General features: G+C 40.8%; 8 protein-coding genes across 9 annotated transcripts in view; 4 read left to right on the top strand and 4 right to left on the bottom strand.

Annotated features, from left to right (window-relative positions):
* MAPKBP1 (mitogen-activated protein kinase binding protein 1) overlaps window positions 1-26425 on the top strand; it is an 85443-nt gene extending 59018 nt beyond the window's left edge. For both annotated transcript variants that reach the window (XM_026033425.1, XM_026033424.1), the window contains 14 exons: window positions 594-705; window positions 1495-1558; window positions 3690-3815; window positions 8917-9065; window positions 9720-9769; window positions 10610-10846; window positions 11841-12010; window positions 13587-13732; window positions 14192-14362; window positions 15238-15316; window positions 16791-17101; window positions 17896-18810; window positions 21535-21620; window positions 22627-26425. In XM_026033425.1, coding sequence (XP_025889210.1) covers window positions 594-705; window positions 1495-1558; window positions 3690-3815; window positions 8917-9065; window positions 9720-9769; window positions 10610-10846; window positions 11841-12010; window positions 13587-13732; window positions 14192-14362; window positions 15238-15316; window positions 16791-17101; window positions 17896-18810; window positions 21535-21620; window positions 22627-22920 — 2910 coding nt within the window. In that variant the 3' untranslated portion in view covers window positions 22921-26425. The remainder of the gene's footprint in view (window positions 1-593; window positions 706-1494; window positions 1559-3689; window positions 3816-8916; window positions 9066-9719; window positions 9770-10609; window positions 10847-11840; window positions 12011-13586; window positions 13733-14191; window positions 14363-15237; window positions 15317-16790; window positions 17102-17895; window positions 18811-21534; window positions 21621-22626) is intronic.
* Window positions 26426-27689: 1264 nt separating this feature from the next.
* Window positions 27690-36205, top strand: JMJD7 (jumonji domain containing 7). Its single transcript, XM_026033414.1, has 8 exons — window positions 27690-27756; window positions 28240-28393; window positions 28943-29196; window positions 29983-30039; window positions 30776-30871; window positions 32034-32110; window positions 32763-32922; window positions 36105-36205. Exons 1-8 carry the CDS (start codon window positions 27690-27692, stop codon window positions 36134-36136), a joined length of 897 nt encoding a protein of 298 aa, XP_025889199.1. The 3' UTR covers window positions 36137-36205.
* Window positions 36206-36213: 8 nt separating this feature from the next.
* LOC112942490 (acyl-coenzyme A thioesterase 1-like) lies at window positions 36214-40973 on the top strand. The gene is made up of 3 exons (XM_026033439.1): window positions 36214-36780; window positions 37750-37952; window positions 39179-40973. The coding sequence occupies exons 1-3, from the start codon at window positions 36327-36329 to the stop codon at window positions 39773-39775; spliced, it is 1254 nt and encodes a 417-aa protein (XP_025889224.1). The 5' UTR covers window positions 36214-36326; the 3' UTR covers window positions 39776-40973.
* A 22073-nt stretch (window positions 40974-63046) lies between these two features.
* LOC112942489 (cytosolic phospholipase A2 beta-like) lies at window positions 63047-92360 on the top strand. Its single transcript, XM_026033438.1, has 21 exons — window positions 63047-63067; window positions 69150-69222; window positions 70258-70434; window positions 71073-71209; window positions 71726-71857; window positions 73391-73449; window positions 74925-74967; window positions 76162-76225; window positions 76636-76763; window positions 76883-76993; window positions 78138-78175; window positions 79076-79211; window positions 80217-80353; window positions 80571-80793; window positions 81425-81542; window positions 82519-82656; window positions 84454-84558; window positions 85214-85399; window positions 88279-88445; window positions 89346-89532; window positions 92094-92360. Exons 1-21 carry the CDS (start codon window positions 63047-63049, stop codon window positions 92336-92338), a joined length of 2625 nt encoding a protein of 874 aa, XP_025889223.1. The 3' UTR covers window positions 92339-92360.
* Window positions 92361-99352: 6992 nt separating this feature from the next.
* On the bottom strand, window positions 99353-186981 carry SPTBN5 (spectrin beta, non-erythrocytic 5). The gene is made up of 69 exons (XM_026033413.1): window positions 186871-186981; window positions 184066-184233; window positions 183408-183527; window positions 182661-182818; window positions 181571-181799; window positions 177988-178619; window positions 177411-177549; window positions 176444-176676; window positions 175859-176012; window positions 175078-175278; window positions 173750-173956; window positions 172649-172834; window positions 172111-172263; window positions 171411-171541; window positions 170741-170992; window positions 169816-170103; window positions 169056-169302; window positions 168192-168331; window positions 167384-167483; window positions 166513-166683; window positions 166252-166416; window positions 165529-165755; window positions 164542-164728; window positions 163134-163334; window positions 161698-161814; window positions 160436-160599; window positions 158715-158847; window positions 157782-157927; window positions 156890-157004; window positions 155823-155933; window positions 154500-154679; window positions 150499-150702; window positions 149188-149337; window positions 137122-137226; window positions 136711-136896; window positions 133301-133456; window positions 132470-132661; window positions 131682-131777; window positions 129189-129307; window positions 128538-128652; window positions 127428-127541; window positions 126047-126168; window positions 125252-125414; window positions 123333-123521; window positions 122181-122258; window positions 120685-120857; window positions 119571-119661; window positions 119289-119435; window positions 117617-117754; window positions 116641-116897; window positions 116283-116469; window positions 112777-112989; window positions 112194-112390; window positions 111389-111593; window positions 110551-110745; window positions 109651-109806; window positions 108911-109128; window positions 107488-107677; window positions 106523-106699; window positions 106330-106434; window positions 104988-105590; window positions 104240-104311; window positions 102810-102896; window positions 102273-102364; window positions 102021-102106; window positions 101420-101543; window positions 100774-100895; window positions 99713-99758; window positions 99353-99359 (listed from the first exon to the last, which is right to left on the bottom strand). The coding sequence occupies exons 1-69, from the start codon at window positions 186979-186981 to the stop codon at window positions 99353-99355; spliced, it is 11643 nt and encodes a 3880-aa protein (XP_025889198.1).
* An 11021-nt stretch (window positions 186982-198002) lies between these two features.
* On the bottom strand, window positions 198003-221230 carry EHD4 (EH domain containing 4). Its single transcript, XM_026033462.1, has 6 exons — window positions 220992-221230; window positions 215223-215399; window positions 211398-211495; window positions 204813-205225; window positions 200462-200626; window positions 198003-199040 (listed from the first exon to the last, which is right to left on the bottom strand). Exons 1-6 carry the CDS (start codon window positions 221228-221230, stop codon window positions 198504-198506), a joined length of 1629 nt encoding a protein of 542 aa, XP_025889247.1. The 3' UTR covers window positions 198003-198503.
* Window positions 221231-224504: 3274 nt separating this feature from the next.
* LOC112942469 (cytosolic phospholipase A2 epsilon-like) lies at window positions 224505-257863 on the bottom strand. Its single transcript, XM_026033410.1, has 21 exons — window positions 257774-257863; window positions 253772-253963; window positions 247640-247712; window positions 240686-240822; window positions 239845-239973; window positions 239151-239191; window positions 238530-238572; window positions 238068-238131; window positions 236986-237155; window positions 236264-236359; window positions 235640-235677; window positions 234409-234544; window positions 232767-232903; window positions 231919-232144; window positions 231077-231191; window positions 230515-230652; window positions 228949-229056; window positions 228001-228189; window positions 227679-227845; window positions 226430-226616; window positions 224505-225181 (listed from the first exon to the last, which is right to left on the bottom strand). The coding sequence occupies exons 1-21, from the start codon at window positions 257861-257863 to the stop codon at window positions 224973-224975; spliced, it is 2685 nt and encodes an 894-aa protein (XP_025889195.1). The 3' UTR covers window positions 224505-224972.
* A 6344-nt stretch (window positions 257864-264207) lies between these two features.
* Window positions 264208-284497, bottom strand: LOC112942493 (cytosolic phospholipase A2 epsilon-like). Its single transcript, XM_026033442.1, has 21 exons — window positions 284445-284497; window positions 284288-284371; window positions 281701-281773; window positions 279999-280135; window positions 279473-279604; window positions 277272-277312; window positions 276534-276576; window positions 275660-275732; window positions 275259-275428; window positions 275042-275125; window positions 274011-274048; window positions 273223-273358; window positions 272241-272377; window positions 271642-271864; window positions 270791-270905; window positions 270221-270358; window positions 269412-269519; window positions 268566-268757; window positions 268001-268167; window positions 267438-267624; window positions 264208-264647 (listed from the first exon to the last, which is right to left on the bottom strand). The coding sequence occupies exons 2-21, from the start codon at window positions 284330-284332 to the stop codon at window positions 264442-264444; spliced, it is 2445 nt and encodes an 814-aa protein (XP_025889227.1). The 5' UTR covers window positions 284333-284371; window positions 284445-284497; the 3' UTR covers window positions 264208-264441.
* Between the last annotated feature and the right edge of the window lie 3861 nt (window positions 284498-288358).

The following is a 288358-nucleotide window of genomic DNA, read 5'->3' as shown; positions in this document are numbered from 1 at the left end:
TCAGTCCAGACTGGTGATGGGGCTTTCATGGTCATGACACCATTTAATATAAGGACTTCTGATAAGGCTGCAGGTAGTTTTAATAGTCTAATCAGCTTGGAAGCTTTTTGTTCTGGGATGCTGAATAGCCTGGTGCTAGATCAGGGTCCTGTGGGAGCAACTCACGTTGCTGCTGACTATGACTAGCCCTTGCTAGGGGGCTGAGGCCAGTGCCCTGTGACACCCAGCTGCCTCCGTGTGGGACGGTGCAGGGACTGACCGCAGCCCTCTGCTACTCCTGGGATTCATCCAGGCAAATGGTTCCTTAAGGTGGGAAGAGCAGGCAGCCTAAGCACTGCCAAGCAGAGGACACTAGCGTTTTCCTTGGATAGGTATGTTGGAACAGGAATGAAAAAGGCAAACTTCCAATAGAAAATATTTTATTAAAAGGTTTTAATAAAATCCTGGGTACCCTCTGGACTGAGCACGAAGGCAAGTGCTGAATTTTCTGTCTGTAGTGTATCTGCCACCATCTGTTCCGTTTGGACAGTGTTTTGTGCAGCTTGAAGGCACTTTCTCACCAGGTCTTCATACTTCTCTTGTCTCCTGAACAGGTGCAAACTGACCCGTCTGGTCTTTATATTGCAACCAGTTGTTCTGACAAGAACCTCTCCATCTTTGATTTCTATTCTGGCGAGTGTGTTGCTACCATGTATGGGCATTCAGGTAGGTCATATAAACTTTGGGAAACTGTTTTTTTAGTGGTGGATGTATAGTAGTAGCATATAGTACTAGTCAAAGCTTTCTGAATGTCCCTCCCTCTCTTCCCCAAATTTTTAAGCATTATGGCTATTTTTGGCTAACTTATAGCTGGTTGAAGTTTTAATAACTTATTCCATGGCAATTTTTGCTTCTTTGTTGCATTCCTAATACAGAAAAAAATATATATATTAAAAAAAAGTGAGTGTGTATGTACACATGCATGCACATACATAGATATTATGTATATTGATATTTATATATATATATATAATTTTTATAAATATACTGCCTGTCAGACATTTTGTTTTGTTTATACAGTTTCTCTAAGGACCTATAAAGAGGTCTGTATGTTTTTTTTGTTGTTAGGTGTATACAAATAAATATATAAATGTGTATATATGTATCTATAAATGTGGGGTGTATATATATTATGTGTGTGTGTGTATATTTATATTTTTTTAAATGATACTTCCTCAGCTCCTACCCTGCAGGCACTGTTCTGTGTTGGGCAAGAAGAGACTTCGGTTTTTCATGCACACTTGGCTGTATGAAACCCTTTGTATCTTAAACCTAGATCCTGTATTAGAAGCATATGGTGAAAAGGGCAATACTGACCCCGGAAATATGTTGACTTTGATCAGAGTTGAAATAGCTGATATGAGCCCAGAAAGACTATTTGGCTAATGATCTGTGCTACTTATCAGAGTAATTCAAGTTTCTTCCTTTTTTTTTTTTCTTTTTTTTTTCACACAGAGATTGTAACTGGGATGAAATTTAGTAATGACTGCAAACATCTGATCTCTGTTTCTGGTGACAGGTAAGAGGGATTTGCTTATCAGTGATACCAACTCATGCTCCCTCACATTAGGTCAAAAGTTTCTCCAGGAGGAAGGTGGGGCTTCTTTGGAGAGGTGTTTTGTGAAGTCCAGAGCAAGACCAGAACTTTCAGAATCCTGAATGTGAGTTATTGGCAAAGGTTGCAGAGCTTTGTCGTCCTTCACTGAAGTAAGAAACCGATGTAAAGTACCTTTAGGACAAAAGTCCCTTTTTGTTTTCAGAGCATAGGTACAATTTTCTACTAATACTACTTGGAAAGCAGCTGGAAGGAGACCTGGATGTGGCCTGGCCTCTTACCACCCCCTGGAGCTGGCAGCTGGGCAGTGTAATGCAGCCTGGGAGATCTAAACAGCACTGCCAGAACTTGGTCTCGTGGTGCTCCTGTTATGAGGCTTCCCAGGCTGCTGCCAGGAGAGGCAGATCTGTCCCCACTCTCTGCTCCTGCCCATATCATCATCTCCCCTGCTCCCCTACGCCAGTTGGGTGCTTGCCTGAGCCCTCAACAAGCTGATTCAGGTCACTAAATGAGCACTCTCCCCTGCCCGACCTTTCTGCTGGCATATCGAGCAAAATCAGCTCCCTAAAAGCTTAAAAGTGCTCGAGTTTCTGCTGCCTTCCAGAAATACAGGCATGAACTGAGCAGCGATCCCTGTGATTTAGTGCAGTGATGCCTTGTTGCTTGTGTACATGAGAGGAAGGGAGTCATTTTCTTCACCTGGGGTGTAGAGGAGGTAGATGAGAAGTGAGGAAGGGATTCATGGAGAATTTAGCAGTAAGGAGAGGTGCAAGAGCATCTTTCAAGGAAGAACAGAGAGAACAGTCTATTTATACAGAGCAGCATGTGCAAAGAATAAAACCGAGAATGGAAAGAAAAATGAGAGGTGAAGAAAGCACAGGGAATGGGGGAACCGTGTGAGGAAAGTGCTGCAAGGCAAAACAGCCACTGCAGAAGGGGTAGGTGGGAGCAGGCTGTGCACGGCTTTGCTGAATGCTAATGCTTTGGGAAGTTCCTGCTGTTGCTGCTTATCTCGAGGTTTGATAGTTGTGGGCGTGGGATATATGAGCAGGCCAGAGCCCCTTTCTGAATCGCATTTCCTGCTTTTCAGTATTGTCTCAGCAGCAAATTGTAGCTGCTGCTGTGCTCAATGGAGCTGCTGTTGGAGGGGAAGCAGCTGAGTGCCCCGGGTTACCATAGCTCCCAGCAGCAGAGCTGCAAAATTGTCTTGTGGCTAAAAGCTGCAGAGGGGGATGACAACGTCCTCACTGTGGAGGGGAAGTCTCTGTATCTGTGTGTGACTTGGGTGGGTGGGAGGGGACATTCCTGAGATACATCTGTGTAATTGTACCCAACTTGACAGGGGCGGTGCGTGAAATAAAAAGAACTAGTTAGCAGTGAGGTTAAATTTTGAAGAAAATATCGGTTATTTTATATTCTAGCAACTTTAGAGAATGCTGCATCTCATCTCATGTGATGGAGAGTTTTACTTTTTAGCCTTGTATCCAAAGAAAATGAGACCCATGAGATCAGTGTTTGTTTTCCTTTCTTAAAAACTATTAATCCATTGACCAAGTTGACTCAAATTGTGTATAAGCTTCATGGAGGTAGTCTGAGTAGAGCCACATTAGGAATACCTTAACTGAATAAAAAAATGGTCCAGTGTAATCTTAATCATTGCAGCACCATAGCAAATCTGTGGGAGAGGCATTGTGAGGGTCTTGCCCGAAGGAGTTGCAGTAGAGGTTGCAGCTTAACCATTGCTAGAGGATGCAAAAGATACTGTGCAAAAGGCTCCGTTTATCCTGCTAACTGTGGAGTGACTTCGTATGGCATTTCCATCAGCAGCTGCTCAGGCAGGGGAATAAAGGTGTAGGCTCAGGCATGAGCCTGTGCAAATACTTGTGCGGTCCCCCTTGTCCACAGGAAGTCTTTGCAGGCAGGTTGGCCTTTCTTCCACAGGCTTGTGATGGGATTGAGTTTCCATAAAGCCATGCCTGTGTGTGTCTCTGTGCCCTGTCACAGATGGAGGGGCCCTTGTTCTTCTCTGCAAGGGCAGCTGATGGTCACTGTGAATGAACTAGACTTCACCTCAGCTTTACCTTCCCTCTTTCAGCTGCATCTTCATATGGCGCCTGAGCTCGGAGATGACCATCAACATGCGGCAGCGGCTGTCCGACATGAGGCAGAGGGGGAAGCAGGCAGAAAAGTCTCCTCCACACAAGACAGCTGGACTCATGAGGTGAGCAGAGTGGACTGAGAGCATCTTGCAGGCTTTATGGGCGTTTAATGTGGGAAGGGTGGGCAGTGGGATCGAACTCCAAAATTTCTGTTGCCTTTACCAATTAATGTCTTCCAGAAGTTTTCTTAGTCTTCTGTTGGGTTTGCTTTAGTGTGTTGTGTTTGTTAGTGTTCTTTGATATGTTTATGTCTGTATTTTGAATGCAGAAGCCTGACTCTGATCTTCCAGACAGGCTCGCCCAGTGTTGCTTCACTGATCGCAATGTGTTTGCGATGCCACTTGACTCTTAATTTATTCTAATGATGTGATCAGTAACTTTTAATAAGCAGCTTACATAGCAGTACCAAGAACTGGTGCAGAGCAGTTTCAGCTAGGAAAGCCCTGTTCCTTCATGAATAAAGTTCTCTGTGTATTGGCTGAAAATTTAAAGGCTACTTTCTGCAGTGGTGGTACTGAAATTCACCTGTGATCCTTATGTTTGCGATGCTCCTCATAGTTCAGAATGAGTCCTAGCTTTTCCTTACAGTTGTGCTTTTTCTTTGTTACCTATTTGCAGGACAATTTAAAGAAAATCACCTAAATATTTAACTTTGGGAAAAGTTCTTGCCAGTCAAATCAAGGATGTTCTTTTTCCTCTGTAAACAGCATATCTAAAAACAAACCACTACAGTCAACAAATTGAATAGTTCTAAATTGATCTGGTGACCCTTCTTTAAAAAGGACTTTAAAAAGGTTTTTAAACACAGTCCCTCACACAAGAGTGACAGGGGATTGTGGACTGCTAATGTAAAGTATTTGGCTGCTCTGCAGTTAGTAATTAACTGAAACTAATTTGTCTGTAAGCACTGAAGGAGAGACATGTGACATCCTCACTAGGCTGATGGGGGATCAAAGTGGAGAAAAAGAATTCAGAGATTGTTGTTCTTGTTGTTTTTATGTTGTGCCCCACAATTTTTCTTCTCCCAATGGCTAGAAGTTGAGTTCTGGATATAAAAGTACCAAAGCAGGGCTTCACACAGCGGTTGTTAAAGTGTCACAAGGACCTTCCCCTCTCGTTGGGAGCCAAGTGTGTCAGAACAAGTCTGTCTGCATACTTTTATTTGGGGAAAAGCTTGGTCTGCTCACGCTTGAAACATCTCTTGTCTAATAGGCACTTTCAGCAGTGATGCTGGGGGATTTTTTTTTTTTCCTAGCCAAAATGCTGGAGCTGTCAAGCAATGTGCTTTTTATAGCAGACTCCATCGCTCCAGCAGCTGCAGCCTTGCCTTACTGAGGCGCAGCCCGTGGCAGATAATCCCAGTTCTCTTCCGCGCTAGGTGAGACTAGTTTCCGTCACGAGCCCTTGTTGAAGGGCGGTGTAGTGCCACGCCAACCCCAGCACTTTAATGAACTCGTTTGGTAGCCTCTTTGCAAGCCTGGAGCCTCCTTGTCTGGTCAGCTTTGCAAGCTTGTGTTCAGTTTTAATCGAGCGCTGTGGTCATCGGATCTCAGCAAAGACTTAGTGCCAGAGCCTTTTGGATTGGGACTCACTATGGAGGAAGAGCCTATGGGACCCGTCTTGCTGAGGTGGGAGAAGAGAAAGGAACTTGAGTAAGAATGGTTTTTAGATGCCCTGTGCTTGTTCTGCTTGTGTTGCTGAGCTGTGTGTAGGTTGCAGAGGAGAGTGGGGTTGTGCCTTGAGGTGCAGGACTGCCTCAGAAGGACTCAAAATATAACATAAGAATATAACGTAACAAAACTCCCCGCCTGGTGATGTGTCACTTTTTATACGTGATTGTATCTAGAATGATATTGTTGGAATGTGCTGGGACTAATGCATTCTGCCAGTCCCTTAATATGGGGGTATCACAAGGTAAATAATCAGAATAATATCGGGGAGGCAAAGCGGAGCTGATGAGGCAGTGGGAAGCTGCAGGTTTCCACATGAGGACGGTGTTACTTTTTATGGCTTGCCTTTGAAATTCTGGCATAAACAGCAAAAAATAGAAATGTTATCCAAATTTTATTGACTAAAACTACTTTACGTGCCAAAGAAATGCTGTGTACCCTTTGATTCACTTGGAAAGAAGAGCTGCTTATCAGTTCTCAGGGAGGCTGTGGTCCAGGCCAGGGAAACTGTAGTTCCCAGGGCTCAGGATGGGGCTTTTGTTGCCAGATCAAAACTGGTGCCTGATTCTGTGCTGAGCTACTGCAGTTTTATACCAGGGAAATTCTAAGATCTGCAGCGCTGTGAGCTTTCTGTCAGGGAAAGCAGAGTAACTTTCTTTTCAACACTGGCAGGCATTTATGGAGGAAAAAATCTGCCAGCATCCCTCATCAGATGTTGAATTTTGATAAGTAGCCCCCCAAGCGAAGGGTTTTGTTAGCACAAGATCAGAGCAGCAGTGCTGGTAACAAACCTCCTGAAAGGGACAGCTGCCATTCCTGCCTTTTTTTTTTTAATTTAAAATAAAAAAAATATATATTTTTTAAAATAAAAGGCAGGAGAGAAGACCTGAATTCAAGATGTGCAAAAGAACAAGGTGACCTCTTCCCTGATGTTCATGGAGTTAGAACTTTGTCAAGAAGTGTAGCACTTTTAAAGTAATATATGTATCCTAAGACCTTATATCTGAGGTCTGGCCATTGACCACATCCTTGGAAATGAGGGGAGCTGAAGTGCTACCACCTCTGCCTGTTTCCACAGAACAAGAAATGTGTATAGGTTGGTAAGGGGAGAGATTTGCTTGCAAAGGTAGATGAGGAAAACGAGGGTGATTAAAATCCTTCCTTCTGGGTAAGAGGTATCATGCAGGGGTTTCTGTTGTTCTTCCTTCCTCCCCAGGGTTACCCAGGCAAGTCGATACCTGCTGTTCTGGAAAAGCTACTCTGAAACATTCATCCTAGTGTAATGATGCGATGTTGGGCTTTGGCTGCGAGTGCTCTCGAGGGGAATTCAGCTGGCCCTTGCAGTCTCACAATCCTCTGTTTCCAGAATGCTCTTGTTTGGAAACAGCTCCCACCATGCAAACCCCCTCCTACCTTACTCTGGCTTCCATCTAAACGTGAACAGGAATTGAGGAAGAGGAATGAGATCTGTGGAATGGAGGAGCTTAGAAGAAACACAAAGTATGTGCAGAAAGGCCAGGAAAGAAAGGGCCTAAGATTTTTTTGAAAAACCCATTCAGTTACCAAATCACAGAACTAAATTTGAAAAGCATATTTTAGTTGTAAAATGGAGGATTGGAAGGGGGCAAGAAGTCTTGCGGGAACAGTGCAAGACAACCTCACATTTGTACTCAACACATCTGACTATCATTTGCTTGGCACTTTCTGTAAGGATGAAAGAAGCCATTCAGTTTCCAAAAGATGTTTTTCATTCTATTACTTAGCCCCTTTGAGGATGCTGGAACATATTCTTTTTTTTTTTTTTTTCTTCTCTCCATCCTTCCTAATCTTGCCTTACCTGACAGACAGAGACCATCTTCCTGTTTGTAATATAAAACACGTGGATAGGGATCCTCCCTTCTCCATTTGCATGTGCAGAAAGTTAACAGATGCGTAACTTTGCCCTGCCACATCACCTAACCAGTAGTGAGGTATCCAAACAGTTAGATGTTAATCCTAATAAACCTGCCCTTCTCCCTCAATAAACTCTGTCCTGGCAACTTTGAACACAAGCTGAAAGACACTGTCAAAGTTGCTGATATATAAGGTGGTCAATATGAATTTTGTAAATATAAGTACCTCATAGGATAGATGATGGCAGAGCTATGAAGGTGCTATAGAAACTTTGATAGTTTTCCCCTGCTCAGGCATGAGAGCATGAGGATGACAGATGGACATACCAGAAGACCTTAGGAAAGATGAGGAGACTGATAGGCCCAAATACCAAAAGTGGATAAGAGCAACCTACATGAAACTGTTTTCAGTTGAGGGATCTGCTGACTGGCCTGCCCATTTCACTCCTCTTTTTGCAGAACATCTCAGAACTCTTCTGAAAGCTCTGGGTGATTGTCACTCAGCCATTCCTAATGAACAGAAATTACAGTTCTGCCACCGCATGGGAAGAGACCTGATTAAAGTGCCCTAGCTACTACTTGCCATGTTCTAGTACTGCCTGCTCTGTCAGCTGCAGGAGAACTTGGTTCTTGGCCAGGCTGCCCTGCATTTGGGGAACAAGCTATTTTTGATCTTGTGAATAATGCTTGGCACTCAACACCAGCTGCGTTATCCTATAAAAGTCATTAATGATGCATTTGGCACTCCAGCTAAAGGCCAAGGAATGGGCACTACTCTTAACTTATTTGTTAGGGATTCGTCATTTGTTCAATTATGTTTTATTTTGTTCAACTTGTCCAAAGCGGTTTAGTTCATTTGGTTCTGTGGATGCAAGGAGTGAGGAGAGGAGAGGGAAAAGGAAAAAAGAGAAGGGAAATGTAATATGATGCTAAGTGTCCTTGATGGGTATTGGGGAGTTCTGTGCTTGGAGTGTGTCTGAGGTCTGTGTGGGAAGGCTTGTCTGATGCACTTTATTAAAGATCTGTCCAAAGTGTCTTTTATGTTATTCCGTGGGCCTCAAGGCTGAACAAGATAACACAGCTCTCTGGTGGTGAGTGGGCTGTGATGCGGGTTCTGCTTGCGACTGTCTTTGATGTGAACCTGTCTCTTACATGATGATGTGCTAAATATCTACTTGCTGTCAAGCAAGAAATATCTTTGGGATGTTTTTGATGTGTAAAATAATTCCAGGGAGGAAATGCTTGAGGATGGGAAAAATACTTGCCTTCCAAATAGGTTTTACCAGCCTTTTGAATGGCAGGATGTGAACTGGAAGGTCAAGTTTCAGTTTCACCTGACTTGCTCTGGCTTCTTTACTTGTGATCTGAGTTGTCATCCATCCATCCATCCATCCGAGCATGAGATGGTGGCCGTGGCAGGCTCTGCACACATCTGTGCAAGGTTTACCTTGCACTGTCCTCTCAGAGGTGGGTTTTGTTTCAGAGGCAGCCTGCTCTGCACTCTGGATGGTGAGGGAAGGTGGCAGACTAGGGCTAGGGATTGAAATGGTGTGGAGTTCTTGAGACAGACTGTAATACTCCTTCCACCTTTTCCCTTCCAGGCATGAGTCCATCTCAGCCCTATCATCTGTGCCTGCACTCTCGTCAGACAGCGACAAGGATGGTGAAGATGATGGGAATGATGAAGATGAGTTACGTGGGCTGCAGTCTTTCCATATTCAGTCGAATTGTAATGCTGAGAAAGACTCAGGTATAATTGGGAGGGGGGTATGGACAGAAAAATGGCATGAATGTGAAGTTGGGCGTAGACAAACACTGGGCTAGGGATAATAAAATGCTGGTGGAAGGAGAAAAAACAAGGCAGATATAGATGGATTGACACCAACAGATAATGTGGAGTTGTTCATTGCAACATATACAGAGACATACAGTTTGGAGTTCCCTATTCAGCTGGTCAATTGCCAAGCTTCTTGCTAGTTGTAGTTGGCCAGAGAAGTTTTGAATTATTCACTCCAGTTTTGAGTCTGCAGACTTGTTAGTCTGAAGAGGCCAAGAAACCTCACAAGGATTCTAGGGATGCCTGATAAAAGGTGCAGTAGAGATGAATTTCCGCTATGAAATATTTTTACCACAAATTTTGCGTTTTGTTGGAGTAGGAATGGTCCCCTAAACTTTTGGTGGACCACTGCACTACAGCAAATGTTCTGCAGTGGATCTGGTGAGTCTGTAAAAACACTTGATAAAAACGATCTCCATTAACCATTTGATATCAGGATTTGGTAGTTGATCAGCCATCTCAAAAGGTGTAGGGATGCTGCCTCTGACAAAAGGCTGTCTGCTGCTCTAGGAAGCCAATCAGGGAAATTTTATTTATTTATTCATTTATTTGTTTATTGCCTTTCAGATACAGACCTTAGCCTCTCAAGAAGCCTCTCCCACTGGGAAATGAGGAGGGTGAGTTGCTAAGCCTTCAAGCTGTATTTCTTGGCATATGGAAGCTGGAAAAGAATTCCCCGTGGAGGTTAAAAATTTCATCCCCATTATTGGGAAAGGTGCAGCTGCAGTGGGAAACCCCTGAGAAGTGTCTATGTGAAGAAGGATTTTGGGAATGGCCAAGTAGCATCTAGTTAAGAGTCAGCTTCAAGGGTGTCAAATGCAGAGGGATCATCTCAAAAATATGGTTGTGTGGAAAAGGTACATAATCTTCAAATCTGGAGTACGCACAGCTGTACAGGACTTTGTTTCAGTTCCTGATGGGATCTGCGATTTAAGTCAGAAGTTATGAGAAATGCTCATCTTGAAAGATGATCAGGCAGAGATACTAGTCCAGATGAAAAACTGCCTATATGTCATTACTGTTGGGTGCAGCAGAATCTTGCCTTCTTGATTTATACCCCATTAATATTGCTAGACTTGAGTCATGTGCACTTTCCTGTTTTCACGTGTATGCATTGACTAGCTGTATCTTGTCTGTGTTGCATAACATTAAATATGCATTTCCAATCTTAACATCAGATGTTATACTTCAACCTCTTTCCTTTCTGACCTGATCATATACCTGGATCTGAGTGAGGCATTTAAATGTTCAGTTTCATAAGAAGCCACAAAAGAAGAGTATCATCTTTACCTTGATGCCTTTAGGACTAAGGCAGGGATTTTAAGCTGACAGAAAGCTCTGGGGTTTTTGGGGAGATGCTTACATTTGTTTTGCTGCGGGTGCTGTATTTTCTCTCGTCTTTCTTTGTACCAGGAGAGCTGTGTCCCTAAGAGTGTCTGTCTCTCCGTTTCCCTCAGGCGAAGGAGATCGCCGCGATCCAGCGCTCGGAGGCAGCCGTGAGCAAGATGCCCCGGCAGCGCGGGCGCTGGTCGCAGCCGAGCAGCAGCATCGAGATGACGGTGAAGTCCATGCTCGACCTGCGTCAGCTGGAGTCTTTCTCTGTTTCCCGTTCCCCAAGTCGAGACTCGTTGTCCCAAAACAGCAATGGGGATGACAGAGAGGAGCAGGCCGATCTCCTCGTGCACATGAACAAAGTAAGGGCAGCACTTCCTTGGGGGAATGAATGTACTCTGTATCCATTCTTCCTCTCTTAATTATCAACTACATTTATTACTATCTGACACCACTCTTTGTCTCTTAAAAATCTCTTAAATGCCACTGGAGAAAGCTAGTCCAGCTCATCCCTTGTAGGTAGTGCTCTTCAAAATGTGATTCTGTTGCTCTTGTGCAGTCTTGTAGCAGAGCTCATATGGGAACAAGATTTCTTCTCCCAAGTGGGAAAGATCCTGTGTTTTCTCATAGCCATTTGCTTGCTTATGGCTGCTACAAGCTGAGAAGCTGAGCTTCAGATCTGTGTGTCTTGTTACCTTTTATCTCATTCTGATGGGGTAGAGTTTCTTAACTGCAGTAGCAGTTGAAATGTGGCTCATATGAGACCCTTTCCTGCGGGCCTGACTTGATTATTGTTTTTAGACCTGTCCATGCTATCTGTGTCTGTGGGTTGCAACAAGCTGTGCATTTTCCTACCTGGGAAGGCTGATACCTGTTTCCCAGTAGCAGTCTTTTCTGGTGTGAAACTTCACTGGGATTATTCTGCTTTTTATAACTGTGATCAAGGAAAGATGGGGTTCTTTGCATGCAGTAAATCAGCAGTTTTGAATTTATAGCTGCCAAACTTCTCTGAAGTGTGTGTGGTCAGTCTATAAAAGGTAACTAATGAGCCTGCTGCAATGTGGCTTAAACTTGTGATATGGGGCAGAGAGGGATGGGGAAAGTCTGTGACTTCACTGGAGACTTAGGGAATTACAAACGGGAAACAAAATAGAAACTTAGAGCAATAGACAGTCTAGCGAAGTAAATAAAAATGAAAGACAGGACTGTTTTCTAATCTCAGATTTTTGATTGTATCCTATACAGTAATAAATAAATAAATAAATAAATAAATACATATATATATATATATATAGCACCTGCTGACTTGAAAGGAAAACACAGGTAATCTCTAGTCCTTCTCTATTTCTGTACTAGGTTGGAGGCTCAATAACTACCCAGGACAACCGGTCTTGTGCACGACCCCAAGTGATTCGGCTGGTGTCTTGTGAAGAGGGGATTTTCTCTCAGGAACTGGAACCTTGTGAGAGTGAGGAGTGTGTAATCTACCCTGAGCAAGATGAAATCCATCCCACAGACCCTAGCAGGTTAAAAATAAAAATAAGCTCTCTGCTGTGCATGGCTCAGCTCTTTCTCCTTGTTTAGCTTGCTTGCAGCTTGTGTGGTAATTTAGATGAGTTGATTTATTGCCTGATTGATGCCAGGTTTAGTTAAGGGGTTTATGGCCACCTAATGTTAAAGGAAGCTGAACTAAGAACACACCATTAAAACAATCTTTCCTCATGAGAAAACTGCATATTCACAACTTCCTCAGGTTTCTTGTTGAATAAACAACTTGGGAGCAGCCTTTTTTTTCTTCCTTATCTGGATTGAAATAAGCAAAAATTGGAAAGCTGGAAAACCTCTTGACGGTGAGGCTTATCTGCCTGTGAAATACCTATCTAATAGAAAAGACCTGGGACAGTTTCAAAAGCAATTGGGCAAGAATTTAGCAAATATAGTAGGTAATGACCATGTTTTAGAATATGTGTTCCCTGACTTAGAAGGTATTTAAAGGGACATTGCAGGAAGTAAAGAGAGCTTTCTCTTTCCTTTGCTGTTTCTTCTATTTTATATTTACCTCACTTTCTTTATTCCGTGCTCCATGCTTTTTCCTTCCCTGAATTGTGCTCCTGCTTCCCCCTCTAACCTGATGTTAATAGCAGTTTGATTCCCCCTGTCTCTGCTGCTCTGGTACAAAGAGTGGGCTGATGTCTTTAATTGGGCTTTAATGCAGTAGTGCATACCATGATTTTGCAGTTGAAGCTGCGTTTCTCCCAGTTTCTCTTTGTTGACATTTTTAATTTTATTATGATAACATTTAGACAGAACAGACCATGTGCTCTTCCAACATGTCAGAAAGAGAGGCCCTCTCGTGATGCTGGATGCAGACTGGACATATCTCAGAGCACTCAGAGTTTGCAAGCTGCCAGGGTGATTTCCACTCGGTTACACTGGTTGACTTCTTCATCCTATCTAGCATTGAGTACATCTGAAACCAAAGTATTTTCATAGAGTGGGAAGCTGAAATCCTTTTGGGTAACCCAAAAGACAAAATGGTTTCTCTCGACAAAATCAGGCTTGTAAAATCACAACAAGAATGAGGAACACAATTCTACAATACTGTATTTTGTAGAGTGTTCTCTAGTCTTGTTTAAACCCAGAATTTTCTGTTTTGCAGCATTTGGGGATCTGAAGTGGAGTAAGGAAGGATGTCATAAATATAGAAAAAGTTACTAGATTAGCAGCTACTAGATTAGGGCTCAAATCTATGGCATCCTGGAGTTTAAGTACATATAGGCCTATTTTTAGTCTCTTTTTCGACAGCTGTGCTGGAAATCATCAAGTCAGGACTGTGCCACGCTGCTAATCATGGAAGACTGGCAATGCCCAGAAAGTCAAGACGGTCTCTTTGAGATTTCACTGTCCAAGCTTAATGAAATGCAAAAATATACTGTATAATGATGGCAGAAATCAATTTCTTTCTCTCTTTAAAGCCTTATCTTTGTAATAGCTAAAGGTTTACTAACACAGGTAAGGCCTTATTCAAGTCAGAATCTGTTCCTTTAAATGTAAAATGTAAATATCTCTTCTAGTGTTGGAAATTTGCTGTCTCTTTTGTAGTGAGTTCCAGGTAAAAGCGCTGCCGCATGGGAAGCTAAGTAGAGGTTATCACAGTAATGGATGCCCAGACAAACACAGCCCTGACAGTGCCTGCTCTGTAGATTACAGCAGCAGTCGCCTGTCCAGCCCAGATCATCCAAATGAAGGTAAGATGCAAAGACATATTTATAATCTATTTATATCTGATGTGGAGCACTGCAGGAACTTGCAGAGGTTATTTTTTGCCATGTTTATCATTTCCTATCCTGGTCTCTAATACTTGATCCTCTTTATGAGCTTAATTGAGGTCATACTTCCATGAAAACCTTTCCAGTGTTAGTATAAAGCTTCAAGCACTTCAGTGAGTCCACCTTGGAAGGAGGATGGGTTGGTTGAAACTCGCTTTCCATATGCACCTTCAGCTCTCTTCTGTCTTGCTAACTAGAGTGGTAGCTTTCGTGTTCCGTATCCCATAGGCTGTGCTGTTTCTGGAATATACTAGATTAGAGAAATGCACCTAATGCTGACTAGTTCAACAGCTCAGTTTAATTTAGCATCTTACTATCTGTCCTAACCTGACTGCTGTTACTGTGATGATGCTATTAGTGTTTTTTGTCTCTTCACAGATTCTGAAAGCACTGAGCCCCTAAGTGTGGATGGCATCTCAGATCTGGAGGGAGAGGAGGGAGAAGATGATGCAGGTACTGGCCTGCTGGAGGGAGAAATCCCTCAGATACCGGATCAGGAAAAGTTCCTCAAGCAGCATTTTGGGACCTTGGGCAGCACTGACGGACAAGGTACTGCTCTCTGCTCAGTGGAAGGACTTTCTCTGTCAGATCACTCCAGATTTGTCTGCTTTAAAAACCAATCAAGGCTGCAAGTTCTGATGGGCTTGCAAGGATATGATGCCTACATGGAGGGGAAAAGGGGGAAATGGAGGTAAAGACACTGAAACAATAGGTCTCTGATGTCCCAAAGACCCATAGCCCAACTGATCGGTAGAAACTTATCTACAGACCGGTGGAATCAAGTATCGCCTTGGGCTCCTGCAGAGCCACTCTCTTGTTCCAGCACTAGTTCTAACTCCTGTGCATGTGCACACACCGGAGCTGTGTGACTGTGCCGCCCCCCCCCCCCATCGGGGCCTCTAGTGGTCTACAAAGGCATAGCAGATGTCACAAAAGAAAAGGCTGAAAAGCTGGGAGGAGGGAGAGTAAGAGGAGACATCAGAGTGGAAGAGGAGCTGATTAGTCCTTATCGACCAACTTGAGAACAAAGAGTATCTTTCTAGAATTGATAGTGGTTTGCAGGTAGCAATATCTCTGTGAGTTGTCCATTTGATTGTTTTCTCCTTCACTGGCTTGTTTTCTGCTGAGTATTGGTGCCTCACTGTCCTACAGGCAGGACAGGACACAAAGGGAGGAGAAAAAGGAGGAGGGATGCCCATAGGGAGACTGGCAGTACAAGGCAGAGAAATTATAATCAGAGTAAAACAGACAAGGAAAAGAAGATTAAATAATTTATTCTCTGGGGTTTTTTTAGCTCAAAAATCTCCTTTGATACAGAGAAGCATTTGATAGTATCTGTGATAACAAAATGCATTTGTCAGAATGTTTATATCTGGATCTGTAACTAAATGATTCCTTTTCCTCCCTTTCACCCAAATTTGTAGGTGGCTCATGTAGAGCTCTGGAAAGAACTGAAAACCTCAGCATCTCCTCGCGCTTTCTTTCCCAGTCCCCAGCTCTCAGGTATGGCTCTGTTTCTGTCTTGTTTTTACTAATGTGTGAATAATCTTGTGCTTGGCCCTGGGCCAAAGTATGGCAGAAGACTCTGAGCTTAATGTTCCCAGGCAGAATGAGTTCCTAGCACAGGTGCCTGGCAGGTTGGTTGAGGTCCCTTCTGATTTGGACAGGCCATTCTGTATCACATCAGCTGCTCTGTTTCTTAATAAAGTAACACTGTTTTGTTCCTTTTTCAATAATATGCTTAACTGCTTCATGATTAATGTCTTAATTGATTAACCTGGAAGAATTTAGTTCATCTAATTTTCTTTTCACCATTTATGGTATGTTTATGCTTTTGCATTTCATTCAGCTTGGACAATGAAAGTAGGCTGGTTAACTTCTCCTTTGTTTTACAGGCCTTTCTTACTCAGCTTCATGCATTGGTCCCATGCCTTTGCAGGGTGCTCTGTCTGATACAAAGCCCTATAGGAATATTATTCTTACCCCCCCCCCCCAAAAAAAAAAAAAAAGAAAAAAGGCAATTCCAGAACCCCCCAAAGGGTTTCTTCAAAGTGTTTCCATTGGCACTCAAAAAGTTGAAAATATGCCTGTTGGTTTTGTTCCATAAATGTTTAAAGCTCCTCTTCTGTTCTCTTCAAATGATAACTTGAAGCCCGCGCTCAGACTGGTTTGCTTTCAGCGTGCAGACGCGAGCAGAGCCGGGTGCATCTCTTAGGCTGTGTCCAGATGCAGCCTGATGCGGAGCTTCGTGTCCCTGCTGTTCACAGGCAGCTCCCAGCGCTGCGCAGGGGCTGCGGCGCCTGCCGGGGAGGAGGGCCCGAGGGTGGCTCTGGTAAAGGCTTCTGCAGAGCTGCAGTGGTGGGAGGAGGATGTCACTGGCACTCAGCAGGTGTGATAAAGGCAGTAGCTTAAACTCACGGCAAGCTCTAGACTTTTAATCTGACTGTCAAACCTGGCAGATTGATTACCTGCTTTCTGAGGTAAGGCTGCTCTACTTGATTGGAGTGGAGTGAAGAGGAAATTAGTCTCTTCTCTTGAAGATACTGACAGTTCTGATGGTAACTGTCCTTGCATAGTGTTATAGCCTCTATTGGGGTACCTTAAAAAGAAGTAAAAAGATTTTGGTGTTTGAAAGGATGAGCTGAGAGGAAAGACTTTGCCCAACCTTACCCAGTCTTCCTTCCTCCTGGAACTTTTCCTTGTATCCTGCCTTTACCTTTTACAAAGTCCCTCCCTGAAACAGTGACCCAGTACTATTTGTGTTAATTTGCTCTCATCCTGCAACGTAAGGTGAGATGCTTGAAGACCTGGGCTCTCAAGTGAAGTGTAACAGCCTAGGACAATTTTGATGTAACAAATCCAAACAGGGAAGGAAAAGGCTCTTTATCTTGGAGAAACTTGCCTAATGTGTGTGCCTCTTCATCCAAGGCAATCTACTTACTTATTTCAACTCGAATTTCTTCATTATGTTCTCTAGATATTTGTCCCTCTCCTCATCGAATCTGACACTGGATTCAAAGAGCATCGAGCCTCCAGCCCAGACCAATGGGACTGCTCCGGACCTGCTGAAAAATGGCAGCAGCCATCCTGGTGATGCCTTGGAGAACGACCACCTCCTGGAGGGTGTGAATTCCCATCGGGCTGTTTATGCCCAGAAGAAACGCAAGTCGGCTTTAGAGAGCAGCCGAGTTGGTATGGGGCCCGGCCGAGTTATGGCCTCCTTTCCAGAAGGCCCTGTGAATGCAGTGATGAGGAAGGCACAGTCCGTTCATGACCTCGTTCATGAGGGTAAGGACATGGGCTGGAATGAGGATATAAACCCGAGGATGAAATAAGGAGATTGGAGCTTGAACAGTGATTTAAATGAATCTTGCATCTTTTGCATTCTGAGCTACAGGCAGACAGCTTGCGTGTCTTCTAACTCTTAGCCTGTTAAGGGAAAACACTTCTAACTTGTAATGCAGACTGATCTCCTAATTATCAGTCTCTGATCCTCATCTGGCAGCAGTGGAAAGAGGAATATGGATACCAAGGGTGAAATGAACCATTTGCGAAGAAGTGCTCTCTTGCTATGAGTTGTTTGCTGCAGGCCAAGACTGAAGCAGTGCAGGGTGGGGAAGAAAGAAGGGGCAAAGAGAAGGGCAGTAAGAGGGAGCTTGCTGTCTGTGCACTCTGTGTGAAAACTCCACCTTTGAAACTGCCAACTCATGAACCTTCAGCAAGCACTGCTTGTTTTTAGAAAATAAGCCTCTTGCTGCAGCACCGTGTATATGTGAGTAAGTTAAAAAGAACTGGCAGCTTTTGCCTGCTTCTTCTGGTTTCTGTTAATGATAGTAGTTTCTGAGATGATCTCACCTTAAGTTTTAAGAACAAGCATCTCTGATCAGATAGGCAATAGTGTGTTAGCAGAATGAGGGATGGGAAAGACTAGGTGATGTCAACCTGAAGTAGTGGTTCTGTACATCTCTTCCAAGGGCTGAGCTGAGGTCCATAGGCTGGAGCAGCTCTGATGCTTCCCAATTTTAGAATTCACTGCACACTCTTGTCTATTTTTGGTATGTTTGTCTGTTTAATTTTCACAGATAAGGGTCCTGGAGTGGTATCCTCTGCCAAGCAGCGTCCTCAGACTCTTACGGTGATTGAGAAAGATCCCAGACCTAACAATTGCAGGGTCTTGTCAGCCAGTTTGCTGAAGATGGATGGATCTGGTGCTCTGCTGGCCAAAGATGTCAGGGCTGCAAAACCCAAGTCCTACATGAACCCCACGACCAGCTTCCGGGCTAAGATGTCAAGGAGTATATCTGTAGGGGAAAACCTGTATCTCGGTTGCTCTGCTGAAGTGTTGACTGAGGGGAGGACTAGCCCTCCAGTGGCAGAGAAGATGCAACTCACTCCCCCAGCAGAGGCTGAGAAGAATAAGCTACCAGTGAAGGAAAAAGAAAATGTTCCAGTGAAGCCAACAGTTCAGCCAGTTGTAAACTGCTCGTCTCCCAAGTCCTTTCACAGCAAGCTGGCATCGTCAAATCGAGCACACCTGATCCTTGACATTCCTAAGCCATTACCTGACAGACCTACGCTGGCCTCCTTCTCACCCACTACCAAATCCAAAACGCTGCTTGAGCCACAGTCTCCACAGTCACCTGCTGGGGCCTGTAAAAAGAAGCCTTTTCCTGAAGGCCGATCCTCCAAGAGGGAGAATCACACTACTGGGCCTCTGGTTCCTGGTAAAGAGGCTCCACTAGGACTTACTAAGGACAGCCCAACGGAGAGTCTGGGCTCAAGGACAGATTGCCAGGATGAGCCAGGGGTCACGAACCCAAAGCTGAGAGAGTTTTCAGAAGGCCGGCAGCAAAGGTCTCCTGCAAGCGCGTTGCCCCGGTGCAGGGAGATGACCACCGGCATTGCCTGCGTGCTAGACGAGCAGCCTGGACTTTGCCCACTAGACCCCATCAGGCCGAGGTCTCCTACGTCTCTAACGGCCTCGGCACAGGTCTCAGGTGTGCATGGATACCCATCTCTTATCTTCCCCCTTCTGTCTCCTGTCTTTGTGAACCGCCTCACGATCCCATCACATTTCTTTACGTCCAGCTTCTGGCCTGTCTCGTCCTGTCTGCACCTGTCTCGTTCCATAAGCCATCCCCTCAATGGTGAGAGACTTCTTCAGCCTGACCTCTTTTTCTCAGTCTTTTAATTTCCCTTTCCTCTTGGTCTTATTTCTGAAGGTTGTTTTTAGCTGAATGTTTTGTACAGCTGAGCACCCACGTGGTTGTCTTCATAAATCTCCATTGTTAGGTGCTCAAGCTTCTTTCAGTCAACACTAACAACTGACTTGAGAATCCCCCTTAGTGTCCCTTGGCTACGTCCCATTCTGCCCTCAGGACACCAGTGAAATGAAAGTGCAGGTCTGGTGTCTGTCAGCTGGACCTAGCAAGCTGGGTACGTAATGCACACACAGGCCTAGCCTTTGGGGTTAAGTGTCTAGAGCTTGGGATTCATACAAAGCAATTTTGAAATTGAGAGAAAAGGTAGTAGCTGGGCAGCTATCTTACCCACTAAAAACAGGCTCAAGTTTAAGGTACTTCAGTCAATTGGAAAATTTGCAGGTAACTCCAAATGGAAGCAAATGCCCTAGTAGCTTCAAGGCTGCCGTCTCCAGAGATTTTTCCTTTATGTGTCAAGAAGCAAGGCAGTACCCCTTCCTGAAATACTCAGCTGACTCATACAGTAGGAAGCTGGAGCTTAACCAGTGCATTTGTGCCTTGTACACTCAGGGGAATAAACAGTGCACAATTTTTTAAACTCTTTTGCTGTATTGATCTCATTGGTACCATAAGTGACATGTGAGTTTGAGGCACCTCTTTATAACTTTGTGATCAGTTATCTGTGGTACCAGGCTACCTCACCTATTCACTGCACCAGTAACCAAACTCATTGCAGAGTCACCCTTCATGCACTGTTGTGTTTCTAGAGGGATTAAAGGCCCTAAGATTTGTGATGTATTTTTTATTATTATGATTTATTTTTATTTTTAATCTGCTCCTAACACGTAATACATCCTGGCAGGGAATTTGAGCAGCATCCTTTAGTGAGTTCCATGTTCTTTGCATTGGATGCTCAACCTTTTGTTTTGATCAGTTGGCCTTCAGCTTCTTGCAGGCCGCTCTCTCCAAATATTTAGTCAAAAACGACAGAAAAGATGTTTAGATCCAAGCATGCTGTGGATCCAAGCATCTATGGATCCCAGTATATGGGTAGTTAGATTAGAAGTGTCAAGTTGGCAGTTGGAGACCTATAGTCCTTTAAAATCTATTCTGCTCTTGACTTGTTCTATGAGGTTGGTACTCCATTTTTCTTAATTTTTCTTTCCTTCTATTTTCTTGCTTATAGCACATGTGATGATAAAGGAGCATTTTGAGATCTACAGGTTTAAAAAAGTTGTAGATGTGTTGAAAATACTGCTGTTGTATTTAATATTCCCTGCTGGTTTCTGAGGAAGTCCGCTGTCCACAGCCAGGAGGCTGAAAATTCCCTTGTCAGCAGCATTTGTGTTATGTTTGTCACCTTTCTCCAGGCTGATAGAGAGCAGCACAAAAGAGTGATAAGAAGACAAGTCCAGAAACAACCTCACAAGAAAGTGCCATGCTTTAAAAAACAAAAAGCCACAAAACCAGAAGGCAAGAACCTTAGACAAGAGAACTGAAGCCCCCTGCCCACACCCTGCAAAAGCTGGGTGATTCAGGAGCAAAGAATGCAGATGGAAGAATTGATTCATGTCTGTTTGTTCCTTTAGATGTATTTATATAATTAGCTTGACACTGAGGTCCCTGCAGCCTGTCCAAATGTGACCTGCTTAGTAAGAAGCATAGAAATAACAGTGCTGTTATGAACAAGTTTTTATCTTTTTAGGTGACTGAAGCAACTTGAACAACATTTGTGCAAGCCTTTGCAAATTGAAAATAACTGCAGATTGTGTGTGTGTGTCTGTGTTCATGATTTATGTCTAACTCATGAAAGTGTTTTTTTTTTTTTTTTAAGCATTGCGGGCCTTCAGCTCTGACACCTTGGAAATATTGTCTCATGAGGGCTGAAGGTGGTGGGGTTTTGTTGTTTTGCTTTTATTTTGGTTTTCAAATAATTATTGTTATTAGCAATGCAAATCCTGCTTTGCCCAGAACTGATTGAGTCTTAAACTGTACTCCTACTCCTCTGGACCTCAATTCTCACTAGAGAACACTGCAATAAGTCAGCATAATCCTTTATCTGCATTAGCTTCTCTGCAGGAGAGTACGTAGAGTGTCAAGTAGGGGTGGAAGCTAAATTGGGCTCCTCAGGTCAGTCCCTTTTGACATTGGGGATTCATTCAAACATCCCTTTGAGGGATGGTCTCCCAAAATCCCTTTGGTCTCCCAAAAAAGAGAACAGTGTGTAGGTGATCTCTGATCAGACAGGGTGATCCTCAACTTGTAATATCCTTGTGAAGTCTGATAGAAATCACTTTAACTTTGGCGAGGCTAAAGACTAGACAAATAGGAATGTTTGAGACAAGAAGCATCTGGAAGGAAGGTTTCTGAACTTGCCCATTTAATGATTGGCTCAAACGATGAAAAGTATGATCTTATATATGTATTGAAGTATTGGTTTTCTTGTCTGTCTGGGAGATGGCAGGTACTGGAGTGCCTCTGTGCCTTACCTTGTGTGTTTATGTTTTGCCTCCCCTGCAGAGCATTGCATCAGCGTAGAGCAGTGCGAGCACGTGGTGTCTGAGCTCCAGGAGAGCATGCGCAGAGCCATCCACCTCTACCGCGCGGTGAGTGAGTGACCTCAGGCACTGACCCCCTTTGGGCAGCTGAGCCAGCACGTGGGCACGTTCCACACCCCCGGGCTCTACAGCCAAAGTGTTTTGGTCACCAGGTGTTTAGTGACAGAAGCTGCCTGCTTGTCTGCTTGACTGCAGCTAAGCTTCAGTCTGGGAGACAGGAACTCCTAAAACATTTGTTTTATTTCCAGTGGTTTGCTGTGGTATTCTGAGCAAATCAATTAACTTTTCAGCCTTCTTAGCCTACGTGTAAACTGTAGATAACAGCATGCTCTTTCTCCAAGGAGTATTAAAGAATTAGTTAAGATTTATAGAGCACTTCAGATAGATGAAATATTGTTGCAGCTCTAAATTTTATTATCCAGTTCTGTTCTCAGTCTTTGATGCCTGGAAGAGGATTAGCAAATGTCCAATAGCATGGGAATGCAGCTGTAAGAGGGAATAGGCAGTTATTGCTAGTCCCCCTTAGCACCAGACCAGAGCTAAATGCAGAGCAATACAATAGCTATTGTTTCCTTTGCTAAAGCACTGCCCTGTGAAGTCTCTGGTAAAGCAGGGAACTCGTGCAGGGCGTTGCTGCTGTTTGCCCTTCTGCAGCTCTCACCTTGGTGTTTGCGTTCACTCCGTGACCCCTCTGGGTCCTGCTGACCAGCAGCACTTGTCCCATGAGAAGAAAAACAGCGTTGGCCTGTGCTAGAGCGGGGGAACACAGCCCTTCTTTAGGCCTAACAAGGGGAGCGCTACCCCAAAATGGGAATCCCGTGTCTATCCTACTGGAGTAATGGCCTTGGTTGTTGTATGACCGGCTGTTTTGGATGCCTGCCCTGCTGTGTGACTGAACTGGCAGTCTTGCATGTTGGCTAAAATGACACTTGAGTAGTCTGTAAATCTTGATTATGGCTTCAGTTCCCTGAAGGGCTGAAATGTCTAACTTTGTGGTCTAAATACCAATGTCTTCTCCCCACTCTCCTGCCCTCTTTTGCTTCTTTGTTTTCAGGTGTTAAATGATACGGAGTCTTCTACTGACAAAGATAAGATAGCTGGTCTCCTGACAGAAACATTCTCCTTAGTGAAGAAAGAATTGGACTCCCTAAAAGATGAAGAAGAGCTTCCAAAGGCTAAGGAGGTTCTGGTGAAGCCACAGGATACCACTAAGCCACTGAATGAGGGATGCAGTGCCAATCTCCCCAGCCCCAAGAGTTTGGGGGATGAGCAGACGCTAGCTTTGCTGGAGCAGTACTCAGAGCTGTTGCTACAAGCTGTGGAACGGCGCATGGACAAAAAACTCTAAAGGGGTCTTTTTCAGGTGTTTGTGGATACACGGAAATAATCCCAAGAGGAGGACCACAGAAGCCTTGGACAAATGGATTATCGTGCTGGTCGAGGTGGTGGGGAGGCCTTTGTAAATTTGACATCCTCAAGCCCATACAAGTGACATGCTCTAATTCTTAGCAATGTGCTGGCCACAATTTTAATATTTTTTCCCATGCTCTTCAACTTCCTGTCTCTATACAAAGTCTTGAAAGAGGAGTTTGGAGAAATTTCTTTGAAATTTCTTCATAGCCAGGATGTCAGGATGTTTGGCACTTAAACAAAGGAAAATCCAGTTTATCCAAGGAAATTCTGAACTGCTGACTAAAAACAAAGGAGTCCAAGTGAAGCCAATCCTTTTCACACCAGGGTTTCATCAGAATCCAGAAGCAGACTTTTTATGTGTTTATTTATTAATTTATTTTTCTGACTGTTGCTCTGTCACGTTTGTGGCTTTTTCCTTTGTCCTTTAAAAAAAGGTAATCCCTTTGCTATATCCCTGCGAAAAACAATCTCTGTATTATAAACCCCCAACAGGGAGACAGGCTGGAGTGTCTGTGCAATGACTGAACTGTTTTCTGCTTAAATCTTGTCTTGTTCATCTTTCTTTTCCTGCCTGAGTTTGGTACCTGCAGTAATTCTACTGTTATCGTGACTACCCTGTTGGCTTTTCTCTTTCTTTAAGGACAGTCCCCACACCGTATTTGATCCGTGTTCACCTCAAGGAGAAAATTCTGCAAGCCTTGGGTCAAGCTTTGGAGATTATTTAAGATCAGTATTGAAATTTTAGCCTGGAATTTGATATTATATTGATATATGGATTTTTTCTGCAGATGCTCTAAAAGAAGGGATGTAGATGCAAATATGAACATTCATTTCAGCCTTTTTTCATGATTAGGAATTGGCTGTTGACTTTAATATCGCTGACTCTGGAAAATTTGGGGATGATGATTTATTTGTTAAAGAAGTGACGTGGAAGACCTGCGTTCCATCCCTTACAGCATAAATTTGGATATGAGAAATCTTCAATTTAAATACTGCTTCATATAATATGTTGATTTCATTGTCTTGATAGGAGAACATTTTGTTCTTGTTTTTCCAAAGAGGCAAAATATTTACACTCCAAGAATGGTGGGATTCTGTTACCTTTTGTAAAGCTATTTCAACTATCCACAGAAAATGGTCTTGTCACAGACTTCCAAACAAGTATTTTGGGATGTGTTTACTACCATTTTTTCCTCCTAGATTCTTTCATGAATTTCTTGACTGAGAAACAGAGAATCTTCCCCCCTTGTATTTGTGTGTGCAATACTCTTCTCACCCTGTGGGACTTAATCCAGCCTAGATGGGTTAAACTGTCTAGTGATGATGACAAGCTAATGGAGAGGAGGAGGAAACAAAAAACAAAAACTCTTTAGCACCTTCCCCTTTTATCCCCCTCCCCTCCTTCTCACAGTGGAGATAGATACCCAGACTGCTTTATTTCTTCCTCCATCTCCATTCTTTCTTGTATTGGAGGCAGAGCAGTACAATTCCAATTTATAAAAGAAGGCAAGGAAGCTTGAAGCGTTTGGTGGGTAAGAGTATACATTTGTGTGTCCATGGAAGTCACTTAAAGGTGGCCAGACTGCGACATGTTGTTCCACAGGTTAAAGGCTTAAAGCATTTTTATGTTACATTATTGTTCTGGCTGGTTTGGCCATTCTTTGAAACCCTGGGGCGCTCTGACATTCAGTCTGTTGACTGACTTGGTTTTCCTGCCTTTCTGCTGGGCAGGCTGGCACTGGATGACCTTTTTCCTCAGCGTGCCCCAGGGCTCGGGGAATCTGCTGTTCTTGCTCTCCCACCACAGGTGTGTTGGCTGGTCCTCGTTGCTGGCTGCTGCAGGGCTTGGCAGGATGGGGAGCATTTCCAGGGCTTTCCAGCTACTTCCACCTCTAATTTCAGCCTGACTCATCTTGTGTGTCAGATGTTCTTGCTAGCTTTCCTTCCATGGGGCTGTACTGAAACTTTACAAGTCCTGTTTCAACCTTGCATTGAATTAGATGAGGTGCTGGCTTTCATGGGCAGTGTCTCTTGCAGAGAAAAGTTTAGTGAAGGAGGACGAGCTGAAAAGTAGAGGAATTTTCTGGGAGTTTCCTTGAGTGCAGGGTGTGCTGGAGGTGCTGCATGCGGCATGGATGGTGGTACGAGTGATGGAGTTGGTCTGGGTCAAGCTTGCTTCTGAGGTGATGCTTCTTTTCTTCATCCACTTTCAGACTGTGAACATATGTCCCCAGTACACAGGAATCTTTTTGCTGTGCTGGGGCCACGAGACACTCAGGTAAAATAGCAGTCCCTTCAACCCATGTATCTTTTTGTATTGAAGATAATGGCTTGGGGGTCTTTTATATTACTTCCCTGTGCAATTTTATTCCATTTTATTGCTTAAAGTATAAGATAGTGACAAAAGGGATCAGAGATAATATAGGAGAGCGAGTGGCCAGAATGAACAGATAATGTTGCAGTTCTCATCAAGAAGAAAAGCAACAAGCAGTGAAGTTCACAGAGAGATATGAAATAAAGTGCCTTGGAAATAAGTCACATGAAGCAAATCTGATATTTTTTATGCTAATTGGGGGGCTTTGCTGTGTGGAAGGGATTTTGCCTATGATCAAGGCTGCATATGGAAAACAACTGAGGCTAAATTCTAATCAGAATGATGGTAAGAGAGGTGTCAAGCAAGTAGATTAGTTGGAGGGTGGTAGTGTAATTGGAAATAGAGTAGTAGATGTAGGACATTCAGGGAAATAAGTTAGAGACAATGTTGGCTTGAGGAACACTGTTGGCCAACAGCTGTGAAAGATGCAGTACACAAAGGCTTAAGGAAAGTAGATTTAGGGTAGAGTTGGTGATTGTTAATTTAAGAATGTGTTGAATAGATGCTTTGCAGCTGTATTTCTTGGGCTCTTTTTTTTCCCACTTGTTGTCCCCTAAGCAGCTATTCTTTAAAGGCAAAGTTGTGAACAAGGCATGTACGTTACAAATTGAGTAGTAGAAGAGAGTAGTGCCACAAGTTTGATGAGATGAGGATGCAACTGAATCTTTCTGGATGACTTTCTATTGCTGGCAATAGGAATTATTCCCCCAAAAGAAAATCAGTTTCCAGTGCAAAGAGGGCATAAATGTGTTATATTTGGTTACCCCTGGCTGAGTATGTTTCACCGTAAGCTGTCTGTTAGGTCAGGTAGAAAAATACTGAATGACAACTGCCTGGGAAGTGAAGCAGCTTGATGGAGGTGGTAATATTGGAATCCATTCCTTTCACTGGTGCCGGTGGTTGTTAGCATAGGTGCAACCAGGCAGGTATTCGAACAAATGATTAGTCTAACAAAGACTGTGAAAAGAATTTGGACCTATCTGTGCTCCTCTTTACATAGTACTGTCCCTCGTGTCCGGCGGTCCTGGCCGAAACCAGAAGAACTGTTTTTCATCTCAACTGTAAATTGTGTCACCCAGCCTGAGGGAACCGTGGTTCATTCCCTGGCCTGCAAAGCGGTGCGGTAGGAGGTGCTGGAAGCAGGGAAGGCAGGAGCCGCTGCCTGCCCTCATCCTGCTGCCAGCAAATTGCTCTTTCCTCCCCATCCCTCAGGAGCAGGTGGGTGCTTAGGGGAGTCCCTGTTTCCTCTGTGCCTCCTCTCAGGTTGTCTCCTCTTTTCTACAGCATCTCCCAGGTCGTGGTTGGGGCAGGCCTTATAGCGCTCTACCCCCTCTCTCCCCGCTTGCGTTTTGCTGGGTTCTTCACACCTCAGAGGAATTGGGACATTTCTCTAAAGGAGTAGAAAACATACAAACTGAGTTTTTTTTAAAGAAAGAATGTGTATATAACTATATATAAGAAATCAGATACAAGTATTTAAGCACCCTTGGTAAATTCATGCATGTATAAGGTCATTTTTCTCCCCCTCCCTCCCCCTCGCATTGGATGTGTTAGCATCCGGACTATTAAATGACAGAAAACCTCATTGAAATCATGATAAAGACAGGACTTCTTGCAGCTCTTGCGTGCTCGCAAGCAGGTGGTTCCTTCTCCAGCGCAGCCTAGACTGTGCAGGACTTTGCAGGGTGTGCTGTAAATAGCACGTGGGCTCGGCCGCGGTGTTTTAGGGATAACCTGCTATAACGCATGCTCGGGGCAGCGCTTGGGGCAGCAACCTTAGGAACAAGCCATGTCCGCCCTGCATGTCTGGCGTGTGCCACAGGCACCACCCCAAAGGTGATGCTCCGTGTTGTCTTCAACACTGCTCTTTCAACTGTTAAAAAAAAAAAAAAAAAAAAAAAAAAAATTCCACCCAACTCCCATTTTATTTATAAACGTGTGTTTTTATACTTTTGGCTTTAGGTAAAAACAACTCTCGGAAACTTTTTTTTTTTTAATTATTTGGAAAGATTATAAAGTCGTTTGTTGGTTTTTTTTTTTTTTTTTTTTTTTCACTGTGAGGCTTCCCCGCGGAAGCTGTTTTTAACTCTGTTAATCCATTTGTACTCCGTCTCTTAAACTGGTTCAATAAAAATGTGATCATTTGTTACAGAGCCGTCCCGGGACTGGCGGGGAGCAGGGCGGCCGCGGCGGCAGCGCTCGCGTTTCTCCTGGCTCCTCTCCCGCGGCCATAACCGCCCTTGGGCTGCGCGGCGGCCAGGGGGAGGGAGGAGGCGGGCGGCGCCTGCCTTCCCTCCCTCCTTCCTTGCCTCCCTCCGTGCCGCGCGGCCATGGCGGAGGGCGCGGCGCTGCGCGCCGTCAGGGGCTGCCTGGCCGCCTTCCCGCGGGAGGCCCGCGGTGAGGGCCGCGCGCGGGGCGGGTACGGGAGGCCCAACGGCCCCGCGCGAGAAGGCAGCGGAAGGGGGAGCCGTTAACAGCCAGTAACGGTCATGAGGGAGCGGCGGGCGCGGGGCCGGGCTGCGCATGCGCCCTGCGGCGGCGCGCGCTGAGGGGCGGGGGGCCGGGGAAGGAGCGGCGGAAAGACCGCGTTTTAGTTTATATATTTATTTAAGAAAATATACCCTGTGTCAACGGCCGTTTGGCCTTATTTACACCTGTATTAAAAAGTAAAAGTACAGTTTCACCTTAAAAAAAAAAATCTTCTTACAGAATCTTTGTTGCCTGATAAGCACAGATTTTAATAATGGGTGCTGGCTGCAGTCTGTGGTATTGCCTGCCCTTGGGGGAAGTAATGGTTTGGGGTTTAAAAACACTGAGGCTCCTAGTGAAGAGTGCTTGCTCTCAGCACCGGGTGAGACTGTTTCCGATCTGTCTGGACAGAGCTGGGGCTCACCGAGTCCCTGCCATATCTGGATGGGCCTCCGTCCCCTCTGGAGTTTTATCGGGAGTGGGTGAGTCCGAACAAGCCTTGTATAATTCAGAATGCCATCGGTCACTGGCCGGCCCTGAAGACGTGGACCTTGGCGTACCTCAGGTATGAGTGAGCTCTTGAACCAGACGGGTGCTCAGTTTACATTAACCTCAATAAAGGACCCCTTCTTAGTAACACTTGCACTTCTAAATTTATTTTCTTATAATATCTTTTTATAGATGTAGAATATCGTCTTATATACTTTCTTATAGAGCTAAGGGCTGTTAGCACTACATGTGTGTTTCTACCTCTATTTGACCTTTTCTTCCTCCATGATAGCTTTTGGCCACCAGGCTTTGGTTGGGTTGAGCAGCCCTGAGAGTATCAAGCTCTAGTATAATTCATGAAATAAAGCGACTGAAGAGGAAAAAGTGGCTTTTGTGGATGAAAAAGGGGCTTACTTTGTTCAGGGTCACCTGTATTAGATGTGAAAGAGTCCAGAGATATCACCAGGGCTTGAGCGTAGGGAGCGATCAGAGCAGAACTTCAGGATTGCCCCCTGTGCAAGACCAGGCTTCCCATTTCTGCTGTTCGTGAGACAAACTGTTTCTAAAGTAACCAGCATATGGACTGATGGGAGGTCTGACTGTACCCCTTTGGTTTATTTTGCAGGGAGGTGGTAGGTCCCAAGGTGGTGAGTGTGGCAGTAACGCCCAACGGCTATGCAGATGCCGTGTTTCAGGACCGTTTTGTCATGCCAGAAGAGCGTCAAATGCCTTTCATGGACTTTTTGGACATTGTGGAGAAGAAAGTGACATCTCCCAATGTATTCTACGTGCAGAAGCAGTGTTCAAACCTCACCGAGGAGTTCCCTGAACTCATTTGTGACGTGCAGCCTGACATACCGTGGATGAGTGAGGCGCTTGGTAAGCTTTCCATCTTCCCATGTATTCAGTAAACATTGAATATAAAACTTTAAAACAGTTATGCTGCGTGCATGGTGAATGTTTGTTCCAGTTTGATTGGCACAGCTCAATTTGTTTTGATCTCCTCAGACAGTAGAAGTGGTAAAATAGTTAAGAATAGAGTAATCTTAGTTTGGGGTGTTGAATTACCCCAAGGTCAGGTATCTCACTTGTATTGGAACCACTGTATCTGAAATAATGTGTTTATTTCAAATTTCCTTTCCATACAATGACTTTTTTTTTTCTGACTTAGAGTCCTGTTTGAATGCATATTCATACTAGAGTTGTCAAAACCTGCAGCTCTCCCCCCACCTCTATTATAAACTTGCAGATATTTGTATCCTACTAGCTAATTGCTGCTCCATGTCAGGTTGTATTTATATTTTACTGAACGTATTTCCTTTGAACGTCAGTTTACTGTAATCTTGCATTCTTAACTGCTGCATTTCTCTTTGAGCAAGTCCTAGGGATTCAGAATGTGGGAAACAGAGATTGTAACTGAGGCTTTGGGGCTGGATATTCCTACTGCCTCACTGATGCTGATGCATCCCTCTTATGGCGTCCAGTGTAGAAGGAGCTTGCAGTTCCTCACACAGGGCTATTAGCTGTGGTTCCTGTCGCGTTTATGTAAGAACTTAAAGGACAGAAATAAAGCAAATTGGCAGGAAAATGTTTGAAACACTTTCAAACCTGTCTCTTCAAATTCTGTGTTTGTTGCAAACAAGTGTCTCTCCCCTAACCATACAGGGAAGAAGCCTGATGCTGTGAATTTCTGGCTTGGGGAAGCAGCTGCTGTGACATCTTGTACGTACTGCGTGCCTCTGTATGTTCCCTTTGTGCTTTTCAGCTCTAGTTTAGTAAGGTTTAAGTTGGTAACTGAGTAGACCTGTGTGTTTGTTCTGCTTTAACACACAGCTTTCCATTTTTCCGTTGCCTTCTGCAGCCTCTCACAGCTGTGTCTCTAGGTGCATCTGCTGCACATTTTGTCAAGCAAGGCACTGGTCATTTCTGTCCTGTCAGTCTAAGAGGCTGGATTAAAAACAGATCAAACCAAACTAGCATTCTGTACCAGAGGATTATTGTTTCTCCTATAGCCTTCTTACACCAAGCATTAACAGTTGAGACAGTGTCTGCTTTGCTTAGCCCACCTGAACCTTACAGCATTTTTGTACGAATATATCATATCCAGAAATACCACCTCCTCTCAGGCAGCCGATCACTTGACTTTCTGCCAGTCGGCTAAAAGCCTCTGTCCTAGATGTAGATGTCCTAGATCTCCTAGATGCATTTTTGTAACGTACCTTTGTGTGTTGCTGAGAAAGCAATTTAGAGCTTGTTGCCATGAACATGTTCACTACAACATTATGTTGCTTCTCCCTCCCACTGACTGCAAGAGTAGGAAGCAGCCTAGCAATGAGAAGATGAAATGATGCTTCCAGTTTACTGTAGTTTGTTATAGAGAAGTATGATATAAAGAAGGAAAACACTGATTCTTTTCTCTCTCTCTCTCTCTACTCTTTTTTTTCCCCCTCAATCATAGTACATAAAGATCACTATGAGAACTTGTACTGTGTTATATCTGGAGAGAAACATTTTCTACTGCATCCACCAAGTGACCGCCCCTTCATCCCATATGGTAGGTAATTGCCTCTCTTTCTATTGGGAGGCTGAGAGCAAGAGACAGTGAAAGACAAACATGCAGGAGGCAGGGCTAACATCCTGATGTTTAGGCAGTGTTATACTTTCCAGTGTGAACAGAAATCTCATTTATACTGGATGTAAATTGTAATATAAAAGCATTCCACTGGAGTTAATGTCCTCAGCTGTGTTTATATATTAAAAAAAAATGCGTTGACACTGATGGAGACATGATGGACCCCAGATTGAGACTTCTTTTTAAGTATGTGACTCATGGCAGTCTTTTGAGCTTTAGACAATTTAAATTATTTAAGTATATTGTCAGCATATACTTGTAGCATGTCATCTTTGATGTTTAACAGGTTCGAATTCAGCCTGTTAATATTTTTTTTCTCCAGGAAAAAAAGGGAAGTTGAAATACAAGAAGAACATTAATAAAATATTAAAGTTACTAACAGAACCACTGAAAACTAGAGAAATGAAAAGAGAGATTCCTGTGATAGCATTACTTTACCCATTTTCTGTTTCTACATGCTGCTTTCTGACATGCACAGTAATAATACATTTTATTGCAAATGTCTGCTAGAAGATCCACAGCTTACCTTTACTCCTAATGAAATGAGACTTTTTTTTTCTAGGCTTTTAAGCATTCAGATAGGCAGAATGAAGAATGCTGCATGTGAGACTGAGGTATTTTTTCCCAGGCAAAATAGTACCTTCAGCTTTAGAATATTTAAATCACTTTAATTACCTTGTTGACCTGGTAGCATCCTAGAGAGACTTTAACAGAAAGGGCAGAATACAGGATTCCGGGTAAGAGAGGGATGTATTTATGACTTCCAGAGGAGAAGGGACTGTTATCAGAACAAAATAGGATGAAGAGAAAATGAGTTTTGAGGAAGAGGGGAGAGTAAGGCTTGTGATGAAAGAAAGGCAGAAATCCAGACAAGAAGGCATTGTTCAGCATTCTGACAGACTTGAAAGGAAATAGTAGGCAATGGGATAAAGACTGGGCTAAACAAAGAGAAGTAGAGTGAAGACAGCAGGTTGATAATCATCTTGCTTTAATTTTTCTGTCTCTTGGGAAGAATGTGACAAGCTCTGCCATTAGCTTCTTTGTGTGCTTTTCTGTTATTTAATCTTTTTTTTTCTGATTCCAGAGCTCTACCAGCCAGCAACATACCGTGTGTCAGAAGAGGGCTCGTTTGAAATTGTTGATGAGAAAACTGCAGATAAGGTAAAAATTCTAAATGTAAATTTATGACAATAGGAATGTTGCCAACTTATGTAGTAAAATTAATTTTGAGTGTTGCTGAGCACTCAAAATCAGCATTTTGGCAGGTACCTAGAAATCCTTCATTACTGAAAAAAGAATGGATGCCCAGATATTTTGCTTGTATTCTGTTATTTGAAAAGAATACTAGCTTTCAGAAAAACTGTTTTCTGAACCATCTGAAACCACTGATACCATAAACTGTCTCCTGTCCACACAAAACTTCAATAAATTTGGTAGAGGTGTTTTAAATTAATCAATAATTGGAAATAAAGGAATTGATTTCATTAAGGCTGAGATAGACTCCTCTGTCTACACCTTTCCTCTGCTCCCTCCTGTTGTATTGCCCAGTGCAGTAATGTCTGGATGCTCTTAGTTGAAATGTGGTGGATGACATTTAACACCTTTTCCTCTGTGTTTTACTGAAGGGGACAAATTCTGGCATCCTTGACCCATTATCTGTTGAATTGGAAAAGGCTTCATAGTTGTTTATAACCTTTTGAGGGGCTAGAATGCATATTTCGTAAGCTACTAAGTTTGTTATCAGTTGTCTTTCCGGAAACTTGCTGAAATTTGTTGCCACAGTCACTACCACATATGTACTCTTTTCCTATAGGTGCCTTGGATCCCCCTTGACCCTTTGAACCCAGATCTGGAAAGGTATCCAGACTATGCTCAGGCAAAGCCTTTGCAGTGTACAGTGAAGGCTGGTGAGATGTTATACCTCCCTTCCCTCTGGTTCCACCATGTTCAGCAATCACATGGCTGTATAGCAGGTAAAATACACAGCATTTCCAGCTCGGTTTTTGAACTGTGCTGACTGTGTGGTTAGCTATCCCACTGCAAAACAACTGGAACCAAAGGTCTTTTTAAATCATCTACCTCCTTTCAGGGAGAGAGAACAGTTTCAGCAGATGTCATGGGGTTATCTCCTCACTGTGTGCTTTGCCTGTAATTCTTAGGATTGTCAACAAATGCTAGGGGCATAGCAGAAGAGAAACTAGTTCACTAATTTGGAGAAAAATAACTAATCCAGTGATTATGATCCAGTTCTAACCTCGAATGGAGCAGTTTGTCTGGCCAGCTGCAAAGTTGGCTCTCTGCCTGCCATTCACGAAGAAATTGCGTGTTATGCATGCTATTGTCACATAGTAAAACAACTTTTTAGGTTGAAAAGGAAACCAGAGAAGGTAAGAGACCTAGGCATGTAAACAGGGACAACATAGAAGCTACTAAATTGTCACGTGAGCTGAAATCTGCTCTGCCCAAGATACTTTGCCAGTAACCCTATGCTCGTGTCACTGTTCCACAGAATAAATCTTTGCACGACTTATCATCTCTTTTCCTCCCTCCCCACTCCCCCCCAAAAAAAGAGTTACAGAATTTCAAACATGCAAACGCTGCTCTTCTGGTGTGTGTGTGTGTTTGTGTGTGTTTGTGTGTGTATGTGGTGTGTAGGTGGAAAATATTGTCTTTATGTCCTATAAGTTTTGCAAGACTTGACAAAGGGATTTTTATTTTTCTCTATCTAGAATAATGACCTCTTACCCATACAAAATAAATGAAATATGTTGAGCAATGTCAGCATCAGTATTTGCATAACACTGCAGTTATTGCAGGTGTTTAGTGTTTGCAATATGCAATAAAAAGCCAAGCCATCAGTAAATCAGTATTTTTGGTTGTTTTTTCAAGTGTGGCTACACCAGTCCCTAGCGACAATCTAGAAAAAAAAAAGGTTTCCAGTTACAAGCCCTCTAGCAACTTTATTTTCCTCTGTCTTGTTGAAGCGCATAGAGACTTGTCATGTGTATTGACCATTTGTCTGTTAAGTGCACTGCGATCTGTTTACACTTGACAGTCAATAATCTTCAGGCCTAGTCCAGTGGATGTCTAACATATATCCACCTCCAAGACCACTGGTACAGTATTATAGTATTTTGCTTGTTGTTTATAGGCAGCTATTACACTAAAACTAAAAGGAGAAGCAAATTTAAAGCTGTTAGTGAATTCTCTGTTCTTTATACACCAAGAGAAAGAGAGATTCATACTCTGTGTATTTAGTACTCTTGGCCTAAATAGAAGTAGACATTTCTTATTCCTAAATATTTTCCAGCTTCAAGTCCAGGGACTGCGGAATAGATTCGGGGTGGGGGAGGGGAAGCTTGGTTGGGATTAAGACTGAGCTGTATTGGCAGTGCTGTTAAAGAGCTCTCCTTTAATATTTGCTTGCATTATGCTTGACTATAGTCAAAGCTTTACTTATTTCAGAGTTCAGTCAGCAATAAGGGAAAGCCTGTGCTGACTGAGCTGTCTAAACCAGTCTATGAATTTGTTCGTATATTTTTACCTTCTGTCTTTAGGAATATTTTTCCTTTTTCTTGTCTCCTCAGTGAATTATTGGTATGACATGGAATATGACCTAAAGTACAGCTATTATCAACTCCTAGATTGTCTCACAAATGCTGTGAAAGTGTTATAGTGGAGGTGGGACACTCAGGCTTGTGATCTTCCTCTCTGATGTGGTACAATCAGCAGCACCTGTGACAGGAGCAAAACGTGATTCAAGCTGGCAGAACCGAATATTAAGTTATCCTCAACAAAGCCTGTCAAAGAAACCACAGCTGTGTCTTTTCTGCTTTCCGAGTCCAGGTCAATTGACTATTTGTTACGGCTTGAAGGTAGAAGGTTCAGTAATAGCATGTTTAGGTCTCCATGTTTTGCCTCAGGGCTGGTAAACCAAGTCAGATTTGAAGGAAAGCAGAGGTTTTGGAAATCCCTATAGATGCACGACTGCTCCTTCAGATTGTTTTAGTAATGGATTAACAAGGAAGGCTTGGCTTGGTCCTCATCTGTCCAACGTGTACCTTAGGTTTAAGGCAAAAGATGTTTCCAGTTGTAATTCAGTATGTTCAGTGGCCATCTGTGGTGTTTCGATGATGAGAAATGACATCTTCTGCAATAAAATTCACTTGAAAAGCTTATTTCTGGCCTAATTTCTGATTCCTTTCGAACACACTGGTCGGTGGAGATGATAAGAGCATGTTAGGTCAATCCTGGCAGTTTTTCATGTTAAGCTACGTATTTTTGTTAACAACTTTTATTTCCTGCCAGTTTTGTTGCTAAATGTGGCTGCATTCTCTTACATCCTGAGCGGTGCTTTCAGAGTTGTGTTTCAGGTCTGCAGTCAATCTGCCCATCACCCATGGTCTTGCGGCAGAATCTGTGATTTTGCACTTTGTCACATGGCTCATCAGGAGAGTCCTGTGGCATTAAGTGCTGCCAAAACACGTGGTCAGGCAAGTCCTGGGAACCTGCAGCCTCTTTCTGCTGCCTTAATCCACTGAGGAGAATGAGAACGTTCACATGACGGAGACTTGCAGGGTAGGACTAGAATGCTATGAAGTGCAGAGGCATTGCAGAAGTGCAGTACTGTTGTTTATGGTAACTGAAATTTGTTTTTTATTATCAGATTTTCAAAGGTCCTCAGAAACAACTAAAATACAATAGTGAAAAAATATTTTATATATATTCATCAAGAAAATGTAGGTAGCCTTTTGATAGGATTGATTATTTTGAAGAGAAACACAGTCATTATTCTTTGTCTGTTTTGAGGGAGGGGATGTTTTTTAGAGAAAACACACTTAAAGCCTAAGCATCATGTATTTTACCATGTGGTTCTTGTCCAAAAATTGCTGAAAACTTGAGAGAGATTAAAGATGCATGGCTTGTTTCATGGCTTGATTAAAATGTTGAACTATAGATTTGCAATTTTTTTGTGTTCGCTGTGCCTTGGTGAAGGAGCTAAATTGACATTATAAATCAATTCTACAATGAAATCTAAACTTTCCTGTAGCCTGGGGGAGAGATTTGAATGTTTCTGTCTGTTATTTGAAGTTCTTGGTTTTTAGTTTAGTCTCTGTAAAATCACGATTAACAGGGCATGTCATTTATTTGCAAGCTAGTTGTGTTTTCACGCTGCCTCCTGGATGAAGTGGACTTGGACTGTGAACTACATCTCCCAGAAGCCTTTGCTTGGCTAAGGAAACAGTGGCAGTGTTTCCTGCTGGACTTTGAGCACAGCCCTTAAGCCCCAGAAGTGACAAGCTGCTGACATTCCCACTCCACACCACCAGTGCCCTGCCAAAACCCCCCAGCCCCTTTCCCCCAGGGAGGAGCTTGCATGGCAGTGCAGGTGGCCGTTCTGCCTTCTCCCCGGTGCCTCTTTGACGAGCCCATCCAGATCCGCGTGACGGGTCTCCGGCCGCAGCAGGCGGTCACGCTGCACGCCCGCTTGCTCGACGAGAGCGGGGAGCTCTTCCAAGCCCACGCGCACTACCGGGCCGGCAGCAGCGGAGAGCTGGACCTGGCTCGCGCCCCGGCCCTGGGCGGCAGCTATTCCGGAGTGGAGCCCATGGGGCTGCTGTGGTCTCTGCGGTCTGAAAAGCCCCATAAGCGGCTGGCAAAGAGGAATGTCCTGACCCCTTTCTGTGTGGACTTGGAAGTGTATGATGGCCATGGGGACATGAGCCGGTTGCTGGGAAAATGCACCAATGAGCGAAGGTTTCTAGGAGAGGGAGTGAAGAGGATTTCAGTCAGAGAAGGTCGGCTTAAAGCAACTCTCTTCCTCCCTCCTGGTGAGTTTGAATTACTTGCTGGCTTTCCACATGTGCTTTGCATCCCCTCTATATCTGCAGCCCTTGGACCTGCAGTGACCCGGAGCAAGTCTTCAGTTTCAATGGGCTATGTTTGATGCAGCCCCTTTGATCCTCACAAAAAAAGCAGGATAGGTGCAAGCTTTGCCTGGGGACCTGTGGTACCTGTTGTAGGGGTAGTGCTGTGCAGCAAAGGCAGCAGCAGTGATACAAGGTGCCTCCTGTTCTCTGCAGCTGTGCAGGAGCTGAGCAAGTCCTCTCATGAAGTGAGGACTCAGTCATTGAAGATAATAGAACTGCAGGAGGAGAACTGAGAAGCCTGAAAGTAGTTAGCTAGGTAAAACTGAAGTCTGATTTGATGTAGGTCAGTGCTGGTATTTGTTAATGTGGTTCTTAACTTGGAGTATATCCTCCTCAGGGAAACTGTTAACACAGTTACTGAAGAAGTGAAACTCATGCAATGATACTGTTTGTTCATTTGTTCCCAGTGGTTTGAGACTATGTAGTCCAGGTTAGGCTAAATTTGATGGTGGACTAAAGATCCCCAAAATAGGAATTGCCAATAACAAGCTCTTAGGAGAGAAAAGAAACATCCTAATTAGTGCTCTTAGGGGGAGAGGGAGGGCCTACAGGAAAACCTAGCTTCATCATTAGATGTCGACGGATCCATGTTGAGGAGAGTATTTGGCAACCAAATTTAATTGTTCTGCTGCTCACAGAAATGCTCTAGTGTTTCTGGTGGCTGAGATAGGCTTAGGGACTAATCTTGTAAATTAATGTCTCTGGTGAAAAGAAACTAATTACAATAACCACCTCTCAGAAAAATCTACTTGAAAACCTTCCGAGAGTGATTTCCTGTCAATATTATTACTATCCTGCTGTGTGCTGCCACTGTTATTGAATAACAGCTATAAAAAAATGTTCTCTATGAGTATTTACTTTTCATTGCAGGATCTGGTCCATTCCCTGGGCTTATTGATCTGTATGGATCTGGAGGAGGTCTTGTGGAATACAGAGCAAGTCTGCTGGCAAGCAGAGGTTTTGTGACCCTGGCTCTGGCTTACATGGCCTTTGAAGATCTCCCCACTATGCCAGCAGTTCTTGAACTGAGTTATTTTGAGGCATCTGTAAACTTTTTGCGGAAGCAAAAACAGGTAGGACACAAACTATGGTGCTCTCCCTGTTAGAAACTGTCTTCCAGCTCCCTGATTTTAAACGTTTTATGCCACTGAGTGCTGCTATGTTTCTGAGATGTGGAAGGAGAGAACACTGTCTGAAAGAGAGCCTGGTATCAAGCAGCAGGGCCTGAGAAAGGGAAATGTGCACGTGCCGGTTCCAGTTTTGTCATGAGTTGGACAGCTATTTTGCACAGCACCTTATAACAGCCCATAGAGTTGCTGAGTCAACTTGTTCTTGTGTAAGATCCCAGTGTTTGTGGGATATCAAAGGCTTTTGATCATAAGTGTCAGGGGTAGCACTAAAGTGTTATAAGAGCAGGAGCTTCTACAGTTTTGGTGTTGGAGTGTGTGTCATGTTTCAGAAAGCTGGGGCTGTATTTGAATGAGCATATGGGTTAGAAAGACGCTTCACAGCAATTTATCATACCATAAAGAAGTCAAAGAGAAATCAAATATCATTTGAATTTTGAATGGGATGTTACTTTGAGTGTTTTTCATTTGACAAAGTTGGTAATTTTCTTAATTATTTTTATTTTTATTTCTTAATTTATTTTTATTTGGATACTACATGGAGGTAACTAGCCACTGTGAGACTATAATCCAGCAAGGCCCTGCTATTTGCCTTGTTCCTCAGAAAGCTCTGAAGCATCCAGAATATCTTACAAGGCACAGATTACAACATAAATTTGGTATAAAGACCTTTCACAAAAAATAAGTTAAATTAAACAGTTGTTGGGATTACTCACGCCTAAGCGTAAAGAACTTGTGTTTCAAGACAAAATAGAAAATAACAGGTCAGATATAGAAGAGTATGAAAAAAGAGTTGAGAGAGAGAAAACACAAATAAAACCATGAAAAAGGTGGTTTGGCAAAGAAGAGCAGAAGAAAAATGCTTGGAGGTTTTGGAATCTAGAACAGTAAAAGGTAGAGCACAGAGAGCAAGTTTCAAGATGAGACATGGAAGGAGCCAAGAGACTTGGTCTGCAGGGCTCTTCAGGAAGAAAGTGCTGCAGTGACAGGAGCTGTCGAATTTACAGTCAGTCTTGGGGAGACACAGCAAAGGGATCAATATGGGGGGGTGTAAGCTCAATTGAGAAAGGGCAGGAGTGCAAAAGTTAGATGAGGAGTGAGAAAGTTAATCATTTTATCAGCCTGAGAAATGAGGAGTTGTTGATAATGGTTGTTTCATAACTGTGTTTCAGGTGAAAGATACTGGGATTGGCGTTTTGGGCTTGTCTAAAGGAGCTGATCTAGCCCTTTCCATGGCCACTTTTCTACCTGGCATCAAGGCAGCGGTCAGCATTTCTGGAAGTGGTTTTAATTCTTTCATTCCCCTGCAGGGTGATGGTTTTACTATTCCTCCCCACCCCTATGATCTGGGAAGGATAAAGTATGAGTCTGGCCTAGCAGATTTTAGAGACATTCTAGAGGATCACAGGGACCCAGCAACTTGGGGTTGTCGCATTCCCTTGGAGAAGTCCTCGGCTAAGTTCCTCTTCCTGTCAGGACTGGATGACACAAACTGGAAAAGTGACCTCTATTGCCAGGATGCTGTTCAGCGCCTTCAGCAGCATGGACGGGAAGCGGAGTTTTACTCCTACTCTGGAGCAGGACACCTCTTGGAGCCACCGCACTTCCCGCTGTGCCAGGCCTCCCTGCACAAAGTGCTTGGGATGTTTGTGCAGTGGGGAGGGCAGTGGAGAGAGCATGCCGAAGCCCAGCAAGATGCTTGGCGTAGGATTCAGGCCTTTTTCTGGCAGCACCTGATGGACTTGGAGCTTCCCAAGAGCAATCTGTAGCGGAAGAGCATCAAAAAATGCTGTCAGGAGTAGTATTTCAGTTCCCATTGTAATAGGGTCTGAGTCTTGGAAACACATGGAAAGTTCCCTAGCCTACTTTCTTCTATACCACATTATAGCATAGTCATTTATTTTTATTCCATAAATAGTTTCTCACTTTTTAGTTGTGTTTTAGGTGTCTTCTGCCCCCAGTTGTGCCATGGATTAGCATGGCACATTGGATCTGCCTGAGTGCCATAGATATCTGAAAAATACTCAATATCCTATCCGGAAAACCTGTCTTCCTCTTTAGTAGCTGGAAAAACTCTCCTACATGGAGTTTTCCATTGGATCTGCCAAGGTTATACCGTTGGTTAAGCTAGATGTAAGCAGTTGCTTCTTGGGACAATACATGGGTACGTTATCTCACCTTTTCTTTTGGTATATCATTTTCTCACATCCCTGGGTATCAGGGATATTACAGTAACTGAGTAAAGAGACACTCTTCTGACTCACTTGCAAGTGCAGCTGATAATATTTATTTTTTGAGTCATACCTCAAAACTGAAGAGAAATGAAGGCTACCCTGGTTGCATTTATGGCTGTACCAGGCTGCAGTTTCCACTCCCCTCCTCAATAAAAGCCATGTGTATGGATGTGTGCAAAGTTCAGCTGAAATGCTGTGAATGGAGCCCTCAGCGGCCTTTATGTCTATAAATACACGGCTGACAACCTTGGGGTCACTTTACCTCCTGACAGCAAGAAGAGGGGTGCAGTTTGCCCCTGACCAGTGCAGTTTGCACTGTGCCCTGCACAGCGATGAAGATGGGAGTGATAGTTGAAGCTCCGTTTGTCCTTGCTTTGGGGAGGAAGAATAAAGCTGAAGAGTGAAGCAGTGGCCCCTCAAAGCGAGCGGCTCAGGTAATGCATCCACACAGAGCGCGGCCATTCAGAAACGTCACCCTTTCCTGAGGATGCTGGAGTCACTGCTCAGCTCCTGGTGTGAGCAGGTGGAGCGGGGAGGTCTCTCCTGCTCGGCCATCCTGCTGCACCGTCTGGATCTGCTCGTCACTTCTTTCTGTGATTCCTGGTCGGCCCAGGTGTGTCTATCTTCTGTACCGACCCTGCTGGTTCCTAATGTTTAGTGAGTGGGTAGGACCTGGCAGAAGGGCAGTGTGTAGGAACATGACAAATCAAACGCATTTAAGCAATGTAATTTGTATTAAGGAAACTTTATTTTCTTATTTTAATAAAACACTTAAAAATAAGGGTAGTCTGCTGCAATTATTCTCATACTCGTGATACATTGGGCTGTGAGATTCCCTGTGGGATGTGTCATTTTGTTCTTTTCTTTTTACTGAGCACAGTGAGGCTAATGTAGTACAGTGTGTTCTCCAGCCCATTGGGGTAACTTTAATACCTTCTGAGATGAGGAAAACTTTCTCAGCCTTCAGTAGACAGCTGACAGACATATTTTTTTGTATTACAAAATTCTGAGCTGCTGAGAAAATAGAACCTTTATCTGTAGGAAATTCTACCTTGAAGGGAAAAATATTTTCCATCAGTAAATCAACAACCACTCCATGATGTTTTCAATACACCCATTGCTACATTCAGCAATCATATTCAGGGAAAAGAGTGTGGAAACTAGAGCCTGAGGGGAGCTGGCTGGCTCCATGGATGACAGTAGCACAAATGACGCTTTGTTATGTTGCTCTGGAATTAAAGATTCCCTAACCAGTTAAAAGCCCTTTATTTGTTATTTGGATGGCAGCCAGCAAGAAAGATGGAAAAGGCAGATTTGGTTGAATAATCCTGTGCCACGTACAAACAAGGAAACTGCCTTATGAGTTGCAAAGGGATTTTTTTTTTAATCAGTTGTCTTTTTTAGATTAAATTCAAGTTTGAAATCGCAGGAAATAAAAACTGGAGGAAAACTAATATCAATTAATGTAAAATGACCTCATTTCAACAAAGCTGCGGGTACTTGAGTGTGTGCTTCAGCATTTTGCTGAAGACTTTATACACAAGTTGCTGCTTCTACTGAAAACATGCTATAGGTAAATGCGGCCAAAATCACTTTTTTTTCCCCCGCTAGCAAAGTTTACTAGCAAAGTTTACTAATTGCAGCCTCTAATGTCATGATACTTTAACTTCTTCAGGTGGAGTTTTACTAATTGCAGCCTTTATAGTCATGGTAATTCATAGAGTGTCTCCAGGCTTAGAAGAACAGAAAGCTTTATTCAAGAAGAAAAAAAAAAAAGATGAAAGTTATAATTTAATTAAGGTAGTTGACCTTGCACTGTGAAAAGAAAGCTATTACCAAGCATAACCGATAAAACTATAATGAAAACTGGATGAGAAGGCTGTTTTTACAATTTGCGTGTAATTGAGAAGTTTTTCAGATAAAACAGGGCACCTGTTTTTAAGATTCAAGACGAGCTTGAATCCTCAGGAAGATCTCTGCTTGATGCTTGCATCAGTCATCCTTTTGTCTCCCACTTCACAGTACATGTCTACTAAGAGAATGAAAAGAGCTTGTGGTAAATCTCAAGAAACTGAGAAGCCAGCTTCCAAAATGAGAGCTCTTAAGAACAAATATATTAATAAAAGAACAATATACCCTGCAATGCTGTTTTTGATCAGGATGATTTTCCTCTCTGTTTCCTGTTCAGTTTCCAGCAAAGCTCCGTTCATAGTGATGGACTTGTTAAAGGCGAACAGCCCCATGAGGAGTGAGGCAGCTGTGATGTGGAGGTTACTGCCCTGTGCCTCATCAGGGAAGTGCACAGTGCGATGTGTATGGAGGCGGATACGTCAGTGATGTAACTTAACCTGCCTTGGAATGAGATGAGAGGCCAGATGCTTCTGTCTGGTGGCTCTGATCCTCTCTGCGCTGCTCTCTTACACAGGTTAGGCTGATGTGACGTTGATGATGGCTGCACTGATGAAGCTGCATTTGTTTGCTCACAAATTGTGGTTGCTGAGGCTAAAATTTAAAGGACCAAGTAATGCCTTACAGGTCACACCTCGGCACTGGGCAGAACTTGCAAATGACCATGTGAACTGGGCTCTGCATTTCAGAGCCTCTCTGTCATCAGTTGCCTGCCAGGTACCACCTGCTCGGGGCAGGACACAATAGCTGCTGTGATCACTTGTGCTGCCAACAAGAATAGTGTTAACACTAGATTTAAATCCTCTTATAAATAAAACCACTATATGTGTTCTTTGCTTCCACAGGGTCAGCCTTGTTTCCAGTTGCTCTTGCAAAGCCTCTTTGTTTTTGTAGTGAATACAGACCAATGATGAATAGGCAGATCTGTCTGACGGGTGCTGCACAAATGAACCCACTGCACCATCACCATCTAAATTTATAGTTAGAAGAAAAAAAATTTAAAACATTGGACAAAATCACAGAAGAAGATGCCCCAAGTTTACTAAAAGCCAAGACACTGCCTCTGAAAGTCCTGGAACCCTAACCATTGGAGTCTAGAGAGCCATCACAGCAGACTTCTCCTGTTCTTACACTGTTATTTTAACTTCAGTAATATGGTCATGGCAGTATTTCGAATGTGCATCTGAGCTCTTCTCAGTCTCAGTTACTGCAGAGATCTGCTCATGGCTCCTGTTATCAGTGAAAGACCAAGGTAACCCGTAGACATTGATTTACTGCTCTTGACAATTATTTCCAATACTGCTGTGGTCAATGTTTGCTTATCATCTTTCAGCTCTGTGAAAGAAAGTGCTGGGTAGCTCAAAGGGTATGGCTTTTTAGAAGTGCTCTATTAAAAAACCCTATCTCACCTTTTTTTTTTTTTTTTTTTTAATGATTATTACTTTATGAAGGGGAAATACATAGATATGTTTCATTCTAGTGCACTTACAGGCACTGGAATTTCTTTAAGTACAATATCCAAAACCAAAGTCACAGCTCAGCTAACCAAAACAAAAGCAATAGAGCTATAAAATAATAATAAGAAGAAGTTCAAGCAATTTCATCAAACATTAAATTTCTTTGCAAAAAAACAAATCATGGGAGTCTGTGTGTGGGGCATGTGTGGCTGTATATGAAAATGTATTGGAAAGCAGGGAAGAAATTGAGAAATTAAGAGTGAAAAGGAAAAACAGAAGATTAGAAAAATGATTGGTAATTACTTACATGTTTTTAATAGAATGTAGGGCCTGCATTAGAGGCCTGAAATCTCTTTTTGCCAGAAAACATGTATATGCAGATGAAAAAAAGGTGGCTCAAGTTCCAACCAGAAGGTCATTTTCAACGGGTAGTGACAGCGTAGAGGGTTCGGTGAGCAGTGTGTGATCCATGATGAGCAGAAAAAAGCCTGCTTGCTTAATGCCAGTTGCTCAGCTACAAGCTGGTTTCTTTTTTCTCTGGAGGACGCTGACACTATCTCTGATTGCCACAGGGCACAATACCTATTAAAAACAAGTCGCTGGAATATGGATTTTATAGTTTTCTACCTAAGTGGTTTTGCAACCGGTTATTATTAGTACAGTTATTGTCTTGGGAAGTTGACAACTATTGCTTTTCTGAAGAGATTTCCATCATTAAGCTCTAGTGAAAAGTTGTTGAAATCTCTTGATTTGTTGCTTTGGGGTTGATGTAGAAACCAAGTTCTACTTACTTGACTTCTTTTTGATGCTACTCAGTTTTTCCAGTCCTTAGCCAGATGTGAAAACAACACATCTAACATAGTCCTTTTCTTCTCTAGCTGCTGGAGAAGGGTGAGAAAAAGAAGTATTTTCTCCCACCATGGAAAAATTAGCACTTAATTGGCTCTTTTATTTGTCTCTTTTTTTTTTTTTTTTCTTTTCTTTTCTTTTCTTTTCTTTTGCTTCTCTTGGAGGTAAAATTCTGCTTGAAATAGCCATTGACCTAAAAGTTGGGGTTCTTCATGCGAATGGAGAAGGCTTAGACTCCTATCTATGTTCTGCCTGTTTCATTCTCCCACATACCAAATTACTGGTTTGATCAACTGATTTTGACTAATGTGGCATGGTGGTTATGGGGGATTTCAGAAGGAAAAGTCTTGTTTTTTATTCCACATTAGAACAGTACATTTTGAAATCTTGCTGTTTTATTTGTGAGATGAAAGCTTTATTTCGTTGTTTGTTTTGTTTTTTTTTTCCCCATTAGTCATTATATGACACCTCATGTAAATCAAAGTTAGTCTTTTGCTTATTGAGTTGCCTGAGGAGCTTTCTATGCCCTTTCTGTGTTTTTCCCTAATGGATCCGAACGTTAAGGTTGGAAGAGAGGGAATGCTTTTCTCCCTCGGTCCAACACACCCATCTAACTGCAACTATTGTGAATAATGTCTAATGTGCTGTTGCAGTTATTTCTGTGACATATATTTAAGTCTGGGTTCTCAGAAAAGATCTCTTCTACAATTAGCTCCATTAGCTCAACTTTAGCCCCCTTATTCCTCATTTTATCCCTTGGGATTACCTCAGTCCCTGTGAAAGTTAACCAGTGTGCAAGCATTTTCTAGTGGCTCCTTGAGCTGGTGATATTCAAGCACAGCTGTCTTCTCCCACTTCCTCATTTTGTATCTGATCTATTTGCAGTGTGGGGTATTTTTCTCCCGTTTTCATTTGTGTCTTCCTGACTAGTCCTACAACAAACACCATGCACATGTCAGTAATGGCCTGGTACAGACAATATCAAGCTACTCCTCCGATTTACAATTTCAAGCAAAGCAGCTTTAATTGTTAAGAACGTGGGGCAATCACTTGCTCCTTGTCCTTTGCACGTGCAAGCCATCCCTTCTTCTGGGTTATGAGGTGAGCATATTTTTCAGAATGGTAATTTATTATCCTTCTTCATTCCTTTCAGTTATCCACTTAAGGCTATTTGGCTTTCTGGTGCTCCTACCTGCCTTCTTCAAGCAAAAGAGCATAGTTTTGTATTATCAATGAACATCTGCTTGAACCTCAAAGGAATGCAATTTCCTGGGCTCAGGAAAGAATCCAGAGTCTAGTCTCATAAATCTTATGTATGCTCTGTGGCAGTTCCAACTCTTAGACAAATTTGGCAAAAGAGTCATTTTTTTCTAGCCCTCACAAAATGAAATACATTTCTTTTATGACCTCCTGACCAACTGTTCAGGCTAAATCATTGTACCTATAGTCATGGCTTGACTAATGCCTGTGCATGTCTAAGCTACTTTCTTGTTTTCTCTTTACAGCAGGGTGCAAAATTCTCTTGATGAGATGCCATTCCTGGAAGACAGACCCTTCTGCCACACATAACAAGTAGGGACTGATCTCCTAATGGGTCAAAGCAAGCACAGATCACAGATTTAAGGAGACTTTAGCTGGAAGGTGACTTAATATAACAGAGTAGAAATACAATTTATCTGGGAAGCAGATGAGTAACTTTGCCTTCTAAGGGCAGTATCTCCTAGCTGCGGACCTGTGTTCTCCACTGCAAGATTCCATGCCAGGTAAGGAAATCAGGAAAGCTTTTTCCTTTGCATTTTTTTTCTTCATGTATTTCTTGTTTTCACTGGAGAAATTTGAAAACTGAACATATACTGTTAAAGCTTTTTTTTTTTTTTTTTTTTTTTTTTTTTTTTTTTTTTTTTTTTTTTTTTTTTTTTTTTTTCCTGCCTCTCAAAGTGATAGTGAGTGTCAGCTCAGGTACCTCCAAACATATCTTCATTTTCTTTTCCTTTCTCTATTTTTTTTTCCCTGATGAGTTCTGCTTTCTCAAAGCCATTTATCATTCAGAAATGCTTCCCTGAAACACCAGATGTTTTGATGAGCTGTTTAGATCTGGCAGCGCTCTGCTTGGTTGGCAGTTCAGCAGCACCTTCAGGCAGCTCTAACTTCTGCAGGCCAGGCACAGCACATACCTATGTCCACATTTGGACATAGCCATTCTGTGGTAACAGCCACAGATTCTCTGACCAAAGTACCATGCTCTTCTGTTCCGGGGCACCCTGAACCCTGAGCTGTTGTTGTTTATCCCTCCTTTCTCCACAGCACCTGTTTTATTCTCCATTTTAACCTGTGCTGCCTCTGTTAAGGGAATGTGTATGACCAGATTACTGTGGTGAAGCAGGTTGACAGGAAAGACATTACCAGCTCTCAGGCTGATAATGATCAGTCTAAGTTAGCTGGTTCTTAACCTGCAAAACACTAGAGTTAATACTGCTATGGACTCATGTCTTTGAGTGCACTGGCTGGCTGGTTGCCTGCTGGAAACGAGAATCCATTTCTGGGAGCAGACTAGACCAGGGAAGGAAGAGGATGGTGGTAGATGTTTTAAACTTGCTACAATCAGGTTGTGGAGAGGAGTACATCTGAGAAAGATTTTTAAAAGTGGTATTTGCTTCAGGAAAGAGTTGCTCACTCAGTGCTTATGGAAGCAGATGTTAAGCACTCCTTGGGAATTACAGGAGAAAAGGCAGGGCTAATGCAATGGCAGAGATGGATTTTATCTGAAAAGAAAATATCTGCATGTCTGAAGGCAGATTTTCAGAACAGGGAGATGCAAATGCTGCCACGTTAAGCAAAGTAGGAATATTAGTGAATATTAGTCTGGATTCATAGTGGGTATCTGAAAGCAGACTGTCTCCTGCTTTCATAAATGTGTTTTCTTCCCGCTTCAGAGGAGGCCTTCTCAGTGTCCGTGTACACGGAAGACTTCTTGTTTCATTTCAACAGCCGGAGTTTTGAACATCATCACTAGGGTTTTTGACCATGTATCTACTGTAAGACCAGATCTCACCCTTCCTGAAAAGCTCCCAGTTTAAATCTGGGACTTTTTTCATGTATAAGTATGACTGGTGACAGGAGTGAACAGCATCTTAAAGAAATGAATGCCAAGTGAGTATAGAGATTCATTTTTCTTGTTTCCATATTATAGAGTCATGACTACCAGACAGTCAGTCATTAATGGAGCAATATGTGGACCATATGGACACAGGCTAACTCATTCCTCTGTGCAGAGATTAGGTGCAAGGGTTGTTCACTATTGGAATTCCATTCTAGCTGCAGGGCAAGGGCTGCGTTGGAGCTTCACTGGTGCTTTGTCTTCATGTCGACCTTTTGCACAGGCACACACTTCATCTACAACTAGCACCAAGTTTAAAAGCTTTGGCAGCTGTGGAGGAAGATGGCTATAAACAAAATTCTAGCAAAAGGCAAGGATTAGGCAAACATGAGGAGAAACAGAGTAGAAACATATTTATACTTGTATGTATAAAGGATTATATTGAGTCCATGTTTGTGCTGTTGAAAGCAATATTTGTCCTAATGATTGCCGTCAAGATTTCCTTTTAATTGTCTCATCCCACCAGAGGAAAAATGATGGCTGGCTGATGCTCTGTATTTCATTAGTTCCAGTTGCTGCTTCCTAGAAAAGAAGGGGAAAGAATAGACTTCATTCTGTCACTTGGATACTGCCTATTAGGGAACAGCTTTGATATGAGAAAATTTAATTCATCTACTGTCTGTTTAAATAATACACTGTGATTTTACAGGGCAGATGTAGTAGTTAATATGAAATTCACTTTCAGCTTTAAAGAAAGGTTAAGAAGGAGGCTCTTCAGAGAGATGAGAGATTTAAGGTTCTCTGTATACAATAATGCAATGCAATGCAATTAGCCTTCTCAAAAAACAGGGATCAGACAAACATTACCTTCAGCTGCTAGCTGGAAAACCTCATTCTCCTTTGCCACATCCTTAAGAAAATACAATATGGCCTGGAAACACTACTCAGAGTCTGAACGCAGAGTGCTTTGGATCATTTCGGCATTTTTTTCCAGTGATTTGGGTATAAAATGATGACTGCAGTTTTGGTCCTGGAAAGGAAAGACTGAGGATTTGTCTGCAGGCAGGCATGCTGAGGGGACCTCTGTGCTATGCGTGCCTTCTATGGGCTTTCCCAAACATGTGTCTTGGCTCAGAGAAGCTGCCTTGTTAGCTCAGAATTATCAAGCCTTGCACTGGATATGTCCCCATTCCTTCTTCACATAGGCCTTGCAAATAACGAGTATGTCAAGGTTTAGCTCTAGGTCTTTCACTGTTGAAATCTCTTGGGAGTGGACGCTGATGGAAGCTCAGGTAGTGGAGGTCTAAGGAAGGAATGGGGGATGCCAGCAGAGGGGTTCCCTGCTTGTTCCTGGTGTGATGGCAGCTTGTTGTCTGCTTCTCCAAATCTCTGTGTAAGCAGTCACTGCAACTGCTGTATTGTTTCAAGGGAACGGAGTAACTATTTTGACATACAGCTGTTCCATTTCATTTGACCAGATGGAACGACCCCCTTTCAGATTCAGAATATAGCCAATCACAATGTATTTTTAAGCAAGAAAAAATGCACCATAAATATACAAGCATTGCACTCAGAAAGCTGGAAAATGTTATCATCAGTTTGCAAAAGTGTATAATCATTTATCATTATTCTCCTTTCCAGCTGTGAAAAATATGTCTTTTTTTTTTTTTCTCAATATATACTGTCGTATTCCAATGCTAGCTAAGCCTATGATTTGCTTTCCAATATGGATGATTCTGTTGGCAGCAGTGACAGCCTTTATTCGAAAATCCTCCCTCCTATAAACTGTGTTTTTCACCCCTTCTGCAGAGTTGCCTCCAGTCCCTACCCAGGCTTGTCCCCCACACAGTAGTGGGTTATCACTGAAGGATGGAGCTGAGAGTCACAGGTAACAAAGTGCAGGAGGCGAAATACGGGTCTGAGCATGGAGAAGGGCTGAGCAGCTCCCAGCATGAGCACTGCCCCTTTGTACCAGCGTGACATGGGCTGCACTCCCAGTCCAGAGCAGAACTTGATGTCCTTGTAAAGAAGTAAAATTTATAGGTCACAAGATGGCAGCATAAGCTCACTATGCAGGGTGACATTTAATTTAAATTATAATTTGAAGCATCAGGTCAATATGGATCCCATTAACCTTCCTGTTCCTCAACCTCCTGTTTCAAAAAATGCTGAGACCTACGTCCAACTTACTGGTGCTCCATGGGCTCTAAACTCTTACATGTATTGGTATAAACCTGTTCCTTCAGTTTTCAGGCTAACCTATTTAATTCAAATTCACTTGCACTGTAATGATGTAGAAATAAATTTTGCACTGACTGTACAATATTAACCTAACATGCTGGTGTCAGTTTTTTATTTAATCAATGCAAAAAGTGTAGTGTGTAGAACTTCACAAAGCCTGAGCAACTGTGAACTATGTTTTTTGACGTTTCCCTTTCCTTCCTGCTCTTAATAGCAACATATTCTGAAGGCTACCTCAAACACACAGCTCTTATAGAACATACATTTTTATAGTAGTACTGAGTGAATATATTCTCTGTAAAGAGTTCATTTCATGCATTATTCTCTTTCTGCTTGTGGGGTATACGTGATCTGTATTCTGTTTCCACCCTTGTTTGCCTGTCTCTCCGAGCTGTCTGCCCGTTCTCCCCGTCCTCCATGAGCAGAGCCTTCTGCAGTACTTAATTTGGAAAAACTAACTCTGCGAGGGAGTGATGATTCATCACATCAGTCACCATGTTATATAATGCAGAGCGATAGCAGCTTTAGCAGAGAGTATTTCTAGCAGCAGCAGTATTCCCACTTGGGAATTTAAATGCTGCCCTCAGGAGTGACTATAAAAATAACTTGAGGTATCTGCATGTAATTGGAAGGCAAGCAAACCATGAGAGCGAGGCAAGAATTTAAAATTAATTGTAATCTTTTGTGGTGCTGCTGCAGAAATGAGGTGTAAATGGCTCAGTGTTCTTTGGGGGAAAATGTATAGAATCACAGATTATAGATTATAGTCATCTGCATGTACCAAGCTGAATAGGATATTTTTGCACATGTGCAGCCTGTGCTTATGCATATTTGCTTGCTCAACTTACAGGTACCTATTCATTAGATACTTTTACAAACATTAGACTGTTGAATATCCTCCCAAATGGTCATTGCTTATGTTTTTCTATACCTATTCAACTAGCTATGGTATTTTTCTATCCAGATTTACATCCAGCAGTCATCGTCATCCAAACATCCCTAAACGAGATTTAATAAAGCCAAGGAAGAACGAGAAGCTCTACAGTGACCTCTCCCTCAGCGTGTACCTTCCGGGCTGAGCATTTGGCCACGGGGTGTCACTGTGTCTTAAGGTAGCAAAACTTTTTAGCAACTCTGTAGGAGTTGTGTGCTTCCCAAGTATGCTGCCTATGCTTACCTAAGGAGGTGGGTTAGCAAAAAGGGCAAGATCGCAGGTGCTTTGCTACAGGAATGTTTTAGGACATTATTTTATACAAAGCATCTCTTTCTTGGCTCTTTGTATCTTCCTGCAATGCAGTACACATGTTTTTAGCCCAGAGGCACTTGTTTTACAGATGTTTGTATTTGAGAGCGTGCTTACATGGAAAGTTTTATCTTAAAATGTGATGTGAGACAGGAACCTAAAAACTCAGTGCTGCTGGATTCTTCCTACACTTCAGTCACCGTCCTTGCCTTCTCCTTCTGTCTTCATATCTCTGAATGCACAAAATCCTTTTGAACCCGCCAAGCAGAGGAAACGTGGCCTTTTGGAGCTCAGTGCAATGCAAACTGCAGTTCCTGGGATCCACAGAATGCTGCTTAATCCCTGCTAGTTTGGACAAATGCTTTTCACAACACACCTGCTCAAGAGAGCTGTGCCAAAAGCTGCTATGTTGAGTGCTTAAAGAGTTTCACAATGTACAGCTATAGCAACAACTGAGAGAAACAGTTGTGTACAGATCCAGTAGAAGCCTTAGCCAAGAAAATTATTTATGCCTTAGGGAGCATTGCAACACTGCAAAATCTCATGTAGCAATAAGTTTTGGTGTGTGCACTCTTTCCTCTGCAAAATGGTGAGTTATCCTAAGGTATCAGGCCTTATGTTAACATCCTGATAGTCTGCAGAGGCCAGATTAGAATACAATTTCATAGATGATTAGATTAAGATTTCACTGACAAGATAAGTAACTGACTCTTGGCAGAGATTTGCCACCCATGTGGAGCACAGGGTGCTTGGTTTTTATTGCCAGGACATTAGGCAGTCACAACACTTCTCGTCAGTCAGTGGCTGAGCCTTGGGTGCAGTTTATGCTCTGAGCAGCTGAGAGTGACAGCACTGTTCTAAGCTGCGTGTTTCTCAGTGACAGTTTTGCCACTGATTTTACTGGGGCCAGGGTTTCGTTTATATCCGTTTTAAGCCTGGTTATTGACCATGGCCATATCTTCAATTTAAATGTGTCAAGCCACGTTTAGAGTAGTTAAGTCTACAAAGCCTGGTCTTGGGAGTCATTTTGGTGCATTGGAATGAATCAAAGAAATGGCTGTTGAAAAGATTCACATATTTTATGTAGGAAAGGAAAAGTCTGGCCAAAAGCCATTTCAAGAAAAATGCTGTTTTGGGTATTGGAGCCCTCTGAAGGGAAATATCTACGCTAGTCTGGAAATAACTCTGTTAGTCTGGAATGTGATGTGAGACTGAGTGCTGTGGATGGTCACAGATCCCAGGCTAGAGGAGAGCAGAGATGCCCTGGGATATGTGACTCTCTTGAATGGTCAGTAACAGCACATGCTTTAGGGCTGCGAGCACCAGAACACATATGTCACTAATACAGTGGTTTTCCTTCTTTGTGCAAATGTGGTAAACAGCTTAGTTCAATAATTTTTGATTAGGAGCACTTATTTAGATATCACTTTAGGCAATGTTTTCTTTACTTCCTCCCCCCCCCCCCCATTTCTTCTATAATTTTCTTAGCAAAACAACACTCCATTGACTTCTGCACTGCTGGTGGCCTTTAGGCTGGGCGGTTTAGCAGATGAGGTCTGCTGTAGAAGATGCAGAGAAACCTAAGTCAGGCCATTAGTTCTTGCTCTGGAAATCTTGGAAATTGTTGACCTCATTATCTATGCACAAAACTCCTCTTGGTAGTATGGGAGGGAGCCCTGTCAGAGCTATAATTATCCTAATGGCACTGCTGGCATGATGGTGCATTAACTATAAACAGGAAAGGCTGAAACCCACTGACATAGATGAGATGCAAATGAAAGGCTGTCTCCTCTACGATAAAAATGTGTGCAAGTCAAAGCTGGCTCAGGAAATCCCTCAAGTTTTGTCTCTAGGATCTCCCTTCAGAATGTTTGCTCAGGGAAGGAGGATGTTAGGAAGGGGAAGGATATGTTTCCTGTCTTTATGATCTTATGGACCCTAGTTCCTGGAACTAGGGCTGCTTCTGGGATAGCTCTTGTGTGTTACTGTGTGCAGTTTCTGAAGAGCCCCGTTACTCGGTACTTGCTGAAGGTTCCGTGTATTTGAGTCCCAAGGGCACTTGGCTTCTAGCACCATTGAGCTACAGAGTCTCCATTCGTTGAAATAATGAGAACAGCCCATCCCTTCATGGGAGCCTTTTCTCTACAGCACATACTGTCATCACTGCCTGTGGATATCAGAGTCAACCAGACTCTTAATGCATGTCTGTGAGGTAAAGGAAGGCTTGATGCATGGAAGAAAGATACTTTAAAGCTAAGAAGACCATCCATGATTATTTATTTGGACGTACACTGCACATGCATTTCTGTCAGTAATTTCTGAATCAATCTCTAATTGAGCTACACATAAATGACAGTCATCAAGTCTTGATTTAAATTTAGTGCTCTTGTGGGAGGCAAGTGTGTTGAGGAGGCTGAAAAAAAAGTCAGGGGTCACAACGTGAAAGGAAGGTGTAGGAGGCAAAATACAGGTTTCAACAAGCGAAAATAAAATCTATTTCAGAAATAGAATCTATTGTCACCTATGCTATTGTCACTCCTATTTTGCTAAATGCAAAGTCTGTGCTATAGAACATTCTATGAATATAATGTGGTATGTTTTATGGGTTTCATAGCGGTAGGGAGGGGAATATTGGGTAAATGTTTTGTGAGTATTCCTTCTTGTGATGTTTAATTGTGCTCCAGTTTGTCAAACACTCATGCATCTAAACTGGTATTTTAACTGTGAGTTATCTTCTTAGTGTTAATTAGACTGTTCTTGAGAGGAATATGTGCATGAGAGGATCAAGGCTTTAGACTGAAAGTGCCTATCTGAAAGCATAAATAAGTAAAGAGATAGTAGAAAAGCTGATGCTGCCCAGTCACAAAAACTAGGAATTAAGCATCAGTAGCTGAGGATCTGGAAGATATCTTTGCATCTGATTAGAACCTTGTGTTCTAGTTTACAAAAGACAACTTTGAAGTGTCAGAATTTTACTCCAGTTTTTGACTGGCTCCCCCAAAGAGTCTGAAGAGCTGAAGCACAGTGATGCATCACCCAGTTAGTGGAAACCCAGATATGTGCTGTCACCTATATCTATATGACAGGCTTTAACATGGTGATGATTACACATGTAAAGAGGAAGGAAGTGAAGCTAGGAGAGTCATGACCAGACTAGAATTAGGAAATCACATACATGTTTCCGTCTGTAGCAGCTGCTGAAGCAGACTGCTAGGGGTTCATCTGTAGTGTTCTTCTTTCAAAAAGTAAAGTATAAAAGGAGATGTTAATAGACAGATCTACCCATCTGTTCATAATGAGTAAAGCACTGATTAGCTTTACAGAGCCTTTGTTTTCTGGCTTTGTAATCTGGGCACCGTAACTGACTCTGGTGAAGTCATTACTAAGACTTTTTAGTGCATGGGTATATTGAATGAACATTAAACTGCTTTTCACAGACAGCCTCTGATGTCAAGTAAAACCATTAATTAACTCTCTGACTCCCAAGTTCTTCCCTACAGACTTCAAGGTTATTTTGCTGGAGACAAGTGAACAACAGCTAATTGCATCTGTAATAATGTAATACAAACATTCATTTAACTTGATTCAGAGCCATATAAGACTAGACAATGTCTTATGAGGAAGAAAAAGCATCTTCAAGAGCATGTTCAGTGGATGAGACGCACTCCTGACCCATGTCATTGCTCTTGGATATTTTGGTGCTCTCTGGACCATCTGTAAATGATGTCTGCATGATACAGGTGTTTACTGGGAAATACACTAAGTTTCTCCATACCTTAATACCACTAATATACAATGTTTGGATTTAGAAATGAAAAAGTGTCCAAAAGCAATGAAATGACAGTCATCTAGAAAAAGATTCTATAATATTCTGTAAATATAGTATTATGATAGTTATTCACTAAATTTCTACTTTGTGTTTTCCGGGTATCAGGTCAACTAGTTGTAGCTGCTTTCATTTCACTGTACAAATAGTTCACTAACTTGCCTGAGAGGGACACAGTTTGTGAGTCAAGGAGTATTCAGAAGCAGGGAGGGGGCTACATTGCACTTTTTGCTCTCATTTCTTCTTCTCCTGTTAGCAAGAGCACGCAGTTGTTGCACAATGCATCCCATGTTCCACATATCTGCCCATGTTGTCAGCTGTTTGCGTATCAATGCTGAGGAGGAGGAAGAGATATGAGGTGCGTAGGCAACAGACGGGCACTTCCCATTCACAGTTTTAGTATGCAAGAGGAAGTGATGCCTGACGAATAGAGCTGATCATAGATTTTCTGATGCAACACTCCTTCTAGAAGTGTCGATTGGATTCTCAACTGCTGGGTTGGCTGGTTCTCCAGCTTCATGGAAACCTGCTTGGCACAGACCTTGTGAACCCACCTGGCCTGTTCCACTGGCTACCCGCCATCCTGTGATCCCATGACACGGCTGGCTTCTCCCACTTACCAGCAGCTACCCCCCAGGCTATTCAGTAATGGAATGAGCTGCCCCATAGATATCCTTTACCTGTTGGCCAATTCCTTTGCTTCCAGCTTGCTGCATCTCTTAGGTGCCTACCTCATATGGTGCCCGGTTCTTGGACTGCCTGGGCACTCTGATGTGTCCTAACAGCTATGTAGTGGAGGGTCTTGGCTTATAAACTGAGGAACCACACCAGATTTTTCAAGATCTTGTTTTTCTTTTTTCCTTTTTTGATATTTGTGCTTTTGTGAGTGAAACCTTTTTTTGGGGAAGGGTGAGGGAAGTGTGGCAACGTTATTTCCTCTGTGGGATGAACATTCCAATTCCCAGTGATGGTGTGAGCAAGTCATGGGACATTTTGGCTTTTTGTGGTTGACAGCTTGCTTGCTAGTACTTGGCTGACAAATATGTTCAGTATGTGTGTGAGTAGGCACTGGGGAAGATCAGCAATTAGTGGGTTTGAATCATACAAGGCAAGGGTCTCTGCCACTTGGCAACGTGTCCCTTGAATGGGGAGAGATTGCAGAGCACCGATTGTGCATGTTGCAGAGAGGGCACCATTACTGGTTTGGGCTCGGCACCATCGCTAGGCTGTGGGTGAGGCTTGAGTCCTACAGATGTTTATGGGACAGGTCACCATTTGCAACCAGTCGTCCAGATGCCAAGGAAGTCCTTGGAAGCTGGAATCTCTGAATGAATGCATCTCTTCCAGCCTGGACTCTCCCTGGTCAAACAGGCTAGGAAGATCTAATTTTGGACTTTTGGCATATAATTCTAGATCTTTTGTTAAAGGAGGCCATGTAAGTAGTTTATTCCAGTGCTCTGCTCCAAACTCCTGCCCTACAGGAAAATTTTCTGGTGCATTGGCCATGTTGGGCCTCACCTGCCACATAAACCATCAACATTGGAGGCCTGAAGTTAAAAACATCCTACCTCACCCTGCCGCTGGAGGCTACAGGTTTCTTTTGACTTTGGTAGTCATTTAAAACTATTGTCTCAGATGATAGTTTTAAGACTATTTTCTCAGATTTCAAGAAGCATTGTATAAAATCCTGAGGAGCTTCAGAGCCCCCGGGATAGTATATGAATTGAAAAGTCTTTTTTTTTTTTTTTTTTTTTTTTATTTTAAATCTATGCCTGTGAAAAACTGCTGTTTTCTACTATAACAAGAACATACAAAATTGCAGTCAAATGTTATGTTTTATGTGCTGCTGGAACAAATTTGAAGAATAAAACAGAGTTAATATGCATGCAAAGAGGCATTTGGAGATAGAATCAGGCTCCATGAATGACTCTGCCTTGGCAGAGGTTGGAGTAGCTTCCCTGAGACTAATGGAAAAGCTCAGTGCATTTCCAGTGCCAGGTCTCTGCTCCTGCTGGTCTGCTTTCTGTAGTGGGATACGGGAGCAGGTGACAGAAAGCTGCTTTCATGCTATTGGGATACCACGTTTAGAGTGCTCTCAGCAAAGTAAATCCCCACTTGGACTATTGGAATGATTGTGTGATGTGGAATAACAGCCACAGATCTGTACCTAAATGAAGATATGTTGACATCAGAAATATTTTTCCCCCACGGATAGGATTCAGCGCAGAAAGAGCTTTTGTATTAAAATCCACATACCTCTCTAGAGCCCATGAAGCCCTCATGAGGACTCTTCTGCTATCACAAATTATAATCCATCAGAAACAAGACACAGGGTTCATAGCTGCTGTAAATAAGCTCACCGAGCTCATAAACCTCCTAACCCAGAGGTAACAGCTTCAGACAAAAGTCTGATTATTATGTTTTAAATTGTTCCCATTTAAAAAAATACCCACTTGCAGGGGTGTGTCTTGGATTGTCTATAGTCTTTACCACCTCTGATACTCATTTTCTTATGAGTTTTGATACTTTAGGCAGATTTCCTGGATTATGGTACTTGGTGAGCTTCCCACTGCTGAACTCAAAGTGAGTTTTTACGTTACAGCTAAGCTGATGCAATGGCTATCTGCTACTGAGGAAATATGGTCCTCCTAATCATCAAAAATATATATGTGTATATGTTTTTATATTGATTAGTAACTCAAATCAATTGGCAATGAAATCAATCCAGCAATGGGCCAGAGTTGCCAGGGCCACTAGTGCAAACAGGGGCAGAGCTCTGCTAGCTTGGGCCCGGCACGGGAAGAAGACCTCCCCATTTGGCACTAACTAGCTGTTACATCAGTTTTGCTGCAACAGGAAACTTCACCCTCAAATATCTTTCAGACTTGAACATTTTCAGATATTTCGCAAAGATCCTGTGCCAACACTTGCTTCTTGTGACTGGCATGCCTACTTGGGAAATGTTTCTAGAGCTACTGCCGATGCACTTTGATATATTCAGACCACCCTGAACTGGCTGTGTTTCTCTATTTCTTTCCCATGTCTCTGTGCTCAGGTGCGAGTTGTCCTCTTAAATCTGCACTTCACTGAAGTCTTCCAAACTAGGATATAGTTTTGCTGCTTTATTTAAACTTTATTTTAAAACTCTAGCCATTAACTACTAACATAAAGAAAAACATACTGAGAATACTACTGTCTTTAGTCTTGTTAATTTTGGAGGGCTATTTGGATAGCAAGTTACTGCCAGGAGTGAGTGAGATGAACCTCTGATGACTTGCATATTATCTGAAATAAATTCTTATATATCTCCCAGCCCTTTCTGAGACAATGTCTAAGGGCTGTGCTCAGATCCTATCCTGTCTTTATTCCAAATATGTAAAACCTTGAATAAAATCATATCGGATCTTACTGGAAACTTTGGCTGAGTAAGGGTTAAATGAGGCCATGAGGATTCAGCTGTTACACAGTGACAGGGTTAGAAAGGAAATACTGCTACATGTGTCATGCTATCATAGTTAGCCTTGCTTTTTAATTACTCTCACCCTGTATAATGACAGTGAGCAGGAAACATTTTGTCAGTAGTTCTTGCCCCACAGAACTTACATAGACTGAGAAACAGTAGCAGAAAAGAAGTGTTATTCTCTTGATTCTAAAAAAGTGACTATCTGAGTGATATTTGTGAAGAACTAAGAAAGAAACCCCTCTCTTGATGGTCTGAAACCAAATACCATAACCATAAATCAATTCTTCCTGTCAGCCAAGTGGTGAAGTGTAATACTTACTTAACTCTTCTGAAGCCTTTACTCAAGCAGTTTCCTACTGACATCAGTGCCAGGCTATTTGAGTAAGATCTGAAGATAAACGACTCAGAAACTGGCTTGAGTGGAATTACATTGAGAAGTCTTACTCAGTTATTTCAGTTAGGTGCTCTACAATCTCTTAAGTTTAAAATAAATGAAAAATTTCTAAACATAAGCACGAGTTTCAACGTGTGGCTTTACATCAGTGTGTCTTGGAAAGATAGGCCTCCAGTCCTCAGATAATTCCCCAGATAAATAATCAGCAGTTTCCTATCATTTTGAAGTGACAAAGATCATCACCTTGTGCCACATTGACACCCACACCTGCAAAGTACCTAAGGAAATTACTAGCTCTTTTCTTACATGGGACAGGATAAAGAGCAAGTGATACTGGCTTTACCATATCATATATTTATTTAAGATTGCAGTGATTCAGGAGATGGGTAAAGAGGATATAGCAGCTTTTACTTTTCTAAAATAGATTTAATTCTTGATAGCCAGAAATAGTGTTCACTTATTAGTGCTGCTATCACCTGACTACTATTCAGAAAGACAACTCGGCACTTTGTTAGAATTAACTTCTTTAGGTATTCTGAAAAGGGGATGACTGCAAGGTATCTAACGAACTAAAATAATTTCAAACTAGCTGTGTTGCTTTGCTCAGTAAAACTATGTGGGGGGGAACCCTGAAAGTTTGAAAGATTTTTATTTCAAAATAAAATGTTTCACTTCAGAAAGGCCTAATAAATCTGGCATTTCTTGAGGTTCTGCTTTTCAACTCTCAGTTTCACCATGGCAATGTTCAATTGAACACCTAATATGCATTTTAATACATGTTTTGCTTTTTTGGTTGTTTTCTCACAATGGTTAAATAATATATATGTGAAAAAGAAATTTGTAGGGTAAGGTAGAGAGAAAAATATCTTTTTTTTTCTCCCCAGAATTCCTTAAAATATTTTGAAAATTTTTGGTTTGATTTTGGCTACATCCAATTATTTTCTCAGATTACAGTCACTTTTCTAACCCAGCCACTGAACTGAACAATGCAGGAGCTGATGTACAAGGCAAGGAGAAAGTGGCCGTCATCTTTCATTGTCACTGCCTGGTGCAATGAACAGTCTTTGCAAAGCAATGAAGTCTTCCACCACTGTTCCCTAAATGACGTAGCTGCATCAAGCCCTAGAAAGATCCATCACTCAGCTGTACTTAACAGCTTCTCATGAGGTAAATAAACAAATGTTCTCATACAAAATACTAGGAGATGAGTCTCCCAGTAATTACCATCCTTGTTTGAGAAGCTTTTGGGATCAACCATGGAAGAGTCTGAAGACAAGGCTGCACTGCGGGCATTCTTTGTACACCAAAGTCAAGACGTGATTGTGTGAAATTTAGCTGTGCTATTGCTATTGCTGGAATAAGTAACGAACTCCACCCAATGAGTCTTCAGCACCTTTTGTAAGCTCTGTCCCAGTTAGCTTTTCAGTTTATGCCAGCAGTAAGATGATACAAGTGACAGCCATTTAGTGTGAGCTGCTCTCACACTACTGCTCTGCTTCTGGCAGGTTCACTGTGACTGCGAGTAGTTTCTGCAAGGGGCTGCTAATGGGCAGCCCACTGGCTAAGCTGCATAAAGCAGAACACTGTATTAATTAGCTCCTATTTGGTACGTGCTGGGAACAGCATGGGCTTGCTTTCCTTCCATTCTCATTTTGTTTCATACTGTCTCTGGTATGCATTATCTGAGCACCATCAGGTAGACAGTACATGAAGCAACTTAATCTGTGTGGTTCGGCATGCCTTTTTATGCATTTTTTTTCCCTTAGTTTTTTTTTAGTGCTTTATTAACTAAGTAAGCAAAGAAATAGGGCTCAGTTATAGAGAAGAGAATGAGACCACGTTAGTTAATCTTTACAATCTTTTTAGCACCCCCTTCCTTTGTCTCATGAAGAATGATTTTCCAGTTGTAACCATAGACATGGTGTCATAGTTTCTGAATCTAAACAACTCCATTAATACAAGCTCAAAATGATTAAGTCTACCTATTCAAATAGAAAGCACTTTATGTACCTGCTTGAAGATATTGCCTTCTGTTTCGCTAGTTCACTAGGGCACAGAGTGATGGCTTCATTGCCTTTGATTTAACCCTTTGGATTTCTCTTTTCTTTATGCAGCTGACATTATTTTCTTCACTTTCCACATTCTCTACCTCTTTGTGGATCTACAGTTAGTTCTGCCATCCCCTAGACCATCCCCCTCATATCCAGATGGAAATGTATGTGGTACTCGTTGGTGTGTTTGTTGACAAGCAGCAACAAATTCTTTATGTATTTTGGCCATGCTGCTTTACTGGAAACATGTTTTTGAGGGGCTGTTGGAAAAATTAGCCCCATAGATCTCCAGAATAATTTTGCACCTTGATTTGAGGGCAGCTTGGGAGCTTTTTTTTTTTAAAAAAAAATTATTATTATTCCTTTTTCTTCCATTAAAGTCTCTGTCTGCTTGCTGCAGCTACCCCATATTTAATTTGTTGCTCTGTTTCCAGGTGGACAAACTCCTCTTTGAGTGAAGTTCATTTTTCTCTGTTTCTCCATTTGCTTACTGTTTAGGAGACACATTTTCAGCCTGCTATCTCACACTCACAATTTAGCTACAACAGAACTTGTGCTCAAAGCTACACCAGGAGTGTGGAGGGGGAAATCCAAACTCCTCTCTGAATAAGAGCTTTTCCTTTGCTTTTTTGTACCACTGAAAATTGGATGTTAAAGGCTGTTGTGCGCAAGGAAGCATGAAGAAGAATGCTTACACTGCAGGACTGACTGTTCCTGTGAACGTGACTAAGCAATGATAGTGCAGAGCATGAGAGCCTGTGGTTAACTGCTCTGCATGTCCTCAGCTGACTTATTAAGTTTGGCTCATTTTACTAGGGTCTTTAAAGCTTTCCTTCAAGCCCTTCAATCTGCAGTCCATACATGCAGAGTTTTATTTAAGTGGCTATATATCTTTTATTTTTTTCCTTGATATTTCAAAGATGACAACCTAACTATACACTCAGCTTCTTCCTCTGTTACCCAGCTAGTCCTGTATGCAGTCATGACCTCTGTAGCATGGTGACTATATTGCCAGCCGCATCAGAGTCTTTCTGAAAATGTTTATTTGAGCTGTGGATTGTTCCTAGCATGAGCCCAGGAGCATATGACTAGAACTGATTTTCCGCTGATGACAATATTTAATGGGAGATGCTTTTAAATACAATTTGGAGGTGAATCTATGGTATGTATTTGAATTTAACTAAAGCCAAAAGATTTGAAATACATAATTTTCTTAGATAATTGTTTTGGTTACATTCCACCTTTTCTCTCAAAAATTCAAGCTCAGAACCACTGTTCAACCAAATTTGGTCTTGCCTCTCCCATGTAAGGTGTCTGCTGGTGGTATGGTGAGGTTTGGCCACATGTCTTTGTGCATATGATCCTGCTGTGCTCATGCAGGAAAAATGGACATAGGCTAAAGGCCACCATGAATTTACTTCTGAGACTGGATTTGCAGAATATCCAACAAGAAATTTTAAGTTTGGATTAAGCTACAGCCAGAACAGATAGTCTGGAGTTGTGTCCTAACAGACACTGCACAGACTGTCTCCCAGCTAGGCATGGGAAAGGTTGGAAGAAGCTGTGCCCATGGCTTCTCCAGGGGATGCCTCACTGCTGTCAGCAACAAGCTGGTGGGGTCATCGCATGGGAAGCTCGGAGATGTTAAGTTGTCATCTTCTTCTTATGGAAAGGGGCAGAAGGAACAAGCCCAGGAGGCAGGTAGTGTTCCCTCCACTGGTACCGGTGAGTTGGCCACACATCTCTTCCAGTAGGTACTGCCATATAAGAAAGCTTGAGGCACTGTTTAGCAGAAAGGTTCACACCAATATATTAAAACAAGTCCTCACTGTAAAAAGAGCTGAAAAGAGCCTTGCACTAGAAATTGCAATAGGTGAGATTCACCTATCCCTTCCCTCTTTTTAACTGGAGTTGTGGAAGAACTGAAGATGGAAGAAAAAGGAGAAGTGGGGAGACTCTCTGAACATGGCAGCATCCCCCTTTAATCCTGGCAGGTCGTGTTGGGATAAGAGCAAATTGTCAGAGGTAGTAAAGCAACATGCAGAGCTGCGATCCCTGCAGCATTCCTGTCACCTCTGACACGGCGGATCTCTCCGTCTCAGACGTAGGCAGCCTCTCCTCTCCACACAGAGGAGGCAGAGGGTGGAGCCCGGCGCCTGTATAAATTATATGTGTCCTTCAGGTTGTTTCAGCAGCAACAACAAGAGGGGAGAGCGCGTGCCAGCCCACAGGCCTGTTGTTAACCAAATTGGCTTTGCTGCTGCCAGCCTGTGTGCCATGGGGAGCCCACCGGCCAAGGTAAGAGCTGGTGGCCGTGCCGTCTGCCGGGGCCTGGCACCTTCCTCCTGGGAACTGCCTCTTCCCTTCCTCGCCCGCCCGCTCCTGCCTCCTTGCGCACCTCGAGGGGTGGAGGCCCGCGGAAACACGGGCTCATCTTGGCTTTCCCAAACGTGCTTTTCCCTTCTTTATCCAATATGCGAGGTAGCCTCAGCGCAGCCAGGGCCCTTTCCCTCTATCGTGAGGCGATACTGGGCCCTGGCACGCCAGGGAGGAAGAGGGCTGGTGTGGATGGCTTTAACACGCTGTGAGAATGGAAACGCCACAGCCCGGCTGCGCGCTCGCCGCAGCACATGTTTGCTGCTCGCCCCGGCTAACAAAAATAAACAGCTTTTCCTAGCAGCAAGGCACAGGGTAAGCTGCTTTAGCTGCAGGGGGAGTGCTAATGAAGTGCTTGGCTGATTTTAGCTGTCTTAAATGCAATGTTTAACAACAGCTGCGGTTCTGGGGGAAGTCCGTCATGTCTGGGCTTGAGTTTCCCAATGGTAGGTTCCATTCAGAGGTTTAAAGTGATAGTTTTTAATAGAAAAGGAACAGAATTGTTGGCTATGAGTTATTTTCTCATGTATTTCTTATTTCTTTAGAAAGAGGTGCAGTGTTTGAAATGCATGATTTGAGTTATTTACAAACTACCCATTCTTCATGGATCAACCTTGATGTCAAATTTTACATCAGTGAAAAAATAAAAAGGTCTTTCATGGGTTTTAAATATGGTGAAAAGCAGTATTACATACTATGGCTTATGGAGTCAGTAATTGTTTAGACTAAAGAATATTTAATAATATTATTAATGCCAATATTTAATAATATTCTTAATGCCACAGAAATCTTTGCAGGTAAAGATGCAGGAAAATCCCAGTAATTTGAATACACAGATCTGAATGATAGATACAAATATTTGAACATCAGAAGTTCAAGAAAAATAATATAAATTATATATGTATGTAATATACTCCCTGGCTAGAATTTATATCGAATCTATATTTGTTGATATACAGAATTATCTGTCTCAGATATAAATACTATATGTTCATATTATATATCTATATTATATGTATTAAGGCAACTCGAGATCTAAGAAATGAGTAGACAGCTTATATACAAGTTGATCTAGAAAGGATCTGTAACAGGAAAAGCACATTTTTTTTTGCATCTAATCCTGATGCCATAATTGCTTTTAAATGAGTATAGTCAGCGTACTGATTAATAGGCAACATAGCTACAAGGTTACAGGACAAGCCTAGCTTCAGGTCAGGAAGTTTCTGTTCTCAAAGCGGTATATCCATACAATAATAGAGGTAGCTATGCCATTCTGCCAGGCAAATGCATTTTTCAGGGTGCATGAGCTGGAAAATAGACAGAAGTCAGAGGATAGTGGGTTTATGTGTTCTTTTTTTTTTCCCTTTTAAATCAAAAGAAGTGAATTGCTTAGAAAGTGTTGAGTACTCTGTACTCCTTAGGAAGGCCTACTAAAAGTCTTTTAGTTTATTTTTAATTGTTTAGAAAGACTAGCGAGTTAGCGTGGAAGTGATGGGCAGTATTACTTTACAACTTCTTAGGAATGCTTTTAATATAACAACAGCTTTTCTGTGCTCAGACAAGTGTAATAGGTCTTCAGCAGTTTTATGAGCCATGGAAAAATTGTTAGGTGGTAAAATACTGAGAAATTCTGTCTAAGTAAAGCCATAGTCCCTAGCTACTGTAAAGAGATAAAATGAAGAGGGGCTACATCTCAAATCCATGATAACTCTTGAAACGATCTTAGTGATAATAGGAAATTACAGTAAATATTTGTAAAGTAAATTAGATTGACAAACAGTGTGTTCAGCTTCCAGTAATAAAGATTTTTGATAGTTGTCGTTCTCTAGGAAATGGTCATGCGCTGTCCTTCTATCCCCACTTCTGTATTTGTGCGTTTCTTTTGCCAGTGCCTTTTGCCACCATCTGGCTCTGTCCCCAGCTTTCAATTCTGCCAGTTTCAGTCCAAGCTAATAGCAGAATTCTCACTGATGAAGGGGCTAATACACTCAGCCCATGTTAACTAGTAAAGAATCTATGTCGAAAAGAGGGTTATGGAACCAAGCTGTTCATGAAGGCTTTTTTTAATAGTGGAATGCTTATGGATTTAATCTTAATTTGGTAGATCTCCTACAAATTGTGGGTAAAGCAAATTCTCAGTATCTAAAATAGAAGAAGTGGTAAGAAGTGGAAATATAATGGTGACAGATCTTGTATATAAGATACTGAACATCTCCTCCTCCTGTACTTTATTGAAATAACAAAAGCAGCAGTTCATGAATGGAAGTAGTAATTCATGATAAAGTTGAATGATGTCCTTAGAGCTATTTACAGAATGTCAAAACCCTGAGAGCAAACTCTCTGCACAAAAACCTGGTGTTATCCCAGTGATTGGCTTAGGTTTCATGGTGGGGAGGTGAAATGCTGACATTCCAGTTAGCTTCCAGTATGTATAAACCAAAGATTTTTTCTAAAAGAAAGAGCTTGAGAAGGTGGTGCTGGTGGGAAGTTTCCCCAGTTTGCAGAAACTTATCTCCTGGAAGAAGAAATTATCAATGAAAGGTAGTTGGGAGGCTTCCTTCTAGGAGCAGCATGGAGAGGCAGCCAAGGGTGCGAGTTGGGTTCTGCTTCTTCCACTGGCATCCAAAGACAGTTTCAATGAACTCTTCATTCTTAATGAATTTCAAAAGCCCACGTGCTCAAAGCTCAAAGCTGTGTTTTGGGGATGAAGTGACTTGAAGTGACTAACTGCCTGTAAGCAGAAGTGTCTTTTTGGAGGTGACAGGCATGTGACTGTTCTCTGTAAGCCACGCATAGGCCAGGAAATAATTATCATTATAACCATTAAGATCTTGGCAATGGATGTGAATTTTCAGTCCTTTAAGCTTTGATGTGGGGATTCTGCTGGACTGAGGATCTGTGCTTCATTTCATGATTATTAAATTTTCTGTATTTTAGATCTGAAGTGCCCTCCTCACCAGTTGATTTGAGAGTTCAGAAAAATAGTTAAGTACTAAATGCAATCCAGTGGAAAGACTTTGGTTTTTTTCTGCATTTTTTAGCCTATTCTTTGTATCTTCAGACATGCTGATATTTATTGGTCTCACCTGTTGTAATCCAGGATGCAAATGTACACATGTAGCTCTAGGATGCAAATATAGACAGGTAGCTGAATCCTGCTGTTGGCCTCAGTCTGCTACTATTAATTTTCAGGCAAAATGCAGCAAAATGCTGCATTTTCAGACAAAAATCAGGAAAAAATTCCAAAATCTGAAAGCTGCATTTGACCCTAGATGTTTACAGAGAAGTTTTGTTGCAGTCTCTGTGCCTGCGTGGGAAGTGCTGGTGCACGTAGGGAAGTGAGCTGAAGTGAGCAGGAGCAGCCTACTGCAAGACTGTCAGGAGAGGGATCCACATGCGGTGCCTGTGCTTATCCATTTCCATTAATTATGATACTGCCTGTTCCTTTTCATGCTGTGAAAATAGCAAGTGTTATCTCTATGCACACTTTTGATTTTTTTTTTCTTCTAAAAAAGTATGTCAGCATTTTAGGCAACGTGGTTATTCTAGGCCAATCAAATTGGACCACTGTAGAAGAAAATGAGCCCAGGCTTTTTCTCCTGGAAAAAACATTGGCCCAGTTTTGGACACAGTTAGCTCAGATTGGATTAATTGCCACCTGAAGAGCTGGATGGCTTCTGGCTTCCCTTGGAGATTTGTCCCTGTGGGACAGCCCCTGTGGTTTAGTATGTCCCAGTTCCCCATCTAAACCAGTTCAACTTCTGCTCTGTAACAGCACAGGGACTACACTGCACCAAATCAGGAGTAATGATGTTTCTTTTGGCAGATGATGTTAAGTGAGACACTGATTGCTGTTGAAAGGGAAGGGAGGAGAAGTGAGGCACTCACTGAGTCTGGTGGGAAAGGATAAAAAAAGGAGGATGTACATCACAATTCAGAGCACTTTGATGATGAACTGCTGCTCTTGTGTCATTTTCGTCAGTAAATGTGCAATTTTTATCACAGAAGGTGCAGGGCAAGTTGTATACAAATATCCAGTTCTCTGGTGAAGGCAGATTCTGAGAATGCTTTGGGTGTCTGTTGAGCAAGGGGGAAGTTGATTGCAAAATGACACAGAATTAACATATTAATTAAAAAAACGGTCAGCACTGTAACTGAATATATAATCCAGTATAATGAAATGAAAGACACTGGGAATGCAGCCAGGGTATTCCAGTTAGTACTGTTTGCATGGGAAAATTGAAATCAAAGTCTTCTAGTGGGCATCTGGAATAACTTGGAAGTATCCTAACTGGAACTTGTAATGTCTATAATCAGTGAAACATAGAAAATTTTAATTATTATCAGTTTCTAATAGGGATAAAGCACAGTAGAAGAAGTTCTTGTCATGTAAGAACAAATGTATCATACATTTTTCAACAATAAATTTACATTAAACATTAAAAGGCCAAGAGACAAAGTGCTGTCTGAGTTCTATGGAATTAACAACCGGCTTTCTGTGCTTATGGTGACTCGACTATTAATCTGTATTTAAATGACATTTTTAAATTTTAAACTTTAAAATGACATCATAAAATTTAATAATCCTTTATTTGAATATGCGTATTCAGGATCCAAATTGTCTTCATTTGATGTAGTATAGTGTCCCTCTAAACAAACTTGAATAAAACCAAATGACAATTATTCTCATTACTGATGAAATGTTCAATAGCCTCTGCCCCACCTTAAAGCAAATTTAGATTAACTATTGTAAATCCTTCTATAGAGAACCCCAGCTCCCCAGCCCTTAGGTAACTTTGAAGTTGATGATTTTGGTGTCAAGAAAATGGTGCCACCTTTCAAAACAAAGCAGAAATTCCTTCATTACACTGTAATTGGTACTTCGTTTTAGACAAGGAGATGTGATATTTCAGTCAGTGTTTAGATTTAACTGCTATACAAAATAGTGGAATGCTTCAAATGAGGTGTGGGCCTGTTTTAATTTATCAGTGTTAGCAGGACAGTATCTTTTTATTGCTTACTATTGATAAAATATTAATATTCTAATAATGTATTAATAAAATGTATTAATATTTTTTAAAAGGAAATATTTTCTCACATATATTATTCAAATTGTTAAATGTTTATACATTTAATGTGGTTCATTCATGCCTGTGAATGACAAAAAAAGAGAGATGCAGGCTTCACAGAACATCTTTTTAAAATGACAAATACTACCTGACCAGCCTAGGTTGGGGAGCTTAATTTGTCAGAGCTAAGATCAAGTAATGAGGAACAAGCACTGCAATGAGAGCTGGCCAGCCTGCGGTAAAAGTAAATCCCATGTCAGGAAGTGAAGCAGCCCCACTGCTGAAGTACCCAAAGTCTTACCTGCTTTTAAAAATATTTAAGGATAGGGCGTTTGGTGACGCTTTGCCTCCAAAGCAGGGCGCTTTTTGTTTCGTCTCTGCTGAGCCAGTGGTCCAACCACAAGGTGAATGGTGCGTTCCTCTGGATGCCTCTCAGTGAGCTATTTAGGAGCCAATTTCTAAAAGTCTATTTAGGAGCATTGGGAAGATTGAGCCCTGCCTATCAGAAGTTTTTAAAGCACTTTAGTAACTGCCCTGTTCTGGCCTTGTGTCATCGCTGTGCTAGACCCAGGCAGACAGCTGCCAGTTACTGGTGTTGCCTTGCACAGGCCCAATATTGACCTAGCTGTAGCACACGTATAGCAGATGGGCAGCACAACCATCAGCAAGTCCATGATTGCATGAAAAGAGGCACCCCTGGGATGACTGCAGAGCTTGCCATGACATTAGCTGAACCCCTAACTTCTTCTTTGCCTAATCAGGCTATTTAGTAAATAGCCCCCTGCGCCATCATGCTGTCATCTCAGCATGGCATATTAACAGCGGAGATTAGCTCTCTCACTTCTCATAGACAAACTATACCCTGTATTATTACAAATACATTAAATTTTTGTATTTGGAGCTGATAAAACTCATTGCATTTGTTTTCTCTTCAGATGAAGGTCTGTCCCATGCACCTGCTTTCTGTAAGAGTCATACAAGCCAAGAACATCAAGTCGAGAGACCTGTGTGAGTTGTGGTTTGCTTGTTTTCTTTTCTCACCTCTAGAGTTTATGCACCCTGGGCAATATTTCTGAATTCTAAAGGTAAATAATTGACATGCATAAAGCAAAGCTATCCAGGTGCTAGTGCCAGGCTATAATTAGATCAAATGCTTGAGGTACCATTAGGTTGGAGGCCCTATGTAGAATGCGTTTCAGGAAGCTGGTAAAACACAAGACTCCCAAATGATTTTGCTGGACCTGTAGGAGAAGGAAGAGAAGGTAGCCCTTGTGAGGACAGTAGGATCTGTAAATCTGCTTCAAGTTACTTGTTTTGATGTTCAGAATGGGTATAAATAATGTCGTGAATTGGAGTTTCACCACACAGCCCACATGCATGGAAACCTTTTATTAAAATGTATCAATTATGCCCCAGTGTCACAGATAAATTAAAGAATTCCAACCCTTTTAAAGTCTGTTGTCATTTGGAATATTTGTTGTCCTGTGATCACCAGTCATATTAAATTATATTGATAATTTCTGGATAAAGACAGTCACCTGCAGAGCCCGAACATGAGCTGAACATGCAGGTGAAATGAACTTGTCTGTGTATAACTTTTGTATTCACCTTTCTTTAGTTCATTATGCCACTCTCATAGCTTCCTCTGACCCCTCTCAAAAGCGTATCATGGAGCAGCCACTTAGCTGCAAAGGTCTCCTGTGGATTCCTCAGTCAAGGCAAAGACCCTGAGCTGCCTCTTTTTGCACTCTTGAAACCTCTGGCCTGCATATTCCCATAGTGAAAAATGTCGTGTTATCTGAGTTACAGCTGAGACTATTCACATCTTACGGGTCAGAGCTAAGCAGCATCTGGCGTAAAGCCTGGCTTCAAGAGAGTCCAGGGAGTGTGAATTCCCTGTTGGTTGTGTAACTGCTGAATGGCTTCAACTTCTGTGGGTATATCATGCAGCAACATCTAGAGATAGACACTAGAAAGATTATGTGGTGACAAGGCCTTTATTTCTAAGATTTTCAATGATCTCTTCTATCTACTCCATTGAAGGGTCTGTTCTACTTTCCTGCCAAAACCTTGCGCGGAAATGTTATTCACTGCTTGATACCAGTCTGAAGTATTTAGGCTTCTCGGGCTGCAGTAAACTTCCTCGGTCAAGTCCAGACTCCCGCTCTGAAAGACATCACCCTGAAGATTTCCTTTCACAACGCTGTCAAGCTCCGCAAAGTAAATGTGCTTTCCCATCCCAACTGCTCACACTGGATGTCTGCTCAAAAAACTAACAACCGCTCTAATGATGGGGAATAAGTTTAGGCTGGAATTTGTATGAAGGTTTTTGACAAGCTCATGCCCTTGTGCTCTTGAGTCTCCATTGGCCTTTAGCTGTGATGGATCTTCTCTAGTATCTACCCATCTAGACAGCAGTCCTGTCCCCTTTATATGTCTATGTCACTAGTCAGAACAAGCTAGTCTCATCCGATCTCCTCTGTAACAATATGTTCTCCTTTCTTTTGGTTATTCTAGTAGCCATTTTTGGAATTAGCATCCATTTCTACTGATCTTTTTTAAGCATAGTTGGCTGGAATTGTAGAGAATATGCCTGAAGAACCTTGATCATAGTCTTCTATACCTCTTTTTCTTCACACAGGAGATATTGCTCTTAGTGTACTTGTCTGTATAAATATATACATTTATCCTTTGTAGTTATTCTGGAATGAGATAGTGGAGTAAGATGCTTCTCAGTTACTTCCAGCCAATTATCTCCTTACTTATCCAGAAAAGAAAGAAAAAAATATTATTCATGGCCTTACCCCTCTTTTCATCTATAATATTGGCATCAGATTTTTAATATTTTTCTGCTGCAGTGACTGCATCAGACTGCTATGTGCGCTTGTGGCTGCCATCTGCTTCAAATGAAAAGCTTCAGACCAAAACCGTCAAGAATTCTGATGACCCTGTCTGGAATGAGACTTTCTACTTTAGGATCCAGAGTGAAGTTGAGGTAGTAATACCCTTTTGAATAGCTGGGAATCCTCCCTTAACACTCTATTGATCAAATGTGCTAAGTAACTTAAGAAAATGGTGCTGCCACAGAATTTCAGCTGTCTGGTTAGTATGGAATAACAGACACAGTGATGCTGCAGTGACTTCAGCTGATTCAGGTAGGTTAATCCTACCCTAGGCTGTGTACCTGAGAGAACTTTGGGGATGAAGAAACTGAAAAAGTGTTTTTTGGACTGGTTATCAGAATGGCACAGAGCACTGATGTCTTTTCTATCTTGGGATTGTGGGAACTCACGGATACGGGTAGTTGTCTTCTGTTCCATGATCCGCTTCTCAACATTGAGTTCAGTTAACCACTGTATCCTATATTAGCAGACACCTGAATGAAAGCACGAATTCCTTTTATCTTTACCACTGGGCTAGTCAACCATCTGCAAAAGTCCATACCTTTTTCTTTCTGTTTCTATGTAAGAGCAGCTTGCTAGAGTTCTTGTATGTTTTCTTCTACTACCAGAACGTCTTAGAATTGGCAGTGTGTGACGAAGATCCTCTCACCAAAGATGACATGCAGTTCACAGTTCTTTTTAATGTTGCTAGAGTCAAACCTGGAAGGACAGTCCGTGAGACTTTTGCTTTGAAATCAGAGGTAAGGAGTGAAATTTCAGGGAGAGCTCAGCAAGACAGTGCTATCTGCATTGGCTCCCATTAATTGGGTTTTGGGTCTGCATAAAATGAAATAAATCCTTAAATTTTGATATCATTATCAATACCTATCATAGCAGATATCAATAAATGTTGGATTCTTATGACATCATTAATCTCTTTTCGCAGATTCAGAAAATGAACCAGCTTCTCTCTCATGAAACCATGTGAGGGGCAAAAGAGTTAATAGCCAGTATCTGTAAATACAGTCATTTTTTATCTTTTATATTCCTAATAAGTAATTTCTTTACCATTGGGCTTCTACTTTGGCCATGTTTAAAGGACATCTCTCAGAAAACACCTTTTTATTAAAAACACGAAGACAATCTGCTTACTGCTTGAATTAAATTATTCTTTCAGCTTCTCCTGCTGATGGTCTTGTTGTATTTCCTCCTAGGTGACGGAATATCCCTAGCCCATAGTAAAGGGAAGCCTATTCTGCTAGCAACTTTCACATTCTTTTAAGAGATTCATTCAGAGAACAAAGCCAAGATAGTTTTGTGGCAAAACCTGGGCCTCTGAGCAGGCATGGAGCTACTGCTACATGCTCCTTGCAGGTGGGAGATAGTCTACACCCAAATGAAGAGCCTCTTCCCAAATGCAGAAATCTGGTAACAAATCCTCCTAGAGACTCTAGGAGGGCTTGGGCCATTCATTCCTCAGCCACTGGCTCCCTAGACACCAGGCTGCAACACTTCCTGGCTGCTTGCTCACCTCATTTAACACTGATCCACCGGCTGCGTGAGTCAGGACATCCCGCTTGGCAGCTTCACTCTAATTCGCATAGGCCCAAGATTATTGGACAAATGTTGCAGCAAAACAATGCAAAGTATTCACCAATGTTTAAGGCAAATGTCCAGGAGGGAATGAGTCCAAGAAGTGAGACGGTGTAGCAAATGAAATCCAAAACCTATGCTAGCTCGTATTCAGCAACAAGGCACCTAGCCTATTCTTTAGGTGTAAGCCAGCTCCCGATGTTGCTGGTGTTGTCAGGGAGACAGTGGCTAAACTTTTGTGAGGAATCTAATAATTCAGTAATCATCTCAGTTGAGGGTGCTTCTGCCTGTTTCTTTGCTGGATTCAGCAGGAATGTGATTTAAATGGTCTCTCCCTGGAAGTGGCACAGGTATTAGTCACATTTGTTGCTGGACTTCAATGTATAGCACCCATGCCCATGTCCTTTGCAGCAAGCTGTTATGTTTTGGTGTTAGCCAGCCTTTCCCTCTCTGATTGCAATTTGGGAAGTCTGTTCAGTTCCCTACATCCCACAGTGGGATGTTAATCTTGCCTACCCTTCCCAAGTCTGTGGTTTTACTGCCGTATCAGCTCTGGAGAGCTGAGACGCGCACAGCTTCCTTTGGTCATGCTAGCAGAACAGATGTCAGCTATGGAAATACAGGGTTTTTCAGATATGTGTGTGCTCTCAGCCTGTTGCAGCCGCCAGTAAGTCATATTTATTTTATCCCTTTATTCCTAGAAAGAAACATGCATTAAGAAATGGGAATGTTTGGAAGTGGAATTCAGAATGGAAAGAATGTGAGTAAAATTACAAAGTTGAGAGGTATAGATCTGATAGGAAGCAGTAATATCTGAGGGAGAAGAGCTTCTTAAGTCTCTTCCTGTCAGCACTGAGCTGGGATTGCTGGCTCAATTTTGTTTTGTTTTAACTTCCCCAGCTGACTCTGTCTTTCAGTGTATTTTATACAAGTCTTGCCTTTTGTTTGTCACCTATATGTTAATCATGGAAATATAGTAACAAGAGCAACATCAACATACAGGAGGCATGAAAATGCTAAGAAATGCTCTCCATGCTAATGATATTAATTTAATAATACCTTGAATGCTATGCTGATTCTTGATATTAGTTTAATAATACCTTGAACACTGTGCTGTTTCTAAAAGACCAGAAAATATGTGTTGTATTGACAGGAGATGCAATCTGACAAAAGATGCAATCAACAAATAAATAAAAATAAGACCCCTGCTAGTAGCAATAATTGATATTGTCTGGAGAAGAGCAAATTGCATAAAATAAACTGTATCACACTTCAAAATGCTATCACAAGTTTAGCTGAAAAAATGTTTAATTGAAAACTACATTATATGACACATTTGAGCTTAACAGTATGAAAAAAGAAATATAGTCCAAAAAATACTGACTGCGTGATTACAAGAAAGAATTGTAAATAAAGCTATAAGAAAGACAAAATGAGAGGCAGTGCTTGGAAACTAGATTGGGCAAATTCATACTAGGAATAAGATGAACATTTTTCACCATGCAAATTACAAGGTTCAGGTGGGGGATTCTTCATTCTTGGAAGTCAAGTGTTTGCATTTAAATACATTCTGTAGCTCAGACAGAAGTTGCACTGCTGGGTGCAGTGCTTGGTCAAATATGGTCCTTGCAGAAAGTCAAGCTTTAATAGTCCTTTCAGACAACAAATGTGCTTAACACAGAGCCATTGGAGTCTTGGCCGTAATGAGAGGTGGCTTTAGGAGACTCTATAGCTTACTCATGGCATTAAATAGGTACATCCATTAAATGACAAATCTAGGTCTTACTAAATAAAATGTATGGGACAAAGACTTTTTATTATTTGCCTCGTGTTTTCCAGTCATACTTGTAGCGCAGTGGGAGCTGATACTTATTTGCTGTTCTTCGGTGACCTACTGCAAATTATAATCTGGAATGGTCAGGAATGTCCTTACTAATAAATATTTGCACATCATATATTAATAGCAGTCTTTGCTTTCACTAAGTTATATATGGTAATTTTTGTTAAGGGCAGGGTATGATTCCACATAGACCAATACATTTTTTGTGCTGCTGTGTCTTAACATGTAGTTTTAAGCATTGATGTTTTTATGGTCAGTTACTTTTCTCCTTGCTCTTGCTGACAGTAATTTAACCATACTCAACTCTAGGCAGACAAGGTCAAAAAACTATTATTTAATGAAAATACCAAATACTCACAAAGCTTTTGTTTGTCTTTTTCGTTTTGTCTTTTTAGTCCTGGCCCTCCAGAGCACCTCCTTACCAATGATGTCCTAGTGGTAAGATGAATTTAGCTTTGAGACACTTTTCCCTCATTTTGTCATTTTGTTTCTCTTCACATCCCCCAAATAATCTGATACTTTACAGAGAGAACAGAAGCCACCATGACAGATAAGAGCGTGGTCTTCGTCATGAAGAGAAAAATGTGGAATGATTCCTATTCTTTATGGTTTAAACACTCCCCTCTGCAGGCTGCAGAAATATCAGCCTTGTTTTGAGGTCTTTAGATGTTATGAATTTCAATATTTTTCCTATTTATGGTTTGTCAATGTTTGGTTGTCACTGTCTCAGTGGCAATGTTTAACTCATTGTCACTGTCAATGAGTCTGTAGGAGGCACTGGTAAGTAGTCAGTGTGCGTGTGACTGGCAGGTTATCTATCTAATGTAGGAACTTTTTTGGACATCAGTTTCTTAATACAGATCCACTTTAGGTTTTGAAACAGAGTCCTCTGATGGTATTAGTCAGTGTGCGGTATCTTACCTATCTCCTTAGGCTGGCCCAGCAGCTGAGGAGTACGAAGTGCTTCATGCCAACCACTGCAAACCTGCACGTGATGTCCAGCTGCTAACCTTTGTTACCTCTGAGGCAGATTAATGCACATATTGTTTTGTCGCCCTCATTGTCTGGATGAGGCATAAGAGCTGTAATGACTGAAGTGAGTTGTTCCTGAGATGGACTGAAAATCTGTCCTGGCATGAATTATTCAAGGTGAACTGGAATGACTCAGGTGGGAGGTAGGGCAGAATAAGTCCATGATCTGTCTACATCAAGACCAGCAAGGAGATGCCACATAGCCTAATCACAGCCGCAGCACACAGAAAGTCATCGTCAGGTGACTCCCCTCTCCCTTCCTAAATAATCGTCCGATACATCCGCAGCTGGGTTTGGGCAACTGTGTAATACGGAGATTCTTGATTTCAGGATAGCATGAATGGATGTGATCACCTGCAGCAATGGACTACTGTATAGACAAGTTAGTCCAGAAACTGTATTTCTGGGTTGTTATCACAACACTGTCATGAGCTAATGAGCTCTGAATCTCACCTTGTGTAGCTAGATTGTTTCCAACATTGAAGCTCATTTATTGGATATGTATTATAGCTAAGGAAAATCTGCATGATGCTTCATTATGTACAGCAAATATGGTGTTTGCTGTGTCCTTATGCTTTTTTTCACTGATGTCTTTCACAGTCCCGTGAGATTTGCTGCTTGGAAGTGCAAGTGGATGGAAATGAAAGCAAGAAGTACTGGAAAGGTACACCCCATTTCCCTGTGAAGTGAGGATGCAAGCAATCAACCCCATCATAGTCAGTTCCAGATGGAAGCACATTAAGATACAAACATGACCAAAAACATGTTAAAGAAAAAATAAGACCAGAGAAAATATTTGAACCTCAGGTTGTAATTCTGATTTCCCTTGTCTAGTTTTCAAGTGGAGGCATGAGAAAGAGCAGACATTGTGAGCACTCCAAGCTGTGGGACTGAGGCAGTAGTACCAGCTATTGATTGTGTGAGGACCTCTGCCTATGCTATGGGACACTTGCCCCCATGGCAGCTTATGGAGGAGCTGCCGCAGAGAATGAACTTCCAGCAGAAGGCTTGCTGACTTTGGTAGCTATTTGCCTGAGCAGCAGTGACTAATTTGAACAATTCTGTTTTATCTAGAGGGCAAAAATGTTGTGCTTATGGTTCCTGAATCTCATGAAGGAACACAGAAGACTACAGAGGACACAAATTATTTCTGCTTCCATTGCGTGAAGGCGTGGGAGCCAGTACTAAAAGTCAAGCTGCAGGTAACAGGCACTGTATACCACCCCTGTTCTTGATGCTTTTTCCTTTTCAGTGGTACCTAAAACAGCTAAGAACAGGATTGTTCTGTTCTGAAGAAAAAAAAAGGTTTTTTTCTCTGCAGAAAGTTTCTGATAAGGAAGATGACAACAGCAATTTAAGTGACACCTTAACAGTACCACTAAAATTTCTCCCCGTTGGACATAGAGTGACAGTAGTCCTCCATGTAAGAAATGTAAGTGCCCCACCATTTATATGAACTTTTTGAGAGATAAGTGAAGTAACCCTCAGTTAAATCAACATAGTCTTTAGCTGTATTTAACACTGTATCATTTAAAAAAAACAATTTTCAATAGTAACTATGGAAATTTTCTGCAAATGGAAGGAAAGGTTAGTTTCCTTATATAGAAATATATATTATATATATTTCTATTTATATATAAATATTCATATTTATATAGAAATATAAATTCTCTGATAACAAAATCTGTTACTGGGGATCCATCCTGGTTAGTTCTAAATGCCTAAGTGTCTAAATTTAGAAGCCAACTTCTTTTAGTTCTTTATAGTGGAATGAGGATATTCATTTCCTCAACAAGACTTTGGGTTCATCTTGGTAGGGTTCTCAGTTGGTCTCTCTCCACCATCTCAAGTCAGCCTGGGTGACTAGCTCAGACTAGGTACCTAACTTTTAGATGAGATGAATCTTACCCTCAGTGAACATTTCTGGTTTATTCTTCTCTGCCTACAGTCATGATGGTAACTACTGGATAAGTACATGTTTAAGATTATTTAAAAGCAGGAATTAGACTGCTGTGTGGACAGATGAATCTGCTGACAATATCCAGACATCCTTTCCAGACCTTACAGCAGGAGAAAGTAGGAGGAAAAGAATAGCAGGAGAAAGGAGGAGGAAAAGAATCTCTAAGTAGACTTTCATAAAGAGAAGGGAGAATGAATATCTATTTTACCTTGTATAATTCCCTACCCTTCCTGGGGGATTCTTTCTTTCTCCAGCAGCCTTTTGGAAAACTTACATTTCCTCTTCCTAACACTGTCCTTAGCAGGAGATTGCTGTTCTTTATCCTCAAGAGAAGAAGGGTGTGGGGTGATACTGCTGCTAAGTTAAGTTTGTCCATGGGGGTATTCACAGTGAAGTACAAGTCCTATTCCACAGCCCCTGCCTATAACCACCTTTACTCCTTCTGATTCTTTTGCTTTTCTACAGCATGTTTTTGGTGTTTATTTATTCAGAACACAGTAAGGACAGTATTCTGGGAAGGCTAAAGATCAGTATTTCAAAATTCTTCCACAGTCATTCTCATTCCTGCTTTTAAATTATGTTTGGCTTTTTAATAACAACATTTCTTTGCTTACAGAATGTACCGCTGCAGGTGTATCTCCAGCTAAATGATTGGTAAGAGGACTATTTTTTTTTTTTTTGAAGGTTTTATTGCTCTTTGAACAGTGAATTCTAGAGCAGCATATCCTTCATTTAGATATAAGGAGTGCTTAAGGCTAGAGGCAAAATAGAGCAATAGTTAAGTCACCATGCAAGAGTCGCCACAACATAGCACAGTTTGGGGCAATTCCTTTGGAGCAAGAGAGTCATACCAAGGTGACAAGAAAAATGATGACAGTTTCCAACAGTGAAGAACTTGGTCAAAATGTCCTTTGAGTTAAAGAACCAAAGACTGAGATTGGCGGTTACTTCAAAATAGACAATGAAACAGGAATAAGACTGAGGGAAAAGTGAGTTTAACATGAGCACCACACCCAGAGTAATGTATAAACATTACTCAAACAAATATTACTCAAACAGTGCTTCCAGCTGTATAAATAGGAAGAAGCTAGAGAAGGCAAGAAGTTACACTGTAAGATAATGAGTTAGAAAACAAATATAAACAAAATTATTTGATTATCTTTTTTTGTTGAACTCTTACTCTAGAGATCCATGGTACAAATCTTCATAGAAAACAGTGTTAGGTTCTGGTCACCCTTAGCTCAGAAATTACATGAAGCAGAACCAGAAAGGATTCAGCTTACAAAGTTAGTGAAAAGCACCAAGAAGTCCTTCTCTTTCTGTGTTTGCTATCCTAAGCTGCCAGTAGAACTTATATTGAAACATCAGAAAGTAATGAGACCACATAGAAGCAGAGCAGTTGCTTTCTTTGAAGCTGGAATCTGCATTTCATTCTCTAAATGAGAGCAGTGAATCATGATTCTTTATGATGTTTAATAAACTGCAGTTGCTGAAAATAGACCAATGTACATTTTAAACACCAGTTCTGTGACTCTGGATTTATTTATGTTCCAGCACAGAAAAACTAGATGTGCGCTTGGGGTATAATCTGTGCCCAGAAGAACACATGTTCTTGCAAAAAAGGAAGAGAGTGGTTGCCAATGCCTTGAAAAAGGTTCTTCATCTGGAAAGAGATCTACATGAACATGAGGTCTGTGAGTTGAAATCCAAGCATGGGGTGTGGGGCTATTGATAGAAATTGATGTCAAGGCTATTGAATTTGAATTGGCACAACTCCCTACAAAGTTTCTGTTAGTTTAGGCGTGTTGATGATATATCCTTTGGTTTTAATTGAATGGCAGCAAACCACAAGTTCTCTGAGTGGTGTGCCCCACAATATTCTTGCCCCCATTCTTTTCAGTGGCCAAATTTCAAAGGATATAATATACCTCTCCTCAAGCCCAAAGTTCTCAGTGGTGTATTGCACTACATCAGCATGTTATGAGACATTATTATGCTGCGAGAGACACGGCCAAGAGGGACAATCAGAATTTGGTTGGATAATGGAGTGTGAATGAATTTGAAGTTTATCTTACATAGGAATCTATGTAATTTTTGATATCTCCCCTTTTTAGGTCCTTTTCTTTTATTTTCAAAATGGTTTTCATAAAAATTTAAAATATTCCAGGTTAAACATTTTCTAAAATCATCCAGCTGAAGTATGTTTTCCTGCCAAAATGCAGGGTGAATTTTTAAGTGAATGTTCATTTTCTTGTTGGAATTTAGTTTGTTGAATGGATGCTGTCCAAAGAATCATTTTGCTTGCTTCACACTTTTTTTTTTTTCATGCTCTGTTCAGGAGTTCCGTGAAACAATTCTTAATTGCATTTATTTTTCGATGCTACTTATAAAATCAGATAATTGACCGTTACAAATTGTTGCAATTATAAAGAACAAAGGGAGAAAGGAGAGTTAAAATCACTGAATATGGAACTCGTCTAAGCTTAAGGGAATCCACTAAGGGACTCCATTAACAGAATCTATTGAGTATGTGGGCTTCAATTTAAAGAAAGTATTTGTAAAGAGTGGCCAAACATCAGTTTAATTTCATTGTCCTCCAGTAAATTCTGCTGAAGAAATTGTGAAAGCTGGAAGTAGACATTTCCAAGTAGGCAGGTGAGTAACTTTTTGAAGATAATGCTTATGTTTTTAACAGGTCCCAGTAATAGCTGTTATGGCAACAGGTGGAGGCCTCAGAGCAATGTCAGCAATGTTTGGCCACCTCGCAGCTCTTCAGAAGCTAAATCTGTTGGACTGTGTTACCTATATCACTGGGGCTTCTGGCTCAACATGGTGTGTATAGAAGATGAGATTTATATATGGAATCTGGAATGTGTGGCATCGCATTTTCACACACACAGAGAATTCTCTTTCAAAGTCTTTCAAATAATATAATTATTAATAAGTGACCCTTATTCCTTGGTAGAGCCATTACTGTTGGTTCTGTTGGGTGAAAAGAGTATTTTCTATTATGAAATGGATTATTTTGTTCACGTTTCTGTTTTTTTAGGACCCTAGCGGACCTCTATGAGCATGCTGATTGGTCACAGAAGACTCTGGAGGGGCCACTTAAGGCAGTAAAAGAGCAAGTGACAAAATGCAAGTTGAATGTTATGTCTGTGGAGCATTTGAAGTATTATCACCAGGAACTAGCTGAAAGGGCAAAAGAAGGACATATCTCATCTTTTACAGCCCTGTGGTCACTTGTTCAGGAAATGTTCTTGCATAATGAGGTATGTATGATACTGCCAGGAACACTGGTCCTGCCACAGATTTGGGAAACATTCCTTGTTTTCCTTTAGAGCTTTGGTCTCCTTATATAAAGTGGATGGATAAGGTTTGAACAAATTCACAGTGACTGCACCACTCCAATATGATTTGTAAACTGTGATGAAATATCTTGTGGGCAGGAGATTCCAGGGTAGCTAATGGTTTGATGGTGCCTCTGTATTGGAGTGCTCAAAAGACAACAGCTTCCGTGGCCAAGCTTTCAGAAAGTACTGAATGATCCCTCCTTGAAAACTCAGGTCTTTTAAAGTCTGTTTCTAGGTGGACACTTAAGATGTAATCTGTCTTCTTGAGAACGTTAGTCTGAGCCTTAGCCTGGGACACAGATAGTCAAGGCACTTAGACATCATTGAACATTCATGTATCAAAAAGACAACTATGAAAGAAAATGCAGGAACACAAAAGAAGGTTATCTTTTGAAAATGTAACTGACATTTATTTGGGTAGTAAAGCGTCTGTGATCTGCTGCTGCTCAGGTAGATTGTGTCATCAGTCCTATCTTGTTTTTTCAGGAAGTTTATTTTAATACTCTTAAGGCTTACAGTGATTTTTTTTTTTTTAAATATATTTGATTAGCCAAGAAAATACAAACTCACAGACCAGCGCAAGGCACTGGAGCATGGCCAAAACCCCTTGCCTTTCTATGCGGTCCTCAATGTCAAAGAGGAAAAGTTCAGCACTTTCAAATTTAGAGGTAAGTATTCTTGGAGTTGTGACTCTGTGTAGGGACTAAAGAAGATTTGGAGGAATGTGTGCCAGGGAGAAAGTCTCTTTTGCTTGCCCTGGCTCAGGACTCATCTTTTACTAAAATGATTGTTTTTCTTTGCAGTTACTGGGGAAGGATAGGAGAAAGGAGATCTGCTAGTTGACACTCTCACACATGAACAAGGGCCCAAGTTCTAGTGTGAAATTGGAGCCAATTTTATCATTTTTTTCAGCTCCAATTTCACACATACAAAATTATTATGATGGTTCCTTAGTTTGAAAAGCTACCATGAAATGCACTTCCCTAAATATTGCACAAATGAGAGTATGAAAATGTCTAGAATAGAGCAATGAGTATGACTGATATGATGCATATGATCTGACCCTTTTGCTAGATGCAGGGTACATTCAACCAGAAAAAAAACATTTAGTGCTTAGATTTAGATTGGATTTATGGCTATTGTTCTCCTTCAGCAGCTATGCAAGAGAGGTTGAGACTGCAAACTGCAACACCATATCCATATTCTGGTATCTTCTAGTTCTAAGCTCATGTGTCTTCAAGTGGCTTCGTTTTATCATATAGACTGATGGGTTAGTAGAAGCTTCATCATCATCATTCCTTGCGGGTTGGATCAGACTTCACCTGTTGTGCATTTAGTGCTCTTGATTTATTGAGACAATTAGAACCCTAGAATCTTTATTTTAAAATATAAAGAAAGCTTTTGAAGCTAATGTTAGACCCTTTTTCTGAGGTAAAAAAAGTCAGTTCTTGCTATTTGTGAATCATCTCAAGTTTTATGGGAATATACATTATAGTTTGCACTACAAGCTACTCATAGTATGAAGTTGCTGAGAAGAGCGAAACTCATTTAACCTGTAGATAGCTTTATCTGTAGGAGAAATACTCTTTATTACAGTAAACATAACGTGTGTCAGTTCCTTTGCATGTGTCATTTCCTTTACAGAATGGACAGAGTTTTCTCCTTACGAGGTGTCCATACCAAAATACGGAGCCTCCATTCCTTCAGAATATTTTGACAGTGAGTTCTTCATGGGAAGACGAGTGAAGAAGTTAGCAGAATCTCGGATCTGCTATCTGGAAGGTGACCAAGTAGTCAAGCAGTAAATTCAATCAAAATACAGTGGAAAGCATGGTTCTCATACTCACTAGCTACTGCTCTGTGTAAAACTGTCATTGCCAGAAGACCTACTCTTGATCTTGATTCAATGCACTATTTACCTGCTCTGTACACTTCATAGAATCACAGAATGATTGAGATTGGAAGGGAGCCCTAGAGATCATCTAGTCCAACCCCCTGCTCCAGCAGGGGCACCCAGAGCACACGGCACAGGATCACATCCAGACGAGTTTGGGGGATCTCCACAAAAGGAGACTCCACAACCTCGCTGGGCAGCCTGTGCCAGGGCTCTGTCACCCTCACAGGAAAAAAGTTCTTCCTCACATGGAGATGGAACTGCCTGTGTTTCCACTTATACCCATTGCCCCTTGTCCTGTCACTGGCCACCACTGAGAAGAGCTTGGCCCCATCCTCCCCATATTGTCCCCTCAGGTACTTGTGCATATTGATCAGATCTCTTCTCAGTCTTCTCTTCTCCAGGCTAAACAGGCCCAACTCACTCAGTCTTTCCTCATAAGACAGATGCTCTAGTCCCTTAATCATCTTTGTCGCTCCCCGCTGGACCCTCTCTAGAAGCTCCACATCCCTCTTCAGCTCTTTGTAAAACTTATTTCCTCCTCTCTCCCTTTTCCTCCAAGCAGGTTTAGAGAGTTGCAGCAGGGTCCCCCTTCCCATTTTCTAAGCTAAGCAAGAAGGTGGAGAAGGCAAGATGAGGAAATATTAACCCTCTTCCCCTCTACCAGTCATTTTATAGGTGGGTAAAGTGAGGTAACTTTATAAGTTACCTCACTTCACTTGCCTATGAAACCTCTCTTTGACCCATGGCTGTTTGTACGCATGGTATTACAGGAGTATAATTGGAAGGAGCCAAAAATAAAACATAACTCATTAGAGAGCTTGCAAAGGTGAAAACCATCTGAACTTTGTGGGTTAAGAATGGTGCTAAATGCCTCCACTAATCTTCCTTGCCTGTCAGGATAAAGGAAGCCTTCTTAATTCCAGTAACTGCCTTGACTGGCTGCTCTGGTTCTCAAGGCAAGGAAAAGAGGAAAAGCAGCTAGTGAGTAGAAACCATCTCCCTGAGGCAGATCTCATTCCTTGTCAAAACTGAAACCCTTGACATCAAAAAAAGGATCCAGCAGAGATCAAAATTATAAATGCTTAATTGTGAAGTCCAGTAGAGATTAAATTTGTTTGTTATGTGAATACCTGTCATCGGCTCATGACAATAGTAATTCTTTCCTCTCCAAAAGCAGAATGGCCTATGGAGTCAGCTCCATTCTGATCCTCTGTCACTTGAACTCCACAGAAACAACACATGCCTGAAAGGAAAAAAAAATCAAAAAGCAGCAAAAAGAAACAACAACCACCACCCTGACCTTAGATTTAAAAAATAGATCAATTAAAAGAAAATTCTTAAGCTTGTATGGCTTCAGCCATTCAGAAATCGCTTACAATTTCATTCTTTCACAAGTATACAGGAGATATTTCTAAAACACAATTTGGGTGACTGATATCTCTGTTCTGTTCCTCTCTGGCCTGCAATGAATGGTCTGCATGTGGACAGCTTTTGAGAAAGAGTGCTGAGAAGTTATCATTAAATCTGAACTCTGTGATTTTTTTTTCCTTAAGCAAATCATAGCAAGGTCAATTCATGCAGACCAACTGTATGTTGTGTGGGTATGGGTAATAAAAAGTTTAGATGAAATAGTTATTCATATGAATTAGTGCAGTATTTTTACCATATGTTTTGACTTACAGGTCTTTGGACAAACATTTTCACTAGGAATTTGCTGGATGGCTTGTATTGGTCTTCAAATTCGAATGAATTCTGGGAACGATGGGCCAAAGATATGGTAGATATAGGTAAGAGATTCAAAATCAGTCTTATCCACAGAGTGCTCCCTATGGAAGAGAGAATTAAGGACAATATATTACTGCAACTGTTTGTGGATAATCTCTTACATGTTCTTGCTAAATTGGTGTGTTATGTATTGCATTCCTGTGGATCTTCTGGTATGATTATCATTGGCACTACAATTTCTTTGATTCAATTCTGTTATGGAAAGCAAACTCCACTTTTTGTGCACACTTTGTGAAGATTTGCTCTTATTTTTCCTTATTTTTCCTTTTTTTTCTTCTTTTTTTTCTTTCTCCTTTTATTTTCTTTCTATTTTTATTTTTTCACCAACAACCATACTTCATGCTAATTGCAAATGTTTTTCCTTTAAAGTTTTCTCACAGTCTATTAAACGATTCCTTCCCTGACCGTGCAAATAAAAAGATACCTTTTTCTTGCAGGCCAAAGTGTAAAGCAGCTGTGTCATTTGAAAGAGTAAAAGGCTGGGTTAGCTTTATGCAAAACCAAACATGAATAGGGTCGTGGGCAACTGTTTTCAAGCAGATTGCAAAAAAAACAAGGAGGGTTGGGATGCACAAGAAGATGGGGAGGACAGTTAGCTAACAGAGGTGCATAGCAGAACAGGCCACCAATGTTCTTTTTCACATTTTCCTTCTCCAGAAAAACATTCCCCTGAGGATGATATCACTGTCATCGAGCCTCCATCTTGTTTGGCAGGAAAACTCTATGAAATGTTTCAGGATATTATGACAAAGCGTCCGCTGCTAGGAAAGAGTCATAACTTCCTAAGAGGCCTGCAATTTCATAAGGATTATGCCCACCAGAAAGACTTTACTGAATGGAAAGGTAACTACAACAAAGAGTTAGCTGCAACATGCAGGTAACATCTCAGGTTTTATTTTTAGGCTTTGGAAATCTTACATTTAGAGATATTCTCTTTCAGGCGATGGAAATCGGGTGAGATGGAGCTATGTTTAGTGACTCCTTCTTAAAGATAGCAGTTTAAAATTAATGAGTTCATGGGCCAGTCTTCCAGTTCCTGAAGAAGCTTGTAGTTTGTGTGACCTTCCACAGGAAGTTTGCTGCTCTGTGTGGATACAATAGTCCAAATATTCACAGAGGAATGTTTTGAGGTCAAGAAACAAGGGTAACACGAAAAGCATAAAATTAGCAGGTAATTATGTGGTTAGGATGAATGAATGAGTTGGTTGAAAACAGGTAGCTACCCACATACGTGGTATTTCTGATTTATCCACAACAGGAACCTCTCCTTGACCCTTCAGAAACAGGCATGACATGATGCAACAGCAGAAGGAGCTGCAGAGATTTAGGCTGATTATGTTTTACCTCAAACAGAATGCATAGACCTGATGTAACAGCTCCTGACAGTTTTACCTCAAAACCCATGAAACTCTCTGTGAAATGATAGCAAGGTGCTGAAGCTGAGTTTTTGTGCATCACAAACCTTCCCATCACAAACCCCAGCTGCCTCGTTTGTTCCCTCTGTCATGAGCAGCTAACAGTGTATGAGGGCCCCATGCTGTTAAGATGAATTTTTAGCAGGAAACCACACTAAGTTGTCAGCCTCTTCTGAGTCTTCCTCTTTGTCAGTTTAGTTCTGCTTCCCCTGTTTTGTGCAAGTTGCAACACATTTGCAGCAATATGGCACAAAGCTGCCATTGTCAGCAAACCTAAGGCTCGCTGACAGTGGCGAGAGATTATGGATTTTTTTTTTTTTATGGAATAAGGGTGGACTAAGTGTTTCAGAATACTCAGTAAGCAAAAAGTGGTTGTCCTAAAAGAGTCTGCTCTAAGAAAAAAAGGTGGCATAAGAAAGATGGGTGAGAGAAGGAGAAAACAAGCAACATAAGAAGATGGGTGAAGGTTAAAATCGCCAGTTAGTCAATCTCTTTTTTTCCCTATGTTTTTGGACTAGCAATTCTATAAAGGCTGCTCAGTAGAAGCAGGTTTCAAGAAGGATATGGAGGAAGAGAGCATAAGGATAAAAAAAACTATGTTGGGAAAAATATTCTACAAATAACGTAAAGTGGAATAAATAAATAAGTGGAAAGCATGTAGTCTGGAGTGGGAAACGGCTGATATTGTAGGCTATTTTTCTTACCTGTATGAAACCAAAGGAAAAAGAACAGGTCTGGATCCATCCCGAGCACAAAGACAGGAAGAGATACCAGCTCTATGAACAGAAATGCTCTCATGGTGAAGCTTCTGGAATATGGCTGTGTTTTAAAGACTTGCCTGCAGCACAGATTATTTGGCTCAGGATTTTAAATGGCTTGTGAAGAAGTCTGATTTTCATGGTGGCAAATCTGTGATCTCATTAATTTGCGATTCACAGCAAATCGGTATAATACCTTTACAGCAGGACACATGCTTTTGAGGGAATTCCTTAGAAAGAACTTCCCTTTTTGGGTGTGAATTAGAAGTAAACACTGTCCCAAGGAGCTGCCTACTTCTGATTCACATGTCTAGGCATGAATAACAGTGCTGCACAGAACCATCTCAGTGAGAAGAGAGTGGGGTAATGAAAATGAACTGAAAATACTCACCTGGCCAAATAAAACTGAAAAGCACGCTCTGTTTCTTCTGTGAGGAACTGCAAGGAAAGTGCCTCTCATTACAACAGACGCTGTGAATTCCCAGCAGCCATGAAAGCTAAAATAAGCAAATGATTTTGTAAAGATCTGACAGAAAGGGGATGGAAAAAAATATGAGTTATTACTTCAAGATGCTGTCCAACATTCCAGGCTGTGGAACAAATGAGTTACTCTACTTGGTTAGATCAACACTACAGAATGAGGCCAAAGAGGCAGAAAGATTGAAAGAAATGAAATGCTCGAACCTACCTGCAGTATTTCTGTGATCAGCAATTCCCTAGAACACTGAAGTATGAATGTTTCAAGGCTCAGAGCTTTGCTACCTCATTTTGTGAACTCGAGGAAACAATTTAACCCCCTATTTTGATATTTAAAACCATGGCAAACAAGATGGTTATTCCATGGGCCTAGTAATGTAGTAATGGCATTTTCCACAGAGGAACTGTCTACAGTTTACAGTTCTGTCTACAGAAACTCCAGAGACTGGAGGGATTGCCAGCAGAGAAAAAAGCATCTGGCAGGCAGCAGTTGGGCTTAGATCTCAGTTTACCACTTGGTTTAATCCACTCCTGCCTGCCCCGGGGCTGAGTGCTTGGTTTCAAGTCAAGCAATTTTTTAAACTCTTGGTAGGGGCTGCTGAACGCATGAACTGCTGATGCTCAGTGGTATTTTTTGCAGGAGGACTAAGAAAAAATGCAGGAGAGGTCCTGAAAGCAGGCTATAATCAGAGTTTTTCAAGCTGGGCAAGAGGTCTAATCTTGAGGGTGCAAAAGCAAATGGCATTCTCTCCTGGGGGTTTAATGTCTGCACCTGGACAAGAGAGCAGTGATGGACTCCATTTGCCAGGTTTCTTGCCACACTGTGAAATTGTTTTTGCTGTTTGTATTTTCCCCAGTTCTTAGCTGATTTTTATCCCCCTGCTATGTCTGTATTCTCTGGAAAATCAATCCCCAGAGCAGCCGTAAGGCCATTGGGGTCTGTGTCTCACCCGTCCTCTGCCTGGCTGCCCCACAGTGTCCGCTGGGACGGTGCCCAGGGAGGTTGGGACAGAGTTACTGACTCCCCTTTTCTTACCAATGCACCATTAATTGTATTTGAAATGTTTTTCAGACACTGTGCTGGATGCTTTCCCTAACAGCCTGACACCGCTGCAGAAAGCCCTTTGCCTCATCGATGTTGGTTATTTCATTAACACCAGTGGTGCAGCCCTCCTCAAGCCAGAGAGGAATGTGGACGTCATTATCTCACTTGATTATGGTTTGGGCACTGCGTTCAAGGTAAGAAGATTGACACATCCTGCTCCTTGCAGCCTTGGTTGCACCCTCCTTGTGAAGCTGAGAGGTTTAATAGTCCAAGTAGTATCTGCTGCTCTTACTAAATGGCCAGTTGCTCTGAAGGTAACTGAGACAGGCATGGAAGTGTTCCCAGCATTAGGAAGGTCAGCTCATGGGGTGAGCAGTGGTGTTTGTTGGGGTTCCCAAGAAGAGGACTGAATGAGGGTTGATCACTGCAGGCTGTGCTGCAGGCTCTGGGTTTATGTAGGTTTAATCACTGATCCCGGGGCTTCTGCAGATCCACTTCGGTGGTCAGGAAAATTAATCTCCGCTTATTTGGCTTCTGTGTTTGTGTGGGGAGGAGGTTGTGGATTCACTAATGGGACCTAAGACAGAATATGGGGGATGCTTGTATTATTAAAACTCTCAAGTACATGATTGTCAAAGTCTTAATCATAGGCTCAAGAATAAGCCAGTCACCATACCTTGGAACAAGAAGGAGATTTCCTCCAAGATCAGATTTAGGGAAACTCTTGGGCTCCTTTCCTTCAGAGGGCTGTAGCACACACGGCCTAGGATCCTCTGGGAATTGCAGTAAAAATTGGTCACTGGAGATGTGACCATCATGTTTCCTGCTCTGTCCTCATGATATGTTGTGTGTTATTTTTAGTTTTTTAGTTACTCTAGCTTTAAAGCCTGTTGCAGGCTGATGGAAAGTGTCTTCTGATTTGTGGTGAATAGTGGCAGAAAGGTTTATTCTGTGGGTTTTTTTTTGGGCTGTACGTTCATTACAGAGCCATTCCAGGAATTAAATTCAGTTGCCACAGTGTTTCTATGTTATCCCCGTAAACCTAATTCTTGTTTTAGTGTTGGCTTTAAGGTGATCTCATTCTGTGTCCATAGCAATTAGAGATGACATATAAATATTGCAAGATACAAGGAATTCCATTCCCGAAAGTGGAGCTAAGTAAAGAAGATGAGACGAACCCAAAGGAGTGTTACGTGTTTTTGGATACAGAGGACCCCAGAGCACCTGTAGTAATCCATTTTCCCCTGGTAAATGATACGTTTAAGGAATTCAAGGAACCTGGTAAGTTCACAGTCAGTAAGAACTATTCATTTTACTTGAACTTGAGCCTTCTGTCTTTCTACAAGGAGGATCTTATTTGTCCTTTGTGGCTATAGCTTAAACAGAGAGTTCAGCCCTTGTGAGTGAGACTACCCTGTCCACTACCCATTGCAACCATACACACGCGACTGCCTCGTCTATAGGGCTGTGAATGAGCACGTCCAGTCCCCTCTCAGACCAGGTTTAGGATACTGCATTAAGCTTAAAGTATATTTGAAGAGGTTAAGCTGCACATATCAGCTCAAGAAGCAAGTTAGCAAGCTACAACAGACTCAGTGATGTGTTACAGGGCAGACCATGACTTCAAGCCACAGTTTATATTGCAACGTGCATTGGAAAGGGCACTGTGTATAAATGGGAAGGCATTGGGAAAAAGGGAGGGTTAGAAATTTTTCTTGGACTAGAAAGAACCTAGAACATCTTGCTAAGCTGGCCCCATCTTCCCTGCCCTACCCAGTATCAATTTAGGATCCATAAGCTGTGCAGAGGTTTCCTATTCCTTTGTCCAGTGATGGCAAGGATGATGCTCGTAGCCTGAGAGGCGGGAGGGAGTCGGAGCAGAAGGAATAGGTACACATTTATTTAACAGCAGAGTCCATTTATTCTGTTACGAACATGGTCAGAAGGAGGTGATGTCCCTCTGGCGATGTCTTTGAATGCAGACATGGAACAGCAAATGACGAGGGGACCTCAATAAAGACCAAGTTTTCCCAAGAATTTGTAGGATATCCTTCAAAAATCCATAGGTTTTATCTTGCTGGTGTCTCCGCTGCCTGCCTGCCTTAAACTCAGATCTTCCTTTTACTTGGGGCTCTCACAGCAACCAACCTTGAAGTCTCTCAGCTTTTGAGCTACCTGGCCCACAAAGAACTTCTCTCCCTCCCCACTGCACTGCACAAAAACTAGAGCATTCACTCTCCTTCCAGCTTTGCCCAAAACTGTTGTGGCTTTGAGACCAAAGCAAGCAGAAGACTTTTTTTGGAGGAAAGCTAAGAACAGGAAAACAGTAAGCTAAGTAATGCCTTGTTGTTGTTGTTGTTGTTTTCTATGACATTCACCAGTGAATGCTCAGGGAATACATGCACGAACATATACACCAAGAAAATCCAGTTTAGAAACTCCAGAGATGAACAGATAGAGGAGGTGCCCTGCAGAGGGGCCTAGGCCTGTTGGGGAGAGCTGGAGGGAGTGCAGATGCCAAGGAGCAGTCACGTAAGGCTGCTCAGCAGGGGCTAGCAGGTAAACAGGTTAAAAATCACCCTGAATGAAGGCTGGATGAGCTCATGCAGAGCACAGCAGCTGCAGCAGCTTCTCAGTGCTCCAGGCCCAAGTGTTTGAGCTGTGACACTCACCTGCGTGTGTCGGGGTGATTCATCCATCAAGCTGACAGCCAGCAGCTCGTGTGGGTGGCTGGGGGAGGAGAGCCCTTGGGAATTTTTGTGGTTTTAAGATGAGCAATGGAACTTTTCGTCTCATTTCTTTCTTTCTTTCTTTTTTTTTTTAAATGCTTTTAATTATTTAAATTCTAGAAAAGAGAAAGAATCAGCATTCCAGGTGCACATTTACATTGCAGCTAACAGCATTGCTTTGTGTGCTTGAGACAGCTGCATGGATGTGGGCAGCACTGTGTTTGTGTGGTTTAAGGTTATATGGTTCTCCTAATCCTAAGAGGCTTGATGAAACAAAACTTGGATCTTTGTCATATGGCCACTGTAGTAGCACCCTGGGCCCAACACCTTGAGGTCATGCTGCCAAGAAACCACTAGATTAGACTAAACCCTGCTGTGTCTCAAGGGTAGTTCATGTATCTTTTTTTTTTTTTTTTTTTTTTTGTGGTTCTTGTAGGCATTGTATATATCTCAATTTCTCAAATGCTGCCTGTTTGTTGCCCAGCTGCCAATCATCTAGCATTACACTTTTATTTTGGACACATTTAGTTCAAACTGTAAGAAGTTAGGTAAAAAGGAACATAAATAAGAGCTTGTTGACATGATTGACCCTTGGAGGTAATTAAGGTCTGTTGCTACTTAGCAAAAATATTGACACACCAGGAAGCAGAGACTGGAATGGCAATTCTGCTTGGTTAGCATCACACGGACTCCTTGGATGTACTAGGTTGTCTCCTCACTCTGGCCAGCAGATATCCTGACCACCAGCTCAGGTCATGACTTTGGGAAAGTATTTCAGGGTTGTGGCTTCTCTGACCATCAACAGAGAAGGATCTGAGAAAGGATTTGAGAAGGGATACTCAGGAGTATAATGCCCAGGGATTACTGTCCGTAGTGGCATGAAAGGGAATCCTCAAGGATTTTCAGATCTGAATGTTAGCAGGGAGGGGAAGGGAAAGGTGACTAGGAATGGCTTTTTCAAGGCATGTGGGGAGGTCTGCCCTCTCAGGGAGCACAGTTTTCCTGCAGGCTGTTTTAAATTACTGATTCTGCTAACTAGATCAATCCTCTTTGACACTTGTGTTTTATTGTCTGTATTGAGCTCACCATGGTGGCTTTTCTCTTCCTCTGCAGGGGTAAAGCGCTGTCATACAGAGATGGAAGAGGGCAATGTAAATCTGGAGAACAACTGCTCTCCCTACTACCTCATCAGGCTAATCTACTCCTCTGAAAATTTTGATAAACTGGTCAACCTGTGCAAGTACAACATCCTCAACAACAAAGACCTGCTCCTTCAGGCAATCCGGAGTGCTGTGGAACGGAGGAGAAGTAGCAGGATTGGGAATCTACCCAGCTACTCTGCAGCCAGATATACCTAGGCTGGGTTTTTGCAGGAAATGGGAGAACCTGTACATTTCTTATCATTCCTTGTTCAAGTTCCTAGCTTTCAAAGGGCTTATTTAACCCCCTCCCCTCAGCCCCAGCCAGGTTGCCAGACCATGACTACATCACAGTGTGGTTTTATTTGTCAAGAAGCTGGGTCCTGATTAGCAGAGATCTTCCAGGAACTCCCTGGTATTTAAAAAAAAAATTGGTGATGGTGATAGTAGTAGTTTTTGGTATACCTCTGTTCCCTCCATACTGAGCCCGTTACCAGTGTCTTTTGGACAATTAATTCCAAAGCAAGTCCTGGCCATTTGCATTCAATCACGTCCAGATTTTCAGGACAGCCTGAGCAGCTCGATTTGCGTTGAATTGGTGGGCTCAGCTCTGAAGTGAGGCCAAAGTCATGAATATTCGTGAACGATGGCCAAGCTACAACATGGACAGTGACATTCGGACTGGCGAATCTCCCTTGCTGAATTAGAAATTACTCCTTTATTCCGCTGTTTGGCACAGAAATGCTGCTCTAGACTGCTGCTGAGGGGCAGTTACATTTCAAGGGAAGATGATGCGGGCTGCAGCGGGTGAGTACGGCTGTGCCGAGCGCTGGCACGAGGGAAACGTCTGCCTCACGCACGAGACATCACAGTGATTTATACCGGGTAGTGCCTTTATGAACTAACATATCAGAAGCCTGAAACAAGCTTTTGACAACTGAAAATCCAGGGGACTCATCATCTTAGGCACAGGTATATTTAATTTAATGACTGAGATATAGGCTAGGGATCCTTTCTTATATATTGGTACTGAATGTAAAATAACCACTCATGGAACACTGAGTATTCCATTTTTCGCAATCGGAAGATTTTTTTTTTTTCTCCCTTTACAGTCTTTTACCCTAACATCATAGGCAAGATATTTTTTAATAGGTGCTACACTAAAATAGTAGAACACAAATAATAAAAAAAGGAAATTCTTTTTCACACCTCTTTGCTGGAGAAGAATGTTCGGGGGAAAACGTTGCCTGGTTTTCATTTGCTTTGGAGTGCAATAAGAGACATTACTTTGAGCTCAGAGCTTGGAATATCCTTATAGTCCTTTGCTATTTTAAACAAAAAATGTTAGGGAAGGATGCTGAGCAATGTGAAACAGAGCTTCATCTGGTACAAACCAACAGAGCTCCACAGAAGTCAAAAATGCCTTGTTTTATAGCACTGAAGGATTTGGACTGGCACTGGGACCTCCAAGGAAAAGCTTACAAATTTTGTATGTACTGGAAATCTACTTGGCAACTGGAATTGGTTTTACTTGAACATTAAACAAAGAGAAATACAGGTCTGCCTTGTTGGTGTGTACAGATCATAGCCAAGGTCAGAAGAAGAATATTTAGAGAAAGCTGCAGTGCCTTAAGCCTGCATCCACTGTGGTGCCGAGCGCAGGGCGCTGCCCAAGGGGGCACCAGGCTGACATGTCACCTTGGGCAGCGCCCTGCGCTCGGCACCACAGCTCCTTGTGTCGCCAACGAGCAGGTAGGGACGGGCGAGGAGGGCCCACGCCTCACTTTGGGACACCCAGCTCCTCCCCGCCTCTCCCAGCGCCACGTTACTGCACACAAGGGCAGAACTGAGGGCGGTTGGGGCCGAGGTGCCTGTGGGAGGTCGGAGGAGGAGCTCCCTGTACCTCAAACCGGCTCTGCCCACACCGCTGAGCAGCGCGGCCTGGGGCTGGCCTCGCAAGCGAGAGGCAGGGGCTGCTCACGTCCCTTGAGCTGCGCCGGCCCTGGGTGCTACCCCTGCAGCCTTGAAAGACAATACCGATTTTTAACGTGTTTTTGCATTTCAAGGAGCCGGAATTACGTGAGGGCTGTGTCACTGCCTGTGTGTGTGGTTTTGGGTTGGGTTGGGTTGATTCTTTTGTCATTATGAAGCTGTGGAAATATGTTCTCGGCCTGGTGGGAGGACCTGAGGCCTATCCATGCAGCCCAAATCCCACAAAGCTGTGGATCACAGTTGTATGAAGAAATAGGGATAATCAGAAACTATCTGGTCTGCTCTTTGGTTCTGTTTTCTTTTGCAACACAAACAGAGTCTTAGTGATCACTGAACTACTGCAACATGGGGTGTTTGTTCTTCAAATGCTGAGCGTTTGTTCCTGTCTGGCCTTGTGCTGCCAAATGCCTGGTTGACTTGAAGCAATGACGAGCAAAGCAGATACTGTGACAAGAAGCTACTTCTGCGCATCTCGCTCGCGAGACGAGGCCCGTGGTGGGTTTCTGGGCAGGCCCGTGCTGCTCTCAGCGATTCCTGTCTGCTTAACTGCTGAAGGCAGAGTCACACGTGCAGAAAACACGTCCAAAATGCACCCCAGTCCCTGCTCCCAGATGGATATCTGTCCGGAAAACCCACACAAATGCAGAGCTCGCTATCTGCTGCCAAATGCAGAGGACACAAAAGCTTTTCTATCTCTTACTCACTCTTTATAGAAATAGCCTGCATCTTGTAACTGTTTGACAATAAAATCTTGAAAAAATAAAATATTGGATAAGGAGCACTGGAGCCATGGAAATCTTTTTATGCCTTAAATAGAGGATGACATTTACTGACTTGGGTCAGGTCATTACTGACTTGAGCAGTTTGTGGAACAGTTACAGGTTTCAGGACTGGGTGAACAAATCAGAGGTTCTGGCTCACAAATGCATTGAGAACCTTGTAAAAGTGGCCAAAATTGACCTTAGCAGCAACTAAACCGTTTCCTGTGGGCTGGCATAAGATAGGGCAGGAACGGAGCTGTACTGGGCCACAACCAAGAGACAAAACAATATTGCTGCCTGGTGATTTTGCTAAATGGGTGCAGAGGTCTTCCTTTCTCTGAAAGGAATCCTTTGTTATCCAGTTAATGGGAAGTGTGGAATACCAAGGATAATACCTTCCCCTTAGCCTTAGGAGCCACAGAAGTGACCAGCTTCTCATTATAGGCCTGCTATTGAAGAATTACATACATACACTGGAGGTTGCTGCAGAACATTGCAGATATAACTTCTTGATGCAGGTGGTTGATGAACCAACAAGGGGAGGGAGAGTGCTAGCCCTGATACTAAAAAAAAGAGATAGTCTAGTGGGAAATGTGAAGGTTGGGGACAGTCTTGGCTAAAGTGTCCATGAGATGTTGGAATTCACGATCCTGCATGGAGGAAGCTGGGCAAGAAGTAGGATTGCAACCCTGGACTTCAAGAGAGTTGACTTTGACCTCTTCAGGGAGCTCCTTGGAGGAATCCCCTAGGCCAGAGTCCTAGAAGGAAAGGTGGAGCAGGAGAGTTGGCTAATGTTCATACACCACTTTCTCCAAGCTCAGAATCAGTGCATTTCTATAAGAAAGAAATGTGGAATAAGGGCCAGGCTGCATGGAAGAATATAGGAACTTTGTTAGAGAATGCAGGGTTGCAAGAAGGAAGGCCAAAACCTGTTTGGAATTATGAGTTAGGAAGAGATGTCAGGGACAACAGGAAGAGCTTCTACAAATACAACATCAGCAGGAGAAAGACTAGGGAAAATGTTAGCCCGCTGCTGAATGGGGAGGGTGCCTTGGTGATGGAGGAGGCAGAGAGGGCAGAGTTACTAAATGCCTTCTGTGCTTCTGTCTTCACTGCTTAAGGCTGGCCCCCAAGAACTGCAGAGCCCGGATATGAGAGAGGCAACCAGGAGACAGGAAGACTTTCCACTGGTCAAGCAGGATTGGGTTAGGGATTATTTAGGCAAACTAGACACCTATAAATCTATGGGCTTGGATGGGATGCACCCAAGAGTGCTGAGGGAGCTGGTATGGGTTACTGCCCAGCCACTCTCCATCATCTTCACAAGGTCATGGAGAGCAGGGGAGTTGCTGGAGGACTGGAAGAAACTAATGTCACTCTGGTCTTCAGAAGGGCCAAGAGGGAGGAGCTGGGAAACTACCTGCTGGTCAGCCTCACCTCCGTCCCCAGAAAGGTGATGGAGCAGCTCATCCTAGAGAACATCTCTAGGCACGTGAAGGAAAAGAAGGCAATCAAGAATAGTCAGCACAGATTTACTGAGGGGAAGTCATGTTTGATGAACCTGATAGCCTTCTGCTATGGGATGACTGGCTGGAGAGACGATGGGAGAGCTGCGGATGTTGTCCACCTTGACTTCAGCAAGGTTTTCGACACCATCTCCCATAACATCCTCATGGGGAAATCTCAGGAAGTATGGGTTAGATGAGTGGACAGTGAGGTGGATTGAGAACTGACTGTATGGCAGAGCTCAGAGGGTGGTGATAAATGGGGCCGAGTCCAGTTGGAGGCCTGTGGCCAGTGGTGTCCTGCAAGGGTCAGTACTGGGCCCGGTGCTGTTCAACCTGTTCATCAATGACTCAGATGAGGGCACAGAGGGCACCCTGAGCAAGTTTGCAGGCGATACCAAGCTGGCACTCCTGAGTGCTGTGCCGCCATTCAGAAGGACCTGGAGAGGTTGAAGAGTTGGGCAGAGAGGAAACTCATGAGGTTCAAGAATGGCAAATGCAAGGTCTTGCGCCTGGTGAGGAACAACCACCAGGACAGATTAGAGGTTGACCTGCTGGAGAGCAGCTCCACAGAGAGGGACCTGGGAGTCCTGGTTGACACCAAGTTAACCATGAGGCAGCAGGGCCCTGGTGGCCAAGAAGGCCAATGGGATCCTGGCCTGCATCAGGAGGAGTGTTGCCAGCAGGTCAAGGGAGGGGATCCTGCCCCTCTCCTCAGCACTGGTGAGGCTGCACCTGGAGTACTGTGTGCAGTTCTGGGCACCCCAGTATAAGAGGGACGTGGAGCTTCTAGAGTGGGTCCAGGGGGGAGTGACAAAGATGATTAAGGGACTGGAACATCTCTCGTATCAGGAGAGACTGAGTTGGGCCTGTTTAGACTGGAGGAGACTGAGAAGACATCTGATCAATAGATGTAAGTACCTGAGGAGGCAATGTAAGGATGAAGGGGCCAAGCTCTTCTCAGTGGTGGCCAGTGACAAGACAAGGGGCAATGGGTGCAAGTGGAAACACAGGCAGTTCCATCTCCATGTGAGGAAGAACTTTTTTCCTGTGAGGGTGACAGAGCCCTGGAACAGGCTGCCCAGGGAGGCTGTGGTGTCTCCTTCTCTAGAGATCTTCCAAAGCTGCTTGGATGCCACGTGCTCTTGGTGTCCCTGCTGGAGCAAGGGAGTTGGACTAGGTCATCTCTAGAGGTCCCTTCCAACCTTAACCATTCTGTGAGTCTGTGACAATGCTCTGTGACTACTTCTCTTAATGTTAATGCCTATCTCTTTGGTTCAGGCATCAAAAACCACACTTCCAACAGCTACTAGAGCTTCTACAGTACCTTAGAGCCTGTGAGAAGCAAAGGCTTGTGCACCTGCAGCGTACTGGGGAGGACGTGGACCTTGAAATGTAACTTGTTGGGAAGGGTTACATGGATGGGGTCCCCCCTGGGGAGCATACGGCCCATAAGGCTTCTGCTTTACAAGTTAGAACTGGTAAAAAAGTAAAGATTGAGCAATCCAGAGGTGATAGCAGCAGGCCATGAGGTCTTTCCTATTAGGAAAAATACCAGGAGACCTGCACCAGGACACAAAGTGCTGCACAGGCTGCACCTATAATTTACCAGTGGGTGGGTGTGGATGCTTAGAAACCCAAGCATTAATTTGCTCTTCTATTAACATTTGCAATAAAGCACTAGCTGCCTACATGAAACAACGCCAGGTTTCCCACTGGTACATGAGAAAGAGTTGTTTCCCTCTTTATTTCCCCAGGAAACTGGTGACTGCAATACCAGTGAAAATACTGCAGAAACTGCCGTGAACACCTTAGCACCGGGTGTCTGCAAGCGTGCCTTCAGCTTAGGTGTCAGAGCCCATAGAGGTCATCAATCAGGTCCTTTTTTTATTATTGAAAAGGATTTACAGTGGAGCAGCAGAAAGTGCATTGGTCCATTGGCAGGTGCAGAAAGGCAGGTTTACACTCAATAATTTACTCCCATGGTGTTCTGCATTTCTAATGGCTGAATCACTTTTGACAGGTTAAAGGTCTTCCCTGAGAGAATCTGGCAAGCCCTGAAGAGTTCATTTTATTAGGAAATTACTGCCCTCTTATTTGCCTTCTTCCCAGGCCTGACGCTCAGGCGGCTGCCAAATGTTTTTTTGTCAGATGATGAGTGAGGATTGTGCTGTTCTCCAGTGTTTTGCAGGCAGAGCTCTCACACAGAAGCTCTGCACAGACGAGGCAACGCGTCCTTACATGAGCATCTCCACGTAAAACAGGGCATGAAAATATTGTGAGGGGAGACAAAGCATGGAGTGCACTCGTCTTTCATCCCTGGAGATTTGGGATCGAGGTGCAGTTATTCTTAGCCACATCTCATCCCAGACCACAGAAACTTGATTTGGCAAGAACCATGATCCCTGAGAGTGATGTATACACCCAACAGCATCTAATTCCTTTCATTCCAAAAAACATTCTCTAACAATTTTGAGACTGAAGTCCTTCCTACGCTAGCAGCTCTGGCCACCTGCATTGTGACTGTTCAGTTCCTGAAAATGATGACAACTCTTTTCTTCCATTGTGATTATATAATCAGACCTTTCTCTCCATATGTACTTTTTTTTGACTTGTCATCTTGCTTCCAAGGCAACAACGTGTTGTGAAGGGAAAGAGATCATATTACCCAGAAAATATCTCCAAGCTGAGCTCTTATTCCACAGTAAAGAACATTTCAAAATATTTTTTTCCTTCTTTTTGCATCTCCTCCTTTCCATCAGGCTGTAGATCTTATTTCATTGTGGTCAGTGGTAGAACCAGTCCTTGTCTTCACACTGGGCTGTTCCATTTTAGCATCTGAAAAGGAAAGAGTAATAGAGCACTGCTGTTGGGATGGAGAACTGGGAACACGAGCTTCTCCTCCCACCTGCACACGGGTGCACATGAGCGTGGGCGTGCAGGCCTCGTGTAGGTGCAACTGTGAGAACCCTGCGCTACCACCTACGAAGAATTATGGTGGCTAGGAGGTAAAGTGACTGGTAAAGGCTAATCTTAAGAGATTTTTTTAGGGAAGACAAGAAAAAAAGACCTGGTGAACTACGGATGGGACCAACAACCTTGCCTCAGGCCCCAGAAAGATCCTGCAACAAATTGTCTTGCACTCCATTTGCAAGCCCACGAAGGAAGGAAATAATCATCAGAAATACCCAGCATGGATTTACCGAGGGGAAACCTTGCTTGAACTATCTGAGTGCCCTCTAAGGTGAAATGCCCGGCCCCTACCTGGCAGACAAAGACTCCTCCTGCTGGGGGTCACTTGCCTTCAACGGAGCTGCTGCTGCTGCTGCTGCTGCTGCTGCTGCTGCTGCTGCTGCATCGCGCTGCGACTTGCGGCATGTGCTGCGGGGAGAAAAAGCTGGTCATCTTGGTGTGCACCTGAAACACTCTTTGGCTGCAGAAGTTTAAGAGCAAAGACAGCTAAGAGTGTAATGAGAAGAGATGAGACTTTGTAGAGATAACATACTAGAGGATGTGATTTTTTGCCCATATCCCTCATGTTCCCCCAAAGACCATCTCATACACTTGCTACTCAATCCAGCCTCCTAGTAGGTTCATGTTAATACAAAAATCAACCTAGTTTTTAAGCTTTCCCAAAGGTATGGTCAGGTTTGTAGACGTCCTATTTGGCATCCTGCTTTTTCTCTCCCTTTACACTGAGAGACTGATTGTTTATATGTGATTTTATTTTGCAGTCCATTAAAAATTAGTAACTTCTTTTTCCTGGTAACTTGATCCAGAAAGAATTGGCAAATAGTTATGAAATAGCTAACCAACCTATTGTAAAAATGAAAGATTATAGGGGCTACAAAACACTATAGGAATTATATAATAAATGTACTCTAAGTGACCTGTGCTTCTGTGGTGTACGGACTGAACAATGCTCTTCTTTTGAGTCTTATCTGTAGATATTGGCAAAGCTCCCTGCAGGGAGCTGCTGCTCAGGCACAGTTTGCACTTTGCTCTCTGCTCAGTGCTCTCCATTTCCACCCCATAGAGCCACTTCACTTGAGCTGTCTGGCTCAGAGGTCCACGTGGAGCAGATACACTCGTACATCCTAGGTGATGGGATGAATTTAATTTAATCATTTTCTTGGAACTTATTTTAATTACCTATTACCATACTTAGAGGCATTACTACTTTTAAACACAGCTGCCTCTGGTGCACTGTTATGCTACAGTGCCTCCATCAAGTTCCAAGAAAGTGATTTAATTAAAATATATCAATACATTTCCAAAGGGCTGGGTTAAGAATGTAGTAGTGAAGGCTGTGATGTTCACTGGGGCAAATGCCATTTCTATCTTCCTGCTTCTAGCAGAGAGAGAGGCAGTTTTTTTTTTTTTTTTTTTAAATTACCACTTTGTTCTGGTCTCAATGTGGTGATGGACGCTCGTGTTACTTCAGTCCCATCTTCCTTAAAATCTCTGGAAAATTCTGCAGGCTCTTTCTCTGGTTTGATTTTGAAGGAAGGTGTTCTCCTATCAACAACAAGCATCACCATAAACTCAGGGATAACCTGAATGAACTTAAGCCTCTATGTTTATGCAAGAGCTTTGTTAGCCATCTAACTCAGCAGCAAAAACCCACCTGGCAGATGGACCAGGATTTCACATAGTGGTCTGTAAGATTCCTACAGATCCCAAACGCACACAAGAGGATTTTACACATGGTCCAAATTTCCTGACAGGCTCAGTAGTTATATGTTCAATGCCTGTGTTTGTGTAACATTTTTGCGGCCTGAGAGACACCATACGTATCCCTGTGTGTCCCATTTTAAGTCAACAGCCACAGACAGGACACGGTTGACTTCAGTGAGGTCCCACAGGTGAAAACTGGCCATAGCCCATCATAAATGACGACTGTGGAGTGAAGCTGGGTGCTACTCAAGAATACCATGTTCTGCTAGGTTAGTGACAGAGGACTGGGGCTTTCTGACCTGTGGAAAAGGTGACTGCTACCTAAATACAAACATCAGCCCATCCTTGACGCACAGAGACCTTACCTCAAGAGAGAGCTTTTGCTCGTTAGTCTTTCAGCAGAGTCTCTTTCTGGAAAGTCCCACACTCTTTTCTGAGGAGTCTCTGTATTTGGAACAGAAGGCTGCACCTTTGGCCTGTTACTGTGTCCTGCAGAGTGTCAGACAACAACAAAAACTTTCTCAGGTAGAGTAAGAGGCAGTCTAGCGTTTCTGGGTCCACCAAAAAATTTGTCCCACCATCAGTTATGTTTGTGGCCTGGCATCATTTTGGGTATCACAGCAGGCCACTGCGTACTGAGGTGTCCAGAATGAGAGCTAGATTTGGAGAAGAGCTGCTGGCCAAGAACTAAAGCAGCCCTTGATTAAAAGGATGGAAACAGCCCATGGGCAGGGCCCCTCCCTGGCAATAACTTGGTGCCAGACACAGTGTAATTGAGAAGCTGCTTTTCAAGCCTCCCTGAATACCCTCCTGCCAGGTCATTACGTGGCAACGTGACTCATGGACTGCTGTCTAACACAAACAAAAGGGACAGCTCAGGAAAGACTAGAAAATTTCCTTGTCTTCCCTTTCTACACCACCACTTGCTAACAACACAGCTCATCTTTGAAGCAAGTGAGAACCTACCTATATTATTCTGCAGTGACTGCAGCCAGTCCTCCATCAGCATCTGAGAAGGTGCTGCAAAGAAATACTCTGCTCCATCTCTCAGCCTATAAACAGGGACAGGAGAGAGGCATTCCAGTTAGTCTCACCTTACACCTCCCAGTCCTTAGCACTGCAGGAGATTTCAGCTATGACTCTTAGCAACAGCCTGGGATTACTGCAAGTAAATGCAATCATGTAGACTTGCTCTGTAGGTTTCTCTATATGGCTTACCTTAACATGAAGGCGTTCTCTTTCCTGATATACTTCATCAGCCTCTCACATGTGGCGCCAGCAATGTTGAGAGAGAGGAGTGTGGATTCCTTCTGAGGAGGAGGAAATTAGAGCAGAATGTTTTCTGTGTCCTTCTCCTAGCATTCAATCCCATTCCAACTTGCAGACTGACTACTCACCCACACTGCCTTTTTCTGCTTCTAAAAGTACTACGAGGGTCACTGACCAGGAAGGAACTATTCAAAAGGCACAGAGCAAAGGAACAGCAGAGTATTGCACTCTATCTCAAAAATAATTCTTGACTAAGATACTTCTTTTAAAGAATAGCTTCAAAAAAACCTCTGAAAGCTTTTTTTTTTTCAGTTTTATGGTTGGTGTCTATGGAACAACTGTTGGATCTGACCCCACTAACATTTGAAGGGTTACTAATTATCTCTAGTCCCAAACAAAACCAAGGTAAATCTTTTTAAAATTCTATTTTAAATAGGGAAACACAGAATGATTATTGGAAAGATTCAAAAAGAAAAAAGAAATTACCTTAGAGGCTTCTTTTTCATCATCATAGAAATCAAGTTTGAGACCATCAAGTTTTACATAGAAAAATTTCCAAGACCTTGAGCCTGGCTATATGAACAGAAACAATGATAAAAATCCAATTAATAGATATATATTTAATTATACCTTTAATTTAATTCTGTGTGCAGCTTCCATACTGAGCCAGGAGCTGCCCAGATGATAAATCACAGAAGCTCATGATTTTCTCCTAGAAAAACAGAGCCTGCTGTAGTTAATGGGGAGGTGATTCAGCCAAGGGACCTTTGTGAGGCAGGACAACAAGTGACATAACATGGCACAAGCAAGCTCTGCATTGGGTTGTGATCAGCAGCATCTTCGGGAGAGGATGGATTTTCAAAGCTGTGCCTATTTCTGGCCACTGAAATCCCCGCTTTACTTCTCCAGCTGCTAGAACACTGTCCCATGCTTGTTCGTCATATTCTAGTTTTGGTCCATATGTGGCTTCATTCTAATGTGGCTGCTGAAATCTTCACTTCCTAAGCTATCCCCTGCAGCTGTAAAAGGTTAACCTTGTGTCATGGGATCCTTGAAATGGAAAAAGAAAATCCTAAGGAAGATGCATCATAATTTTTCTTAGTTGGTGAGATAGGAGGGCAGTAATACAGGAAACATAATGCAGTACATCTGGAACAGAGGGATAACTAATTTTGCTTCCAGATGATGAAAGTCAGAATGGATTTCTCTTTTAAAGAGTTCTTGCAAGTTAAATGTTTTTGAGGAAGAAACAGTCCGTTGGACAAACGAGTCAAGAAAACCTGTTGGCATTCCATACTAAAGCAAACACTCACATGTCTGCATACTTGTGGTAAATTAGAAAATCTCTTGCACTGTTGTGAGCATTATCCTACTGAACTGAAGCCATATGTGTTACCAGAATGAGAATTCAGATTTGAGTTCCTTTCAGCCCTGGATTACACAAACCATTTCTTCCACCCACTACCAAAGAGGAGCTGTTTTCTTCATACAACTCTTTCCTCATGTCCCTCAATTCTCTTCTAATACAGTGAGAAACTGAAGACCTTGGAAGCACTGGATGGGGGTGCTTTCACTGCTGACAAAACATCACACCCCAGTGTAGGGTCTTAACTCTTTTCAAAGGGGAATACAATTAGCTGTCATATAGCCCAGGTTCTGTTAATCAATCCATCAAATGCACACTGACCCTGTACTGCATGACTCCCCTGACAGGCAACAATTAAGTTGCCTTCCTGCCAAGGACGAGATCAAGTATTGCTGAAGTCAATGGAGACTTCTTCATGGTTTTTGTGGACACTGAATTAAGTCCACAGCCCTGAAGACCCTTCAGCAAGAGTTTATCTTGATGAAGTCGCTCTCTGGACTATAATTCAAGGACAAATGAATTAACCCAGAGTGGGGGCTTTTGTTTCTACCTGTTGTCTTCCTGGAAGGAGCTGGTCTCTCTTTTCGAGGAATCCCTCCATGTGCTGGAGACTTGCAGAAACCTGCAAGTGACACACAAGGTTACATATAACTATGTAACTTTAAAGGAGCCCATAGGTATGTGTTAGAATTTCTGGCACTATTTATAGGTATAATCCACACAGAAGAACTGATCTCTGCTGCCTCTAAGCCTGTATGTTCACAGCACATCTAGAAATGCTCTATAGATTGCAGTCACATCTCTAATTTACTCCCTAAATGAAGATAGTTCATGGCCACTTAGAATGGTTTTCTCATGCAATGTCCTCTACCACAATGTATTCATTAAAGGTTTTGTTTTTAATGCAGGCATTTGCTTAGCTGGAGCAACACAAAGTGCAAATATATATGACTATACTGAACAAGGTACATTCACATACTGTTTACATGGGACAGACTCCTTGAAGTACAATTACTATGTCTGTTTGCCATCCAAACATTTTGAAATGAGGAACCACTCAAGGACTTTTAAGTTATGCCTAGCTGGGAAAGTCACCTATCTTTCTAGAAAATATATCAGTTTTGCACAAGCACATTAAATGTTCTTGCTGTTTGGCTCCACGAGGGAATGCATTGAAAGAACCACCATACAGTTCTTTTTGTGACTTCTTTACAGAACTATTCTGCTATTTTAACTAGTCCATGGTAGCATGAGACATTGGTTTTGTGAGGATAAAGTCAGAAATCCCCAGGACTTACAGAAGATGCGTTCTCTAATATCTCCTGAGAGGAACCAGACAGCAATAAATTTGGTGATTTATCTTGTGTCCTTTGGCCAGCCTCAGGTGGAGCTATCACTGCTTTTGTCTGCAGGTCGGACAGAGAGACTCCTCTGGCATTTTTTTCTTGGGGAGATGAAAGGCCTGGAGAACGTGATTCCAACAAACCACTGCTGCCTTGCTGGTTTGGGAGAGCAGGAGCTAGGGGAGATGTTGGAGAACTGTGACTTTCCAGTGTTGTAGCTTGGGTACCCATTGGCTTTGGTGTAGGTGGAGGGATCGTCTCACTGAGTCTCCTCTCATCTTTCATCTCTGTTTTGGTGCTTTCCTCAGGACTCAACAGCTGAAATGCTGCTGGAGACTTCTCAAGAGGGGAGAAAATTGTTTCAAGGGGTGCTCCCAAGGCCAGGCTGGGTAGAGGAGCAGTCGGTGGTGGCTTTGTGCTTTTTATCTCTATCACTCTTGGCGACTGATTCCGTTTATCAGATGTCTTCCTTTTCAGAGAGGGGACCCGTACTATTTTGCCTTGATCTTTTGGATCATTCTCTTCTCTGTCAGTTTGTTTCAGAAGATTCATCTCCCTCTGCAGGACATAAACATTACATTTGTGATATTGCCCATGAGTTCTTATGATTACTTAGAAATATTTTATTTTAAGCAAGAATAATTTTCAAATACACTTTCTCCTGTCACTGACTTTAAAAGACTACCTCCACTAGCATTTTTAGAGTCAGAACTGAACTTAATTGCTATGTCCTCAGTGTTACTTTACCAATTATAAACATTTGTGGAAATCAATCTCAAATGAAACCCAGCCCTTTCCAAAATCTGTAGAGGTTGAGACTTTGATAATCTCCAGAGAAATTGTGTCTCTTATTGCAGCACTGCTTGCTTTTAGTCTACTATAGGGATGATGAGTATCCAGGAATATTCTCACTTTAGAGAGGAAGGACCTCTGTGCTGTTGTTTGGCTAATCTGCAAAAGCAGAGCAAAAGGCAGACTCAAAACTCTTTCAACCTACTGACTAAAGTCATTGTGAGGGATCACTCTGGCCTTCATACAGTAGCGCATGCTCTGCTATGCAGCCTCTTTGCTGCTCCTCCTGGAAGAACAAACTTCCATTTCTCTGCTACTCGGATGCTACTGATCTGTAGACAACTCATTTTCTCATCTGCTGTTTCCAGTAGGTCAGCTTTGGACATTCATTTCTTCCATCTCACCACAGTAATTCATTCTACCAAGGAGTGACTGAGACCCAGACATCTAGGCAACCAGCTCATCCTGTGACAACATGCTGTCTCACATGGAGATTCCTTCTCACCTTAGTTTTCCTGTTGAGTTGAGCAAATTTCTCCTCCTGAGCTGCAAGCATCTTCTCAAAATCCCGGTGTTTCTTCAATAGTTCTTCTACCTCAGACAGTGAATCCTGAGTGAAAAAATCAGCAGCATACACAGAAGTTAAGTCTGAGATTTTCAGACCTGTGCAATCCATCCAGCCAAATGGTGGTACTGACCCCGTAGCTAGGATCCAAAAGAAAGCTCTCCTTGGCAGCCAGCCATCCTTCTGCTTGTTCTAGTTCTCTCCGGAGCAACTGAATCTCCCAGTTTTCTTCATACAACTCTTTCCTCATGTCCCAGCTATCCTTCACCTTCTTCATCAGCTCTGAAAGCTCTAACAATTTTTCTTCAATCTAGAAAAATAACAATTGTAATGCCAGCAAGTGAATAATCCAGGTAGACTATCTTTCGATATCCTTCTAATGTGTACTCTGACCTTCCAGACTCAAATGACATATAGATAATATTACGATGCTAACCCAGAAGGCTCAAAAACATTATGCATTTATGGCATGTCGACAATGGAAATTCTTAAATTTTTGAAAACACATTCGTTCTCTTTGCAGTGGAAGTAATGTAAGCTTGTATCCACTGAAGATGTTTCTGCAATCTCTGGATCCACTGAGTCATTGCAAGGCCAAAATGTACAATTACTTAGACAAGAAGATCAGAGTAGTTTTAAAGTTAAGTTAGTCTTCTAAAACTTCTGAAGAATTGCTTATTTTCCATTGTTCTTATTGATCTCACCACACTGTCTATTTGATTTGCACTGTAATTTATTCTATCCTACTTCTTGTGTATTTAAATGCTAAAAACTTCTTTGTGTGGCTCATCTTTTCTGTGGAACAGCAATATCTCCTACTCCTCTGCACAGCTATCATCAATGCAGTGACTGCCCTCCCTTTTATGGTTAGATTCAAAACTCAGTTTTTAGGGGAGTGAAGAAGAACTTTAAAAGGTGCTTCTTCAAAGTCTCAAGAAGTGAGAGGCACATCTCTAAATCTGTGATGGCTTTTCATTTCAGAAGTTCTGAAAACTTACTGAAAGTTCTTTTACTCTACCACAGCTGGACGTCTGCCCATTTAACAAATCTCCTTAGTTTACTCGTACTTGTAAAATACTGAATCCATCATCAACACACCTCCGCAGACATGAAATGGCCATTCTTCATCAGATCGTCTCCGGCCCGCTGCATTTCTTCGTATTTTAGCCACTGCTTCTCTATCTCCCGCTTGTACTCCTCGTGGCGCTTGATAAGCAGCTCAGCTCCCAGGACATCATTTGCCAGCTCCTCAGATATCACGAGTGCATGCATCTCGTTGGCCCAAGCCCTACAGAGCAGAGGCAAAGGGGGAACAAGGGCAGGAAACTGAATCCTCTGCCTATCCAGGAATGCACACATCCCATGGACATGGACCTATGTATAGACCTTTATTTGGTCATGAAATATATGAATATACTAATACATTTGTACAGACTAATCCACACATTTATGGATTTTTATAACCTTCTATAATATTTCTACTGATGTTGCAATATGTTGACCCTTAAACAAGCAGCTGCAGCATTCCTACCCACTGAAATAACCCTACCCACTGATGAGATAAATCATTTCACTGTTTTCTGATTTATACTCCTGTCATGGATTAATCTTTTCGTTTACTTCACTGATTCTGAATTTCCCTCATTTCTATTGTCATAGTCCATGAGAAATGCTGTCCAAAAATTAACAGTGAATGTATCAATTTTGCTGCAAATGTCATTAAAATGATAAAATCTATTATTCTAGCAGTGTTGGTCTGCCACTTTCAGTAAGGACTATTTTGATCAGTTATTTGATCTTCTACATTAGACTCTGCTTATAGATATGCTGGCATGGTTGATTTAATCACAACGAGATGTTGTAGTTCAATTTATTTTTTTGCAAGATGTTTTATAAAGGCTGTTAACATTTAGCCTTTTGTTCTCATTCAGATTAAAAAAGAAAAAAAAAAAGAAAAAAAAAAAAGAAAAAGGAATTCCCCAGCAACTGAGTTACTACAAAATATTGACATCTAATAAAAATGGAGAGTGTGCACTTACAGGTAATAGCATTAAAAAAAATGAAACACTTGCAACACTTGAGCAAGTATTAATCTGTTCTAGAATACTGTATTTAGCGTAGTTGCTTTGACTCTAATAAAAGCACATAAATTACTTAAATATCTAGAACAGATTTCTCAATCTTCCAAAAAAATGAACGGTGTTTTGGACGGGAATTGTCAGGCTACCAAAACTATCCAGAGTGACTGAATTCTCCAAAACTTTATAGGAAATATTCTGGTGTGAGTATCATTTGCATTGTGGGTCTAACATGTATGTTGTGCTGAAGCAGAGTGGCACGGTCCCTTCTACTATGTCAAGTATTGATAAGAAGATGTGTTGTGCTATTATTATTCAAAGAAAATTATTAACCAAGCTTCAGAATGTGTGGGACAGGAGTCAAACCACCCACAGGTGTAATACAGAAAACCCCAAGAGGGAAAGATTAGGCCTACTGCCAAATGCAAGGGACCCATACGTACATCAGCTCCCTACAGTCATTGAAGTAGAGCTGGACTTGTTCTGCCTGGCTCAGTCTTGTCTTCCTCTCCAGGAACTTCTGGCCCAGGTTTCCCCAGCATTCATCCACGTCCGTGAGTCTCTCCATAATGTTTTCCTTGACTTGAGGGTAGGTGCGGCTGAGGTGCCAAGCCTCTCCCCGAATCCGCTCCAGCTCTTTCATGATGGCTCCTAGATCTCTCTGGAACAGGGAGAGAATTGAATGTAAGATCAAGTCTCTATTTAAAATAGACTTTTGATAATCTCTCCATGTAAAGATGATGCCTATTTTTTCTATTCACTGACTGCAGAGATGCGTGAACTGACACTCTCAGGTCTTTTCCTCTCAACTTCTGCCTAGTTCTCATTCTCTAAAGAAGGTTCTTTGGATACAACATGTTGATTATTTTGATAAGCATGGAGCTGAAGTCTCTTCTTGTATTTCAAATGACACCTTTGCAATTAGAACAACAACTTTTGACTAAACTTTGGAAGAGGAACTCATCTTGAGAAATAAAAGTAGTAATAATATAGTATCACAATGGGAAACGCAGGAGAAAAAGCCACCCTTGCTGTGATGCACAATGGATTTTCCATGATGAAATACATTTATATTTACTTGCCCTGCAAATGGGGCAGTCTAAAACATTTCAAAATGTTTAGCAGTCTCCATTCTTTTCTCATTCAGATTTTTCTGCCACTGCTTCATGACAGCTCTCTTTACCTCAACTCCCTCAAGCTGGCTTAGAAGTGTCTGTACACCTGGAAGGTCATATCCGTAATCTTCTATGTCCACCACTGCCTCTTTCTCCTGCATCCAGCCCTTTACTTCATCCACATCGTGATCAAATCGATGAACTTGTTGGGCTGCTCTTAGGTTCTGGAATAAAGAAGCAATTTATGGTAATATGATACATCCTGTTTGCAGTGTAAAAACAGGCAATCCTAATATCATATCCTCACGCAGAACAGACTGACCAAGTGGAGGAATGAAATACCTCCCCAATTAAGTGATCTGAAAGAGCTATCCAACCTAAACCAAGTTCTCCATGTCAATGGAAAGAAATAGATGTCCCTAGAGCAATTTATCCCTCCTAAGATGAATGACCAATAGGGAGAGCATGAGTTGTCCTTTATAGGTATCTCTTTTGGCTAAGCCTAAAAAAACCTGCTTGGGACAGGGTCCTGCATTTCAAATTGTGAAAATAAAGTGTGTTAGATGAGAGTCAGGACTTAGAAGATGAAAGGATTGAAAATGTTCTAATAGCATTTCACACTCAGGTTAAAACAAATTTGGATAGTTTTTTTGTTGGTTTAATGAGCTGAAGTAGTTGAAGAAAGAGTCCAGTCAGCGTCACAGCTGTGAAAAGGGGTCCTGAGCAGCAAGGAGTAAAGCAGGAGAGAGGATAGAGTAAAGAGGGTAAGGAAGACATAGAGGGTGAAACTTCCTCTTGTTAGTTGTTGTAAACCATTAGATTGGCTTAGTTTTTCAGGAAACTGGAGGTTGCAGTGAATTTAGGAAAACAGAAAAATCTCTAGGCTGATACATGTCTTTCAAATCTAAACCTTGCCAGAGAAGATGCAGAGAATTCAATGCCCCACTAGCTTTTCAAGTATTTCTTACCTCTGTCCTTGTCTGGATGGCTTGGCACAGTTTCTCCCACATTTCATTGATTTGCTTTGTTCTCTTCTGGATAACTTCTGTCTTGCTGTGGCCCTCTTTCTCCAGCTTAGATGCTAATTCATTTAGGGAAAGAACTTTGGAATGTCCAAGAGGTTTCACCTCATTTATGAAATCTTTAAATTTTTTCTCCAGTACCTATAGAATAAAGGAGAATAATCAGTTATTCTTGGATAAAATAATTTCTGCCTACCTATTTTACAGAGACAAAGGGAACCACTTACTCTCTACTGTAGAACAAAAAAGCTATGAATTACAGACTATAAGCGCAAGACACTCGAAAAACTGAAAAGCTCTAGAGTCAGAAGAAAACCTTTATTGTTAATATCCTCAACAGCTTATGTCACAGAAAAAGAAATCATCTACATCCTGACAGTTGGAGATGTTGCCAAACATAACCATTTTAGCTTGTCTATGTAGGTAATAGCTGTCAAAAGCATTAATTCAATAATGAGGAGTGGACATTATACCTCTCCACACAAGGAAGTCTATCTCTCCTTCTCTGAGGAGAAACTCATGCTTAAAATCTGCAGCTATCCAGCTGCTGGTGTGGATGGTCCATCTTAGTGTTTTCCATGGACAGTGTTTTAAGACCATGGTCAAATCATTAGGGCCACAGTGAAGTATGGTGACCTCACCTTATCTCCTGAAAAGGACAACTTTGGGATGCACATTGAAGGAAAAGGTACCGTAACATGTTACACTGTCACTAGTTACACATATACACACACAAAAATAGAACAAGTGCATTTCTGCTCGTTTTTTCTTTCTTTTCTTTTACCTCAACATCATCCAAGTCCTGTCCATAGTCATCAGACTCCGCCACAGACTGTTTGCTGGACAGCCAGGCTTCCACCAGCTGGAATTCTCTTTCAAACTGATACAGCTGGAATTGTTCTTGCAGACATTTTCTCTGTGTCTCGGCCTTCTGTAGGAGAGACTGGTAGTCTGCTAGGATCCCCTGGAGCTTCGCAAGTATGGCTGGACTGCAAAGAAGAAAAATCAAAAGTATGTCTTTGATTTACTCTTGTTTTACTTGCTATTTTTGAGCACCATCTTTTCTGACAGGTTGAATTTGCAACGCCTTCAAAATGCTGAAGAGACCAGGTAGCATGTGGTGAGTTATGCTAGGACAAAAAAACCCAGCTAGTTCAGGAAATTAAAGTATCTTGCATGAACGGCTGCTCTTTTCATCTCTTTCTCCCCAGATACAAAAGCAAATTGGAAATGAAAAGCAATGAAATGTCTCAAATATCAGTTTCCTTTCCCAAACACGGTGCTTCCTGAACCTTTATATCAAATGACAACTAGATTACAATTCCTGGGAATATATATTGGACAAAGAAGCAGTATCTGGCCTGTTGTGGAAAAAAACAACTGCCATGAAAAGAACAGAATAATTCTTTTTTTTTCTTGGGGGGGGGGGGGGAAGGAATTGAAGTGTGGGATGATAGTCAAGGGGGGACTGATGTCCCCCAAAGCTGTATTTCTGAATGAGACACCAGTTTCCCAAGGCCGAGCTTCTCAATATCTGTGTTCCTTGGGCATTTCTGCTAGATCTGGGGAACTTTCCTTCATTTTCCTACCTCTCTGGGTTGTCTCTGTTTATTAAGCTGCTGCCTGTCTCCTGTACTTTCTCAATCCGGGGTCTGAAGCCCTCCATGTCCAGCTTGGTGGCTTCAAGCTTCCGAAGTAAAGCCTGGGTGGATTCTTCATTTTTCCCATAATCAGAGGTCCCCAAGATGAAGCTCCTCTCTGCCAGCCAAGCCTCCACCTCCAATAACTGTATGAAATATGGTTATGAGCATGAACACAGCAGTTATTTAGGCCACAGCAAATTAAAATGGAAAGCAGTGAGGTCTAAGGATATAACAGTAAGATTAGAAAGCATCTAGGGGTGTGTCTGTACTAAAACACAGAAAATGTTTTTCCAAAAACTACTAATCCCAGTAATTCATCCCAGTCATTTTGGTTACATGTTTATCCCTGGCGTTAGGTCCTAGAGAAAATAACTTATTGCTCAACTGTATCCATGTTTATCCGATATGAAAAAGCCAGAACAGTATTAATTTCGCTCCTATCTCAAGACTTCCAGACACTGAGCAATTAGGTATCTAGTCCTTTAAGCAAATAAGGAACAAATGATTTTGTTTCCTGAAACTTCCTTACCTCAGCAAGGTATTGATGGGCCTCATATGATTGCATGAGTCTCTGCCTCCTCCCCTGAGCTTCTGCCTTCAAGTTTTCTACAGATGTCTCCAGTTCCTTCAGATGCTCCATAATCTTGTGGGAGGCTGAGTGGCCTCCCCTTACCAGCTTCTGTCCTGTACTGAGCACCACTTTGGTCAAAGCATCCCGACTGTTTATCTCATTCTCCAAAATCTGGAAAGAGTAAAAGACAAAGGAAAAATAAAAGTCATGGAGATTTTTCTATGAGATAATGTAGTCCTATATTTCTATTATAAATCTGTTTTTTTATATGCGAAGAGGAGGCAAATGAGACAAGTTTAAGCAAATACTCAAAGCAGAGTGGAGCGTTTAGGAGCATTTTCAGAAATCACAGCTACAAATCATCTAGCCACAAAGTCTGCATCCTGACGCATACCCTCCTCAGAGTGGGGAGGGAAGAGAGTCTAACCACAAGCTTCTTATCAGTAGATACTACCGAAACATACCCACTTTAATCTGCATTGGACCACGCTTCTTGAATTGAAATGTTTCTAAGGAAAGACAATCAATTCAACCTGTTGACCAGTATTTATCCCTTCCCAGCACCATTTTAGGAGATGCAGCTTTACGTTACAACCACATCCCCATTGCAAACCCTACAGGAACACATACTCACAGGCACAGCAACAAACTACCTGAACCAGCTCTCAAAGGCTTTCTTTGCAATCCATTTTTGAAGCCTCACAGATTTGCTAAAGCACAGGCCTGCCTCCATACTCGTCCTTGGGTGATCTTCACCTGGGTGAGCAAAGACTAGGTCTTCCCCTTGGGTCACTCCAGAGCTAACTACACCTGGGCACTGTGCAACCAGCAAGCCCCAGGATTTTACAGCCATCCTGTCTATTTATTTTCAGAGCTGTGAAGCAGGCAGCTTCAGAGTTAGATGGCAGTGCTAACTTATGCAGAAGAGACACCCTCTGGAGACAGGAGCTATTCTTCCAGCTCAACTATCAGGTCACTTGGCTGCAAAAGAGGGGAGCTCTGATTCTAATCTTGCCTTTAATTTCCCCATATTAATTTCAGGGCAGCCCCTATGTTGTTGAAAACCGACACCATCTCTGACCCCAACAGAACAGAACTCAGTGGCAAAGATCGTAAAGCATCTTGTACTGTGTATTAATAATAAACTGGCAACGTGAAGAAAAGTTTGCAATTGAGCCACTAGGAGCTCGTTGTCACAGTACTTCACTTACACCCATTGGATTAAAAACAAACAAACAGCAACAACAGCAACAAAAATGAAGGGCAGGCAAGGGGAAACCCTGTGCTTCCAAACGAGGCAGCTGTGCTTACACTTATTATATTTGCATGAGAATACATTTTTGCAAGACATGGTAATTTTTTAGGTTGATACTTTTCATGCACGTTACTCTTGTGGCAGTGAAACAAGGGCTGAATTTTGCAAATCTGGCTAATTAAGTCTAACAATAGATACTGGAACTAACAGTATGTTGAGTTATAGACTGATAATTTACTTCTGACATGTTGCCCTAAAAGCCAAAGGAAAAAAAAGGAAAAAGGGAAAAAGAAAAAAAGAAAAAAGAAAAAAAGAAAAAAAGAAAAAAGAAAAAAAGAAAAAAAGAAAAAAGAAAAAAGAAAAAACAACAAAAGGAAAAAGGAAAAAGGAAAAAAAGAAAAAAGAAAAAGGAAAAAGGAAAAAGGAAGAAAGAAAAAGGAAGAAAGAAAAAAGAAAAAAGAAAAAAAGAAAAAAGAAAAAAGAAAAAAGAAAAAAGAAAAAAGAAGAAAGAAAAAAGAAGAAAGAAAAAAGAAGAAAGAAAAAAGAAAAAAGAAAAAAGAAAAAAGAAGAAAGAAAAAAGAAAAAAGAAAAAGGAAGAAAGAAAAAAGAAAAAGGAAAAAAGAAAAAGGAAGAAAGAAAAAAGAAAAAAGAAAAAAAAGCATTGAGTCTCTAGCTACTGAAATGTTCCGACTTCAAGATGTGCATTTTAATCCTGCTTCTAGGACAATAAGAAGCAAAATGGCAGGAAGAATTGGCCTCTGATTCTGCATTGTCATTACAGTCCTTTTCCCCATTTTCACAAATTATTGAAGTATTTTGAAATCTGGCCAAATAAGGCAGAGATCATTGCAGCATAAAGTGGTATATCCACAGTTCCCGTTATCTCAAATACTTTCTCAGACAAACTCAGCTCAAATATTCCTTCCTTCCATCAGTCTAATCTGCTTCCCTACCATGTCCATCAGCTCATATTTTTAGAAGTAATTACAGGCATAAAAATAAGGCTCATACTTCCCATGATGATGAAGCAAGCCCTTTGTTCTTATTGCCTATTCTCAAGTCGAAACTGCATCTCAATATTCAGAATATTTACAAATATGAGAAATTACATCAAATACCAAGAAGGTGCTATCCAGTCACAATATTCTCATGGAATTCCTTACTCAGGACTATTTCAGAAGATAAATGAAAAAAGCATTTTATCATTCTTCAATAAATTGTGAGCATGCCCAGGATGAATCTCCTACTTCATAGGAGACTTCCTTGTCCTAGCACACAACCTATCCTTTGACTTCTTACCCTGGGGACATTCAGAATTTTTTATGAGTTGAGATTTTTATTTCTAGACACGCACCAGATTGCACCAAATGTCTGTGCCAAATGTATATGAATGTATATATACATTCTCACCTTATAAAATTTTCTGTCTTTCCCAGCACTATTACAGATTGCACAGATTTTCCCTAGAGATATTTGATGCCCCACTTAAATACATTGCCTTTTGCTAACAGCAAATATCAAGAATGTGTGGAAACTTTTAGCAGGACTGTTTTCTTTCACCTCATGTGTTTGCAAAGCGACAGTCTGTTTTACTCAAAAACCATCAGAAAGCAGCTGCTATTTTGTTGGTGCCTGAGGTGATGTTGGTCTAGGCACTATTCTCTCAGATGGTCTATCTGAGCCTTGCAAAATAGCAGCTATCTTGCAAGCTATTGCTAAAATGAAGGTTGTCTCAAAATCATAAAATTCTGTTAAGTCTCCTCTCAAGAAAAGGAAGAGAAGTTTCTCTGGGAGATCATCCTGAGACGCCTGAGCAATGAGTGTGCTTGGATGCACTTAAGCTTGGAAGCACATTTTATTAGGACATCTGTTTCCAAAGAAGCTATACCAGCATGCACAACAGCTTGTAAAAACTATTTCATATTCCAGACTCTAGGATTTGTAACTCAGTTGTTTGTGGAAAGAGCTAATGTATCCACAGCATAAGGTGGGCTACTTAGAGCACTGCAGTGATAAGCAGCATGGAGTTCCAGGTGTTGCCAAGTCATGGACACATCCTATAAGGAATGTCATAAATATCAGACCAGAATAAGAGTTATTCCTAGCATCATGACTCACACATGCAGCGCAGATGAGGTTTGCCAGACAGGTGAATTCCATGTTCTTTATTTGATTCTAAAGACTGAGAATGTTTTTCACATTATATTACCTGGTGCTTTTCTTGCAGGCTCTGAACAGTTGCCAGGGATTGGCCATAATCCCTGGAGGAAGCCATTGGGAGTTTTTCACGAACCCAGGCCAGCTCCTCATCAACATCTCGGAAGAACTGGTACTGAAGCCTGCTTGCCTCCAAACTCCCACGTCTCTGCTGCAGTGGATCACGTAGACTTCTGTATCTGCATGTTTTAAAGGGAATTCAATGAGGTCAACAGAGTGATAGTGAACTAATACAAAAAAAAGATTTTCAAAATTATATGGAAAAGAAAAGGAAATAAAAGGGGATATAGGGGATAAAAAGGCTGCAAAAGTAGGATAAAAATGGCAAAAGACAGGCCAGACTCACCCACCTCTGCACCAGCTGATCTACTCTGTCTTCAAGCTCATCAGCAAGGAAATGCTTCTCCTGCTGAAACTCCTGAGCTATAGTCACCAGCTCTTGCAGCCGGTCCCTATGGCCAGCAATATCTTCCTCCAGTTCCTCTTGTTTCTTCAGATGACTGTTCAAAACCACCAGATCATTGCTACTATATGGTGCCCTTAGCTCATTTTCCACATCTTCCAACCACTTCTCCATATCCTCTACACTCCGCTGGAAATGAAGGGCCTGGGGACAAGCAGAAAGGAAATGCCAAATAAATTTTCAGGATATATAACATAATATAAAATCTCAGCCACCTTCAAGAAGGATTACACATAGAGCACAAGGAAAAATTCCAGTGCTCAGTGACCTCTCCCCTGGCGTGAAGGTGGTACAAGAGAATCCAGTCAGAGCAAACACAAGGACAGAAGCAGAGAATGTCTGAACTAATCTTACTTAGGTTGCAAAAATATCACTGATGGACACGATACTTAGAAATGAAACCATTAAGATGGCTTTATTTTATACCTACAAGGTGTCTGGCTGCTCATGTAAAGCTCACAAGAAGCAAAGTCATGTGGCTGGAAAGAGCTAGAAGAATGGGAAGTAACTGTAAGCTTTTTTCTTACTTCTGTTAGAGAAAAGATGCTAGTGGGACAGATCCAGAGAGTGAGCAGATGTAGTGAGTGAACATATTTCCCCTCAGTAACACTCTCTGGAACCTTGACTCCAACTCAGTTGCAGAAAGCACATGAGAACACAGTCCACAAATCATTTTCTTTCCCAGTTCTCTCAGTAGTTCCATTCAACCAGTTCATATTTAGTAGTTTCTTGGCTCTAATGGTCTTGAGGAATCAAGTCTGACTGTATCAAGTGACGCACCAGCAGAGAAGACTGTGCATCAAGGCAAACAGGATATCTCCAGAAATGACATGAGGTCCCAACTGTTGCCATCTCTGTGTTACCTTGTATGCATCTTGCAGCTTGGTCCGTTTATCCTGGCAGCTTGCCAGCAGCTCATCCCACAGCTCTTCCATTTCTTGCAATCTGGACTGAATGGCCTCGGGGGCATGGTGCCTCTCACGGAGCATCTTCTCCCCATCCTACACAAAGAGGATTGTCAGAACTTTCTTCCTTTGCTGAGAATGTGGAAATTAATCACAGTTGCCTCTATAACAAATTCTTTTGGCACTACTAGACAAAAGATCAGCTGTGGCCATCACTTCCTAACATGAGGAGGCTGCATAGGTGAAGGAAAAATGGATAAAGGCAAAATGCTTATTGACACCAACACCATGGCAGAGATTGATTTTCCTAAACTGTTGACCTCTAAAGCTATTTAAAATGTTGCAAAGCCAATGTTAGAGGATGTTTAAAGGTTAGAGGACATTAAAGAGAATCTTCATTATGCAGAAGCTACATCACCTAAAGACTGGCAGTGAGCCTTAGTTTGCAAGCACTGTTACTTCTATGATATTTCCCATATGATATTCTGTGATCATTGTTTGAAATTGTTCAACTTTCCATCCTTCTGTATTCCCTTGCCTGCATGTTAAAAGAGGTTTTACTATATCATACAATGGTAACTTTGTATCACTGTATCACATAGTCAAAAAATCTATCTGCATTTCTAAACCCTGACCTACAGATGCTTTACAGTTGGCTGAAAAAGAGGTAGAGGAAGCACAAGAAAGACTCCTTCAGCCAGAGGATGCTTAAGCTGTGACCAAATTTGCCTTAGAAATCTACGCTGAGCTACTTCTATATGATGCATTGAGGGAGAGGAGGCACAGTGAGAAAAGGATGCTGAACCAGGATAGCAGAGGTTAATTTTCTCATTCAAATCAGTTCCCAAGGACATTTCCAAAGACAAAGACAAGGCAGAAATAAGGAGATTGTGCAAACAACTCTCTAAAAACATGTTAGTACAGTGAGAGTTGTAACTCCACCCTAAACTGTCCTGTGTGTCTGCACTGCTTCTGAAAACAATAGCTTGTGCATGGTGGCATACAGGAAATCTGAGGAGGAGCCCTGTGCTCAGTTATCTATTGCAAAACACAGATAGGAAGCATTATGCTGAGAATAAGTTTAAGAAATATGTAACTGTCTGTCCTTCCAAACCCATCATCTAATTAAAGCTGCTGCCAAGTAGCTGACAAAGCTTGTCAGCCATCCCTCATATCTCCCCTACCAGCAAGTTTCTGCAAAGGCAACACTTGAAAACTCATCTTGACACCTTTTGTAGGATTCATCTTATCTGACTTTTTGAAACTGTGAATCTAGCCACCTCGGCTCCCTGCAGGAAAGAAACAGCTATACCTACAAAGTGTGATTCACCCCAAAGAGAAGTGTTTAAAATTAGTGGAATGAATCATTCATTGGAAGCAACCATTATTTTTCATGGTACAAACAATGAATATAGACAGCAAGCTCACACCTAACCCCAAGAGAAAAGCTGGAGAAATCCCATGCCTTTTATCCAAGGCACAGAAAGGTCTAGATGAATTAAAGTAAGCTTCCAAGCCCCCTTTAGAGGTAAATAAAGTGAACAATATCACAAGAGGACAGTAATTTTGTGACTGCCTTCCGTCTTTCATGACTTTTTTCAAGCCCTGCTATCAACCCAGCTTCTCTCACAGATTTGATGGAGTCCAGGCGATTTCTATTGGCCATGATCTCCGCTTGAAAAGCCTGATGCTTCTGCAGCTTGGTCTGCAGGTTGCTTGGATCCTTCCAGCTGTCATCCTGGGCAATACTATTCTTCTCATTCATCCAAGCAGCCACCTTTGGGCAGGAAAGAACAGAATTAGACAAAAATTCAGAGTTCCTTCAGCTCCAATCTGCCAGGCTCTCTTCTAATACACATTGGACCTGTATGTTTTAAGAAACCAAAACCCCATGAAACCAATGTAATTGTACCTCAAAGGAATTCTTCAGCAACCTCTGCAAAAGCCTTGATTCTTCCAGCAGACGTCTGCGAGCAGCAGCATTCTCCAGCAGTTTCTCTTTTCTGAGTTGAAGACAAAGTGTGAAGCAAAAATCGCAGAGTGGGTTAGTTAGGACATGAGCTCTCAAATTTAATCTCCAAAAGCCACGCAATCTAGCCCTCTGTTTCTAGGACACAGTTGTTCATAACACGCAGTATTCCATGATTCAGACTGCCAGAGAAGATGCTCAGGACACAGTAAGAAGAACTATTTACAGAAGGTTGTGTTTAAAATGTGTTCTTATTCTTCATATCTAATACCTGCTTTTAAGAATGACCATTAATGCTTTTCATAGTCAATGGAATGTAAGCTTAGCGTGTTTGTGTATGGAAAGACAGTGGACACGAGGGTATTTGACACTGATATTGTCTGATAAACTAAAGCTGCACCATCCTCATATTTCTCCCAAATACGGAACTTAACCATTTTATTCAAGTACATGCAAGATTCATATGTTTTCTTTCATATAAAGGATCTCCTCTGCAAATTTTGCACATTGCTTTTGCTCTACTATAGCACTGAATGTAACTGCCTCTATTATCAGCATTTGTTTAAGATAAAGAATATGAAGCATGCTAGGAGAAATAAAATAATTCACATGAAAGGGCAAGATCTCATCAGCAAGAACTGTAAGTGTCCTAATGGAGAACTTGAGCAAGGCTTTAAGGTCAATTCCCTCAAAGCAGCGAAAAAGCAGTAAAGCACAAATGACCTTTCTTGATGATAATTTAATGACAGTGAAGTATTTACTGGCACAGCAGGCTTCTGTGGGTTGTTTGAAGCACTGTCCCTAGGGCCAGGCCAGGACACAGAATTACAGGAAAACTGCCTTTTCCTGAACTCCATTTAACTGCACTTTGGAAACCTCCTAATGAAATACTGACTAGACTCAAGCCAATTTGGCAGGACCACGGTGTGAAGCACAATGCTAAGTAAATGCAAACCAGTTTATGGTTTTCTTGAAACAGTCAAGGACTTTAGAGGACATGGGGAGAGTTTCACTGCAAAAGAAATGGGTGGCAGACACAGGAAGGAGTTGTCTTTACCTCCTCAGAATGGCCTGGCATCTGTTGGTGATATTGTCTGAGTCATAGTGCTTGTTTTTTGCTAGCTGCTGAGCAAATGAAGCCATCTCATCAATTTTGTCCATCTGAGCTTCCAGGGCTTTCTCAAACTGCATGTGTTTACGCTGTAGACTCTCCACACTAGACACTGAGTCCTGGACAAAATTCAACAAAGAGAAGTTACTTTTAAGTTGCCTTTATTCAAACCACCACGCTGATAATCCAAAAGCTAAATGGCATTTACCCCACATTTGTAAGCCATCAAGGAAACTCACTGGTCTTTGAAATTTATTTGCATTGAACCTGAGGCTTGGAGCATAAATAATGTTCTCTGCATGGCTGAGGCCATTAATTCAGAGTCAGAACTGAACAAGTGCTGGATCTTCAGCTTCTGCTAACTGTTGTGCTGCAAACAGCATCTCATGCTTCTCAGGAGATAAAGCTCATCTACTAATCATAAATCAATCTGGAGAAAGAGGCTATTCTGGAAGCAAATATAGGATCTCAAAATGAGATTAGAGTTAAATGAACAAATATATCACAGAAAGATATTAAAACTAGAGCCTCAGTTTCAACCCACTGAATTTTGGAAGGGCTCAGATCCAGATCTGAACTTGAGGACTGGAACCTGCCAGTTAATCTCAAGAGAAGCATGGAATCTGACTTCTTGTAATGTTTGTAACTCAAACTTAATGACTCTGAGTTCTGTTTTCTGCACCCCTCTTCACTTTTAATTTCAGAATCAGAAGCTTTAAAATGTTACTTTAGTAAGCTGAGTTTTCCTACTGTTCTAGAGGGAGCTGTAAATGTAAGGCTCCTGAAGAAGCTCATCCTCTCAGGAGTTTCGTGTCAAATGGATTACAAAACACCTAAGCAGATGGATGTTTACATAAATCACTGAAACAGAAAGTACCCACAGAGCTTATATTCTGTGCATTGCTGAACTAAAAACACCTGAAAAACAGGCGTTGGTACCTTTTGTACCAATCATACCTACACTGAACTCAGAGACAGAGTTGCAGGTCCTGCAGACACAACAGGGGTGAGATTTAAGACTGTTTGTGTACTGCCTACACAAGTTGCATCAGTGTATACATGCAGCATCCTGCATGGTTTTTACTGTACCTCAGGTAGCTAATTTCAAGTTATATTGCCTATGTCAGCAGTAATAGCAACGTTGACTTGCACACTGCTAGTAAGCTCACTTGGGTCAGATATGACCAGTTAGGGATGCAGCCTCAGCTTCTCCCTGTAACAGAGGTAGCTGGAATGTTTCATTACACTTGGGGCTGAGAAACCTATCCTGTCTGTGTAGAGTATCGAGGAAAGAAATCTGATCCTAAACTGTCAACAAGGCAGAGCAATAACTTTGGAGGGAGAGTGATTGCAGGAAGGTTCAGAGCACAGCATCATACTTCCCTGTCCTCCAGACTGGGGATATTGTCATTTCTCTTACTGTAGTTTCTCCGCATACCTACCCCTAAGTCCTCGTTGGCTAGGAAAGCCTCTTTGCTGCTAAGCCAGCTCTCAGTCTGCTCCACATAGCCATAGAATTTCTGTTTGAGGAAAAAAAGCAGGCATAAATGTGCTGTAAAATAGAGGCAGTCATGACTTGGGCAGGGCGTGCTGAAAATCAATTAACTTTCTGGGCTACTGCAAAAATTAATCAGATAGCAGTGTGTGACAATAAGCATTAGGCATTGCAACAGCTATCTACATAACTATAGATACTGCAGCTTCTTCCTTTATGGGAATTATTTCTCTTGTCTCAGGTATATGGTAGAATACAAGTACATGTAGCATGTTTGCTAATAATGTAAACAGATTTCCATACTCCAGTCCTTAAAACTACAAATGATACCTTTATGTTGAGAGTGTTTTGTAAACTACTGGCCACTGAGAGAGATGGCAATGCTGCCTGAAATAAGTAGAACACTTAAAGTAGCACAAGAGCAGCACTTACCACCCGGTTTAAGTTCTTATTTATATGATTTTTTTTTAGAAGGGTCTAGCAACACCAGCTGTTACTTAAGATATGTGACACTCCCCATTAAAAGATCTCTTTTCAGTTATTTCTAACTTTTGCCAACAAGCCATTTGGGCAGGAATTTTGTAAATGGGATGACTGTCTCAGGCAAATATTTCTGGAAAACTTCAGCCAAAACAGTTCTTACATTAGAATAAAACCAGGGAAAAATACTTTATTTTGTCCATGATACATTTTTATTCAGACTATTTCTTTAAAATGTATTTCTGTCTCCATGTTTGGGGGTGAGAGTCTAGAATTTGGTAAGATAGGGGTTTTCCATTTTAAAGACGGAAACTTTAAACTTTTAGACAGCTGCATGAGGATTTGTGTGAATTTTGCCAAGTTGTACAGCCTTCAAAAGATATAAGAGCACATATTGCACAGAAATGTCATTGGTTTGTCAAGATACAATTTTTAAAGGTCTTGCCATCATTGGACATACTCAGCCTTGACTATGCCTTCTGGAAACCAGGGAAATATGAATTAAGCCCTAGGTACTATCAGCATACCATCCTCATAATTAAATCTTTTTAATCTGCTGGATATGCTGAGAAAAGTATATGGGATGTACATGAAATGCTTTTTTTACTTATTTACTTACCTGTAAATCTTGAGCCTCAAATAGTTTTATATTTTGCTCCTGCCATGCTTGGATCAATTCAGACCAGGCTTGCTGTAGTCGGGAGAGGGACTGGTGAATCTCTGGGGTTGCATAGTGACCAGAATTGGCAAGTCTCTGACCATAGTTGCTCAGAGAGTTGAATCTTTCCACTCGTGCTTCAATCTCCTCCTAGAATATATTAGTAAGGTTGACGTCAAAGTTTAATGGAATGTTAACTCTTTGGGATATGGGCCTTAAAGGGAAAAATATGGACATCAACTTTCCAACACTAATATTCATATGGAAAATCATTCATCTTTGAGCTATGGTACCAAAAGGGCATAGAATCACCTGAAAAAGTAAATGTGGACAATAAATGACTACTGCTCTAAGAACAGATGGTTTTCTATAAATCAAAAAGGAAAATCAATTAGGAACAGAATGGAAAGTGATTAAACTGACATGATTTTGAATATCCATGATACTCTATTCCCCATCTTCCCCCAGAAAGGTGGTTCTTCTAAAATGAACAGATCCTGGATTTTATCCTCTCCTGCCAAATATTAGATTATTGCATCAAAGAAAATATTTCACTTTTTTTTTTTTTTTTTTTTGGGGGGGGGGGGGGGGATGTTAAATGGAAAATATTAAACTTTTTCCTCTGGTCTGAGGAAAGGGTTGAGCTGTGTCTGTATATTGAATCCCTGAGGTAAAAACCTATCAAGCAACCTTGACTCCTGCAAGCTGAATTTGGAATTCCTAATGTAAACCAGCTGAAAATAACTCTGCACTGAAGTAACAACATGCATTAACTTGCAAAGTATCTCAAAACTATGGCATGGGCTACTAAATGTTTCAAATTAGCATTTTTGGTTTTAGGGTTTATTCTTTATTTAGGCTGGGCAATCTCAGCTCACACATCTGTAAGGGGAGAGCCACTTCGGTTTTTATTCAGATCAGCACCTTAGGTTTAATTCTAGGCTCTTCAAAGGACTTTGGTTTGCATTACTTGCCTGGATGAAAAAAATAATCCATCTTATCTTATCTATAATTTTATCTTAGTGAACATACTGCAAAGGAACACATTTCTTGGATCCTGCCCCCTCTGTAAGACTGTCTTAGATCTGCTTGGCTTCCTTTGCTAATAGATATTGAATACTAGATCTTGCTGCTTTCAGAACTGGAATAAAGCAGTGGGTTGGGGTATTTCTATTGCACCAAAAAATTATTACCATGGTTAAATAAGTGGGTGACATGAAAATACATTGTTAAAATAGAAGATTGAAAGAGTAGGGGACATCAGGTGTGGAGTATTAAGTCCTGGTAAGAATTAAACCAGAAAACAGCATCATAACAAGTTTTTTTTTTTTTTTTTTTAGTAATGGGACAATTCAGAAAATTCACAAAAAAATAGCCATGAAAAGAATGTGTGGTAATTTGTACTGGGATATCAAGTTTTCCTGCAGTAAATGTATAATACCAACAAATGCAACAGCAATTTAGTGCCCTGTGTAAAACAAATTGCTGGTTTTATTTTCCTCCCAGGCAGAGGCAGATAAATGGCAAAAGCTAGTCCAAAGCTGCATTGACTAGTACACCTTTTGACAATCTAAGCAAACAGACCAGCACTAAGTGTGTTTTGAGTTAATATTGGACATTTTTCCCTGCAGAGTTGTACAAAAGCACAGGCAATGCAGCCTTCTGGGACCTCTTGCAGAAACATGAACTGCCAAGCAGTCCATGGACAGATTTCTGTCAATATACAGACAACTACTGTTCTTACTATGTCACTGTTCTCAGTGACATAGTAAGTCACAGTTGTTCACCACATTATTGATTGGTAGCTGCAGCTAGGTCCTGCTGTGACTGCAAAAAATAATTCCCATGAATATTCAACTGGGAGTAACAGTGATACTTGCCTTTCTCCCCTGATGTTCCTCGATCATACTTTCTGCTTCATTTGGGCTTTTGGGAAGCCCTGTCGCTTCCATTAAACCTTTGATATTTTGGGTCCAATCTAACATCTCCTTCACTTCAAAATTAAACTTCTGCAACTGATACGAGGCCGCCAACTTCTCTTTCCTGCCACACAATGCACAGTGAACATTAGTCAACACAAATTTGTCCAGCTTTCTTTCCCTCCCCATTTCCAGAGAAAGGAAGGCGTCCTAAGAGAAGCTGAATGGCTTAAGTGAATTTGAACCTGCTAGCTTTCCCTTCCAGCACCCTACAGTCTTCACGTTGAAAGCAAAGTCTCAAAAGACACATGCTGTGTTGAAGGCAACGTGTTTACTCTCTATATTGCTTCATTAGAATAAGAATTGTAAAAGACTTTATAACAAGTTGAAGCATTTGCCTCCAGCAACCATTACAACTGAGGCCCAAGTCTTTGTTGTTTTGGAAAAACACAAGATAAGAATCTTTTATAACAACACAAAAATAAGTCTTGCACGTAGGGTTCATGACAGATTTCATCTGATAGTCTGGAGGCATTTTAGTAACATTATTTAGTGGAATAATCTAAAAAAGAATTGGATTGGTTTTCCTGAAATCACATCTGTGGAAATTTTTTGTTATCCTAGTTCCAATGCAGGTGTCTTAGTTGCCTGCACAAGGTTTTGTAAAAGATCCTCAAAGAATTTTGGAAAGATTTGTGACCCCAGGGAGCAGTTTTGGTCCTGTTGAAAGATGTTCAGACCACTACAAGCCTTTACCTTTGTTTGGCTTGCCCCTGGAGTCGTAGCCAGTTGTTTTTCATCTCATGTTGCTTCACAGTCAGTCTGTCATTTATGGATGGATTCCTTGTGGAAAGGCGGAAAGATTCCAGTTCCAGTGGCTGGGAAGAGATTTATAGTAGAGTGACTTTAGGCCAAATGGTTATATTCATTCCTGAGTTTGCCTTCAAGAACAAGTAGTTCCTTTAAAGATCCCAGTTTTCAAAACCGAATACGTAGATTACAAGAACATAATATACAAAAGGACTTGTGTAATGAACAAAAGATACATGGGTATTTGCAAGATGATCTGGCAAAAAGATATGGCTGTTATTTAGCATGCACAAATATTATTATATTTTTATATTTTATATTTTTATATGGTATATAATATAAATTTAATATATGAATTATACATAAATCTATATTTATATATATAGTTTTTATATTATTATTATATTTGCTGCTTCATAAACAGCAGTTCCAAAACATAACTTTCAATATTATGTAAACATAACTTTCAATTCTACTTGATGCTCTTTTTTTTTAATGACATCTCAGTTTTATACTTGCCATCTTTCTTCTGTAACTCCATCAAGTTAATGAAAATGAAGAATTTAATTTATACAGAAAAAGAATGTCCCAGAATGGTTTTAATCCATGAGAGAACTATAAATATTATTCTTTGGATATTATTTGTATGAGTATCAGAAATAATCCCCAACTTGGCTGATCTTCCTGTTTCTATGCATGACTCCCCCATGTAGCCTTGATAATTCCTTGCTAATTGTGGAATGCTGAATAGGAATCACCCACTTTTTACATGATAAATATGAGAGTTAGCTAGTAAAGTCATAAGGTGTGAAGATATCTCTTGTTACATATTACTGTGAAGAAAAGAAACTTTAGAAAAAGTTTGCAAAAATTGTGCTCCATATGAAAAACCTTAATAACTCTGTTCAACAGTGACAATGGGGAAAGGATGTCATGGGTTTCTGCTACTGCACTTCAGTAGAATCAACGAAGACAGTAAAAAAACCAACAAAAAACCCACAATTACATAGAAGCACAGACCCATATTTAATGCTCAGATTAAGTCATGCAAACTGGAGCATGGTTTACAGGAGTTTTTCAAGAATAAGAGCTGGTCAGGGAATGATAATCTAAGATTTTATGTTCCAAAGATCATATCAAAAAAACATCACTGCAGCTTCAGCAGAACTAAAGTCAACATTTCAGTTCATGTCAATAGAGAAAATAGGGGAAAGATTGAGAATTAAATTTGGATTCCACACTTTCCAAGAGATAGAGGACAGCTTAATATTTCCATGAAGAAACATAATCATTGCTATAGCATCGTCTGTGTAGCCCCACTTCTTACCTCCATTTTAGACTTTATAACGCTGATTTCTCTCTCCATCTCTTCATGCCTTCGAATCAGGTTTTCCACACTTTCCACATCTTTCCCATAATCCAATGCTTGTATTAATGCACTCTGAAAGGGGTAAGAGGGAAAATAATAAAAATAGATCATAGTCTTTTAGCCTCTTAGAGCTGCATCCTGCTCACTGCACCTTCTTGTGTTTCTTCCATGTGTGAGGATTTATCAGACCACAGGCAGATATGTCTAATGCAGAGAAGCCACTGTCCAGTTAGTTACCTAATTCCTTTTATCATCATTGAGAAAGGAGGCGGCACTGCTGGAACATGACCCATCACAATTTAAGAGGACATCTAAAACAGGTTAAATGGACTGAGCTCTACAGTACCTATTCCTTCCCACCAGTTAGTTTAAAAGAAGGAAATGGATGAGGGAATGTATTTTGGATACAGTATTTAGTCACCAAGATAAAAAGCTATTTAATTGGAAATTTTATTTGACTAGAGAATATTTATTAGAATTGTAGAATCGGGAAAATTGTGATTCTCTGGAAGTCATCAAGTCCTGTCTGTGCTCAGAGAAGCAGTATCTTATATTGACTTCTCAGGCCTCAGCTCAGTTGAGATCTCAACATTATCAAGGATGGACACTCCACAGTCTCTCTGAGTAAACTCCTTCGGTGTCTGACTACCCTAAATTTGATTTTTTTTTCATTTCCATCCAATTGAAATTTCCCTTGTTGCAACCTGTGTTTACTAATTATTCTTTCACTGTGAACCTAGGAGAAGTGTCTGGCTTCATCTTCTCTGTAACCTCCCGTTAGATAGTAAAAAGTAGCACCCACTTATTGCAGACCTAGTCTATAGCTCATGAAAATACATACCAAGTTTACATTTTTCACTATGAATGACTTAGAGTTATCTCTGTGAAGTGTTTGGACGATACTCCATCCATCCTAAAAAATCAGTACACAGAAAACTATCCAAAGTCACTGCGGGATCCTCTCTAGCAATTAGGCTGCCTGGGTTCATCATCTGTTGCCTAAATAGAACCTGGCTGAATGGTAAGGAACATTTTCTCATGTCTATCAATAAAAACGTGAGGACTCACCTTCTCACTAATTCTTTCAGTGATGTCATCAATTTCCCTGATTAGGGCATGAATTTCTAGGGCTCCCTCTAACTTCTTTCTGTATGCATTCAGGTTCCCATGGAAACTGTTCCACCTGTTTTTGAAAAGGACATTTCAGAGGTAAGGACTTCCACAAGTGAGTTTCATGTCTCAAATATAAGCCTGGATTTCTGAGCTACCTTGTGCACTGATCCACCCAGTAACAGAGAGACTTCACAGAGGGAGAGCATTAGACTGACAGAATAAATACCCAGCCATCTGGATACTTCTATTCTAAGTCTAGACTTTGGAATCTTTAACACTCTGCTGTGATTTAATAGGAGAAAGATGAACTACATCAGGATGACTACGTGGACAGATGTAAGTGCCTTGGCTTTGGAAATGCAGTCTGCGAAGTGCTGCAACGCAGCATATTCACCTCCAAGGCTAGAAACACAACTGAATCCTGCTGTATTAGAAAACCTTCTGGTAACTGCTAAGGGTCTCGACAGGTGACTCCACCACCTGATATTTGGCAGCCATGATGCTAAAGGAGTAAGTATGTATTGTAACTCCTCCTCTTAACCCACTTCAGAGACCTATCTTCCCTTCCTGTTTCTGCTTCACATGGAAGCTTGAAGACATACTCACCTCTCATTGAGCTGCTTCCGGCGCTGATAGATTGTCTTCGTTTCGTCCTTGTTCTGTCTCTCCAGTTTCATGGCCAGGGCATTGATAGCTTTAATGTGCGCATCATCCACTGTCACCTCCTAGAAAGGGAGAAAAGAAGCAAAGGTTTGTGCTCAAAATTCTTGTTGAGCTTTCTACTGAGACATGAAAAACAACAATAAAGCAAGCGTTACGCCCCAGTACCAGAAATTCTAGACGTTTGCTCTGCTAACATGCTTTTAACCAGCACCAGATGAGAAGAACGTAGAGGTAAGAAGTAACATTAATAGCTATAGATACAAAGATAATCTTGGTCTAGACAAGGACCCTCAGAGCTTCCTATCTACTCCTTGAGGAACCCTGACAATCCATAAGTTTGGTTGCAAGATATGGCATTATTTATTCTTTTAAAGCAGTATCACTGTATCTTAAAAGGTATGCTAAACTTTTGAGACCATTTGCTAGCCATGTACCAGTGTACTGTAGAAAGGAAAATATTTGCACATAGCACATGTCATTTGGCCTATAGTGGAATAGTTGTTCTTTTGGAGCACGACCGACGGCCAACACTGAACACTGTTCCAGGGTTCAAAAATATTCTCTCATTTCATGAAACCAGTAAATCACACACTTAGCAGAGAGACATCAATCACTGGTGTAGCCAAAGCACAGCTGCAAGATGCCAGTACACTGTTAATAGCAGTACTGACTCCATTTGTATTTTATTTATGCTATGTCCATGCCAAAATGCACATTTCCATATGTATTCAACTACATTTGACATACACAGCTGTAAAGTAAACAAGAAAAGGCAGCAGACAGTAAGATATTATTTCAACAGAAACCCTGCAGTGTCCTCCCCCGGGAACCAGCAGAACTGGGCTGAAGACTGTTAATAGAAACTTGGGCAGCCGTTAAGGCAGACTGGTTGTTCCCTGTCCTGATCTCAGATTTGTCTATTGGGGAAACCTAGACTAGCACCTATGGCCAAGAGCATCCTGTGGTATACACACCACCTTAGTCTGTGGTGAGGCTTTTGTGCACAGACTTACACTGCCTGGGACATCTTTTACCATCTCTCTGTTGGACTGCTATGAGCTGTAGCAGAGCCCTGCCTCTATCCCTGAGCTCAGGGCTCAGGTGATGACGGAAGGGTGTCTCTGCTCACTGATTCCCTGGTGCTGAAGTTTGGTTAACTTGGCTCTTGGTTGTGAATCAGTGCTAATGCACTGCCACTGGAAATCCTATGAGGCTCTGGAAAAGGAAGCCCAAGGTATTTTCCTTAGTGCCAGGCCTCTCTACCTATTATTCTGCATAGAAGAGGATTGCCTTCTGCTGTCACCGAGCAACAAAATTCAAAGATGGGAGCTGCCGTAATAGGAACTGGCAACAAGATGAGAGAGAACAGAGCTTATTGGAAGATAATATTAGAAGATACCATTAGAGTATACCTCACTCAGTGGTCCTAATACACCCATTCCCAGACTTTCATCACCATTTCCGGGCTAGCAAATCAGCACAACAGTCTCTCCTATGAGACACTGGGACCTGTATGTCCACATCTGTATCAGCCCATACAATAGAGGAGGAGAAGAGGCTGCTGCAAAGTCACCCCCTCAATGGATGGTCTTACAGCTCTCAGTGGCAGGAGCTGGAGCATGTCACCAGCAGGCCCCTGTCATGGCAGGGGGTCCTAGGGTGTCCAGGATAGCACATCCCACTACGGGCAAGAGAGGCAGCTGGTGCAGCTCATCACCACAAAGGAGACTCAGATCCAGCACAGAAATCCAAACTGTGCAGCTGTCCTGTCACGTTGCTGCTATGTGAAGTGTAAACCATTGCTACATTTTACTAAATGCCATTAATATTATGATTCATGACACCACATGTGCTGTATCAACAAAGGCCCTACAAGATTTATTCATTGCATTTTTCTCATTCATTTGTATGAGGGACATGAGAAACTTGTCTGTTCGTCATAAGAGGAAGGGAGAAATATAGGAAGGAAATGGATAGAGAGGTCAACTTTTTTTTTGGAAGAGTTTCTCCACTGACAGTCCATATCAACTTGTAGACTCAAAGAAACTGAGCTGAAATAAACATTTTAATCCACTTCTGGGTGGAAGTCACTGTGGCTTTGAAGACTTCATAACCCAAATTGTAAGTTTGCTCTTTAAGTTACTTCAGGCGTATGTACTCAGACTTCAGTCATGTCGTGCAATCTGAATTTTCAGATTGCCTCAGAAGCACCTGACAGCTCTGTTTAAACATCAGCAAAGCAAAAGGCACAATGATATAACAGCTATTTTAATAACTTACAAAATGGTAATGCTTTGAACCCCCGACCTTTCCCTGCCTCAGGATACTGAACAGTCCTTGCTATGTGGGTACGCTGCTGGGCTGAACAGGTAAGTGCTGCTCCATGTAACTAGTCACACCAGGAATGTAGGGACAGGCGTGGAAAACACCTCTTACCCCTGATGCTGCTCCACGGAACTCATTCAGCTTTTTCATGAGCTGCAGGCAGTGTTCATAGTCATTTCCCACGTCACCTACGTTAATCATAACTTCCTGGGGAAAGAAGCATCCAATAGGCAAATATTTAGGCTAAGAGTACAAGCACACAACATTCCTCAGTGCTTATGCTGATGCAGCAAAAGGGAGTCCCCTCAGTTCACCATGACCCACGAGCTCTGTGATGTTCTGCCTCTATAAACCACCACCTTATAGCTTCTGGCAGAGTCTCCTCTGATCTTTAAATAACTATGAGCTATATTCCCAGCTCCCCTCCTAATCTAAAACTTGCCACTACGTGAAAAGTTGCCAAACTTGCCACTACATGAAAACTTGGTGGATAAAGTGACTATTTTTTTCACTATTAGAAAGAGAAACTTTCAGATTTGATACAAAATGAGGGGCAATGTTAGTTTCCAAATGTTGGAAGCCTTCATTCTAGCTTGCTTTCATTTCTCTATTTGAGGAGAAATACACGTGACAACAGCACCAATAATCACAGTCTCTTCATGTGCACTTTTTGAATGAAAAGATGTGCTAACACTGTCCAACCATCTCTGTCATGAAAACATGCCAGAATATTTTTAGAATTTGTTGAATATGTTCTTCAATATTGTTTGTAGAGCACTTCTTGATTTTGCACAGGCAAAAGCCACTAAGAAAATACTCCAGAAGGTGACACCAGAATTTCATTGTTAAACAACAGGTCTCCAGCATGCTGCTTTGGTTAAATACTGGAATTTACTTACTTTCTCCCTAATCCAGGCTTCCACCTGGTCCACCTTCTGGAGAAATTCAAGGAAATCCCGGCTATCTGCCAGCATCTTTTCCCGGGCAGCAACAGCTCTCTTCAACTTCTCCCAATGCTCATGAAGCGTGCGGACTTGACAACGGATCTCCGCTGATTTGGGGTGGCCTTTTGACACAAGGGCTTCTCCTTTCTTCATGTGCAGAAGACAAAATTAGAAATGAAGGTTGCTACTAATTTGTAATGCGATTACTGTGCTACATGACCTTTCTAGCAGGAGTCTCTCACTTTCTTAACCTGCCCCGCATAATAAATCACTAATGCAAATCCTCCCCTCCCCACCAACAGCGTGCAACTGGAAAGTCTTTACTTATGGAAGGAATAAAGAATAGTACATTAGATCTTTCCCCTGACATGATGACATTCATGGAATGGATGCTCCTGCAGAGGTATTATAGATGACTGTGCCCTTCAGGTAAGTGATTCACCCCTTGAAACTGAATCTAAATTTATGAATCATTCATAAATTGGGCCCTAAATCCCACTTGCATTCTGTAGCAGCAATCACCTCAGACAAAGAAGTCCATGGCATCTTCCTATTGGGATAATAAGGGAACATGGAAGTTTCCTGCATACTGGAATGAAAAAAAATATCTCCCTGCTGTAAATTAACAGCTCTCCATTTCTGTGGCATTGCAACGGTGTTCTTGTCACACAGGCAGAAGGACTGATTAAGAGCTGGTGAACAAACTACATACTCCATCTCCCCGTCCTTCTTTGGACAGAACTTTTCAGTAATCTCTAAAAAACAATGGCAGATTGTGAACATTACCTTACTAACAGCTGTGATGATTTCTTCATTTGCTAGAATCTCAGCCTCAAAGACCTGATGCTTCTGTAGCAGCTTCATTTTGTCGTGCAGGTTGCTGGGGTCTTGTATGGAAGGATCTTCTAGCTTCTGCATGCGCTCACTGATCCAGTCTTCTGCCTGCAGCCATGTGAAGCATTAGAGTTAGCACAACCACTACATGCCATCCTGCAGCCTTGATCCAAAGTAAACCATTGCTCTGTGCAGCTGACTGAGCCTGGACTAGGTAGAGTGAGCAAGGAACCGACAGTTGAGGTTGCCGTTCTGAACTTGACAGGAAATAAAAGCCACTAGGAATGAGAAGTCTTTTTATATGACCACAAGAGTAATGAAAAATACCTTGCATGCCCCACATTTCATCACAAGCCATAAAGAGAATATGCAATCTTCTGGATTAGACCTTCGAACAGATATGCAGGCTTAACATGGTAGACACCTTTATGATCAGATTATAACAGCTGGACCTTGGATTTAGGGCTCTGAATCTCATCTTCTTTGACACTGACTGACCTGTAATATGGGTTGAGATTCTTAAAAATTCTGTACCTCATCTACAAAACAGCAGTAACATTTCCTGATTTCAGAGATGCCGTGAGATCTAGATGAACAATGTGAAGCAAATAAAACCTTATTCATAGGATCAATGAGTCAAATTATCTGAAATCCAACAACTCTGAAAACTCTGCACTTTCTTCTCTTCATTCAAAATGCTCTAACCAAGAATGTTGGATTCTGACACAGAGAGGACTTTGAGGACTAACAGGTAAGTGTTACACGGAATCATATTTTTCTTAAGAAATTATTTCTTAGGAATATTAAGATTCAAATGTATGGGTTTTAAACACAGGGAGAATAAAATAAACAACAGGAGAGTTAGTTTTCCATATTTTTAAAAAAGTTGTCTAATCTTCAATCTTCAGCACTGAGGATTGAACATTTCTATCATTTTCTATATCAGTTTCAATAAACATTTTCTATCTGTCAAGGCACTGAGAACTGAACACTTGGCATAGCTTATAGCTGATCTTGCGCTCAGACCACTGAAGTGCACCAGCGTTTTGACTACATAAGAACAGTAAATTGTTGCCAGCTTTATCAGCTTCAGTCTCTCAACTGTCCTTGTAGAACTGCACTAAACGCACACAAGACTTGACAACAGGAAGATTTTTCCCTGTTAATTAATGTTTTGAAATGTTGCTTCAACTGTTGCAATTATGACTGCATCAACAACAACAGAAATAGCTAACATTAACAGCACAGCCTCCAAAAACCATTCCCCTCTCAAGTACAGTTAGAAACTCAAAGAACAGCCTTATGTCAAGGTTGTGCAGGACGGCAAACTGTCATCTGCTCTTTTCATTTCTGACACTCTCCTCACAAGCTAGGGCCTTCTCCCATTATCCAGCCATACATTAGCGCTTTAAGGACACTTAACTGGCTTCTCATCTGAATGGACGAAGCTACAGGTACAGTGAGACTGAGAAATAAATGGGTCCCCTACACATAACCACTCACAGGGTGATTTTTCTCCTGCTGTCAGTACTAAGCAGGCGGCTAATGACAGACGTGAGCAGAGCCATTTAGTGATCAGTGATCACTACTTTCTGCCAATACAAAAATTGTGCGTGGTCAATGAGAGTAACTAAAGATGACTGCAGGAGTTTTCATGGGACCTGAGCTATGGGGCTGGATCTCCTAATAGGTCAGAATAAGTGATGATCTCACTGCTTTCACAGCTAAACTCAAAACTCATCCCTGCAATTCAACTGTCCTTTGGGAGCCATTTTCATCTAAGAACTTGTGCACACCCAGAACATCATCAGAATGAAATGAAATATTCCATTCTACCCACCCAAGAGGAAAAGCCATATGACTGTAATTTTTTAGAATTCCTTGGTGGCATTCACATTCTGTAGGGGGAGGCAATGAGTTTAGATTGGCTAGGTAAAGGAGCAGCTAGTGTAAGAGCAAAACCTCTCTAGAGAAACCTTGGCTGAGTGAATGTAGGGGATATTAGATGAGGAAAGGGAAATGTTACTTAATAGAGTGGGCCAGATCCCGGGCTCTAGAAGAGCAATTCAGTAAAAACAGAATGAAGGGGCATTCCATCCCAAGCACTGACTTGACAAGTATAGAGAGATGGCAGGGAGGAAATGCAAAAATTTCCTAGCTCGTGGGTTGATTATCTGCCTAGGAGAGCACTGACAGTTCCTCTGCTAGGAGGGTGTTTACAACCCTGTGACCTTTCCATCAGGTGTACATTGCCCTTTTGAAAATAATAGCACTGTGCAATGCATCCTCCACTTCATTTGCTTCCTCTGCTGTTCTACAAGGTGGGTTGGCTGTAAGGTGGCTTGCCAGTGACAGGAGAAGTATTAGCCACATAACAGGACAATATTTGGCTGATACAATCTATTTAAAAAAGAGAGTGCAGCTCTGGCTCTTTAATGTAGCCAAAGAAGAGAGTATTTAAATGTCTGATTACTTTTAGGCAAGTTCCACATGTATCATCCTACAAATGCAATTTTAGAAACTGCTTATTTTTGGATTACTGTCTTAAAAGATGGCTGTCAGCAAGAGCTGTATTACAAGCATATGTTTTCCTTTAGTGACAATCCTAATTGGACCTGTGTCAGGACGTATGTCCTTCACGTGGGCTGGGAGGTGACCAAGTACCTGCAGGTTTTCTTCCTACTGTAGGGGACACTCCAGGGGATGCAGCAGGAGAAGGGGTGTGTTCCAGACCAGGATGAGGGCTTAAAAATGACTCCCTGGGCCTGCTGTTTATGCCAGCACAGAGGATGCTAGCACGTTTTTCACCCACACATTGTGCTGCCCTTTGAAATGGTGACCTCGTATGCCTTTCCAACAGTTTTGCCAGGAGCAGAGCTACAGGACTGCAGGACTTAGGCCAGAACTGGAGAGACAAACATGCTCTCCAGAGACAAGTGCAGGGCAGCTGAGGTGCTGTTACAGCACTGGCTTAGAGGTCTTCAGTGAACACTCTCTAGCAAAGCCTGGTGCCCTCCCCCATACTCTTTTCCACTTTGTATACACTCCAACCTCAAACATCCATTTTTTCCCCTCCAAGGGAGATACAAAGCAGTGGTTGGCAGTTCTTTTTTTTTTTTTTTTTCTTCTTTCTCCTTTCTCATTAGCTTTACTTTAGCGGCGTTCCTGATGTAAAGTAGTCACAAATCAACATGATGATGGGGTAGAGCAACAGCCAATGCACTGGAGCACTTACTCCTTCATGGGAGTCTGGAGCTGCTATACCTGGGATTATCAGTCCACCTGCACTCCGGCAAGGTTCATCCAACAGAGGTAGGCTGACCCCCAGCCTTTCAGTCCCTTCCCAATCTAATCCCCCTTACCTCTCCCAGGTTCTGGTAGAAAAATGCCAGAAGAAGGGCTGTCTGCAGCCTCTCCCGCCTGCTCTGGGAGAGATCCTTGATCTGCCGCCTCCTCTCTAGGATTGCATTCAGTTTGTGCTGGATCTGCAGTCCTTCCAGTCCACCAGTCTTCTCTATCTTGCTTGCCTGTTCTTGAAGAGACATCATCTAAGGAGAAAACAAATCTGCAGTTACACTTTTGTGCTTCCAAACTGAGTAAAAGAAACAGCAAAACAGGCTCTTTTCCATATCTAAAAGATTTTCTCTTTCTTTTTTGTTGGAAAGAACTAAAAATGGTAAGGATATGTTAAGAAACATGCTGTTGCCATACTAAAAATAAAGTAAAATAAAATAAAAATCTTTCCACCTGTTGGATTTATTTGTTGTTTGTACCTTCTCATCTTGTGAAGCCAGAAGCTTCTCAAAAGCCTCATGTTTCCTGATCAGTCGCTCCACTTCATCTACAGAGCTTCCAAGGTCACTGCTTTTCAAATAAATCTACAAAAAAAAGTTGAATATTTTTCTCAGTGGATTAATTATTGTATAAATTGATGCACAAATGGGAGGAGATATATTAACTCTAGATATAAGGTCCACAGCTGAGAGTACACTTGAGAGATGATGCCTGAGGAGAAGAAAAAGGGTGGAGAACAGAAGGAAATTGAAGTTGGCAATGAAGTGGTAGAACTCCATGGTCTTCAGTAAGAAGAAAATGCATTAAGAGATCCTGCAAAGGAAATTGTCCTGTCACTGCTTATCACCATCATTAAATCACAAGGCAGACAGTGAATTCCTGAGATTCTCTAAACCATCCTTGTATTTCAAAGCAAAATAACACCATCATGCCTGACAGATGTCTGCATGGCTTTTTCTTAAAAGACTTTTGATAACAGAGATTTGGCAGCCTCCCTAGGCAATGTATTCCTGTGCTTCATAACCTTTACATAGCTAACACTTCACCCCATTACCTAATGCTCTCTTCAGCCCTCTACTTAATGCCACCACAGAAAGGAGTTAATTCTCTTTCATGTTTGCTCAAGCTTTTTATGCGTGTGTGTGTGTGTGTGTGTGTGTGTTAGTGTGTAAACTGCCTACCGGGATTTAAACCTTCTGTCAGCTAACCTACCCTGAGCTGGTCAATCTTTCCACATAGGCTGTCTCTTCTTGCCTTCTCATTATTCTCATCATAAATGAAGTTCTTGGAATGAAAGTTTTTAGGCAGGGTTCTTGCAACTTGATACAACACTACCTGAGGCTGTTCCACGGTGAAGGCGACACAGAAATTACTTCTTATGCCCTTTAAACTATAATCTTCCTCATGCATCTGTGTATGGTGCTTATCTTTTATGCAATGCAATGAACTCGCTGACTTGCATTTGCCTTGCAATCTACTATAAACTCTTTTTTTTCTCCTCCAAAGAACTGCTGTCAGATCAGCTTATTCCCATCTTGTATTTATGCAGATGATTATTCCCAAAAAATGTCATAGCTTGTACCTGTACCGAGGGCACATTTGTTTATTTTACCAGGGCATATCTCTGACTTGCTTACATTTATTTTATTTACTGTCAATCTCATCAATCTCTGATTCAGGAAGGGCCTAGAATATCAAGCATAGTTTTAAGGCAGCTGACCTCTGTTCTACTCTGCTACTTATTCTAACACTGCTAAGACTTTTGATAACTAACCCATGTGCATCTCTAACACACCACACTGCGTTGCCCACTTTCCTGGTTTCAAAAAAAGCATCTTGACTACTTGATTATTTTTCCCATACATTCTGTTACTAGTCAATGTTTAATCAAAGGCAAAATAATAAACAATGAAGTCATCTATTCTTAACAAAAAATAAGTGCTTTTTTTTCGCAGGCCAATAGCAACTTACTCTTTCCCTGGGTATCCCATCACACACACGTTAATGAAGAGATGATGCCAAAACAGTTATCAGTCAGATGCTTTGATAGGGCATGAGGAAAAGCTAGCTGTGGACACGGTCAACCAAATACGGCTGGAGAGACTTTTGGAGCAGTTGAGGCTGCCACACAGGACTGACTTGTAGGCCAGGACATAGCCCTGGGTGATCCATTTTGTGAGCTAACGGAGTTGTGTTTCAATGAGGATGAGAAGTCCAACACGTAACTCTATCCAAGTGCAATTAGCAGAGACAGGAGACAAAATCGAGTCCAACCATATAGTGTGAGAGCATTAAGAGGCAGAGAAAGAAACAACACAATCAGTGAAACAGTATTCTACAAAGCCTAGTAAAAGGTACAGGTAAAACTATGCCTCAGAAACATATATACACACAGCAATGTAAGAGTATCTAGAGAGATCTCTCTTGCTTTGCAATACATTCCTGTTCCGTAGCAGTCCGAAACGATGTTTTTTATAGGAGGGAAAAGATGCTCCTCATCTGCTGCTTTAGAAAACCAGTGATGACACTAGTTGTACAGACAGAAGTATTAGATGACTTTTTAACTCCACAGAGCATCTTCTAAAGGAGAGGTTTACCCAACACGTCATGTGTGCAGCAGGATCTGTACCTACCTGGTAAGCCCAAGTGCACCAACAGGCCTTGGTAGCCCTGCTGGCCCACTGACCAGTCCCCCCATCCCTGCCCATGGGCCTGGGTGCTTCCCTGAGGCTCAGCCCCAGGCCTCCCTGAGCTGACCCACTGATGGGCCCTCCTGCACAGACCCCAGACCTCATGTGTCACCTTGAGCACCAGCCAGTTGATGTTGTCACCACCTCTAAACAGCTTGATGGCTGTAGCTAAGAGGAGTGACAGCCAGATGTAGCCTGACCCTCTGGTTCCTTTCTGGAAGTTGATATGAGAGGAATATTTTGCATATACAGGAAAATGCACAGAAGAATTGCTCAGTCCAGATGTGCAAACTGCACTACACTAATCCATGATGAGCACTGGAAGAAAAGTAAGTAAGTGCCATCAGTGCACTAGTGCAGTGCTAGTGCTAAATGCAGTGACTAGCAAGGAGAGGGAAAGGTCCCGGTACAGTGCACCTGTATTTTTTTTTTTTTTAAATTTATTTCTGGCCCATTAATTGTCAGAATGCATAAAGGAATACATTATCATTAAAGCTTATTTAATTTTACATACGAATGCCACTGGAAGGACAATATTCAGTCACTCAACCTCTAATTCTTTCATCTCTCCTACTCATTAAAGGTATGAAATTAAGATGGACTACTTTTTTGAGTGGTTTTTTTTTTTTTTTTTTTTTTTGGTGGGGTGGGAAGGAAGAGGGACGTTGGTCTTCTCTTGTGAAGAAAAAACTCCATACTTGTAGGCTGTAGGTCTGTCTATTGTAGTCCTGTATTATGCCATTTATATTTAACATTATTGCTAATAAACTGAGATAAAATGTCGGTCTGCATAGATTCACTCCTGTTGGTGCTACATTTTACCCCAGCATAGCCACATACTGCATCTCTGTGCTTGTGCTATAAGAGCTTCTGTAAAGGCATTAGACTTTCTCTGTTGTCTATTGTGGATTATTTACTATCTCTGACCAAAAAGAAAGGATTTACAGGAGAAATCGCAATCCCCCTAATTTTCTACATATCACTCCAGCAGTATTTTCTCAGCAACTGTTAGCAACAAAACTGTGAAATCTGTGCTACACAAAGAAAAGATCATCCGTTAGTTTTCCTGCTCAAATATCCATGGCGAAAGAAAAAGGCGAAGGACATATACTGGAAAAGATATTTTTTTCCCCTCTGAAAAAAAAAATGAACAGGGACATCTGAGAGCAGGGGTGTGGGACAGTGAGTCATAGTCAGCTGCTGCAGGAGCGCTCGGAGCCTCGGCTCCTAGTGAAAATCATGGTACGTGAACAACACTGAGCACCGAGTCCCATCCCAGAGCTGTAACCACACTGGGAAATGTTCTTTTGATGTCTAAAAGCTTCAGATCAGGCCCTCCAAGCAGAAGCCTTTGCAGAGCTCATACTTCTGGGATCAATGTTTTAATGCTGGAAAAGAAAACTGGAGGACAAACTGTGCCCGTTACTGCAGCAGCTACGGCAGCACCCTTGGGGGGAAAGCAGTCCCAGCAGCACCAACAGCACTACCTGGGCAGTTGAGGAGGTAAAACCATTTCATTCTGCTTTTTGACAGAAATCTTCTTGGAGCAAATGCTAGAATCAGAACTGCAACATTTTTTCATTGAAGCAATCTTTATAGCAATCTGAAAGCCAAATGGAAACCAGCTCCCACACTATGATGTTGGCCACTGACCAATTATTCTTTTTTTTTTTCCCTTTTTTTTTTTTTTTTTTTTTGGCATAGATATAGCCCCAAACTCCTGCTTTGAATGTGACACGTTAATGTCAAATACAAGCACTGCATACTCCTCAGGTAACCTATGAGGGTCTCCTATGGCACACAGCACGTATAAGCTTTCTCTCCAAGTTATGTGATGAACCACGGCCCATCATCAGGAATTTAATTCTTAGCCACAAAAGCACTAAGAACTTGACTGTTCTGTATATAATGCACTCATTCCTAAATGAAGACTTGCAAAGACTTAAAACCACAAAATGGACTTGGCCCTTTCTGAAATGGAACATGTAACAAATCGCAGTTACTAAAACTGCAAGTGCAGAAACAAGCAGTGGTTTCCGATCTAGAGCAAATTAAGATTTTCATTATTTCTGAGCTTGCTGCATACACTCACCTATGCTGTCATAACAGTAAGACCTCTTATGTAAGAGCTAATGCAGAATTAAGTAAAAAGTCCACCTCAAAATAAATGTTCATTTCAAATAAAGTAACGCTATATATACACTTACGTGACAGTACAGGCCCACTGCAGCTATTCCAGAAACATTGAATGAAACATTTCAGTCATTAGGATAGGCTCTCTGCATGCCACAACTTTGCATTCACACACACGGGCTGGTAACTAGCATAGCCCCAAGACTTCTTGTCTTCCAAGAAGTGTCATTTTTATTTCTCCAGAAGAAAAACAACTTTAAGTATTTGCGTGAATCCACTCTCTTCTCCAGCTTCTGTTCTTCCCAGTTTAACAAGCTCCACATATTTCACCCCCCACTGCCTGTCCTGGGCTTGCTGCTGAGATCGCTGGAAATCAGTGAAAATCTTTCAGCTCTAAGCACGTACCAAATGCCAGAAAAAGTCAATTACTCCCAGATTTCAAATGCCTTCGCTTAAAGCACACAGTCGAGTCCAAATTCTCTGCCTAGATAAATGGTAATAACAGCATGGTTTGATTTGAACTTCTTCTGATAAATGTAAATGCAAAAAAAAAAAATTAAAAAGAACAAATAAATTTGCTTTAGCAAAGTAAACAAATGGGCTTAACATTGTGATTATATATAGTTTGCAATATTGTCCTATGCTTCATGATGGTAAAAGTCATGGTTACAGCATTGTACCCTGTTATAAGTGAAATAAAACACAGTAAGTTGTTTGAAAACAACCTCACAATATTGTTGAGGAAATCTTATGTTACATTTAAAAGTTTTGTTCCTCCCTCTTGCAGAGGGGAATGTTCTCTTCTGCATAAGAATATCATTATCTGATACGGACCACTGACTGCAAATATATACAGGAAATGCACAGATAGCGGCCAGTGCTTCTTTTTCCAGAACTGCTACAATCCTTTCCTCCCACATATCCCCTCCATCCGCTCTATCCTATAAGGGGAACTACGAAATCAGAATCTTACGCCTTTACAAACTGTCATTAAATGCTTACTTATAAAACATTTGCCTGAAGGCAGACTAAACTCTTCTTTAACTTGAGTTTCTCTGCTAGAGGCGTTGCTGAGATGTCCAAATTTGACAAAGTATGGAGACTGAATTCCCTTTTTCTCTTAGGAAAGGGTGGTCTCTCTCTTTTTCTTTCCAGGGAAAAGAGAAAGCAATTTCTTTCTATACACTTAAATATCTCAGCTTTTGAAATCAAGAATTAGTTTTAAAAGTTACAAAACCAGGAATTAATCATTTAGAAATACAGCACAATCTGACAAATAAGCGCATGAGAACAGTAAAACACAAAAATCTAAGACTTCACTAAAACTTCACCGAGGACTTGTCCTGGGTCCCAGAGTGACTAGCAAAGAGGAAAACCAGTCCTTGGCTCTGAAGTCTTGAACCTTCAAGAGCTGAGCACTGTGGTCCAGGTATGCAAAACATGTAAGTACACGCTTAGCATTTATCATGCCATGTCAACAGGGCTACTCAAATGCCTAAAAGGAGACACAAGGTAAGTGCTTTACTGGATCAGATCAGAGCACTCAGCCTCATTTAGAATGGAACAGCTGGTAACTGCAGCCTTGGTAGCAGCAGAACAAAAGTAGCTCTCATTGTCCTGTAAATCACCTTTAGGTAGAAGAACAGAGCAGGAAGAAAACGAGATGGGATCCACATGGCTTGATAAATCCAACTTAAAAATCCTGTTTGTGAATGTTCCTAGAATGGAATGGAAATCTTCACCACTTTCCTGCCAGATCCCAAAGAGGCAATGTTGACAGCAATGGATGGACACCATGCCCTCTCTCTGGCTCTTTGAGTTGAAGATGTGGTATGAGCTGGTATCTTGGTCAAAAGGTCATCAGGGCACACGCTTTCCACAGCACATGCTCCTTGGGAAGGCCTCAGACTAGATGATGCCCACCGCTGTTGGGTGGAAAGCAGTCCCGAGCAGCAAACTGGATTCACTGACAGAGAGAGGCCAGCACCAATTCCCACAGGGTGAAGGGGTGGACCAGCTACATCTGAATCATGTGTTTTGATAAAGATTGTTGGACTTGGGCTTCTTCTAAATTCTCTTACCACCTGGATGGGCACAGCAGTCCAAGGCGTGGCAAGGATCAAGGTGATTTTGGAAACCTTGTGGTGAGCATGTGTTAGTCCATCTCTCACAGTTTTCCGAGACTGTATCCTAGGTGAAGAGTGGTTCTGAAAAACAAGCACCTCTGGGTTTAAATCCTTGCTCATGACCTCATTGCCACTAGCTGAACTTTCTCTTCCAGTCAGGACAGCAGGGGACAGCCATATGTCTCTGGAGACAGCCTGATGGGGAAGTCCAGGACACTTGGCAGAGGAAGTCACATGAAATCTCGTAATTTGAAGTGCAGGAGACTCACCTGAAGAGAAGCTTGTATTTGGTTGCCAGGATCTTGCTGGGAGACCTGCAGGACTTTCAGACACCTTTTCTAGCTGTGGCATAAGGTGACTTGAATGAACATGACTCTTTCCATGGGAATCTGCTCGAAAAGGCTTTACTGTCAAGCTGCAAGTTGAAATATAAAGCTTCATTGAAGCATGGAGGTCTGGCATTTGGTCATTGCACCGGCTATAGCCTTGTTGTGGTGGGACAGGATCGCAAGGTGCTAGAGGTCCATGCAGATTTCTGCTGCGGAGCGTTGAAAGAGCTGGCACTGCAGCCACATCAACGTCCAGGCGCGATGTGCAGCTTGGTGGAGAGTTGCAGGAAAGGACACCAGAGGGCAAAGACACAGCAAGCTTCAAGGGATCGTTTTCAACAGGAGAATTATGACGAACACTTTTATCTCTTTCTGAATGTTGCTTGTAAGATGCAAGTGTTGACCAAGTAGCAGATTCCCCATATCCATTGCTCTGAGCGTCTCTGGGAGGACTGCACCACCTCGACGTCACATCGGAAGGCTTGACACCACGACCAGTGTTCCCCAGACCTTTCCTCCTGTCTTTCTGTGCCAGGACGACATCTAACCTTGTGCAGTAAGCTCCTGGACTGCTTGGAGGCGAGCTGGCATTTGCTGGAGCGATCTCTCCGGTTGCTTGACCAGCGGAAAGGCAGCATGCCGATGCTGGCATTTTTTGGAAAGGCCTGTCCCGCACAACAGATTCAAAAGGTGGTGGTGGGGTCATTCTGCTGGAAGACAGCATCACTTCCACCGTGGAGACATAGATGGGTGCAGATGAAAGTTTGCAGCGATGGCCCCTGCATGACATTCTGCAGTTTAGTCCTAAACGGTGCAAAACCAAAGCCGCAAAAGCCTGTCTTTCCCCCTGTTTTTAAAACCAACGCCTAGTCCTTTTTCCTTTGGCACTGGAAATTTCCATTCTTCCACTGAGGTAAAGGAACGAGAGGTTAATAAACATTCTTCAGGAAAAAAAAAAGATATTAAAAAAATCCACATTCAAAATAAAAAGCACAGCTCTTCCAGGACTGCCACCACCGCCTATCACGTCTGCAAAGTGATATGAGAGTGGGATGGGAAGAAAGATAAATTACAGAGCATGAGGCTCTGCTCCGTGAGTGTTCTGACAGCGAGACTGCAGACAGAGGAGGAGGGAGCCAAAAATGCTTGCCAGAGACAGCCCGTGAACTTGCTGTTATTTCATCTGTGAAAAAAAGGAAAGCAGCTAACCTGAGCAATGCATCTGTTGCTGCGAAAAGGTTAGAATGGAGTAGTGCACGGGGTGCTGCTTCTGCTCAAAACAAAATGGATTTTTCTTCCTTCACTCTTTCAGCTGTTGCTTGTCAGCACTCAGAAAGGCAAGCTCTCACTTCATAGGTCTTAGGAGACTTTCCTACAACAGTTCCATGCAATGGCACAACTGAATTCAAAATAAAAAAAAAAATAAAAGAGATAGATACTTGCCTAATTTTCTCCACATGTGCGCTATTTTCTTTAGCGTAGAACAATCCTAGACTAAATTCTGCAGAAATCTTTCAAAGGTTTAAGTAACTTGGATGTAATATAAGATGCTGGCATGAAGTCAAACCTGTCACACTGGCACAGGGAACGAATGAGAGAGCAGCTCTTAGTAGCAGTTCTTAGTTTAAAACACGCCAGTGCTACTTTGCTCCTTTCGCTGTTCCTTGCTGCTGGGAGAGACTGGCTCAAAAGCCTATGAAGTTTGTTCCGGATAAGTAGGACCTGATAATTATGGGATGACAGAAGCTGCCTTCTTACACATAGTTCACAGATGTGCAACAGTGAAATGCACGCAATGAGCATTGCCTCAAACACAGAAGTCAGAAGAAACAAAGGCTTTGGAGAAACTGCTTGTATTCGTCTGCCTGATGAGAGTCCTTTTCGAATGTCTGATTGCTTCTGTCCATTCTGAAGGCAGCAAGAGACAAAATTCCCATTGGAAAAGTGGTTTGGAAGTCTTCAGCTGGTGTCTGGTCTGAATAGCTTTCCAAAATGCCTTTGAAAGGACTGCTTTCCTACCCTCCTGCCGGTCTCCCTGGGAGCAGGGTCTGCGTCACTCTGCAGACTCATTTTAACTCCCTATAGTAGTAACAGAGATACTTCCAAAAGCAACAGATTCCTCTTATACTTGTTCTTAAAATACAGACAAATAAAACAAAAATTGGGAATAGAGACCTTCAGTTTGTTGTCAGATTATAATCACTGGCCCAGAAAGCCGATGGTGCCTGAGCACCATGGTGCCCTCCTTGTTATTTCTCCCTCGTTCAGGTGGGAACCCTGCAGCATGGGAATAGCCTGCATGAAGAACTGCCACCCAGAAATGAGAACTTTGTGGGGAGAAGTTCCAGCTGTGCAGAAATCAGACCAGTTTTGGTGTCTCTCTTAGCAACCAGGCTGATGCACTGCATATTAAGGAAGAAGTGGAGTCCAGAAAAAGGAAAATCATTTCTATTTCTTCATTAACAACAGTAAATGTGCCACTTATTAATGTGTCTTTACAGCCTTGTGACAGTCCAAACTTGCTCTCCATGTTGCTACTCACTGTGGACAGTTCTGGATTACACAAAGACATTGAAGTGGTCTTCAACACAGCCAAGTCCCAAGTCAGTAAAAGCAGCTTAAAGACAGCCCAACTATGATTTAAAATGAACAAGGCACAGTGGTATTTGTGAAATACAGCTGAGATGTGCCTCCACCAATGCTCTTTAGCTTTGATGCAAGCTGACGTTCCTAGTCAGCTCCCTTTTCTTCATGGTATTTTAGTTCCTTGTCAACTGTAAATTAACACCAAGATGACCAGAAGGGACATCACAGGAGTCAGTCATCATTATGAAGAAAAATGAGTAATTCCTGGAGGAAAAGCTTTTTGCAATACTGTGCAAGGTGGTTTATTGAGGAGTGGAGAGTGCCCAAATTCACTGTGAGAGCTCACAGCTCATTAAGGATCCATTTCCTTGTAATCTTGGCTATGAACTAAGCATTTCCTATTCCCATAATTTCCTAGATTAAGTTTGAGCACTAATCTATAATGGTCTCTTCTAGGTATGATCGTAGGTAAGTGCTGCTAGCAACTGTGCAAGTGAAAAAGGAGACATAAGGTGGAATGAAATTTCCACATTACAGACTAGAAATCTGTACTGTTTTGTTATCTCTCTGCTCTCTCTGCTCAATCTGAGGTAGATACTTGGTTGTTGATTTCATTAATTATCAGATTTGGTGCAGATTTCACAGCTAGAGTGTTCTGCACCAGCATAATGCTGGTTTTTTTTTTTTTTTTTTTTTTTTTTTTTTTTTTTTTTTATCCTCTTTCCTTGCACAGAAGAGACCAATTTGTCTTCGTGACCCTCCATGCTCCAAGCAAGAGACTGTGCTCAGGCTGCAATGGAAACTCTCCCCTTTGTGGCAATCTACTTTGCTGCATATAGTAATGGAAAAAAATCAGTGGAATAAAGTTGTAATATGAAGTACTGTTTAACTGTACAGGATGTGCCAGGGCCCTACTAAAATTGCCAGGTGCAACTCTTTTCATGTAAGAGTGATATAATCTTTTATGACCAGTAGTCATAACTGGGAGCAAGAAGAAACATAAGCCCTTAGTAGCTATGCTGCATAGTCACCTTTGAGGCACATAATGCAGATGCTGTATTCAGTGTTCCTGCATATTGGCTAATCTCCATTTCATGATAAGAGAAAGAATATAGCCAACAAAATTCTGTAGAGTTTATATTTTTCTGATGATGTCACAGAGATGCTTAGCAATGATGTTAAACTGCTTGGTAGGTAACGCAACTAGATATTATGCAACTTTTTAGTTGTCAAATGCCAGTTAAGAACCCAATTAAACATTTTTTATCTAGCATGACTATTTAAGATCTTACTCCAAAAACTCGAAGCTAGAAGGAACTCTCTTGGTTTCCAGTTTTAACACCAAATCAGGGTGCAGGCTGAATTAGCCAGAGGGGCCATAGCCTGGGAACTCTGAAGTTACACATTTCCTGCAGTCAGCAGGCGGCAAAAGGCCCCTGAGCTCCGAAAGGTTAAGTATGACTGCATAGCTCATCTCAGAGTCACTTTCCCAAAAGGTGCCAGTGTGAAAGCACTGGTGGGAACCAAAGTCACAAATCAAATCAGGAGTCATTCTTTCATGCTGCCACTTGCCTGGAAAAATTAAAAGTGATTTTTTCAGAGAAGAGACTCTAATAAGGAGTGACCATAAGGTTCTAACTTGCTGCAGTTTTGCTTTAATCCTTCAGTTCAGTAAGCCTCAACCCTACACTTTGGTGAGCACACCAACACTCAGCACAGCTACTGCAATCCATCGGTCTATGAATTTGCACAGAGCATCTGGAAAGGACATCTGAATCCTGCACTCACAGACTTGTGATAGCAAATGTCAGACTTCAAGAAGGAACTATTTTAAAGAGTTTCCATGAATCCAGGAAAGAGCAGGAAAGAGAAAAGATAATTTAATATTGGTGAGAAAATATATTTCAAGAGCTGTGGAATGATGCTACAAGGAACATTCTTCAGGCTCTTGGCATTAATGATGTTAGCCTGCTCTTTTCATGACTCCATAAGCTCACTTTTCTCTGCCTCAAGCAGAAGCAACTACTTCCCACAGTTACATTCATTGACAGTCTTTCTCCATACTGCGATCAATTTGCTTGCATTGAGAAGGCAATTCCTGTACCTCAATAACTCACACTGTCAACATCACATTTCCACCAGCTATATTGCTTCCACCAGCTATTTTGATTGCTCAAAACTAATCTCTCTGCCTTGGGGACCTTTTCCACAACATCCGAAAAGAAATCTCCCTATCCTCTTTTGAAACTTTATTTACAATTTCCTTTCTCTCTGAAGCCTATGAAACAATTTGTTAACAGTTCTGCAGTGGTATGCTGCAGATCTCTCTGCTTGCCACATTGATTAATACTATTCCATTTTCTTCTCCTTCCACCATGGCTCTTCTGGTTCATCTACTACTTTTTAGGTTATGTTTATATGCAAGAAATTATTTTTGAGTCAAGGATTTTTCTTTTTCTTTCCCTTCCACCCTGCCATAAAACAGGCACAGATCTTGGTACATTTCTACAGTCTTCAAAGTGATACCCCAAAGCAAATAATAATAACAAAAAGAATATCTTGTCTACATCCAAACCCAAAGATTTTAAGTTGCAGTTGAATAGTCATGCCACTTTTAGCCTGGTAGAGCTCATCTTCTTCAAGAGTTTAGCTGCTTATTTCAAGTTTATAAATTCACTTACTTCCTGTGAGTTCAGGAGCTTGTCCAGGTGATCCCAATCTTTGTAGAACATCTGTTCTTGGTGTATTTTCTCCAGCCACTCCTTCTTCTGTTTCCATTCATTGTAGACATTCTCCTTCTCTTCCAACAGCGCCTGTAGCTTCTGCTGAATCTGAACAGAATACCCAAAGGAAAACTGGTCAGCTTTCATATCCCAAGGGACCAGGGTAAGGAGGGAGGAGAAAGGATCAGGTAGAGCTGGGTATAAGTCACTTAAATAGCACTTTGGCCCAAACTATCAAAGAAAAGCAGAAGACGTTTTTGCACTTTTATGCAGGCAGACAGATAGAGGTGGCTCATCTCAAGAGTGGAGAATACTTGTGTTTATAGCCATCCAAGCCAAGTGCCAAGGAAAGAAATGTTCCTCAAAGTGCCCCTCCTAGAATCAAATCTTAATGGATCTTTACCTTTAGTCATAACAGAACAATTATATCACCATAAACTATGATACTTGAAAAAGTTATTGACATAGCACATTCTGCTAATCAGTGAATATGTATTGTAATGCTAGACTTCATGCAATTTTATCTTCCAAACTGCATATATTCAAAGACCTCCTTCTATAAATGACTTCTTTCTTTGTGATTTTCTACAAGCCAAGAATTTTAGTCAGGAAAATTCCTGACTTTGGGTGAGGACCTAGCTACTTTAGGTATATATTGCGGTATTTAATGAATATTCAGGAAATACCTTGGACAAACAGGAGAGTAATTTTTATGAACTCTCCTTTCTGAATGTTTTTAAGAGACATACTATGGAACTGTCAGGAGTGACGTAAACTAGCAGGAAAAAAAAAACTATTGGAAAAGAAGAAAATATTCTGAATATTTTAGAAGCCACTTGTCTCAAGTACACACATTACATTTTGGTTTCCATTTTCCGTGTCTGGAAAATTAAATACATCACCATAATTCACTAGTACAGAAAATGTTCCAGCTAGTCCTTACGCTCTCTGACATATTTGAATCTTTTCCTTCTTTGACTGAGAAGTCTTTGCCCCATGTGATCTGGTGTGGATATAGTACTGTTATGTGCAGGAAAAAATTTGTGTGAAAATCTAGTTTGGAAAGTGGGTAGAAAAAACTCCATTGCTCAGAAAATACCAAGCTAGATAATATCAACATATTAGGCAAATGTAGATCATGCACATGGATACATGAGAGTGTTCACATAGATGTGTATGCTTACAACATTATACAGTACAGAATGATAGTTACACTGGTACTGAGTAGCTGAGTATCTGTGACTTTGAACTCAAATGTATTTTAATTACCTCGCTTGTTCTTAATTTCTCATCTTGCAAGAGTGATTGTCCTAGCTGTACAACATGATTGTATTTCTCTTCTCGTGCTTCAATCTCTGCCAATAGCTGTTGATGTTGGGTAAGTCTCAGGCTGCTAGTAGATATGTCCCGAATGGTCTCTTTGGCTTTCATTTCCCTTATCATTTCTGCTGCCCAGGAGAAATAGTCCCACACCTAGAACCCAAGAAAATGTGGAAGGCTTAGATCTGAAGTTTGGGTAATTGGACAATAACTTACTTTTTGGTCTGACTTTCCACCTCCAAGTGAATAATAAACTGAATAAAATCACATAGAAAAAGCAAAATATTTCATTAGATCTGTAGCTCCTTTATGAGTTTATTAAGGGAGGACATGACTACAGAAATTTCTACAAACTGTGCTAAAAAGTTACATACATTTTTTGTAATGTCATAATCATAAACAAACCATGTCATATCATATCAGTGACAAACTAATATTATTTATAGCTCTTTAATCCATCATTTCTTAAGTGCTTCCTGAGGTTATTCTCCTCAGAGGATATAAAAATATATCACCTCACTTTTCCTAGACTAATAGATGCTCATTTAAATCTCAGGTTGTATACATATTCCAAAAGGAAAGGCAGAAGTGAAAATTGTTGGGTGAAGGAAAAATGAGCTCACTTGAGTAGAGACGGAAATGGGCAAACAAAGGTCAGGAGAAATTTATTCAGCATATCAGATATGCAGCTTCAGCTCTTTCTTTGTGGAACTATATGACTGAGGTTGTCATAGCATGCAATTCTGGAAGAAATGTTTACTGCTAAGACACTTTCAAACTCTGACAAATCAATAAACACCTATACATTTGCAGTAACTGAAAATGTCTGAAGCATTCAGCTGAGGCAACTATTAGCAAGGAAGTTCATAAACAAAACCATGAGGATTGCTTTTACTTTGCTGCAGAAGAAACTTGTGCAACTAAAAATAATTTGACATTTTTTTGTGTCATTTTCTGCACTTGATTTATAGCACCTTTACCATCCCACTTATTTTTGGCATCTCATTTGAATCGGTAATAAATAAGTGTTGCCTATATGTCACTTGATAAAAACAGGACACCAGGGGAATATGCAGGGGATTGTAAGGGATGATTAATTAAGTTCTGTTATATTTTCATTGTGCCTGGGTTATTTGAACTGAGGAAGTAAATGGTCTTTTAGATTTCTACTGTACTTTAAAAGACTGTCACAGGCAACCAGTGCTAAAGAAAATCACTCTTTTACTGCATAAAGTTAAAAATCTCTCTGGTGAATGGCTGCTGTTTTTTCCACTGAAGGAAAATACGTAATGGAAATAGCTTCTTGCCCGTTCCATTTTACCCATAGATTTTAATCTGTATTATTAAAATTTGGTACAGCTTAAAGCTGGCTAGTAAATCACCCTCCTGAAAACAAATCTTTCGAAAAAGAACCAAAAAATTCAACCTGTGCAGCCTGGGCTTCTGAGAGTTTAGGTTTTAAAGCAAGATTTTTTTTCTTCTTAAAGTCAGAACACACAGCTAGTGTGTGACACTTTCTAGTGACCGTGGTCCTTTTAAATGGGCTTAATGAGTGCATACTTGTTGGCATCATTTTGATTTGCAGAACTGTAATTCATGTGACATTGCACTTGGTGCAGTGCAAATATCTAAGATTCCCTGAGTTTTAAGTTAAGCAACAGGAAAAATCCATAAATCAATTTAATGCAATGGAACAAGCCAGGAGCCAACAACAGGTTATTGGCCTGCCAGCAACATTTAAAGACAGAAGAGGCATCTGACTACAAGAAACTCCTATGCAGGGTCAGATTGAGACCATGGAGATCCTAGCACAACTGTCAGAACAGGAGCCTCACAGCACTCAGCAACACTTCAAGCATAATTGGAAATTCTGATTTCCTTCTTAGAGTTTCTTGGAAGATGTGGAGCCCTCTGCTGCCTGCAGTTAGATATGAGCAGCTCCACTGTTAAATCAGATTTAATGATCAGATCTGTTTAATGTTTCATCAGATGAAATCATACGTGACGGGAAGCAAGGACTAGATGATTGTACAGAATTCTCATTTCATGGAAAGATTTGCAGATGTTTCACTTTTGATCTGCCTTTTCATCCGTGTAGAATTGCATAATGGAAAAACCCAAGGGGCTCTGCATGTGAACAAAACTGATGAAAAAAATACACTGGGCAGCTGTGCCTAACATTAAGTAACTTTGTGGACCTCTTGGTGCATCTGAAGATGGAAAGCAAGCAAAGCTGCCCCCTGTGCTCAGCAGTTTAGAGGATGTTCTGCAGCAAATCTGTTCTAACCTAATCTGGAACCACTGACCAGATTACCATGTCTTGTATCTCTGGGCAGAAAGATGGAGTCACAGGAATTTGTCAAACTATTCTTCATTTTTTGGGCAATTATTCTCAGGAAAGAAGGTCAAAATTGAGAGGATCAGAAAAACTTCTTGCCAGCAGACAAGAAATGGCACCAAAGAAAACAGAGATGCTTGGGGCATCATTTCTTTTGGATATATCACTGGGAGTGCAGTCACCTGGCTTTTAGCATTGTGGTTTATGATATTAAGAAAATGCTTTAGTGACAGTAAAAGCCTTCTCTACTAAGTACTGATGGATTTGTGTATTATATAAAGTGCTTATTGCTTGTGAATTTAGCAATGCAGACGAGAGGATGTGTTTTGCCAGAGTAAGCAATGGTTATAGGTTTTCTATTCAGAGAGGATGGATTACAGATTTCAGAAAAAAAATCTAAACCAGGGGTGTTTACGGTGTGTTACGGTGTGTACGGTTCCAGCAGCAAAAAAAAAACAACAACAAAAAAACCTCACCAACATGACGTCTTCTCTCTGACATCAGTAAATGATCATATGACATCAATCAAAAAAGTATCAACACAAAAAGAACTCGGAGTGACTATGTTTTAATGGACAAATCCACCCAAGTATAGACTCCTTAATGAGCCTGCCACACACTAAAGACTTCCACAAGCTAGTATATATTAGAAAATTACATACAAGAAAAAGCTGGCCCTGTGCTTACAGTCTTTGCTAGATGTCTGCTTTGGATCACTGTCAGAAAGAGGATCCTGAGCAGATGGACCTCTCATGTACATTTGTAGAACCACTCTGATTTTCCTGAATTAATATTCTAATTTATTCTATTTCCTTCTTAAGATGTTTGCAGAAGAACTTTTCATAAAATTAAGTCTTAAGAGCTAAAAAGAAAAATACATGAAAAAGGTGCGAAGAGTATTCTTTACTTTTAGCTAGGCTTAATACTTTACACTTAAAGTGGATTAACCTAATGAACACACGCCTCCTACGAACACAAAAGCATCATGTCACATCTATTATGGTTCTGCTCCCAGAACGCACATCCTTAAGACGGATATATGGGAGATTTTATCCAACTGAATATAGCCTGGCTATTCTCTGCTTTCCAGAAATAATGGAAATAGCGTAGGAACTACTGCAGCTTGGAGACATCTACAGTGCCTCCTAGCTATATGCCTATAATCACTGTAATCAAAAAACTGCACTTGGAAATGCCTGAGCCTGGGAACATCACAGTCAGCATTCATATTAGAAAGAATAGACTTTGCCCTTGGTATCTTATGTGGTATTTGATACAGGGGGGACTCTCAAAATTCCGTACAATTTGCAGTAATAATTCACTTATGATAGAGCAACTCAACAGTCTTCATGGAAATTATCATCATTCACTTATTTTTCTGTGGCCTACTGAGTACTTTGGAGAGCTAATTACTGTGTCTTGCAGTTATTATACATAACACATAAGTCACTGTGTTAAGATCCATATCCTCAACACCTTTCTAAATAGCTGAGAGCACTTAAATACTAGGTGAATGAGACAACTCCTCAACCTTTGCAGCTCAGAAGTCCACTCATGCCTGACACACACTGAGGGCAGCTCTCCCTGTGTGCCAGAGGACTGAAGTGCTTACGTGTGCTTGAAACTGGTAGAGCTTGTGCGCTTGCTCCAGGAGTTCCTTGCGCAGCTCCACTTTGGACTTCAGGGCCTTCCAGTTTGTCACTATGGCCTGCTGTTTTGCTTGCAGGTCTGCCACCTGCTTCTTGGAGCAGTGGGCCAGCACGTGATCCGCAGAGTGAATCAGCTCCTGAAGCTAGAATATGCAGGGAGGAAAGAATAAGGAAGAACGAGGGTCATAGAGATCCAGCTAACATTACAGAAATGATGTCAAGGGCTAAGTTATCTGAGCATGATACTACAAGTCAAGCAACACTCTCAGACCCAATTTTTTCCATGCTTGAAGAAAGCCTCCCTCAGTTCAGTTCTGTGGAATAACAGTGACACCAAGCGTTTGCCAGGGCTCATCACAACAGCAATTCTCAAATAGGAAAATTGCTTTCTTTTTTCCATTATACTATTTACCAAAACTGGATCCTTTCAAGAATATACTATAAAACAAATGCAAAGATGAGCTACCCATGTTTTCCTTGTTTAGAGCTTTTACTCTGTTTAGAGTAATTGTGACTATATTCTTTTCATGCATATCTCACACTCTTTTACGCTGAAAAGAAATGATCATCTCATGGGATCAATGTTTATCTGCCATAAGGGTAAGGTATCAGGCCTCTTGATAAGTGATAATTTAGTAATTTCAATATAAGACATGCTGTATTAACAGAGGGATGAAAACTGTATTGATTTTATTGGTCTAGTTAAAGCTAAGCAATTCTATTATATAAGAGGAAGCTTACTAAGCAACAGCTGTGCTCATGAGCTTGTATTTTTCACAAGTTTCTATAAGAAGCTCTACTCTTCTCTGTTTTTCACAGTCCAAGCCTTCTAAACTTGTTGAAATTCCCAGACTGCTCCTTCATCCTTCTTTAATCCCCTGTTGTCAATTATTCGTTTGTGTTCAGTAAATATTGAATCTCTCTGCACATAGAACAGATTGTGGATTTTTTCCTTGTAATTAGCTGGAATGCTTTGAACAAAGGAGTCTACACACCATGAAGCTTGGTATAATCATACACATCAAAGAGCGATCAGAAGCATTTGTATGAATCACTTCAGAAGTCAGCATTCATTATAACATGTCCCCTGTTTTCAAGGTTTTAAATGACCAACTTCTTCATTTCCATGACACTTTGAACACACTTAAAAAGCAGAAGACTTTGAGGAAGACCCTTGGCCTTTTCCAGGCCCTTACAGGTAAGTTCATAATAGCAATCATCTCTATGGTTCTATTGGAAATCTGGATTTTGGCTTCACGTTAAAGATGATGAGTGACTTTCATTACCTGCTGTTCATTCCCAACAAGCTCATGCTCCAGGGCCACATGGTTGCGGAGCTGGGTTTGCACACCTCTCATGTCCTTAGCAATGTCATCTGGAATACTTTTGGATTTTTCCTAAAAAAGAAGAAATCAGTGCAGTGCAGTTTGTTACTTAATACTCCCAAACAAAACACACTAGAAGTCTATTTTAATAATTTTTATAGCATTCTACAGACTGAATAAGTAAGGACTTCCTTTCCTGGTTACTCAAGTGGGAAGACAGAAAAATCTTCCTAGCACACCTGTCCTTATATTGGCAAGTATGTCAGTGATTAAGTTATTCAAACGAGTTGTAAGAGACCAAGGTTCAAGTTTTTTTCTTGGTTAGACAGTGCACAAAGAGTCTTGGGAGTCTCTTTTAAATAGCTATCATAGTGACCATTTGTGAACTCTTAAAGTAGTGCTAAAATCAGTAGTCTCGGGTCTTTCTTTGGCATGTATGTTGACAGTGAACTATTTTTACATATAAATGTACTAAATCTTCTCAGGAGAGATGAATTTCAAAAGGGACACATGCAAAGAAGGATTATTGTAAAGATGACAGAAACTAAGAGACCATCATATAAGTGAGACCAACATTTATTTGGCTCAGTAAAGGTTCTGAGGAGCACATAGCTGTTAGGTAGACATGCCCTGGCAGCATGGCAAGGAAAAGCAAAGGGCATTTTAGTTGGAGAATGACATTGTCACTAGAGTAATATGGTTCAAAATTTGCTTTAGATCAGTTTAGATGAAAATTAGAACGTACTGTATGTATTATACTGTGAGACAATTTAGTTCAAGGCCTGGTCACTAAGCTTCTCCCACAAAAACTACTGGACATAGCTTCACCAGTGGTCTCATAAACTGTCCAGTCAGGCATCTGATTATGCAGGATTTTCTGAGAACCTTAAGTAAGATGTAGTTTCTCATTGAGAATACTTAAATTCAGCAGTAGGCATGATGAAAATGATAAGAATACTCTACAAATGAAGATGAAATGACATTTCTTACTCTATTAGGATCCTGCCCTTTTTTTTTTTTTTTTTTACCTCAATATGGGCCAGAGCATCTGTCAGGTCTTGGTAACACTTGTGAATCGCTTCCGCATCTCTTAGTCGTTCACCTTGCAATCTGGTAATTTCCAATAGCTCCTCCCAGGAGTTTCTATAAAGGAACAACATGAGAGGAAACATGAAAAGCATGCAAAATAAGAGTGATGACCAGTCTGAAGAAAACTTCAGATTTTTTCCACTTTGCCATTAAATTCTGCCAATGCAGAACACGTCCCTCACCTTATTCGATCCATGTCCTCCTTTCTGTTGCAGATATTTTCACAGGTGCCCCGTGTAAGAATGTCCCTCTCCAACATCCCCTCAGGATTAATATGCTACAATCTAATGCAACTACATGGAACAAGGGTGGAAAGACTGACTTCCAGTTGAAGTACACACATGTGCTCTAAGAGGGGGACAACAATTCCTGTCTTACATGAGGCAGCCACATCGATCCAGACACCTTCATCCTTGCTTTGGGGCCAGTTCAGACCAGTGCCAGACAGTATGAGATCAAAAGAGGATCTTAACGGCTGCATACAGCAGACATGGGACTCAAACTTGAGAACCAGAAGCCAAAAAGGTGCAACTAAACTTGCAACCCTCTGTTATGTGTTCTTTCAAAGGGCAAAGGAAGTTCATTGACTCTTTGCTTGCAAAGTGTCTCTGATGCAATTTGCAAGAAGCCAAATCAGCAAGCAGATAGAGCCTGCATTACAGAAGTCTACTTTTAAAGCACAGAACAGTTATGTGCCAGTGAGCAAACCACACACTTCGCAATTAGGGAATTGGGAGTAACTGCCTTGCCCTTTTCTATTTTTTTCACTTCCTCTTCTCTGCAAGGGAACTGAAAAGAGAAAGTATTATAGAGCTAGCACAAGTCTCCTACCTTAGCTCTTTCTGCTTCTGCCGGATTTCCCTGGACTCAGAATGGCCACGATTCAGCAAATTCTCTGCTAGCTGCTGGCAAGACACAACTCTCTTCCCAGCTGCTTCCAGCTGATGTTGGAATATGTCATATTTGGCACAAAGTTGCTTATGAAGGAAAAACAACAAGAAATCATTTGGACTGCTGTTTTAACCAAATATACCTGCTTAGCTGTGAGAAAAGAGTCTAGAGAAAAGTAACTGTATTTGAAAATGAACCGTATTTAGAAATAAAGAAACTGCAGAAGAGAATGTTAATGGCTAAATTATACCCCCAAGGACTGTAATGATCTGCAGATTGACAGTAGAAGGTGGGATCATGTTATGGGGCACAGAAACAAGCATGTTTTTTCAATGAATTTAAATTATTAAATGTTACGTGCTTACATCATGAAAATAAACGTGTGTACTGTAAGTGAATTCTGTAGTCCAATTCTAGATTATGACAAAAATATTTCGAAATAAATGATAAAATGAGTATTTTGGTAGGTATAATTGTAGCTGCCCATACATTAGCATTAGGATTGCACACATAATTTAATCACATCAGCAGTGATAAAAATTCCTTAGTGGACAGCACTTATAAATATCTCATTATGAAAAACAGATTGTAGTTGAACTCTGAATCTCTGCAGATGTAGGTATTTTAGCACACAGCTATTCTGCGTAGCCCAGTCCTCTTTGCAGCCCTCATGGCAACAGGACATATGAGTTAAGCAACACTGCCTGCCTGGCATTACCTGTCAATTCTTTTCACCTACTCATCCCCCTTCTCTCAAGATTCATTTTCTTTTTTCTTATGCTGCTTTCTCTGCTTTCAAGGACAATGCTATCGCTTCAACAGTTCCACTGCACACAGCCCAATTGATTTTCCACCTGTTGTTCAAAACCTCACCAAGACATGCTTATAGTCATTGCCATAGTCTTCAGAGCTGGCCGCTTGTTTCTGTTGAGTGATCCAGTCCTGCAGATCTTCATATTCCCGCAGGAATTCATGCAAGACAAGAGTCTCATCCAGTTTCTTCCCTCTGTTGTTAAAAGGAGACGAGACAGGGCAAATGAGATGGAGGGAACTAAAGAGGCAGGCAATGAATAATTTTCTTCCTACTGAGCCCTCAAACCTCTCCTTAACAAGATTCATTCTCTTTAATGAAAATTATCACTTTTGTTCTCCAGATTTCAAAGGATCCCTGTAAGTCAATTGCAGTTGGCCAGGTCAGGCTGAGCTTTCTGAGTTTCCCAGCAAGGTTCAGAGGCCATCTGAACTCTGTTTTGTTAAGAAAATAATTTTCATTTTTTTCTCCCCAGTCATTTTCATTTTTAAAGATAATAGTAAAACTAATGAAAATGAGAAGAAAAACTTTGTAATTGAGGATGGTACACCAGCAAGGCAAGTGTGATGAAAGCCATTTTGTGCAGTTCTGCTCACATTGCCTGTCCAGCAAAATTGCTGCAACCTGTTACACATCCCTAATTGTCTACAGTATCTTGTTATACAGCCAGTCCTGTTAATAGACTTTGCACAGTAAACAAAATACCAATTACCCATCTGTTAACACTGCCTAGTCACTCTGCAAATGTTCCATAGAATATGAGTCAGGCTTCCATCTGTTATCTGAGTCTCAAATGTTTATCACAAGAAATGAGCCTGCTCATAGCACCCAGACCACCAAGGAGAATGCAGATAGGAGGTACAAACCAGAGCACCAGTCATGCCTCACACTATCATTAAGCATGAAGCAACACAAAATATTTCTGTGGTGTTCAGCACACTCAAACGTTTTGATGTTTATAGGCTGAATATTTCTTTCATCCTCTGAAAACTTCATTCATGTTTTTTCATGTTTCTTAATTGTAAACCAAAATAAAAGCAAAGGTGAAAAAACAGCATTTTCAGACACATTTATTGGTTATTCTACTTGCTAAGCCTCACTGTCTTTCTAAAGGAAATTTTTTGTAATGCAAAAAGCTAATTGTTCAAGTAAATATTTGTTCCTTTCTGTCAACAAACTTCCTTTTGATGTTTAAAAAAGTTGTGTATTCTGTCTTGTTGTAAATATCTTACTTTAATAATAACACAACGGAAGTGAAATAGAATGTAAATGACTAATTTAAGGATAAAAGCCCTCCTATATTAACACTGCCAGCAGGCATAAAGATAAGTGTAACTGTCATTATCACTCCCCTGCTATGCAATGAATCAAAACATTTATAAGCAATGCTAAGGAAACCTTTCTAAAACAATTTATTTCCTTTTGATGACAGATTCCAGATACCAGGACAGCTAGTCAGAATCCAGCATCTCAAGTGACTTTACAGGAGGAGAATGAAAGCAAAAATAGAAATTTCAAATCCTTAATGTGAACTGGGACAACCTGAATAAAATGTACACTTCTTGCTTATCAGTAGTAACAAGCTCAGCACTGTGTAGTGTTCAAACACAAAAGTAAACCATTTCCTATTTACAATTTAAAAGAGAAGATTAATATGATCCAAATCCCAGTGAGGTGGCTGTAGACATTCTTTGTTGACTTAAATGTGTTTTAAATCAAACCTAAGATCTAAGGGACAACGTATGTGAGAGTCAGTCACAATAGACATTATTCTAGTTTTTACCTTTCTGCTGCTAGTTCCTGCAACTCCTGGAGTTTTGAATGAGCTTGGTCCTTTGGGCCATCAACATCAACATACTGAGCAGAGCCCACAAGAGGAAGACTTTGGGCACTTTCACTCAGTTCCTTCATCAAAGTCTGGTAAACAGCGATCTCGTGTTCCAGGGCCTGGCAGAGAGAAGACAGAGAAGACTAAGAGCCACTTGTCCAAGACCTGCATTATTTGAACTTCTGCACCAACTTCTGGTGTGATCATTGAACTATTAAAAGAAGAGAAAAACTTTTTGGAATTACGTTAGTTCAGACTTCGTCCTTTTTATATAATTTTCTATGAGTTTCTTAGGGGGGCAGATGGTGAAATTGCACCTGGAATTCAAATAAACTAGAAAATCCTGGTTCATTGTCAGACAGAGAATGCTATTCCCAGACTAATACTCTAGCTTCAATTCTAGGGCAAAATTACAGCTTCTGTGCATCTCTTTGTGACTGAAAAGCAGATAGCAGGTCAGTTTTATCTTCAGAAAAATATGATGAGAAAATTGACCGTTCTCCTTTTTCCCAAACCATATTTTATCTAACTGTATTAGTAAGCTGAATTTATCTTTCTTACGTGTTCATACAAACATAGGCATATGACAGTGAAAAATATTTTGCAGATGACTGGACACTTAAGCACCAATGAAACCAAAAACTTCACAAAGGCAGACAGATCTGTAGATCCTGCCAGTATACAGAATTATGGAAACATACAGAATTTAAGCAGAGATCCCTTGAACTCCTTTAACACCTTAAACACCAGTTTTCAGATAGATGAACTAGAAAGAAAGAACGGAGTGATTATTGAGTGCAGGGTTTAGAACTACGTGTAAATAGCATCAAACAATCTCCCAGCTTCTACTGGAGAGAAGAAAACCTTGTCATAGATGGACTGAGCTTTAAGCTTTCCTGAAGGGAAAAAAACAGCCCTATTATGAACAGAAGATCTCTGCATTTTCACCCTTTCTTTGCCATTTCAAAATTCCACCTCACAAATATGCGTTTTCACTCAAGAACATAACATGAATATACGATCCTTGTGGACCTTTGAGGCACCGGCATACCAGAGCATGATATACAGACTGAAAATATTCAAGCTTTCTTGAATGCTGATATTTAAAAACTGATTCACCCAAATCTGAAAGTGGCAATTTTTTCTCAAGAATATTCCATACTGAATTCTTCAAGAATTATTAAAAATATTTTGAAATACTTTACATTTTGAAATACCTTATGTTTTTGGAGGAGTTTCAGTGTTCCATCTTCATCCTTACCATAATCCTTGCTTGTCACAAGTGGGCGTTTTTCTGCTATCCAAGCCTCCAGGTCTGAGGTGTTCATTAAAAACTATGAATTAAAGGTAAGGCAAATTAGTTTCTCCCTCAATATCCATAGTATTAATACAATTTTCTTGATTTAAATATTTCTAGCTGGAGGGCATACTATGAAATTTACTGTGAGGCCATATAGAAAAAAAATGAAGAACACTTAATCCCAAGCACCACCATTCCATAGACCCAGACTAAATCCTGAGTCATGGGACAAGTTAGCTGTCACTGCTGCTAAGTAGTGATTTCAGGGAGCAATTACTTAGCATTTGCCTCACTGACAAATGCTCTTCTAAATGGCAAATGAAGCTACAGAACCTGTATAAACTGGAATGAGCTATGAAAATTTTATGCATACTGTTGCTCTGTAAGATTTTAGGCAGGTGAAGAAGGCCACAGATGGAAGACTTCAGTGCAAGATCATTAAGGAGTTCTCTGGGCATCAAAGCTCAAGAAATAAATTTCTAGTGGTCACATTTCTCCTTCAGTATCCTTATTTGACTCTCCCTGGTACTCACTAAGGGAAGGTGCTAACTATACAATAAAGTATGATATTTATCTTTGCCCTTCCTGAGAAGTTCAAGTCACCTATGAAAATCAGGCTTCATAAAGCCTGCAGTGTGCATTGCTGATTTTAAAGACAGAAGAAATAAGAGCCAGAGATAACCAAATTCTCCAGGAAACATACTCTAGATATGCATGTTAGCTCTGAGCAGCTGCGTGTGTCAGCATGGTAACTGCACTGATAACAACCCACTGATGACAGAAAATTTGCATTAGGTAGGTGAATATTTGCATGTCATTCTTTTTTTTGTTTTGTTTTAAACAGGCTAAACTTATGGTCCGGTATCCTGTTGAAATAGTAGGGCCAAAACTCCTACCTTGTTCTGAAATGGCTTTTTCTGTTAGTTTAACTGATAGATTTATCTGCTTCTGAATACCATTTTAAGTTACTGTGGTCTAGAATAAGCAGGGATTGGATGGTACAAGAGTTCATTTCTGATTTACTTCTCACAATGCTCCAGTATTGGGCCATTTCACGACCCGCTGTAGTACTTAGATTAAAGCTTGAGTCTGCAAAGGGCTCCTGAGAAATGCTGCCCTACATCCAGGCATGAAGGGATGGCTACAGCCTCCAAGTCACATCTCTAGAGCACCAGCTCCAGACTGGGGACTGCATTCAGCTGTGCAGACCAACCATCTGTTCCTATGCGTTTGAAGTGAATTCCAGCTCCAGCAGAGGAAGACAATAAAGCTGTTTTGTTATATACTTTAATGCTTTGCTCCTCCTGTTTGTCTGTAGAAGCTACTATATAAGTACTTGGCTGTAGTTTGTACCTCTTGGAAGCCAATCGAGTGCTGCAGCTGCCTCATCCTTTCCTCGCAGGCCTTCTCCAGGTCCTGCCAGGCAGTCATAAGCTCCTGGCATTTCTCATTTATTTTCTGAGTAGAGGGGTGCTGGCTCACAACCATTGCTTTTCCTTTATCCAGGACCCGTTGGACTTGCTGTTTGTGGGCATTCACTTCTGCCTGCAATTCCTAGGAAAAAAGAAGGAGGAAGAGGAGAATGAAAGGAAGGGCATGAGAGGGCAAAGATATTTCTATGTGCTCTTCTAGGCATAAGCAAAACTGGTCATGCTGGGCGGACTGCCGAAGTTGCAGTGGATACAGTGACTGCCAGTTTCTGCAAGGCTGTCACCTGGGCTGCCTGTCCTAGCTCCAATTATATAATGCTCTGCTCTTGGTACTTCCACTAAGGAAGCAGATAAGAGTCAGCATGGTGACAGCTCCCGTCATCTTCCCTCCACCCTCAGCTCTCCTCACCAAAGTCCCCACCTGCCAAGGAGGGTCAGGAGATGGAGCAGGGGGAACAAGGAATCAGAGAGCTGAGGCATTCAGAAAAAGAGTGTTGGGCTGCTAGTGGAAAATAAAATATCTCAAAAGAAGAATGGGATGGAGGATGATGAGAAGAGAGACACAGGTCTGTGCCACCATGAATGTTGTCAGACTTCCAACTCTCGGTCCATAAAGTCTTCAGTGATCCCACACGCTTTCCCGTGGAACTTTCAATCCAACTGCTATAAAACTTAGCACTGCCAGTGTGGCAGGGCAGCTATGAGCTGCTCCTCTGCCTTTGAGCATCTGCTACAAAGAACTGGACTTTCTAGAAACCAGTGTTAACCTGCCTGCATGCATATATTGACTACTGCTTGTTCAAAACATTTTAGAAACTACTGTGTAACTAAAAAAAATAGTAAATGGCAGTTCTGTGCTGTCCTAGGGCACCTAACATGTAAATAGCTCAGGATGACATTGTCTGCATCATGAGAGCAGTAAGTACAGAACTAAAATAAGATTTGTAAGAAATATCTTTTAAGCAGACCACTGCACAAAAAATAATGATGCATGTATATTATTTTTATAAATAAAATATAAGCATATATATGTTTAATATGAAGGTTCCTAAATGTACTTTTACTGTAATCATAAACATGATAAATTTTGCAGTTCCTATAGGAACTCTGAATATCACTACCAAGCTGCAGACTTGTCTCAGTCTGCTAGAAACATTGCAATGGAGCTAGTGCTCAAACTATACCTTGATGGTAGTCTAGTAATGGGTTAGTTAATGATAGTCTAGTAATGGGTCCTGGAAGCAAAGGAGAACTCTGCAGCTGGTGGCTTGCAAGCTGAGATGAAATGCAGTGTGCCATCACGCAGTAACGCAGCTGATGAACAGAGTTACCTTGTGTTTTTGCAGCAGGCTTTGAGCCACATCCAAGGACTTCCCACAGTTGGTGGAATGGGCGATAGGCAGTCGCTCATTAATCCAGGTCAGCTCCATGTCGTGATAGTGATAGAACTCATAGAGATCCACTGCAGCTTCCAGTAACTTACGCCTCTCCTCAAGAGGTGCTTGCAAAGACTCAAATCTAAGGGTCACCCATTAAAATATATGTTATAAGAAAGCTTTATTTTGACACTCTATTTCCAAAATAATTAGACTGTGATCCCAGTGGGCCCATTCTGGAACTAAATGTCAATAGCTAGTGATGCCTGCACTTACAAAAATTCCTTCTCAATAAGGCTGCTGCTGGCAAGTATGAAAAGGATTTGACAGAAGAGATATGTTACGTTTAAAATGAAAGCAGGCAGAGGGAATAGGAACAGGACCACATACTGCTGCAATGCTAATGACAGGTCTTTGCACTAAAAACAGCCTTGCATGGAGTATGCCTGCTGCAACAGATATTGCTACTAGGCAGTTAACAGCACCCTCATATCACATTTAGTAAGACTATACCTAAATAAATATATAATTAACACACTATCAATGCCTTAGTTTACAGTCAGTTGAGCACCATGTTTGGGAAGAGAATTACAGACCACTTTTTGGCATAGACATATAATAATACTAAAAGAGCAAAAAGATCTACGTTTTTGAAATCCTAAGCTTGTCCTGAGATGTTTTAATCAAGCTACTCACTACTGTACACTAGATAACTGCATCACTTCACAAGCATCTGGATGGCTTATGGGTAAGCAAAGGATAGAGCAGAAGGAGCTTTACAGGCAAGAAGCAAGGTCCAATAATAAAGGTTGAGCTGAGTAAACAGGTTGCTGTATAAGTGCAGACAAAAACATAACTGGTAGAAGGGAGGAGAAATGATTCTTCAATATGAAGAAAACCTAAACTTGTCACAGTGATGGAAAAAAGAGAGTGGCATCTCACCTTTTCAGATATTTCTGTGTTTCATCCAGAATTCTCTGTGAGTCAAAGTGATTGGTGGCCATTTTCCTTGCGTGAGACACAATAGAGTTCATTTTCTCTGCGAGCTCTCGTGTCTCATTTTCCAGCTGCCTGTGCTGCTTGAGAAGATCACGGCTGGTGCGCAAATCATGTCCTGTTCCTGACTCATGAAGAACCGTCTCAATTTTCTCTATCTTCTTTTTAGCATCCTACCAAAAGAAGGTCATAGCATATTCATATTGACCTTGCAACACCATTTTCTTTCACATGATCCCTCTCATGACAGCCTCCTGAGTGATCCTCTTTTTGAACATTATTCCAAATCTATCCTTGTGGACTATTTTAAGAAGAATAACATGAAACAATATTCAGAGACTCAAAATTGTACTTAAAAAATTCATAGCGTAATATTCCTCTCATTTGACTTTTCTGGATGACAATAGACAATTCAGGCTGCAGTTCCCAAATGGACTCCAAGTAAATAGGTACCTTTGCACAACCATGCAGAGAGCTATGCTTGTTTTCCTGAATTTCCTGAATTCTCAGGATGGCCCCACAGGAGCAGTGCTGAACCTGAGCTCAACAGCTTCTTCTTCTTTTTTTTTTTTTTTTTTTTTTGTAAGAACCGCTTTCCATAAATGGAGAAACCAGATTCCTTGACATAGGGAAGGCACCGATCCTCTATGCATCCCACCACCTTCTAACCTGGAGCAGTTCCATGAGCTGTTCTTGCTGCCCAGCTTGTCTCAGCTTGTCACCCCGCTCTATCATCTTGTGATACAATTTCTCCCACTTCTTCTGCAGCTCTGACATCTTATTCTGGATAGAAGCTGCAGCATAATGGTCATCTTGAATCAGTTGATTTCCTTTCTGGAGGGACACAGCACATCATTGTTTTGAGCAGATCAATGGCTACAGAGTTTGGGACGTGACGGAAGACTTCGCTCCCAAACAAACTGCGCTCACCTTTATCAGTGTTGCAAAGTGTTTCTCATTAGCCATCATTTCCTTCTCAGCAGCCTCATGCCACTTCAGTTTGCGCAAAACATTTGTTGGATCACGATAGGATTCATCTGATGCAATCTTGTACTTCTCTTCCATCCATATCAAAAGGTCAGCAGCATCATGATTAAATTCCTTACAGAAACAAATAGGATTAGAGAGGTTTAACTTCTGCTTTCGTGCTGAGTTGAAGTGAATCCTTGCCATGAGGATCAAGGGTTACTTTTTTCTAAAGGTTTCATTTTCATATGAAAGTTGCTCTACATAATCAACACAGTAAATCTTTATTTATGATCTTTGACCATTGTCAAGTTCTTGAGCCTCCAGAATAATATCTTAACCTCTTTTTATTATATCTACTGAACTTCTGCCTTTAATTGTCAATGGATACCTGCAGTTTTGAAAGAATATTATATGTGGCCCAACCTTTCAGTAAAACTTTGTATTTCAGTACTGTTTTGGCATTCTGTGCCAAAACAGACAAACTACATGCAAGTACAGTTAGTGTAAGTAGCATTAATTTGTGCCAGACAATTCAGATCAAATCAACATTAAGCAATGAGCAAAATGAACTTATCCAGTAGATGAAATATTCAGTTGATATTAATATTCCCTGAATATTAATGTTTGCTTTGGTGTTTCGCTATGTTTATAGCTTTGTAAGATTTATTGTGAGTGTATCACCTCATTCTTAGAAAGTGAAATTTTCTGTCTCATACTCAACGATAGAGAGAGGTCTTCTGGGATCATATCAGCTTCAGATGCACCTCATGTTAAGACACAGTAAAATTACTTCATGTATGTCTGACCAGATCTGCAGAATCAGTCCTTTTACCTGTAGCTGCAGGGAATCCAACAACCTCTGTTTTCTCTGTGCATTGCTTTGTACCAGCCGTCCCCATCTTTGCTGGAGAGTAGCCATTCGCTCTTCAATACTGCCAGGGAAAACAGAAAAAGCCCAATGCAGTAGTGTCTGAGCTTGTACTGTAGCCAGGACTGTAACATAATAAGAAACTAGCCCTTTTGTATCTGTCAACAGCCTGAGGGAATGTATGACTCTGTTCCATGACCAGCAATTCCTCCTTGTCAACTGCTCTATTTTTTCTTTTGTACTAGTGACTTGCAATCATCCTATGTTTGACTGAACACCATTTTTACTACTGTCCAAACTAACATGAAAGACCTTCAGTGTGAGTGAAAATCAGGTCCATAAGATGATGATGAGTCATTTCCTTTTGAAATGCTCTGTGAATTTTTAACAGCAAGTGCTGTATTAATTCTAAGTGATATCGATAAATGAAAGGAAAAAAAGTCAATGATGTGGGTATGTAATGAGTTTACATTAAAGATGTTTTGGAATTGTATGTAACTTACAATAAAAGAAAATTATTCTAGTGTTTTCACAAATGCCACTTTTAAACTCCCTTACTTGTTCTGAAATCTACATCTTTCTCAGAATTCCCTTTTTCTCTCCTTACCCAGAAAACTACAGCTTGAAGATGATCTGAATCCAAGCTCAGAGACAGTTTTCCATTTCACACTTACTCACATTTCATATTTACCAAAGTTGAACATCTACTGTGGAGTCCCTGCTTTGCCTAGTTCCCCCAGTGAACTCAAAGCAGGAAAGAATCTGAACTCACCTGTGAGATGCAAAGTGTCTATTCTCTATTAGTTTCACCCCATTCTCATTCAGAGTTTCAACTCGTTTTTTCAGCACCATCAGTAGTCGTTCAAATTCCTCATGACGCTTTAGCAGGTTTCGAACGGCATCAACATGGTCCTGCATTTGAGAAAAAATAAGTTGATCAAGTTTCTCCTGTTGTACTTAGAAGGAAAAAAAGATTGGACCTTATCTTCCCCCCCTTTTTTTGTTAAGGCATGATATTCCTTTTGCACTTGCTTAAGGAAATTCAGGGTTGTCTTAAGTTTATTCTAGTGTTAGGGTTCCATTTTCCACTTTCAAGTTAAGGTATGCCAGCACTCTGGCACAGTTATGGAAGTACAATATGAAAGGCCATAATTAAGTAAATATTTATTCCGTTTAGCTGCCCTCCCCAAATCTCTCAATTCTGCTGAAAACATAATAAGAGAAGAGGAGGCACCACAACATCCTCCTTCACTCTTCTTGTGAATATTGTCTGCTTATGGTTTTTTTCCTGTCATTTGCTTTAATGCTCTTACAATTATTCAGTGAAAAGAAAAAGCCATATTTTTAAAAAGTCAGGGTTCTATTACACTGGAAAACTATTTCACTTGAACACACTACTTATGTTCAAGCTGGAACCTTTTTTCACAGTTCGCCACCAAACTGAAGATCAAGTTGCATTTCTGAAATGCACAAACAAATGGGTTACAACATTGGCTGGTTTTTTTAACTGTTTTTGAGAGACAATGAACCTAGTTCTCACTGAGATAGAAACATCTCAGAAGCTGATCTGATTAAGAAAATTTTTGCAGCTCCCTGGAAAGGAAACAAAGGAGAAGGGAAAATCAGCTGCACATACCCCAAGGTCATCTCCCCGGAGGAAGGCCTCATGGCTTGAGAGAGCTGCATTGATACGATCTGCCTCCCTGTTGAACTTCTGCATTTCCAGACCATCCTGCAGCTTTTTCTGTCGCTGCTCCCACATCTTCTCCAACTCCTCGTTTTCCTCGGCAAGCCTCTCCATGGACTGGTGGACCTCCTTGGTCCTACTGTTACTGGTTTGTTCATGGATTACTTTGCGCCCCAGCTCTTCCAGCTGCACAAATCTTTCCATAGTGAAAAAGAAAAGTTAGATCTCATTGTATGGCAGAATTTGAATTTACTTTCATCATAGTTTCTTGCTCTCTTGGCAATGCCTAATACTGAGGGACTGCCTAAGATTCATTTTCTTGTTTAGCTTCCCTCTCTGCTCCTCTTTCTTGTTCTTTTCCAGACAGTGTTGTGCACTACAAGCTGCAAGCGGGAATATGCTGAGATAGCAGATGAAGAGATTGCTGTTTGGCTTGGAAGTGCACATAAAGAATCTTTCCCGTTTCCAAAAAAATAAATCTTTCCCATTTCCAAACAGAAGTCCTCTCCTCCTTTTCACAGTAAATATGCACTGTGCAGAACATAACTGGATTTTGTATTGAGCAGTCATCTTTTCCTGCTAAATTTTGTAAACACTTAGATAAACTTTCAGCATCACTTTCATACATTATATACAATAGACATATTTCACTTTCACAGTACTGCCATAGTAACACTCCACTCTGCCAACCTTGAGAGAATCTCTTTACCTTTCCTTTTGAGACCTAATTTCTTTCAGCAGGTCCTGATGCTCCTTCAGCAATTGCTCTGCAGAAGCTACATCCACACCCATTTCTTCACTTCTCAGCTGCTCCCTGATGCCTTCTGCCCACAGAAAGAGCCTTCGGCTGTCTTGCAGGAAGGCCTGCCGGTTTTGTGCCTGCTGCAGATTGTCCCATTTCTTTCTGGTCTCCAACTTGAGCTTTATGAGAAGCCTCTCCATGTTTTCCACCTGCTCTGTGATAGCCCTGCTCTCTGCAGGGTTCGTGTCCTTAATCCTGCAGCAGAAAATCAAATACATACAATTGCAGCAACAGCCTTAGGCATTTAGAGCTTGAACCGATGCTCTTTAAAAAACATAGATCTAGATATTTGTATAAAGCACCAAGTGCTCCACACTAGCAAGAAACATTGTCATACCTGCAGAAAATGCATCCTCTCAAAAGACTCTGGTAGCACTGTAGTTCAGTGGTGCATTCCCATTGTAAATACACAGAAGACTTTAAGAAATAGAGCTCTTTAAATTCAAATTTCAAGTTCAAACTACACTATCCAACTATCTGATATTTTTCTTCCTTTTATCCTTGCTTCCTCTGATTACCCCATTTCAGGACCTAAGTGGAATCTGGTTCCAAGTGTTGAAATAAATCCCATTAGCAGAGGTAAACTGTTAGCTAGAAGCACAAACAATTCCATGGCATTCACAGAATTCCCTGAGTGAAGTCTGGAAGCATTCACCTAGTCAGTCTCCCAGGGATACTCAGGAGAGACCAGTCTCCAACCAGCAAGGGAGCTCTTCGCAATGCTAGAGAGAGATAGAGACTTCAAAGTTTCTCATTCTCATTATAGCTATCCTTTACAACATGATTTTAGATAATTACCGAAGAATTCAGAAAAGAAATGCAGGCTCCTTACGTTTTAGCAACACTCCTCAAGTACTCAATTTTCCTCTCCATCACCAGGACCTCTCTCTCAATAGCAGACAGTTTGCGCTGGTCTGACTCCAGCCCAGCAGCCGAGTTTCCTGGTTCCAGACCCATGAGTTGAACCATCTTGTCTTGCAGGACTACCCCAATGCTCTGACAGTCTTGGAGAAAAGTCTTCACATCGGCCACTCCAATCAGCTCTGAGCCCTTCTCCTCCTTCAGAGATTCCATATATTCCCACCTTGGAGAGACACAACTCGGTTACTTGCATCTAGCCTCAGCCCCAAAACTCACCTTCACCTCAAGTAGGCAGGTTTTGTTCAAAGTCATTGTTGTAACAAGTTTTAAGCACAGTAACACTTGATTCTGTGCCAAAATCAGAAAGCAAGAAAGGTAAGAGAAATAAACATGCTCTATCATTTTTCTGTTCAGTAAGTCTTGCATGGAAGATTTCATCATGACTTAAGAGGGCTGAGTATTCACCCTCAACCTCAGAGTGAATTTCATCTCAAACTTTCCCATAGAAAAGCCTTGCTTTATCAAACTTTAGGCAAATTCTGGGTATTAAAATCTATCAGATTGGTATTTTCTCAAGGTAGTTTAAATCTAGCATGAAAAGTCAGTTCACCATCTGTCTCCATAAGAAAATCTCCATTTACCTGCTATTGATCTCTTCCAGCCAAATTTGGATCTCAGAGTATCTGCTGGGATTTCTTGCTGCATATTTACCAGCTAATTTTTCAATATCTCCCATCTGGCCCTTCCCTGCAGCCAGTTCCATTAAAAAGCTCTAAAATAGAAAAAAACACAAAAATGTTTATCTAGAGATTTTTCCAATTCTACTAACAAATGCTCCTTTTTTTTCTCTTGTATTTGCTCATCTTCTACCTTGCATGTCATACACTTTGACTTCTCCACTTTCATTTACCTATTTGCTGACACAGTGCAGACCTGCATGTATCATTCTCTTTTAACCTTGTCCACCAATCCCAGGCTTGCACAGTACCTCTATGCAAATATATCTAATTTCACTGTGATGCAAGTGCACTGTATGGTTTTTTTCTTCTTGTGACTTAAAACCTTCCAATGAAACCACCAAAACAATATTGAAACAAAACAAAACCACAAACAAACAAAATAAACAAACAAAATCCTAACAAGCTAAAGGGTCATGATTTCATCTGCTTCAATAAACTTGACTTATGTTTATACTAAGGAAACATCTGATCTATACACAACCCTAAAATTTAAATAGTAATTAAGTGAATTCTTTAGATTTTTTTTCGTATTAGCTTCATCCATTCTGCTAAGGTCAGTATGACTTGCGAAGTGTCACCTGTGAGCAGGTGAAGAGGGTACCTGGTATTTCTGCTGCATGACCTCCACATTATCTGCTTGAGGTTGAAGAGTCCGGAAGATGTTCTCTTTTTCTTTCATCCAGGACTGGAATTCTTCACATGAGCTACAGAAGCGGTAATAGCCAATCATGTCCTCCAGAGCCTTCTTTCTCTCCTGCAAAACAGATGGAAGCTTAAGTACTGTTGTGATAACTACCTTGCTTTTGGAAGAAGGATTCTTGAATATAAATAAACTATTACATACTGGTAGTAGCTTGGCTGTTTTGCCTGATATTGAGAATTCTACTCTTCAAGAATTCTACACCAGAGAATTCTACTCTTCAAGAAACTTAAAGCCTGGCACGTAATTGAAGAGACTGTCACTGCACCAGAGCCTATCTCAGCTCATTGAATTCCACCCTGAACAAAAGCTACTTCTTTCAGGATGGAGGCACTTCACTGGAACTAAAACCAAGAAGCTGCTGCAGCACCTAACCTTGCTTCACATTGCTCTGGAATTGGCTCTTGCTGAATCTCAAAAGATTGGCAGGGATACCTACCTCAGCCAGGCTCTGCAGATTTTTGTAGAGTGAGTCTATTTCCTCTTGGGTCTTCCAGATGTTCTCAGGCACAAAATGAACATCTTGACTACCAGAAAGCAGAGTATCTGATGTAGCCCAGGTTCGACTGAATGGCAGCCTAATTGTCCTCTGGGTTAAGTCACTTGGAGCTTCTGCCTTTACCATCTGTAAGGCAAAATTTAGCATAACTGGTGTCTGAATATTTCTCATTTGCACAAAAATGTATTTAAAAAGAAAAATTCTAGTCCTGACTATAACATTCTGATCTTTTAAATAAGACAGTTACTAATTCCTAATTTTAAAAATCACCAACAAATTGTAGAGACTGCCAGGCTCACAGTTCGACTTGCGATATTTTCAGTACCTGAGTACTCAAGAATTTCATGCCCACTGAGTGGCCTAGGGAATATATGGGTTTATTTGCACATTAAAACCAGCAGTCACTTGCTTTTCATGCATAACGACTGATAAAAACACTTTTTGTCTCAATAATAATTAATACTGGAATCCTGAAGTAAAGGAAGGTCCCAAAATGATGCTCATAGATCTCCATATGGAGAGGTTACTCATCTCCCCTGACTTTTGTTGTTTGATGAGGTAGTTTCTGGTCAGAAGCTCTCTTTGTAGTCAGGAATAAAGGGAGGTCAGCTTTATTTCATGTGTCCTAAAAAGTCTTCTTGGGATGGGATGAATTTTTCCTGTTCGTTGCATTAGGGCTCTAAAAGAATTTTAAGGCAATGTAGATTAGACAGGTGCTTTCTCTAACTGATGGAAATGAATGCTGTTGTAAAAGTAAAGAGAGGGATTTGTGAGGACCAGTAGAAAGAAGTAAACATAAAATAAACATAAACATAAAAAATATAAAACATAAAATATTCCATTCTGAAATATATTGATTTAAACTTAAGGCTTTTTTAATCTGTTCTACAACTGACAATTTTGTTCAGAAGGACACATTATTGAAATGGTTTAGACAACTTCAGAACACCATTTTCCATTTGAAAAACTATTGTGTGGGAATTTTCTCTGTCAGTAACAAAGCAAACGAACAAAATATGACACAGTCCCTCTACTACTTACTGCAGCGGGTGCTTGCTCTGCCGCAGTGTCCGCTTGCTCCTTCAGGCGCCTCATCTCCGAGGAGTAGGCTGCAACCTCCTTCTCCAGGCGCAGGTGCCGGTGCAACAGCGCTTCGGTGCTGGATTCATCTTTCCCGTAGTCCTTGCTGGCCAGAAGGGGCTGTATTTCTCGCAGCCATGAATTTGCTTCATCAACATCTGCAAAGTACTGAAGGGAACACAGGAGAAGAAAAGGTTGGGTTTCATCCTGGAGGCTTCTTTGCAACATCCTTCCTCTTTGGGAAATCATCCTGAGCAAGGCAGAAATTCCATAAGAACTGAAGCTCAAAGGTTACTCCCAGGTGCTATTAGAGGTTACTCCCAGGTGCTAGGTTTAAGGTGTAAGCTATGAATTATGTGGCTCTAGAGCTCTAAAGCCTTGATATACTTCGTAATAACTCACCAGATCACTGTGCATAAAATAGATTCAAGCATTGCCCTCTATAACTCTTTGAAAATACCTAAGTAATTCAACCTTTACAATGTTCAATAGGGGCTGTAAAAAGCACTGGCAATATAAGACATTTCACAGGAGACTATGCAATTTCAACAGACAATCCAACAGCTATTTTCTAAATGTTCCCAAGAGTAACCTGGCAATGAAAAATGAATTCAGACTCTACAATAAAGAACTTCTTTCTTTTATGAATAGCATCTAACAATATATGATAGTAAAAAAAAAACAAAAAAAAAAAAAAAACCAAACCAACCAAACAAAGCAAACGAGATGTTGCAATACAGAATAAAATACAACAACCTTTCTTCTCCCCTCAATAGCAGTGAAAGAAAACATAATGATGTTTCAAGGCTGAACAAAAAAACAAGTAGGAAAGAGGCAATTATAAAAATACCTGAGATACTGATATATAATTTATGAATGATGATTTTATAGCAGCTCTGCAGTTGTGTGAATGTTTGTATGTGCGAGAGAGCTGTGCAGATCACCACGGCAGGGCCCAGTGTTTCCCGGGCTTTGGAAAATTGATTATCATGGGCATTCATTTTGCTATGATTTTTTTTTTAAATAATAAAATATAGCTATCCAGATCTCACTCTCAGAAAAGACTGTGCATCAGCATTATGTGAGCTACTTCCAATAGGATTTTCAGTGGAGAACCACCACCAGCCGAGGAACTCTGCTAGGCACAACCACTCCTCTCCGCTGCCTGCCCAGGTTGCAGGAGGGATGAGCCTGAACCTCTGGCTGTGTCTTTCTGAAGTCCAAAGATTTCCATTTCTGTGTCTCTGTCACAGAAATGCCACGACACACCACTGCATAGCCCCGCTGACCTGCTTGATGAGAGCTGCTGCCTGCAGGCGTCTTTTGCGATCAGCCACTTCATCTTGGAGCTGCTGCCACAGCTTTTGGAGGTTGTCCGTCTGCCTCAGGATGTCCTCCTTGTGCGCCTCGTTCTTCTGGCTCAGCTCCCAGCCCCTCCTCATGACATCTGCACAAACAGCCCCATGGGAGTTGCACTCCGCTTCCAGGGCCTAGCAGAGGGATGGGAGATAACACGAGCAAAAGTTACTCACCACTAGCTTAGAGCAAAACCAGATCTTATTGCTAGCTACTATAAAACAGGCTTTCCTAAGAGCCCTCTGCCTTATCTGTCCCTAGAACTCTTCCCAGGGCCACAAAACAACACTCCTCCCCACCAAGTTACTGTCCTACTTGTTGCCTTGGTCATGAAGGTTGCTACTTTGAGGGAGATGCTTTTTTTTTTGTCTACCACTCCAGCTGTTTTACCCTTCTGGAAATAGCATACAGAAACAGATGGGGACACATACGTATTACAGATTACAGAAGGGACTCTGGTGTCAGTTTCATCAAGGATTCTCAACTCTGTGGGTCTCTCTGCTTGTTCGCATTGATCCTTTGCCATTAAAGAAAAAGCAGTAGTTTTCATGGCTGAACTTTTGACACTCGCCCACAGCAAGCTTTTAGGGAAAGCTCTAGTTCTTTCTAGTGGTGTGAGAGCTCTTCAAGTGCTATACTGACTAAACTGAAGGACACAGACGTTCTGAAGTCTTGCCATAACGCAAAGAAAAGAGCACCAGCCAAGTAAGATACCTTGTGCTTCTGAATAGAGGCTGTAATCTGGCTGACATCTTTCCCTAATGTTGTCGTTCTTGCTAGCTTCCATTTCTCAGAGATCCATAATTCTTCTTCCTTGCAGTCACGGAAGAATTCAAAAAGCTTCAAGGCCTCTTCTAGCTGAGATTTGCTGAAAAATAGAAAGAAACACTATTTTCACTGTCAGATTGGGATCTCTTGGGGACAATGGTACAGAATACCTTAATCAAAGTGCTTCAGAATTTAGAAAATCCAAAACTTGAGTGCCTATAATTACTCTTTGTCATAGCTTAATTTATCCTTTCCTACTTCCTCTAGAAGAAGTGTAGACAACTGATATGCTATTCAGACCATGTATTCTGGCAAGTAAAAATAAATGCTAAGCATGACGCTATTCTTCAGCTGTGAGAGTTAGTGAACCCTTTCAGTCAGCTGTAATGAAGACACTCAAACTGCTTGCGTAAGGTGTTTCTAAACAGGGAAACGAGAAAATCTAAGCGCTAGGACCTCTGTGTCCTGCAGTTTAAGAGGGATTGTAAACCATCCCAATCAGCAAGAAAAGAGCCACAAGTACAGCCCTACCGTGTCTTGCTCAGAGATCCAAGGTTCTGATACAGCTGACGAAGCATCTGAACTTTCGCATAAAGCACTTCTGGTTTAACTGTCTTGTCCTTGCTGAGTTCTGCTGTCCTTTGGGTGATATATGTCAATCTGTCATCATAGGAAGAGATTTGTGAGTCTATCAGGTTGTGCTTCTGCAGCAAATCTACTACTTCCAAGAGCTGCTTCCCACATTCCTGGGAATTCACCAGTATCTGCAACAAAGTGAGAAGGAAATGGCATTGGTAGAGAGTGTCATTTAAGGGTTCAACACAAAGAAATCAATTAAAAGCTTCTGGTTGACTTTGATCAATTTTAAATGTAAAGGATTGGTTTCAGCTGCGTAAAGGCTCTATCTGCCTAGTGAGAGGAATTATACATTTCTTTCAGTTTCACAGCATACTGTCACCAGAAGTAATGGTCTCTTCAAACAAGCTCCTCCTTTTTTTTCATATCTAAGTTATTCTACTGATGAAGCACTCAAAGCGTCAGCATTCTTGGGTCCAGTGAAAAGCCCTTTCCTGTACACTCCATAGATGCACAGGTTTTATCTGGAGAATTCTACGAGATCCCATTTTATGTTATGCTTTGACTGTTTTTTCTTTGAGGAACTTAAGCGCCTTTGCTATCTAAATAATAAAGGAATAAATACTAAAATTCCTATTTGATTTGGACCTACTGAATGCCTGAGAGTTTGCTTTCTTCCCAATTGAATCAATTATTCTAATGCAGGATATTATCTTTATGTATAACTTTCTTCTCTCATATACTTAGGCTATCATGGTCCCTGCAGTAAAAATAGTGATTCTTTTTCAAAATTGATGCTATCTGTTTGCACCAAGGAGACAGGGAGCACTCTAGACCACAGAAGTCCCTGAAATACAGGGGGTTTTCAGTGATGCACATGGATAATATTGTGAGCTGTGTGTTGGCAGAGAGGTCTTGGTACCTGTAACTCTTTCAGCTCCTCTGTAATGGCATCAATATCCCTCATGAGGCCCAAAATTTCCTGCATTGCCCTCAGAGAGTGTTGTCTTCTCTGCAGCTGATCCAGAAGATCTTCCCACTGTTTCGAAATGTTGTCTTGCCTGAGTAGGAAGAGAGAGAAAGGAGTCACTTGTAGCAAAGACTTTGGCTTTGGGCAGCATAGTCCCAGTGCTAACAGTTTGGGAGGAGCTAAATGAACACATACAATTCTTCCCAGTGGAGCAGGGATCACACTGCACAGGATAGGTCACAGCAAACATTTTTCATGGAAAAGAGTTTTTTTGGCAGAATACAGACTTTCATACAAACATGAAAATATCTCAAAACTATTTTTTGAATTATGGATCATTCAAGAAAAAAAATTAAAGAAAATGAAACATTTACATGCTGAAACTGTTCATAAGTAGAAAGAATTCTGGCCAGTTCTACTCATGGGGGCAAAGGCAAATAGCCACAATGCTGCTTCCTTCTCCACGCAACCAAACACCAGGACTAACTTTAACCTCCACCACTACACAGTCCCACAACTTCTCACTCACCTCTTCTTGATTTGGTCCTTGTCATGATAGTTCTCCTGGCTGATGACTGCAGCCATTTCAGCCAAATCTGTGAAGCGTTCCCTCCTGGGAAACACATCTGCCACAATAGCTTCCAGCTTCTTACTGGCAGCCTCCATCCTGTCTGCACTCTCCGGCCAGAAGTCCTGCCTCCCAATCACCTTTTGCATGTCTTCCAAGTACGACTCACGCAGGGCTGCCTTCTTCCGGAACCTCTGAGCTAGCTGTTCCAGCCTCTCTAGCCTCAACATCTCTGCCTGTAGAGCTTTTCCCCGGTTGTGCTCTGCCTTTTCCAGGATAATCCAGTGCTTTTCCACATCCTGTAGTGTTTTCCCTTCTGGGGGCAGGTATGGCCTTTGGTTGTTGGCTCTCTGCTTGGTCCTTATGTTGAAGAGATGAGCTTCAATCATACCTTTCTCTTGGTATTTGGGGGGCTTCTCCACTGTGCGAAAGGTCTTGAAGTTAGCCATGAGCAGCCACATTTCCTGAAGAGTGTTGGGAAAATGACGATCATCCAGCTCCATCACCTTCTGTTTAATCCATTTCAGGAGGTCAGAGACCATCTGCTCATACTGAAGCTTCAAGTCATCTATCTCCTTCAGGAAGGATACGATCTGTAAAGAGAACATGCAGTTACAAGACACATAAGAAGTGAAATGGAACAAAGTTAGTGAGCAAAATGTGACATCCTCATAAACCATGTTTAGGATCCCAATGACCTGCAATAAACATCAAGAAACTTGAAACAAGCAGGTTGCCACAGTCATCACATTTTTGTATCATCGTGGTGATGGCTGTCACATCTGAGGATAGGTGAAATTCTAGAATGATATTCCATAAAATATATTAAAATAAATGCTACTTAATGTCTCCTTTTGTTTTTATTTAAGAAAGGTTAATTTTCAAATTACATGACAATACTGGCTGCATGTGTGCAGAGACTGCCAACAGCTCCTGTGTGGACCAAAATGCAAGAATCCCAAGCTGAGGATTCAAATTCTGTTTCACAGTGGAACAAAACTGAGATTTTTTTCTATTCCTTTCATAAAAAGAGAAAAGGAACACTCCCACAGTCACACCCTGTCTGCTAATCTACAATTACTCCCTCCTAGATTCACTGCCTTAAGTAGGGGGAGAGCATCTGACAAGTTCCTCATTTGCCTGAGTCACATCCCGGCTCTCTGGCAACCCTAGTGCAGCCTGTGGTTGAGCAGCCCCTTCTCAGTTTCCTCTGTTGGAGCTGTTTCATCTCATATAAATTAAGAGGGAAAGAGAATGCATCATAACCAAACAGGTTGACTCAGTATTGATTTTCCAAGTCCACGACTTCTGTCTGTTTCATCTGTAGTCAGATCTGCATTTATGTGAATTTCAAGTAAATACCGTCCCTGGAAAATTTTTTTAGAATTGTATAATAAAATAAAAAAAAGTTAGAATGAAGCCATCCCTTCCCTCTGTTTTACATATTTTCCTTCTGCATCTTTTTATATTATATTTCTCCCTCACCCTACTCAGCAGCCCTCATTCTACATCGCTCTCTGCAGACATGAGAGTTTATGCTGAACAGTGTTGTCTGTCTGCCCGTCTGCGCCAGGCAGGCAGATTAGGAAGGGCGATGGCACACTGAGCAAAGACCCAGGCCCTGCAGGGGGTAATCTGCTTTTGCCTATCTGAAAGTGCACTTGGCAAGGAGGAAACACCACCGTGCTCAAAGAGGAGTAAAGCAGCACCAACCTTTAGTGCAGGAAAAGCAGCCCATGGCATCAGGGCACCCTTCTGTATTTTCTGCCATCGTACCCAGTTCTCGCTGAAAGATCCCAGGACGTGCATGGCCCCTTTGTGTGCCTGGGGGAAGGGAGATTTACCTCCCCGGCCCGATCCTCTCTGCCATCCTCATCACCCAGTTAGCCTCAACACAAACACTTCCTTGACACATTCAGGCTTCACACCCCAATCCTCTTAGTAAACTCAGAGCTGCCTATATGGGGGCACTAAGGACATGGAGAGATTAACATCTGCCTTGTTCTCCCTCTGTATATTTGCGAGTGCATGAAGTGCAAGAGGACAGGGAAACAATTTTAGGGACAGGATAAAAACATTGAAGAAGACAAGCCAAGAAAAAGAGGCAAATAAGTGCAAAGAGAGAAAGAATAGAATAAGTATGCCTATATTCTGTAAAGTAAAAAAAATGTCTGCAAAAATACCCTTTCCATTTTTGTCCATTAATTTAAAGTTTCCCTAGTACATACCTGGTGACAATAGGAAAGCTTAAAATACATTCAGCTGTCTAAAATTGTTCTGAAAGCAACTATTAGAATATTTCTACGATACTTCATCTTAGGTATAAAGAATAACTCTCAAACTCTCAGAAGAAACTCTGCTACTGTCCCCTGTGTAGATCATGTGTGATAGAGAATGAAATTTAGGCAAAATGCAAAAGGAAATCTCTTTCTTCTGAGGCAATGAAAATATTGTATCCAGAGACTGAGGTGGAGTCCAGTCAAAATCTATCCCCCACTCTCCTCATTTATTCCTAATCCTTATTTAACTAAACTCCAGTTTCTGCTATCTATCTAACACTTCTCTTCAGAGAATATCACTGCTACCTATATATGACCCAGGATCACCTTGTTCTTGTCACAAGCTACTTAGCTAAGAAAACACTGCTTTGCAAAAGCTGTTCACCTTGTGAAGACCAGGGAAGTCCTGGTTTTGATTTTTATTTTTCCTGTTCATCAAGATATTCCCCTACCACAACAGCAGGCCCCATTCTGGGTATGTAGATTTTTCTGTGGGCTCTTTGTCCTGTACTTTTGACAAAACCAGAATGGATTATTTTGAAGGTAGAAGAGAAATTCTCCCAAAGGGAAGTATTCATCAGTGGAATAAGCACAGTATTTTGGCTAGTACTACTCAAAATTCCTTCAGCTTTCCATTAAAAGCATGTAAGTAATTTTAACACAAATCATAATTGTGTGAAGCAAAATGTATATGAAACCCGCCCCCCCTCAAAAAAGAGAGTCCTTTCTTTTGTTTTTCCAGGAGTTTCCTTTTCTTTTACACTCTCCCATTTTTCATGCCCTTGTTTGCTTTTCACACCTCATTATGGAGTTAGAAAGAAAGGATGAGGATTTTTTTTTACAGGAAAACCAATTTCAGAGTAGTCTCATAGAATAGGAGACACTCTTTCCTGTTAAATAGGAAAATTGATGACTAGCTTTGCTTTTACCTAGCTGCAATCCTCCCAAGATTGATGAGGTCTGTATGCTTTAAGCTGCCTTGATGCACGTCAGCTCTCAGAGAAAACGTGAGGTCAAAAAGAGATCTGCTCCCAGTGACATAAGCACCATCTTTTAGAGATCAGAGAGTCTACAGACACGTCTCAAGATTCAAGTCACAGTACAAGAGCCTCTGAAATGACCGTGACATTTAATTCAGGTCAAATAATCCTGAAGTTACGCTTATGCTAATAAACATCTCCAAAACAAATTTAACTTTATGTGAATGAAAAGCAGAAACAGAGATAGAAATAAGAGAGAACTTAGATATACAGTGACGCCCTTACTTTGGCAAGTCGCTTCTGGATTGTCTGGCCTTGTCTGAGCCTGGAGAAGTAGTGGTAGTACAGCGACACGTAGGTCATGATGGACCTCTCATCTGGGTGGGGCACTGCCACATCCTCAGCATCCAGCAGCTTACCAATTCCCAGCTCCTTCTCTGCAACGTTGAAGGCGTTGTTCAGGTTCTTGATGGGCTGGTCCTGCCGCAGCGAACTGTAGTGGATAAGATCGGGCCTGGACAAGGAGAAGAAAAGGGGGTGGAGGGAAGAGAGATTTGTGTTTAAGGTCTTTCACATGATAAGATATAAACTGTTTATTAGAATAAGTAATGTGACATAAATCCTGAAATTACTCTGGCTCTGAGCTTCATTTGAGAGCATTGAACCTCACTTAGGCTGGAGGAGGAAAATTGCCAGCTCAGGAAGCTCAAGTACCACCACTCCCCAGCAGACCTCTGTGCTTTGTTTCCTTCATCTTCACTGGCTGGTGAAACTCAAAGCATGTTAGTGAAGCAATTCTGAGAAGGCAGCTTACTCCTAGATGGAAAAGCGATAGGCTTCCCCCAATCCTGCCACATGATGGAGCAGAATTGAGAAAATAATTATTCAAGGCTCTCACATGTGGCTTCTCTCTCCTGCCTTGCACTGTATTTTCCACATTTTCTGAGAGAGAAAATGGAAGAAAAAAAAAACTGACAGTTTGTTTACTCTGTTACAGCTGAATTTAAAAGTGGAATGCTCACGAAGCTTGTACAATAAGAAATATCTCTGAAATAATCCATAACTTGTTTAAAAGTGCAGCTGAAACACGATCAGGAAGGCTAAGACCAAATAGGAACTTGTTTAGATGTGTGTATTCCCTTGGAAATTCCAATTTACTTTCAGTAAAGGGAACTACCAAGCAGATAGCATTTGGTTCTTCTTTCTTCAGAGGGAATGGGCTCATAAAAAGGAGAGATTTCCGTGAGAAAGGGCAAAGGGACAATTCTACGTAATTTTGAAAATACAGACACTTTGGGCCATGGAACAACTTATGCCAGAGTTGTGAGGAAAAAGCAATGAGGAATTGCTCCTGAACTGATCCATCAGCTCTTACCTGTGAGCATGAATGAGTGCGTTGAAGGCCAACCCATCACTCCAGCTTTTGGAGAAATCCTTCACATTCACATTGGAATAACTGGCAGTTTTATGCTGACACCAGATTAGTAAGGCTTCATTGGCAAAGAGAAAATCAGCTTTGCCTCCAAATTCTTCCTGTGAAGAAGATGCAGAAAAGTCAGGCAGACAGTATATGGAAGTAGCATGAGTGAGTTTATGCCTATGTTTCCCAAAATGCTCTCTCTTACTTTTGATCTGCTCTCAAAGTCCCTCTAACAGTTGTAACAGCTTTAACATATTTAACTAGATTTACAATGAAAGTCGAATGATTGGACATAAATGTAAACTTCTGAGAAAGTTAATCGAACAAACGTCTAAAATATAATTTTAAATGCAGATGTTAAAAAGTTTCTGATTTTTTTTTCTGCAAAATTTGTAGAAACCAAGTGAAACGCAGAAGAGACATAAAGCTCAGTTCAGTTTATATATTTCTTTAGATTCAGTCTGGAAGTCAGAAACATAATACAATATATGTATATCTAATGTTAGAAATGACCAGCTTTGATTTCACAGTATCTTCAAAGGTACCTCTCAAGTACTTAAGAGTACACATTAAATAAAGGTTATAAAACTAGCTTTTCTTAAAAAAAAATCTTTACAAAAGACGAGATGATCAGCATGTAGTTAAAAGCTGGAGAGAGCTTTTAACTGGTCTAAAAAAGCTGGTCCTTTCTTGTTGTTTTACCTTATCAAGTTTGATAGATGAAATCTGAAATCGAAGTATAATGATCCAGATGAGTCCCAGGATTAAGGTTTTGTCACCATCTACGATATTCTCAGGGCCAATCACTTTTACTTGCACCTGCTAAAAAACAACATCTGTTCATCATGAAACAATTCTCAACCAGACATCTGTGTAGCAAACTGTGTGATGAGAGTGTTAGTGACTGTCTTTTCCATGGGAACTAAGAACGTTTATGATAGTTTGCCTTATCTCTCTTACAGTCTAGGGAACAGCCCTTCACATATCTTTTCACATGACTAAAACTTTCATCAGAAAACGTGAATTTGAGGAAAGAATTCTTTTCTGTTGTGAAGGTGCAGATTTTGAGTACAATTCAAACATTTTATGGAAAACAGTATTTCAGATCAGCATTTAAAAAGCAGTATCTTTTCCTTTAGGTGTGGCATTTTTTTGCTCGACATTAGATGCATATAAGTTAGGCTAATCAGATATCAAAAAAGTCAAATCAAGACTTAAAGCAAGAACAACAACAAAACAGCCAGCTCTATATGGGAAGAACATCTTACGGTGTATCAGAGGGGGAAATCATGATGAACATAATACTAAAACCAGTTATTGACATTTCTAAACTGTTGTCATCTGTGATACCCATACCTACCTTAGATTTCAAGAACATAATGGCTTTGCTGTTGTTCTCCAGAAAGTGCACTCTCATTTTTCCCCTGTTCGGTCTGGGCAAAGATTCTCCAGAGAGCAGCTCCAGGAGTCGCATGAGATATATGCCATCCTTCAGCTCGGTATAAATATCTTCTATCACAATCTTTACCTGCAAAACCCAGGCACACAGTTCAACTCTTCAGCCTGGGTAGCTCAACAGCTGGCCCTCAGAGCCCTCTGCTTTAAGTGACAAGCAAAGAACAACTTGTTGCTGTTCTCACTAAATTTACTGTAGGTCAGTGCATAAGTGTAAAACATAAGTGGATCTGACAAATCTTAATTCACTAAAAATGAATATGCAGAAAGACTGACGTCATTTATGATTCTGGGCTAAAATCGATTAAATGATTAAAGAAGTAAAGAACAAAACCAGGATAAAGTAAACATAAAGTACTTTATAAAGCATCAAACTATTTCAACATTTTCAAAATCAAAAATTTTGGAAGTACTGATATTTTTAGGCCAATATATCGATTCAAATAAATCTTTTCCACTTTTAATTTTTGAGTAATGCATCTAATTTAAAAATTCTGCTGATAATCCCAAAGTGAAGTTAATCTGGACAAAGGAAATGAGATTAACTCATGTACAGGTTTGCTAGGTTCAATGACTCCTTTCAAGTCCATAGTCTTAAAGTCTGATACATCCTGGTTAGACGTCTTCCAAAGTCTCCAGACTTATCACCAGTCTCACGCTAAGCTCCGTCATTATGTGAAAAAAAATAGTATCTTTTGCAAAAACTATCTAATTCCTGCCAGCAGTGAGATCACAGAATGCTTATGTGATATGACATGACACAGCGTGTACTCTGAGCTTGCAGGAGCTTGCTGCCTTAGGCGTTTCCTTTCGGCTTTATGCCAGTAGCCATCAAGAGGTGACACTAAGACCTTATTACACACCCAGGAATAATTTACTGTGATTTTGAAATCATAGTAAATTAGCTTTTTGTCTCCAGAAAAAAAAAAAGAAAAAAAAAAAAAGAAGAGAGTAACATGGAGACTTCTATTTTAATTCCTGACTGTCCTGACTGGATTTTTTTCCAGAGAATCAATAGATGACTGAAAGCAGAAAAGAAGCTCAGAGACACTTTAGGTCTGTACTTTGTGTTGAGCAAGAACTGACAACATTTTTTGACTTATCATCCATGTGAAAGAACTCCCTGTTTAGTTGCTATATTTATTCTTCCACTTTCTTTTATACACTGCATAAAGGCCTTTAGATAGGCCTAAAATTCTGTGTATTGTACCTTATTATTCAAAAGCTAAATTTGTTATGTTCTATGGAACTTTCGTTCATGAAGAGTAGTTCCATTTTATTTTATTCATAAAGAGAACTTCATATATTTGTACTATGCCTCAACTGCTGATATACTTTAATAGCTTGTAGTATTAGTTTGATAGTTGCATCAAACAGGCTTTGAATTAAAATACCAATCACAGGATTACTTAACAAATTAAATCCAATAGCATTCTTATTGCTAGACTAGAAATAATCAGCAGTGAAACTGAAAATACTGTAGTACGAACCTGCCAAGTTAAAGTGTTCTTTCAAAGGCTGAAACTAGATTGCTAATAAGCCTTTGATAAGCTCCAGGCCCTGCACTGTTTATTACCATATATGGCTTGCAAAGCTCTCTCCTTTTTTTTATTTATTTTTTTCCCTCCACTTATGACACACCAGCCGACACTGTCAGGCTGTCAAGGAAGTTCAGAGTGACATTTTAATCTTTGAACTCCAAGGTGTTCTAAAAATGATAAAGTATGTACATTTATTTGTGGCTATACAGAGGTAAGCTCCTACATCATAAAAGCCAACTTTCTGCAGGTAACAAAACCAGATTGTGTTTTGCAGTTCTCCCCTTCTATTAAGAAAAAATAATTTAAAAGTTTGGTGTGCTCTGAAGCTACCTGTTCACCAATCACTACGTTGCACTAATAGACTTTAAAAAAAATGCATCTAATACTGAAACATCCATCATAGTGATGAAGTAGAAAAAAATAAGAGAGCTGGTCCTACTTGGTCCATTGTCATTAGTATCAGCCACAGACTCTGCAGAAAGGAATTATTCTTGGGTAATTCCCTGCTACCATACATCACTTGTGCCTGAGATGAGTTTATGTGAAGTATATGAGTTTATATGATATTTGGAATATGCTGGAGTTACCTGTCATGCACAAATCAACTGTGCACTAGTTTTGATGCTTTCTGGAAGTCTCAGTTACTGCAAATGAGCTGATCTGTGTGGGCACAGCAATATGTCTGAAACGGCTAGACCTAAAGAGTTTTTTCAGAACCACGGAGCAGTAACACTACCTGGACTGATCTGCATCCAGAAATCTCAGGCAAAGTAGAAAATTTTTAAATTTTGGTGGAGCAATTAAAAATTGGACATTGTTTTGGAAACTCAGACACTTCCAAATACTTCACTTATAAGAAGAAGAACAGATATTACTCCAGGAGGACCTACAAGATATAGTGGACATCACGAAAGTGACATGGTAATAGGCAGATAGTCTAGGAAAGTGAACTACAGTTTCAAAGAAGATATGTATCTCATTTGCCTGTGTTACCTATGAGAGAAAAGATTTAGGCTAGAACACTATGGTTAGCCAAAGCCTTTCTTGCCTGTATGCATATATAATGATGACACTGAAAAAAAGAGTTTGAAAAAAATAACATGGAGAAGAATAGAGTGAGTGGAAAAAAAAAAATCAGGAAAAAGTCCAAAAGTGGAGGAACCACCTACATTATTCCTGAAGAAGACATTGTTCATCCAGTTGGTGAAGGTTTTCTTTTGCATGGACATTCGCTGCTCCTGCAGCTTTTTGATGTGATCTTTCTCATATTCTGTATCCATGGTCACCTATGAAGCCAGAAACTCCAGTGAGGTGTTCAGTGTTGAAGGAATCTGCCCAGGGAGATACCAACAGCAGTGCTGTACCCAACCTATGTGGGGAACCCAGTCACAACAGGTACAAGATTCAACACCACACCCAGTATAATGCCTTCATTTCCTTTGGCTTGCACTTTGCTCCTTCTTTTCATCCCACTTTATTTTCACGTACTTGAGTCTTCCCTTTTAAAATACTTGTCTGCTTTCAGAATGAAAATGAGACATGTATTTGTGCAGCTTTAGTTTCTTTCAGTCTCTCCCCAGTCATCTGATCCCATTGAGTGCACCATGATCTGAAAGCCATCAGGAAGGTCCTTCAATGGGACCTGATCTTCGACCTTCTCAGAAAGAGAGAAGGATCAGCGAGTCACCTCCCAATGTGCATGTATTTGAATGCATTATGCTCACTGAGATCCTGCTGTTACCTTTCAGACCACAGTTGTGTCCACAGAAAGCTGATTAGAAAGGAAAGAGAACCAGCATGCTTTCACCTTCCCATGATCTCAGTTTTTCCATATCTATCTCTTTAAGGATAGTGATAAAGGTCTGCAGTCACAAAGACAGAGAAGGGAGCAAGGAAGTACAAATCATTACAGTACCCAATGTAAATGTTCAGAGAGATTATAAAAAGGAGAGTCTTCCTTGTGGAGTTTATGATGCATTAAACTGGATTTCAGCCCTACTGAGCGGTTCTATTCGAATCATTGGGCTTGAGGTCCAAGACCATAACGAGAATGTCCATTGCACATGGAAAGCAAGAGGATAATTTAAGTGAGTCAAAGATAGTTACAGAGATTTTTAATCACCAAACATCATCTCCTTGGACTACTGCCATAGTCCTAAGAATTACCTGGGTATCAGACTAGCTGTAAAAACAGGAAACCTGCTGTAGTGGTGCTAGAAGAGTCTGGGGGTGTCAACTCGCTGTAAAAAGAAAAGAGAATAAAAAAAAAAAATCAACATCTGTGTCAATCCGTGAAGATATGAAGCAGGGCGACCTCCTTCCTATCTGCTGTGCAGAGACCCCGTACTCTAGGCTCTGGGGCCTTTAACTTGTTAAATCACTGAATAAAAAATACTATCTGTTCTAGTGTGAGAAGAAAGACATAGGGAAGTAGCAGAGCAGCCACAGCAAGTAGGAAGTTGCTTACCTGAAAATCTTCCTTTCTCAAATAAATATGAATGATTGTGCCATTTTACAAGGGGGAAGGGTACAGGAAGTGGAAAAATAATGATTTGTTACTGTGTATCTTTCTCTTTTTTATTTTTTTTCAACCCCCTAATGCTCTGCTTCTGCAAACCAGAGAACCTTGAAAGTTGACAAGATCTGCCCACTTGCAAGTATCATGAACATAAATGAAAGCCTTACGAAAGCAAAGAATTTAACAAAGTTTGAAATAGAACTGCAAATAGATTCTCAAAATATTTTCTGATCTTTTGGGCTAGTTAGCACTGTCACTTTATCCATTTGGAGAGCAGATATCCAAAGAATTTCCTTTTTCTGCCAAGGAGGGTGATATAACCCGTTCCTCTTCCATTCTCAAGGATGCTGACATCTCTTACATGTGCTACCCTCCAAGTGAAGGATAACATTTGATCCTGCATTTTCTGACTGTTTTTATACCAACTGACTCTATACTCAAGTTACTGAAAACTAATCAGAAGCAATAGGATCTGCTTGCTACTACCTCTAATATGGAGAGCTAAGCACTCAAAAACTGGCAGTTGTGGACAGCCTATCAGAATGGACAGCCTATCAGAAATTTAATTCAGTCTTTTTTTTTTTTTTCTTTTTTTTTCCTAAAGTGCACAAGGTAGAGTGTCATCACCCAGTCTTGGATATGGACCCTGTCTTCTTTCAGTAACAGTACTGAAATACTGATCACAAATATATTATCACTAGCAACTTGAAATTTATCAACTGCTTTGGATGTTTATGTTTGTTGACTTACTACAGAGTAAACATATATAAATGGATACAAACAGGCATTGCATATTGACAGCAGTTCAGTATCAAAGCTGAGAAATGAACAGGCATCTCTTCCCACAGCAAAATTCCAGCTATTCCCTAGGGTGGCACATTATTCTTTGTTGTTTCTTATAACTTATTCTATAGCTAATAGACACAAGGATTTCATCCAGAGTTTATGTTTGCTATTTCTTACAGAATATTTTCTCATCTCAGGAAATCCACACCAGTTAACATGGAGCTCTAATTTATAATAATACCATTTCTGAATTTGCAAAATAGTTCTCAGAGTATAATGCAGGTTTGCAGGCACCTTGAGCAATGGCTATACAGATTTCATTTAGCTGAAAAGGAAACTTATTTACTGAGTTACTGCCTCATACAATAGTTTACCTTTTAAATTAAGTTTGCCAGAAATGCATAGGAAGAGAAATCTGTAATGGGTTATCTGTATTTGCAGGTTATAAGGGCAGTGCTAAAAGCCAGATATGGCTGTAGCAATACATTAGAGAAGATCAAAAAAAAAAAAAAAAAAAAAAAATCTAAAAAATCAGCACTTACTCAGGTTTGAAGGAACTCCTTTCTCATATTCACCATCTGGTCACTCTGGGGAATGGCTTTCAAAGCTATGTTCACTCCTATTCCTACATTCACCTCTCCACTTCCACGTGGGACGACCTGTGAAATCAGGAATTGAGACCAAGTATTTATAATCTACCTATGAACCTTTCACGTGACTCTGGAGGAAATAACCCGTTAGAATGCAATGAGCAAAGGTTGTCACTGGCGTTATCTGATTCTTACACTCAACATGACATACAAATGACACTGCTATAATATGGTGAAAATAGTCATCCACCCTAAAACTGATGCTTTGGAAAAGGGCATTTAGCCTTTCTCAGTTTCATTGAAGAGACTGATCACAGGCCACTTTTCTTAGAATATTGTTACCAGGGAACTTAAACTTGAAGTCTGACAAATTTCCAAATGCTTGAATTGGGATAAAGCAAGGAAGAAGATGAAAATCTTACATTTCAGAATTCAGCATTCATCCCTTTGAGGGCGTTGATGCATCCGCGCTATCACCTACTGCTACAAGGTGTACAGGGAGAAAGCTGGCAGTGGCAGGCATGCTTGTAAAATTTACTATTGACGGACTTCCCGCAAGAGGAAAAGAATATTCCTGGTAACTTAAGGGCGCTGAGCCCTTGCTGTTACTGTCAAGCCTGCACAAACACTGGGCACATTGACCTGGCTTCATTGCTGGAGAAGACAGGGCTGCTGCTGGAAATTACTGCTAGAAAACGAGCAGGCATTTGAAATAAGAAATGGTAAACAGATGTGCCCAGCTTAGGATGTGGTAAGAAAATACCAGGCTTTCCCTGCTGGCCTGAATAGTTTTGTTAGAGCAGAAATGCTGGCAGGGGAGTTGCATTAGAAGAAAATGCACAGAAATTCCAAAACGTAGTATGCATAAAACTTGAGAAAGGAAATCTGTATCTCCATACTCCCTCCAGAGAAATGCCATGTTCAGTGTATTTAAGTATTTATATTTCAAGTATTGCTCAAAATATTCCCTCCAAAGTCCTGGACTTGTCTTCACCAGCCAGCTTAGCCAGCATCATTCTTAACAATCAGCTTTAAACGAGAGGAAAAATGAAGGAGGGAAAAGGGTATGAATTCAGCAGTTTTTTTCACCTCATCTGTAAGCTCATTGCTTGATTATAATTCCACTCTCCTCTTGTTTTTCATTATACCTCTGTTGTTCTGTTCCTGCAGTGTGATCCTTGGCTCCTGGCTGTAGCTCAGCAGAGCTGTCCGTTGAGAAACGCCTTGTCATTGCTTTTATCAAACACAAGCACTGATTTTATCTAATATAAGGCAGGGAATCAGTAGGTGAATTGGCCCTGGATGGAGCCCTTTCTCCCTCTTGCAAGTTAATTATTATCTAATGATCAAATGTGTGAAACGTTTTTTTATGGTTACACAGGCAATCAAAAGTCTGGTGTAAAATTTCTCTAATTCCTGAATGAGGATCCTGATCTGTGGAATCCACAGTTTAGAGCTCAAATGGTGGTCATGGATGTGGCGCTGAGGAATAAGGCCTTCCTATCAGTTATTCAGATCCTAACGCACCAAGAGGAAGGGGAAAACACTATTTGCATGTAGCTTCCCGGGCAAAGAGGGAGAGGCTCAGGGGTGCTTTCTTCACTCTATGAACAAACTCTCTCCCTTTTTTTTTTTTTTTAATATATAATAATATATATATAAAATAAATAAACTATCAGCCTTCCTTGTTGCTTATGAGTCCTCTCTCTTGCTACCTTCACAGAGAAGTGGGACCTCATCTCCGATGTTGGAAAGGGGCAAAGGGCACTCTCCCCCTTGCCCTGGAAACACCACCATAAAACAGTACTTTCTTGTATCTGAAAAAGGAGGCTCCTCATGTGGCAACATGGAGGAGAGGGACATGAAACTTCCTTTCCACTTACTTGGATTTTTGTTGTTGTGACTTTTTGTTCTTCACATCACATGCATGTGAACGAGTGAGCTCTGCTACCCATCTCAGCATCCAACAACATTGCTTCCGCATGTTGAAATCCCACAACAACAAACACCCGAGTCTGGGCTCTCCGAGAAACAAGGGTAGTCCTCAGTGCCACAGGCTTGTAGCCCACAGCATGTTGAGAAAGAAAAAGAAATAGCTGGTTTATGCCATGGTGAAAAGCACTTGCTATTCCGTATCTTACGGGCGAAGACCAAATTGCCTCTTCATCCTCCCCAGCCTGTAAGCACAATGTGAAGGAACAAGCTAAAGGGGTTGGGAAAATAACAGTTTCTTTTCCAAAGACAACATCCACTTATTCCATATATTAGATCTATGCTTAAGGACCATCGGGAATACATACTCACAACTTAGGTGGAAAGAGGAGTGCAGCCTCCTTCTCTGGACTCCTGACATGGGGATGCTGCCTATCCCTGACTATGCTCAGGCTGCAGAGAGGCTTGGACACAGACCAGTCGTGCTCTAGTCCACAGCTGAGACAGCCCTGTCAAGGCTGTCAAGGAGACATAGGCAGTATGAACATCATGAATTATAACAGACCCTGGACTTCAGTATGACACACAAATGCTGGGTGTGTTCTGCAAACACCAGAAAGCCTCAGGGAGTAAATAGCACGCTGCTGGTCCAGCAGGGATATCAAACAGAGGGAGTTAGTCAAAAACAGCTTAGAAGAGGTGTAGAATTGCCCACGGGTCAGTGCAAACAGCTTCGCTGTTTCACAGGCCTCCAAGCTGAACGCTGTCCCATTTCTCAGTGTGCCTGAGCTCCCGCTCCCAGTGCCCACACAGCAGCCCTGCTGCCCTCATGCCACCTCGGTACCTGCCTTCCCTGCGTGCGCTGCCGTCAGCCGCCCGGGCTGCCTTCCCACCCACCGGTGGGGACCACCGTAGAAGCAGCCCCTGCTCCCCTCGCAGCCGAGCTTGGCTCAGGAGGCTCCACATCAGCATCCCGTGGGGCAGGTGCCACATAAAGCTCAGCCTCCCCAGGCTCAAGTCTAAACTAGAAGTCACTTTTCTTCTTCAAGAGCTGGCCAGAGGCTACATGACATCAATGGGAAGCAGAATTCAAGCAGAATGGTTGAATTATGTCATCCAAAGCACTTGCTGCATTTGAAAGAGAGTAAAGGCTTAAAGCAAAACCAAATGGATTTATTCTTCCTGGCACAAAGATCCTCAGTCATCTTTTTGAAACAGAAAATACATATTTGCTTGTTCAGTCATGAATAAAGACATTTTCTCCTTGGAGTCGTACATATTATCTCAAAATTTTCATTCTGTTTCTGAACCTTTAACTGTTAAGGGCATCAAAGCCTTGGCAGGATGAGCACACGGGACTTTCTCTTTCCACTTCATACAAATACAGATAGAGGGCCTCAAGTAACAGCAAAGACTTAATATTTCAAACATCATAAGGAAAATAGACCCTGCAAAAAAACTTGATAACTCTGATTCCAATTAGTGTATTTTTTGTTATTATTTAGACTTTTTACTTTAATTCATTTGTAGTAAGAAATACCATTTTATTGTGAAAGGTAAAAATTCTTTCTCCTGTACAACTGTGTTTCAGGGGGGTTATTTTATTTGTTGCACTGATAAAGCATTTAGTTCTATTTATCAATAGACAAATATCAAGGACATAAATTTGTAAGACTTACAACTGTACTGGAGAGAGGCACTGCAGGGACCCATCCATTGTGAGAGCAATGGAATAATGGAAGGTAGGTGGCAAAAAAAGACACTTTTAGGATGGCAAACTTTATCAGAGAGGATAAGATAGAATAAAACACAACAGGATAAGGCAAAGTAAAGACTAGTTGTAATTCTTGTTCTTTGTATGCCAAAATTGCCCAAGTCCCAAACTTACCAGATTTATTATTGGTTGATTTCTTACTTTCAGATTAAACACGGAATTAATGCATCTTAAAGAACATAGTGAACGGACATAGGAAATCAGTAAGCATTAGACCTGTATTTCAACAGTTCCTAGGTTAAAATGAATTCAAGAGAAGTGATAATTACATGTGGAAGTTTGACAGTGCATGCAAAATGCAGCATCTGGCAAGAGATAAACACCATCCAGGGTCTCTGTAGCATAGATGTATCTAAATCTGTTTCATGTAACAATTCATGATGACCAAAGGCAAAACGGCACGCCTTGCTGACACTCACTGCTATACACAAAGTCTTTTAACTTGGCAGCAGGTTACATTTGAGAACTGCGGGAGTATTAGGCAACTTCTCCAGCATCCTGCAGAGATGGAGCTGCTTCAAAGAAACTGCTGTATTTGTGTAGGGGGAAGAGAGGAGGAAGGAAGAATTAAGCACATTAAAATGAATGCTCTATTGACTTCATTAGCTATTTATAAGTAGCATATATACAGTGTTCAAGATGCCCTTGAATTTTTAGGGCAAACATTAATAAAGAACTTTCAGCTAAATTGCCATTTAATCTACTGTTATTTTTTCAAGATTAATACTTTCACTGAATTCTCTCATAGTTCAAGTTTCAGACTTTTGATCAGCACAGGAAATCCGATTTATCTTTCACTCTTGGTTTTGTATTGGAAGCCTCAGAATTTGTTTTTGCTATAAAAAGCAAGTTATATGTATGTATATTTAACATAAATTTAGATTCTGCAGTGAAGCATTGTTATGGGCAGTAATTTCAACAATGAGTTCATGGACACAGAACAGGAACAGCCACAGGTATTTTGGACACAAACTGAGGTGGGAAAATAAGCAGCTTGCCAAACTGGTTAAATTATGAAAAAAACACACTGTAAATTTTAGAATTACAAAATAAACCTTAAGTTGCAGAATTATAAAGTTCTAGTCCCCATAAGATGTCTTTCAGAAAGAAGCTTACAAAAGAAAGTTTCAGGTAGTTTAATATTAGTTTATTAAATCAGCAATTTTTATCACCACCTCCTAAAAATGATTACAAAGCATATTAAAATATATTACAGTATCTGCATGGGATTTATTGTGTAATCAAAGTGCAACAGTAATGAGCTTACAACTTTGTCTGCTTAGTTGGACAAACTCTAGAACACTGCACGGTGAAACATTCCCTCAAAAATGAAAGAGTGCCTCTGAAGTGAAAAATGCAATGTTTAACAAAAGCATTAGAAAAAGTGAGCATGTGAAGTAGAAAACAAAGTCTATGTCAATTTTCTCAGTGCTACAAACATCCAGTTAAGTATACACTTCAAATTCTCTGCTTGAATTCCAAGAATAAAAAGAGCCACCAAATTGAGTGCATCTTGTGAAGGGAGCAAAAAGGAAGAAGACAGAAGGTGCATTTCAAGTACTGGACATGTACTAAGCTATTGAAAGTCAAGGGTCAGATACTGCTTCTTTGAGACCAAATGCCACAAAAGCTTCCAGCACTAAAAATCCACTACATCCTCGACTCCAACATTTGGGACCTTATCCTGACCTAAAAACCTTTCTAAACTTACCATTTTCAAATAGTCACAGCTTTAACTCCTCTCACTGTCCTGTAGTGTGGTTATCAACCAGACCCCTGTGTCTTCTGCTCAAATCTGTAACAAAAGTCCAATTAATTTTTGAGGGAACAGAATTTGAGTTGGGAAATAAAAACTGTGCTGTAGAATAGCTGGGAAAGAGGTGAAAAGTAGCAGTCGTTATTCTGGCTTAAGGCAGTGGACATCACCACACAGCACTGATTTTATAGAATGAATTTGACAGTTTTGAATGTTCTTGAAGCAAATCCAAAGTCCTGGGCATAAAACCCAAGACCTTGGTCTTTCCTGAGCAGAGATTAGTAACAACACTGAAGTGAACAACAATTGTTACATCATACTGTTCATCTCAATAACTGCTTAAAGCACAATTTCCTGAGAGAACGCAAATCTCTTCTCTCTTCCTCTTAGTCCAAAAGCATTGAGCTTACTCCATGATCTTATTTAACTTGCTAACTCAGCGGGACAATATCCAAACTTGTGCGTGGCTTGCTTAGCCAACTGTATTGGCTTGCAGACAGACCCTACAAACCACACAGCTGAAGTGAATGGAGCAGGACCAGAGGGTTTGGGAGGAGGTCATGAGGAAAGAGATCCTTCCCCTCTGAGCAATGAACTGCTAGACCTGTTTAGCTGCCTAAGAAACCATGGCTTGAAGACTACATGAAATGTACTTGAACTACTATCAAGTAAGTATGAGCTCTGTTACGATGCCAGTGTACTGCATCACATATCTAGAAATATATTTATTCACTTAGCTTTGTATGCTGGTCTTGAAACATCTGTATTTCCTCACAGGAACAGAGTCCATCTCTACTCCTATGTATGCTTTGCGCATTCCTCTTCTACTTCCCCTCCTCAAGTCTTACAGGAAAACAAATAAACAAAACAAAATAACATACATATGTTAAACATATCTAGACAAAATGTTTTAACTTATCAAAATGATGCATTTAAAATTATCTCCCCAGCCCCAAGTTTGAAAATGGAGTTGGGGGCATGGGTGGAGGGAGGAGGAAGAAGAGCAAAAGGCTGTGTTCTCCATTTTACTACCAATGCAGCTAGAAAAATAAATTAGTCACTGAAAAACTATCCTTCTCTGTCTTCACTTTAGAAGGATGTTTGTGCTGGCAGAGGGTCATGCAGCTCCAATGTGTTTAGAGCATCACCGCTGGCAGCTGCACAGTGGTAATTCCAAACATGCATCCACCTGGGACTCCTGGCCAGCTGAAGGGCCAGGCAAGGCAGGCTGCGGCATCCCAGATCCTCTCGCTGCACTACAGCGGCTACAATACCCCAGCTTGCCCTGTCTCCCAGCAGCCTTCCTTGCAACACTGGTCAGGCTGGTCATTAGTGCACGAGTCTGTCTCTGACTGCAGGCACTACGCACATGAGCGAGTATACATTAATGCTTGTGCATTTCTGTTTTTAAACATCCTAATATCTGTATTTTTTTCAGTCAGAAACACATCTTGCATACTTAACATAAATTATATAAGGAATTAGTTACTCTGCAGACATACAGTCACACAGGTAGACTTATGGTTAAGTTTCAAAACTCTGTTAAGGTGCACAGAGATGCACTATGGCAGGTTTGATTCCCAACTTAGATCTAAAAGAAATAAAGTTACTCTACTTGGGTAACAGGTGAAAAAAAATCTAAGAATAATAATGAAAAACAAACAAGTCTTGAAGAATAATCAGCTATGCTCAGGCCCACAATCTGGCGATGTAAAGGAGTTCTTCCTAACATTAAAAAAGCTTCATTGTTTTTACATGGCAGAGCCCTGGCAAAGTTCATAATTTCACATGGGAATAGACAAGATACAGTAAAATAAGGGGTCTGGAAAGATCTGAAGTATGAAACCAGCTTGATAACATACAGATACATAATTTGAAGAAAAAGCTAGACTCTTACATCACCTACAAATCTAAACATGTAAATCTTAGAGAAAATACTTCAAAATTCTTCCCTCTCCACCTTAACTGCAAGGATGAGAGCACACTTTTTGGCTTTCTCTGTCCCAGAAGGCACCACTTACTGAGAGTCAGAGAAAAAGTGCTCAAAATTACAGTACCTTTGATATGTATGGTATCTTGTATTTCAAATGGAGTACAAATCAATTGTTGCTCACATGCATAGGCCGAGATCGACCACTAGTTTTGACTTCAGAAAGGAACTGACTCTCCTGAAAAGACTCCCCAAAAAATCTACCTTCTCTTGGGACACTGGCTGAAATCAGTTCTGAGCAGCTGTTGTGCTCAGCCTTTTCACTGTGGGGTTAGAAAGTTTTATAAATACCCATTCCTTCCTTGGATTATTATAAAGGAATGACCTCTGGAGGGTCCACTTACCTAAGATTCCTACTACTTGCCCCATTCTTCAAATCTGCCACTACAGGAATGAAACAACTCTTCTGTATTTGACAGCTACATGCTGTTAATAGAAAGGGTTAAATTTTCTAATGTAACTACAGTATGTGTATATATGCATGTAACATACATAGAGATACCTGTATAATTAGTTGTAATTAGAAATTAACTCATGAAAAATTTCCAAGAAAACTCAATTTTCAGAGACTGTGCTCAGTGCACCCCATTGGAAGAGCAAGTGAGGCTTTGTATCAGTAGACACATAGGAAAAGACTCTGCTATCACTTTGAACAATTCCAGAATTCATGGTCTGCAGAGCAGCTAACCTGAAAAGAAAAACAAAATTCAAGGAAGAAAGGTGATTCAGTTCTTTTAACTGAATACTTAGTGCTGTACAATATAGATGAAATAGTTCCTCAGATTATAACATGACAAAACGATGGCAGATTTAAATAATCATTTTAACATTTTGCAGTTTTAACCCTAACTGAAGTCTAAACCCAAATCTGCACATGTATTTCGAATACTTCTTAAAAGACCCTTCCTTCTCTTTCTCTACCCCCAAAACAAACAAAAACAAAAGAAAAAAACTCTAAAATTTTAGATTTAGATTTATTTGTAGGTCTGGCATTTCTTAAACTATTCAATTGCTGACATTCACTCAAACGCCTAGAGTATGCTTTTAGAATAAACATGTTCCTTGCATAGGCAGGTGAATTTGTGTTTAGAGCTTCCTTACACTTATTAAAAACAGTCTGGAGAGTAGCTGCTAAGCATTTAGGTTTGGCCAAGGTCAGTGACTTTATAAGTGATCTTTTTTGCTCTATGGCTGTAAAGGCAACAAGACATGGAAGCAAAACTATGAAAACCTTTTCACCTTACATCGCATGTTGTGATAAATCTATACAAGGCACTTGTCATAAGCATGTCTCAGTGAAGGTCAGCAGGAACTATTACACAAATGTTTTCCTGCTACTTTGCTTCTAATGTCAGCAACTCGCATGGAATGTGTTTAAGGATCTAAGCTTAATTTCCAACTTTGGTGGGTTAAACACATTTGGTATCCCAAATTCCCATTCTTCTCCCCAGAATTTTCACTCTGCTGTCTGCAGAGGTTTCCTGTGAGATGGTGGCACCAGATGGGGAGGTAATGTGCCAGGCAGTTCATATCCATCCAGTTTAATCTTGATGAGATGCTTTGCCAATGCAAATTCTTCATCATCCAACATTCCATCACCATCACAGTCAGCAAGTTTCCAGATCTTCCCCAAGACACTGTTAGGTAGTTTGGAAGTCACCATCTCCTTCTTTGCACTGATCCCAGATATTTTCCCATTGATTGGTGACAGAGTGTAGAAAATCTCATCATAAGCAGGTTTATCTTTGGCAACCACCCATTCCTCTTCATCAGCTCCTTCCTTGGCACCTTCTCCATATCCGTGGCCAAAGGGTCCTGCCATGGTGCCATCAAATGCCCCACCATGCACCATTTGAGTGGGCATATTGCTCTCTTCCTGTCTGATTAGGCTCATCAGGGAGGCTATTTTATTGGCCAGCATATTATCCACAGCTTCAATTAGCTTTGGTTTCAAGGAGTGAAATTTAGTGAAGTCACAAGTCTCCAACAGCTCCTGTCAATAACAAATGCAGAAATTAGCAAAAAAACTACAAAAGGTTTCAAAGGTAGTACAGTTAGAAAAACTTGATTATACTGAAAAAGTTGTAAAGGAATGGGCTTCAAATGACAGTGACCTGTACAGGTCTCTTTTGATGCCAGATGCAATGATACCAACCCAAGCAACCTGAAGTACAGACAAACTGCTTTGTGAATGTACACAGAAGTGACTGGCACTCGAGCGCCCTTTGGATATCTCATGGAGAAAAACGCACCAAAAACTTCTCTGTTCAGCTAAAGTTTATGCGCTGTCACCTGATTTACTGCAATGGATCAGTATAACTTTATGACATGTAATAGGTTTTAGAAAGCAAAGGTCAAACCTGCTGTTTTCTCACAATTTCCTTCCTCATCACAGAAGTAACTGAACACACATCTATGTATCTGCTGCCACCTGCTGCTAAGGCTTAGAGATACACACTGGTATTCTGATAAAGTTCCATTAAAAACTTTGTTTCAATGTTCAGAAGGACACATGACCACTTCCCATTCTCCTAGTTCTTAGCACCAACAGAAATGATACAAGAAGACAGGTCAGCTTTTTCACACAAGTTCCTTCTTAAGACCTAACTTTATTAAACTTTTCCTCAAAAATCTTGCTGTTGTGAAAACCTAACTAAAACACATCTTATGTTTCATCTATGACTGACTCATGCAAAAAAAAAAAAAAAAAAAAAACTAAATTTAATACTTTAAATCTTAACAGAAACTTGTGCATCTTTGTATCTTTGTTAATGAAAAAAGTCACTACTCTTTCTGATCACCGGCATGAATACACCACATATGAATTGTTAGAAGTTTTTAGAAAATTAAGTTGTTAGAAATTTTTGTTTTTCACAGAATGCAGGCTCAAAAGGACACGGAAAAAAAGGAAAGGCAACATCAACATTTTCAAAAGTGTTAGTTCTAAATTGCACTTTCCAGATAACACTTTGGCTTTGTGACTCAGCGGCCCATAGTATCAATAAGAATAATGAGCGTCTATTTTTACCTACATAAATATCCGATAACATTTTATAAGAGAGAAAAATACCTACATTTAGGACAAGAATCAAGTATCACCTTACCCCATAAGCATCCACTGCCATCTATTACAGTCTTTTGAAACATCCAGCACTACGTACCCTACGATACAAAACATTGACTACAAAGGCAGAAGGTTTAATTCCTTATAGCATTTCCTACAGGTTTGTAACAGTGGATTTACACTCTAAGGACATTATCAATTGCTTTCATTTTGCATTACTTCTAAAGAGTCAAGCTAACTCCTTAAGAGAGGAGAGTTCTGCTGCTCTTCTGCCATTTAGCTGAAGCCTCCAAGACTATCTCCTTGGAAAGTTAGTGTTATTTCAGCAGATCTATACTCTGTTGTTTTACCTGCATCTTCTGGACCTCAGGGAAATCTCCTGCTGAGATATGGTATTCCCTTTGCAGTTGGGTATAGATCTCTGGTAACCTGCTGATCAGTTCCTTCTTCTTGTTCTCTTTTCCAAATACTGATGGCATTTCTTTTTTCAGGTAGCTGATGATATAAGCGTGGACCTAAAGAAGAAGCAAAGTCAAAATCAACACTATTGCTTAACTAAACTTAGCATCCAGGACACAAAAAGGAAAAGAATGTGTTCCGTAAGTCAGCTCAAGGACAACATGTTATCTACCACTGTTTGTGAAACAACTAAGGTTGACCAGCCCAAAAAGGGATGCTGCAAGGGCCACAGAGATATGTGTATTTACCAAACAGTTTAGACTTCATGATTACAGTTTTTGCAGCTTGCAGCTTTCCTTTATCTCTACTGAAAGAAATCACAAATACTTTATAGATGGACACTTGAAAAATCTACTGGTAAAATACTGTATCGGTACCAGCAGTGAATATGAAATCTAGGGCCCCCAAACCAGCTCAAGCTGGAGCACTCATCTTGGTGACTGAGATTTGTAATCCCACCTGCCTTACTACAACATGTTATTGCAGGAAAGAATGAGATTTTGGCTCAAGTAATTCAAGTATGTTAAGTGACAGGGCTACTTAACTTCAGTGACACTGTCTTCCTACTCACTCCTAGAAACATAGAGTCTATATTTATGCAACCCCCAAATGATGACAGAGCACTTAGCAGGCTGTAATAAGAGCATGTCCTGGCTGCCTTGTGAAGCCTGAAGGAGAAAAGCAGAGTCATTGCAGCATATAAGGAAAGACATTAGTTTAAGTGTGTCAAGCCCTAAAACACACCAATATTTCCATAGATCTTTGAGTAATCCACATGCCGTAAACAAGTTAGTCCAGCACTGTCAGAGATGCAGATCTGATCTATCCTGTCCTGCACCTCTTTCCTATTCTCACCTCTCAGTCACTCATCTCTTCCCCTTATCACTGTTCTACCCTCTCAGACCAACAAGACCTGCAGGGCCACAGAGCAACCCGGTCAAGAATCTAAAATGTGTGTGCTACTCTTGCTTGTGTGAACTACCACAGGAGCCACTTGGGCAGCTCTTTGTGCAGATGCAGAAACTCATGCTGCACAGGAAAGGGGACACAGAGGCTTACTTCTTTTAGAAGCAATTCCAGTTTATGACAACGTGAAGTACTAAATGTCTTTAAGATTTATCCTAGCAAGAAGCTAAGAAGCCAAATGTTTAAAGAATTCAGGCCTTTCTTCATCAATAAAGATATATATATTTTTTTATTTATATATATATAAAAAAATATATAAAAAGTAGCTGTTTCCAAAGCAGAAGTTCCCCTTTTTCTTGTCAACTAGAATTTAAGAACTATTTAAGCATAGTTTAAGTATTTGAAACTGGAAGGGATGGGGAAAGAGAAACTCCAACAAAAAAAAAAAAGCAGCCACAGAAAAGAAACTGAAATTATGCAGATAAGGTGCTGAGTACAATACTTCACACCTCCTGAACCACCACAGAACTTGCTTCATGGTATTGTGCATGAAATTTGCACAAGCATTGTACATAAATCTTGTGCACAGACCTTGCACAGATCTTGCAGCTGTGTGCGTGTGCACACACATACTGCAGTCAAACTGCATTCACATTCCTTTCCTAACTTACTTAAAGACCTACTGAAAAAAGAAAAAGAAAAACCACTCTTTACACTCGTTACTTTTAAGTAAAATAGTAGAGCAAACTTTTCTCTGTATTTTTTAAGATACAAACTTCCAGCTTTGATCTCTCTGGTTCATCCTTTAAATTCCTATGCACACCTGAGATCCATAAGTATGCCAGACTTCGCAGCAGAAAGTATTCACAAACTTTATATTTTATTCAGACTACCCTGTGCAATAATATCTTTATTTAACATTGAAATTTGGGCCACACAACACAGCTATTACAGAAAATCACTGTAAGGCAAGGAGAGCACCTTTTATATAAATGGAACATTGCTGCCTTCAAACAGAAAAAAATGTAACATCTTGCATTTATCATAGTTGTTGAGAAAGTCAGTGAGCATTCCTAGCGCCTGCAAGACACTTTTGGAAATCACGTACCAAAATCAGAGATGCCTGTACCATGATGGTAAGGAAGGGGTGCACTGACGTCCTTAACTTGGGAACAGAAAGGGAGATGCTGGCAGTCTCCACAGATAGGTAGGGAAAGTACTTCATGCTCCAGAAATAGTTCTGCAATGTTTAGCTCTGCTCATCTCAAGAACCTTAGAAGCGAATGACTCAGTATTCTCAAGACAGCTAAGTAGGCATTACGATGAAGACTTAACACTACAGCTGGGCAAATCTAAATTATTATTTTATATATACACATGTATATGTGTGTGCATTCCACACCATTTCCTCTTATCTAAAAAGGAGTGTATGCATTTCAATACATTTAATTTCTGCAATGAAAAAGCCTTCCTACGTAAGACCCTTAAAAACACTCCACAAAACCACTAATTATGGAAAAAATATTTAACCACAAGGCAGACAAATAATTCAAGAAGCATTTCTAACAGTTTATCAGTAATTTGAAGTAATGTTAATGAAACTTACATTTTAAATAATACGTCTAGAAAAGACAAAGTATGTTTATAGCTCCCAAACACCAACAGTTTTGCATGTGCATGCTTAGTCATTTAAGATTGGCAAATAGTCACATATGTTTCTTAAAGATAAGAGGAGTTGCTATCTTCAAAATGGGAAAGTCATGCGAGTTGAAAATAATAAGAAAAAAAGGCTAAAACCCTAATTTGACAGCAAGCGAATAGCTAGTTTGCTTTATTTTGGGTTCCTGTATGCGTTTAAAGAAGAACAAACATAGTCATATAGAAATTGGACAAATAAGTAAATACTGAGAAACACTAAAAGAGATTTCTGGACATACGTACTTTAAATTCAGTGCAGAAGGTGGAAAGAAGACATGGGAAAGATTATCTTGCAGATACACAGTTCATCACTGTTCTGTAGCTATTTTATCAGCACGTTCTATGAACATTATATTTTATATTCACCTTTACCATTTTAGTTTTGCATCAAGTAAAGTACCTCGAAACCTCTGCCATTCTTCAACTTTCAAAATGATTGCAGTGAATGAAAAAAAACAAAGCTACCAACGTCTGCAAAACAGACTGAGATTACGGCAATAAGTTTAATATTTACCACAGTAATATTAGGAAAATGATATCAAACTGCATTTTCAAAAGCAATTATTATTGGTTTCCTTAAAGCTCAGTCTAAAAAGAAAATGGCATCATTCTGAAGTTGTTTTTCCTTCTCTCCCATTTTCCAATTATAAATTGTAATTCTTGCATCATCAATTTTTTTTTTTTTTTTTTTTTTTTTTTTTTTTTTAACAGGCAGCTTGGCAGTACTTCTCTGCAGATCTACTGTTAGCTACAGAATTAGAGAAAGAGGTAAAGAAACACTTTAGACAGCAACCAAAACTTGTTCTAGTTGAGTTGTGACAAGAAAGGACGTCTGAAGCTGATGTTGTTAAACTAATCTTCAGAATCCCTGCTTAAAATGTAATCAGGAGCCTTTATAAAGAAGTATAAAAATTTGATGATTGAAGAACTTCAACTTTCAATAGCCAGCTGTAGAGACTGCCTGCACACCTTGGCTTAGGACTGTAAATGGCACACAAGGCAAGAACCCTTCCTGAGCTGCAAACAAGAAGAAAGTCGTGATGTGGGCAAGCTACAGCAGGGACATAAAACTCATGCTTGCGACAATGAGACATGGATTTTTTCCAGATACAATACAATATCCATATTGCCTAAGTGATATTAAGGCTCTGCGCTCTGGGACTGGAGATGAAAGAGATATAACCTGAGAAAAAGTTGAAATTACCTCTAAATAAAAAACAAACACAGAAACACTTCTCGTAATACCTACCTATCCGGCTTTCACTAAGAGTTAACTACTTAGTTAACAGGGTGCTACATGTATTTAGTCAAAATATTTTTCCACAGAAACCAGCTGACAGTTTGCTTTAATGGTTTCAAAGTGTGCTCTAATGAATTAAGAATATAAGTGATCAGATGGAAGGCTGGAAAGGTAGTTCACTCAACCTTTTTTTTTTTTGGTCTTGTTGAATAGGTTTTTTTTTCTCCTGACACTCTCTTTTTTAAGCTCTGTACATACCCACTGTCGTTAAAAAAACAATAGTTTAGCAGCCACAAAAGCATCAAATTCCTTCTCTAAAAGTTAGGGAAGCACCCTACTACCGTTCAACTGAAAGGATGGAAAAGATTGCTCATGCAAGTGGCTTCAGCTTTCCTTACCTTTGCAAGTCTTGCTCGCTTTATGAGATCATTGAGTTTCCGCACAGCAGCTTTTTGCGGGAGACTCTGGATGTCCTTGAAAAGATCCTGCGCCTCTGCCTCGAAGAGTCTTCGATTCTCTGTGTTTTGCAGGGGATGGGCCCAGAAGGAGCCAATGTAGACTCGCAGCACCTCTGGAGTGTTGATCACCTTTCCCAGGGACCACATGAGTGCACCATAGACTCTCATCAGCTGCTGCGTGTCTACTTGGTCAGCCTTATTGAGCACCACTCGAATCTTGTCGTCCTGGCCCCGGAATGACTTAATAGCCTCTGAAAATTCATCAGATATATCCAGCTTATGGGCATCAAAAAGCAGGATGATACGATCAACCCTTTCAGCAAACCACTGGAGAACTTGACAGAAGTCATAACCTGAATAAAGAAATACCAGTGGAAAAAACAAAACAAAACAAAACACGATTATAATTCTACCAGTTAAAGCAGTGAGTTTCAAAAAAAGTACGGCTGGGGGGTAGAAAACAAGGAAATTATAGTATTTATCTGGGGCATGGGAAGGATGGAGCATCTGAGGGAAAAGGTCAGCAGACAATGTTTTCTGGAGAACTGTACACACTATTTTCTTAGACAAGTGTTGCTTATTATCACTTATTATTTTTATCACTCTCCTTCCTTTTCCTCAGTCCTGCCATTCATCACCTATATCACTGTCTTCTGCATGCTGAGGGTTACTGTCTCACAGCCTTCCCTGAACTTGTGACTACAGCACTGAGCCCAAGATAAGCAGCTTTGTGAGGCTTTGCAGCACAAACTCTCTTTCTCGCTGTTAATGCGGACCCACCTCAGTGTCGCTGTGAATCTGTACTAACTAGCAAAGCCATGAAGGGGCAGCACACCAGCTGAAATCAACAACCAGAAAATAATATCTACATTTTTAAACCACTTCATTTTCTTACTTCTTTGCACTGCAGTATCTCTGCCACAGTAAATGCAAATTCAATTTCCAAGCAAACTGCACTCTGGATAATTCTGAGGTTGTGGCAGGTTACAGTGCCATGGAGCAGACAAGTGACCTCTCTGATTACTTAAAACAGGCTCTTTCTGATGCTCTAAAGAAAAGCCTATTTGTAGCATCTGTCTGAATGCTTTACAAATCCAAGTGGTAACCTGGTAGCCTAATCTACACAACAAACAATACGCAGGAAATCCTTCAGAATGACACACTTAATCCACAGAAAATCACGACCAATGATGTGGTGCTGGGCTTAGCATATAAATGACTCATCTTGCTCAAGTAAAGAATAGGAATATGTGAGCTGGGAGCCGATATTCCACTCTTCTTCTCCCTCTGTAAGGCCCATAAATGTTAAAAAAAAATAAATTAAAAACAAAAAAGTAAAGACTGGTGAAAAGTAAAAACAGCATCTATAGATTTGCCCTCCAGTAACATGTGTTTCAGTGCTGACAACAAAAAAAGTCAGTTGTCACTGACATACTTGTCACAATAATCATTTCCCAGGAATAACAGCATAACATAGACTTTTAGACACCTTTCCCACCACATCTCCAAAGAAAATCCACTTAAACTACTCACAAATAAGCCTCAAATCCTTTGTTTAAAAATGACAAATAGCACATGAAACTAAATCCACAATTCTAATCAGTAGTAACAAAATGTCCCCAAAGTATCCAAGAAAACCCACCAAAGATCCGCAAAACTTCATTAAACATTCAGTGCAGTCATGCCAAATCAAGAGGAGACTATGCAAGAAAGCTGTTATTAGGATGCAGATCAGATTTATCAGTAAGCTATTTTTAAAAAAAAAAAGACGCTTTTTGTAGCCAACATAGCATTTCTCATTAAAAGGATTACTTTGCAATGAATGCAAAATCCAGTCCCTTCCCAGATAATGCTGCTGTTTCTTTCCACTCTTTCTCACCCTCTCCAGTTTCGCCGCCTCGCCCCTCTTTGTGAATCATTTCAAAAGAACCAAACAAGTGATGGAAGGAAGTGGGGGCAAGGAGAACAGCTGTACAAAGCAAACAGAATTCATCTGACTTTACACTAACATTTTAAACCAGTATGATTAATTCCAATTTGCCCATGTAAAAACACAGCAGAAAAGAAAGGGAAAAATGAAATCTCTTATGTCACTTCTCTGGACAGTACAATTTGAAAACTATATGAATGTTGCATTTTGTTCTGAACTTGGTTTATGTAAAAGGAAATTTGTTTATAAAAATCCTTATATGTAAATACATATGTTAGTGTTTATACCTATTTAACAAATTTGTTACTAAATTCACCTTGAATATGAATTTAATATTAATAAAGCATCTCCTTTAAGAGAAACATCCAGTTTGTTGAAATCATTATGAAAAAACATAGCTTAAAAATATTTTTTTAAAAAATCATTCATTTTAATGAAAACTTGACATCAGAAGTGAACCTATTTTCTCCACAGGTTCAGTGGTCAGGCCCAGGAGAATACCTGAAGCACAGGCAAGTGATATGTGCTTAAATATTTCAGCCAGCGGTGTCCCATTGCCAGCTCTACAGTTGTCCCTATTGTCTGTTACAGCATCCACTTGCAAGTGCCTCTTGACGGGGCGGGGGGGCACAAGTGGTCCACAAGCGGTCCCAGGCTGGGGCGCTTGTCCCGGGCAGGGGAGGAAGGCAGGGAGCCCTGCCAGCACGGAGGCACTTGCCTAGCGAGTGTCAGTGACAGGCAGAGCACGGGGGCTACTGGGGAGGGGAGAATGAAACAGCATGGAAGAGATGACAGCCTGAGAGCGGCTGTGCAGTTTCCAGCTCTGCCAACGCAGCGGACAGGGACGATGGTCTGCTTTCCTCTGGCACAGAGTTGCAGCCCTATGCAGGACAGCCATGGTCATACGCACAGATAGAGCCATGCAATCTATGCAGTACAGGTAGAGAGCAATTTTATGTGACAGTTACTAATAAACATGTAAACAAACAGTATACTTTCCCTTGAGTTCTAAAGTAAATACTTTCCAGCTTTCCATCTTGCCCACTAAAGCTTTTTCAATTTGGAAAACAACCAGGGAACGTGACAGGCTCCATTCATGCACCGAGAGCGGAGGGACACAGTGTCCTGTGCTTCCCAGGTGGAGCAATAACAGAGGCTCCTCCCAGAGGACACGTCCTTGACAAGTTGCCTCCACACCCGGAGAACAGTTCCTAGTTTCCGGATCAGGCCAGGGAAGACAGAGCATTAGAGTGATCACAGTCATCGGTACCATCCAGGCTGGTAACGCAATCTGGACCTGGATGAGAACAGCCTTTTTCCTACAGAAATCTGTTGTTCTTCTCATGGTTTGGCCACAGGCATGCATCCAAGCTAGCTCAGTCTTTCAAACGCAATTCAGTCCCACAAAGATGCAATTTTTTGCTAACACTCCTACCCTAGGGGAAAAGTTTCCAGTAAGGCTAATGAAAGCCAGCCTCAATGCAGCACTCCTGGATAACTCTCTTACTGTTCTCTCGGCAGCCCTATCCTAAAGGGAAAACACTGCACCACATCACACAGGGAAGCTAGGCACAACATTCACTACATGTATTACCTGATTTAGCCCACAACTACATTTCACAAACCAAACTGAAGTCAGGAAGTTACCTGTACTTAAATAATGTCAAAACACAAGCTAACATTCTGTGTTTTCCTCTGCGTTCTTTCCCCATACTTCTCGAAACCCTTGCCTTTGCGTTTCAGTTACCATTTATATCTCAGGGAGATGATCGTGAGACAGGGGAGTTTCCTTCCCTTCCCATGCTCATTCATTGACATTTACCGTAAAACATCAAGAGCCGGCATAGAGGACAGTCTGACATTAAATTATGAATCAAACAGTAGGTAGCACACCAGCGCTCACCATTGCCAGAAACTACCAAATCTCCTCCTCTAGAAGAAAACAGAGGAACAAAAACTAACAGCACAAAAAGCAGAAAGCATCTAAATACTTATCAGGTATTATTTAATGTCACATACATTACAGTGTTGTGAAAATCCCATCTTCTTAGACATATTCTTTAAAAAATAGAACCAATTTTCATAAGAAAAGGAAATCTTAGAAAAGCAGAAAATAAGTTTTATAAACTTTCAGGTGAGCTAATGGAATGTAAAAATTGCTCAAGCTGTTGAAATATGAAGTTTTCAAATGGTTAGAAAATTTCTACTAAGGAATCATCAGGTATATCTAGAGTTTTCCTAGGTAATAAAAAGAGTCCCTACACTTAAATCTATCAGGACTTAAATGGAAGGGAAATAGCAGTTCCAGAGAACCACACACTCCATCATTCAACTTCAGTAAAAAGCAACCAGTGAGTGTAAGGGATAATACCACAAATTTTGCAGGAAAACATCTTTGCTAGTTTGAAAGTGTAAGGTTTTTTTTTTGGTTTTTTTTTTTTTTTTTTTTTATGCTTATACTTGCACGCTGAATGACTTAGAGAGGAATTTAAACTGTGTGGAGTTCAAAATGTACTATAGTTGAAGCATAAATATGTTGCTGTCTGTCCAAATCCTTCAGGAAGTAATTTAGATAGGCCTTGCAATGTGCAGCAGCACGGGACAAGTCAAATTTGTACTTCACAAGACTATCTGTACTGGAACTGTAGAAGCAGTCAGGAAGTCAATACAGGAAGTGTATCTGACTATACAAAAATTAAAAAACATAAGGGTGAGCACAGTATTATCAACTGAAAGAACATGCAGTAATTCTTGCACTCAATTGCAGTTGCTCAGTGCATGCTCATGTCTAACTATACAAAACCGTAAACCTTGGTAGCAGTTGCCTTGCAAACCTGGAGCAAAGACTACAGTGCCCTAGCTGGCTCCCCAAACCTCATTTATGATTCAAGGTTAAGGCTAAACAGCATATAGCTGTGACTGTGCACTGTCATCTTTGGTGAAAATTTACCATACGAAAGGGCAGGAACAACTAGGCCATAAATACAAATAAGGCACAGGCCATCAAGAAACAATTTATGAATATTTGTTATATGCTGATCATTTCTGTTTAAAACTGCACATGTTGAGTTGCAGCATTTGTTTTGCTCATTTGGTTTAGCAACACTGAAGCCTTTGCTTACACAAACATAGAGCACTTTACACTGCTCACCTCTGCCAGTCAACGAATTTAGCACGTGTAGGAAAATGTATCATTCTTTCCACCATGAACGTTTTACCTGACTACATGAACAATGAACAAGACAGACCTTCAGACACTAATTAAAAAAAGGAGAATTCTGAATCATTTAATAGACCATTTTATCAAGCAAGTTAAACACAGCCTCGGCTACAGTCTGAAAAATCAACCAAAAAAAATCAAAAACTGGCCATGCTAATAGCTCCGCGTTGTTATTTTTACTACGTTCAACCAGTATTATTCAGAAAAGCTAGTTTCTTATTCTGTCAGTGCAATGCAAACCAAAGACTGCAGTTGCACAACTGCCATACATTGAGCTCATTCCAGGACTTCCTCAGGAAATCCCAGATGTGGTACAGGTTAAAGAAGTCATTCTTTCCCTTCCCACAGTCACGGAACACACACTTTTGTGTTCCCTAAGTAAAAGAAACAGAGAGCAGCAAGTATGTTATAGAGTAGATGGCTACCTTTTGTGACTCAAACTGTCAAATCCTCTGACCTGCACTTAAAACAACTGAAAAAGCTGGGCAAAAATGACTTGCATGATGCTGCTTTAACAGTTTCTTAAGGACAGGCTAATTTCATGAACACTTACTTAAAACATAACCTCTTTTCTTTTTTTTGGCAGAATTTTAATATTATTTAAAAAAATAGCATTATTCACAACATATGAAACACCAAAAAATACCACACAGATAAGCCACTTGAAACAAAGAGCAGCCGTAGGTTCAACTCAGTTGCAACCATACTGCATGAGCAGAGTGGAAAACTCAAAAGGAAAGGGAATCTCACAGTATTTCCCCAGTCTCCTGGCCCTCCCAGGTCCTACTACTACTTTTTCCTGCTACCTTAACTCTTTGTCCTATGAGTGAAAGTTATGTTATGACATTACTGAGCGATGTTATAAGCAACACTAGCAACAGTGGCTACAGTAAGAACAGCTTATTTATAAGCTGTTTATAGACTACACTCCTGAACTTTTAAACATAACCAGCTTGAAGACTTACAGTTATTATCAAATATTCCTTCATTTATGATTTTGAGAAGTAAGCCTAACAGCTTATTTATTATTACTTAGTGGAAAGAAACTAAAATGATGAAAATTAGGATTTCTCTCAGAAGAAAGGAATCACTAATTAATCAAAAGCCCATGCAAGTATAACCATCTGAAGATTAATTGCAGCCATATTAGCAGAAGATGCTCCAACATCACCAGCGTCAGTTTTGAATGGAATAATCTGCAAACACTACTTCATCTTTAAGACATGTTTTTAATGGACCTTATGTTAAGAAAGTCTTAGAAACTGCAATGGTCTACGTCACTAAAATACATGCCCAATATATTAGAATAATGTTTTTCTCAGTACAGAAGATTTAAAATTAGTGAAATTGATTACTGTTAACTCCTGCAACTCACCTCTGCTGATGCGCTGTTTCTCTCCAGAGAGAATGCCAGGGCTGTCAATGATACTGATGCTCTTCAGAACCTGGTTGGGTAATTGAGAGCACATGAACCTGTGGAAAGAGAGGAAAAACCCACATTAACATCTCTAGCTCACACTGAATGTCTCCCTTATGTATCTGCTTTTAGACAGACCTAAGAAGAATAAAATATTTTATATATACACACACACACAGATATAAATATACACTTACGTATATATTTTATACTTATATATTATAATATTATAAAATATATTCATATATAAAATACTGCATATAACACATACATAAAATAAAAAATATATTATATATATAAAACATTTTGAAAATATAATTTCTGAAGTCCTTAGTGAAATACGAGGTTTGTCAACTATCCCTAAGTTAAAAGCAGTTCACACAAGAAGAGAGCAGCTCAAAAAGTGGCCACTGGGACTGGAAATACTAGTTTCTCCAACAAAGAGGACAAAAGTTTTCATAACTAAGAGTACATAAGAAGCTACAAATAATAACCTCTAATCTATACGATATGATTAAACGGTGGTGTTATGAAAAATAACTAATTTATAAAGTATCTGAGAGTTATGTGTACTACAAGATCAAAACACTTTGTATCTAAAATCCATACTATTGGGATGTTTTGGGAATAATTAATGGTTAAAAAACTTAACTGCATTCATCATAAACTGCCATTAAGAAATTTGCATAAGAGTTTACTCTTATCGGGCAGCAGCTCAAAACCATACTGTATGCTTGCAAACTATAGTGACTCAAATCATTTGAATCAAAACAAAAAGCTATCATCCTCAGAAATTTAGATATAGTTGCAAACTGAAATTCTAAGATGAATGCAAAGTATTAATTGGTTTAGAAGGAATACAATCTGAAGAACTAGGATATCACTGACAATAAATTACACTAATGTATTGTGTAAATAAGACAAATCATTTTGTATCAGACAAACACTTTCTGAAGACCAAAAATAACGTGAGTTACGAACAGGTCAGGAAGTCAAATATCAGACATGAAACCTAAGATCCATCATAATTCTGAAGGTCGTTATAAACAGAAAACGCGAAGTTTCAGAAGATAAGTTAAAAGGAATTCAGAAAGAAATAAAAATTCTTCACGTTGGTTTTCAAGTAACCATGGAATAATGATACCATAGTAATATAAGCACACAGAATTCACTTTTTCAATGCAACAGAAAATACAGCATCAGCTCCTCTTTTCCCTGAAACAAAGCAAGTAATAAAAGAAACAGTGGTCATCTTGACCTTACGGCTTTTGTAATTTTTTTGGTTTTGTTTTCTTTTAAACTAAATATTGCATATTCTGAAGCAAACTTTTCCACTTTGGCTATTTTTACCAGCTTATGAGATTGTTTTGAAAGAGCAGTGAAGCACTGTCAGGAGGAAAAAAAAAAAAAAAAAAAAGGCATTTTAAACTATCCAAAACATACAGGAGACATTAAAGCAGACACATTTTGTGGAAGCATAATGATATGGTAAGCAACAAAGAAAGTATATTTGATTCTGACAACCATTACAGTAATGTACAATCACTAGTATGTAAAACATGAAGTAGCTATCATAAATTGGGAATGCTGTAAAGACTGAGCTTTTTTAACTGGGTTTCTTCAAACAATTCCATTTTAATTTAGAAAACCCAGCCCTTGTTTGGCATCACTGAAATGTTTCTCAGTATATTTTATGAGAATAGAACGATTATTTCAGCTGAACAATACTGCAGTATTTTGATTTAGCCATCAGTTGAACTGAGACAGCTGTGAAAGGTTATCCAAGAAAGCAGAGAGCTACAGGCAGAAATGTAACATGGCAGACTTCATAGAAGTCATTGTTAATGTAGGGAGGACAACAGTTCAGAGAAATGACACAAAATAGCATAAAATCAAATTAGAACTAATTGGCAGTTTTTAGAATAAATCCATAGCTTAAAGATGACAGATTGAAAATATTATGTCAAAACTCATATTTCAGACAACTGAAAAGTGTAATACTCATCATATTTAAATATCTGTTTTTGATACCAAGATTGGGCTCTGAACTACCATTTCTTGCATGATCTGCATAAAATGCAGTTTTGAGTGTTTTATCATAAAAAGCAAAGCTACATACGGTCTACCTAGATGAGTGGATGCGTATTCTCCAATTTCTTTAGCTACATCTACTTTATTTGACATCAAAGGGCACTGTAGTTCCCCCAAGTAAACTTTTCCCAAAAGGGCACAAGAGATATAAAAGACAAGTTTCTACACTCAGGAGTCTTGGAATTTATTCCAAGACCTTCCAGGTCTCACAAGTGGTGGGGCACTGGGCAAGAGGAGACAGAAATGAAAAAAAGACAAGGTAACACCACTAATTAGCCTCATTAACTTACTAAGTACAGGTCTTGATTGTGTTACTGTATTCTTGCATGCAGATTTCCCTATTTTTTTTCAGGCACTGTTTTCTCTCATGTTACCTTCAGGTGAAAAGAGCATTTGACTAAGCAGCATGAGTGTCCATAGCCTGGTGGAAAGTGATACCTGAACTTCTGACATAAACAAAAACACTTGGGTGAAATTATGTTACCCACTCATAGAAATAGCACATAGAGAGACCTAGAAACAGAAGAGTGTTCTGGAGAACAGAATTCTGCTAATAACTTTACAGAAAGGGATGTTACACCACAGAAATATTATTTAAAATACAGCTTAATTGCAGCTTCCCACTGTGTATGTTTTTATCTCTCAACAGGCTGATAGCTAAGCCAAATATAAGCAGCTATAAACTTTCTTCAGTGAAATGCACAGCAAGAGATAAGACTTGTGATGATTTTTTAAACACATAAGCCAGAGTTTATCAGCCAAACAGGAAAGTTTATTGTTAAGAGAGAAACAATTTAACTATATTGTCTTCCAAACACAGGCCTCCATGTCAACTGCTATCAAAAACAGGAAGAAAATAGGGCAATTGCTCACACCATCTGAAAAAAAGTCATTAATGACTTTGGGTGGAAAATATTTACTCTCTTCTAGGAGTTACCTACTGCAAAGTTCACAGCCCCTTCAATAGTTTCCCCCTTTTTACAAATGTAAAACTCAAAACCAAAAACTCATCTCCTGTGTCTATCGGATTCCTAAGGGATCAGCTCCAAAATTAATCACTCACAGCTTGATTAAACAGTTTGTTTAGAAAGTACATTCGAATATTATCTTTCCGTGTAGGTCTTTTTACACATCTCAGCAATTCACAACTTTAAAGAACTGCATCAAAAACTCTGGAGTATAGAAGACAGTATAAAGCAATAAAAGAGCTTTGATAGAAAGCGAGATAGAAAAGAGAATAGATCTCTATTTTAGATGGGAGTTTTTAAATAATACTATTCCACTAGTTTAAATAAGCAAAAATTTGTGCCCAAACTGAAGTCAAGCTTCAAATGTATAATGCCTTAGAAACAAGTCAACTAGTGAAGCGTTTCAGCAGTTTTCTGTGAACTACTTTTAATGATGATATTCTCTTCTGGTACTTTAATATATAATACACACACACCCCAATTCCTTACCTATGCTTTATTCCAGACTTCCCTTAAAAACACACTTATCTCTAAGCTAGTACTACCTTACATAGCACAATAAATTCTTAACTTACTCAAACCACCACTACTCTTACTTGTATTTCAATATCCTTATTTCATATTATTCAAAAGAGTACAGCAGAAATGACTTAGTAAGCACTGATGCTTGAAGATTTTATTAAATAAAATATGAACAAAAGACAGCAAATAAGCAAGATCTCACCTATTCAGAAAAGCATTTCCAAAACGGCTGAGTTTGCGGAACGGCTTCTTAGGATCAACAACCAGGGCATTTCCAGGAACACTTCCTTCTGAATCTCCATACATCACAGCAATAAAAGAATCTGTGGTAGGCTCTGGACCAATGCGCATTCCTGGAAAATCCTGTTCAAGCAGGTACCTAGAAAAAACGTAAAGGGACAAAATTAATGAGATTCATGACAAAAATAAATATCTGTAATTCTTTAGAAAATTCTCAAGGACATATATGCTCTAGAGTTATAACTTTACACTTTTCCCACTCCTTTAACTGCAAATATGCCATAAAGTATCTGTACTTGCTCATAAGAACTGTCTTTTGCTGAAGAATGCTGTTTGTCCTCTCCTCTTCCTCTCTTCAGTGCCAAAACACCTGAAGTAGTTACTGTATCTAAATCTATGCTTCCGATTTCTTTCCGTATAGATCTCTTTCTACTAGCCTTACTAAACTGTTTCCATACAGCTCACTAATTTTCCTTCAAGTTGCAGATAACAATTCAATTTTCTTACATGGAGCCTATGATCAAAGAGGCTGAAAGCACAGAACAGCTAATTGTGATTTACTGCAACTTTCTGCTTCCAAGTAATTTATGTATACACACACACACACATATATATATTGCTAAAAACTATTGGAAGGGAGGAACGTAAGAACTTTCAGGACAGAATACGTTGAAGTAATTTGTTCTGCTTCTAAAATAACCTGTACCCCACAAAGGGCCCACCACAAAGGACCATATAAATAAAACAAACTCCAGAAGGAAAGCAACAACAAAACTCTCTGCACCTGCATGAGCATACAATGCATTAAATTTATAATTAGTAAAGATGAAAGAACACAGTGAAGAAAAACAAAATCCTGTCAGAGTTCAAACCTTGAGCTCTTTATGCACAAGAATATTAGACTTTCAAATGCTTTAATTCCTGAAAAAGAAAAGTGTATCTCTACCTTCTCATGGCATGCCATGACAGACTGTAGTCCCCAAAAACAGTTTGCAATAATTCTTTTGTAATAAAGACTTTTTTTAATGTCTATCTGCAGTACTGACGTTGAAAAGTCAATAATACTTTTAACTGCCAAGATTTCAACTTGCCATGGTAAACTAATCTTTTTAAAAATCTCCCATTTCTGCTTTTTCTCACTGCCCTTAGAGAGAAATCTCTATTGGATTCATAACTAAGTTCTTTTCTTGATGCGAATCATAATTGCCAGGCTCCTGCTGGCAGGAGGCAAGCAATTCATAAGGTGCTGACACAAGTGACAAGAAGCTCCCAAAACAGCAGCGAGCAACATTGCACCCAATCAGATGGGCATAAGAAAAGTTTCAGACCCCGAGTCACACAGAACTACATCATGGAATCTGACTGCAGGATAGCAGCCTCCAGAACAAGAAGAGTGCAAATTCAGAATATCTGCACAGCCCAATACTGGACTTGAATGTCAGTGCTACTGAATTCAGTGCTACTGAACACAACGAACAAGCTTTTATAATGACAACAATCCAGGTTGGTAAGAGCTCCTTCCAAATACCGAGTCCCACATAACCATCACAGCACAGGATCTGGTTGAGATATTCAGTAGACGCAGGGAACACACTGCACAAAGCAATTAAGATATTGTCTGACAGTCACATATCAAGAATCACTAAGTCCTAAAATAAACCTTAGATGTTCAGTGCTGGCTATAAGCTATCGCACTTCCTTTCAACATGAAAATAACAGCTCTACTTAGTTGCACAAAAGGGTAGGCCAGGCTTCCATAAACAGAAATGCTTCAACTTTTTGTACAGTATGCTACATTAAGATAGGAAAATACCTGAATTTTTAACATCCGTGACCTGTGGCCTTCTCAGGAATTTTCAGCAGAGGGGGAGTTCAAAAAGGTTCACAGGAAGAATACTTAAAAATAGCATATGTCCCAAAGACAGTCTAGATCAAACAACAGACATCCTGTTGACTCAAGGCACTTGCTCTTCTCCCTTTGTTTTTACCTGGGCTATAACCTACCTCCTTGGCTAGTAAACATCCTTCTATTTCCCTTTGCAAGATTTGTAGCCAAACTACGGAAAACTTATACAGAAGTAGCAGAGCCAGCCAAGATTCCCCAGAGCTCCTGATGCCGATAACCATCAGAGGTCTCATCACTTCAGCTGGGCCACAGGAACGCTCCAACACAGCCTTGCCAGACTAAGCAGCACTGGACAGGGACACATGAGTAACTGTTCTGGTGCACGGAGACACAGGCATGTGGCATTGATGAGAAAGTTAAACTCTAGAACCCTTAAGAAACTAGGATTTTTTTCTCCCCCCAAAAAAGATGCAGCCCATTCAGCCCACACAATCAATTGCCATTCTCTTGCAAACTCCCATTATTACGTATATGATACAGTGCTTTTACAAAATTCATCTCTGTCTCAGTTAAATGGGAGTCTATTATTTTAACCTCTGAATAACTTCTGACGAAATGAAAAGCACAGCCTAATAATGTGTTGAGTGTGATTTTTCCTCATCTTTTTTTTTTTTAATTTAAAAAGTAGTCTCTTACACTTAAAAAAGTTTGAACAGTTACTAACATATTAAATGCATAACTATAACAGACTAGAAGTTCAATTAATCACTAGAAAGGAGGAGATTGGTGACTACAGGCCATGATATAGCACAGAACAGCTTCCATCTCAGCTTCACATACTTCACATACTATCATTCTTTTCTGTTCCTCCTTTTCCCCCTTCTTCCCCTAGGGCAGTCATGACAAACAGGGGATGGCAGAAACACCGCAGGTATGTTGTCAAGCAGTGTAGGGGCAGGATGAAGGTTCTGTCACACTGGTCCTCCCACCCCAATAAAAACAAACAGACAAAAGGCAAACATCCCTATTTGGGCCTGGATGTATTTGTTTAAACTATCAGCACCATCGCAGACTTCATGATACTGTCACACTGCACCTTTCTCTGAGACAGTTTCTCTGAAATTGTCTAGTTTCACTTTATTGTTCTTGTGAAGGCAGAAACCTTAAGAAGTAGAAATCTAGAAAGCTAGATTTTTTTCTTGAATCTTAACATTTAAGTCCATTTGATCATTACTAGATCTATGTTTTCCATGAAAATAAATTCGGTAGAAGAAATTGAGCAAATGTGTATGCTTCAAGCATTCTAAAAATGTACAGTCCTCATGGTAATTTCTACATCAAATTATCCTGTTTTAATAAAAAAGCACAAAAAAAGTCCAAAATGACTATTTATCAGATAATAAAATTTTATATTTATATATAAATATAATAGTAAGCACTACTGTGGCACTTTAATTCCATTTGCCACCAAGGTAGCAAACACCTAAGCATACCTTCTGAGGAATCATTCATCTAGATTAAACTAATTTTTATACTCTCAGAAATCAAACCCTACCCCCACTGAAGTGTATGATCTCGTGTCTTCTATGCAAGATGCAGTTCTCCATAAGTTGACTATGAAATGTAGAACTGGGGAACAGAAAGTAGTTTTAATTAATATTTTAAGTAATGTTTGCCTGTTGAAAGGCTGTCGGGGAAGAAAAAAAAAAAAAGAAGGGGGGGAAAAAAGATCCCACCTAACTTAAATCTAAGAATTATTATCTATAAGAAATTGATTTGAAACACTCTCTTTAGAGAGTAAGATAGCACTTTTTTACCTTTTACCTTGAAAAATCACCTTATTAGAGAGAATTTTTATGTAATTAGCCTGGACATTATAATAATTTCTCATTTCTTCTTTCACAAGTCTTGCAAGCAGAATATACTAGCAGAATTTTGCTTCTCACTTTTTTTTTTGCTTTTTTTCCTCTCTGCCTTTTGAATGTCAGTCAATGCAGTGTAACTTTTATATTACTCATAAGCTATCTCTGTTTTGACGCAATGTGTTTTCATTCTGATACTGATGGTTTTTAATCTATTCTATAATGAACGCAGATGTAATGAACATTTATCTGGTTTCCTCAGCAACAGTGTTAATGGTGAGGTCGGACTGTGGTTCTGTAGAAGCAATAACAGCCATTTTATTACAGATTGTATCTCAAGGGTGAATTCCTTTCTGACTTCTTTGATATCTAATATCGGATTAAACCACACCACAACCTACCTATGATAGGAGGAGAAAACGGAGGAAGACAACAGCAGAATACTCTTCCTCTACTCAGTCAAATACTTTTATAAAGCTCTTAAGACAATACCTTTGAGACCTTTCAAATTTAGTACACAGTGGGTTCAAAATTTGTCAAGATGTCTTGACCATTGAAGCCTCATTTCCTTGGAAAACTAAATTATTTCCAGATAAAAGGCTGGAAATAATTGCAATATATGATATTTCCTTTCTAACCCAGACTGTACATTAATATCAATGAACAATATTGCTCTGCATTTTACAGGACTTGTTTAAAGCAGTAACTGGTTACTTACCAAGCAGCAGTATCAAAATAAAGTTCTACAAGGAGTATCAGTGTTTCTAAGCCTGCTGTTGATTTAAACTTCAATACAGGCAGCTACAGAGGGCAGACAACGTGAATGTCTATAAATCAAGAACATGTGTTCTTATCTAAGACATCCTCCCACAGCAACTGGAGGAATTTTAAAAAAAGTCACCTATGAGTCGCAAATCACACAGCAACTCAGCTGACAGGCTGGACAGGTTCTGCTAAGTCAATCTGAACCATTCTGTCTCAAAGTTATCCACCTTACTTTTTCCATTAGCCAAGAACAACATCTATCTGCAATTATACTCAGGCCTACAAAGCAGTTTTAACATGAACACCAGTAAATCAATCAGCAAGCCCTAAACAAATGCTAGGGGAAACCCAAGTTACTCCTGCCCACCCACTTTCTGACAACAGCTTTTGGGGATCCTGAAACTAAGTTTCTCTTAATTATATCCCTGTTTCTATTTTTACACTGTACACAAGTGTTTGTGGGGATTCAGTAACAGCCTGTAAAGAACCAAGTTCTGCTTTAGGCTTCCAATTAAAGAGTGGTGAAACAGGAAAAGAAACATGACTGGCTCGGTAAACATCTGAGAACTGCTCAGGTGAGCAAAGGTAAACACTGTTCTTCCGTGCAGGAGACAGGTTGGTCTTCTGCACAATAAAATGAACAACTGAGTTCCTGTAGGAGTGCCACTAAGCTTTGAAACTAAAAGTGAAAGACTTTTAAAGTTTTTTTTCTTCTTCTCCAAGAAAGGCTCTGACAAACTTCAGATGTAAGGAGGAGGCAAAGTTTGATCCAACGGACCTCTGGGCATCCTTTGAAAAGTTTTAAATCATATTCCTGGGAGATTTCTAAGAAGCATTTAAGAGCCAAATGACACAACGAGCACATGCCAGACATTCACAGTCTCCTAATAACGAAGCCACCTCATCCCCCTCTCATCGCAGGCAGCACTTAGCTAAAGAAAACAGTCTAAGCTACTTTGGGGCGGAAAAAAACGGGAAGGAAACGGTTAACCAACGCGCGATGACTGATGCAGCCACGACGCGGTAACTTGAAGTGACTCTTTCCTTCGAAATAACGCAGGAGGGTGAAGCCGGCAGGCAGGAGGCGGCGGGGTCTGCAGCCCCGCAACGCGGAGGGCACCTGCGCGGCCCCGCCATAACGGCAGCCCGCCCACCCGCGACCGTTAACGGCCGCCGGCCACCCGCCCGCGGGCGCGGCGGGGGGACCCCCGCGGCGAGGAGGCGCTAAGATGTCGCCCCCCGGGGCGCCGCCGCCTACCGGATGAAGGTGGTCTTGCCGGTGCTGTACTGCCCCACGAGCAGCACCATGGGCTTGTTCTCGAAGTCGGCCTCCTCGAGGGCGGGCGAGTGGAAGTCATGGAAGCGGTAGTGCTCCTCCAGCGGCAGCAGCTTGCGCAGGTAGAGCTCCCGCAGGCCGCCCGTCACCGTCTGCACCACGTCGCTGCCGCCGCCGCCGCGCTCCCGCCCGCCGCCCTGCTTCCCCAGCCAGCTGAACATGCCGCCGCCGCCGCCGCCACCCGCCGGGCTGCTGTGCCCGCCGCTCCGCTCCGCCCTGCGCACGCAGGGGAGGCGCCGCCGGCGCCGTCTCCACCCGCCCTCCCTCCTTCCCTCCCTGCGCGCCGGGGCGGCGGCGCCGCCCGCAGCGCCTAATGGCGGCGGCGCCTGAGGGCGGGCGGCCGCGGTAGCCCGGCGGCTCCGTCCTCCCCGCCGGCTTTAATGCGGGGCGGGCTTGGGCGAATCCCCGGCCTTTTATTTTATTTTATTTTATTTTTATTTTAGTTTTATTTTTATTTTATTTATTTTTCCTCTGCATGGCAGAGCGCAGGAGGTGAACCCTAACCTTTACCCACCTTGTTCTCTCCTTTCAGTGATTGTTCTCGCTACGACATCACACATCACCGTTTTGCTGAGGGGCTTGTGCAGCACCTACAGACCTCGGTTTTAGCCTGCACTCTTGCACCTCAGTAATCATCTTTTCTGTTAGTTTCACCTCAGATTTTAATGGAGAAGGAAAACAAAAACCCACTGATAGATCAAAGGCATGAGTAAAATGAATAAATATTTTTCTGACATGAAAGCTCTGTTTGTGCTCTCTTGAGTAGGGACTTGGGCTTACATTAAATAAAAAGTGGGAATTTTACTAAATCTCTGCATAAACATGGTGGCAGGAAAACATCTTTCTTGTGAAACGCATAAAGTCTTTGGCTTCTTTGCAGTATTCCCATCATTGTAATTGCATTTAGCTGGTCCAGCCTGCCTACACACTCAGCTGTCTACTGATTTTCAGCTATTTCTTTTTCACAGTCCTCCTCGCAGTTTCCATTGTGCATGTTACCTTTCCTCTATTTGTTCCTCCTCTTTTCTAAACACATCGGCAGGTTTGGATGTGCCCTTTCCGTGTCACTGCCTCCCTGCGCTGCTCCTTCCAGAGTAGATGTCCGGCTTTAGCAGTGCTCAGTCTCTCAGCATTCAACCACTCGGCCTTTTCTTGGTTTCTTGCTTCACATTTTATTTAGGGCAGCGCATGTGTTTTGCAACGTTTTTTTTTACAATTTCCATGCTGAGTCTAAAGATTTTACGTCACTTCATGTTGGGTCTTGTTGACTTGCTTCCTCATTTTTTGAAATCCCCTTTGCTCAAGTTCAGTTTCACGTTCATCCTATTTTTTTTATGCCTTCTCCCTCACACCCCCATGTTTGTTAAATGTAGTTATCCTACCTTTATTGAACCCATATAAACTTAGCAATGACAACATCCAGTGGCAAAGAGGTCCACAAATTACCTGCTGGGTGGACAATTCCCTTCTCTTACTATGACGCTTGACACATGTTTCTGTTCGTTATCCTCATGATCTTGGTGTTAGAAGAAAGATGCACAGTCATTCTCTCCCTCAGACCACAGCCAGATTTTCCATCTTTGCCCCTCCCTAAATCCTTTCATGATGCCTTCTTTCTAGTTGCATATTCTTTCTCTATTTACCTCTTGTGTGGAAGATGATTCCCCTTTGATCATCACTGTCATTTTCTTCTAGATTCTTGTTGAATGTAGAGAACTCTGAGACACTGAATTATTCCGGCAGTTCCACTTCAGAATTGAGCTAAACACTCATTGTTCTCCGTGACCCGTCCTGGCTCCTGGGAAGCGGCGGCAGGCAAGGGAAGTGTGTGCACTTACACACCTAGCCCTGCTTGTCTTCAGACTTCCTGCCTAGATGCTTCCTGCTGTCAGTGAGATAATTTTTGCCCTTCAGACAATAAAACTATAACTATATGGGAACTTGGGAGTGCTTCCAAATTCCCAGGGCTTACTGTGCCCTTTGGCAATATCCAGTTCCACACTGCAGTGAGATGCAGCACGCACCAGCATGAGCTCCTTCGCTGCACTCTGGCTTCCACAGGAGGCAAACCCCAGGGCATATAGCCCAAGCAGGAGCTGTGCATGCCCCTCTACAGCATTAGCTGACCTAAGAGGTAAACACAAGAGTTATGTCACTGGGAACCACTAGGAGATTCTGGGTTTTGAGGGCAACGGGACTCGTCAGGCTTCCATTTTAGGCCCGCAATATCTAGTTTTCCTTTACAAAAGATACTGTAGTAGAATCGAAGAGCAGGGAAGCCTCTAGGAAACAGAGCAAAGGGCCACAGACTTGTAGAAACACGACCTCAAATATGTTTTTTAAAAAGAGGAAAACAGAATAATAGTTAAACTACTTCTAGGGAAATATATATGGAGGCTTGGGATTTTGTTTCTCAAATACAGTGCTCAAACTACGTTCAGCTTTGACTACAGAACATGTTTGAACTTAGAAAACAAGAAACACATTCTTGTCTATCCATAAGAGATACCTTATCATTTTTGCCCAACAACCAAATTAACTGTTTCTTCCTTTCTCTCTCTTTGTTCTGTTTCTGTCAGGTGTATTTCTGTACAATATAGAAGACAGATTTATAAAGGATTATGTTTCATTTTGATCATTAATTTCAATTACAGAAACATGCCTCTTTTCACTCTATGAGAGAACTTGGATTTACTCAGGCCCTGTCCAGCATTTTGCAGAATTCAGCTGAGATTCCAGGTAGTTATCCAACTGCTGCTAAACCTGCAATATCTCCATCAGGAAAATGGAATGCTTACCTGAAAGGAGCCATGTTAGCATGACCACCAAAACGTCGCCAATTTGAAAGTTAATCTTCTATTCACTTTAGCTGGAGTAGCTATAGCAAGTTTAAAAAAAAAAAAAAAAAGAAAAAGAGGGAGATACTGTAATCTGGGTGAGTGGTATTAGAAATGTAATTTTAGATCTACTTTGCCTAATGCATGTGTATATGGATTTTTCAATGTAGTACTTTCAAAAGCTTTAGAGTCTCAAGCTTTCAGTAGGTACCAGTAACATTTAAATCAAATTTAAATACGTTAAATAAATTAATGTGAGTCAGTTCCGGGAGAGATGAGCTTTAAATGAAAACTGAAACTCCATCTGTCCCAGGATCCTGAGTGGTTTGCATCTAGTTCTGGAGCAAGTGTCATTTCTTCTTTGGTATTTTTTCAGCAGCTGTGAAATCAGTTTGAAATCATGTTGTCTTTTCTTTCTCTACAAGGAGAAAAAATATATTCTAAAATAAACTTCTGTAACATTTATTACTTCTTACAAAAAAAAAAAAAAAAAAAAAATCCACCACACTTATTTGCTATATCTCAGATACCAGAAAGTTATTTTGATTATATAAAGTTTATTTTTTATTTACATTCACATAAAGACATGTTAGTTGACAAATTGGCTTCTTGTCGATGCTTTGGAATGAAAGCACTTCTGTATTTAAAATCTCCTCTTTTTATAGGGCAGGTAAAGCACAAACACTGTCAACATCAACTTCCTCATGTTTCCTTGTCCACATATTTCAGCCTTGGTCTGGTAGGTCGCTTCTCCAAGTAAGAGCTACACTCCTGAGGTTTTCTTTCAATGAGGGAAGCACATTAATTCATTAGGGAAGAGCTCTGCTTTTTGTGCTCATTCCCTTCACTGACAGACAGGCTGTAGAACTTTTGGTGCCAAGCAGTCCTCCTCTTAGCATCCTTTGGCATTTCATTGTTCTCTAATCAAGTTGCTTAATGACTCAGAACAGGGCTCAGATATTTTATTCTGTTCTCCCTCACGCTGAACAGTCTGCAGAATGCTGAGATCCCTTTTGGCTGGGGAAACACACATGCCATCAGCACTGCATGATGTTTGCGGTGGTGACTATTTCTTATTCCGCTTTTTCCTCTCCACTACAATGCGCAAGGCCTGAAGAATCAAGTCTTTGTTATTCTGGACATTGTAGTCACTTAGTTTCACCAGTTTGTCGAAATTTTCCTCCGAGTAACTCAGATTGTTTATATAATATGGACCACAGCTATTGGCAACATCAACATCTCCCTCTGCCATCTCCGAGGGACTACGTTTCACACCTAAGGGACAAAAAATGATGGGGTTGATTAGCATAATGTGATTAGAGTCTGCACATTTGTCAAACATGTTCAGTTGATGGAGGTGAGGGTACAGATTGTTTTGGGCACCATAACAGATAACTATTGCTATAAAGAAACCTACAAGCTTTATGAAACCTCAGCAATCTAATATTGCCTGAAATATTGAGACATGGCAGAATAGAAGAAGGACCTTTCTATGCACGTGTCATCATCCCTGTCAACATATATAACAGCCCCAAGCAAAACAATTAGGTAGATAGTTCCAGAAATGTAATCTCTGGAAATATTAGATCCGTAGTATCTTATAACCTGAAGACAAAATCAATTAACTTGTTTTAATTAACTTGACTGTAGAAACCAGACGCAAAACCTAAAAGTCCCAGTTCTACCCCTCAAATAAACAGGGAATTCAATCCAGAATATCTACAAAGTAAAAATACGGTGTGTTTTTTAATGATCGCTTTAAAAAAATACAATAAGGACCTTTGTGTTGTTATTAAATTTAATGTATTATATAGCATAGGATTTTTGGTTTTCAGTATCCTTTTTAATTACTGAAGTGATTTTTAAAAAAGTATTTCCATAGTGCGAATTTATGATTTTATAATCTGAAGAAGAAACAACTAAGACTCTTGGCAGTGGGAGAAGTAATATTGAGTTGAGAGAGAAGATTAAGAGAAAATATGTGTTAAAATTCATCTATTTTGAAGTGACTGACAATGTTACTATTTAAACTCTTGATTCCAAACCCTAGGACACACTGGAGTGAACAGAAACTGTCCCCGTGTTATCAGCATTATATTTTCATCAGTTTACTAGTTCACACTTTTGTTTTCAAGGTTATCTGCCTAACTTTAAGCCTGGAAATGACTGTAAACAATGAAATGTTCCCAAGAGCATTCTCTGACAGGAAGGAATGGGAAGTATGAAAGCAAATGACGTGCTAACCCTGCTCATTTTTTAGCACTGCAGACAGGGTATGTTTTTCATCTGCAGACTCTATAATCCACCTATGAAAACCCTGAAAAACTCTGTGGGGTGGCATGCGTGTGCAAGGCTCATCCCAGCTGCGGCTGTATTGTCCAAGAACATCCGCTATTGTACAATCCCTGATACAATCCAGATCTAGGCATATCTGATACTTTGAATCCCTGAGTGTTTACTGGAGGATCTGAACAGTAGATACTGCAACAAAGTGAAAGAAGTGATGGTTTGCAGTAAACTTACCAGGTGCTTTGTATTCCCTGAAAGTGTCATTTACTAGAGGGAAAAATACCACAATAGGTGTTTCTGGGCTTTCCTTGTCACCAAGGATGTAGCATTCCTTCAGGTTTGTTGTTTCCTGTTCATCCGGCACCTTTTTAGGGAAAGGAATTCCTTGTTCTGCAAAGTATTTAGAGGCGTCTCTCAGAGGCTGCTTTGCCATAGTAGGGAAACAAAACAGAACATCAGAACATACTGAAGAGATTTTGAGTTTGTGTCAACAATTTCACTGGGAATGTTTGTGGACTAAGGGCCAAATTCTGACAGATTATGGCACATGCTCGACTTAAGTTATTTTAACAACACTTCTTCATAGACTGTATCGGGAACCAAAATCTGGAGGGCCAGACTGCAGTACAGCTCTTTATGCCCTTCCCCATCCAAAATGTGACTTTATGGTCAATGACACATCTCCAAGGCATAGTTGCACACAGACAAAAAAATCAAGAAACATACAGTGACTTTCATATCCTTCCAGCCTAGAGCTCTGAATACCTTCTGGAGCAGTCTATTGGCTATAGGAAGAACAGGACAGCTACGCTTCTCACCTACGCATCCCAAGCATCTAGAGTTAAACAGGAGAGATCTGGATTGACCTACATCTTCATGAAAATTTACACCCCACATTTGGATATTAAAAATGCTGCCTTTAGATGACTTTTTATTCCTAAGGAATATCAAGTTCCTAAATGCAACTCTGCTTGTATTTGTTCATATCACCTCCTGCATCAAACCCTCGAATTGTTACCATTACATTGCTCTGAATATACACTTTTTGGTCTGTGAGAATGTGGGAAGGGAACTTTTGATGGAGAAGTTATATGTAGTTTTTAGATGCATACAGCTTTGTTCATTCTACACTCAAATGCCAAAAACAAAATAAACCAAAAGTCAAAAAAGAAAGCCCACATATAAACACTATTTTTTATTTAAACTTAGCATTAAGACAATTATTTCATTTCTTTCATATTCATTTCATTTCTTTCATATATGTATAGTCAAAAAAAAAAGGGCAGATTCAGTTTACTAAATATTGACTTACTAATAATACTTGTACTGATCAATAAAAATAAATGATCCTGGTAAACGGTCAGGTGGTTTACCCCATCCAAATATTGGGAAAAAAAAAGGTGTCTGTAACTAGGCGATTGACCATTCTGGTAACAAAATGATAAAACTAGGATATCATTAAAGAATAATGTACAAGTCTCACCCTTGTTTGTGAACCTGAACTGTAGTTGAAATGCAAAACCAGATCCACTTTCCTTTCAGGTCTCATAAGGGGTGGGTAACTGGTTTCAAAGGCAAATGCAGTGTCAATCAGAATGAGGGAATCTGTTGCTCCTGTCAGGTGGTTGGGTTGGGAGTCAAGCTCACAGTCTAGAAAAGAAGCATTTTTTTTGAGGGGAGGTACTCAATACAAAAAAAATGCTTGTAGTATTACTAATAGGCAGTCACCTTAATTCCTTAATCTTTGTTTCCTTTTTAGAAGAATAATCTAAAATACAATTAAAAGCGGGGTGTCCTTACTATACCTTTCCATTTAGCAAACTCGCTCTCCAGGTAGTTGGCATTCATCTGCAAGCCCTTTAGGAAATTGTGGATTTCTGAAGCTGCTGGACGTAACATGACCACGTCTCGGAAAATGTTTGAGAAGCTGTCAGGGGGAGAAACCAGCCGAGTATCTAGTTCATTTGGCCTTATAGGGAACGGGGATTCATCTTCTGGAAAAAAAAAAATAAAAAAGAATAAGTTCTTTCATGCAGTTTCATTGTTGAGATCATTCTGTACAAACATAATTTGTTTTATTGTTTGAGAAAACTTTGGCATCATTCTCCTTTTATTTCCAAAATCTCCAGAAATCTTTTTTTTTTCAACTGAGCTTTAAGAAATTCATTTCTTCTTCTCAATCCCTAGCAGTGATATTTTTCCTGTGCTATAAATCAGTCCACCTCATCTACTCTGATTTTATTTGCTTTTCTATGATTTTATCCATTCTAATATCCTTCAGTTATCCTGTCTTCCTTTGCTTCTTTATATTATTCATTATCTCTCAGTAACGAATAGAAAAACGCATCTGTACTCCAAATCCATTTTCCAGCAAGTGACATCTTGTTTCAGATATCAAAACCATCCCCTACATGTGCAAGAACATAACCCCCACTCTTCCTTCTCATATTTTTTTTTCCTCTGTAATAAATATTTATTGTGTGTTTGTCCTGTCCTGTCCTCACAAACTGAAAGCAGCTCATACGAGGGCTGTTCTCTCTTATTCCTCTCCTATTGATTCTTTTCCTCATATAGCTAAAAATGATTGCCATATTGTAACATAATCTAGCATGAATTTCCTCTTGGTTTCTGTGTGGGCACAACCTCAAATAAGGAATTCCCAAATGGCTTTGAAAAATTCAGTGAGAGAACAGCAGCAAAAAGAAGAAGGAAAGGAGAGGAAAAAATAGCATTACAGTATAATAACAACTCACCTATGTCAATAATTTTGTCTCTGGTCCATCTATGCCAGAAGTCTTCTGAATGAACAGATAAAAACCAAGCATCCATAAGATTTAAGGAAAATACGCTGCTCCAGATCCCTGTGACATAAGGTACATTTGTCAGAAAGTAATACAGTAAAGATCTGGAAGCATTCCCTATCACCTCCTACATCCCCCAGGAAACTTTATTCATTGAATTTAGTGGGAAAATAAAAGAGAGGGTCTTTTTGAATCAGGATATGAATCCATAATATATGCTAAAAAAACCCACTGACCTACGTGAATAGGGATTGCAGTAGGGATTTCCAAAACATTCGATTTTGTTGGATGACAAAGAATGTTTTACCAAGTGTGTCTTAGCATAATTTACTTGTCTTCAATATTTCCTTTTCCCTAAATTTCCAGTGTTTGTGATGCCAGAGGTTTTATTTCTTTCGGACATAATCCTGTTACACATATGCAGTCATAGCACAGGATTGCCAACTACAAATATTCAACATTAATTTGCAGATCTCCTTCTGAAGAAGGGGTCTGGCTTAAGAAAACTGAAAATGGAAAACACAAATGTATATGTCTTTTGATTTATGTTCCGATTTTTGAAGATTTAGAGCATATCTGGATTAGTCTCAAGTTCTTCTCTGTAGCAATAGGTGTTGTGAACTTAAAGACAGTCCAAGTCTGCCACATACCAGCAATGTTTCAGTTAAGAAAACACCATTACCTGATCCTGCCAGGGGTATCTTGTGTGTAACCAGGTATTACTGATCTTTCCAAGCTCTGGAATTCAATGGGACATCTTGGAAGAAGTGGAGTAATGAGCAGAAAAGACTGCACCTGGGCAGCTTTTAGATTACCTGGATACTCAATACCAACCTGATCAATAAGAACAGACTAGGAAAGACCATCACAGCCATGTAGTCAGTCTCCACTATACTCTAGGGGCAGTGGCATAAAGTCGCATGCTGAATTCCTGAAAGCCCTTGAAATAACTGTGTCACTAAAGTAGGTAACATGTTTTGACTGATAAGGCTCTGGATCATCCTCAGGGAACATGCATGTGTCTTGCAGTCATCCTATAGCAGTGAGGAAGATTGTCAAGGAGAGAGCTGTTGGATGAGGCCGAGTGTTTGACCACTGAAGAGATCTGAGTATGGATTGGCATTGCATCTAGGGATGTTTGCATCCAGGGAGTTTCTAATGTCAAACTGCTTCCTTACATCTCACCACTGGCTGTAGCACAATCTCCACACAGGCAAATAATAGATAAAAGGCTATTTTCTAGAGACCTTGATTGCAAAAAGGACTGATAATTTAAATGAAGTTTGATGGTACAAAAATTCTGTGGCTGGCAAAATGATATATTCATATTGAAAGGGCAATTGAATATAAAATCAAGTAAGTCTGTTCAGCTGAATTAATTCATAGAGAAATTTCAAAGTGCTGATTTTTTGTGGAAGATGAAAATATACTATCTACTTCATTTCAGAAAACAGTTTTGCTAGAGAATGGATCATATTATTTTATATTACATTACATTTTCCTGGAGTAACAAATTACCTTCCAAGAAGCAGATTCTGGATTCCGGTATTTTCTTCATCAGGCGACCCATGAAGAACTCACTACCAAAATCTTCAGCACGAATGAAAGCTCCGTATTTTAGTAATCCTACCTCATATGGAGTGAATTCCACCCATTCTAGAAAAAAAGATTAAAATCAGTTGAATAAAACATGATATCAGCTAAGTTTGGGCAAGCTAGTTTCTGGACTATAGTTTGGATATGGATATAGTTTGCAAACAGGCATTTATTCACTGTACGTTTCACAGTAATAAGAATTAAAAGTGAATTGTTTCCTTATATCTAGATGTGTCTACTGAGTTTAGACTTTTGAAACTTTCTATGTAAATGTTGAAATAGTAGTTTCATGATAACATCCTCCTTCATCCTTCTTTTAATCCATCATACATCTTCTGGAAATAGAAAATTTAACTCAGAAATCTACTCTTAGGTGCATTAGTCCTTTAGAAGATTTTTTGCATTGAATATATTTATTTGCCTAATCTTAAACAGAACCTTGTTGGGGTAGAAGTTAAACACAGTCCTGGAGTGTTATTATTACCTCTGAAATCCTGGTTGCTGACTTTGTCCTTAACATTGAGAGAGAGGTAGATGGGCAGGGGATTCTGTCCCTGCTTTAGTGCCTGCTGCTGATCTGAGAGCTTATGGGTGTCTTCCTGTTTTGAACAAGGACAGTAGATGAGCAGAGTTAGATGACAATTGTCCCCTACCCCCGCACTCTAGCACACAAGCTGTCCTCGTGACTTGGGTACTCTTTAAGTTCAATTCTTAGGCTGAAATAAAACGTGAGATTAACTGGTAGGAAGAAAATGTTGTTATTCATATTGTTTATTTCAGAAAAATGTCAGGAAACACTTGGAAAACATTCTTGGCATGAGATGCTTCACTCAGTATGAATAGCCCCTGCTCCTAATAGCCCAGGAAATCCTCTTTTCCTCAGCATTGTGGTGGAGCCACAGCTCAGACAGAGTTATCATCCAGCACAGTTTGCCCCTCATTGCTTTGCTGCAGAGCATCTTGCATATTCAGCACCAGTAGAAAGGGCAGGAGAGCTTGGGAGGGAGGCTGGGGCTTGGCAGGGGTGACTGCAGCACCTCCTGCAAGGGGAGACCTTGGGAGAGCTGCAGGTGCTCCCACCTTGTTGGAGCAGCCCCGGCAGGGACGGCTGTGCCGCCTGGGCCACACTGCTTATTGCAGGTGTGCTGGGTCCGGTGGGCACCTCCTGGCCAAACCATCCCCGAGGGCTCTGCGTGGTGCTGCATGAGGTGGGGGCAGTTCCTATTTCTGGAGGCACCCGCTTTAGACATTTGCTATCTATCCTTATAGATATGTCTAATGTCTACCCACTAAATACGCAAATATGGGAAAAAAAATCTACTGTACCTCATCATGTAACATTGCTTCAATGATGAGTCCCCACAGATCTGTGAAACATACCCGGTATCCATCCTGCTTTCTCTGGTACAACTCTTTTAAATAGTATTTCAGACGATGTGGAGCAAAGCAAGTGAGAAACTTATTTTTGAGCACCTGCTTTCGGACATCTGTGAGTATTTCCTCTAGATCTTTGTGGGACCAGTCAGGATCTTCATACAAACTTGACATGGTCCTTAAAGAAAAAAAAAAAAAAAAAAGGAAAAAATAAGGAAAATTTTAAATTCCCAGCAAGAGCACTGGTGAGACACTTGACATTACAGAGGTTTTTGCATCATGCATTGATTTGAGATTGAGCTGAGACCAAGTTGAAATTATCTAATTATAGAAAGCTCCAAGATGAGGTGTGTTTAGTTTAGAGTGCAGGCCCTGCAACAAACTCACAAAATCTTTCTCTCTGTATCATCTACCTCTTGCTCTAGAACTGGGACATTTAAATGGGCAGTAGAATCCTCTTGTGCCCACCACTTGTTCCCTCTTCAGTCTACATGAAAAGCACTTGTGTTTGTGATGCCATTCACGTATTTAATCAGGATTTAATTGATTCCAAATGCTGACAAATACCAGCTGAAGAAAACAAGTAAATGTCATGGCAGAAGAACAGAGTCTTTTCATCATAGTACTGTCTAAAAAAGCTGTGAACAACGATGGCTTCTGATCTTGCAATTAATAACTGCTAAATACTTAATGCTTCATATAACAGCTTACTACTATAAAGATGTTATAACTTCTTTCGTCATTTCTATGGCATCATTTATAGAATACGCCTAAGAAAGCTTTACTTATCTTGGCCTTACCATGTTGTGCCAGATAAACCGGTGATGTACGAGACACAGTCCAAGACATTCAGTTTCTGAATGCTTCGAAGGTGAGAATACATGGCTGTAAGAGCTCTGGTTCCACCACCTGTGGTCATGATTGCCACCACAGGCACCTGTGCAATCCCCAAAGACACACATTTAATGAAGTGGTGTGGGAAGGGAAAGAGATGTCTGTGATTAGAAGAGAGGCAGCAGAATAGCATTGATAAATCAATAAAGTGTGCCATCAGTTTGCAAGTAGAAATGAGACATGAATTAAACATGAGGCATAGCAGGAATAAGAAAAACTTCATGTTTCATTCTGCTAAACAGCAGTGCATTAGGAGGGTGAAATGTGCCATCTCAGACATCATATTTTCAGTACTCTGTTTATTCTGCAAACCAATAACACAGATGAGTAAATGGTATCTCCTTGCATCTGAACTTCAACATGACCAGGAAATTTAGGTGATGCTTCATACAGTCTATATAAATAACAATAATTTGTCAGTTACTAAAGTTTGGTGAATATGATTCCTATGATTTCTACTGTATTGCATTTACTTCACAAGTCATATTCAGATGGATCATGACTAATGGGTCTAAGGGAGCACTGACCAATTCAGACTCTCTAGGACTAAAAGTTGATGATGTTACCACCATTCACAGCTGCTGGGGGGCAAACAGGAGCCACATTCTCTCCCCCTGATATGTATTTATACCATATTGGAAGCACAAGTGAGCAGTCATTACTTCTTTCTGGGATGCTAAAGAACTACAGGGTCTGGTAGTCTTAGAAAAGGGATTCATCCATGAAAACGTGTTGGCTGAGGTAACAGCTACCAGACACCAGACACCAATGCATGGTGTGCTCACCTCTCATGCAAAGAGTCAGGAGACTCTAGGAAACCGCTTCTGCACGGAAGCATTGGTGCCTCTAAAACAGAGGGGAAGGAAACTGCCCATGGCTCAGTGCTGACATTTAAAAGCAAAGTCCTGTGTGGGAAAGGTTTAGCTGTCCAAAAACTGCTGAGCACAGTTTATGGGGAAAGGAGGAAAAGCTGGTATATCTTTGCTTCTGAGTTCAGGCTTTACACTGCAGCCTTGGTGGAATTATTAAAAAGAAAACAAAATAAACAGAGGCTGATTTTTTTTCCCTGCCTTGACAAATGGAAACAATGAGAGAGGGTCCAAGTAAGTTGCCCACTCTGTGTTTGAATGATGGTTCAGTGTGACTGGAAGCATGCTCTGCTCACACAGTAGAAGCCCTAAATATCAGCACAAAATACAAGCAAAAGGAAGTCCAGTATTCAAGGGAAGAAAGAACTACTGAATCAATATGTTTGAGCTGGCTTAGCATTAATCCTAAAAAAAGAAGCCCATCTTTGCACTGCTGTGCAGCTTGCTTCTCAGTGCAGAGTGTGATCCAGCAGGTACAAGACTGCAGCTTTTTAAAGATATTCCCTGATATCACCACTCATTTCTTCCCTTGAATGGGGGGGGAGGGGAGAGTCCATAGTTTGCACATCAAACTTCTTAATCCCTGTGAAAAGCTGCAGAGTGAGCACAAACACCACAGTTTGACGCCCAGTTGGCAAAGCACTGTGGAGAAAATGGAGAATAATGCTGTCTCAGATACCTCATCCTCCTGCAAGTCCTCTTTTAGATGAAGGACATCCTTCAGAGCAGCTGCCACCACCTTCTTCCTCTTACAGATGAAATCCTGCTCCTCGGCACACAGGTCAAACCCCAGACGCACATCTAGGTCTTCTGGGCTGGAACACAGGAAAAAAAGTTTATTTTTATAGCCTAATTCAGTAATTAAAATGTTTCCACTTCATAAATAGACATACCTTCACCTTCACATCTATATAAAGTAATACAGGAAAAAAGTTAAACTGGTTTTTTTTTTTTTTCCCTCTGTTGCTACAGAGCTACTACAGTATCTCTTCCTTTGAACTGAGGATGAGGGTATTTCTCTTATTGAAAATACAATTTAATATAGCCACCAATAACAGAATTTTTCCCTTTTAGTCATTAAGCCAGAAGGCTGCAGAGGGCAACTTTTTAAAGTTGGCTTTTGAGTGCACCTTCAAAGCTCCAAACTTCCACCCACATTTCTCTTCAGGTGCATGGTCATTTATGAATATTTATAAGCACTGCAGTTGCAGTTTGGAAGTTCCTATGAAAATCTTGCACAGATGTGGTAAGGGAGAGATTTTAAGTGACAGAAAAAAACTATGTCTCTTCATAGCAAAGATAGGGAAAATTAACATAACAATGATGCAGCAAAATTTTAAGTCATTAGATCCCAGAATTAAAAATACTATTTTAAATACTTCTATGATGTTCTACAGAACATCATGTGACCTATGAGGGGAGCTTTGAAGGGAAAAGAGAACGCATAAAAAGTAAAAAATGTATGTTCATGCTTTCTTTGAGTCAGTTTATGCTTTCTCTCAGTTTTCAAATGCTGCCTTTACTGCAGGTCTGTATTTGACAAAGGCTAGTAGAGCTACCAAAGGCATACCTACATAGCCAACTTAGTGCAAGTTTTAGTTAGATCAAAATATGAGTAGAAAATTAGCATGTTCTTTCTGTATCCTTTTCTTAAATCACTGTGTAGTCCCATTGCATAAAAATCACAGGCTCTAAAAGTATCTGTGCTGCATAGTGCAGCCTTCTGACCCTTCAGAAGAACATGTGAAGACTGCAAGAGGAGTATGGTTAAGTGTCAGAGGGAAGGAGAGCCTAATTCAGCCTTTCTAGCCATTTAGATTAGCTGAACTGCTGGAGCAGATTAAATGGAAGACATGATCACTCTTTTCCAGGGGGAAAAACACTTAAGGAAGAGAAACAGGATATCTTACCAGTTTTTCACCTTTAAGTGCAAGTCAAATTTTCTGTGCTAAAAAAAAAAAAAAGAAAAGAAAAAAGAAATCAGAAAGGTAAAATAATGTATATTGATTTTTTAACGCAGTCCTCCTTCCCCAGTCAGAATAAGGTATAGCTTCTTTGGTCATTAGTGCATCTACAAAGCTCTAAATCTCAGTAAAATGATTTTGGGAGATAAGCAATTCTCTCAACACTTCATTAATACCTGAAGGCATGCACTGATTTAACAGATTAAGGCTTAAAGTATCCTCAATAACCTGCATCTTCTTTCTATTATAAAACTCAGATGTGGAACAACTTATGTTCTAGTACTGCTTAGCTAATGCACAGATAAATAAGATTTGCAGTGATGCATCTCACTGGAAAGATCTACCTACATTGATCCAGGACCTAGTATCTCACAACGTATCTTCCAATGCAACTTCAAGTGTCCATGAGTGGCATCTCAACCTTTCTTGGTCCCCACCTAGGATTCCCCTTTTTATTTTGCTCTAAAGAATTTATTACATTGGCCATTTATTACATTTGAGGGAGGTAGGAGAATAACCAGTTTTGTAGCAAGAGGTGGACTTTCATTCCTCTTGCCCATGGGCACTTACCTCACCAACTGCTTCCTGCTCAGAGGGGAGGGACTTCAGCGGAAGGGACAGCTGGACACTTCTGTTCTTCCTTGCTCCACATGTCATGCAAGCACACTGAAAATGAGCACGGAGTTCTTTAAGGCAGAAATATTCCTTCTTGCTGCTTACTCACAAATAAATATTGGTTTATATGACTGTCTCTATTGGGGAGGCTGTCGGCTCCCCAGTACAAGAGGGATGTGGAGCTGCTGGAGAGAGTCCAGCGCAGGGCTACCAGGATGATCAGGGGCCTGGAACATCTGCCCTATGAGCAAAGGCTGAGAGAGCTGGGCCTGTTCAGCCTGGAGAAGAGAAGGCTGAGAGGGGACCTGATCAGTGTCTATAAATACCTCAAGGGAGGCAGTGAGGAGGATGGGGCCGGCCTCTTTTCAGTGGTGGGCAGTGATAGGACTAGAGGAAATTGCCACAAGCTGAGGCACCAAAAGTTCCACAGGAACTTAAGGAAACATTTCTCAACAGTGAGGGTGATAGAGCCCTGGAACAGGCTGCCCAGAGAGGCTGTGGAGTCTCCTTCTCTGCAAATCTTCAAAAGCCACTTAGACGCAGCCCTGTGGCACGTGCTCTAGGTGACCCTCAATGTTCAGGAGAGTTGGACTAGATGATCTCTGGAGGTCCCTTCCAACCTTAACCATTCTATGATTCTATGATTCTATTGTCTGTCATGTTCTGGGGTAACGTACAAAGCTTGGAAATCTCCTCTTCTTCATGAATGCAACATCCAGCGAGGGTTGTTTGTATTTGGCATAGTGGAAGAACGTGGGATCTGGAAGAGGGGAACAGGAGTCACAGCAAAGTGAAATGCTCTGGGTTTCTTCATAGGATCCTTTTACTGTAAATGTTATCTCTTTCCCTAAAAGAATAAGATAAAATATACATATAAAAAATCACCTTTAACTGCAAGAAAGAGAGAAAAGAGGAAAAAAAGGTAGATTTGCACAGTCCCCTTTCCCTCTTCCTATATACTTTGAAAGCTGATATTCAGTAGTGACCCAAGACAGGCAAGTCTTATTTTTACAGTGGACTGAACAAAAAAGCCATATGTGAGTGTGATGTGAATGGCATTGAGTTTTGGACTTATGCCTTTCTGTGCCAGTTATATTAGGATACAGTCAATGTATCCAGGTGTCTTGCATTGTAAATGATTTCTCATCCCAGCCAAATAGTGAGCAACAGAAGTTCTCAGTCCTCTACAATAAGATCCGACTTTGCAACAGACATTGACCCTTTCTCTATGCAGAAATCCGCTAATCCTGCCAGGGTGTGTTATGCATGCTCCAAGATGGCCTACCAGAGCCAGCCCCTCAGGGAATGTAGGCAGAGGAACTTCTAGATTCTGGATCTTGATCAGGGTCATGAGCCAGCTGCTGAGTGGCTACACCTGCAAAAAATGAGGTGTTTCTGTGCACATGCAGAAGTCAAGCTGTCAGAGATCCTGAGGAAAGTTAAGGCCATGAACTACAGAGGCGAAGGAAGAAAGTTGCTTCAGAATTTAGCAGTACTATAGCATTGTTTTTCAGGATCTCAACTTTGGATTTAGATAGCTTCTGTACAGGCACCTGCCATTTCTACATTGGCACAAGGTTCCCTAAAGTCAGAAACCTGATCTTAAACCTGCTGCTGAACAGATGCCATTTCCTACTGTGAAGTTTTTATAAGTTGCCTTAGATACAGTTAATCAAATCCTAAATATTTGGATGAAGCCATTTCTAGGCACTGATAGAGAAGGTAAAATCACTAATATTTAAAGAATTAATAAGCTTACCAATGCAATGCTTCTTTTTCTTCCTTCTGTCCAGTTGAACTTCCAGGCAGGCTAGTTCACGACACTGTAACAGACATGACCGAGACGGAAAATCACACTTCTGACCATATCATCAGCAGTGCTGGCAGATGTTGGAAGGGTCGTTGCAAGCAGAATGCTTGGATGTGGGGACTAAACATCAGGGTGGCTCCTGACAGATTTGGTGAGAGGAAGAATTACATCCTCCTCACATGAAAAGATGGTGATATGCTAGCCATGCTATCATTTCTTATGGATACAGATGGCAGAAATAAATGATAGCAGTCTGAAAGCTCCTTTAGCTTCTAGCTTCTTCAGAGGGAAATAATGCCGAGATAAAAAGTACTACTAAAGAATGAAGGCGTATAATGGCTCCCTCATTACCATCATCGTCAGCCAAGGTGTAGGAAAGAACACAAAGAAGTAAAACAAATAGTCTTTTACCACTACTGCTCCATTTGTGATGATGGCTTCAGGAGGACCCTGGCTAGAAAACAAGAACAAATAGTATGCATTTCATTACAAATATAATTTGAATATTGTTTTGAAAAATATTGTTCTCTCTTTTAAAAATGGATTTAACAGGCATGGTATCAAAGGGTTTATGGTTCTGCTCAATGATCCTGAAGGTCTTTTTCAACTGTAATGGTTCTGTGATTCTGTGATTATTGCTCTTTTCCATTATTTATAGAGGTATAGTGCCTTTTAACTAGATGCCATGTAACGACAGAGCAAAAATAATTCAACTGCAATAAAATGCCACGTAGATTATTGTAATAGTCTTAATATCAGAAGCATGTCCCAGATTACCTAAAACATTCCCACAGTCTATAAACTGCCTAGAGAATCTTGTTAAGAAGCATATCAACTATCAATTTTAAGAAAAGTTATGGAATGGGGTTGTTGTCCATGTCATTTTCCCTTTTTATAAAGATTTGCTAATGCACACATTAATTTAGGCAAAAAGAGAGAATCTGGCTATCAAAATAATAGGTGCACATAATATTTAATTACAGTGATGTATCGCTATGAGTTGCTGTTTCTGTAATATTTCATTTTACTCACATGTTATCCAATGCAATCTCAACTTCCAGCTCTTCCCTCCCCTAAAATTCAAAGAAAATAAGGAGGGGAAAGAAAGGGGAAGACAGTCTAAGTTTGCATGTGTGGAGGTTTGAATGGTGGCCTTCATTTTTGCAAGCAGTTTCTTGCTTTCTACTGTCAGCAGAAGAGAACAGAAGCAGCCTTTTCTTCCCAAAGGAAGAGTTCAGTATCAACTGAACTAGCAGAACAAAAGGTGTTTACAAGTCTTCCTAGGAAACTATTATTTGTTACACTTTCTTCCAGCTTCTATGTGCTGAGCACTATATGATAAGAGTTAGTGTTTAGAGATATATTGTGGAAATAGGCCCAATTTTCCTATTCTTGTGCTGTTTTTCTTGTAAATTTAGGAGCATTAAGTGATCTCTGTTGTTTTCTGCCAGATTAGTGAAAATCCAGAGCTACCCTAAACCTGCAGCTATAACTGAGGTCAGTGATTTGGCCAGATCCTACACCAGAGGAAACAGACAAGAGATTGAGACTGTCAGTTTTTCCCACCAGTGTTAAACTTGCAAGATTTGAAGATTTTTTACTTCATTTTTTTTAAATGCTATGAAGCTAGTCCTGGTAGTAAAACACAAAAGACAGCAGATCTGTCTAGTAAATTTGGACATTCATTTGCTTTTGCCTCTGCTTAAACTTCGCATGGAGCCGTTACCTGTGGATTTAGTGGAAATGCTGTAAGCACTTTTTCCCCAAGGGATATTTTGTCTAGATCAAAAAGAACAATTGCATGCTCGTCGTCACGAATAATATCGTCATCAGAAACAGTCATTTCCAGGATGTTCTGGAAAGAGATGGAAAACAGACAATTCATTAAAAACTACCAAAGAAACATGATGCTCTGTATTTATTCCAAGTGTAACATACACCTCAAAGAGCAGAAATGTAAAAATGCTGATGAGAAACTCTCAAAGAAGAGAAAGAAAATGAGTATAATTTCACTTGTAAGAAACAGATTCTAGTTTTGTCATTTGAGGCTGAGCTGAGATTTCTTTAAGGTCACTATTTCTGCTTATCAGTAATTCTTCCAAATACTGTAATCTTAAATAGTCTCATATTAAAACCTTCAAGAGCAACGTTCTGCATTTGTCTTCGGCCTTAAACTTTTTGCATATATGTTTAATAAGCATTTGGAGGTAGTGCCATTATCCAGCTGAGTAAAGATCTTAATCACACTAGATTTTAGTAGATGCAGTTATTTTATGAACTCTCATTGGAAAACGTATTTGCTGTCATGGTGCTGCTGTTTTATTTCATTGTTCCTCTGTACTGTCACTTATTTGCTCATCAGCCTTCTGCAAGGAGGTCAGACATTACTGATATACAAATAAGTATCTTCTAGGAGAGAAGTAAATCACAGAAAAAGCCTAAATTGTTTCACTCTTTTTGGAATTTTCAGGAAATTCAGCAAGGCTTTAGAAGACCTGACATCCTGCTTTAGTCTAAACTAAATGAAACTACATACAAACAGGATGGAAAACCAAGTTCTTGCTTACCTTGACTTCTCTCTGAACCCGAAAATAGAAAGTTTCATTCCACACTGGATTTCTGCAGTTTTTGATTGTTTTGGTCCGGAATTTTTCATCTGAAGCAGTTGGCAACCAGAGGCTCACGTAGCAATCAGACTGACTCACTACAGAAACACAGGAACAAAATATCTGGCAGCAAAACTAGGACACAAGAGACTAAGGCACTGAAATGCTCTATAGTTTGAACTTGACTAAGACATGGCCAATTCTTTCTAACATACATAGACTAGAACAAGGTGATGAGAATCTTACAGCTAGGCAAGATAAAGTTATTGTTCATCACAGCAATATTATAATAAGAGTATTTGAATAACTGCACAATCTTACATATTATTAAAAAAAAAGAAAAAAAAGGAAAAACAAACAAACGAAAAGAGCAATGCTAGCCCATGGACAGAGTAATACGGATAGCAAAAAGTTCCATATTGCTTCATATCAACATTTTTTTATCTCTCTGAAAGCACTGGGTTTTGAGGAAAAAATCTGTCTTTGACATAGTAGAGAGTGAACCTTATATTCTGAGAATAATAGAGTGTAAATAATTTTTAAGGAAAGAATGGATCATTGGGTCATCAAGTTGGACCCTGAAGAGCACCAGTGCTGGATGATCTAGCCTGGCAGTGGGAGTAAGAAAAGAAAGATGAGTTTCAGGTGAAGCAGGAGACAAATGGAAGGAAAAGAAGGCACCCATAGGGGGAACCAGCTTCCCATAGAGGAAACAGCTGAGGATCCTGGAATTCTTATATTGACTTGTGTACCAGACAGAGTCAAACTAAATCCTGGCATTTCCTAGCTTTAACTACTTTACTTTGTAACTGTTAAAGTCAGGATTTTGTAGGAGTGTAATACCAACACAAGGTATCTATATTTAGAGAAAAGCATACTCTAATCTTGCTCATGACTTAGCAAATTGACTTCCTAAATCCTCATTCTTGTATCTTCAACTAGAAGAACTGAAAAACTTTAAAAAAATAAAGATTTGAGTTTGATTCAGATTATAAGTGCCTGACCCTGCTGGCTATTAAGCTTCCATTAATGGAAAAATAATTAAATTTGTGATTTTGTGTAATAAACTCTTTCGTGTGGAAAGAGTTGAACAATTAATTTCTATAAGCACAATCAAAGTTCTTGAATAACTTCCTTGAGGCAGTAGATTGATCTGCTACTGATAAATTGATGTAAATCACTGATAACCCACTGAAGTTGGCAGAGAAATGGTGTGTGGGAGAACAGAAAGCATGGTCTAATGATTTCAGGTGCTCTCAAAAGACCATGAAGCCCTCAACTGTCTCAGCTACTGGGCAGGATGTGATGAAGTCAGAATTACAGGCAAAATGTATCAAGTTTTAGGTTAAAAAAACAACTTACCCTAGCATCCTTCGTGAAGTTGAGCTCCCTTTGGGATATTTTACCTAGCTATAATGTGTTGCTTGAAATCCAAGGGCCAGGTCAGGAGAGCAGGGATGTTCTCAGAGGATGATAGCTTTTATGCAGGAGGCTCTAAGGTAAAGCTTAGAGGCAAGGCTTTATCATGAACCTCAAAGAATTTCCTAATGCTGTCAGGTGCTTTCCTCACAAAGGGTGTGTGTTGTGTTTCTGCCTTTGAAACGGATATTTCCGAGTGGCAGATTTTTATGTAATCATAGTGACAAAACACTATATTGACGTTAGTAATCATCAGCATAAGATTCTGTTTACATGGCACAGGATATTTATCACTACCAATCTGTTCGATATGCTGAAAGAGCTTCTCTTAGTGAGCTGTCTGAAGGCCTGCTACCCTACAACGTGCTCATCCTGACGTGGTATCACTAGTTCTGATCTAAAGAGTTTCTCAAGAGCACATAGGGAACCTGTACAAAAGCCAACAGATAGAAAGAACAATTTATTGTATCCCCCCAAAATTCAATCTATTTCCTGTCTTTATATTATATGCAGTACCTGCTCTTCCCCATGTAGTGGCTCTAACTGAGCTTATACAATTCTGTATAAGTGGCAGTGCACATGAAGCTAGCCTATGCTATGAGGCAAACAGACAGATAGATCAAAAATACCAGGATAGTGAGATGTCTGTTGAAGATGATGATGCCCTTATTACATGGGAGCATTTGAAATGAGAAGACCTCATTTTTGTCCTTCCCCTTATCCTTGCAGAAAGATGCACAGTAGAGCTAATGACAGTCTTCCAGTTTATTATTTGGAGCTTGGATACCTAGGAGCTAATTAAAGGAGTTATATTTGTGTTTCCTACATGTTCAGATAGTAATGCAACTCGTGTGGCTGGGCATCATTTGCAACTTCATGCCATGCTAGGCCTTACACAATATTGCAATTTCATTCCCTAATGAACAGCAGGACATCGCCCTGGAGGGATGCCGAGATGTCCTAACTCCCGGTCCTTTGGGTACTCAGTACAGTAGGAAGTGGCACGGGCAGCCTCTCCCATTTCTCAGCTTCTTCTAATTCAATTGCCTTTGGGTGTTGATGAGAATGTTGTTCATTTCTGTCTTCAAACTAGAGCTGAGCTAAACATTCAGAACTGAATCTGAAAGTTCAGAATTGCATGCAGCTTCTTGCTGCACTGTGATAGTCCTGTGATATTTTCTTAAAATAAATCACTGCATAGTGAAATCACGCACCTCCCTCACCTACAAAATAAATTTACAGTACTGAAAAACAAAATACATAAGAAAAAACAAGTCTTTTAAGAACAATGAATGTAAATAACCATTAAGGAAATCTGTCCTGTTACTGCAATTCATAATAACAAAAAGAGGAAAAAAAAGAATGTTTCTTCTGGTGAATTCCTCTCTGCCTAGATAGACAGGTTCCCCTTGAGTCCTAGTTTACTACAGCTTACCTAAGAGTAGGAGGATAGTCACTCCCATTACTCAATCATAAAACAGTCTTTGGGGACATTTTTTTCCTCACCAACAAGGAACAGAAGGCAATAATAAGAAACAGACAAGAAACTGAAGGCAAACAGTATTACAAAATTGTCTCCAATTTAAGCCTTTTTGAACTGAGCACTGTCCTTTAGTAGTAACCAGATGCAACACTCATGAGTAAGAGCAATACCATCCTCTGCAGCTTGCTTGTAGAAATAACAAAATACTCATGGATCTACTATGCATTATCAGCAATGTCCTTCACCAGGAATGGATGGCGTCCCTGCAGGAATTAGCTATCCACCCCATCCAGCCGTTTAAGCTAGTTGGTATGACTGGTTTGGTTCTCTGGGGCACAGACTTGGCAGGTGTTCAGTCACAGAGAGAAGCTTTTGCACCCCAGAGAGGCTTTACCTCCTGCCCTACTGGCACCACTTGCACTCACAGCTGCATGGTGGCAACAGAAATCGTTGGGAAGTGAAAGACGAAAACTCCTACCGAGCTCTTCCAGGAAGTCAATGATTGCTCAGCGCTCTATCGTATTTGTTCAGTTAAAAAGACCAGTATCAAACAGAATAAAATAATAAATAAATAAAATTGTAGAGAAGCTGCTGTCTCTGAGAGGAAAGCATCTGAAACTCATTCCAAACAATTCCTTACTAGGACAAATAGTTCAAATTCAACTCTGCAATTCCGGCTGTTGCAAACACTCAGTACTAGTTAGGTTGAGCATATAAAGCCAGATCAGACACACCCCCTCTTTACCTGTGTTGAGTTACTGAGCCGTAAAGTGCTCTGCAGCAGCAAAGGTCAGCCCTTTCTATGTCTTACCAGCTGATATCCATGTTAGCCATCATGGTTTCAGAGAACCCATATGTTACAGAGGCCTCTCTATTTAGATTTTGGGCATTATGTGATATCCAGTAGAGTTATAAGACGGTTTTGCCTTTTCACCTTGTATTAAATCTCAGGTTCATGCTGGAGACAAATGTCTGCCACATGGTTCCCTGGGTCAATGACCCGTGAGCTCTGATAACCTCCAGGCTCTTGTAGGCCAGGAGAGAGGTTACATTCAGGACACTCATCTGTACTACTTAGGATCTGAGAGAGATCTTTCCCCTCTCTTAGTGCTTCAACTTTAGACCTGCTAGATAAGGCAGATGCTGTCATTATTCATGTATTTGCCCATGGGGATAAGTGCAGTGAGAGGTTCATCTGTGACTGCACTTTAGGCACTGCCATGGAATAGGGAATAAATGCTAATGGCAGTGAAGGTGGACTAGGCTGGATGCCACTCTGTGTAGCCAGAAATCACTCATATCTTTAAGGAAAAGTGTGACAGAAGGTGTACCACCATGCTCTTCTCCTCCTTTTTTAAGGAAAGAAATGCACTGGAGGAGGTATTTACTCTTACATAGTTACCAATGCAAAGTAGGCACCAGGCTATGCAGTCCTAGTTCACCCAAGTTCACCCAAACTTCACCCAAATTGCTTGCATACCATCATTCCCACCTCTTCCCCAGTGTAACTGGGCACATATATTAAAGCACGGTGATGACAGTCATCAATGGCAAGACAGTGGTATGAGTAAAAGAGATCTTATCTTAATGCCTCTATAGTGTCCCCATAAAATCAGGGAGTACCATAAATTTGTGTTTGTTTGTCACCTCCTATTACAAATTGGCATAAAGGTCAGCTAGACATAGAGTGAAAATTAATTAGATCTTGTGGGCTTGTGAATACCATTTGCATAGTAATGATGAGCTAGAAACCAGTTGTATGAAGCACTAAGCAAACATAAGAGCTGAACGTTACTTGGGTTACATAAGTAACAAGGAGCCCACAAAAGCAGTAGTGTGGCAGTAGGAATATAAAATGAGCTAATTGGTTTATTGAGCAGGAGTGGGGTGAATTTGTGGGGGGGAAATTCATTTCACCCTTGTTTGTAAACAGATGCAATCACTGCTGGGCTCCGCCAGCGTGTTGTCTACAGGCAGAGGTGTGGTATGAGATTTCAGGATAAGATGGGACTATCCCAGGCTTGCAAAACACTAGTCCCACAACTCTTGAGATACACGTATACAAAAAGAGCCAGGATCAAGCTCTGTCTTCCTCACTATAGTGAGGAATGTCAATGGAAGTACATAGAAAGCAGTGTACCCTGAAGTCAGGATTTGTCAAATAAGTTAAGGAAAAATATATATTAAAAAAACAAACAAACAAAGTACTAACTGCTAAGGTATCTACATTGAATCAAGAGTAATCAAGGAAATATGAAACTCATTTTGTCAAGCAGTGGTGGATAGAAACGTGAACAAGTTTATAAAATCACATGTTTAGAAACATGAGAAGCCTACACAGTAATGGAGAAAAGAAGTTTTAGAAGCTGCTACACTTGTTTGGAAAGGTAATTTGTTCCTGGATTTGCTCCTTGGAAGAAGGAAACCTAGGGAAAGCCAAAATAAATAATTGCAAAATTATCTGTCTCCCACTGATACCTCACAGTCTGATGGCGTATGCATCAGATGTTAATACTCAGTTTTCTAGAGGAAGAGATCATATTGCTGAGACTTGTAATTGAGGGTGGTAGATGACAATCTTGAAGTTCTTCTCAGCTAAAGGTAGTATGTTTAGCTGTTGTAGTTTTCTGATACTTGAAATATTTGTGATTCTAACAAAATAGAAAACATTAAATAAAGAGAACACTGGTGTCTATGCAAAAGCAAGCACTCAAAAACTACAAGATCTGTGTGTGCATTGCACTAAGGTATTCCAATTACTTGATCACCTATTTTTTCTACAAGACTCCAGCCTCCTTCAGAGCACAAGATGGATGTTGCTCAGTCAACCAAGAGCTATTCAATATTGCTTTATCATAATAAGAAATTTTTCCTTTAAAAAAGACGTACATACTTTTTTTCCCCCATCTTTTCTATCAGTGTTATGTGGGAAAACATATTTTGTTAGCTGTGTTCTCTATAGATGCTGGAGCAGAGGAACCAAGTATTCAGATGACTTCCTTAAACTCGCACAAGAAGGCTGTTGGCAGAGCTAGAAACTTGAACACACATACTTTGAATTCTAGTCCAATGATGTACATTTTGATGATAATGAGAAACAACAGGAAGGTTTCTAACAGTTCTATATCCTCTGCAGGTTATTATGCAAAATTTTCTTTGATTCCCTATGTCCTCAAGGTGGAAATCAGGGTTACAACAGTAGACCTATTTTGTCAGAACACAACAGCATTCTACTTTGCGTAATCCCTTAGTGAATAATGGTTCTTATCTTTTCTTTCAACCCTTGTTCTACATCAAAGATTATAGCAAAAGAAAAATAAATTAGCAGTTCAAAGGAACAAAGATAAGTGCTTTCAAATGTATATAGTTTTTTGTTGTTGTGAAGTACTACAGACGTTATTTTGACCTTCTTTTTTTATACTTTTTATATTCTCTGCAAGTCAGTATTATAGACCAGGTGAATGAAACACTTTATTTGATTAGAAAATTCACAATAATGAAATCCCTGTGAGAATTTTTCTGTGTAGAATATTGTTCCTTTAAAAGATGCACATAAAAGCTAGGGCTAGTGTTTTGACTAAAAAGTAGTGGTAGAATTTAGGCTAAAAATGTTGCCTCTATTAATTATCCAAGGAATTTAAGCAGCTTTATTGGAGAAAATAAGGCATCCTGCCATATTCCCATCTTTCCTCAAAGTCTGCCCAATGACCTGCTTCCTCATGGAAAGATCCATCTTTGGAACAGGGATTTTTGTGGATCCTGTCTGCCTGATGCTGAGAAAGGAAGCTGGTCTGAGTCAGTCTTATGAGGGGAAAAACTGATGGGTTCTCAAGCAAAAGTAGCATGAAGGAACTGAAACAGGTGTGGTAGTTCTATGGTAGAACTTGTCTTGGATTGTGAATCCTTGGCAAGTAAGATTTTGGTGTTTTATATCTGTACAGTGACAAGCACAAGCAGGGCCTGATCTGGAAATCTTAGAATTGTATACCCACTAAGAAAAATCTGGTACTTACAAAAATCTGCCCGAGGAGCATTTCTCATCTGTATGATTCTTACAGTGAGCAGGCAGTACGGTGATGTTTCTTTCTGCAGAAAAATAACAGAGGAGATGTGCATAAGCTTTAAAGTTTGGGACATCTGTATTTATTTTAATGCTATACAAACACAGAAAGAAACTTGGGTTCTACTGAAGGTATCTCTTCCAAAGCACATCAGAGCAGAAACATGATCAGCAACAAAATGCGCTTTGTCTGCAAACTTAATCAACAGCTGAAGTCTGCAACCACCTAAGCATACAGCAGAAATGGGAGAAGGAAAGGGTAAATAGGAAAGTGGAGACAGAGGATAAATACTGCTGAGAAAGGTCAGTTATCCAGCTACATCAGATCACCTAGGATACATGTGATTACTCATTTCCAATATGACAACACTTCAGTGAATTAACAGATCAGAAACACCCTGATTTGGATTTGTTATTGATCAACGGCCTGTGTTGTACTGAAAGCCTACACAAAAGCTTCTGCTTTGAGTTAAATTCTTGGATGAGTGGAAGAAAAGCCACATGAGGGGAACCTTTTGAAATCTTTTAAAAGGTAGAATCATGATTGTAGTATGAGATGTTTAGAGATGAGTTCTTAAGGCTTAGGACAGTATAACAGAATACACAGTTTTGACTACAACCCATCTCAAAGAAGGAAATCTTTAAATTCCTATGGAAGATGTCAGGCCTAACCAATTGGGTCTGTGAAAGTTATGCTAAGTCATATATGCTGTATGGGTTTACATCTTTAGAAATATATCCATCACTCAGCACCAGAAATTATAACATCATCAGAAAGATGCAGAAAATGGGTAAAGCTTTCTGTAGTTGGAGCACACATGACTGTTGGGAGTCTGTGACTGGGAAAGAATAATCAAAATACTTTAGTCAATAAGTCAAAAACTTTCACAGAGAGGAACTAGATTTGCCCTACACTTCTACAGAACAGACTGAGAGAAGAGGATAAATCAGTCCTAGAGGGCTACTGGAAAGAGCAAGAAGGAAAACCACCATTGCTTTGGCCCCAAATGCTAATGGCCCCAAAATTTGAGGAAAAAAAAAATCTGAAGTGAAGGTGGAGGAATGCTGGTAAAAGATGGTATTATCTATTTTCTGAGACACTTTAATTTAAAAGAACAGGAGAAAACTCTGAGGTGAAGTGAGAACAAGTGAAATATTCACCAGTGCTGCTATTGTGATTCGCTTTTTTAGCACTTTTTTTTCAAAGACTGCTAAAATGGTCCAAGTACAGGAAATCAGTGGGACAAGAAAGAACATCAACTGAAGTGTGTAAAGCATTGGACCATAGGAAATTCATCATGACAAAGTTTAGCTTAACCCACCAAATTTTCTCTCTATGAAGATAAAGGACATGAAAGTAACAAAAAGAATTTGCAAAAAAAATTGTAGTTGTTAAGCTCTGAAATTCTCTGATGAAAAAGATGGACTTCTTGAGAAAATGCCAAGTAACTTAATAGTGTATAGGATACATTATAAATTAACCGATATTTTAAATAACCATAAAACTTTGTGCATGAGCTCTATCTTGTAATCAGGAATCATAGTTTCAAAATACTTTTGATGAATTGGCTAATTAAAATTCTAGTGCTTTTTTCTATAAGGTACATAAACACACCCAAAACAACAACATGTCTATTCAGTGCTGAATAAGCACATTCTCTTGATCGTGCTACAAGAAATAGAAGATATATTTGCATTTTGCTGTGCTTATAGTTATACACCAGACAAATAAGGAAACTAACAGCTGATGCATAAAGCCTGAGGTAAGGTGAAGAACATTTCATTTATTTATATTTTATTTAAAACTGTTTGTTTAAAACTAGGAAAGCAAGATCTCCACATTATAAGGATCAGAGCTGAGTCACCTCCACATTATTTCTTAGCCATTGTGGTAGCCCACTCCTTTTTCATCAGAAAGGAATCCCTCTGTGCTGGCTTAACTGAATCTGCTTTGCTTTGTTTTTCAAGAAAACTACATATCCATTGGGCTTGTTTTTTTGTTTGTTTCTTTTTTTCAGAAGCAGGAAAAAAAAGACATCAGCAGAAATATTTTAGGAAATATAAACGACAGAGCAAAGGGAATTGCATTTAATTTTGATGATCTCTTAGCCTTATTTAGTGAAAGCTTGTGGCATCATTCTGTCAATGAACATTTTGGAAGCTACAAGTTTCAGACTGTCAGAGACTCATATATAAACTAGCATGACTTTTTAAGAAGTAGAAAGACAGAAGATTCTGTGAGGATGCATCTACATGGAAGGCACTGAAAAAAAAATGAAGAACATTCAAGGAATTAGCAAGAGAGATAAAAGAGAGCAACACAAACCTGGAAGGTGCATTCAGTAGGAGTGTTTCACAGTAAAGAATAAGCAGTCAAGCAAGTGAAGTTGAGAAACAGAGACTGTTTCCCTTAGCCTCACTCTGCTCATTCTGTGAGTGTGGTTTTGCAGCAAAATTCCTTTTAGGTTTAGCCTGCTCACCAAAGTAGTGAGAACTCTAAATTTAAAGGAATAATGAAAATATTAGTTTTTCCCTCAAATCTGAGCATTTCTATTCATTATGGAAGTCTTTTCATAGCCCTCAGAACTGGTCAGTGTTCCAAACTTGTTTTGCTTTCTCTCAGTACAACCCTTAGATGACCATATTGCCCTTCAGAATCCTCCAAAGGCCTTCTGAATCAAGCGAACACACAAACAAAAAAGAGATAGGATACATTTTTGACTCCTCTTTAGGACATCAAAGGAGAAGCAATACTCCATTTCCCCTCATCATCACTGGAGACAACAATGCCCTTGGAGAGGACAGCTGGCTCTGTGTTGAGGCAACTCTCTGAGACAAATGAACATGAGAACTGTCTCCCTTTAGAGAAGGCAGTGAATGAAAAACTACTCCATATAGTGCTTCCTCGCTGGCCATAAAAGCCACTCCAGAAAATTCTGTGAGCAAAATGACATCTTGTAACTGAAGCTCAAGTCAATGACTTCATCAATGGAAATCACCTAATTCCCCCTTTCCTCTAAGGTCATCACTGGAAGGATTGCATTACTGTAACGCCTTAAACAAAGCCAAAGTCTAACAAATCAGAAAGCAACAATGTGTTGCTGCTGATGATAATCATTTTCAAGAAAAATAATCAATTCAGAAAGCCAGTAATCTAACTAGTCACAAGAGATAATGATTAAAATAATTTTTGTTTGTTTTTTTTTTCCCCATCAGAAGATTTTTCATTCCATATTGAGTCAGGAACAGTTCTTGGTACTTTAAAAGAATGCATTGTTTTTAAGTCATGAGGACCCACGGTACCTCATGTGGTGCCCCACTCACTGTTCATACTACTTACCTTGAGTTCACACTTGCCAGTTTTTTGTTCTTTGCATTACTATACGCCATTGCAAATGTGAATGTTCTGCAGCTGGTGAGCCAGTAGTTTTTTAAAGTTGATATTTTATCAAGAAAAATGTCACAGGTTTTTGCAGCTACGTAAATGACAAATTAAACTGCAGGAGTCTGAGAAATGCAATTCACAAAAAAAAATCTAGTGATAAAGTTACTAGATTTGGTATAATTATGGGCTGGCTTACTCATAAACATTTATGAGATTTATTCACTATGTTTCATCCTCCCTTTACTCATGTCTGACATGCTAAAATTCAAGCTGTAAGCTCAGGACACCTAGAGAGATCTACAGAGGTGCTCAGTTGAAATTCTCAGCAATTTTGAAATATGAAGGAGATCTCATAACATCAGTGCATTGTCTGAATATAAAGCAATAAAGGATATTTAGTTTTGAATTGTAGATAGGCAAGATGGCTATTACTATTTTAGAGTCACGGTCAATACCATGCAACAACCTCTGGGCATGTTTTTCTAAAACCAGCCCAACCAACTATTTAGTTTATCACACAGTTATGCAAAGTCCTCTTAGAAATCAAACTGAGGCAAATACTTGGGCAAATATTTAAGCAATGGCATTAAGGAGAGCTTTGCACCTGCTTACTCAATCCGGGCTTTGGACTCAAGGGCTGCTACAAGCATCTTATCCTTTACAACACCTCTCTACTAATGATTATCCTCTTGTTGTGGATGTCAGGTTGTGGCAAGCAAAAAATCAAGGATTGCTCAAAGCTGCCCAGGAAATCTGATGCTGGCAAGAGGCAGGAATTGGCCAGTTCACACAAGCCCATGCCTTTGATGTCAGTTTTCTACCAGGTCTTATCACAGAAGAGAGAAAGCTCAAAAGACAGGAGGCAAAGAAGGCCTTGGCTGTTAAACACTGTTGGGGATAACCAGGCATAACTCCTGGAAGAAGGAAAATAAGTATTTCCTGAGGAAAATTAAGTTAGGACAAGAATGAAGAATTAAAGCTGTAGATAGAATACTCTATCTCCATATCATGGCACTTTTGATCTCATATTCTTTACATATTACATTTTATATATTCAAAAGCATATGTTGTATTCTATCTATCTTTATATACATATAAATATGTTAGTGATAAAGAGGTACTGAGTGTTTTTAGCCCTAGATGTTGTAAAGCAAAAAACAAGCTCTGTGTGGATACCGTAAATGATCGAAGAAACGATATAGAGATTGGGCCCTTACACTCCCCAGTAGTTGCTCTTCCTGCCTGAGCTCTTTCTTACCTTTAGTGTGCATACACAGAACAAATTTTGAATACCTAAATGCCCTGTCAGCACTGGTTCTGCTACTTTGCCATTTACATCAAATTTCACAATCCACTAATAATTTGTCACCAAATTTCTGCCCTAATTTCCACCTGTAGAAGCTCTCAAACTACTATCCTTGTTAGAATAATTTTGACAAGTTAGTGATATAAATAAGGAAACAAATTATTGTTTGTAATTTTCTATAGATTTTGAACATTTATTACAAACACAAAATTAAATTTTGAGGTCTCCTATCAGCTAGAGATGCTCGAATTGCCTTCCATTTAAGACATTATTAAATCTAAGTTAACTTTTTCTTTGGAATGATCCAGTTTTACTTTGAGATCAGCCTCTCAAAGTACAACTATTTGTAAACTGGTCAAGAACGGAGAGAAAAATCATCACCAATAAAAGTGGTCCAGGTTAGACACAAATACAGCTCTGTGTCAGGCCTTGTTAAGTCTAATAGAGTTGTTGTCTCTCTGTTATGATGACTTGCACAGTGAGCAAAATGGGCGTTTATTCTGGACTCTGATATTTATGGCTGAAATCCAGAAGGTCACCAACTGCTATCCTCTGACTAGCTGGTGCTGGCAACATTCTCCATACATGCTCAACTAAAACTCCATTAAAGTTAGTAAAGGTGGACAGTATTAAAAGAAGACCCAAATCCCATTTTAATAGTAATTCAAATACATTTCCCCCCAAGGATTTACTCTAAATAATAAACCAAGAAGATATAATACACTTTATACAAAGAAACAAAGGAATGGATAAAAGGATAATGGAATTAAGGTGTTTCAGCTAAAGAGAATTTTCATCCATAAAGTTTTCTTCCTAAATGTGAATCTTTGGTATTAACCAAATCTGGGAAGAAGTTTTTGCACTTCTCCAAAAATTTCATAACAGTTTTAGTCCCTCCCATTTTCAGTTTGCTGAAGGTAGTACCTTAGCATGAATATCGTGCTGTGTTCCATGCTGAATTATCCATTTTCTTTCTTCATTTTCCAAGGAACTTGTTTTGCTGCTTGAATCCTGTTCAGGTGGGAAAAACAAAGGATGAAAAACAGAGACCTTTTTTTCAGTTTTATTTTATGTCTCTAATTTGTAGGGTTACTGCTCATGAACTTCCACTGTGATACCTCTGGTACACTGAGTACCCAAGTAATTTGTTTTCCCTCATTACTCATATCAGCAAAGCAATAAGTAAAATGAACGTGCCAGAACAGTGGCAGTTGTTTCTACACAATATAAAAAGTTATGGACCCCAGGTATCTGCAGATAGCCAAGGAAGGACAATCCTTTCTTCTTGCAGAGTTATGCCTTACAGATAAGGATGGGCTTAAGCAATCCTCCAGGGACAAATCTGAATCAAATTCTCAGAGAATCTTGCCAGGCTCATTCTGTTCCCCTCTTACCTGGCAGAAGGCAGCAGATGATGCCATTGGGATTGCTGCTGCATTAAAAGCAGGTGTTGCAGCAGACACCTGTGGATGCAGCTCAACAGCTCCCAGTTCCTCCTGAAACATATTTACAGGACTCCCGAGCGGCAGAAGCTGCTGAACGGGTGTTTTATTACACTGAGTCAGAGCTCCACCCCTCTGGAATTTCTGAAAGAGGAAAATTTGCCACCCACTTTGCTTTTACTAAGTAGGAGTCTGTTGCCAGTTGGGAGCATTCATCTGCAGTTCCTGAGGCTGAGCAGAGCAGTCACAGCAAACCGTTTCCAGCCAGGGGCCTTCGTCAATGTAACAAAGGGGATAATCTGGTTGATGTTCTGGTAGATATGATCTACACAGTCTGGCCGTGATAATCTAAAAGACAGAATAAGGTTTTGATTGATCTATCTACCAAGTGTTCCTGTGCAAAGACCCTAGGAAATGGTACATACTGTTCTCTCCACAAGGGAGATGTCCATCAGGAGCAGCAAGGAATATCTCTTTGCCTTAGAAACTACCAAGGCACTTTTTAAATGACAACAAACCTTTTGTTTGGAGCTGAAGTGCAGTCTTGGAGATCTAAATAATGTTGCAATATATGCTTAGAGAAAATGGAGGAAAGCACCATCCTTCTTGAGAACATAAATGCTGAAAAGGCTTAAGGAAAGAGGAAAAGAGAGAAAAAAAAAAAGGAGGATCAATAGGAAGGAGGACATTCAGGTATAGAGATAGAAGGCCTTTTCCTGAAGAAATATGTTTCTATTGAAAAATGCCATCTAATAATGGTTTGTGTTCATGTGTTATTTTTATAATATTCTACCGCAAAATAAATAAAAGAAAAAAAAATGAATAAGTAACATTTTTCCCTAAAATGTAATGTACCACTTTTCTATTTGAAATCTTGTATTTATTTCTTGTTTTTAATTTTAATAGAATATACATTTTAACTTATTTAAATCAGATTCAAATTTTTCACCTTAAAAAAATGGTGAAACATTTCAAAAAACCTAAGACAATTCTAAATTTTAGGAAATCCAGCTTTTTCATGCTTTTTCATTTTGTTTTGCAATAATTCAGCACTATCATTTTATTATGAAAAAAAAATTTTAAAAACCCAGATACCTAAGCAACTTCTTAAATCACCAGCTGGCAGGGCGTTTTTGGCAGATTATCAGAATTTAACGGGCCGAGCCTGCTCATGTTATGAACCTTCTGTGGAGTGAAGATCTGCATGTGTTCAGCATTCAGGAGCATCAGGCCTCTGCAAGGCTCATTTTTTTCTAATTCCTTACGCTAACTGCACTAAGCTGTTAACATAACACATACATATATGTGTGCTGAAAATTCTCCCAAATGATTTTCAGCCACGCATATGAAAGGATTTGAAATTAATCGGATGACATGGCATGATGCTTCTTATTAGAAATGTGCATAAGTGTGAAATCATGGTCACACTGAGTGTGGGGGTGAGTGTTGTACAAGAACCCTGGCTGACAGAAACTAGACACAAACCCAGTCACTTCCAGCATTCCAACTCATTACCTACATTTCTTAATTTCCTTAGTGACAGCAGCTTGATCATCGTGCCTGAAACATCCCATAATTGCAAAGGTTTAATTTCTTGTGTTAAAATTTATATCTACATTTTCTATATCTGTTTATTAAAATAACATCATGCACTTCAGCATTCATACTGTGCAAAGTTTGCTAGGAACCCTCTTTCTCATCTGCCTCATGTCAAGGCTTATTGATGGAAGTGAGGCTGTCTAACTGAAACCAAAATGAGATAAATTACACTAGATAAAGGATAGTCATGATACCTTCCATAGTCATGACATATCATGACATAGTCATGATAGTCATGAACCTTCACATGAAGGTTTTCCTGAGCAATGGTCACAAGACTCTTCCAGACTTCTTGAACAATGCTTTGCTTAGCTTTTTGAAAAAAAGCACTTTTTTTCTTTCTTTTCTGTAAAAATATTGACCAGAAACAGTTTACAGAAAAATGTATGTACATACAAAAGCATGCCCATTTTCTGTTTTTTCTGCTATTAGCAGTGTTCTTGATTAAGCCTATAGAAATACAGTGTCACAATGGAGGAAATGGAACTTTGGATACAATTTCATTGTAATCGTACCCCACAAAGGCTCTTAGCTCCAGGTCTTGTTTCTGCAATATATGGAAGTTAATGGGTGTGAGGCTTTTGCACAAGAGCCGGTTTTCATTTGCGTATGTCATTGGTTTTAGGACAAAAGGAAATGAGGGGAGAGGAAAAACTCCCAACATCCCTCAGGAACGTGACTAAAAGCTGCTTGTTGCCTAACACCTAAATCTTCATTCCTGACTCAGACCTTTGCAATATGAAATTCCTGTTCTTTAAGCTCAAATCAGAGGCAGCCAGGTGTACATTTGTCTCAAACCTGGCACTGGTATTGCTTTTCCTAAATTAGTTCAAATTCATTTTCACTATGAAGGACCATTCCTTTTGAGGCTAACATGGTCTTTTTTTCAGTCTCACTGATGAGGAGCTTGGTGTTGTCTAAATTTAGTCACTGAAAAGTTAGACTTGGTCTAAGCTGGTCATTTATGTCCCTTCTGCATTGAATGGAGGAGAAAAGGAGACATGGCAATGTCAAGTAATAACTATGGCCATCTCTATTAAAATCTCTTTCATTTGGTTGTAGAAGTCATCTAAATGTTCAGCTTGTACTTGACACAACTTTCAATAGCTAAAGGTAGGTGAATTAATCTTATCCTCAATAACCAGTTAATTTTCTTCACTCACTTGTTCCCAAACTTGCTAATGCTGAGGAAACCTAATACAGAAGAACTTGGTTGTGTGTTAACATGTGATTTCCACTGTTGCAAAGTGAAGCTACAAAGCACCCTTGGGCAAAACTCTATTAGCATACAAACGAAAAAAACTTCTCATGGATTCATTCAGATAATTAAAAAAAAGAAGTTTTTTTTTTTTTTTTTTAAGCTTTTGTGAGTGCAAGCTTCCATATTTCAATTTTGGACAGCCTAAGGACTTCTGCTGCTAATAACTCACAGGCCAAACAGTGACTGCTCATGGTTGGGTGCAAGTATTTCTGGGTGAACATCAAGTTCAGTTTTCCACAGTATTCCAGTCTGCAAGCAGCTGCTTCTTGAGCACCTGAGACATTTTGGGACAAAAAGGGAATATCCAGGAGAAGAACAGAGAGGAGAGGTGTGCATCATCTATCTGAAGGTTATTCACTCCCTGCCTGTGTGTCAGAGTCCTGCGAGTCAGATGATACATTTAGGAGGAGTAGGAGCTCAAGGAGGAGAAAAATTATTCCATGTCACCCTTAGATATTCACACTCAGGCATTTGTGGGGTCTGTCAGTCAACTGGTCATCTATTAGAAAGGTAAAATGCAGAACAGTGAAAGTTACTCTGCCGTGAACTGACTGTCATTTCATACATGACTTTTTTTCCTGTCTAGTCCGATAGTGTCTAAGACTGCAATCAGAAAGATCTGAGACTGCAATCAAGGACTGAGCTAGGCTAATTTTAATAGTATTGCTTTAATACAAGGAAAAGATTGGAGATAATTAGTCAAAGATTTATTGCAGTGACAGATAAGAGTAAATAAATGATCAAAGCTAGATTAGGTGTGTTCTCCTGATAACCCTCTCCAGTTTCTCTCCGTGCCCTTTCCAGTTCCTCTGTAGCCTAGGCACTCACTCTCCTTTATGTCTCATCCTATGTGCCCCCTCATGTCATTCCCTAGATGTGTCATAAGTTTTTCCTGCTTCAACACATCTTCCCTCAGGATTGTCCAGACAACCTTTGTAGCCATAGAGGGAGATCCAACTTTCCCAAAAGCTTTATTCCTGCTCTTTTTTTAAATTCATTTTTATTATTATTATTACTAAGAACAGACATCTCCTGCTGTCAGACAGAAGCAGACATGTACATTTTTGGTGTAGATTTTTTTCCTAATATCTAACCTGAACCTCCCCTGGCACTACCTGAGGCCATTCCCTCTTGTCCTTGTTCCAGCACAGGATAGGACAGGCCATTGCTAGATGAGAGTTCATGTCCGATGTGGAGCTGCAAGAGACTGGATGCACTGCCAAATAACCCAGCAACTGGGAGAGAAGCAGATGAGAGATTCTGCCCTACAAGCCTGGGCTCCCTTCCCCTCTTCCTGCTGGCCCCTTGCAGTGCTGCGGCCAGGGGCAAGTGGCTATCTTTGTTAGGAAAGTACTGAGGAGAAAACCAGACTGGGGTGAAAGGGATCCTGAGGGATGTAGGACTCGAGGGGGAAGAGGTGTCCAACTCTGAGAACGTTACCCATCCTTCCTGCGCGTGGAGAAGGAAGAGGAAGCACTGGATGAGGTGATGCATTGGCTCTAGCTAATCTCAGTGTGCCAAGGTTCCTGATACCTCTTCCTTGAGTGATGAGGGCCCTGCTACCTCCAAATCTCCTGAGAACAGTATCTCTGCACGTGTGCAGAGCCACGCCAAGCACCATTGCCACACTGACTTCATGCCTTGTGACCTGTTGTGTAATCTGAAGGGGTGTGCGTGGCAGCAATAGCATATCTTGCCCTATATAGTGTGTTGCCACTGGTGGCAGGGGATGTCAGCCTTTCCGGGGCACCTACTAGCTCATGTAAGCGGTATTTGATAAGGTCACACTCAGGCAGGAATCACGGACACTGTACTAACCTGCACGGTTGCACCATGGCAGATGTAGCCGTAACATTCACGCCTCACACCAGCTGCCCACGGGTGTGCTCCCAGAGAGACCAGATGCACAAGTCCATTCAGATGCTTCCAACACAAAGCAGCTTCTCAGGGAGCTCCAACAGGCTTCCAGTGTGTTAGGAGCTCCACAGTGGGAACACTCGGGGTAGGGAGGCAAAGGAATGAAGCTATTCTTCTAGATGTTCCCATCGAGCAAAATACAAACCTATTAAGGAATCTAGCACAGCTACTTACTCACAAAAAGGCTGATCACAAAGATTAAACTGTGTTAACAACTCCATATGGAAAGACTTTAAAGAAACCATTGCAAAACCTCTTAAGGAAGTGTTTCAGAAATGCGTAAGGAAAGAAACATTCTTAAGATCAAGATAGGCAGCTATGTAAGTACATCCTATTACATGCTAAATTAAAACACCATTGCAACATGATACCGGGTACAAAAACCTACTAACTTCAAAGGCAAGTATGACTCTTAGGTCAGGTCAAGAAAACACAAATTAAGGAAAGACAAATTTGTAGTGGCAAGCATAGCTGAATCCCCATTATAATAAATACAGAGGAGCCACATGTTACCGAAGCATGTGAAAGACTTTCTAAATAACTATTACATACAACTCTCACATGGTTTTAATATTTCGACCCTATGTGATGCAATGACTAGAACCCACTCAGATTATGTTGCAAAGATACAAAGTGAAAGGAAAGCAAATTGCTTCTTATGTATCTGCAAGTACAAGGCAATGATTGAGCCAGAATAGTGTTGATAAAAAAAAAAGCTTTTTAATTGACAAAGAAGCATCCATATGCCTTTAGTGACTCAACACCCTAGTTGCATGCTACAAATAAACATTAAATGGAAGCTCAGGATGAGCTAAGAAAATTTGTTTTCTCTAACAACTTGACTATCTGCTCCCATTGAAGTCAAGGAAATCTCAGCAGTGTGATATAAGCTGTCCTAATTTCACATTTTAGCTGAAAGCTCAACCTCTTTCTGAGGTGATAAGAAAACAGCAGTTGGATATGAGAAAACAATGCACATCACATGGGAAAATGTGAAAAACAAAACCTTCAAAACAAATCATAACTTAAAGAGTATTGAAAACCATTACTTATCAAGGTGATGATATGCAGCATATATAAAGGAAATGCATATCAAAAAATCATCGATAGGTTCATTGCTTCCCTGAGATAACAAAATAATTATGAATGATGCAACTAAAGCAGGCGTGCTAGTAAAGTGTTAGTTTTGTGTTTGGAAAGAAGGAACACTGTATGTTTTGTCAGCAAATATGACTAATTGCTTTGTGACACATAGCTACTAAACAAAATATATTAATACTTAACAAAGAGCATTCTTACCACATAGTCCCAAAGTGTAGTCTAGGAAGATTCCTGACTGCCTGTGGTTCACCTTTTTTCAAAGTCTTGGAATACTGGAGACCTACAGAATATTTTAAGAAAGCAAATACTGCACCAGATTTCAAAAACAGCAAGATGGATGGGATAGGGTGACAGTAGACAGGTTCCTATGATGCCAGTGGAATAGTGTGTATAATATCTAATTGAGTAAAAATAGACTATCAGAATATTATCGTTGTTGGTGCTCTTGCTGTTCCTCAAAACTTGGTTTGGCAGACATGCACAACAAATACATTACTTTCCCATTTTGATGGCTTTACCTCAGCCTTTCTCTACTGAACTCCAGCTGGCTCATTCATGCCTCCTCCCTCATGAAGCCACTTGCACGTTCAGTAATACTAGCACGGTCAGATGCAACAGAGCTGTAAATATGGAGCCATCACTAGGCTGAAATTTCAGCTGTCCGTTCTTCCCTACAATAGGGCAAAGAAAATGAGAGCCCTTGGAAGGCCACTGGATGGACCTTGAGGGAAAAAGAACAATTACAAAAGACTATTCCTGAAAGATCCATGAAAAAGAGAGAAAGTCTCATAACCCACATGTCAAAGCAAGCTGAAAGATCTAGCAGAGCTGGCTTGGATGAACCAGTCTCCAGCTGTGTTGCCTTAAGTGTACTGCAGGTGATGCCAACAGACTATCAATAGACTACCAAGATGGAAGTGTTCTGTTCTACAGATGCATTGATGTTAGAGACCTGGGTATAGAGCACTCTTTCAGTGACCAGAGAACAACTAAACTGTAAAGGATTTCCAAAACTCCTGAGTTACCTTTCCTAGAAGATATATGTCAGTCAATTTAGTTTTATGGCAAACACTTTATCATGAAAAAGAACAATTTTATTGTATATTCCAGTTGCAAACTTCTGTTTGATAAATGTTTTGTAAATAAGTATGATTCAGTGACAGTTAAAATTTGCAAAAGAGAAAGGCTTACCATGTCAAGTAATGCTAAGGACAGAAAAATCACAGTTAGTTATTGCACTGAAATGTAAAGATGTGATTAAAGGAATGACAAACATACATTACAGTTTACTCCCCGCTATGAGAGGGAGAACTATAATGCAGAAAACAGCAAATCACCAGCTTGCACCAAGCAAACAACTATGCAGAAGTCTCTCATGGCAAAAGAAGAAAACTGTATATATAGACAGGGAAGTCATTTATACAGAAGAATAAAACAATAACAAAGGAGTTTTTTCTGTCTTATAAACATAGCATTAGTGAGAAGGATGTTGGAGTCCGCATTTAATAGAAGGACAAGGAAGAGTTGGAGAGAGTAGAAGAACAGACCTTCATTTAAATCAAACAGAATATTTTTATAGTATGAACTTGAAGAACTCTATCTACTGGATAGACTGTGTTGTAATTTTGTTATATTTTATACAATTTATCATAAAGGGAAATTAATGTTCATGCAGTTGCTTCTAAATCACTAGAAAGAGATTTGCCACTCCAAAACAAATCCACATGCTGGAGAGTGTCGTGGTGGGTGATAAGATGACCATGAGACAGCAGTGTTCCCTCGTGGCCGAGAAGGCCAACGGAATCCTGGAGTGCATTAAGAAGAGCGCCTCCAGCAGGTCGAGAGAGGTGATCATCCCCCTATACACAGCCCTGGTGAGGCCTCATCTGGAGACTGTGTCCAGTTCTGGGCTCCCCAGTATGAGGGGGATGTGGAGCTGCTGGAGAGAGTCCAGCGCAGGGCTACCAGGATGATCAGGGGCCTGGAACATCTGCCCTATGAGCAAAGGCTGAGGGAGCTGGGCCTGTTCAGCCTGGAGAAGGGAAGGCTGAGGGGGGACCTGATCAGTGTCTATAAATACCTCAAGGGAGGCAGTGAGGAGGAGGGGGCGGCCTCTTTTCAGTGGTGAACAGCGACAGGACTAGAGAAAACAGCCACAAACTGAGGCACCAAAAGTTCCCCAGGAACTTAAGGAAACACTTCTTAACTGTGAGGGTGACAGAGCCCTGGAAGAGGCTGCCCAGAGAGGTTGTGGAGTCTCCTTCTCTGGAGATCTTTAAAACCCGCTTGGACGCAGCCCTGTGCCACGTGCTCTAGGTGACCCTGCGTGATCAGGGGGGTTGGACTCGATGACCTCCGAGGTCCCTTCCAACCTTAAGCGTTCTCTGATTCTATGATTCTAATAAGGGGATCTAATGGTACTTACAGCTTTATGAACTTATAGGTGGAAATAAGAAAAACAATCTCATACAAATACAGAACTGTAATCACTGTTTTACCATGTTCTTGAATCCACAGGCAAACTGAACAATTTGATTGCTCGGAATAGTATTATAAAATGCAGTGATTAAATAAGTGAAAGGTGATAGACTCATTCAGCAAGTAGTGGAAAACCATGCCCAGAAAAACTATTTTGATGAATGGCCACTGTAAATTTAACCCTTTACAATACCTCGACCTAAAAGGAGTCATTTTATAAGTAAATATAGTCGTTTATAAGAGACTATAAATCTTGGGAACAACACCTTCATCCCAGAAGAAAGGCCGAGCACAAAATTACATGGGAGATACCCTAGGTGACCCTCCACGCCCTGCTGTGTGGAAAGCTGAAGTTCAGGTGATGGTTTAGTAAACATTTTTCCAAACTATGTTGCTTAGTCCATACACGCATTAGGTGCATGTGGATTTTAGCAAAAATTCTTAACATCCACAAGCCCGAGCACAAACCAAATTTACAATGAGAAACTGCTTCTCGTGGTAGTGAGTACAGGTAGAATCTCTACTTATTGAAAAGAGTTTCAGCCTAGAAAAGATATATGTTTTTTAGAGGCATATAAATCTATAGTCACAGACTAGAGGATTAAATTATACCTGTTTTAACTCCTGGTTATAAGGGTCCTGGTGCTCCTAGAAACAAATCTCAGACACAAACAAGATAACTCAGAAAATAAGGATTTTTTTTTTCCATCTCTGAGGGGCAGTAGCACTTTACGTGTTAGGGGGATAAGGGAAGTGATCTTTCTATGCAAGAATTTACCAAAACTTTTTCCTGTGTGATGCCACAGACCTTGTTTTTCACTATCTAACATGTGCAGTCACCTTTTGCATCCTGAAAGAGGTTTCCCAAGCCCCTTGAGGCATTGCTATCCCTTTTTTGACTGAAACATTTGGGAAAAAGACACATGATTTCAAAAGGTACTCTCTTCCATCTAATGTGAACTAAATAATATATTGCATCACTGTCCATTCCTCTACCATATATTCTAAAATGGGGAGTTACTTGTCCTTAACTGTCATGTGCCACAGAAACACCACATTCTGCTCCCTATTGATGCTATTTAAAGCTTCACAGGGACATGACTCAGCCTAACATGCAGGTACTGTTATCTACTCGCTCTGAAAGTAAAGATAAAATCCTGAACAACAGCCTTGATATATGGTCAAGATCACTTCTGCAATCCAAAGAATTTTAATGCTGAAATATAATCATGGCAGTTTTTAGTAGGCTACAAATAGCAGCTGCAGCATTGTTATGCATGCTGAGAAACCAGCGCACCTTGGCATTGCCAAGTGCACTACAAATTAGCCAGAGGGGTCACAAAAGAGAAAACACATTATGAATAGTTAGCTCATGAATAGAAAGCAGTTAAAGACATAACTGTCATGCAAGGAATTACAGTTCCGTAGGTGCAGACCCTCCTTCAGCACCATGCCTGGCACAGGATGTCCTCTTTATATGCTACAACACACAAAATCTTTCTTCTCTCACCAAGACCACGCAAAACCAACAGCAAGAGGAGGCAGCAGGGGCAAGGAATCCATGGGCCCTGTACATCCTTGCTGCTCTGTTTGAGCACATCAGCACCAGCAGAGTGTCATGCTGTTCAGCTTGGTTTTGTACTCGCTGTGCTAACACCTCTCACGCTGGAAATAAGGAGTGGGACAGGAAGACAAAGGAGTGTGGCAGTCAATGGAACCCTTGATCAACAGCACCTCTTCCTCCTCTAACCAAAGCCACCTCTCCAAGGCAATCTGTGTGCAAGAGGGTCCTTCTGAACATGTGTCCCTCAATGCTCGCTTACAACATGTCACGACACAGGTCAGCTCCTGCCCACAGACCATCATGATATCATCTCACACACACAACACCAGTCATGTTAATAAAGTAGCTTTTAATGTCATCTGCTCTGGACACACACTTAATTTCAAATACTTAAACAATTAAACATTTTCTGAATGTTACTAGCACCTTCATCCTCATGACTGTTCCAGATCCATTCCATACAAGAACAGGCATGATCTTGGCTGAGTTGCAATGAATAGTTGCAGTGAAATTCTTTGGAGAGAGAGAAAAAAAACCCAAAAAGGCTCTCTTCAATCTCTTCTTTGTTCTTCAGAGATTGCCACTTTGTAATGCTGAGCACTAATCTGTTGAAGCCTGTTGGCCCATCTTATGGGAGCATCAGTCTCTCAGTGGCTTAACAAACACTGCAGTCCCTCCTTATCTGAGAATTAGGATGGTGATTTATTTTTTCTGCCTTTTCCGTTCCACTGCGGTGCGTAAGGCCCGTATGATGAGGTCTGCATTATTCAGGATGTTGTATTCTCCCAGCTGAACCAAACGGTCATACACCTTCTCAGTATATCTGATCGCATATGTTGAATACGGGGAACAGCAGCCGTAGAGATCAACTTTGCCATCCTCCATCTCTGACTCAGAGCGCTTCTGACCTAGGAGAAATGTGTTACAAATCATAGCTATGGCATAGCAATTACTCTGACTATGGGTAATTACTTGGATTATGTTCTCTAGAAGAGCAGGGAAAGGAGATGTCCTTCTCCAGAGAGCATTCATAATCCACTTCAGAGTTAAGTACTTTTTAAAATAAATATTTATTTTCCAAATCTAAAGCTTAGTCCATAGGTTAGGTGGATCTCAACCACTTCATGTAGCTAGGGGACAAGAGTGGTGATTATTTCTGTTACATGTCTACGCTGCAGTTTTCAGACATGCTTATAGCTTAACCTGCAAGCTACCTAATCTGGGGATGGAAACTTTATGGCCACAGCAGAAAATCTAACTCATGAACTCAGTAAGTATTCACACGGCAGAGCCCAGGCCAAGTGCCATCTAGTTGTGAGGCTGGTGCTTGCTGAAGGTCAAAGCTGGTCACATCAGCTTTGATGAGCTGCAGTTACACTCTAACTCCGCAGAGCAAATACATGCTGAGTATCTGCTCCAGGTGGACTGGGAGGACTTCTCATGTCCCAGGCCCTAGGGACACACGAAGAGAGTGAGAGAGAGGAAGGCTTGCCCTGGGTAGAGGAAGAGTGGGTCAGAGAGCATCTAGGGAGCCTCGACACCCACAAATCCATGGGCCCTGATGAGATGCACCCCAGAGTGCTGCGGGAACTGGCAGATGTCCTAGCCGAGCCGCTCGCCATCATCTTTCAAAGGTCCTGGAGAACGGGGGAGGTGCCGGAAGACTGGAAGAAAGCCAACATCACTCCAGTCTTCAAAAAAGGCAAGAAGGAGGACCCGAGTAACTACAGGCCGGTGAGCCTCACCTCCATCCCCGGGAAAGTGATGGAGCAGCTCATCCTGGCTGCTCTCTCCAGACACATGGAGGAGAAGAAGGTGCTCAGGAGTAGCCAGCATGGATTCACCAAGGGGAAATCCTGCTTGACTAACCTGATCACCTTCTACGAAGGAATATCTAGCTGGATAGATGAGGGCAAAGCGGTGGATGTCATCTATCTGGATTTGAGTAAGGCTTTTGACACTGTCCCTCACAGCATCCTCCTGGGCAAGCTCCGAAGGTGTGGGATAGATGAGTGGACGGGGAGGTGGATTAGGAATTGGCTCGATGGCAGGGTGCAGAGAGTGGTTGTCAATGGTGCGGAGTCCAGCTGGAGGCCTGTACTTAGTGGTGTCCCCCAGGGGTCAGTTCTCGGTCCGGTCCTGTTCAACTTATTCATTAAAGACCTGGATGAAGGGCTGGAGTGCTCCCTCAGCAAGTTTGCCGACGATACCAAACTGGGTGGAGTAGCTGATAGCCCTGAGGGCTGTGCTGCCATCCAGAGGGACCTGGACAGACTGGAGGACTGGGCGGCCAGAAACCTCATGAGGTTCAACAAGGGCAAGTGCAAGGTCCTGCACTTGGGGAGGAATAACCCTGGACACCAGTACAGATTAGGGGTGGACCTGCTGGAGAGCAGCCCCGCAGAGAGGGACCTGGGTGTCATGGTGGACGACAAGCTGACCATGAGGCAGCAGTGTGCCCTGGTGGCCAAGAAGGCCAACGGGATCCTGGGGTGCATTAAGAAAAGCGTCTCCAGCAGGTCGAGGGAAGTGATCATCCCCCTCTACTCAGCCCTGGTAAGGCCACATCTGGAGTACTGCGTCCAGTTCTGGGCTCCCCAGTACAAGAGGGATGTGGAGCTGCTGGAGAGAGTCCAGCGCAGGGCTACCAGGATGATCAGGGGCCTGGAACATCTACCATATGAACAAAGGCTGAGAGAGCTGGGTCTGTTCAGCCTGGAGAAGAGGAGGCTGAGGGGGGACCTGATCAGCGTGTATAAATACCTCAAGGGAGGCAGTGAGGAGGAGGGGGGCGGCCTCTTTTCAGTGGTGGGCAGGGATAGGACTAGAGGAAATGGCTTCAAACTGAAGCATCGGAAGTTCCACAGGAACTTAAGGAAGCATTTCTTCACTGTGAGGGTGACAAAGCACTGGAACAGGCTGCCCAGAGAGGTTGTGCAGTCTCCTTCTTTGGAGATCTTTAAAACCCGCTTGGATGCAGTCCTGTGCCACGTGCTCTAGGTGACCCTGCGTGAGCAGGGGGGGTTGGACTCGATGACCTCTGAGGTCCCTTCCAACCTTCGGCATTCTATGATTCTATGATTCTATGATTCTATGTGCATGGCTCAAATGAAAAGAATACTTATTGCAAGGTAAAACATCTGGAGAAAGAAAATGGAAGTGAAATTGGCAGTGCCAGAATGCACTACAACAGGGGAAACATTGACCCACGAAGAGGAAATAACATCTTTTTTGAGGGAGGAAAGGTAAAGCCTGGTAGTGAAGAGATTATTTTATAACGAAAAGAAGCTGCCATGACTCAAAGGCACAGGGGAATGGTCCAGTCTCCTTTAAATTGATACTAAAGGCCAGCTGTAAAACAAAAGAGACTGCTAAATAAAGAGATGCTTATCACAGCATGCAGTTGAGTAAAAGTTTTGCAGTTTTTAAATTCTTGACAACAAAACAAGCATTTTAGCTATAAAGTAACTGAGTGTGAAAGTAGAAATGCAAACAGAGGGATAAGAGGAATCTCTTTTACTGGAAAAATGTAAAAAAGGTAACCTTAGTCAAGAAAAAGTTTTGATCTGTAGGAAAAAGCCAAGAGTGATATGTAGGAGCCCAGGAAATTGAATTTACTCAATTCTTTCTTAAATGTATTCCTTTTCTGTTCCTTCTTGGCCATGCTGACAGCCTTTCTTACATGATTCATTGCTTACCTGGTGCTTTGTAGTTTTGGAAGGTATCATTAATTAGTGGGAAAAATAGCAATATTGGAGCTCCTGGAGTCTCAGCCCCTTCAAAGAGGTAACATTCCTTTTGTTTGTTCCTGTCTTCTTCACTCAGCTCCACCTTGGGAAAGGGGATTCCTTGATCTGAGCAGTACTTACAGGTCTGGTCCAAAGCCTGCATCAACAAACAGCAATACTAAGACTTAAAGAAAAAGTTGGCCCCAGGACTTCTTGGAAACCAGTGACAAATGAGAAATTTTTTCAGGCCAGCTTGAGAGTGTTCTGAAGCCCCTGCTGGAAATCATTGCATTGATGGAGAGAAAGTGTTTGCTTTGCCTGAGTTCTTACCACAAAACTCTCTCACCATACAAGAAAAACAAATGAATATATGTACAACGGATAGTTGAAGTATTGCCCTGCAGCCTTTAGATCAGAAGGCAACTGGTTAAGGCTTCCAGTAGGAGCAATAGCTAAGCAAAAACGTAAGCGTTCAAAGCTTCCAAGCATGTGGCTTTTAGGGCAAGCAATTAGACTACTACAATTCCTCTCACCTGTATCTGTGATCCTGCGCTATAATTTAAGTGCAAGATGACATCCACCTTTCTCTCTGGTCTCAGAAGTGGCATGATGCTTGTATTGATGAAAAATCCTGTGTCTACTAGAGACAGATATTCTTCTGATTCGGTCAGCTGGTTGGGAAATGTGTCTAATATAGTATCTAAAAGGAAAGATATTTCTTGCTGAAAGCGAAACCATGCACAACCAGTCACCTGTCCAAGACAACAGGGCTCCCACCCACTAGCTGTGCCTCCCTAGCATGCACCATGCTCAGGGTAGGACGAGCAGTGGCAACGTTCACAAAAGGAGGCCCTTGTGCCTGTCTACTGAACATCCCTTCTGTGCAGAGAAAGGCAGGACCCTCATATATGACCCTACAACCCTGCTCAAGGAGGATTATACAACTGACATCACATGAGCAAAGAGCTCTACTTTGCTGCACCTCAGGTTACTAGATCTAAGTGTCTAGACACAGTCCTGAAGCTCGGAGAAGAGTTTTGAGACTGAAAAGAGTTTTGGGGAAAGGAAGGGGATGTTTGTTTCTCACTCCTCTCTTACCTTTCCACTTGCAAAAGTTCTTGTTCTCCAGGTAGTCCTTATGCATCTGGAAGCCCTTGAGGAAGTTGTGCTCCTGGGCAACTGAGAGACGTTCCGTAAGGGCGTCGCGAATAGCACTGCTGAGGGGACCAGGAGGGGTGAACAGACGAGTCCTCAGCTCATGGGGCCTCAGGGGTATAAAAGGCTCTTCCTCTGCACAATGAAAGACTGTTAAGGTTGTTGCCTTCTTAGAAGAAGACAATCCCCATGAATAAAAAATTAAGTAGTAAAAATGAGGGGTTTATATTTTTAAAAGGCCTGGGACGTAAAGACTTCATATGGACTTCGAAAAATATGAAAGCGAAAATGAATTAATTTTTAGGGAGCCCACATCTGGGCAAAAAGTGTGACCCAATTTCAGTCAGTTGATAACAAAAATCTGGACAAGACATCCACACGGTCCTGGAGCAGACTGAATGCAGGCTTTGGTAAAGGATAAAACCTCTCTGCATAAGTAGCAGTTATCTGGTACATTAACTTCTACATAATTGATTAATAAAGTCCAAAAGATTTCAACTTTATTAATCCTAATCATTTTACTCTTCTGCCATAATCTGTGTGTAGCCCCTAGTGAATACATTGTTCACATGACTGGAGTTCTATAGACTGTCCAATTACACTTTAAAACATGAAAGTAAATATGCAAGTCCTTCTAGTAAGGCACTGTGGTATTTGAGGAAGCACTTAAGATAAAATGCCAGATATAATGTACAAATGTCCCTTAGCAGATAGAGGTGATGATTTATCTAACATCATTAAAGTATTTTTATTGTTAGACAAACTTAAGAAAAAAGTATGTTAATTCACCTATGTCATCAATTTTGTCCTGTGTCCACCTGTGCCAGAAATCCTCCGATGAATGGGACAAGTTCCAGATATATAACACATTCAATGAAAATAAACTACTCCACATGCCTGTGAAAAGAAAGAATTTTCTAGCTCAGATATTCACATCTCACTGATGATTGGAAAAGGTTATGCTCCAGGATTAAGTTGTGGATGTGCATCTTGAAATCCACACTTTTTAAGTCAAAAGCAAATATATTTGATTATGCACTCTATAGGTTTTCCTCTAGCCTAGCTTAGGCTACTTGGAGCCTGGAGCCAGGGTGGCTAAAGCAGATAGTGCTGAGCAAGTCGGAGCAGGCAAGTGCAAAAACACTCTGGTGCCTTAGAGGCTTGTGCAAATTATCTGAGGGAAGCACACACAAGATCATGAGGCCAGCAAGGAAAAGCACAAAGTCTTAAAACTGCTCTGGACATCACTCAAAGAGTCACAAAACCTGAACCATAGATTGCCAGGGGCGTGGCTTGTGTTGAGGTGGAATTAGCACTATATTCTTATTCAAAATTAGCTTTAAGAAACAAACAAACATACATACATATTTGCGACTTTGAATATTCTTTTTTGAATTGCCTTTTTTTTTTAAAAAAACAGTAAGTTGAATTTATGATAACATAGCATGGATAACATAGTAACTCAAAGAAATATTTATTCTCTCCAATGAAACTGCCCTGCCAGGAATGCACCAGTGCTTTATTACTTTATTCACTCTTAATTTATATAACTCACAATTAAAAACAATTACTCAAATGTTTTCAAGACAATAATTTACCTTCCAAGAAGCAGATCCGGGATTCAGGGAGCTTCTTCATCAAGCGACCCATGAAGAATTCACTGCCAAAATCCTCAGAGCGAACAAAAGCTCCATATTTTAGCAATCCCACCTCATAAGGGGTGAACTCCACCCATTCTGTGAAAAAGAACATAAGGAAGAGAGCAAAATTTCATTATGACCCCTTAAGCTGCAGAAAAGTGAGTGATGTTGTCACAGGAATAAAAGGAGGAGGATTTCTACAACTCAGTCTAACATTTCAGACTAATGGCAATGAATTATCAGTGCAGTAGAAATGAAAACTAGTGAACAAGAAGAGCCTCTGAAGTATTTTTGAATTCCCTCTGTAAAGGGTCAAACTTCCACCTGAACTCAAGGACATTACATCAACAATAAATACTACTTTTTTTTTAACATTTACAAAAAAATTATTTTTTTGTACATCAGCTGAGGTCCTGGTCTTTAGCTGAAGTGGCATTTTTTTTTTTTTCTTTTCCCAGTAAAGACACTGTCCCCAGATCAGCCATTTTAAATATAATGACAAACAACTCTCAGAAGCCTCCTAATTACCTTTGAAATCCAGGGTGCTGTAGTTGTTCTTGACATTGACTGCAGTGTAGATAGGGAATGGGTTCTGACCACGATCAACAGCCTGTTGCTGATCTGAGAGTTTATGGTTGTCTTTCTGTAATTCCAGAAATGCAGTTACATTGTGACAAAAGTTAACACAGGACTAATTTCTCTGCATTTCTGTGCTTGAATGACAGCAAAAATCCTGTCTTTTGTTGTATAAAGTGTGCTAGGGATCAATTTAAAGTGCTTAATATTTTCCAAAATTCCTGTGAGTCTTGTTACTGCAACCTCCTGACAACTATTTATCCCAGGCTATCTGGTGATCCATTAAGATAAAAATGGAAGGAAATGGTCACAGATAGAATGCAATACTTAAGCTATAAAGTATTTAATATGTTACACTGCAAATTTATGCAAAAGTTTTCAGATATATCCCAGAAGTTTGCAGATCACTTTAATCTCTCTCACAGCATTAAGATCCTGATCATAATTTTACTAATTCTAAACAAAATACTTGAAGACTATGACAATAATTCTTAATGTAAAACTACCATGCCTTCCCTCTTACCCTCCAAATGCATAATGTTAATTTGCAGTTCTCAGAAAAAAAAAAAAATAACCCAAACCTTACAAGAACTATGTTTTCCATTGGGATGGATATTAAAAAAAAAAAAAAAAAAAAAAAAAAAAAAAAAAAAAAAAAAAAAAAAACCACAAACACCACACCTATCACCAAATGTTTTGAAAATGACTGTGTGCATGCAGTCTCATAACAAAGTATTATCTCCAGAAATTAATTTTCAGAAAGTTGCAAGCCACAATAACCTCTGCTTTGTAGCATACTGTACCCCATCATGTAACAACGATTCCAAGACAAGCCCCCAGAGGTCTATAAAAGATGTCTTGCGGCCCTCTCTTTTCCTTTGGCACAGCTGCTTTTTGTAGTACTTCAGATGTTCCATTGAAAGGGAATTTATTTTGCATTTTGTCATATGCTTCCGAGCTTCGCTGATTTGCTTATGAAGATCCTTTTGTGACCAGTCAGCATCTCTGTACAAGTTCGACATGGTCCTAGGAGGAAGAAACATATATTGAAGAGAAAAATAATAATAAAAAAAAAAAATAAGAGAGGTCTGAATCAGACAATGGCTATATTTAGTATTTCTAAGTTCTTGGTTTAAAACTCAGTGTTCCCAATAAACATCATATTCCCTTTCAAAGTCACAATCAGTAATCCTTGTCAAAAATAACTTAAGGAAACTTGTTCAGGTTATTTTTAAAAATAAGTTGCTTGTTTTCATGCTGTTGCAAATTGCATTTCCCCCACTGAAAGCTTCAAAAAGTAGGACTGTCAAGAAGGTGCTAGAAGTTGGCCAAGTTTTAACCTCCTTCAGCGCATCAGTGTCATGACGAAGACTCACGAGAAGAGCTGCTCCGTCCTACTCACCACGTTGTGCCAGACAAGCCAGTCAAGTAGGCAGCACAGTCTAGGAGATGGAGTTTCTTGAGGCCCAACAGGCTGCCATAGAGCGCAGTCAAAGATCTCATCCCTCCTCCTGTAGTCATGATTGCCACCACAGGGGTCTGCATAACACACAGAAAGAGGCTGGCGTAAAACCACTGTGGACCCGGACTGGGATGCTGGGTTCTTCATAGAGACCTTCTATTACTCAAAGGCAGGAAGCAGAAGATTAAAAAAAGATCTCACAGAAAAAGAGGAAAGGTTATCAACAAGTTTGATAACGACAGGGTAACGACTGTGCAAGAAGAGTGAGATAAGGAGAGAGAAAAAATGAAAAATGAACTGAACCATAGCCCAAGAGGAATTTTGTGGAGTAAAGTGTTAATAAAAGGGGGAAAAATGTAAAGACCTTCTGTGAGGCAAACTGTAGAGACATGTGAAAACTTTGCTGATGAACAGCAAGAAAAGAGTATGAGACAGTAGGACAAACGAGAAAGGAGGAGATAGATCATAAGAACTGTACCAACAGTTTGAAATCAAAATTGCAGAAACATATAAAAGGTGCAGGGCAAAGGAAAAATTGTAGAGGAAAAGTCCTATGGCTGGAATGGAATATGACAGGACAAGGGAAGGAAAGAATCAGAGAATACTGAAACAAACTGGATTATTTGAGATCCTTCATTCCGTGACAGTGAAGAGCAAACAGGAGAGGCATGAGGATTTCAGGACTTAGCCAGAATAGGTCTTATAAGGACTAAAAAGAGATGCGTTGGAGAAAGCAGAGGGGAAAAATATAGACAACAACAGCAGCTGATGTAAAGAAGAGAAGACCAAGCGAGTTCATCCTTGGTGTTGGTTACCCAAGCTGTGGATATAGTGAATATTGGATACCACACAAGGTGTCCTGCTGCTATTATGTTCGCACCGTTATACACTCATCACATTTTTTAAATGTTTGCATTCAGACCTCATGATCCAGCAGATCCTGTTCTTGATGGAGGACCTTTTTCAGAGCAGCAGCCACACGCTTCTGCCTTTTTCGTAGAAAATCTTTCTCCTCCACACAGAGGTCAAACCCTAAGCGAATATCAAGGTGGTCTGGGCTGGAGCAGAGATCAAGAGAAAAGAAATATCCCATTTTATTATTGATAGACAATCTCAGAATTTACAGCGTAAGTAAATCAACTAATTTAATTAGCTAAATCTTTCCTATACTCCCAAACAAATACGTTGTGCTGCAGGAAAGAACAGGAAGGAACTGTCAAATTTTTAAGGTCTTATCAAAAGTCCTTGTGAAGTGAAGATAATTTCTGAGAGATCTAGTGGCTGGATTCTGTCATATTTTAGACATTGCTGACAGCTGTATGAAGTTTCTTACTTTTATGTGGAAGCAGGCCTGCTACACATTATGCCTCCTTCACAATCAATAATACTAGTTGATCAGCTGACTACTACATAGCGTTACAGAAAAGACTAAAAACTGTACTGAGGATAAAGGCAGAACAGCCATGCAAAGGTAAGTGGCTAATAATATTATTTATTCTATTTTATGCATAATTCCTGTATCAATAATGGAATATCAACATGTATTGTTACTTTACATGTATATCTTCAGTTTGCAGCACAAGTGAAATCCAGATCACTTTTTCTGCATAACCTACTGTCCTGCTGTAAGTCCATCCTCCCATCAACAAGCAAAGGGAGAAAGCTTGGTCAAGGAAGATATTAGCCTCCAAGAATGGACAAATGTCTTACCAGTCTTCTGCCTTTGCTTGTAAGTCAAATCCTTTATCCTGGAAAGCAAGAATGGGAGAGGTGTAAGCGTGATAATCAGCTTAAGCCTTCCACCTGTGTGGCCCAAGAAACAAATTTAATCACGTGCTGTCCTAGCAAGCCCAGAAAATCTGGGGCTCTGAGTAGTTCAGAAGCCTATGTGAGAGAACGGGCTACTGTCAGGAAAGTTCTTCAGTATTTCCCAATACTTTCCAGTAAATGTAACAATTTCACACAGCTACTGTTTACAGAGAAAAATTATTAATACCTTATCCCTCCCTTTAAACATCACCTCTCAGTCTATCACAACGCAGACAGCAAGGATAAAAAGACATTACTGCTGAACACGGCAGCACTTGTTTTTCACTTTCTGTGGTAAATATCCCAAAACAATAGCAATCCTTTGATACTGTAAGTTAACCAAGGATCTAAAAGCTCTTTACAAAGCAGGTCAATGCCAGCAGAGACTGCCCTTACTCAGTTCAGCCATTAACTCAAGTGCCCCACTGGCACGAGAGGAAGGGAACAGCAGTGAGTCCAGATGAAGTAGGATAAGGACAGAGTGACAAGATTCACCATATTCCTCCATTACCCATTCAAATAGAGCAAGATAGAACTCTGGTTTTATCACCTAATGATGCGCTTTTTTTTTTTGTTGTTTGTTTGCATGCTTTCAGCATCAGAGAGTACTGGTAATTGTCGGAGCATTTCAAAGTGATCAAATGAGCCAGGAAAATTCCCAGTCTCCTAAGGCAGAAAATGAAGTCTCTGCTCTTCAGACTCACTATTCCCATAAAACTACATCAACACTATGAGCTTGGGCCTCCCGATGCCATGACAGAGTCACCAGACTCTACTAGCATGAGACTGATCTTCTCCGAGGCAGGGAGAAACATTACCAAAGATAGGGAAGAGCTACATGTGAGACTTCAATGGACTATACAATTTATTGAAGATTCAGACTTCAACACTCAGGATTTCTTAACCTCTTTCACAAAAGAGCAGATACTCACCTTTGCTAAAATCATTTCTTTTCCACTTGGAAAGGAATGAAGTTCCACATTTGGGGATACTTTTCTGTCATACAAATGGGAGTGCTGAAAAACATCCAAATTTATATCGTTAAAAAATATTACACTCTTTCCACAGAGAGAGCTTAACGTTACTACTTATGGTGCACGTTATTTTGCATGTGTCTAGTAGGTTTTGTTAAGTCCAGTTTAAACATACAGTGGAGGAACGAGTCTTTTTCCCTCGTAGTGTAACATCCAGTGTCGGCTGCTTGTATTTGGCATAGTGGAAAGTCGCAGGAGCTGCAGAGCTAAAGACAGGGTCAGGTCCCAGTCTGATGTCTTGGGTGCCCTCATAAGATCCTTTCACTTTGAAGAGGAATTCTTTTTCTAAGGAAATGAGAAAAAGCAGACACAAAAGAATTTTGTTATCTGTCTAGAAACAGGAGTAGTTACAAAATCTAGTAGGAAGCTGTTCTCAGGTTTTGGATGTTTAGTGGTTTGGGGCGGGGAGTTGTTCTTGTTTTTATTTTAATTTTTTTTTTTCCAACAAGACCAGCTAATTGCCATCATAATATTGTTATCTCGTGATTTAAAAACAACTGAAAGAAATATTCTCACTTGATGCGGATTTCTTCTGTCTTTTCTTCTTCTTTTCAACCACTTGAACTTCCAAGCAGCACACTTTGCGAGACTGTAGGAGACAGGGACAAATAAGACTTCCTGATGGAGAAATTTTGAGCTTGAGACTGTGCTTCCTACTCTATCTTCCTATTGCTGATATCAGTACTACGTAGGCCATGCACTTAATTTCCTGAGAAAAAAAGACTTATCCCTCCCTGGCAGTGCTGCTTTCAGGTTCTGGCCTCTATGAAAGGAGTCTCAGAGATCAGATGGCAAACGGCTGTGGCCTGGAGGAACAGGGCTCGCACAGTGCGGCAGGCAAGTGCAGATTAAATAACAGCATTCTCGGGGTCCCATCAGAGGTGCAAAGCAGAAATTTAAACAAAAGTAATGAGGAAACAAAGGTAATAAAGGAGGAAGCATCATGGTTTAAAAAGTCCTTGTGGGAAATGAGCAGATATAAGTGCAGAAAGTGTCATGCATCTGGGACAGGGTAAGCCCCATCTCTTTGGAAATATAGGAAGTTCTGGAGCAACAGTATCCATGGGACAGCTCAGAACTGCACCCCATCTGTGTCTTCCACTGTAAGGGATCTGGTGGGTCACGCTTCATAACCTAAATCATTTCCTTGTGTTGTCTTGCAACATTGGAGAAACACTAACACGGGAAATCCTACAGCTCTCCCAGTCACAACTTCTCTCTAGGTGACATATATGAGGATGTATCTATCAGGAGGCATTTGATGAGGGGGGAATTCACATTGATTCAGTGCTAGCCTTGCTTACTCAAGAGTACATCGGCCTGATGAGCGTGAGTCAAATGAAAGAAGTGTGGCAACAGGACCAGAAAGATGACAAAACGTAACACTCACCACTAGTACTCCATTAGTAATGATGGTTTCAGGAGGGCCTGAACTATGAAACCAAAAGAAAATTACATTTTTAATAACTCAGTATAATTACAGTATAATTCATGAGTCACATCCTTCCCTTGATTTTGCTCCTTCATATTTTCAGTTAAGCATTGGATCTGAAGGAAAAATCTGGGGGAGCTGTGGTACAATCTCCTCACAGTTCACTGTCGAAGCAGAATTATCATCATACCAGCTATTCCAGTCCAGAAACTCAACAAAATAAAAGTATTATAGGGCCAAATCATGTAGTGATATTTTATGAAGCCCCAAATTGGGCCTGTAGATAACTTCAGCGAATTCAGCTTTTCTAGAACCGGTGTTTGTCCAATGACTGGACAGAAAGGACTCTAGACTAAAGTTTAGTGCATTATTTCAGCATAACAGTATGTCATGAAGGGATGCAAATCCCCCATCTAATCTCAAAGACAGACCAGAAGGCTAAAATGAACACCAGTCCCTGTAAAAGGGAGACATGCAGGAGACAAATAAACAAAACAAGGATTTTAGAGAATTCTCCCCGTCTCCCTGGAAGCTCATCCTCGCATGCACATATTAGGTAAACAGCACATACCACAGATTCCATGGAAAACCATGTTTGCCATCAAAGGTATTCTAGGCAATTATATCGGATTATCTCATGCCTATGAATGCTGGGGATATTTTTGCTGCATATTGTATTACTTTTGACATACTCACATATTATCCAGTGCAAATCCGACCTCCAGTTCCTCTTTTCTCTGGACAGGAGTGAAAGAAAAAAAAAGGCTTTGTCACTAGTCTACTGGGAGTTCTCATGATGCAAGTTTGCATTCTCATAAAGTAGCTGTGCAGGCATTATTCATAACTGGGAGAACATCTAAGATAGACACCTGCCTTTTGGTTCTTGTGTAGCCTCATGGTTATTTTTTGATGCAACAGTTCTGGATGTTGGTTATGTTAGACTTCACACACACACACACACAAATACATCTTGCATGCTTCTGTGGGCAGAATATTCATATTTAGAGAAAAAGTATATATTGCATTAAGGATATCTGAAAGTACCTAATGTATGGTAAAATGGATAATGAAGATCTCAAAAATATGAATTCTAACTACTGTAGCTGTGCAAATGCAGTAATGGAGGGCTTCGATATGCCACCCATAATCATCTGGATAATAATCAGTTAGATTATAACAGGTAGAATGTTGCTCTTTCATCAAAGGACTAGTGCAAGTCTACGCACTGCTCCTCTGGTATTTTGCAGTGAAAGGAACAAGGCATTCAAACAAGGCATTTAAAGATAATGAGCTGAAGAGAGGAATTTGGATGAGCGCAGATAAGGTAAAGGGCTGATGATGGACACACAAGAAAACAGAAGGGCGATGAAAAAGGAAAGGCAGTCACTGGAAGTATAGAAAGGTGAAGGGGTTTTTTTGTTTGTTTGTTTTTTTAAAATCTTCCAGGCTCTGGCTGCTCAACCCTGGTATTTGGTTACCTAAACATGGTTATTCAGGCCATTATTCAGGCCATTATTTAGTGGTGTCCCCACATAAAGAAATGAGCCTGATAAGACCAAGGATGATGGACAAGGCTGAGGGGAACTCGTCCTGTGGCTCAAATGAGTTCAGAATTAGGCTTCATAAAGGCAAATTGCAGGTAACAGCTGAACAGCTCCACTCATACCAAGCCAGCAAAGGGACAAAGTGGTCAGTGACATGAACAGAAGCAGCTAGAAGCCACAGCCAAGATGACATTCCCACCATTTTGTTGGTGAGCATCACTGCTGCCACAGGCATATCGTGGGAGACCAGCAGCTTCCACAGGAAGCTCCTTCCCTTTGGGCTGAAACTGAACATACTTGAAATACAGGCTCCAGGGCAGCCCTACCAAGGTGCTGTACAAGGCCTCTAAACACACAAGAAACTTCTGCAAAGTCGCTTACAGTTTTTACCTCAAAAACTTGATCTGCAGGTAGCAGAGATCCCCAAGACACATATTTAGCCTTCATTGGGTAGTGCAGCACTGCTCCACTGCTCCATGTGGGGCTGACTGGGTGCTACACACTGAAGTCCCAAGATGCACACACACACAAGGGGTTTTCCTAACAGCACAGGACATCCCTCCTTTCACAAGCTGCTCAGGCCACATAACTTAGGCAGGGCTTTACTTCAATCCTGCTGCGATGGTGATTGTTGTTTTGGCCTCCTTGATAGGTGTTAAGGGCACATGAATGTTCCCCGTGGAGATGAGCAATGAAAATCTACAACTCTGCACCTTAGCATTGCTGGCAGCACAACCCTGCTTGAAGGAACTTCCTCTGCTGCTACATATTGTGTCGTCTTTAATCCTTCCAGAAATGACAGTACACAATAGGCTCCAAAGTGTGACTTTCAAAGCTTCTCTGCATATTCTGACTAGGAATATTTCATGTCACCAAGCTGAGTGGCAGGATTTAGGCATGTTATTTGAACATCCGTGTCACAGCCTGTAATTAACAACTATTTTTATTCTAGTCTGGTTCAATGCGTGGTTCTAATGGCAGAGTCATCCCATGCTAATTACTAGGTTAAGCAACCAGTTATGACCAAAAGCATCATGTGACTTTTTTTTTTGGTATGGACAAACTGCTAAGATCCTCCATGGGGAAAGCTCAGTAAAAAGAACAATTTCACAGAGACATTTACAATTCACTAGCCTCAGGAACAAACATATCAACACAAAACTCCTCACTGTGACTGCAGATCCAAGAGGGAAAAGGCTTTTCCATGCCAGAGTGAAACAGTGACTTTCTTTTATGTGGTTGTGCAATCCATACACAAAGGAGGGGAAAATAAATACTGCAAATAATATTTAAACAGAAAGGCGGATGAAAATATTCTTGCTAACCATCTGCATTTCTTATATCAGACCTCACCTGTGAATCACACTTGAAATGCATGAAGATTTGTTCTCCCAGGGAGAGTTTGGCTATATCAAAATACACCGTGAAGAGGTGATCATCTTCAGTAACAACATCCTTATCATAGAGCCGCAGCTCCAGCACATTCTGGGAAAGCAAGAGAAAGATTTTAGAAATATGACACATTTCATTCAAAGCAAAAGATTCAGAGTACAATTTCTTTTTTATTCAGCTTTTGCAAGGAGCAGGAATAAAGAAGGCAGAAAGGAAAGGAGATGAAGGGAAATTAATTACATGTCTATAAACTCTCCTTGTTCTTCCTCAGGGACAGATAGAAACATCTCAAAGTTTGTATTCTGTATGTGGCTGAATAACATACTTGTCTCTGCTGGCATGGAGTATCATCAAGAGGCCACATGTCAATCTCATATATATCTGAATCTCTGCCTCTCAAGAGCATTACCTATGGCCCGTTTGCAAAACGATGAAACCTGCTGTTGCTCCCTACATCACAGTAAACAGAGAAGTCTCCGCTCTGTACCTTGACCTGACTCTGGATTCTGAAGTAGAAGGTTTCGTTCCAAACTGGATCTTTGCAATTCTTGATGACTTTAGTCTGAAATTTGTCAGTTGAAGCAGTTGGCAGCCACAGGCTCACGTAGCAATCAGTTTGGCTTACTGTATGTTGGAAAAACACAAACACATCTAAAATGAGGATTTGTTCTAGGAGACTGAATGACCTGAACAACATGATGCTTTGTTTTCTAGGAGGACAACGATACCTGGTGCCATATTTATCCAGCATAAGTGTTACAATCCAGGTAATGGAAGAGGGGGAAATAAAAAAAATAAAATTAAAAGAGAGGAGAGGGGCATGACTCTTCTCTGAATCAATACAACTAGAGATACAGTAAGTGCATTGAAACAAAGGGTTTTCTCCTTATATGCCATCAATCAATATAGCCCAGAATTAAAAAAAAAAATCTGTGGCATTTTGTTCCATCACTTGAGCTGACAGTTTTTTTATGGTCTATTTTTTCAGATTTGGGAGCCAGTTTCAGCTCTTGCAAAAGGGCCAGCTGCAATGGAACCAGCAAAGTGTGGAAGTGGGAATGCACAGGGCAAATAAAGCAAATAAACACATAGAGATTATTCTTGAGGAGTTTAGATCTGCAGAAATAGAAGAAAAATAGACACACATGCAAACTTGAAAAAAGAATTAATTGCATTGTGTGTCACTTATTACATAGTAAGTAATAGTTAGTGAGGTCATAGTGACTTTGCCCATGAGTTTGAAAGGAAATTAGATGGGAGATCTAATTTCCCATCTAAATTAGATGGGAGATTTTGGGTCATATGCTGGATTTGTTGTAATTGGTAACAAAATACACGGTCAAAACTGCAATAATATATCAATTTAACTGAAGATATCTGTGAGAATTGTATCCTAATACATTAGCCAAGAAGACCAAGAGACACACGTAAAAATGATGAGGAAGGGGAGTAAAGTTAGGTATGAAGAGCACATATCAGCTGGGAGCTATCCAAGTTTTTCCTTGAGGTAGTGATTTGAGCCAACTATACCTCCCTGTTTCTGCAAGGGTTAAGAGAGGAACAAAAAGAAATTGCTTTGATTTTAGCCAGATAAAACATCAAAAGAAAAAAGAAGAGCATTTCTCAATTTCTGCATAAGTAAAGCTATAATCTTCTTGTATAATTCAAATATGAAGTGGCAGAACTGAACCACAGAAAGTAGCAATTCGTAATGGGATTTTATCTGGGAGAGTTGGTAGTCAGGGAATCAGAATGGTACTCAAGGAATGAACTCTTCAGCATTTTGGATTAGTTATCTATGGAAAAGGCAGCATAGAAACTTTGATAAGGTTACTTCATTGACTTTATTTATTTATTTTATTGCAACTACTTTGTGTCTTCTGTCACGTAAGTATATATCAGAGAAAACCACAGGAAACCTTCCCATAGTTTTTGCTCTCTGTAGACTGTAGCTGCCCCTTATTTTCCCTTTGAGAATGCAGATAAATTTGACCTCGTTCCATCATCGCTGTGCCAGTGTGCAGAATAAAACGACAACAAGGAATGGGACCAACAACTGCGCCTTAGTATGCCCATGAAGAGACTTTATCCACAGCAGAAATCTAGAAAACTCTTCTCCTTAGAGCAGGACCAGCTAGCCGAACAGTGACGGTCAAAAGGACTCCCTTTTGAGCCCTACTGATACTCACAGACATCTGCCCGGTGGATATTTCTTGCTCTTATGACTCTTACAGTCAGCAAGTAGCATGGCGACAATTCTACCTGCAGGAAAAAAAAAAAAATACAAGAGACAGGAATGAATACTAAAACTACACAGCATTTTTAGAAGATAGAAATAGCTGGGAATAAGATAACAAATTCATAAGTAACTTTCGCAGTGGAAGTTTTCTACACAATTACAAAATGGCCAATACATTTGTTTTCACGCTAATACTAAAGTGAAGTACTTTCCTACCTGCCCCTCCACCACTTTAAGGCCTTGTTCTTCATTTGGTCTCCTAAATTGCTGTTGTGTTCTCACACTAGAGCCCCAAGGCTGTTTTCACCCTTCTTTATTCTCTGTTCTTTTCCCATAAAAAGTGGGGAAAGAATTACTTTTTCTCATCTAACCTTTAATTTTTAGAATTGCACAACAGGGCAAGACATGATTTTTTAGAGCATAAATCAATTAGAAAAATGTTGTTTTAGAGGTTCTGATATAACCAAAAGAGTTTAGTACCACTGAAAGCACACAGACAGGTCACAACATCGCCTACTGACACCACTTGTACTGCAAAATGGTTGTACAAAGGCCAGTACCAAACCTGAAGTGACACTAGGACAACACTGACCTTATTAGTACTACTGAGAAACACATGTGGCACACAGGTAGCACAGGAAAAGAGCATCTACTCTGCTCAAACCTGTCCAAAGGAAGCATTCTGTGTTGGCTCTGTGTTAATAACGTGCCAGGTTTACCTTCTGGAAAGGGTGTAAATGCATCGTCATTCACAGACTTGATGGAATACAGCTCTACATGGCATCTCATGTAATATTTAACAAGAGTGTATTAGTACCATGCACTATTTAATCTGAGCGTATTAATACAGCTGGGCCTAAGGAACATATGCTGTCCAGATGAGGGGCAGTTAGCATAGAGGTTAAAGAAGAGCAAGACAGAAGTAGTGTTTAGGTAACCAAAGGAAGAGCCAGCAGCAACTTTAGTGTTCAGTTGCATACTAGATGACTGGTTATGTGAATTAAGGATGTCAGATAAGCATAGAAAAACTAGATCAGAATAAGATCTAAGACACTTGCATTTGTACCTAAATCCTAGTTCTAAGGAAATACAAGGGAGGCAGAAAGTGTTCAATAACATTTACGTATATGGACATATCTTGCTAAAGTCAGAGAATCTTACTTAACAGCATATAGCTATAAATAACAAACAGACAATTCTGTCACAGGCATGGGTTTTGCCTAAAAAAACACACACAAAAACAGCTTTAAAGATTTGGTTCATTGTTCTGAATCTGTAACGATCCTTGAATTACAGACTGCAGTTCAGAACATATATTTTTAAACTTACAGAAATATTGAATATTCTTAAACTGTAATACTTGGAGAACACTTGTTCCTCAGCATCTTAGCTCAAAACAGAAAGAACAGTACCTAATTACTAACAAATGGCAATAAACTAGAGATAATAGAGTCAAAAGAAAGATCCTTTTCTGATGGAAAGATCCGTCAGAAAAATCCTTGTTTGATGCCACTTTTTTTACAATCATTCCAGAAATTACATTAGCACTACTCATATCCAGCTCCCTCTGCTTAGGCTTTCTATACGGATGCAGAAAAGGGGTTCAGACAGGCCCCTCTAAATCGGGAGCATGCTGCCTTGACCACTTTGCTAGTCTGTCCTCTGCAAACTCCACAACTCATGTCTAAAGAGCACAGATGGAGCTCATCACACTCTGGGGGATCCTGGAAAATTTAGCAGGCTTTGTTTGTTCTTTTACATGTACATATATAATTCTTTATATGTAGATAGATTCTTTAAATATATATGGTCTTCATATATATATATAATATGTATATGCATTTATATATTTCCTCCCCATCCTGAGCCAGAATCAAGTATAGAGGTAGACGTAAAGGAACAGAGCAAAGTGCTATCACCCTAACACTCCATGCACTCTCTGAGAGCAAAAATGAAGGGGTTAATTAGTCAGTGGAAAAATGCCTTTTTAAGCAAATTTGTTCCTCTGATTTCTCACAAGAGGGATTTTGTGTAATGTGCCTGCAGGTCCCTGGGCAGTAGTGGCTGTACTTGCTCACTTGCTTTGCAGATGCCAGAAGTAAGGTTAACCCAGGAAATAGGTGTTGAAAACCCACTGCGAGATTGTGCCATACTCTTGGTACAAGCAGCACTGTTCCACAGCTGCTGTTACCTCCATGGCTGGAAGTTTGCCCTTGCTCTATAGCAACACATATACAGCAGGAAAACCATTCAAATCCATCCTTTTAGAAAATACAGATCTTCATAAAAGAAGTTTAATTTCCCCCTATACTAGTATAGGATAGAAAAATACACCAGGACTTTAACGTGAAGCAACACCAAGTGAGTGAGGTGATCAAAACAATCAGCAGGAGGGTGTTTCACTGAGGTAGCTGCATGTGCTGTGGCAGCTAATTAGACTGTTAAGCAGACAGGGAAAGGGATCTGCTCTCACCCTGGAGCCACCCAACAGAAAAGTCCCTCTCAGAGCTTTCCTCTGAAACAGCCGTGTGCCGTACCTTGGCTTCAGAAGTCCCCTGACCCCCATCGGGATACAGCCACATAACGTTGTCTCCCACTGGACCAACTGACGTGACTGGATCCTGCAAGAGGTTCTAGAGTTACCTCCAGAGAAATCATCCCATCTCTTCAAAGCAGCTGTAGTTAAGAATTTACATCTATGAAACAAAGACTCTCCACAGGGCAGCTAGGGATGCTCCCTGCTGTTCCCCATGCCACCAGCAGCCCTAGGATTGCCCGCAATGAGCCTGAGCAGAGGCTGCCAGCTAGGTGAGGTGTATCCTCAGGTGATACAAGGGAGGACCCTATTCCTGGCTCTGCCTTTTAAAGGAGCAGCAAACCTGCCTCCTGTAAGCACACCCTGTCATTAATATTTCTCCTTGAGGCTCATTCCTCTGCTGCCATCTGGTACTTCTTTCTGAGGCTGCAGATAGCATATTTCTGAAAGAGAGAAAACTCAAAATATGGCAGAGTTTTGAATCAAATCATACAAATCATACTCCCCAAGCAGTTTTCTCTTTCTTCCTCTGGCTTCCTATCCCTTTTTGTTTACTTGTTTAGGTAACGAGCTCCTGACATACTGACCTTCCTCCTCCTCTGCAAGGCAAGTGACAGCTCAGTCAGTGACAGGTCACATGTGGGGCCACCTTTGTGCTGTGCACGGCTCAGTCACTGGCCTCCCCAGACCTCTGCTTTGTCCTGTGCCCTTCTTACCTGGGACAAAACGCCATCCTGCTCCATTGATGTCCCTTCAAGGTGCACGTCCAGTATTATCAGTGGCAGGGCAATTTCACATCTCCCAGCTTGTCCAGAGACACTGGTGGTTTAAATGCCTCATATGCAGGTGAGCAACTATTTTATAAAGTGACTCAGAGCCCCACCTCTGCCTGATTTCTTAAATGCAGCTGCTCCCCTCCCATTCCTAGGGAAACCAAGTCCTATGGCAGAAGAAGTAGGAGGAATTTCCATGGCCAGTGCAGGTACACAACTCATGTTAAGGGAAGGATGCCATTTTACCTAACACTGTATTTTCACTCAAGTCCCCAGGGCCTGCAGAAATATACACATTGCAATAAGACGCAGCGACAGTACGTTAATTATATTTTGGATGTCTGTGCTAGTAAGCAGGATGCAACAGCTAATGGGACCACTGCACTCGGACTAAATTGGCTGTGGCAAAAGCCAGCTCAGTGATTTCTGCACCACATACCCCTGCACATACCTTCTGCTCACATACTCCTGGTCCACACAGAGTGGAGACGCTTACACAGTGTTTTGGATCTCCACAGCCTAAGTCTAGCAGGGCTGGATCTTTCCTCAGGTGGTTTTCTTCTTTTCCTCTTGCTTCCTATGGCTTCTTATTATTTTTTGTTTGTTCGTTTTTATTTAGACGAGTCCTGAAGCAATGACTTTCTTTCACCTAGCTCCACCTCCACAAATGCTTCTGTGTCACTTCTTGCGCTGACTCTGGATGTAATCCAGTTGTGCTTAAACACTTGTGCCTGACTCAATGAACCCTGCAACGTGGAGGCAAAACGGGTGCCAGCTCCACACTGCCCTCTGCACTGGTGGAACTGCTCTTCTGCAAACCTGACAAACCAGCACAGCTGCAGCCTGTGCCTCTGGTAGCACCCAATGAACCCATGCTGGGGAAACGAGCATGGCTCACAGCTCACCAGGAAAGGATTAGAGAGAGCAGTCAAACACTGCCATAACTTCAACAGGTCAATGCAATTTCTGCAGGGAGGAAGTCCTTCGGCTTCCCTGTTGTCCTGGCATATTCTCTATGAGCAAAAAGATAGATGTTTCCTGAGCATTCTTGAGCTTAATTGTGAAATAGTATTACTAGCCAGCTAAATTCCCCTTTGTGCATGTCCACTAATATCAGTGTTCATCATGGTCAACTTGGTAAAATAAATTTTTGCTATAGGCTACGATATTGCACCAGTCTGTGAAGAATCATGTCTACATACATGGCATGTTTCCTCTATGTGCCAGCTGAAATTATATAGCTTGATGAAATGCTAATGTTTTTCATTAAGTCACTGAAGACCTTGGGCAACATCTGCATGCTTCAGTCGCAGTTAAAGGCAATGCTTTATTACTGCACCTCCTTGGAGGACCATGCCATAAACCAGTGTGATCTCAAGTGGAATTCTCCAAGAAGTTGTTCTTAAAGTGCCATGGGCTGCCGAGCATGCAGAGGAGCTATCGCAGGGCGGCATCATCCTGTTCCCAAAGGAATGAGAGCGAACTCGTGCGGAGCAGGTATGTCCAGTAGCCCGAACTAGGGGTGATGGTCACAGCCTCCCAGATCAAAGGGAGGTGGTTTGTGTGTCCACATGCAGTCCCAGAGCCGTTGGCGCGATGAGTGTCCGGCCGCGAGATGTCAGCCGGGCTGTGACGGAGGCGGCTTCTCCGCAGCACGAGGTGCAGCGGAGCCACGGCCGCTCATCCCTGTTCAGGAATGATGTTTGTAGCCCACATCAGAGACAGCCCTGGCAGGGTTATTGGGCTCACAGCAGGCTGTTCTGCAGAAATACTTGTGCTAAATGTAATTAAGCACACATGTATAAGAGCACATGCTCGATTCCAGTCTCGCTGGATGTGTAACTTCCTCACATGGCCCAGGGACATATATATTCATGGGAAGATCTCAAGGTCCCCTTTGCCCCCTGCAAAATCTGTCTCTCAGATTTTGTTTTTCACCCGTCGTGCTCATCCCATGTATTAGGTACTCTCTTATACTCTTTGCCTAAATAGCAACAGTTTTGTTTTTGCTGGAACAAGGAACACACTGTGAGTGTAAAGCGTGTTACCGAAATGCCTGAATACGTGGAACAAGTCAGAATTTTAATTTTGCAAACAAGCCTTTATTGTGCAATACTGTATACATGAAATATTTGCATGTAACAAACATTTCTTCAGAGCTGGAAGTGGCATGAGTTTATGGCCCCAAATATTTTTGTCTGGTTTTTTTTTTTGTTTTGTTTTTTTTTTTTTGTTAGTTTTGTTTTTGGTTTTTTTTCACAGCAAGGATTTCAGGCTCAACAGAGGCAATTCCCAGGGTAATATGCAGAGCACATAGCACCAAATTTCAGATTATCACTAGCGAAACTACCATAAAAACAAACAGAAGTGCAGAATTGTTCAGAACTAAGAGGCTTCTAAGCATTAGGATTTATGTCCTGATCTTGCTTGTAACATTAGACACAATTAGTGGTGCAAAAATCTGAGAATTGGTTTGATGTCTCACATAACAAAAGTGTTGAAAAAAGTCACCTTGAACAATTTCTAAAGATAATTTGTCATTGTTTCTTCTTAAAATGAAAATTCACAGAGTATTATTTTGCTCCAAGCCAAAGATGTTATTTGGCTACAAACGATGTGATTCTTAAGTAGAGTTCTCTAGGCGAAAGAGGTAGGGAATCTAATGAAAAGAACTTACGTTTAAAAAAAAACCTTTTTGGAAGATACTAATATGAAATGTTTGAACTTACTCAAGCACTTTCCCTGGTTTATGTTGGCTCCAAAATGGGATAGTTGACCTGATAACCCCTTTTCCATTGGATAAAGTGTTTGTTCAAAAATTGTGCTCAGATGTTATTAGGACACAAAATTTATAAAAAAAAAAAAAAAAAAAAAAAAAAAAAAAAAAAAAAAAAAAAAACTTGTTTTCAATTTAATTTGCTTCTGGAATGCAATGGTTGCATCTAGATTTCTTATTTTTCAGCTCATCTTCAGCACTTCTAACTGTCTAGAAAAGACATGTTACAGAAAAATGGGAGTATAAAGAATTCCACAGCTTTTACTGGTGTTTTTGTTGCTAGATACCATCATTTGAAGGTGGTCTGGCCTGTTGCAGACTACTTCACTTCTGCTATGCACATAGTTTGAACAACTAGAACACAATTTTATGGATGATGGGTTTATGTCCTAAAATGTTTTTTAAAAATGCACTGTGTTAAACAAGATGTTTTTTTCAATACATAGCGAAAGTAAAATATTTTCTTTTCAAGCTCTCTCTATTTTTTAATTTAATATTTTTTAATTGAAAAAAGGAAGTTCAG

This window comes from Nothoprocta perdicaria, unplaced genomic scaffold (genome assembly GCF_003342845.1).
Source record: "Nothoprocta perdicaria isolate Ctin4 unplaced genomic scaffold, notPer1 scaffold_129, whole genome shotgun sequence".
Taxonomy (NCBI): Eukaryota; Metazoa; Chordata; class Aves; order Tinamiformes; family Tinamidae; genus Nothoprocta; species Nothoprocta perdicaria.
The sequence above is the reverse complement of the archived record's forward strand: the minus strand, read 5'-3'. Positions and strand labels throughout refer to the sequence as shown.

Excerpts from the sequence above, each read along its gene's own strand:
- LOC112942493 (XM_026033442.1), bottom strand. The coding sequence starts at position 284,332 with ATGTGGCTGTATCCCGATGGGGGTCAGGGGACTTCTGAAGCCAAG. Across the intron at positions 277,313-279,472 it reads ATTTCAAGTGTGATTCACAG|AGAAAAGAGGAACTGGAGGT; the intron begins GTGAGGTCTGAT and ends ACTCCTGTCCAG. Across the intron at positions 270,359-270,790 it reads CAGCACCCTGGATTTCAAAG|AATGGGTGGAGTTCACCCCT; the intron begins GTAATTAGGAGG and ends TCTTTTTCACAG.
- LOC112942489 (XM_026033438.1), top strand. The coding sequence starts at position 63,047 with ATGGGGAGCCCACCGGCCAAG. Across the intron at positions 63,068-69,149 it reads TGGGGAGCCCACCGGCCAAG|ATGAAGGTCTGTCCCATGCA; the intron begins GTAAGAGCTGGT and ends TTTTCTCTTCAG. Across the intron at positions 71,210-71,725 it reads GGATCCAGAGTGAAGTTGAG|AACGTCTTAGAATTGGCAGT; the intron begins GTAGTAATACCC and ends TTCTACTACCAG.
- SPTBN5 (XM_026033413.1), bottom strand. The coding sequence starts at position 186,981 with ATGGATACAGAATATGAGAAAGATCACATCAAAAAGCTGCAGGAGCAG. Across the intron at positions 154,680-155,822 it reads TTGTTGGGAATGAACAGCAG|CTTCAGGAGCTGATTCACTC; the intron begins GTAATGAAAGTC and ends TGCATATTCTAG. Across the intron at positions 129,308-131,681 it reads TCCGTGGAGCAGCATCAGGG|GAGGTGACAGTGGATGATGC; the intron begins GTAAGAGGTGTT and ends CTCCCTTTCTAG.
- LOC112942469 (XM_026033410.1), bottom strand. The coding sequence starts at position 257,863 with ATGAACTCTCATCTAGCAATGGCCTGTCCTATCCTGTGCTGGAACAAG. Across the intron at positions 232,904-234,408 it reads AGGACTTGCAGGAGGATGAG|GTGCCTGTGGTGGCAATCAT; the intron begins GTATCTGAGACA and ends GGGATTGCACAG. Across the intron at positions 232,145-232,766 it reads GGTTTATCTGGCACAACATG|GACCATGTCAAGTTTGTATG; the intron begins GTAAGGCCAAGA and ends TTTTTCTTTAAG.
- EHD4 (XM_026033462.1), bottom strand. The coding sequence starts at position 221,230 with ATGTTCAGCTGGCTGGGGAAGCAGGGCGGCGGGCGGGAGCGCGGCGGC. Across the intron at positions 205,226-211,397 it reads GAAACAGCGCATCAGCAGAG|GTTATGACTTCTGTCAAGTT; the intron begins GTGAGTTGCAGG and ends TTCTTTATTCAG. Across the intron at positions 200,627-204,812 it reads AGCGAGCAAGACTTGCAAAG|GTCCACGCTTATATCATCAG; the intron begins GTAAGGAAAGCT and ends CTTCTTCTTTAG.
- LOC112942490 (XM_026033439.1), top strand. The coding sequence starts at position 36,327 with ATGGCAGTGCAGGTGGCCGTTCTGCCTTCTCCCCGGTGCCTCTTTGAC. Across the intron at positions 36,781-37,749 it reads AACTCTCTTCCTCCCTCCTG|GATCTGGTCCATTCCCTGGG; the intron begins GTGAGTTTGAAT and ends TTTTCATTGCAG. Across the intron at positions 37,953-39,178 it reads TTTTGCGGAAGCAAAAACAG|GTGAAAGATACTGGGATTGG; the intron begins GTAGGACACAAA and ends ACTGTGTTTCAG.
- JMJD7 (XM_026033414.1), top strand. The coding sequence starts at position 27,690 with ATGGCGGAGGGCGCGGCGCTGCGCGCCGTCAGGGGCTGCCTGGCCGCC. Across the intron at positions 28,394-28,942 it reads TGGACCTTGGCGTACCTCAG|GGAGGTGGTAGGTCCCAAGG; the intron begins GTATGAGTGAGC and ends TTTATTTTGCAG. Across the intron at positions 32,111-32,762 it reads ATGAGAAAACTGCAGATAAG|GTGCCTTGGATCCCCCTTGA; the intron begins GTAAAAATTCTA and ends CTTTTCCTATAG.